At 33.6% G+C, this 240,291-nt stretch overlaps 2 protein-coding genes across 8 annotated transcripts; both read left to right on the forward strand.

Annotated features, from left to right (window-relative positions):
* The first annotated feature begins 9,580 nt into the window (after nt 1-9,580).
* On the forward strand, nt 9,581-84,568 carry Glyp (glycogen phosphorylase). 2 transcript variants are annotated; one of them, XM_035361789.2, is made up of 18 exons: nt 9,581-9,899; nt 40,338-40,439; nt 47,169-47,351; nt 51,063-51,194; nt 51,357-51,468; nt 51,697-51,779; nt 54,488-54,631; nt 54,770-54,862; nt 58,758-58,904; nt 61,936-62,214; nt 66,697-66,798; nt 66,901-67,107; nt 67,279-67,500; nt 72,294-72,421; nt 72,505-72,639; nt 72,783-72,849; nt 76,040-76,188; nt 83,909-84,568. In XM_035361789.2, exons 1-18 carry the CDS (start codon nt 9,654-9,656, stop codon nt 83,910-83,912), a joined length of 2,535 nt encoding a protein of 844 aa, XP_035217680.1. In that variant the 5' UTR covers nt 9,581-9,653; the 3' UTR covers nt 83,913-84,568. The 2 variants fall into 2 exon arrangements, with proteins under 2 accessions (XP_035217680.1, XP_085663329.1); XM_085807203.1 differs by lacking the exon at nt 83,909-84,568 and having other exon boundaries at nt 76,040-76,192.
* Nucleotides 84,569-124,340: 39,772 nt separating this feature from the next.
* On the forward strand, nt 124,341-239,510 carry HisT (Histamine transporter). 6 transcript variants are annotated; one of them, XM_035371114.2, is made up of 11 exons: nt 124,341-124,480; nt 153,852-154,146; nt 192,599-192,777; nt 208,262-208,403; nt 210,015-210,152; nt 228,125-228,192; nt 228,782-228,885; nt 229,914-230,024; nt 233,747-233,852; nt 233,946-234,057; nt 235,295-239,510. In XM_035371114.2, the coding sequence occupies exons 2-11, from the start codon at nt 153,864-153,866 to the stop codon at nt 235,375-235,377; spliced, it is 1,326 nt and encodes a 441-aa protein (XP_035227005.1). In that variant the 5' UTR covers nt 124,341-124,480; nt 153,852-153,863; the 3' UTR covers nt 235,378-239,510. The 6 variants fall into 6 exon arrangements, with proteins under 6 accessions (XP_035227005.1, XP_085663331.1, XP_035227007.1 ...); XM_085807205.1 differs by having other exon boundaries at nt 124,343-124,480; nt 153,856-154,146; XM_085807206.1 differs by lacking the exon at nt 124,341-124,480 and adding an exon at nt 138,953-138,971.
* Nucleotides 239,511-240,291: the final 781 nt, after the last annotated feature.

The raw sequence follows: 240,291 nt of genomic DNA on the forward strand, positions 1-240,291 counted from the left end.
TTTTCTCTGGGTGTTATTATTATTATTTGGCTGTGTGTTATTAACTGTGTTAATACTTTATTATCAACATTTGATTGGGTATCATTTGCATTGTTAGTAATTTGAGTATTTTCATTGTGAGCTTGTGTTGTATTTTCTATGTTATTACTTTAATCATTATCTTCGGAATTTATTTCAATGTTTATATTATCTGAGTTTTCAGAAATTGTCTGCACTGCATTATTTGTATCCTGACTCTCTGAGCTGATGTTAGTCTGATTTGTAATAGTTTTGGGAGAAAAAATCTGGGTGTTGGTGTTTAGTTTTACTTTCTTGGCACATGGTTTATGTGTTTTAGTCCTGATGGTTTGATCGCATCTGCGGCGTCTGGGTAATTCCTCCGAAATCGTATCTTTGTCCAAAGTCTTTTCGCTTGTTGTGGAATCGTCATGAATTTTAATTCGGCTACGTGCCCTCTTATTCTCATCGTAATTGCTACTAGTGCTAGGCACAGGTGTTTCTTGTAACAGATTTGATATCAGAAGAATTATCTTTGATTTGTTTTTTTAAGCATTTACTGTGGCTAATGATTTTAATAGAAATACATAAAATTTGCTTTCTATATCTGATAGTGTACCTTTGTCATCTGTAATTTGCTCAAGTTCCTTAATTTGATCAGTGTAAATAACCACAAGCCTCCCCATGGTCAGAATGGAGCCTATCCAAATCCAGCCACAGTGATGGAGTACTGCACCCCGGAACAGAATCCTGACACGATGGCCTTCTTCACAGACGGATGTGCAGGCGAGAAGTACACAAGGCCCCTGACAAACACCCTGAAGTGTGAGCTTGGGGGTAACTATGTGTACTATACGATTCAATAAATCAAAATTAGATTAAAAATAGAATAATTAAATTATACTAGATAATTTAACAGATTAATTCGTTAGGGAGCCACACTTAACAGGACAGGACGCAATGAGTCACTCAAACCGGATCTGATGGCAGGATCTATCTCCACCGACGTCTAACACTCGCAACGTTTCCTCTAGAGATGACCTTCTTAACCTAACACAAGAGTACCGTAATTTATTATATAGATTAATAGGAATAAGAGATTAAATAATATACTTTACAAAATTCATTTACAAGTTTATATCATGAATAATAAAAAAAAAATGTGGCGCCCTTGATATATTTTTAACCTTTCGATTCGATTACTTGATTTCGTTATTTAAGTGCCTACACTTTTATGATTTATTTTACTTTTATTTTATGCACATCATTGTTGTAAAAAGGCTTAATTAATCTATTTTTTCCATTAAAATATGCCCAAAATAATAATTATTATTATTATTATTTTTGCTTTTGGCTTAGTAAGAATTTGATAAGTTTCGAATAAAGCTTATTTTATAAAACCTTTTTGAAAATTTATCTTTTTTTTTTTTTTTTTTTTTTTTTTTTTTTAAAAAACTTGCAAATAATGTCTCAAATAATCGAAAACATTTTCTGACTTTCGAAATTTTCCGAGAAATCAGAAGTTACGTTAAAAATTTCATACAAATTTTATTTAAAAGAATATTTTATGCTGGTGCAAACATTAAAGTTTTGAGACTTTTGTAGTTTGTTTTGCAAATGAAAATATGTAGAAAAAAATCGTGTCAACAGTAAATTTTAAAAAAATTAATGGAATTTTATAAAACTCGTTTTACCATGTTGTATTATCATCCGCAATCAATATGTTTACAAAATTTGAATTCGATAGCTTATCAGGAAGGTAGTTTAAAAATCTTTGATGACCTTCTGTTCATAGCGACAAATACCATGAGTGAACTTAGTATGTGCTACTTCTATGCAGAAATAGTATTCTGTTTGAAAGAGGTCATCAGAAGAATTTCGCATATTTTGAATTACTTATGTAGCTACTTTCTCGCTTATGAGATTTGCTGTCATTTTGTAAAAAATAGCTTATTTAAAACACTTTTTAGTCTCTCCCACACTTAATGATCTTAACAGCATTCTGATAAATGGAAAGTTATGAGAAACCAGTAGGTAGAGTTTTATACCAATATTAGGGTTTTTTTTAGGCTGTTTAGTTTTCAGTGTTTGTTGCCTTACCACCAAACTCTCGAAAGGTTCGTCACATATTTATAGTGCCCCCATGCCGCACGCACACTGTACACTTACAAGCATCCATGCCTTCTCCAAGATTCGAACCCGGGACCATCGGCGCGGCAGTCAGCAATGTTAACCTCTATACCATTTGGGCGGCAGCTTCCAGTTGTTTATGAGTGCATTGAAAAGCTTTGCTGCTTGAAATGTTAATTGCTTAAAAATATTCGCAGTCTCCTGCAATTTGATATTTACATGTTTTTATCTTAATATTTCTTTAAAAAGATAGAATTATAACTGTTAATGCAGACGGATTTAACGTATTTGGATTACGGCGGAGGACGCGATTGTTTATCTGCCCAAGAGGAAGGGAACTGTCTAAGTGGATCTGGCTTGTATTTACGTTCCACTTGTAACTTCCATGCAACCAGCTCGTTCGCCAGGATTTTGAACCGTATCGAGCTAGCTGCGCTCAGCAGTTCTAGATACTCTGCCAGTGGCGATCCGGAGTCTTATTTAAAATCTTCTTTCGAAATCTTCTATCCTGATTAAAGGTGATAGACGTCGTATTCCCAAAAGCACAGCGACGTCGCTGTGACGTTGCAAACGTGTTACACTGTGACGATCTCAGTGTCGCAATAACGTTGTAGGAATGGCTTAATGTCCTCTTTTTGCGACGTTGATGTGAAGTCATATTGGGACGTTGTTGTGAAGTTACACTGTGATATTGTTGTGAAGTCACACTGCGACATTCATGTAACGACTCATTGCAACTTTAATATAACGCCATAGAGTGACATGAATGCAGCATAATAAAGTGGCATGAATATAATGTCACTAAATAAAGATGTAAATGGATGTCACGCAACCCTGAATTACTTTCTAAATGATTAGCGGGATAAACTCCTATTTTTGAGAACAGTTAACTACAACAATGTTTTAATGACCCAATGAGGAATTAAAGGCACTAAAATACTTCCTCTTCAAGACATTAAAATACTTCCCAAAATATTCGAAATTTTAAAATTATTGAAAATATTTAATATAATCATTTGAAATTTTCTCATCGTACTGATGTTGTATGTCACCCTCTTAAGGTTATGTAACTGTAATCCATTTATATTTATTACATATCTTTTACAAACTATAGTAGTGGAAAATAGGTCGGCTTTGCGCCACGAGGCACTCGAGAGGGAAAGCCTCCTGAGGCGCTCACAGGCGACGAAGTCACGAGGCGAAGAGGGATCTACCGAGGAGCACTTGAGGTTGCTTGTGGCTCAAGCCAGCCCCTCCCAACAGAAGAGAGCCAGGACACTGAAGCGTGAGGAAGCTATTACCTCCATGGTCTGACCCATCTCACTCCTTCCAACAATCTCAAAGCCTCGTAGGTTAGCAACGCACATGGAGCGATTATTTGCAATAGCGACAAACGTGGGATTTTATATTGTTTCGTGATTTTATAATTTTATAGGATGCCTCGTAAATGTGCTGTAAGAATTTTAAATATGGCCCATTACTTTTCATCTGAGCCTGAACTAAAACTTAAATGTATAAGAAGTCTAGGAAGGAAAGATGACTTTCAGCTTACCTAACATACCGAAGCAAGTTCGATTTTGTTGCATTTTTTATGTTTCGTGTCTTTATTAACTTTTTATTATTTTTATTGATACATCTGTGATATGTGTTTTCGTTATTAGATTTTGATCTGTTGATGAAAAGTTTTTGGTTAAGCGATTTTAATCTCGCCTGTTTTAATTATTTCTAAGAAATATTTTTCTTCAAAGTTAAAAATTTTAATCATGAAAATTGTAATATTAACTTTATCTAATTCTTCATTTGAATAAAGATAAATATGAGTGAAATAAAGTTCCATTAAACAGGAAGAATTATAAATTTAGTAGTTACATGAAAGCCAATAACTTGTAAATATTTTCTACTATATTGTGTAGGCAGGTTTTGCAATTATTCTAGATTCATCATAATTTATATGCCGAGTAACTAACAAATGATGATAATAGGTTTCATTTTAAAATTTTCATAATGATGCATTTAAGTTTGGTATCAATGTAATTAAGGTAATTGATTATATTCGATATTCAGTATTTTGTTATAAACAATTATCTAACTTATATAAATTTCTGGAAATGTAAATAAAGCTGTAATCATCATGATGAGCGTTCTAGACACTACAGATTACTTAAGAAAATTATATATGTAACTAAAATTATATGGCTGCATTTTAAATTGGTATTTATATATCAAAGTACTCATTTAAATGATAGAGCTCCTTGGTTTCTGTTACTAAATATTAACATACATGTAACTATTGTAATCACAATAAGTTAATTTTAAAATATTTTGTTTTATAGGTGTGTGACTTGCATTTTTCAGTGGATGAAGAAGCACAAGAAATGGAAATGTGTGATGAGGAATCAGCAAAACCGACTAAAATACCAATTTCTCGGCCATGCTTCAAAACAGGATGTATATTATCTCTCAATTTCCTGATGGCGCATCTTACATGTCATTAAAATCTGTATAGAGAATGTCATCTGAAAAGGTGAAAGCTCATATAGGAGAGAAAGCAATAGAAAAAAATATATAAACAAAAGAAAGGTATGATAATGAGCGATCAATTACCAAGAACATCAAATTTATTAACATTGTATACGACTCTGCATACTGAAAATTCAACTATGTTTAATGATATTTCAAGTGACCCAGATCCAGAGTGGGAATTAATCATTCAGCTGATATGGACATTTACTGACTATTTCACATTCAGACATTTGAAAAGTGATAATATTGAAAAATTAATTTCTGTGCTCTGAATTTATTGTCATGGAAAAAGTACTTGGGTTGTGTTTTAAGTGGCGACTAATTTTATTGCATGAATATCATTTGGTGTTAACATATGATAAAATGTTTAATCATGATAAAAAGTGAAGTGTTTCAACAATCTTACAAAATGACATGTTTATAATAACTGCTACTGTTACAGTGGGAATTAGTCATTCTCCATTTAGAATGATGCGCAATAGCATTACAACTAAACAGTTGCTCTAGTATTAAACTGAAATTGGCTGAGAATTTTGTCCTTCTTGCGAAAATGATATTTCTTTCAGTTTGTTACATTAATAACTGAATTATGAGGAATGGGAAGAAGGTAGTCACAAAGCAATATATTAAATAATAACTGAGCAAGTGAAGAACATCAAACTGACCATCGACATTCTGAAATTAATAATAATTGCCAAACGTGATACCGAAGAACTGCATGAAAGCTTATAATAATAATATTGGTGAACTACGTTTAACGCGAAAACGCTTAAGACGAAATATCGGTTAACACGAAATAATATAACGATTCCGACAAACTAATATATATTTTCATGAATTTTGTTTCTCTTAACACGAAACAAAAATCGGTTAACACGAAAAGATATTTCTGCGAATGAACAAAATACGGAAAACACCGGCCTCGCAGGCGAGATTTAAGAGGGGTGGGAAATGAAAGTGAGGTGGTTTCACATGTTTCGTAGACAGGAGACTAACTTGGCTTTGAAATACCTTCGAAATAGCCTGTGACACAAGCCAGTTTTCTTTATCTAAACTACTTTCATCTTCGACTCCTACAAACATCTCATCTCTTATCAATTGGTTCTGAAATTAGGTGAGTACATCGCAGTGCAAGGGAAAATTTGTGAGTATGGTTCATATGTTGCACTCTGCATGGAATTCAGTGACTTCGAGGACGAATAAAAATTGTTTTCGTCATGCATAATTCTCAAAAGTATCAGATTCTTTGCCGCCAAAAGAAATGAAGAAGAAGGCTATTGAAACCGAGCCGACACTTAATAAAATGCTTGAGAAAGTTTCTGCATTATTGGTCTGTCCTACTGTATTATGGGAAGAATTCGTTACAGTAGTTGATGATAATGTGTGTGCAGCCCCAATTTTGGCAGACAAAGGCATTTTGGAGTTTGTTCAAAGCTCATAAACGATTCCAACGACAAAAATGAAATGAATAATGCAGCTTCTTTTCCCACGTCATCCGAAATGAGGAACATCATAAAAAGAATCTGCAGTTATTTAGACGCACATTCCAATTGCGAAATGAATAACAAAATGGACGACATCGAACACTTTGTTAACAGCTTGATGCTAAAAAAGACAATGCAAAAAAAATATCAGATTATTTTTCAAAAACTCGATAAATGTTTTGTTTTTCAAAAAAATTGAAAATTTTGTATTAAATTTCATGAAGTTCTTGTGGATGTTTTTGTTTCATTGATTTTTATTAAAGACTTGCATATATACATATTTATGTAAATGAAATACACTCTAATAAATCTAATTTTGTTGAATATATGTTTTATTTTGATATCCTTTAACACGAAAAATATTTCAGTCCCCTCAGTTTCGTGTTAAACGATTTTCACTGTATTACATTTAAGAGGAAGTTCCTCCTCCAAGTCACCAAATTTTTAATCTCGGAGTAGGAAATCTGGCCCACTTTTACTTCTTTTTATTACAAGCCATTTGCCTTTTACAAAAATAGTTTGAATTAGTGTAATATCATAACGCTGTGGTAATGAAAGATTTTCAATGCCTCTGAGATTTAACAGAAATAAATGTAATTATGCTGTTATCAGAAACGCTCTTTTTTTACCTCTACATCCATATATATCTTTACTTTTATTTATGTCTAATTGAGTTTTATTTACTTAAAACCTACTATTAATGTTATATATTTATTAATAACTACTTTTATAATTACTCTCACTTGAAGAAAAAATATGATGAAATCTTAAATAATCGTAACTTAGAATTTAAGTTATTTAAAAAATATAGTTTAAAGTACTGAAAGTAATTAAGGCTATTATTAATTATGCATATTTAGTCTAAAGAGAAAAAAATTGTATTATCTTCTGGGTTTCAGGAAAGATAAAATATTTAAACTTTAGATAAAGACAGGAAATACAAAATTTTAAAAAAGAAGAAAAATGTATTAATTAATTATTAAGCTTATTTTTCTGCATAAATCAATATGTAACACATAATAACGAAATTTTCACAACTGTTGCAAAAAGCTGGAATTTGGCGAACATTTAGGCGGACGTCTTTCGCAAGTGATGTTTCGGTTGTTATCACCTACGAAAGGCGCAATAACGACGTTTATGTGACAAAAACCTCATCTACAAAGACGTAATAAAGACGTCTTTGCAACAGTTGCAAAACGGTGGATGTTCGCGGACATCTGGGCATCTTAAAGACGACATATTGCAACGTTTTTGCAACGACATCTGCGACGAGTTTGCAACGTCGTTATGACGTTGCTGTGCTACTTGGTATATGTATATTTGAACAAAATATTATTGCATTAATTGAAGTTCATACATCATGCAAAAAAATTATGGTATTCTAACCCATGAAAAATTCACTCTTTAAAATCGAAATATGCAATTACAAATTTTTGATTATCATTCAACAGAATTCATAAGTAATGTAAGTTATATATATATAACGATTTTTGTTCTGGAATATCTTATTCCTGTTTTCCAAACGATTATTTTTAGCGATATTCTAACAAAAATTAGTGTTCTGCGTCCCGCATAAATAGTTCAGTGAGGGCTAAAAATTCATGGAACTGGTAAGGCATCATGCGAAAGTGATTAAAAGAAGTTTCGAAATCGTAAAAATTTAAAATATCACATCAAAATTAATTTTTCCCCCAAGTTTCCAATATGAAGAGCTATCTAGTGTGCGCATATTATAAATTTTAAAACTAAAGTTTCCGAGTTGGTGTGAATTAACGTAAAAACGTAAATTAACGTAAACGTAAACGCGAATTAACGTAAACGCGGAAGCGTTTTTTTTTTTTTTTTCGCGTTCCCGCTTTTCCCACCAAGGGACCAGTGTAAACGCAAATGTTTCCCGTAAAAAATGCCGCCCCTAAAAATGTGCCGGCCGGAACGTACCACCTCCTCCTCTCCTCACTAAATATTCCCCTGTTTTTGACTTCATAAAGGTTGAAATTTCCAATTTGAGGAGTACATGACTGCGAAATTGAGAAATCAAGGATGCAATCAGAGAAACGATTTAAGCGACTACAGTCTTGAAAGAATTTTGTCCATCCTTTCCCGTCGGAAAAAAGGTTTATAAACGCATCATGTACTAATAAATAAACAAAAAAAATGACGTTTCTTTCTTGAAATATTTTTGAAAATATCCTGAATTTTGATGACTTCTGGAAGAAAATAAAAAACTCATTCTTTCTTTATGAAACTCATTCTTTCTAAACTTCTTTCTTTATGAAATCATGTCAACAACGTCAGCAGCTCAAGCTATTACTTTCTTTCTGAAAACATTATAACAAAACCTAAGCTGCTTCATAGTGAGTCATAGTACCTGCTATTCTTTCTTCATTTTGGAATTTCTTATTACGTTCTCATGTAACAGAGATTCAGTGTTGCATTTAAACGTGTGAAATTATGAATTTATTTGCTAAATACGACAACTTCTGGAGAAATGATTTGATTGCCAATACTTCAGTTTGCAGTACTTAAGTTATCTACTTGTTCTACGCAAAATATTGCAAACAATGTATTAATTTTGAAGTATTCACCCTCCGGTGCAAGGTTATTCGACCCTCGGTGCAAACTATGTAACTTCTAAACTAAGCCTCCGGTAGCATGATGCAACTACACCGGTTGCACCGGCTCTGGCCTCGATCCTAGAAATACAACAAGCTGCTTGCATGTGCGAATTCGGTATGGAAAAGAATAAAATATCTGAGATGGGCGAAGCTGAGAGCAATGTGAAACAGTTCTTGATTTCCATTCAATCGTAATTTATTCCTCATTTGTTGATTTACTACATACTAGTTTATAAAACAGCCATTCAACTGCTGCTGCTGTAACTACTTCAACACAGTCATACAACTTCAGATGAGCAGAAGTAAGTACGTCAAACATTAATCACGGGTAATTGCATTTAGTTTTAAATGTATTTAAGATAGTCAAACTGCTAATTCTTCACAGAATATGGTTGTAAACTATTCTTTAGGACTGAAAGTTTATACATTTCAAAATACTGTATGATTATTGTTCTCTGATGATAAATTTGCTTGTGAAAACAGGTTGAGTATTGAACAATCAACAGAAATAACATTCCGCTTAAGCTTTAAAAAAATTACGTCATTTAGTTTATTATTTATCTTCAAATTCTATAAAGGCAGATAAATAACTATTTAATTTCAAATATCTACCTATATGCAAGCACTAAAATGTTTAAAACTGTAGCCTTCGAAATAAGCTGGTTTGTACGAATGACGTCATGATAATCCACCAATCAGACCGCCCGCCCCGCCTCCGCAGATCGCAGATTGACATAAGCTGGGAAGCCGTTACTTAAGGTTTGTTTCTCCAGGAAGTGCTGAGTAGCGCATGCGCGACCTTTAGTGTCAGAGAAGGAGAAACGGATGCTCGGTGGGTTATCACTCGCAAGGTTTCCACAAGGTAGTTTGTAGAAGTTAGCCGATCCACTTGCTCTATATCAAAATGTCGGCGGTACCTCGCAGTGATCAAGAAAAAAGAAAGCAGATTAGCGTTCGGGGAATAGCTGGTGTCGAAAATATCGCAGAAGTAAAAAAGACATTCAATCGGCACTTGCATTACACTTTGGTCAAAGACAGAAATGTTGCTACCCAGAGAGATTATTATTTTGCTTTGGCTCATACTGTTAAAGACCATCTAGTGGGGCGGTGGATTCGGACGCAACAATATTATTATGAGAAAGATCCGAAGGTAAGAAAAAAGAAAAAAATGCTTTTCATTTTTGCATGAGTTATGTGTTGCACACTTTGCATTAATAACCGCTGTGCAAAAATAAAATTTCTCTGCAACTTCCGTGTATTAAGTTTCGCTAAGCGCTTATCACAGTCCATTTATAATCATATGTTATAGAAAAGGAAAGTTTTCTAAGCTTTTCAGTTAAATGTTACAACATATTAACAGCTGCTAAAGTTATAATACTTAAACTTATTTTAGCGTGTAATTTAGGTTTCTGTTATTAATATTAGCCATTTCATAAATCCATTCTCTACAAAGTCGAAAAATTTTACGCGAAAGGTTATTTTTCTTGAAATATTAATAAAAATTCTGTTACAAAGTAAATAATTGTTCTTTGACAATTTATTTGTATTAAATTTCGATTGACATCTTTATTTTTACTTAAAATTTTGTTTTAGTTGGTAATTAAGGGCAAAAATTTGATAGAACTCTTGTCCTGTTAGAATTAAGTAGCTGTCGTATGTCGCATTTGTGCTGTTATCACGAAGTAAATGTGCTTTTATTTTATTTATTTTTTTTAAATATGGGAATCATCAGATTAAAGTTGAGAACTAGATCTTAGAAATCCGAAAGTAAGTAAGCTCGGATCATATTCTGTAGTCTTTGACGGATAATTAAGAGAAAATATTTGTACTTCTTTAAAATTTGACAGCGCACTTTACTTACCGGTTTATGTGTCATACTCTTTAAAGAATATAAAACATGATGAGTAGATTCTAGGGTTTACTTTTATTCATGAACGAAAGTAAAATTTCTTACCAAATGAACTTTCAGTGTTTTCATTTTAAGTTAATCGTATTCAAAGCGTACATAAGTTTTTCCTGCTAACGGTTTCCTGATTTTACCAACTGGTTTTTATATTTCAGTTATGGTGCATTTGATTAATATGGCTTACTCTATCTAGAGATGCGAGAGTGAGTTAAACATTTACCTGCTTTTTAATGAAGTTGATAACTTTGTATTTTCTTCTAAACTCATTAAAGGTAATTTAACCTATAAATGTGAAATTAGATTTTTCGTTGCTTTTTGGCCCCCATCAGTGACCGATCGGTTAAAACCACTGAATTCTGGAAGTTCGACTCTGCTTCGAGCCTTTGCGAACGCGCAGACTTCATGATTGATTATCCCTATAGGTAACGTGAACACAAGCCAGATTTTCTTAGAAAGTCTCGACGAAGGCTTTGCCTTATTATTTTGCATTAGGCGCGACTTTTTAGTTTTATGCATTTTGAATTATTACATGGTTTAAATTAATGTAGAATTGTTAGTTTCAAAGTTTATATCAAACTTCAGTATTATGTTACAGCTAAAGAGCAATTTGTAACCTATATATGTTAAGAATCGCCTAATCGAAAGCTTTTTAGCATTATTTTTATAGCTGAACAGTCAGAATTTGTATTTTTTGGCAATTTTTATAAATCTTTATTACATTAAATCCATGTAATGTAAAAATAATTTCGAAACCTTTAAGTAAATGAATATTATTTCCATGCTAATTTAAATTCACCTGTACGGAAACTGTCAAATGAACCTCGTGATAAAAATCTATATTTGCAACCCCTCTTGTGCGAGAGAAATGCGATCCAAGATTTGGCTCGTCATTGCTATTATTGTGCCAACTTGAGGCACTAACGGCAAGCACATCTCTTCTCCCCCCCCCCCACTCCTCAGCCTTCTACCTTTGTAACTAAGGTTAAAAGGTCATATACTGTTGCTTTTGTTGCTCTTCATTTTCTTGAAATCGCCAATAGCTCAATAATTTCAATTCCTTTGCATAATTTTATTAAATTTTTGAGTAACGAAAGATATTTTATGAGGCTCCTTCACTCACATTTTCTAATCTTTGTCGAGCAGTCTGCATACAATGGCAATCGATTTACTCTTTTCTCTTTACGTGTGATTCACAACTTACCTCTTTTGCAGGTGTTTAGGTTATGATTTCTAAATATCAGGAAGTAATAAAATCCATAAATACCATACGTAAGAAAGATTTCGAATTCTATTTTAGAGCCCTAGGTATTTGTGGAATGAATCGGTATTATATGTAGTTTTATTTGTAATAAATAGGACTTTTATGTAAAGTAGGAGCAATAAGAAAAGATCGAATAAAGATCTTAGCTGCTCATCTTGATTTCGTGGATTTCTCTGAAATAACTGTGTATAAACTTTTTAGAGAGGTTCTATTACCACGTTCTGTTTAATATATAAAATCAATATTGTATTTTGCATGTTTAAAAGACTGAGCTCAAAATAGTATGCAAAGATGGCGTGTACCTCTTTTTAGATAAATACCTCCTTCATTTTAAGATTATGTTTAAGTAATTCCTATGCAAGTCGTGAATTAGAAAGTAATTATTTTATAGGTTCTAGAGAAAATATTAGTTGGTTTTCCAGACCATAACAGTTTAAACTTGGATGTCCACCAGCGGCCGAGCGGTAACGTCGCTGAACACTGGTAGTTCGGTCCGAGGTTCGAATCCCGCGAACGGGCTGGCTGCATGGGTGTTTTCGTGGTTTTCCCCATGTGTAACGTGTATACGAGCCAGTTTCCCTTAAAAAGTCCTCCACGAAGGTATCCCTCCCTTAAGGCAGATAGCCCACGAGTGCTTTGCCGTAATCTAATATACCATATCACCAGCGGCTGAGCAGTAAAGTCGCTGAAGACTGGTAGTTCGGTCTGGGGTTTAAATCCCGGAGAACGGCTTGGCTGCATGAGCGTTTTCGTGGTTTTCCCTTGGAAAGTCCTCCACAAAGACGTCCCTTCTTTTAGGCAGATAGCACTCGAGTGCTTTGCCATTATTAAGTAAACCAAACCACCAGCGGCCGATGGACTATAGCCGCGAAAATAGTGATGTAATTTGTCCAGGATTCGATTCCTGCCAATAGTATTGTGTATGGACAATGGAAATATGAGACCTTTTTTCTTTCCAAGTATTCCATTGACGATGTCAGTCTCCTGTTAGTGGTATACTTTGTCACAATCAATCGGCGGCCGAGCGGTAAAGTCGCTGAACACTGGTAGTTCGGTCCGAGGTTCGAATCCAGCGAACGGGCTGGCTGCATGGCTGTGTTTTCGTGGTTTTCCCCATGTGTAAACGTGTATACGAGCCAGTTCCCTTAGAAAGTCCTCCACGAAGGCATCCCTGCCCTTAGGCAGATAGCCCTAGTGTGCTTTGCCATAAATTAATACACCACGCCACCAGTCAATCAGCCATCTGTTTTCCGTCCATAAAATGAAGGGAAGAATCATGAGAGTGAAATAACCTCTTCTCCAATTGTTTCTAGATCTCCCTTTAATGCAGTGTAATAGTAATTAAGAAATAAAGTAACTTTGCAGAATATATCCATTAGAAAGATATTTGTAATTATCACAATTTCTCTGCGATTTCAACGTTGTTAGGGTAAATTTGATGGAAAATGTGAAAGGAATTTCCTGAATTTTTGTTGTTTTTGTCATTACATGAATAATTTGTAAAGTCGTATTCATAAGTATATATTCCAGGTGCGAACGAAACATACTATTTGAAAACGGATATAAAAAAAAGGGCTGCTACTTATAATGATGGCAAAGCGCACGAAAAAAATCATGTATAAGTATTTATAACTTCAGAGAAAATATCTATGATTTTTTTTTTCATTATTACGTGAAAATTTTAAGGTATTAACTTGAGTGTTGCTACGCAGTTTAAAAAAAAATATGATCGGAAATGGTTGCTTCATACATACGAAACAAATCTTAAAATTCCGAAATTTTTGTCGAAAATTTTGAAAATTCAATAAATGTATTTTACACTTAATGCACTTTTGTAAAAACTGTCACACTGCTAATTTTATTTAACAAAATATTCTCAAAGTCAACCAGAAAGTCCCTCGTATTTTCTTTATTCGCTCTTTTGAGAAGTACCTCCCCGATCAAATCATCCTCCTGCTCCTTAATATGGATTAACAATAACGTGCTGTAAGCAATCTTATTTGACGGTTTCTCAGAAATCTATGACGTGACTAGAGCGGCTTCCCTTAGAAATTCTTTCACGAACGCGTCCTTCCCATAGGCAGATAGCCACTTGCATAAAATGCCATTTAATAATTTTTGTCCATGGTTAAAATTAGGAGTCTCGATTCGAGGCGAACGGGCTGGCTGCATGGTTGATTTTCGTGACTTATCCCATGTTGTAACGTCAATACCATCCAGTTTCCCTTTACGAAACCCCCATTCCCGTAGACAGATAGCTTTCACGAGCTTTTCTTAGGCATAATTAACGTTTTTAAGGAATTGAATTTTTCTTTTAATTATTTCAAAAAAAAAAAAAAATCAAATTTTGGTGTGCATTTTCATGCGTGTAAATTCGCTGAAAAATACTAGGCTATTGAAAAATGTTTGAGTATTTTTTGTAAGGAATGAAAATGAATGAAAGCAGCACTATCTATAAATGTAATCCAACAGATCGTGATTTACTGAGGCCCAGCGGTAAAGTCGTTGAACACTGGTAGTTCGGTCCGAGGTTCGAATCACTCGAACGGGCTGACGTGCATGGGCGTTTTCGTGGTTTTCCTCATGTGTAACGTGTATACGAGCTAGTTTTCCTTAGAAAGTCCTCCACGAAGGTATCCCTCTCCTTAGATAGCCCTCGAGGCTTTGCCATATAATCGCCTAAAGTAAACGTCATTTACTGAAGAAAAAGTGCCCCTATCTGTTTTTCATTGAATCTAAATCGATTGAATTGAATCGGAATCGATTTCAATTGAATCGAAATCGATTCAGTTGTATCTCTCTGCCCTATAAAATTTAAAAGCTACTATTTCTTTTAAAAGCTTTCCAACAGATACATGTCACTCCCCTTGCTGTAATTTATTGTCGAGCAAATTTGGTGATCATCCTGTGAAGTAACTGTACATCTAAAAGATAAAATTTCTTACCGTCATTGCAAGTGGCTGAAATTTATTGCTGAGCAGGACTTCTAATTTTAACCAAATTTTTAAATTGTTGCAATTCTACATAAGAGAACCTTATGTAATTGTAAAATTAGCTGTAACAATTAAGTAGGATTATCAAAAGATTGATACATTTAATTCTTTTAATTTCAAAATGAAAATTTCGGTAATTTGGTTCAAAAGCAATTTGTTATTACATTTCTCAAATATTAGTTGTTACTGCTTTGTTAGTCAACGGAGCTTTCTGATTTTTGTATCTTTCCACAATGTTAGAATTAAAATTCACTTGCGTTTGAATCCCGACTAATGAGCTGGCTGCATGTTTTGTTTGTTTCGGTTTTTCTACATGTGTAAGGGCCCACCAGTGGCCGAGAGGTAAAGTCGCTGAACACCGGTAATTCTCCCCGGGACTCGAATCCCGGCGAACGAGCTCGCTGGCTGCATGGTCGCTTTCGTGGCTTTCCCCGCGTGTAGCGTGTAATGTGTAATACGAACCAGTTTCCGTTAGAAAGCCCTTCTCGAAGGCATCTGTCCTCTTAGACAGATAGCCCTCGAGTGTTTTGCCATTATCAAGTAGACCGTATCAAAGCAAACCCACATGTGTAGCGTGAATAAGACTCGGTTTACCTTAAAAAAAAGTCATTCACGGAAGAGTCCTCCAATTTAGGAAGGTAGCCCTCGCGTGCTTTGCCATATTTGGCTAAAGAAAGCAAAATCGAAATACTGTACGTAAGGTCAATATTTATAATAGCGTTGGTTTGAATAATGTTTAAAGTGTTTTCTTCTAATCAGTTACGTAACTTCAGAATTTACAACTCCTTCATAGTAATGTGTGCTGAAAGTGAAAATTAATTTTTAATTAATGATAACCGCTGAAATTTAAAAAGGAGTATCCGCATATTTACCAGATGTAAAAGACAGTATTAAGTAAGAGATCGTTTTTGATCATTTCAGTTTTAGGGAAAACTTATTTTACAGTATCGCGTTATTTAATCATCAGAACAAATAGTTTATGGATTTCTGTCGACAGAAACAATAAGTCTGTCTTAAATAAAAAGAATGCAAAGCGCGTAGTTGTACTGAAATTACAGAATTGTGAATCCAAAAATTTTAAACTAGGGTTACCGGTTTTTTTATGTCCACTGGAATCCTTAAAATTTCAATTTTTCAAGTCCTTTAACTTTCAAAAAGTTCTTTCCATGCCATGGTCCAAGTGAATAAAACTACTGAATGCAGGTAGTTTGGTCAGAAATTCGATGAAGTTATTTTTCTTGTTTTCCTCTTGCTTATTTAAATACGAAGCCGTTTTTTCCATAGGAAATTAATCTACGAAAGCAGATTGTCTTCGAATGCGTTTACCATAATAAACTAACTTACCACTTTGACCAGTGAGGCAAGGTATCCTGAGCACATTATGCAGGGGAAAGCATTCTTTAATTTAAAAATAGGTTAAAAAAACCAAGATTAATTTACTCGTCAAACAGTTATAGTGAACTTTTTTTTTTAACGTCTCTTTCTGTAATATTAATGCGGCTGATGCTCGTTAAAACGGCCTCTCGCATTCTGCATAAAAGATCACGTAGCGAAAGTGAATTTAATGTACTCTCAGTAAGTTACAGGGTTTTTCTTGAGTCGTCGTATATTGCCACTATAACGGATGATGTTTATACCGAACGTCGACTGTACAATACATTTTCTAAAAAGAGACTCTTTAAATTAGAAATTTAAACTAGATTGGGAGATTTCTAATCCCAGTTCCCATCATTCTTGATTACTTTGAGAAAATGATCTGGAAAATTCGTATAGTGTGTTCATTGGGAGAAAATTTTAAACTCTGCTGCTGTGTACTCGAGTAAAAATCTCTAAATACTTTGATTTGCTGCTTCAGATGTATTATAAATTTTACATTAAACGACTTGATATTTATTTCATGATTTCGGTATTCAAATGGAAGTTGCTGTTTTCAATCTTTCATTTCAGCTGAATTTTGGGAGCTTCCTTTTTTTTTTTTTTTAAGCCTAGAAGGGTTGTTAAGGGTTGTTTTGGCATTTTGCGCTGAAAACTTTAAATGTAGGTCCAATTTTCAAACTGTTGCCACCAAATATTACAGAAGTTAAATAATGAAGAATCTGCATAAATATATGTATGATTCTCTCATTGTAATAAAACAACGGTACCTAGAGTCATCAAATTTTGAATAACGTAATCCCCCACCGAATATGGGCATGTAGAAGCGTGAATTTGGAATTTGTTATATTATCTATTTCATATTTTATAAAGCATTTATGATTAAAAAACTCGACGATTTCAAAGGGAGCAGTGGCAGCGCTGCGCGGGGGAGAAAAAAATATCTCCAGCGTGCGAGAATATGCATCAGAAATTCTAAAGATATGCTCATTTTAAAATTATTTTACGCTGTTGAATTGAATGTTATACTTTAAGTGCGCAGAACATGATATTTAATAAATAAAGGTAACGCGGAAAACGTTAAAAAACTTCCCTTTGCGCGTAATGTAAAATCTGAAAGCTTTTTCAGAATTTCTTTTGTTAATTTTTTTTTTTAATTCAAGGTTTCCTTATAATTTTAATATCGAAGAGAATTCGAAATTGCTCAGAAGAGCCAATACATATTTATTTTAGTGAATTTTGAGCCTAGTAACAATTATTCTTTCATAGGTTACAAACATAAAAGCATTGTTCTTAATCGTCGAACTGAATGCGATTGCGATACTATATCGATATATTGAAACATTTTATTGATTTGTTTTATGCTTTATCGTTGTATGTCAACGTACGGTTCACAAATTTCCTTAGTTTTATAACTTTTTTTTTTTTTTTTGGTCCTCCGGATGAGCAGTCTAGTGTGCCTTTTCATGGATCAAATTCATATCACAAGTAAAAACTTAAGTTTTACCAATGTCATAAACCCATCAAAACCATTAAGGGGTAAGATATAAACCTACGAACTGAATTAGATTCTAAAAACTGCCATACACCGTATTGCTTAAATTTAAGCTGCATTTGTTATTCAAATTTTTTAAAATATAATATTAGAATGATACTTAAATTCAAAACGAATATTTTAACATTTCGGAATGATCATTAAAACTTTTTTTTAAATGTTGTATAACTAATATTTTAAACAGCAGTGAAGATGATGGGCTCTGATGCAGTAATAATTCAAAGTTCTGAAAATAAAGATGTCGAAAGTGATAATGTCTGAAGAAGATTTCCAATAAATTAGGTAGCGTATTATATTTATATCGGCATGTGTTTAAACAAATAAAAATGCTTAGTTTTCAATAACATTATAAAATAATTTTTATTTATTATTCCACTTTTCCAGTTTTAAAATCCTACTGTGGCTTAAATTCGAGGGCAGTTATTTTTTATTTATCCAATTATCCACTTTTAAAAATTAAACCGCAGCTTAAATTCGAAGCAATACGATGATAAATGCTTGAAGAGCCAAAAAGTATAATCCTAAAAATCCAAGACTGAATAAGTATTTGATAGTTTTGTCCAAAATTGGATACCCCCTGTTGAATTGTATGAAAAGTTATCGTAGTTTCTTTCAGCTGTGTGGTCGGTCTATGTAAACCACAAAGATGTGCCTTCCTTGTGTTCAAACAATTTAACCTTCACGGTGTACTGTTCTAAGAAACATATCTATATATACCTACTCTTTGCTAAATATCTGATTATCCGCTTGGGTAAAAGAGGTCGCCTTGTATCGTCTGCTTTCTCGTCGCCATTTTAGAAAGGAGAGAAACAGGAAGCTGGGTGTTATTTTGTTTTTTCGTTATGTAATTCCATCTATAGAAATGGCTTTCGCGCAAGAAAGTAAACATTGTTGATTTAGAAAAGACTGTTTTTTCGTAATGTTTTCAAAACTTTAAATGCTTTCTTAAAATAAATATAAATGTTTAATAGATAAATCTATAAAATTTGAACTGGAGCAATAAAATTCCCTCTAATGGAAGCTTTCTGATTGTGAATTTCTCAAAATTTTAGTTCTCATTTATCGAACTGTAAATATTTCGGTGAGATTGCAAAAAAGCGCAATCTGTCCTTCCGCGCAATAGGGTAAAGGTGACAGCATTACCTAAAGACGGGTGTTAAATCAGCTTTTTTGCATCTGTTTTGTTGATTTATTATTCATATTTAGTGTTTGCAATAGGAAATTAGCTGATGGAGTTTCAAGTTAACTATATCACACGGGTTAAATTTTCTAAATTTCATACATTAATATGAAAACTAATAGGGAAATTTGCGGGAAGTGACCGAATATAATTTATTTGTATTCATACTGTAAAAGAGCATAGTTTCTGAACCGCGTATATGCTAGCTTTTATCATGTACGTGGGGGTGAAGGACGAACTCTTGCATGAGAGCTTTATGCGTAACATCCACATGAATCTTTCTGTTTAGTAGAGTGTTGTTAAAGAATCGTTAGCTTCCTTCATTTGCTTTCTTCGTCACCACCTACTACGTTACCCACATGTAAATGCTTTATCAATATCGTTAACCTAAGACTTTCTACAAATGATGCTTTAACATGAGATCCTTCCTTTCCCTAGATAAGGATTTGAGTCATCTTGATAGCTAGATTCTGAAGCAGTTGTTCAAGTAGCTGATTTTTTCTTAGTAACATACCCAGTTTTAAAACAGTGTCTGAATTCGAAATTTCCCGTGTTCCAAGCTGAATCTGTAATTAATGATTGTGCAAATGCTTATGCTTTTAAATTATTTTTCAAAATCTTTCAATTAATTTGGAAAGAGTAGGAAAAAGAACTCGAAATTTTATAATTATCGGAATAGGTAAAATGCAAATGAAACCGTAGAATGCCTGCGATGCAGCCTTTTTATATCTTTCTTATAAAAAAGAATATGGTATATAAGAGCTCTGTTATTTGTATTTGCTAGCAGAGAATCAAGTATTTTAGTTCTAAGCTATGTCTTCGTGTTTAATTTTGCGGTAAAATCTTCCTTTTTTCACACCCATATGTACGGTACATAACTGTGCCATTCATTTGCCATTTTTAAACATGTATATAGATATGAAATAGAAATATTATGAGCTTTAGATATAATAGATATGAAAGATTATCGAGAAACAGAAGTTTAACGCTTAGCGCTCCGCATATTTTTGTACCACTGCTTACCAGCAACTCTGGCACATTTTCGCAGTGGAACGAGTAAAACGGAGTCTTATTTTAAGTGAGAAGAATTACACGTGCTTGCAAATGTTTAAATTTTATTTATTTTATGTTTATGCACTTTCTTCTTACAAATGGAAGATAAATTTTAAATTTTGTGATTTACAATGGTGTGATATCTTTGAAAACAATCTCCCATGTGCATCCTGGGTTTACTTGGGCAAGTGTCACATCGAAGTCTTTCTGCGAATCTTCATCTTCTCTTTCAATAATTCTCATTCGTCGTCTCTTTGGTAGTATAATTTAGGAACCAATATTTGAAGTGTCAGAATTATAATCAACATTGTCTTTCGCAATATCTGTTAACACCTGAAAATCAAACACGTTTTCACTCGATTCTAAATTCTCATCATAACAATTATTTTTTTCCATGTTGCTAACCATAAAAAAGGTCAAAAAATGTTTTAATTGTAACAGTACAGAGGGTGAGCACGTTTTAACTACCGATAACAATTGCCAACGCCGACGATAGCGCAACATCTTAAGCGTAACATCTTAAGCGTAATCATGCTAAAAACATTTTGCTACGCACCGAAGCCTACGGAGCTGGGGAACAAATGCCGGATGGTCCCGTAGCGTAGCTAAAAACATTTGGCTGCGGAACAAATGTAGGATGGCCCCGTAGCGGAGCCAACAGAGCTAAAAACATTTGGCTCCGCAGCGGAGCCTACGGAGCTGCGGAACAAATTACCGGATGGCCCCGTAGCGGAGCCGACGGAGCGCTAAGGATTAAGTCGTCTAGCTAAGATGCTACTTCAAGTCTTGCTGTTCTCGAAATTAACCGTCTGTGTATTATTATCTTATTAAGAACTGTTTCGGAACTGGCGTTCACCATTTAAAGCAAGTATTAATCGCTCTGGATAAGCTTAGTATAATACTGAGCGTGGCTACTTATGTACGTATTACAGTATGGTTTATTAAAATTCTAAAAATTACTGTAGTTTATATCATCTAACAGATATGGTTAATTGGTAACATCTTACGTTGCTAATTTTTGACGCTTAGGAATTGATTGAAACAAGAATAGGAATTCTATTTGACTCGTTCTTTTTCAATTATTTCTGACCCTCGGACCCTACTTTACCTTTGAATAAGTGTACGTAGTTCCCCTTCTAGAAAAGTATTAAATTTAGTCGTAATAAGTGTTTTCACAGACATATTTTTAAGTATTTTTTCCTTTGCGTTACTTAGCACCAAGATGTGTGAAGTGTTTGGCTTGAAATTAAAAAAAAAGTCTTTAAGCAAGAGAAAAATTTTAAATAATTATAAGCCGTTTGTTTGTATTAAACGAAACTTATTTCAAAGATCTGGACAATTCATCATTTTAGAATTTCAGAGCGTAATTAAAGTTTATAAAACTCGTGCAAAGTATAGCTTTTTTTAATATATTTGAGAAATAGGAAGAATCAATCTTCCGAGTTATAATATGTCTTTATGATAAAAAATGGGTTTCGAATCAACGCAAACAACTCAACTGCAATCGAACTCCGCACCTGCACAAATCAATGGCCGGTGACATTAAGGGATGAATATGGCATCAGATGTTTGACACTGTGAGCATACATTAGCTTTCGTTAAACGAAATACGGTTTGCGCGTAAGAAGCAGTATTAAACATGTGAGCGATAACCTATTTGAGAAAGGCCGTTTCAAGGACAGTGAAGTTTTTAAAATTTCTGAAAAGAGTAAACTGCTTAAAGTGATTCATATCTTTTAAGTGTATAATTTATTTTTGCTGGGACTTTTATTAAGTGAAATTATTATTCATTTAAATATTGCTTTTGAATTTATAATACTTAGGTTAACAGTTAATGAAAGCTGAACTTGTATACAAACAACTAACAATCAACAAGATCTAATTTGTGTTAAAAGGCGATATATTTTGAGATATGAAATTCAAAATAGCTCATGCAAAATGCTTTCAGATGTGACAATTATACCCATTTTATTCACTGAAATTGTAATCGTACACTTCTTATTCGAAAGTCCTCCACGAAGGCATCCATACCTTTAGGCCAGCGATTCTCAACCGGTGGTACGCAAGAGAAAAATGAATTATTTCTGTTTCTGCGATTCCTCTTTCCGCGTTTTTCAAAATTCTTCCTGTTCCCGCGAAATCGAAGAGTACAGTCCCCCCTCCCACAGCTCCTCAGGGGATGTCACGATAAGTCATTAAGAGGAGCTGGGCAGTTTCTTTGTGTATAAGTTAGTCTTCGTTAAGTTTAGGCTCCTCTTAAAATTTTTAATTTCATTCTATTTATTATTCTGCTACAATATTAGCTATTATTTTCACATCTTATGTTAATCAATATGGATGTTTAGACATTATTGAAACTAAAAGGAAAAAATCTTTAACCCTTTATAAAGGTTATCATTATCGAATTCAGAATAGAAATAAAGAAAATGTAGTTTATTAGATTTGCATAAATGAAAGAATTAAAAGCTGCAAAGGAGCAATTAAAACCAAAGCCGAAGTCGTTTTAAAAGAACGAACATCATTTTAGAACTAATATTTGTTCTGAAAGATTTTATTATAACTCACCTTTATGCAGAATTTTGGAAGAATATTTTTTTTTTTTTTAATTTAGAACACTATCTTTTAGTTTATTGCCAAAATCATCGCAGAGTTTGAACATCTCTCTCTCCCTTTAAATACAGTATTAGCTTCATTTATGTAAAGATCTGAGGTCATAAATATTTTTCGATTATTTATATTAAAAATTCTTTTTTCTAAATCTAAAATTTTTTTGCTTTCCTACATTTTGGAAGAGGCCAAGGTCCACTCGCCCCCCCCACTATGTAACCCCTTTGAGAAGAGGGTAATGATTGGTTTGGTTTTTATTAGATTACGGCAAAGCACTCGAGGGCTATCTGCCTTAAAGGAGGGATGTCTTCGTGGAGGACTTTTGAAGGGAAACTGGCTCGTATACACGTTACACGTGGGGAAAACCACGAAAACACTCATGCAGCCAGCCCGTTCGCGGGATTCGAACCTCGGACCGAACTACCAGATTTCAGCGACATTACCGCTCGGCCGCTAGTGGGGCGGGGGGTAATGAAGATCGATGATTTCGCGGAAACAGGAACTTTTTGACAAGCGTGGAAACAGGAAGACAAACTATTTGAGAAGAATAGGTGGTACGTAAGGAAACAGAGTATTTTTAATTATTAAATTAAAAACTCTCGTAAAGAAAATTAACAATTGATAGAAACTTCCTGTGATCGAACTCCAACTGAAGATTTAAAAAATAACGCACTTGTTAACTTTTGGCTGAACCCCCCCCCCCAAAAAAAAAAAAAGAATTTTAAAAGCCTTTCAAATAAAGCTATTAAATTTTTATTGACTTTTTGCAAAACCTATTTTTGAGAACAAGAATTTTTCTTCCACGTTTTATTTGAAAAAGATATGCAGAACAAAATTAAAAGTGGATCGTAATTTACGTTTAAAGTTTAAGTAAAATAAGACCAGACATAAAGAAATTGATCTCTCTTAAACAGGTCCAAATTTCCCACTCAATTTTTGAATTAAAGTGTAATAATTTAAATTTTGATAATTAAAATGGTAACCATTTTCGATCTTAATATTTTTGTATGTGTGCACATTTAATGCAAATAGCCAATAGGTTGTGCAAATGGCAATATATATTTTTCATATTTCTATTGAAAAATTAAAAAATAATCATTTTAAAATGTGGTGGTGGTACTAAAGTTTTTCAGTTTTTGGTTAGATGGTACGTGTTAGCTAAAAGGTTGAAAACCGCTGCCTTAAGCATATAGGCCTCGAATGCTTTGCCGTAATTAAATAAATAATAATAAAAAAAAACCCTCTTAATAAGTGCGTCAGTTAATACGGTGTGTTTGCAAACATTAAAATTTGTTACAATATACGCATGCTTTCCAAAATTTTGGAAATCGTATTTTTTTTGGCTAAACGAGTCTGTTTAGTGTGAGGTGCTGGTCAGTAAACCACTAGATGTGTAACGTGAATGCGAGTCAATACCGTTAGAAAATCATTCATGAAGGCTTCACTCTCCTTAGGCATATAGTTCTCTTGTGCTTGTGTTATGTAAGTACTAGCCAGTTCCTCTTCTAAAGTCTTTAACAAGAACATCATTCTTTAGGCAAATAACTTTAGCATGTTTTGCCATAAATAATTATCCCAGTCCATCCTGAGCTCGCGTAAAACGCATAGAAATAACTATAAGCAGGATTTATCTGCTTGGAAGAAGAGCATTTAGAAGTATATTTATCAGAAGTATTTAATACTTCTGGTATTCTGGTATATGCGTATGCACAAGCCAGTTTTCATTAGGAAGTTCTTCACGAAGGTATCCCTCCTCTTAGGCAAGTAGTCCTTAAGTGCTTTGCCATAATAAAATAAACCCAAACCTTCTGGTACAAATCAAATTATTCAAGGATAGAGATTTTGCGATTTGTCGAAGATTTAGCAACATCTACTTTCTTACCAAATTTTGTAATATTAATGGGAACTGATATTGGGTTCACGTATAAATAATGCTTTTATGCTGAGCGTGTGAAAAGATTGTATCTTGTGTTTATAGTTGTAATTGTTACAAAATAATCGCTGAAATTCACTAAAAAAAATTGAGTAGAGTTTTTTTTTTTTTTTTTTTTGTTTTGTGTGTGTGTGTGTGTATTTTAAGATCTATTCTTAAGCCATTTTACGTTTTTCTTAATGTAATTAATACTATTTTATGTTCTGTCATTATTAGTGAGCAGTTATGTTAATATTGTGAATGATTTCGTATTTGTTCACTATTTAAACGTGAATTATCAGGCATTGCTTTAAGGTAGTAACTAAGAATGCGTAATTTTTAATTTGGTTGATTACATGTTGGAAGGAATGCAAATTTCTGGCTGTCTTCGTTTTTCAAAAACAATCCTGCTGCTGTTATTTGTTTTATCTGGCGTATTTAATTTATGGAAGACTAGCTTACAACAAATTAACACATGGCTTTCAGAAGGCTGCACATCAATTTATTTATTTTTGCTATACAGAATTCGATTCTTGTTTATGAAAACAGGATTTTCCCTGCATATACTCATTAAATTCAAGGATGTCGGTTTGAATGAATTTTTCAAGTTTAGATCCGCAACTATACATGAAGTTGTCATGTAGGTATCTCCTGAGGTTTCCTGTATTTCGTTTTTGTTTCTGTTTAAAAATCTGCGAGGTTTTCTTTTTTGGTGCAGCGGGCGTAATTCAACGGTTCAACTTGAGTAGCTTGGTTTAGTTTATTTGATTATGGCAAAGCGCTCTAAGGCTTTATTCCTAAGGAAAGAGGACTGGGACTTTACAAGGAAATTGGCTCGTCTTCAAGTTATTCAATTAGGAAAATCGCGAAATATTAATGCAACGACGCCGTTTGCCGGCATATGAGCCCTGATCGAATGTTGGTGTGAATGAATTTGAAACCGACGCAGTACTTACATACACTTGTAACCGAATTTAAAGATCCTTTTGTTTCTTAAGTAGTTTAAAAGTAAATTCAATTCAGTAAGCCACGCTAATATTTTTATTTTATTAGCCCAAAGGGCGTAAGCCCAGAAGAGCTATTAATTTCGTTTTGGCATTTTACACCGAAAACTTAAAAGTCCGTTTCACTTTTTAAATTGTTGCCACCAAATATTGTCATATTTAAAGAAATTAAATAATGAAGAATCTGCATAAATGTATATATGTTTCTCGCATTGTGATAAAACAACGGTACCTAGAGCCATACAATATTGAATAACGTAAATCTTCCACCGAATATGGGCATCTGGAAGCCCTAATTTAGAATTTGAAATTTGTTTTATTATCGATTTCATATTTTGTTTTTAATTAACAAAACGACTTCAAAGCGAGCAATGGCAACACTACGGAAAAAAAAAAAAATTTATATATATATATGTATCTCCAGGGCGCGAGACTGTGTATCGGAAATTCTAAAGATATGCTCATTTTAAAATTATTTTGCGATACTGCTGTAAAATTTTATGGTTTAGGTGCAAAGAACATAATATTTAATAAATAAAGGTAACACAGAAAACGTTAAAAAATTTACCTTTGGACGTAATATAAAATATGAAAACTTTCAGGTTTAAAAAAAAAAAAAAAAAAAAAAATTATGCGGAGACTTGGATCATAGAAACATCTCGTATAACTTTTCGCAATATATTGTTTGCCAAAGTTTCGGAGAAAAGATTAAAGCAGTTTTTCGTCGGAAAAGAAACTGGAAAATCATTATAGGTTTATCACAAGTAAATGCTTGCTTTTATCTTTTCAACCGATTTTTAACAATCTTATTTGATACGCGAATGAAACCACTGTTTTATCTTTTTTTTTTTTTTTTCCGCTTCATGCAGTAGTACATTGATCTTTCGCTTAAGATGAAAATATTCCATTTGTATTCTTGTCCGTCCGCTTCTTATCGGAATGCAAGACAGTCCTAATAAGAATAGAAATTTCTCGTTCGGTAGGATGTTAAATGAATTATATTTTAGAGCGCTATATAATGACATGATAATTTGCAGCTGAGATTTTTTAATCTTGTATTGAGCAATTTGAGAAAAGTTTCGCAATAGCTTCAGTACCGGAAGTAATATGTTGTCAGTTTAATGTAAGGAACTTTGTAGGCTTATGTTAATATTTAGTTGTGGGGCATTCAGATTAATGGCCTGATAAGCGAAGACATGTCTCAATACATACGTAAAATTAATTTTCCTGTTTCAGTATTTTACAAAGTGTTATCTGCATTGGTTAGGTTATTTAATTACGGCAAAGCACTCGAGGGCTATCTGCCTTAAGGGAGGAAGGCCTTTGTGGAGGACTTTCTTAGGGAAACTGGCTCGTATACACGTTAAACATGGGGAAAGCCACGAAAATACCCATGCAGCCAGCCCGTTTGCGGGATTCGAACCTCGGACCGAACTACCAGTGTTCAGCGACTTTACCGTTATCTGCATTGGAAAGATTAATTTCACAGTATAGTTTATTCACATACCTGGCTGGAGAATTAGTTGAAAGTAATTCGGGGTTACTGGAGTGCGTGCAAAAATGTAAGTAATCATATAACCGCTCAGTTTCTCATAAATTAATAAGCAAGTTAGATTTCTAAGCTACTGTAAAGGAACTAATGGGACCCACCAACAATCGAACGAAGAAATCTAATCGCTGGTAGTTAATACAGATTCAAATCTTGGCGTTTAGTTTTCTTCATGTGTAATGTAAACACCAATAATTCTTTCTCAAAAAGACACCCACGAAGGCATTCCTTTCCTTAGATAGTTAGCCGTGGAGACATTTGCTATAATCTAAATAATTCAAATCTAGCGGAAAGGATCTTTTTTTAACATGAACCAGTGGAATCCAAAGAACTATTGGAAAAAATCTTGTTTTTAAAAACAGTTGCTTGATTTTGTATTAATTCAAGAAGTTGAGCTGTTTTCTTAGAACAAGGCGTCTATGAGGCCCACCAGCGGCCGAGCGGTAAAGTCGCTGAACACTGGTAGTTCGGTCCGAGGTTCGAATCCCGCGAACGGGCTGGCTGCATGGGTGTTTTCGTGGTTTTTACCATGTGTAACGTGTATACGAGCCAGTTTTTCTTAGAAAGGTCCTCCACGAAGGCATCCCTCCCCTTAGGCAGATAGCCCTAGTGAGCTTTGCCATAATTAAATACACCACACCACAAGGCGTCTATGTTATTTTTTCAAATGCATTCAGCGAAATGTTTGAATTCCCTTATGGTATAGCTGTTGGCGCTGGCCAACAAAATGGCAAACTTTGGGCTCCTATTCTAATGTCTACGAGACGAAAACATTTATGGATGTAATATTTTCTTAGGTTCTGGTGGTAAGGTGAGGTGGGAAAGAGAGTCTTCTGGATTTTATTACTCTGGATACTTTCGATCAGAAATGGGATGGAGCGTGGCAGATTGCAGTCATGTGCTTTACTTAATTTAGCTTAATTCTAAATGTAATGGGTCTCAGTGATGAGGACAAAATACTTCATATTGTTTCTACCTTTTTGCCGATCATTTGTCGTTAGTATACTTGTCTTTTGGACCTCTATACCTACTAGAGTTGCAGTTCTTTTATCGGAGTCCTCGTTCTCTGTGACACCTAAATGGGTTGGAGTACACGTTACACAGAGACGTTGCACTGTATAAAGACATTACACAGAAATCACGAAAATCCCCATGCCGGTCCATTCGCCGGACCAGTGCTCAGCGGTCTTATCTATTGGGCCTCCGGTGTACATGTCTTGAAAAATTGATAGGAAAGTTAATCGAACAATGATAAGGTTCTTGTAATGAAGCATGAAAAACATAGAATAAATTGTGACCCCCAAGCTGGACTCCACCAGTAACCGAGTGGTTAAGAATGCTAAATGCTGGGAGTTCGACTCGTGCTTTGATGCATATATAAGGGCTAGCTTGCATATATAACGTGAATAGGAGCCAGTTTCCCTTAGAACGTTCTGCACGAGGGCAACCCTCCCATTAGGCAGATAGCTGTTGTGTGCTTTGCCGTATAACCTAACCTAACTCGACACCACAAATTAGTTCAACATACGTTCCCCCTCTCTCTTTTTTAGATTTCAAAGAGCAGTTAAGATGTGGAACTTTATTAAAAAGGGCAGAATGCCCTTAGGAAGGCAGTTTTTTTCTTAAACGAAAATGCTCAAGGACCACCAGCGGTCGCTGAATACTGGTAGTTTAGTCGAGGTTTTGAATCCCGGCGAACGGGCTAGCTGCATGTACGTTTTCGTTGTTTTGCCATGTGTAACGTGTATACGAGCCATTTTCTCTTAGAAAGTCCTCCACGGAGGTGTCTCTTCCCTTGGCCAGATACCTCTCGAGTGCTTTGCCAAAAAATATATATATATATAAACCAAACCGAAAACGGGTATCCATGTAGAGCTAATCTGGTGGATGATTTTCTGAAAAGTGAGGATATTAAGCGGATGGATTAGTCAGGCAGATCTGCAGGCTATGCTTATAGAACATGCCTCTGACGCTTCTGGAATCTCGTTTCCAGAGCTATTAGACTGTTAGAGCGGTCCATAGTCCTTATTATCCTTCTTTTTTGTTTGTCTTTTTAGTTCTTCTTCAGCCGCTGAGCCTCACGCACCGTCATGCGTATATACGTTAACTGCTGATATATTTTTTGTGTTATGTCTATCAAGTTTCATTTAAATATGTCCATCATTTCTGGAGACAAGTGAAATTTTCTTAATTTTGAACACCGGTGGTTATTTATAATACGATCCAGTCCTTAACTTACATATGAGCCAGCTTTCTATAGAGAGGCCAAGCGGTAAAATCGCTGAACGCTGGTAATTCGACCTGAGTTCAAACAACCGTAGTGAACGGGGTGGCTGCGTGAGGGTTTTCGTCGATTCCCTCATGTGTAACATGGATACGAGTTAGGTCTTTTCGCGAAGGCATCTCTCCTTTTGGGCAGATAAGGCCCACCAGAGGCCGAGCGTAACGTCGCTCACTGGTAGTTCGGTCTGAGGTTCGAATCCTGCGAACGGGCTGGTTGCATGGGTGTTTTCGTGCTTTTCTCCATGTGTAACGTGTATACGAGCCAGTTTCCCTTAAAAAGTCCTCCACGAAGGCATCCCTCCCTCAAGTGCTTTGCCGTAATCTAATAAACCCAAAACCAACCTCTTGGGCAGATAATCCTCCTGTGTTTTGCCGTACTCCAAACAATCCAGTTCTGTAGAAATCCTTCTACGGAAGTACTTTATTGAAATTTGGCAGTTGTCGCGTTTTTATCCATGATAAATTTACCAACCTAATTAAATTTGATGGAATATCGGAGCTGAGTATTTGTAGAACAATTTTAATTCAAACTTTACGAGGCTGTATTATTTTTTTATTTTGCAATGAGGATATTGAAGCTGTGTAATCCTTGATGTGAACATCGATTTAAAAGCAACTTCCTTCGAAGCATTCGGAATGTAATGATAGAAAGAGATACAATTTAGAGTCAACTCTTATGAATTTTTGAACGAAATTATTTTTTTTTTTATGTTTTAAAAGTATTTATTTTCTTATTTCTTTGTGCCATGCAGTTATGTAGTTTCGCTGCGACAATATTTTTTACTTCGATGCCCAAACAAAATTTTTTCTCTTAAAATTCATTAATTTTTTGAAAAAATTTGCAACCATTTTTAAACCACCTGTGGACGAATGTACGTAATTTTTAACGTAATAAGGAAGTCTTTCATTTTGAGTTACAAGGAAGAAACAGATCCGGTTAAATGTCGTCCTTGACGACTCTTTTGTAATGAAAGGTTTAGGATATGTACGACTAACTTACATCATTCTTTGACGTATTGGAAGTGGCGTAGTTAGTTGCCTGTGACAGCTCCAGGATTTCCCCACTGGCAGTACCCTGACATAGGATTTTTCTGAACCACCTAAAGATATGTTTAATAGTTACGTTTTATTTAAGCGACTGTAATAACCATTGTATTTCATCATTTGCTGTTTCTTTACTGAATTCTTTTATTTCAAACGGATTTGTGTGCAAGATGAAATCACGAATATTTATAAACTTTTCAGTATACGGTTAGTTGTTAGAAATTTGAACAAAATAACTAACCTTGGGAAGAATGGATAAAAATAAACTCGGTAAATCGAGTTTTAGTAAAAAAATATTTGCCGACCGGACGGGAAAGTGGTTTAGTGACTATGACTCTCGAACCGGGTCGGAACGTGGTTCTCAAAGGCCACGGTCGGAACCTGGTACGGCAGTCAGAGTATTGGATAACCGAAGGGCCCGTATTCGAATCCCAGAGAAAGCATATTTAATATTTGTCCGTCCCTTCACAGAAGCCAACGGTGGCTGGCCCACCCATCAAGTGCCTCCATAATAAAAAGACCACCTATAATTAGCTAGAACTCGGCATTGGGGGGGTAGCGGAGAAGAATTCTACACCATAGAATTAGTATAATAAACCATAAAATACCATGGTAGCTCATCGAAATGTGAAAATTTTAGGTGTAAACATATTTAGGAGTAATATACTCTCCTTTTACGCAAATTTCTAGCCCCCATTTATTTCTCGCGAGGGAGTTCGTTTTGAATTCCACCCGCGTTTCTGTATTAATCATTTCATACACTGTAATAATGAATTATTTGGCTGTTTTGTTTTAATATAAATTATGAGTAAATCGTTAACACTGCTCAATATTTCAAAAAAGTTCTTTTAAGCCGGCTCATTCGTAACTTCTCGAAATAGGATTCTTATAATAAAACATTTTACAAGTTACTATAAGCAAATCGGTTTTTATAAGCGAATCGTGATATTTTTGTCTTAAAGTTAGTTTTAAAATAGAAGTTTGGGGAATCTGCCAGCAATGGTAGAAACTACGGTAAAATTTCTGCAGCAATACAGAATTTTGCTGAAAATTTTCTAAAGCGAACAACGAGAAAATGATTTTCTTAGACAGTCGCTGTTGTCGAGTTTACACAAACCCAAGTCTGCAATTCTCTGATTTTTTTTTTTTTTTTTTTAAATTTTTTTAAGCCAAAAAAATTTGCTTCGGGAGAAGAATAACGCAAAAAATTATAGAAGGATTTGAAGAAGATTGTGTTTTTTCTAACAATACTTTCCGACGATAGTTTGGAAAACTTTCTAAAAAATGTCGGGAAAACCACTAACTTGCACCCGATAACCTGTACCTTTTCATCTATAACAAATCGCCAAATTGCGTCAAGATGGTTGCGTTAATACGTAAGTATCAAAAAGTCCTGAATTTGTTGTCGTGGGCTTGTTAACTATGCAGCCAGATAGCACACTTGCCAACTGTCTCGATTTAAAAGAAAGCGTGCGGATCTTCTTTTTGTGTTTCTGTTTAAATGTTCACTTTGCACTAAATTCACTGTGCACTTTTCTGTTTAAATGTTCACTTTGTAAACTAAGCTTTCTAATGAATTTAAGTCGGATGAAATCGTGCTTCACACTTAGCCATATAATGATGCAAAAACAAAGGCATTAAAGTGGTGGAATAGCTGGGATTCGATTCTGAGTCTGACTGCGAGTGTTTAGCAATCTCATTCACTCTGCGCTATTCATCGGATGGAACAGTAAAGAAGGCTGTACAGTCTTATTGTGTAGTCTATTAGTCTAACAGGAATGTGAATCTGGCAACTTGATAACATTAGTTAGTTTATACATTTAGAGTTGAATGGCCATCTAGGTTCATGCAGTATGCAGTGATGCTCTCAAAGAATCCTTTCAGATTTTTTGGTTCAATGAGCACGTGGGATTCTTAGAAAGCCGAGTCACGACTCACTGATACTTTAAATTGTGATTACTTATTGGCAGAAATGATATCTGTTTTATTGTTTAGCATAATACTATTAATTTATGAGGTATGATAATTATAGTTACGTGTTAATTATTTGAAAATATAACCCGAGTAATTTTCCTCCAGAATCAGTTCTACATTACTTGATGTTTGAGAGTAACAACACGATGCTGGGTAGCTCTGATTCGAATGAAAGCAAATATGGCAATCCAACTCACTAATATTGAAATTTCCAATAGCTTGATGATGCATGTAATGCATGAAATTTATGTATTTGCTCGAGATGCATTTAAAATTTTCCTTAATTTTTTGTTTTAATTAACTTTCTTAATTATCTGTTTAATGACTTTGACCCGCAAAACTAAATTAGTAATTAATGTGTTTAGAGTTGTTTAAATGAATGCAAATATTTTTATCAGAAAACGATTGAGTTTAAAATTCGTTGTGATTAAGTGTCCGTATGAACACTTGAAGGGAATAAAAGTTCGTCTTTTGTATACGTAGAATTAAACAAAATAATTTACTCTGTATCCAAGCTTTGGTTTCCCTGCTTGGGTGCTAAGAAGCTAAAAATAACTGGAAACGGACTCAACAGACGAAACGAAATTGTTTGCATCGTGTTAGGAAAAGTAACAAATTTGTCGTACCCATTGCAAAGTAACTGAACTACTGAAGTTCATAATTTCGTTCTGCTTTGTTGGCTTCTTTATACGTAACTCATTGCGTCCTTTTTGTGAAATATGTTTTAAAAATATTTTGCCACCCATTCGCCAGGAAAGTGGTATAATAACGACTTTTAATTATGCTACCGAGAGAACATTTTCCTGTCGAAATTGCATCAGCTATTTTAACTGAAGCAAAAGAAACATGCCATATTTTCTCTTATACTTTTTATTTTAATATGTCTAGAGCCAGGAAATACTGTTAGTTTTTCTCGGACTCTATAATCCAGTCGCTGAACGACTGGTGGTTTTTTTTTTTTTTTTCTTTTCATGTGTAATTTCTGGTAAGAAATTTCATTGAGAAGACACCTCTTCCCGTACACAAATAGTTTTCGAATGCTATGCTATAATTAACCAACGTGGTTCTTAATTTTGGATAATAAAATGGGGGACGCGTTTTTCTTCCTTCAAATTCCTTCTTTGAATGTAGGCTTATGGATCTGGTCGCTGTGATTGGGTCATTTTCGTACTCGCAGGTTAGACAAATACTTCTAACCTAAAAATTTGTAATTCTTTATAGCCCTAGAAACAAGTTTGCTTATACTGCCGAGAACACAATTTTGTAGTACTCAAATGTGCCTTTTTTCCTTTTAGAGATATGCTGCGCTTATGTTCGTGTTCTTAGTAAATTTCTGTCTTGGGTTAAAAAAAAAAAAAAATCGAGTAATTATTTTTAGCAACTTTTAAACGCATTTTCTAGACGGCCGCTTGCGATGGTGTCATATGTAAAAATTCTGTTTTAAACGTGTTCAAAAAAACTTTTCAACACGCAATTTTCCTTGTTCTTTTCTCAGTCCGAATTTTTTTGTTGGCTCAGATTGCTGCTTGAATGAATCGGTGAAAGGTATGTTCGCTATAATATTTAAAAGACTGTTTTCATTTTAAACTGCATTATTTGAAGAATTATGAGCATTATGTATACGTGTTTTTGTATTCATTGGCGTGAAGCGGACTGTACTAGATTATTCGAAACGTAGTTCACTTACTTTTTGGAAATTCTTGTTAAAATTTCTAATTCTGTACAATATTCGAGAAGACTTTACAATTTCTTTCTAATATGAATGCACCATACGTAACACATTTTCAGAGATTTTAGATGTATTCAGTGTATTCTGGATTTTTTTTAAAAAATTTGTTATGTGTACTGTAGGAAATTGTATATGCGTATGCAACATAGTAGGCAAAAATAGACTCTATAGCAGCTTTTTCTTTCCTGCTCAGTTGTCTTAATGATGCCGCAGAATTTTTAGTAGGAGTTGTAGTTACTAATGTTTACTTGTCTGACATATAGCCAGCCTAAACTCATGAAATTCCTCGTGGCAAGAGTAAGTTTACGTTTATTGTTGGCAAGAGCCTAGAGCACATTACAGGTGACAGTGCGATTTAGCTCAGTTCCGTCCCCAATTTTGATGGAGAGCACCCCGAGGGACGGGTCCGAGGGTCTTCCACTCCTCTCTTCTTCCACCAATCTACACGAGAGGACTTTCGGCTTGCCGCCATGCAGCACCGACACTATACATTTACAAACATGCATGTCTTCTCCGAGATTCGAATCCGGGCTTTTCGGTACCGTAGGCTCCCCTAATCACTGTACCGTCTGAGCGACGTACGAGTAGAGACCTTGTTTCTCCTTATATAGAGGATCTTACTGACGGTCTTCATCGAGTATATTTAAAAGTAATATTCGAATTTGTGATTAAGTTTCTTTAAGATTTATAATTATAAGCTATAAAAATAAAGAAATTCATTCATTCACATTAGAAAGTAACGCCGTCAGACTTATTTTGGTGAAGTGGCATGAAAATTTCGAGTATATTTTGGAGTAGTCAGACGAATAAGTCGGTAATTTTCATAGTTATATGAAAATTAAATCATCGATCGTGACAATATTTTCTTTTACGTGCTTTTCCATAATCAACTTCAAAAACCTAAAAAAAAAAAAAGGGGGGGGGGGTCTGAAACTTTAGGTGGCTGGAGATAAGGATTTTCAAAGGGAAGCTTGGTAATAAACGGAATCTTAAATTATACGGAACACCTATCCCTTTAATTAAGAAGGAATTTGCTGCAGAACAGTGTAATTAGTAATCCTGCAGTTTTGTATGGAAAAGGGCTCATAAAACATAAAGTCCATCTCTGGAAACATGTCATTACATTTTTGTTATAAATTTCATGTCAAAGCATGCAACATACTTTATATAAATGGGTGATCCGTTCAGTCACCTGTTAGTGCAAAGTCTGTGCTTGAAGTCGCCTATTAATATAAAGTCAGTATTATAAGTCATAACAATTATTAATTTTTACTGATAATTACTAATAATCTTTTCCTCTCTCTAGAAAAGGAGAATAAAAATAATTGGATTTATTTGGATATCACATTTATTGTGTTGTTTTTGGAAAACTTGAGGATTAATTTCTTGAATTAGGGTGTTCTACTTTCGGCTGAAGTATGAAAATTTTAGATATAGTTAAATATTTTATAAGCTCTCATCTAACTGATTCTATGTGTCGCGTATCTAAAACAGTTTTTTTAATGATCTGATGTATTGTGTACATCGGTTATTCATAGATGTATTCGCCATGATATTTAATTAATATCACAGTTAGTATCCATATAAGTGTAATGAAAATGTAGACTACAAAAAGTATTTGAGGTCACCAATAATGTCTTGAAATCATTGGTTAATAGTAACAAATATCTAAAGGGAAGAGGTATCGTTGTGTAGAACTCCTTAAAACTAAAGGTAACTGGCTCGTATTTGCCTTATACAGGCTACAGAACTTGCAAAAGTAGCCTGACAGTTCATCTGCTTGAAGCCGAATTCAAGCTGAACCAGTATTCCATGGCTTTAGTTACTCTTAACTTACGAATCGCATATGCTTAAAAATACATAGGCACATAGCATTATGCATATTTTAAAGTATCGAAAGTTGTAAACGGCTCGTGTTGTAATAGGCATACTGGAAAATTTTGATGAAGATAGATCTAGCCTTTTACTATTGTACTCTGTACATACAGTATAACGGATTTTGGTTCAGTAAGAAGCTTATTTATGGCATTCTACCAGTGGACTGAGCGGTTAAAGGTATCCTAGTACTTCGTCTTGGATTGAAGCCGAGTTTGAACGCGCTACCTGCATGTTTGGTTTTTGCGGTTTTCTTCGTGTGTAACGTGAATGCGAGCCAGTTTCTTGTAAAAAGTTCTCCTCGAAGGCGTCCCTTCTCTCAGCCAGTTACCCTCGTGTACTTTGCCACATTTAACTAACCTAACCTCATTTAGCGAAGTGCTTTTGAGCTGCTTGATCTATAATATATATTGGAAGGTCTTAATGCTTTGCATACTTAAACTGCTACATATGCCAGTTTTTCAGTTTTTGCGAAATTACTTCAACGTAGTTACGCAATCTTAGTTAGGTTTAGAAACTATTCTTCTGTGAAATGCATTCCAACATGGGACTATATTTTCCATGTATATAAAATACGGACTAAATCTATTAAGATTGTCTTCCACGAAAATGCCCTTGAAAAATGTTATGAGTTCAATAATAATTTGAGTTATACGTGATCTAAGTGTTCTCTTATTTAATCATTAGCTTCAGCATATACTAAAGGAATGGTGTAGTGTTAAAGCTATTCAAATGTTTTTAAACTGCCGCGTGAATTTGCAAATATAGACGAAAGCGTTTGTATTAATACATGTTGTAATGTGTATAAACAGAACTGCTCATTGTTTATGGTAATTTATTTTCAGTAAGTGTTATGACATGCCGCAGCGGTAATTTCTTTTAAATGGCCCAACTGCAGCCAAGCGGTTAAAGTCATTGAACACTGGTAGTTTGGTCCGAAGCTCAAATCCCGAGAACGGGCTGGCTGCATAGACGTTTTCTTGGTTTTCTCCATATTTAACGTGTATACGAGCCAGTTGCCCTTAGAAAGTCTTCCACGAACGCATTACTTCCCTTAGGCTTTGCCTTAATTACATAAACAAAACCAAACGTATTTCTTTTTAAATGAGGGCTGTTTTTTACGAAACATTTTGCCTTCAGTGGCTTTTTTAGTTTAGCAGTTATTTAGCTGTATCTACAGCAGTAACAAATATGGGTTATTTCAAAGTGCTATATATTTTAAAATTCATTGTTCATAATGTTACGGGCATGTTACAACGATAACTAAAACATGTTTTGCATTCATAAAGCTTAAAATAGCATTTTGGAAGAATTTTCCATAAAATATTTTCCCATAAATTTTTTAAGTCTTGGAAGGTAATAAGGTTAAGGAGAACTTTGCGAGCACTCAAAAGAAGCAACAAGTTCGCTAGAGTAGGTTTTCAGCATTGTTAATGTTTCAAAAAGTTGTGAAGATTATCCTAAGTTGATTTAATGTATGAAAATGATATATACTCCTTAGAGAGTTTACAATATATCTTGTTAATTTCCCTCGAGCTTCGAAAAAAGGATCTCAAGGATTATCAGTTAGTCATTTAATATAATAAATACTGCATGATAGGAATTAATTTATACACGATGGGCTTCAGCTGCTTTCTTTACATAAACAGGAGAAACATCTTTCATTTTTTGAAGCATGTTAAAATTTCATATTTATTGAAGCTTTTTTTAGAGGCGCAATATTGAATGGCTAGTTGTTTCATGCACTTAATAAGAGTTTAAGAACTTAAATTGCTGAAGTTTGATTAGCAATCATCTAAATTCATGTTAAATTTATCCTTCTAATTTGCTTTTATAGTGTATTGTTCAAAAATCGGGGGAACATTTTATGTCGTCGCGTAGTTTATTCGACATTTTTACTGTTTCCATATTGTCTTTTTCATGAAGTAGATAATTGTTCTCATATCATCGAAGACAATGAGCAGTAATTTCTGTTCAAAAGAAAGCAGTTAAAATTATTGCAGTTGTTAAAGATTAATTTCAAAAGAGGTGAAAGAAGTCTTTGTGAAGCAACTAATGTTTAAAATTCCCACAGTTTACCTTGCACATTGTTAATAAAGGTTTCTTTTGGATCTGTTTTCATTTACCAACTTCCCTGCAAAACTTCTCACTGTGTATAATAATAAAGTATCTATTGTCCACAGATTAGATTCAATTAAAGTTTAGTTTTTACTAACTAAAAATGGGTGTTCAAAGTTAAAAGGTAATATGCACGACAGTCACTAAGAAAAAAAAATTTTAGACCTTATGTCTCAGTTCGAACTGCTGAAATTTTAATCTGATAAACTTTCCATATTCTCATTTTACTTTTGCTGGATTTTTCCAGATACAGGCCTTTTATTTCATTGAATATTGATATGTAATTTTAGCACATTTTCTCAAAATGGGGTTTCATGTGAAAGCGCTTCAGATTTGTGCTCGAAAGAGGCTCTGTAAATATAAAATTCAACAATCGTTTTTTCTCCGTAAAGAAAAATTTTCTTTCGGTAAAATGGCTATTATGCTTTAAATTTTTGAAAACAAATATTTATTCTGAAATAATTTTCGTTTTATTTTTCAACTTTTATTTTCGATGGCTGGTTAAATACAGCAACGTATTCGAGGGCTTGTTTTTATCTAAGAGAAGGAAGCATTCAGGAAGGACTTTGTAAGGGATACCGCCTAGTATTTAACTTATTCCAGGGCCAAAAATTGAGTATTCAACGAATGAACTTCAGCGAACAAAAGAGTATTCAGCAGATTTAGATGTTAGGCTTTTTATGGCCTAACATTTAATTTGAATACAGAGCTTATTTTCTAGTCCCTTCGAATTAAAAAAGAAATAGTGGAAGTTTACATTAATAATTTTGCTGCATGTTCATATTTTAAAATAACAATTTAAGCTTATTTTTAATGCAATTTTCGTTGCCAGAAAGGAACTTGATATATTCTATCGTTGAAATGAAAATTTTTATTGAAATCCAGGATTTCAGTTTTCGGCTGTTTTGGTTATCAGAAGTTAAAAATCTCTCATACGATTAAATTTGAAATCGAGAGTTGTTGGTACTTCTCATTTTTTAAAAATTACTAATTATCTCGATCTTTCGTACTGATTATATATCACTGTTCTAAAAACACTTACGTTAAACAATCGATTGAACTATTTATATTTTATGGATTTAGTATCTGAGATAAGAACGTCTGCAGATTGTGTAAGCAATGACTGTAAGAGTAGTAATTTGTCAAAAGTGGTCAAAATTTCAAAACATTAGGCAATCTGTAAACGTCCGGAATTTATTCAATACTTTCCTGGTGCTACTTTTCAAAATTTCATGAGCTTCGGCACTTCTGCTTTGGAAGAGTGATTTCATGTAGAGCAGCCAGCTGAATTGAACTGTAGGTAACAGAGATTTTAATTCACCAAAACTGGTTTAAAAGAACTTAGTTTTTATGCGTCATGATTATTTCCCTATATTTCCTTTAAATAAAATTTAAAAGCTGAAAAAATTTCTGTTGACTTTTGTGCCTTATGTTGTCTCTCCTACGAACACCAATTTAGATTGGAAACTGTTCTCCAAATCCTTATTTAAAAGCTGAGTCTTTCCTGAATTATACTCTTGCAACATCACGGGAGAATTTTATTAGATTTTTAATCATTTATGGTGATAATATTTAAAATTTCAAGTTTTGGTGAGGTTTTGTTTTGTTTGATTTTTTTATTTATTTTTATTTATTTATTGGCGCCTATGGAAAGCGATACCATGAGCATTTTAAGTTTTTAGTATAAGTATGTTATATTAGATGTTTTGGTTGGAAATACAATGGTAAACTGTAATTTGTATTTTACTGAGATGTGCAAACATTTCAACCTACAGAATCTGTCCATTTCTTAGAAATGAAACGTTCTTAATAGCTTAAACGCTTAAAGATATTCTCCTTGATAATCTAAACGCTTAAAGATATTCTCCTTGAGGTACAGACTTTGATACATTGATGGTTGCCAGTTTTATTAGAGCTGCGGTTAAGAAAAGAGAAAAAAGGTTGAAAATCATCGCTGTTAAAAGGGCGATGCTTATTATTTAATGTCTTGATAACTGATAGGAAAATTAATAATTGAAATTGTTTCTAGTAGTTTCCTATATATTTTGGATTATTTTGAGTAAGTTAGGAGATATGTATGATTCATTCTAAATTAAGTGAAAACTGTGTGTCATTTTAAATTTTTTGGTAGGCAATGTATTTCCTTTGCTAATGTATTTCTTCTTTTGTAGAGGATATACTACCTATCTTTGGAGTATTACATGGGTCGAACGTTATGTAATACCATGATAAATCTCAACATCCAGAGTGCTTGTGATGAGGCCCTATATCAGGTAATTTTGTTTTATAGTATGTCTGTTTATTTGGTTATTTCTTATATGGCAGAAGAGAGTGCAGAGAACCTTTTCAATTCCTTTTAAATCTATTTTCTGTTCCTGCCGTACTGGTGGCATGATTTTTTTTTTTTTTTTTCAAGACGAAAGACTCATTTAGTGCATTTATTTCAGCGTTAGTTTAATTTAATCTTTGATTAATTTTAATTTATAAATATATGATTTAAAAGTTTTATTTACGGAGTGCTGGAAGATTTGAAATGAAAACAAAAAGCAATTTTCTCTTTTCTGATAGTAGGGATTGCTTTTTGTCTAGAGTTCGATCATGGCTAAACTCAAAATGAGCCTCTAGAAATATCTCGAAAAAACAGAAATAAAATTTAATTTTTTTTTATTTTTGAAATTTAACTAATTTGCTTCTTAGTAGGTCAGATGTAATTTGTCTTCATAAATGTTGTATTAGAAATCCTCAAATATAGCTTGGCACTGGACGTGATTTTTAGCAGTTTTTGTTGCGAAACAAAGTAGAAGGTATATTAACGAAGTCCGAAAAAGAAATTGTCATCCATCTCTAATTTTTATAACATCAAATGACTACGAATCTTTGATTGAGAAGAGGCATTATTCGACAGTAATTTGGCTTTAGCGCGGCACTAGTTCGGCATTTGAAACTAGCAGATGTTTTCCCAAGCTCGCGATAGATGGCAGCACAAGCACCAGTGTTCGATTCAGCTTAAATGATGTATCAGGCTTCATTAGTTAATGTAAATACACTGCATGCATTTAAATTCTGAAAACTAAATATATTCATATGTACAATTACTTCTTCTAAATATAGTATAATTTTTATTCTATTTTGATATCACCTGCTTGAAATGCTGAAATAAAATATGTGTAACTGCTGACTTGGGGAAATTTGACTTAGTTTTGTTTTTGTGGACTGACTGTGATTGCTTATGGCACAATTTCTGAAATTGTGCAGAATCCTTATGGACGTTTATCTGAAAGCTGAAAGAAAGGGAAATAATGAATTAAACAATAAATCATGAGTAATTAAAGTTAAAATATTAAGTCATAATTAAATTCATGTAACAAAATGCATAAAAAAATAGGAGGAGGGAAAAAATCTTAGGACACATGGTGATGAGGATAAAATGTATGGAAATATTTTGGGCAACATTTAAAATTTCATTAAACTCTTGTTTCAGTGAAGTTTAAATGTATTTTATATTTTTATTCATTAATTATTTTATATTGTGTGTATTTTTTTATTTAAATATATCCTAAAAAGTGTATTGCCAAAAAAAAAAAAAAAAAAAAAGGGGAAGGAAGAGAGAATATTACCATGAGGAAGTTGACTATAGAAACGTAAAATAATGTACTAAAATTGCTGAATATGAATATTGGTGAGAATGAAGTATAGCGGCAGCCAACTCCTGAATTAATTTGGATTCTACAGTTACTTACAATCAGAAATTTTATTTTTCTTTTATACATCTTGTGTACAGCATCAATGCTTTGTGTTGTGATAAATTTTTGTCTCTTTTGAGTGGCAAATTTTATTTTGGATATGATGAGTTGTCTTCGGCTGACGCTAACAAATTTACCTTATAAAGGCAGGAAAGTGATTGACAAGTGCATTCTATGACTCTAAAAACTTCCCCGGGAAAGATAATCATTTGCTGTTAACTTCAATCATAATAAATGTTCAAGTAAATATTGTATGAAAGTAATTGCAACTCGTGCTAGTATTACGATTCAGTTTGATAACGGAGAAATACCGGAATTCAACCCATTTTGGGGCTGTGGTGCGGTCCACCTGCAGTTACGGTTTTAAGTAAGAGTTTAAAACTGGAGCCGGACAACACTATGCTCCAGCTGAATTTAAATCATTGCTTATAATATGTTGGTTTTTAACTTTATAACAGACAAAACGTGTAGGAAAAAATTGCAAAAAAAAAGTCCTACAGTTTTCATACTTTTAGAGGTTTTTGATGTTTCAGTTTTGTTTATAAGTGTTTCATTATAGTGTGAAGATGCTTACAGGTTGGTTTATTTAATTAAGGGGCTATTTGCCTGAGCAGAGGATGTTTTCCTGATGGACTTTCTAGGGGTAACTGCTCTCGTATCCATATTACACACGAGAAACCCCACAAAAGCGTTCCTGCAGCTGGCCAGTTTGCCTGTAATCGAGCACAGGACGAACTACCTTTAAACATTCGGCCGCTGGTGGCTTTTTTAAAATGTTTAAATTTACGAAGCAGAATTTCTTTTGAATTTCATACGATAAGCATGGTTTGATAAAGCTCCCATTCTGGCAGAAGTCTGGCTCTGCAGGCGATTATAATTGTCGTGTCAGGGAGTGTAGTTCTTAATACCCTAAAATTTGCATTAGGCAGTTTGTGTAAGATAAAAATTTTGTGCTATGAAGCCTGACCATTACACTGCTGAGAAAAATTGAAAGTACAATTAAAGAAAAAGTATGATTTATTTTATTTTGGAAAATTTTTAAAAATGTATTAAGACCTTTTTTGACATGTTTGATACACGTTCAAAGCATAATTGCGAGTTCTTGAAATTATTTTTAAATGTTGTAATGTTAGATTTCACATATTGACTAAAACATTTTGATATTAAATATTGTTTATATTTGTCGACAGTTTTGATTTACATGATCATCATTGGCAGAAATACAAGCTTCACATCAATTTTTTTCATGGTTTTTATTAGACTGTCCAAGGGTAGCTGCAGTACTACAGCATATTCATGCTTAATCATATTCTGAAGCTTCTGTGGTAATATTAGGTGTGAATGGGCAGTGGTGAAAATCAACGTCTTGTGTTCCTGTCATATGTTAAATCCAATTTAAATCCAGTGAATATTTAGACTACTGCATTTTGCTTGATTCATGGCTTTCAAGATGACCTGAAACAAACAAGGCTTGTTGTAGCTGTCACATATTACACTTCTAAAAGGCTTCACATGGGTAGCGAGAAGTTCATCTCTGTAGCTTTCAGTATTCACAGTTCATTGAGTAAATCTGTAGCCATTTAGAATGACGCCCGCTTATTTTATGATTATGCCATCATATTATCAATGGCTTTCGATCTTAGGACTACTGTGTCCTCTGAAATTTTAACACCACTGAAGTAACTTTTCTATGACTCATTAGGCTCCAGTCTAAAGTGCTTCACTTCGGTGCTTTCTTCACCGGTATAATTAGGCTCATTTCGCAGTCTAAGTCAACAGCAGACAAAGCATAGGTCTGCTTGCTTAGAAGGTCTGTTTTACAAAGAGTTTTACTCACGGTGTATCAGGATATCCAAGATTTTGTAACCAGTAAATTTCTTACTGATTCAGAAGTCAAACAACAAAAATCAGCGTTAATTCACAAAATTTTCACAGGACTAGTTTCGATGGTTTTACCGAACCATCATCTTCAGCTGCAAAACCGCAAATGAACAAGATAGGAAATAATGTTTAGATAAGATAAGAAAGCCTGGACAAGAATAAGCAAGTGGCGCCATCTGTTAGCGAAACCAGAACTAAAACATAATTTCTCTAAAAGCCGAAGGCAAATTTGGATTGGAATTAGGATCGTTAACTAGAACAGAAAGATTTTTATGAATGTGAAATGCCTCTAGAAAATCCAGTTCTCCAATGGAAGATGTTTTTTGAATAATTTTGGCAGGAGAAAAATTGAAAGTGTGATTTTCGGACCAACAATGTTGAGCAACAGAAGACTTCTGTGTTTCCTTTTTTCTAACATATGCCTCATGTTCTTTGACGCGAAATTTTAAGGCTCTCTTAGTTTGGCCAATGTAAATTAAACCGCACTGGCAAGGAATCCTATAAATACCCCAGGAATTCATATCCGGAATGGGGTCCTTGAGTATAGAAGTTGGAATTTTATTGATGGGAGAGTAAACAACCCGAAAGTTAAATTTCTGCAAAATATGTGCAACTTTATAGCTAATTGATGGAAAGAAGGGAATGACAACAGAATTTTTATAATCTCCTAAAATAAGAGTGTGGCTTTTAGTGTGTTGAGATGAGAATTTTTTATTTCAGTAAATTTCTTCACAGTTTGAATTACAGTAAGGAACAGTTGTAAGTTGCACCTGTCTACGAAATCATCTAAAGATTTCTGAAAGAACATTTTTTCGTATTCCTAGATTTCTGCATTCCTGTACCCGTTTCTTGTTGATCCTCTAGCCTTCCTAATGCGTTTGTAATTTGCAGTAATTGTTATTGAATTTTATCGAATATCACTAACAGTTTTTTTTAAAAAAAATTTAACTGTTTTTTAAAAATTCTTTTAACCTTTGTGTGTATTTTCTATCTTTGTGTGTTAACCGCTATAGTGTGGTATCTTCAAGAAGCCAAATCTTTCTGACCCTTCAGCTGTCTTAAAAGTGTAGCTGTTTTGTAACAAAAAGTGAAAAGGAGCCCAAATTTAGTTTCTAAATCTGTTAGTTTCATAATTATGGAAACAATGTTTAACATTTTTTAGTTTAAATATCATAATACAGTCAAAAGTCTTTAATCCGGACTCGTCCGGACTTCGGTGATTCCGGATTATCAATTTTTTGGATTATAGATCATCAGTTTAAATTTGGTAAGATGGCATGCAGAAATTATAAAATTAAAAATATGAAACCGTAATTTATAAAATAATGAGCAATTATGATCTAAAGGGTATCAAAATTTACAAAAAAAAGCTTAATATTTATTTGTTTACTTTATTAAACATTTCTTTCAACGCGCGCATGCGTAAAGCATACATTATGCATAGCCGAAATTAGAAAATTGCAACCAGAAAACTATTTGATTTGTATTCGTGATATTTATAATGACGAGGAATTTGATTTAAATCATATCAAAGACGAAGTACATCGAGATGAAATACTACATTTAATAAGGAATTATAAGCCGAATAAAATAAAAACATCTGCCCTGAAGATAACGATAGTGTTGACAGATCAACTTCCGCCACGTTCATTGCGCGCCGCCTTGCCCACCAGCGGCCGAGCGGTAAAGTCGCCGAACACTGGTAGTTCGGTCCGAGGTTCGAATCCCGCAAACGGGCTGGCTGCATGGGTGTTTTCGTGGTTTTCCCCATGTGTAACGTGTATACGAGCCAGTTTCCCTTAGAAAGTCCTCCACTAAGGCATCCCTCCCTTTAGGCAGATAGCCCTCGAGGCTTTGCCATAATCACACACACATTGTGCGCCGCCACGTTCCCCCTCCCCCCCCGCGCAGCGTGAAATTGATAAACAGATTTCGGAACGGTTAGATAAACAAAGGATATGCCTTTATCCATTTTTTGGAGCAATTCCACTTTTTGTTTGATGGACATCGAAACATACTTTCGTTTTCGTAGATCCTTTGGGAGCTCCAGCATCAAAAATTCTATTTGATATAATCGAAAGTTCAAGCTTACTTTTATAAAATTGCTCTTACAGTCTGCAAAAAATAAGCCGGATCCAATTCGAAGATTAAGGAACAACGCAATCATCAACATTAACTGAAATAGACAATTAGATAATTTTAGCTTATACCGTCCGTAATACATTAAACGCGCAGCGAAAACGTATTCTGCGCTTGTGCACACACAAATGCGCAGTCGTAAAGGTCTTACGCGCACGCTTAAACGCCTATGCGCATGCGTCAACGCGGCGCTTGCGCAGAAAGTTTTTAGCTTTGAGGTCCGGATTATAGATCATTTCGGATTATGGGTGTCCGAATTAACGACTTTTGACTGTATCATATATCTGAATAACAATCAAAAATAAAGTCTAACATTAAGAATCAGCATAAATTTTTTAATTTTTTTTTTTTCCCCAGTAGTTTTTTTGCAGTATCCTATTTGTTTTTGTTTCATCAATAGATGGCGCTAGTAGCTTAACTTCTGTCAAACTTTTCTCATCTCATCTTATCTCTATCCGTATCTTATCTTTTTTCACCCTTTATTTGGTTCATTTGCACTAGCAGCTGAAGAAGGTAGTTCAGAAACTATCGAAATTAGTACTGTGAAAAATTTTTAAAAATTGATGCTAATTCTTAATGTTGAACCTTTGTTTTTGATTTTTGAAAGTTTAACATTGTTTAGTGACACATGCAAATATTTAAGAGAAGTTCCATAATAAAATGTGTAATTTTATTTAAAATAAAGGCTAATTTTCAGTCTGTCAAATTATGAAAATATGAATAGATCAAAAATTGTAAATATGAAAACTAAGTGATTGTTTCCAAACAATTTTTAGAAATGTAAATGAGTTAGTGTACACTGGCACATTAATTTGATAGTACTGTTGAGAGAAAGGAAAATGAATATATTATAAGATCGTTTGGTTTGAAGAGATGCTGTATGCATTTGTTGAGAATCTGTTAAATAAGGGCTAAGGAAGTATAGTGTTTCTACTATAATACGAGATTGATTTTTCTCAGTTTTAAAACTGGTGAGCTTCTCTTATCTTTGTTTTGTTAAAATCTGAATATCCTAGAACATCAGGTTTGTCAATATCGAAACTTCTGAAATCGTCACTATTTATTTACAAACAATAAACTCAATGAATAATTTACAGCAAAGAAGGGGTCATCATTTTAATTCATAATTTTTTATCAGCATTCTGAGTTAATTTTTTGTTGTAAATATTTTTATAAATGGAACAGAGGTTTCATTAATATTGAAATTTATGTCCCTCTCTTCTTTTTCTGTTCTTCTAGCTGGGATTGGACATTGAAGATCTTGAAGACATGGAGGAAGATGCTGGGCTTGGAAATGGCGGTCTTGGACGGCTCGCAGCTTGCTTCCTTGACTCAATGGCAACTTTAGGTCTAGCTGCATATGGGTATGGACTTCGATACGAATATGGCATTTTTGCTCAGCGCATAAAGAATGGTGAACAGGTAATTCATTTTTAACTTCCTACTTGCCAAGTATCCATGGCTGAGTAATAATGCTGATATCAGCACCATAAGCTTATGCATTCACGTTGAGAGCAACAGTTTATGTGTAGTTTTCCTGATGTGCTCTAGATTTTGGTGATGTAGGAATACGATGCTTGCGATTATTTGGATAATATGATATATTTATTGGACAGAAAAATAAGTTTTGAAAAACTGCATTTTTATTGTAGTTAAATTCATCAAAATAATAAATATATTATTTATAAAGAATTTAAAGTGCAGAAAAACTGCAAAGTCATTTAGTCTTCGATAGCATGTAAATCGTATGTTTCAGCATGTAACTTGTTAAACTAGAGAAGAGTCAATCTAATGACAGAAATTTTATATACGTTAACATGAAATTATGTCAGAAATACAGATTTCAGGATAAGTTTTGATAAATATACTTCTTACTTTAAGTAGCCATACAATATTCGTGTCTTCACGGAACAGGATACTTTCTTCTAAAGTTCAGATAAAAATTATGTACAGTACAAAGTTCGTAATCCAGACGTCCCTTATGCTTAATGATCTATAATCCGGATCTCAAAGCCACAAACTTTTTTGTATGTTTTGTTTATAGAATTAATGAGAAAGTACTAGCACAAAAAATGAAGCAACTTATATTGAAAGAAATGTTTAATAAAGTAAACAAATAAATATCGAGCTTTTTTTTTGTAAATTTTGATACCCTTTAGATCATAATTGTTCTTTATTTCATATTTTTAATTGTATAATTTTTGCATGCCATCTTACCAGATTTAAATTGATGATCTATAATCCGGAAAAACCCCTAATCCGGAATCGCTGAAGTCCTGACGAGTCCGGATTACAGACTTTGTACTGTACCAGGTAATGGAAATAGGCAAGAAATTTAGCAGTTCTCAATTCCCCATGAATTACATTGTTCTGAGAAAGCTTGGGCAGAGAAGATTTTACTTAGTGTGCAATTCTGTGCTGTCAGAAGTTGCTTCCAGTTGGTTTAACTTGAATAGGCCCATACATGGCAGGCATAGGTGAGCATGGGCTTCAAAATGGTTTTGTAAATGTGTAACTTATTGTCAATAGATAAAACACTGTTCCTGACAATTCAGAGGGAGAATCAAAGTTTACAAAACTGGAAATATGGATAATGTATTTTATATATGGCATTCATGAAAGATTATGGTTGAGGTTTACCCCGAGATAGGCAACTTGTCTAGCCAAGGCAGTGCGAATATTTCCATTGCTTTTCTTTTCTCTTGTGAAGGTGATAGCTGTAGATTTTTCTATGTTTATTTCCACTTTCCAACTTACTAGCCAGGTCTCAAGTGCCCGGATGTGGTTTTATAGTGCTTGTAATCCTAAACGAAGAAAAGCATTTTGTGAGAGAAATACAGTGTCATCAGCCTAGAGTGCTAGTGTTGGTGATGACTGTTTTTGAAATGTTATTCACAAATCGACGAATGTAGGTCCCAGTAGTTGGTACACTGTCTAAAATACAAGGGTGAGAGGAGTATGTGTTTGAGATGCGAATGACAAAAGTTTCTTCTTGTCAAAATGGATCATGCTTGGAGGTATTCTTCATGAATAGTGAATGTAGGAACTAGTTTTCTTATGTGAATTTTACGATGTATTTGGAGGAATATTTGTAGGTATCTGAACAATGCTTTTTCTTATAATTGTATTGCAAATGAAAGAAATGCAACTAAATATTTATAAAATGAACATTTCATCTTAATTTATTGCAATAAAATAGTATACATATTATTTGCATGTGTATGTTCAGATGTGCAAATACTGAAAGGGGGAGTTTAAAATAAAATTGGAACTAAATTTTGGATGAAAACGATCTTAAAAACACAATTTATTAATTCGTAAGCAAATTTGTAAGCTGTAAAAATTCTTAAGTAAATAATCAAAAGTACAAGAATATCATGAAATACTGTGTGCTCTGAAATTTCAATAATTATAAATTTAATTTGTGTGTAAAAATGTTTCAAATGACTTGGTCAGTTATTTGTGTACTGCATTTTTATAATATATGGTTGTTTTTGTAGTTCTTCGATAAAATCACCTTCTGTAGTAGATGACCTCAAACTACAACCATCCCTATGTTCGAAATTTCCCATGATCCTTCAGAAACGGAACTTTCATCTAATTGGTTGATGTCTGTGGAACCCAGCTGGGTTCCAAGGTAATAATTTTTGGCAAAATTAATAAATGTCCCCCGTAACCAGGACATCGCTTTCATTGGAGCTGGTTTTTCTCGAGATCCTCCTGTTTAAGCCAATACTACCAGAATCTTCTTTCTTGGAAATATCCCATTTAACATTACGCTTAGCTAGATGTAATCAAATGTTCGATGGGCGACCCTTTAGATCAAATGCGTTCGATGGGCGACCCTTTAGATCAAATGCATTCGATGGGCAACCTTTCTCAACAAGCTAACAGTGAGACTTGGTGGGCACTGAAAAATTGTTCAACAGTGAGCACCGCGTTGTATTGTCCTGCTGAAATTTGGGCACAGGCACACCTCAAATGTAAGGGAAGACAACAGGCACCAAAACTTCAGATATATACGAGTTTAATGTAAGGACAATGCATATTATATGCATTTAGGTGTAAACTCCATGTGATAAAGCTGTTTGACAATGCATAATGCAAGGTCATGTTTGTCAAAATAGTACTGCCAAACTTGGACGCGGTCATCGCAGTGGTATAAGCAGAATCCAGATTCATCTGAAAAGGCATTGTCACTATTAATATCTGTGTGTCTGGCGTTCAGTGCATTAACCTTGTATGTCTGAGATGTAGAGTCAAAGTTAATCATTGTTAATCAAAGACGTCTTGTGAAGACTTCCATTATCTAGAAACGTTGAATGGTATATACTGACTCACTGTTGAACTCTAGAGAGTTCTTGATATTACTGTACAATCAGTCCTCTTTGTCATATGCACAACATGCCTGCCCTCTCGTACAGGGGTATGATGAGGCTAGTGCAATTGTCTCTGTCAGTCGCTCTGTCTCTCCTTCACCCATTGATTCTATATTTGATGCTGCGATTCTATATCCAAGTATAAAATTTGATTTCATTAAACACAAGCAATGATTTCTCTGAAGGATAATGCACATCTTGCAATTTTTTTCTTTCAGATTCAGAAACTTTTTTGAATGATTGCTTTCCCTCCCTGATGACGTACTAAAGCTTTCCAAATGAGAAGGAAAACACACATTTCCACAAATTAAAATGACATATTGTTCTCCTCTTTTATAGTGCTTCTAGGTGGTGGTACTAATGCATATGAGTTGTAAATGCACTGCAGTGCTAAGCATTTGTATGTTCTGCCGAAGCCTGTGCATGGTGAAAATTTTAAGACTGTGGGATGCTTCCTTCATAATGTTGCATTTTGGATGGCCAGCAGTATAAGAAGATTTGTATTGTTTCTGAAATCCTTTGCTCTTTCTACATTTCTTTGCATAATTTATCTAGCACTTTTTGGCATACTGACTTGGTAAAACTCATGTCTTGTAATAAATGAGAACATAAGTAGAATAGTTTTAAGGTCAAAGTAAAGAAACTTTGTAAATAAGTTTTTACATACACTTAGTTTGTTTCTGTACCATACTTAAAAATCATTGTAATAAATTTATACAAGATTATTAATCTCGTACTAATATTCTTTATTCAGTCTGAAGAACCAGATGATTGGTTGAGGTTCGGAAATCCCTGGGAGAAAGCAAGACCTGAGTACACATTGCCTGTTAACTTCTATGGACGAGTTGAACAAACGGACAAAGGATGTAAATGGGTTGATACACAAGTATGCATTTCTTAACTTGCAATTTTAATTACATTATGCAAGGTAAAATTCATTTATGTAAACAGTTTATTTATGTGCAAGAGGATAAACGTTTGTTATTCATTTTTTGAAATTTCAGCTGTTTATTCAAATAAATATAATTAAACTTTTATGTAATTTCAGATTGTATTTGCTATTCCATATGACAATCCAATACCTGGCTTCAGGAATAATGTAGTGAATACAATGCGTCTCTGGTCAGCTAAATCTCCAAATAGTTTCAACTTAAAATTTTGTAAGTGCAAATTCCTTTATTTGTATCTTTTATCTATGTATTTTAGACAAAGAATATTTTTATCGCTTATTTCAGTAGTACTAATTTTTTTTAAGTGCTGTGTTTATGAATGCTGCAATGCATATTTTTAAATATGTTTGAGATTTTAATGGCTTTGAATAAATTCTTTTATAAAAATTCAGTTTGATATGAAATTGCAGAAAGTACATTTGAAAGTATTTTTTTCAGTCAATGATGGTGATTATATACAAGCAGTATTAGACAGGAATTATGCTGAAAATATTTCAAGGGTTCTGTATCCCAATGATAACGTAAGATATTTTAATTTAAATATTTTGGGTGGTTTTCCTCTTTGATTCAATTATTAAATTTGAATTATTTTGTACTTTATACTGTTTTACTTTTGATACTTTGTATAACAGTATTTCATTCACTTTTGCTATTTTAAGTTACAATTCGCTTGTATGGGTAATACATTCCAAGACATCATGAATACGTAAAACCATAGGTAATAACGACCTATATAAAACAGGTACTCATGTAACACACATAAATATATGATAAATTATGTAGTAAAAAGACATTTTCACCAACGTTTAATGGATTACTCTCCACAGGATCACTCGCATCACATTTCTGATTATGCACAATACAATGTAAAGCAGTGCAAAATATACTAGAATCTCCTCTCTGCATTTTCATATATCCATAAAAGTAAAGGATTCAGACATTTTAATCTGATCAACAGAATGCGAGATCTGAATTTGGACAGAGCTTAAATTGTGCCAGAGCTGTGCTTCTTAGTTTTTGGGATAAATCATAATTCTAGCTGGAGCCTTAAATAAGAAGGCTCCAGTACTTCTTTAATGCAACTGAACAATTTCAGCATTTTAATAATGAAATTTTATCAAAAATCGTTTCTTGCTTTTGAATACATGCTTCTCTTTCCTTGGGAAACAAACCCTTGGATGGATGTCGAGACTTTTAAGCAAAGAAAAGCGCCATTCACATGTCAAAGGCTTATTCTTCAGAAAGTACATTGAATTTATGACAAAGGGTAAAATTTTTTTGTTCCATTGCTAGTGTCATCCTGCAAAAAAGAGCACCTGCAGTGTAACCAAAGATGGGGGTTGAAAATTGTTACTTTGACAGCTAGAATTATTTTGAAAGGAAATTGTGGTCAGAAAATGTTGGAGAATTCTCATTTTGTTTTCATACCTACAGGTCACCCATTAAAATTTTCTCTCTTACTGTTTATAAAATTCTCTGTTTTCATTAGTGAGGCTTTAAAAATTTTAATATTCTTCATTGGTGGGCTGGAAAAAGAATGGTCTCTGTCATCCCTTGAAGTAGTGCATTATATTCAGAGCTTAAATTAAACTGGGGACTAGTTGAGCTAGTTCTTATTTTTTATGTGAAACTAATTCCTGCCAAAACCCCAAATATTTTAAGGTCCAGTACTTTAATATTTAATTATTTACCATTTATTTAATAACTTATAATATTTTTATTTTCTCCTTACATTTTAATATTAATTGCTTAATTATTCTAACCATTAATTATTTAATTGTTGGATTATTTGTATTTTACTAGTCATTTTATTTATTTTTGACAGTCTTTCCTGACAGTCTTCCATAGGGCTCTGACACATGTAATTTTAGAAATTCAGCTTTGATAACAGAAATAACAATTCATTTTCTTAGTACTACTCATAACTACTAGTTTCTAAGCTCTAATAGCATCATTTTTGTTTTGGGACCATTATTACAGTAAATAAAAGTTTTGCATGAAGTTGGTGATAAAACACTAATGAGAGGAAGCGTACTAGAAAGATTGAAGTCGAATTTATGATTGTTAATTTAATCGATTATGATGAAGTATTTGAGCTATTTTGTTAAGGGAAGGTATGCTTTCATGGAAGCCTTTCTGATGGCAACTGACAATATTCACATTGCATGTAGGGAAAATCACAAGGATGAACATATTGCAAATCTCTTCAGTAAGATTCGAGCCTAGGTCAAGCTACCTGCACTCAGTGCGGTTACCTACTCAGTTCTGGTGAATCCAGCATCAAATGTAACTGTTCGAAACAAGCATGTAGAAGCATGTTTACTAAGAAGACAATGTTTGTGCATGCTTGCTAGGTACGAGTGCTGTATTTTGCTATGTTACAAGTTGTTGATCTTAGCAAATATGTTGAAACTTTGGCCTGTTTCTTTATTTTTGGTTCTACTTATGTAAACTGTGGGTACAGGGACGCAACTATGCATATAGTTAATTGGTACCTTTAGTGCCTTTTTTAAACCAAATTTATGACAAAATCAAGGACAGATCAAGTGTTAACCATTTGGTTGTCTTACAAAACTCAGTTTTTTTTTAACCAAAGGTACTTTTGTCTCTGAAACTGCCTTAGAATTGTTTCTACCCCCCTTTCACCAGCTTTTAACCACCTGTGTATCATACTGAAAGATGTTGAATAGTATCATCCTGCCCAGGAGAAAAAATTGTATTGTGTTCCCTAGTTTCTTATCTGAAAATTAGTGACTATTCTCTAAAGGTATGCTTTTAAATGAGCAGAAGTTCCCATTGCAATGCCAGCTGAAAGGAAGGTAATAGTGTTCCTATTTCTTGTCTTTTAAGTGAAAGTTGCTTTGTGTGATCTGGATGCAACCTTGCTTTGGAGATACCATGTCCTACCTAGCCATAAATCTCTCTTCATTTTTGCCATATTCTGTGGCTGGAAAACATTACGTGACAAGTACCTTTTGTGAGGGCAACAATGCGGGCCACATTTAACTATGATTAATGTATCTTATTTCTGATGCCTGGTGGCACATATCAAATCGAGTTCGTTTTGGGGAGGGAGTAATGAAGTTGTTAATATTGGTCTTGTTAAAATTTTTGTATGAATTTAAAGTAAAGCAATTTGAAATAATGAAATATTAAAATTCAGCTTTCATAATTAAATAAAAAGAAATCATCTTTCTGTTTCAGAAGTTAACTTTATATTTGTTTTCAGTTTTTTGAAGGAAAAGAGCTGAGATTAAAACAAGAATATTTTATGGTTGCTGCTACTCTGCAAGACATCATTAGACGTTTCAAATCATCAAAGTTTGGAAGCAGAGATCCCGTTAGGACATCCTTTGATACATTTCCTGATAAAGTATGCATGTACTTGGTTATTTTATTTGTTAAATGTGACTTTTTGACAGATGTCTTTACTATTAAGTTCTGCAATTAAATAATGTCACAAGTATAATTTATAACTTGAAGAAGTGACACTATTTTTTTTTGCCATTAGGTTGCCATTCAGTTAAATGATACACATCCTGCATTAGCAATTCCAGAACTGATGCGCATACTTGTTGATGTGGAAGGTGTAATATGGGACAAAGTGAGCTTACTATCATTGTCTTAAAAATTAGACTTGATATTTATCCAACTCAAATTCAAGAAAACCTTGTTAATAAATTTCTTATTTTTATAAATATTACCCATTATTAAATATAATATATATATATAATATTAATATATAAATATTATATATAAATATTTTCAGTAGTGCTGTGCTTTTGATTCTTTTTAAAAATACAGTCAAAAGTCTTTAATTCGGACACCCATAATCCGGAACTTGAAGCTACAAACTTTCTGCGCATGCGTCGCGTTCACGCATGTGCACATGCGTTTACGAGTGCACGTAAGAACTTTATGGCTGCGAATATGGGTGTGCGCATGCACGTTTAATGTGTAATGGACTGTATAAGCTAAGCTAAAATTATCTAATTCAGTTAATGTTGCAGATTGCGTTGTTCCTTAATCTTCGAATTGGATCTGGCTTATTATTTTTGGCAGACTGTTAGAGCAATTTTATAAAAGTAAGCTTGAACTTTCGATTATGTCAAATAGAATTTCCGATATATATTTACTAATATGTAAAGGATCTACGAAGCGAAAGTATGTTTCAAAATCCAAAATCTGTTTATCAATTTCACGCTGCGGTGCACAATGAATTAGAAGTTGATCTGTCAGCACTATCCTTATCTTCAGGGCAGATGTTTTTATTTTATTTAGCTTATAATTCCTTACTAAGTATAGTATTTCATATCGATGTACTCCATCTTTGATATGATTTAAATCAAGTTCCTCGTCATTATAATTCGCTTCTGATAGTGAAGAAAGTTACCCGGAGGTTATTGAAAACTAAAAAATTTCTATTGACAAATTAGTCAGTATTCTCAACACAGCAATTATAGGACTTGAACAGTGGAACTTTGTAACTAAACAAGAAATTATGTCTGTTTAATAGAATTAAAGAGGAAGTATTATCACATGAAATGAAGCAACTTAAACAACTTACATTGAAAGAAATGTTTAATAAAGTAAACAAATAAATATTAAGCTTTTTCTTTTTGTAAATTTTGATACCCTTTAGATCATAATTGTTCTTTATTTCATAAATTACGGTTTCATATTTTTAATTTTATAATTTCTGCATGCCATCTTACTAGATTTAAACTGAGGATCTATAATCCGGAAAAATCGATAATCCGGAATCGCCGAAGTCCCGACGAGTCCTGATTAACGACTTTTGACTGTATTTAGTTTATCTAAAAACTATTTTGTAGTACAGTAGAAGTCCAGAAATCGACAAAGCTTGGGACCAGAGGTTGTGCAGATTTCAGTATGGAAAGGATAAATCATAATATTCAGACTTAAAGTGCAAAATAAATAAGGCATATTAGATACATTTAATTAAATTATTATATACATTATTGCAATAATTTATTATATGCGTTAAATTATTGCATATATAAATTGATTATATTATTTGTTGTATTATATGTACACAGCATCCAGGTTTGCCGATTTCTCCTCGTGCAAAGATTTCCGGTTTCGAATTCTGGTGTTAGAATCACTGTTGCTGTAAAATTTCAACAGCTTTTCTTTATTTTTCGGTATATCATACGCAATAGTGTTGCAATTCCATATGATTCTGCTATAAACTGAGGAGTGGAACATGCCTCCATCTTTTGCAGAATTTGCCCTTTTTGCATTACTGTCAATGCAACGTCTAAGTTTTTTAACATTGCAAGCAGTAAAATCATGAGTGCGTTTCTTATCTGTCAATGTATTTAAAAGGGCTGAAATTTAAAATATTCTTAATTTATCCATAAAATATCCGGATAAAAAAAGGCAGCACTAAATAGTCTTGCGAAATAACAAACCTCAGAAAATATAATGTAAATCGTGAACTACAAAGAAGAGTTGAGCGAATCGTCTGCTTATTTACCTCTATGCAGATTAGAGGGAAAAAAACTTTTATCATGATATTAATAATTTGGTATTTATGTTATGACTTATTATTATTCGGTAATTATGACGTCATTATTCAATAAGTATTTTTTCTTCGATATTTCGTACTCAATGTTGCGGTTTCTGGAAGCTATAAACTGAATGTTTATATTTTTGGAGGCAACGCAGATTTTCGGTATTTGACTGTATTTTTATATATGTCTGCAAGTCTCTAATTTTTTTTTTTTTACAAAATGCTCTTAAATTTTTTTAAATATGTATAAAAATTAATTTCTGATAAATGTGATAGGAAGTATATTTTGTCTATCATTGGATGTGGCCAAACCATTGGTGCATGCACTGAAATCCTGTGAAGATTATCATGGTAGAAGAGGTTTGGAGGACCCTTACTACCAACCACTGGTTGTTTTCCTTGGAATTTATCTGGTATGGAATTAGCTAGCTTCTCAATACTTTATATGCGTAGGTAGGTTCACAGGTGCCAGACTTCTCTGAACCTCTGTCTAATGTAGCCATTCTGATTAGCATAATGTTCCTGGTTGCTCTATTGCTGGGCTTGAGTTGAATCCCAGGAAAGCCATGTATGTCTGTAAGTATATAGTATTTGTGTGGCATAGAGTACTAAAAGTCCTTTGTTAAGTGGTTGGTGCCAGGGGAAGAACGGTAGAAAGACCCTCATACCATCAATACTGGAGTAGAACTTAAAAGCTAGTGCAACAGGACTATGCCTGCGTGACCACGTTATTGGTATACCTACAGTGCAATTTCTACTGCGGAACATCGTTATCTTAATAGAAGAAAGAACTTTCTGTTGTGCAGCTGTGGGAATGTCCCAAAAGTGAGTGTATTAATTTATCTCACTTTCCATCTATGACTGATTCATAAGTGCAGTGAGTGTTACTAACCTGGCTAAATTTATCCTTTCAATTTCATAGCTCTGGATATTCAAAGCCTCCATAGTATGCCATTTTTACCTTGATAAATTTGATTTAAAGTTGATTTTATGGTCAATTTTCTTTTATAATTATGTTTAATAATAATGCAACCTACTTATAGATGTATTTCATTCCTAAAATGGTATTGCAAAAGTGAAGTTCAGGCATAGACAATATCTTTAACTGTATTTATTCAGCTTCCATTTGCCAATAGGTCCTTAATTGTTTTCGTTAATGGTCCTTAAAAGTCTTAAAAAGTACTTAATTTCTGTGTGCAGAAATTTGTGTGAACCCTGGTCACCCATGTTTCAGTCATCAACTGTCACTTTGTGAGCATCTATATCAATAGCCACCTTTCTAAACGTTTCATCACAATCTGGCTTGTTAATAGCACCAAGCTTTTCTTCTAGTGATAAAACCACACATTATTTTCTACCAGTCATTGTTTGACAAGCAGACACTAGAACACACGCACAAAAGAAGGCCAAAGTCTCTCATGCCTCTTTATTGTTGCACAGGGAGCTATGTACACTGGCTCTAATGGAAAAGCTAAAAACCGACTTATTTTCCTCTCAAATTTCACAAGAATTGAAGCTGCTGACTTCAAGCATGGTAAAGATGGAGTTTTTATATGGTTTGAATTATTGCTAAAACCGAAGTCAATATTACCTTTTGAGCAAGGCCGTTATAAGGGCTATTTTTATTTATTGCATTGGGCTTGGATAACACAGAAACTTGATTACTTAAAAAACTCAGATAATCGTGTTTCTACTGTGTTTGTGTGTGTGAGCGTGCATGTATAAATATGGTGTGTGTATATTTATATAAATATTTATATACATATATATATTTATGTGTGTACATATGTTGTTCTGATGTAAAGATGTTAAGGCAATGGCCAGTTAAATGTTTTCATTTAAAGTCTAACTCTGAGGCATAACTTTGCTGGATTAACTTATATATCAAGATAATTTTGTCATGTTTTCCTCCTTATTGTGATGTATCAAATTCATGTAATTATAAATTAAGGAATATTTTTAGGCATGGGACATAACTGTACGAACATGTGCTTATACAAACCACACTGTATTACCAGAAGCCCTTGAACGTTGGCCTGTCAGTATGCTTGAAAATATTCTACCAAGACATTTGCAAATCATGTATGAAATTAATGCGAGATTCTTGGATGTACGTATATTTCTTTTATTGTAAAATATAGTAGTTATGCAAATTAAGTGTATCAGTATAAAAAAACAATTTTTTTAACTTGTTGCACCTATATGTATATATAATTGACCTTTGAAGTATGCAGATTTAAGTTGTGTCTGTTTGCTTACGAGGAAGATTTTTTTTCTCATATGTAATAAATGCAGAAATATGACTTTTATTATTTTTAACAGTTTGAACAGAGTAGCTGTCATACCACATAGTTTAGAAGCATTGTTTTTAAAGTTAATTCATCACAAATTAGTCTACTTTATGGCTTTTTATCATAATACAAATTCAGTTATTTTTTTAAAGCTAAAACTTTTCCAAAATGTAGGTACATAAACAAATGCAGACATTTTGTCATATCAGAATTTAGCCATTACAGAAAAATCAGTCTGAGTATATAATAAGGTATAATTTAAATAGCTCCGAATAATAGTGATACTAGTCACTATTTATCTCCTCAAGCAGTAATCAAGGATTCGAGTCTGACTACAAAAGTGCGGCTTGTATTTGATGCATCCTTGAAGAATGAAAATGGGAATTCCTTGAATGCTTGCCTCGAAAAGGGGCCGAATTTAATAGAAATGCTTCCAAAACGTTTGATGCAATTCCGGCAACATGCAATTGGTGTTACTGCCGATATAAGGAAAGCCTTTTTACAAATCAGTTTTTGTGCTGGAGACAGGCTTTTTGAAATTCTTGTGGTGGAAAGATTCAAATCAAACCAAGATTGTTACGTGTCTTGTTCGGCATTTTTTAGAGTCAATTCCTGTTGGGAGCAATGATTTCCTACTATTGGGATAATGCTCCACAAGATTTAAGAGGAACAGCAATTAGATTGAAGAAATCCTTTTATGTCGACAATTGTATAGCTCATTTCGAAACTGAAGTAGTAGTCAAGTCGAAAGAAGAGTCCCAAACTCTAATGCTTTCAGGAGGTTTTGATCTCAGGGGGTGGACTGCTTCACATTCAAAGATGGAAGCATGACTTCCTATCAGATCATTCTAGTTCTGGGACTCTCATGGGACACCGAGAATGATGAAATTTATTGCAGTTTAACCCCTTTGACATTTTCTGAGAGTGCCCACACGAAAAGATCTCTGCTGTCAGTCTCACGGAGGATATTTGACCCCACCAGATTTACTAGTCCAACTACGTTAATTCCAAAACTCATTCTGCAAAATACATGGAAAATGAAACTTTCCTGGGATGAAAATCTTCCACAAGGTGCAGAAAGAGAATTTCAGGCTTGGCTCAAAAGACACTTCTTGAATTATTGTAAAATTTCAAGAAGACTTGCGATTGTACCCTTTGATGAATGCTCTATCACTCTACATTGTTTTAGTGATGCTAGCTAGTACTGCGGCATGCATTTTCTTACATGCATATTTTGAGGGCAAAACTTCAGTACAATTGGTGTTATATAAATCAAGAGTAGCACCTGCCAAAGAAGTAGCTATTCCTAGTTTAGAGTTGCTTGGAGTACTTATAGCTACTGGGTTGTATCATCAAGTCATTGATGCTCTTAAATTGACAAAGTGCAGAGTGTACCTTTGGAGTGACTCGTATGTAGTTCTACATGGATCAAAAAAGATTCCCACTGGAGTGTTTTTGTGGCAAACTGTGTATCTGAAATAAGGAGATGCACAAATACGGATGACTGGGCATTATGTACCAAGCTGAAGCAATCCAGCTGATCTTCTCTCTAGAGGGTGCGATGCCAAAATGTTGCTGCTATGGTGGGAGGCACCGGATTGGGTTAAACAAGAGTTTGATAAATGGCCTCTCTCTAAAGAGTCAGAACTAGAAACTGATGAACTGAGTTGTTGCAATTTCCTAAAATTGCAAGGTGGGAGGATGTTAAGAAACGTGCACGAACTCAATTAATACACAATAATTTAATATGTTCATTATAATGTAGATTTTTGTGGCAACATGGGTGTTTTGTTTGTATATTCTTTGAGTATTATAACGCACAGAAGGTTCCTTTTTTATGTGTTTAGAATGCTAAATAAATAGGTTCCTTGTTAATTAAAAAGGTTTTCTCTGCGAAATATATTTCCATTCGTCCGAAGTTTTTAAAATAAGTAAAGAAATTGACTAATTTCAAACAATAATTCCTGCATGGGATTTAACAAAAATAATGATTTAAAATGTACAAATACTATAAATTAAGAACATTCATTATATGTGAAATATCTACGAGAGTTTAAATCAAGAAAATGTTGAATTTAATTTTTTCTTTTTTTTTTTTTACTTTTCTTTCATCTTTATATTTTGTACGTTGTTTTTGATTTTTGTCATTAACTTTTCTTATATCTTTATGCTTTGTACTCTATCTTTCTTACTCTTTATTCTTTACTTCTGATTTTGCTGTGCAGATCATTGCTTAAATTTTGTGAATTAATTTTTTTAAAACTCAATTTTTGGCCATCAGTCTCTTAACATTATCATGTAATTGCTAAACGGCAACAATCTCATATTTAGGGCAGAGAAAAGCTTTACAATATTCCTTCCCTCCAAAAAAGTTGGTCATAATTTTATAAATTTTTCGGGATGGAAATTAAATGCAACTGATTTCAGTATACAGATGACTTTATTCAAACTCAGTCTATACAAAATCAAATTACCTTTTTGAGAGCACACTGTTAAGGTAGCAAATGAAAAATTTATTTTCAAATCCCATCACTTTCAAAATAATGAAGAATGGATCAAAAAGAAAAGCTTAAATAGCTTTCCCAAGGCATTCAAACGAAAATAATTCAACATGCATAATACCTGAGGAACTAAGTCTCATTCAGATGTTTTTAATCATGAGAAATAACATAAAAGTATGCATATTAGATGGTGTTATATATGTATATAGTTTATATAATAATTAGCACTCTATTAACGCTATTGTATCATAAAAATTGTGGTATTTGTAAAGTGTTACTTTCATGTGTACAAAATTTTAATTAATAATTGGATTATAAAAATTTATTTTTGATCCAATGGCTCTTGTAGAAAGTATCCAAAAAATGGCCAGGTGATGTGGACAGGTTGAGAAGAATGTCTTTAGTTGAAGAATATGGTGAGAAGCGCATAAATATGGCACACTTGGCAATAGTTGGATCACATGCTGTAAATGGTGTTGCTGCAATACATTCTGAAATCATTAAAAAGGACATATTCCGTGACTTCTATGAAATGAATCCTGAGAAATTCCAAAATAAAACAAATGGTATAACTCCTCGCCGATGGCTTTTACTATGTAACCCAAGCCTTGCTGATGCTATTGCTGAGGTAACTTTTGTATTTTTAATCACATTTTAATTTTTGTTAAAATTAGATAAACAGCATAATTATAGATATTTTCCTTTTTAAAAAATAAAAATAGGGTTAGTTTATGGTTGTGATGCATTTCACTTTTCTCGGTATAAAGTATATTTAAGAATTCGTCATCATGAAAATTTAGGAAATCTTTGACAGCCAGTTTTAGACATGTATTTTTAAAAAATACTGTCCAAATGTAACTGTTGCAGGTATGATTAAAAATGTCAAAATTGATAAAAAATTATACATGTATAGAAACATTGGTTAATTGTAGTTTCTTACTGTGGGTAAGTTTCAAATTGAAAAAAATGAACTGTATAATGTTAATAGTATAATAATATATTTAGACTATAATGATTTTCAACTAGAATAAATTCTCAAGATGATCCATTGAGACTATAATGATATTCAATTGGAATAAATTCTCAAGTTGATCACCCATGGGTCTTGATGATATTGCTGTTTTGGGGTGGTTCCCTTGAAGACAAGATTATATTAACGGAATTGCTAAACTTCAGTCTTTTGTAGTGTTCTGAGGCCCTTACTTATACCTCTATCAGAATAACATAGGCTTTTATACAGCGTTCATATATTAAAAGGACACTATCTAGAGAATATAACTGTAGATGATATGTTTTTTTTAATCATGGCTGCTTTCAGAGGTCTTTTGGAGATGGTTACCATGTGATTTCATTATAGTTTGTACTGCTTTAAATGTATTTTAATGAAATTCTTTTCATGGATGTTTTCTACTTTAATCTGTAGAAGATAAAAATATAATTTCCTTTATTTATGAATGAGAGTGTGTACTGAGATAAAAATGTAACCCATTATATAAAATGAAACTTTTGTAAGCTATATCTTTAATGGTAATACCTTCTTATTGATTTCTTCCATTTCTAAGAATAAGAAAAACTCATTCTTCCTAGAAGATAGAAAATTAGTTTAAAATAGGGAACATCCCACAGAAGTGGGTTTGATTATTACTGCTACTAGCGTGTTATTGGTATCCATCTGCTGACACACTTTTGGCAAATAGTGATAAAGAAATTCACATGTTTTTACTTAACCCTCTGACTGCTCAATTTGTAGACTGAAATCGCTTTAAAAATTGTGCAATTTTTTTTGCATATTTTAAATCTATATATATTGGAGAATTGAAAAATGAATTTTTCCTTTCTAGAAAATATTTTTTTATATAGATTTTTATCATGAGAAACAAAGTTGTCAGAAAAACCAATTTCAGACGTTATCACCAAAAAAATTTTTTTGAAATAAATTTCAGTCAAATTACAGTCCATTTCTATTTCTTGCATAATAATAAAAAGTAAAATATATAAAATTTAAGAAAATATAAAGTACTGAGGAAAAAATACCTTAGAAATGCAATTTAGTGCGAGGCAAAGTCCAACTTCAGTCTTTTCACCAGATTCAGTAAATCTAATTATTAATCTAATTAATAAACCTAATTAATAATTCAATAATTTAATTAAATAATCAAGATAATCGCTGAATGTTTTCCAGCAGCCATTTCTGCAAGGAAAAAGCGCAAAAAGTGGAGTTTGAGCGGTAATACCACGTGCCTTCAAATGCTGCAACTAATGATATCTGTTGGCCAAAATGTAAATTAAACGTCTAATACTGTATATAATTTTGTGGTTAAACGGGGAAAAACGGGATGTGCTCCTCAATAAAGGAAGAAAAGCACATGCCCGCAGGATGAGCAGAATTTGCTACATTTGAGCTGCCCATGGAAATCGCAGGATGAGCAGCCAGAGGGTTAAGTGTGGAAGATGATAATAGACATCCCGACAGAGTACCGTAATGTTGTCAAAATCCTTGTTATTGTATCATAGTTTCCCCGTTGTAATGAAAAAAATAGTTTCCAAAGAACTAAGGAATTTGTGATGAAAATAACCCATTTGCATTATTAAAATATTAAGGCGTCTCCCTATATTTGAAACCCAAAGATCAGTATTCTTTATGTTCTGAATATAAAGCTCAAAGAGTTCTCATTTGCCCAGAAGCAGTGAAATGAGAAAAAAAAATTGTGTATGTAAGAAAAATCATGTATTTATCTTTGTTAATTTTCATTGTGTTTTAAATAATATGCAGTTATTAATTCAGTAATACGAGTGTGATATTTTAATTGTTTATTTGTTGAACTGTTTTAAATTTTATTTATACAATGTATGAAAAATTGAACATATTAAAATTTAAATGTATTACTATATATATAAATATTGTTGAGAAATTATATATTTTTATAAATAGTAATCCTATTTCATTTATAAAAAATTTCATTTTTAATGTATTAGTTTTCATTTTTATTTCTGGCACAATTTTTAGATTTTGTTGTAAATTAAATATTGAGAATAACAGATGTTTTTCTGAGGAAATTTTTTTTTACAGGTTTAGGTAACTTAATTCCAGTATATTTAAGAACTAATTGAAGGCTCTTCCGATTTCAAAGCTTCTTAATTACTCGAATTTCTAATAGTTAGCATGTGCATAAAATATTTATTTTAAGATGTTCAAAATTTGTACACGTTCTGTCTCTGAGAAGCATTGTGGGTAAAGCAAACTTAAAGGAATATTTTATGCAGTGAAGTATTTTTTCATTTGGAATGGTCACTATTTTCGAAATGCAGTATTAAGTTACAAATCTGTTCAACATAATTCCTTACCTAAATGGCAGTCTCTTGATGACTTTTATTCTAAAACTCCTAGCTTGGTGTACAATTTCACTTTGTATGCATATAATGTATACTTACACATACAAATTATAGTTCTTCCTACATACCCAAGAAATGATGATGATGATGATGATGATTTTAAAGTTGATGGCGTGAAACAAAGCAACATTCACATCTGACTGACACGTTTCTAGACAGAACTATTCTTGGGAGGCAGATTTTTAACTTCAACTACACAATACTCCATGCCCATTCGTAATCACACTTTCTTAACGTCATTATGACAATATAAATTATGAGAGAAATAGACTGCAACATGTTCGTAAGATAGCAAGCTAGAGCATAATTGCAATGTCCTTGCGATGAACACCTGACTTAGAATGACTTACTTTCAGTTTAGCTTTATTTTGATTGGTTAATAAATTTTAGTTCCTAAATTTGAAATTTTTATTCCCTGAAGAGTTATGCGAGAATCTGGATTCACAGCATTGTACAAGAATGGATTAAATGATGCAGTTTAGAGTCATTTATTATAAACTGTTACTATTCTTAGGACAGAAAGAGGAAATAACTAAATTTATAAGGAAGTGAAGGAACAATTGCAAATTAAATTTAGAATTTTGGTTTATTTTTTTCATAAATTAAGTTTCCACTTCTGCATACTTAATGAGAACAGAATAATGCCAGAGAAAAACAACTGAAATGATAAGGCATTTCAAACCCAGGAGATAAGTGTTATAAAAAGTATCAAAATATAACAGCTTAGAAAGTGTCAAAACTGCAGTTTGCATGGGGAAAAGAGCATTTAACTTATCTGTGAGAGGAGTGTTTAAAGATTAATAGCCACTTTTAAAAATTGTTATATTGGTACAGTTTTTATCCAGAGATATAGGTAGGATAGAAAGACCTGTTTTCAAAAGCTTTCCTCATTAATGTATGCTGTGGGAATTTGGTGAACTGACAAAATGGTGGCTATTATATTCGCATTACGTTTGGCATAAAAAAAGTAAGATGTAATGTTGCACTTTGTTCATTTGCATCAATTCTTGGAACTTTATTGGGAACACATAACCTGAAATCACGGTTCATGTTTGTACTGAAAAGCTGGTTTTATTTAATTTCCGTAAAATTCAGAATATGACTTCAAAATTATTGACCCAACCTCTATTCCCAACAGTCTTTCAATGACTGTTTATTATCCTTGCATGGTATAGTAGGTATTAGTTGATTTTTCTCATTGTAACTAAATTTTTCCAATGAAATTGAACATATTTTATCTATTCAGCTACCAAGCTTCAGTAGTTTTTATGAAGACTCCTTATCACTGGTGACATGCCATTCTGTAGCTGTATAATAGTTAAAACATGTATAATAGTATGGAAGAGCCCTTATTTTCATTGCTATAATCAGCTAAACAAACATTTATAGCATAAATATAACACAACTTCCAGTAGGTGGATTCATGTGTTACTTATATATGGAATTGATTTTTTATTGTAATAGAGACATTTTCAAATTACTACCTTATTCTTATGAACAAATGTGTTACTATCTTTTAATGCAAAATTTTTCTGCAGTCCTTAAATTATGTTAATTAAAACTCTTTTAATACTTTCTCATGATGTATTTATGTTGTAGTATTTAACTTTGTATAAATTTGCTGTATATAATATTTTGTGTAAATATGCCATAAACTTTCTTTATTTCTGTTGGCAAATTAAGTATTTTTATATTTAATTTGTACTTTTTAATGCAGAAAATTGGAGATAAATGGGTTACTCATCTTGAGGAACTTGCACAGTTGAAGAAGTTTGCTAATGATCCATCGTTTATCAGAACAATACATAAAATCAAACAGGTATTTATTACGCCTAAGCTAATTTTTGATATCTAAAAGTTGAATTCCTTTTTAGTATTATCATTGGTAATTGTATTTCTCTCCCACTGCTATTTTATTTAGGAAAATAAACTAAAACTTGCTGCTTATCTGACCAATGAGACTGGTGTCAATATAAACCCAGCATCCATGTTTGATATTCAAGTAAAAAGAATCCATGAGTACAAGAGACAGTTACTGAATTGTTTGCACATCATTACATTGTACAACCGCATTAAGAAGAACCCAAATGCACCATTTGTCCCAAGAACTGTAATGATTGGTGGAAAAGTGAGTTACTTTATTCTGTGCCTTTTTTTTTTCTGCTTAAAGCGTTAGATTTTAATACTTGCTTGGATATTATTTTCAAGAGTTTCTTTTTATGACATTTAATTTGAATCAACAGTTTGCATTTTTATCAACATAAAAGAATCTAAAATTTTGTATTTAAATTTTTTTCAGGCTGCTCCAGGTTACCATACTGCAAAGCAAATTATAAAGCTCATTTGTGCTGTGGGAAATGTTGTTAATAATGATCCCGTTGTTGGTGACAAATTGAAAGTTGTTTTCTTAGAAAATTACAGAGTAACACTTGCTGAAAAAATTATTCCTGGAGCTGACTTGAGTGAACAAATATCAACTGCTGGTACAGAGGCTTCAGGCACAGGAAATATGAAATTTATGGTATATTTCTCATATCTCCTGGCAAATACTTTTTGACATCTTTATAATGAATCCTACAGGGTATAAAATTTCTTTAGTTTTTTCGTTTTACTTCTGTAGAAAATCATGAAATTTTGAAGTGTGATTTGAAAGAATTCAAATTAATGCCTTTTAGTACGTTTTCTTAGTAAAGGCTTAAAGTACAATAAATTTTGTACCCGTTTGATGATTTTATCTTTTTTGTAAGTTATAATGTTGATAACAAAATGTTTAAAGAACTTCAGATTAAAATATCCAACATATTTAATTTCAGCGGGAAAATTCTTGTATTTTTGGGCAATGTTTACATGCTCTTTTCCATACGAAATTCACTCCGAATATCAAGGAGAACTTGTTAAGCATGCTAAACATTAAATTAAATTTGTTAGTGTTTTGAAATAAATCACTTCATCAGGTGTATGCATAAGTTATAATTGTTCTTATGATATTTCATAGTATTAACCTGCCTGGTCGGTATGGTTTCTTAGGATATTTCATTCTGTTAACGTGTCTGGTAATTTACTAGTGCATTGAGTTGGGGTTTGAAGGCAAGGACATTTTAGACTGGAGAGTCCTTTCAGAATGAGGTTACTTAGAATCCATTCGTACAAACGCATTTTCAAGGTATTGCTATACTAGATCCTCTGATGCCATTCTTCAGGAAATTCTAGATCAAAATTGAGATAGAGTGTAAACATATAGCTCTTATATGCTTTACTTTATCTAAATAATCCAATAATCTAGTTATGCTGTAAACTGATATTTTAAGGACATTACCAGAAATTTCTATGCTAAAATCACCAGTTTCTTAAAGGTTTATCTTTTCCTTAATCCTTATTATTATTTTTTTTTCCCTATTTGATATGAAAACTTTCTCTACTTTGATTATGTTAGCTCTGGTTTCAAATCCTAGATAAGTTTCAAGTTTGTGACTGTAGTGATTTGTTGCATGAAGGTACTTCAATCTGTCAAGATAAGTTATCCTTGGAGGTTGGTGGTGGGGTACAAGACCCTTGAATTATATTCCTGGAGGGGGTTGGTTAGAACTGTGATGTAGCTTGTACATATAGCCAAATTTATTAATCAAGTCTTGCAACTTATATCCACAAGCCTTCATGATCTTAAAAACAACAGTTATTTCAGTGGACACAGCAACAAAGGATGGGCTACTTCATGAGCGGTGGCATCTTTTTAATCATCTTGATCATGTGACCAATGGAACTCACATGGAAAACTTCTAAGTATAATTCAGATAATTTTCACCTCATTTTGTGTATTCACTATCAATCTCTCTTTGTGTAAATTTAAAAAAAAATTAAAAACAGGTCAGTTAATTAAGACACAATAACATGCCGAACAAATACTAATTCAGAAGTCAAACAACAAAAATCAGCGTTATATGTTCAAAATTTCACAGGACTAGTTTCGATGGTTTTACCGAACCAACATCCTCAATTGCGCAGCTGAGGGAGGAGGCAGAGTTCCAATTTTTGTGGTTTTGCAGCTGAGGATGTTGGTTCAGTAAAACCATCCAAACTCGTCCTGTGAAAATTTTGAAAATATAACGCTGATTTTTGTTGTTTGACTTCTGAATCAGGTCAGTTATTTTCAAACGCCTAGGACTGGAGAAGAATGAAATAATTGGACTTTATCTGTACATTGCCCATGTTGTATTAATTGTTTTGTGCAAGTCTTGTCTGAAAAGATAAGAATTAAAACGTTCTCGTGTTTTTCAGATGTCGTACATTGAAAGATGGATGTCATTAAATAAATTTGGAAAGGTTCAACCTTCATTGAATCTGTGTGAAACCTCTTGAGGGAAATAAATATGAGTTATTGACAGCAAACTACAAACAGCAAATTAACAATTTTTTATACTTATGTCTAAAGCGTATGTGCAGGAATCCTAGATTGAGTTTTAAAATAGGTCTCGATTATTCTAGGCCATTTGGATTGGGTTTGTTTAATTATGCTTAGCACACAAAAGCTGTCTGCTGCTGAAGGGGAGGATTGACTTGATGGAGGATATTCTAAGAGAAGCTGACTTATAAGCATGTTATGTATGGAAAAAAAAAGAACATAAAAATGCATGTGCAGCCAGCTTGTTTGCAGACATTTGAACCCAGATCAAACTGTCAGTGTTCAGCATTTTATCCACTTTGCTGCTAGGCTGTTTGAAATCAGAGAAATATTTCCAACATTTGAAGATGATTTGGTTTGAAACTGTGAAGCACTCGTAGTTTGCCACAATTTTTTTGGCTGTGGAAACAGGCTGTGGGTGCCTGGGTGTTTTCAGTTATGTAATGAAAACTAGTTTCTTTAGAATGACTTTCATGATGGCACCTCTATCTTTAAACGGATAGTTCTCATGAGATTAAAATGATTTTTCCACTCTGATTCCAGTGTATCAAGCTATTTTGCATCTACTTATATACTAACGCTATTGTATTATTCTGTCTATATAGTTTAACCCAGGTTTTAATTTTGAATGCAATGCATTGATTATATTCTAATAAGTGTTTTTCTGCTTTCTGTGAAAAGAATAAGAGTAAGTTTTTCTTTGAAGTGCTGTACAAAAGCAATTGCTCATTTATTTGAATTGAATGCAGTGCCAAAGTTACATTCATTATCTTTAAATTTGTAGTCAGCGGTCATGTTGTATTAATTTGACCAAAAGTTGCTCGAAGACTCAAAGATTAGATCTTGTATTTCCGAGGTGCACCAATGGAGGAGTGAAGAAAATTGCTGGTCAGGCCTACTTCTCTTGTTCAAAGACTTGGCAGTTGAACAGACAGGCCTCATATTTTTGATAGATACAAATTTCGAATCTTCCAAACAATAACATAGAAGTGTGTGTTTAAGGTGCCCTTTTGTAGAGATGTTGAAATTTGAAATTTTATGTGTTTGCAACATTAAATTTTTTGATAGCCCCAAAATTCTTTATGCATCAGCTAAAATATGGATTGAATCGCATACTTTTAGAAATATTATTTAGTACCAGTTCTGCATGTTGAATTGATTTTTCCAAAAGATTTTTAGTAGGGAAAGTGTAGTATGTATACTAAATTAAACCGTTTTTGTGCATGAGCCTGTAATTAAAGTTTTAACTTTCTTATGTCCTTATGTGTCAAGTGACTGATATTATCATTAATCAAAAGCATACAAAATTTGATTTATTTGTCATCCTAAATTACTGTAAAAGGAAAAAAATAGTAGTTTTTGCATAGTATTATAAGTTACATGTTTTCCTACTTATTGTGAGCAATACCTTATGCCAGTATTATGCATGTTTAATTTTCAGGCTTTTTTTTCCTTTTTTAATTGTGAATGTGTATGAAGTACTATATTGAATTTATACAGGAAGGCAGAGTTCAATTCAAATTGCAGTTTTTTTTATTTTGTCATTTTGCATTAACATACAGCTTGAGTTCTGCATGATGGTTTGAAACGTTTTACTCTGAATATATTATCCTATTTTCAAAATTAACTTCCAGATTTCAAATTTAGCTAATTATCCTTTTTAAAAAATAATTTTATATGGAATTCAAAGTTTTTACTGTTTCAAAATGACAGCATTGTTTGAAAAGCTATAAACGAATGGCTCATAAACACAATGAAAAGTAATGTGATAAAAGGTAAAGTAATGAAAAGTTTTGGTGACCTCTTTCTGAGGTCAGAATTCTATCTTAATTTATAATTCTTAATTATTCTTTCTTTTCTGCTTGCTCTCTTAAAGCTGAGAATTCTTCTGTATCAATTTCTTTTATGTTAATTTAAAGAATGCGATTTGTAAACAAAGTAATTATAATGCATATCCATTAGGGGAAGGTAAACAAAGAAAATGACTGTTCAGCTGTTAGGAAATGTAAATAAAAAATGACCAATTAATAATTAAAATCAAAGCGTGAACACATATAAATTAATAAAAAGTAGATAATTAAAAATACCAGAGCTCAGGCTATAATGATTTCCCTGAAAATGTGTTAAGAATAATTATTGATGGTATTGAGGCTCTGGCTGAATTTGAAATCTGGTGTAATTAACATTAGATTGAAACTAACTTTTGAAATATAAATAATGAGTTTGTCTCTCAGCTAATAATATCCTTTAAGGAGTATTATGCAAATATATAGTTGATAAAGGCGATGCAATGTTAAGTCTTTTTAGCTAACATTTTTTTATAAAAATGAGGCATCAACTGAATACCTAAAATTTAGGCTTGTGATGGTTGGCAGGCGACTGGATGCTTCTCATTTCATTTGAAACAAATTCCGTAAGAATTAGATCAGGATAATGATCTCGTATTAGGATGCGTTTTACTTTGCTTTTCAAAAATTAGTTCTTACCACCTCATTCGAGTGATGCAGTTTGTGTGTTGGTAGACTGCTTCAGCAAGAGAAATTAGCAATTTTAGCTGAGTTAACAAATTCATCAAGCTAAAAAACACAAATCTGTTTTATTGAAAAGTACCTTTAGTCAAATGGTGATTTATTTTATATTGTATTCAAGTTTCATTTCTAAAAATGTATAACTTACTTTTAAATTAGAAAATTTCGAATAAATTAACTTGGTTCTGTGAAAGTGAATTTGATATTTTGTTACAGCACAGTACTGCTTGAACAGGGCTTGATTTTTGTGTATCTCATATTATCTAGGAAATCTTAACACTTGTATATTTTTATTTTTCTAAAATAAGCTAAAAATATTTTTAGAAGAAACCTCATTATCTAAATAAAATATGAAATGACTCTTCTAATTCAATGTAAAATTTTCAGTTGAATGGAGCATTAACTATCGGAACATTAGATGGAGCCAATATTGAAATGAAGGAAGAAATGGGGGCAGAGAACATCTTTATTTTCGGTATGACAGTTGATGAAGTTGAAGATTTGAAGAGAAGAGGGTAAGAAAAATTATACTTTGTTATGAATTTAACATTAATTAAATAAAAGAGCACACATTTTGAAGAGATGTTTTCTCCCGTAGATACAATGCTTGGGATTACTACAATAGACTTCCTGAACTCAAGCAAGCTGTGGATCAGATTAGTGGAGGCTATTTCAGTCCCAATAATCCAGATACATTTAAAGATTTAACTAATATCTTGCTAAATCATGATAGGTAAGGAAATTCATTTTTCTCTCAGTAATTTAAGTAATTTCTTTACTATTGGTTACTTAAATACCATGATAGAGCAATAACAGAAAAAATTTTCTGAATACTTTTCAGTACTTTTTAAAACTGACTCATGTCATTTTTTGCAGGTTTTACTTATTTGCTGATTATGAGGCTTATATTAAGTGCCAAGAGAGAGTGAGTGATATGTTCACGGTAAGATTTTTCTCCCCTAGCTGTTAAGTGTTGTGATATTGTTGTAACAGGTTTTTTGCAAATATTAAATAACAATATTCATAGTGTTTTTAACATGTATAGCGGCAATAAATGAAGAACCAAGTTTTGACATTTTTCTGATGTTCATAAATTATTAGTTTTTTTCAGCAATTGTGTGATTTTATGAGAATTAAACTGGTTTCATTACTTCATTGTAATTTTCCAATATGCAGCTTACCTATTTGTTATCATTAAGGCCCAGGTATTTCAGCCCTGTACCAAATTTATATTTACTCAGTAGAAGATATTAAATGGGAACCCCCAAATTTTATTACAGTTTAACATCTGAAATTTTTACCAAATAGTTTAATATGCACCAATTTTAGAGTTTCTACAAAATATATAAACTTTTACCGATTTTTCACCTAAAATAGGATATAAGAAAATAATTAATGTCTGACTTTTCCATAAAGTTTCTATTCTGAGCATAGTCTTGTAGCTTCACGAAAGCTGCTATCTAGAAGTAGTAATAATGTCCCATTTACATGCAAACGTAACATATGCATGCATCGTTGAAGGTCAGTCCTGCTGTGTAATTACAAAAATAATTGGCCACTCTAATTTTTTTAAGTAATGGGAGAAAAGCTTTGAAATAAAATAATAAAGAATATTTTCCTTTTGAATATACATTTTCTTAGCTCTTCCTTTGTACTAAATAAAATTGGAAAAATAAATAGTAAATTTAATAAAATAACATTTTAGGCTCAAAGGGGTAAAAGGATAACACAAAAATAATCTTGGCATTTTCTTAATTTGTAATTAAAATCATCTGCAGTACATAAAATATGAAATTTTATGGAATTAGTTTAGATAAAGAAGCTAAGCAAAAATCTAAAAATTATTTGCTTTTATAATTCAAATTTTCTTTTTAGAAAATATTCGTAATTTTATGTTTTCTTGCAATGGCTCAGTCATGAAAGAAAACATATTTAGAAACTTGCAGATTAGTAATTGATTTGCATCAAAAAAGGAAAATCTATTAGAAAAATTACTTGGAAATCATGAGTCACTTTTTCTTCCAAAAAACACACACGCATGTAGTAAGAAACACATACACATCACATGTAACGAATTTTATAATCCATTAATTGTACCTACAAACTTCCCACTCTAGTTTTAGAAACAAAATCGGGATCTAAAGCATTGAGGCTGTGGTGCTTCCAAATGTAAAACTACTGTTCAAAAATCGGAAGGTTCATCCATCTCATTAATGTAAATATCAAAATTTATTATAATTTTTAGTTAAAAAGATGATTATCTAAACACTAATAACCTTTGAATTATTGAAAACAAATATAAGATTTCTGTTAATTAAATTACTTAATGCCAATATAAAATTAAATGAATTTTCATTTATTATATTTAAAAATTATAAATATACTGGTGGTAATATATGCTAAAATATTGTTTCCGTATGGGACAAACTAAGGTGGTATTAGAATATTCTAATTTATAAAAGTCGTCCTTACTTTAATAAAGTTTGAGAAGCATTGCCATTTTTCAGATATATAGTCTGAAACTTCAAAATTAAGTGTCTGAATCAATTTTTCTCATATAGGAGACGACATTTTAATTTTTAGGGTAAGTGAAAATTTTTACTAAAAATTATAGGGAGTGAGGAACTGTATACAAAGTTAGGTATTGTAATTTTTTAGCCTAAAGCACATTAGCCCAGAAGGGCTATTAATTTCATTTTGGCATTTTGCGTTGAAAACTTTAAATGTCGGTTCACTTTTTAAACTGTTGCCACCAAATATTACAGCCCTGTATTGTATTTAAAGAATCTGTATAAATGTGTTGTTGCATGTGTACAGTTTCATAATCGATTGAATTTCACAAGTCCGATAAAAGGTTAATAAAATTTTTTCTTATCACAAGAAATATAACAGATTGCTGGATTTTTCCTTAGAGATATTCGTACAATATCACACAATGTAATCACCAGTTATACTTTAAACTACTAAAACATTAAATGGAATGCAGTTTACTATGCAGAGAAAGCTAATCCGATCAATAATAACAGTGGCTAACTAAACAACTTGCAATAACAGTAACTAAGCAACTAAGTCGAGATGCTCTCTCTCTGGCTTTTTAAATTGGATGCACAAGACAATTCTAGCAATTTCTGGAAAGCAAAAAGAGTAGAATTGCAGTTACAGCTAGCACAGTAGTCAATGACATTTATTCAAATTAAATATAAGTTACCTATATAAACTTTTATTCAATGTTAAAAATGCAAGTGTTCTTGTATTTTTACTTTTCCAGCATAGTTTTCTCTTAAAATATGTCTCGTGCTGCATTGCACAGGGAAATAAAATAATTTTAATTATAATTCTACTAAAAAATATCTAATTAAAGACAAAATTCGTAATAGTATGTGTGTTTCTCGCATTGTGACAACTGTACCTAGAGCCATCAAAGTTTGAATAACGTACGTTTCCACCCGAATATGGGCATGTGGAAGCCCAAATTTGAAATTTATTTTATTGTCTATTTCATATTTTGTAAAAACTTTAATGAATTTTTGATTAACAAACTCAACAATTTCAAAGCAAGAAATGGTAACACTGTACGGATATCTCCAGCGCACGAGACTGTGTATCGGAAATCCTAAAGATATGCTCATTTAAAAATTATTTTGCGATATTGCTGTTGAATTGAATTTTATGGTTTAAGTACGAAGAACAAGATATTTAATAAATAGAGGTAACCCACAAAACGTTAAAAAATGATCCTTTATGCGTAATGTAAAATCTAAAAGCCTTCACATTTTTTCTAATTACATTTTTTTAAATTTAAAAATACCAAAACAAGAATGCAACATTTGAATCAATTTTATAACAGGAAATGTATATCTAAGACCAGTGGTTGCAAAAATAATAATTGTATAAGCACTTCTATGGATTCAGTGTATATTATGTGAAGCTGCTAGTGTCCGCATCTAGAAAATATAAGCTTTGATGTTCGTTTTGTCTGAGTGGAAGGTTTATATACATAAATGATATTTTGGAACTTCATTTTTCGAGAGCTGTATTTCTTTTCCTGAAAATTCTTTTTTTACTTTATGGTGTCATAATAAATTTGAACATGTTTTTACTTGTAAATATTGATAATTATTTTTTATTTACAGAATACTGAAGAGTGGACTAAAATGGCTATCATGAATATAGCATCCTCTGGAAAGTTCTCTAGTGATCGGACAATTGCTGAATATGCTAGGGAAATATGGGGAGTGGAACCCAGTTGGGAAAAACTGCCAGCACCTCATGAGGCTAGAGAGTAAGATTCAATTTATTATGCATTTATTCATTGATTTAATTTTATTTTAAACGAATGTATTCATTTTTCCCCTAGTACAATTTTGTAAATTTTCTTTGATAAAATACACTATCAGGAAAATTCTGTGCTTCTGAAGTTGTTGATAGTGATGAAACTTGTGATGAGACGAAGACGGAGAAGGTATTAAATCTGAATAGCAGTCAATATATTGAGCAAATGCAGGGCCATAATCTCTACATATAATAAAAGGAAGAGTCTCTGTCTGTGTGTCTTTCGTTTGTGCTGCATGTAAGCTAATAGACCCAGGGCTACAAAATTTGGTACATAGGTGCATCTAGATAAAAGCCAATGCACCTTGAAGAGATATTTTTTTTTTTTTTCAAAATTCGAATGAGTTTTTTTTATGATATCTCATCAAATCGATGGCATACAGCCATTGTTGCTGATATATATAACTGTTGCCATTGCTGCCGATATCAGCACTGTTGCCACTCAGAAAAATGAGGGCTATAATTCTGTGCAGATTTTAAGTTTAATATTTCTCTTGGATACTGGACGTTTGTCGAGAGGTACTTGGATACACCATTTGTCAAGAGGACATTTGTTCTCTGGTACATTTAAAAGCCAGACAAAGGCTCGCTGCATAGTCGCTAGTTATATATATTAGCATAATGTGTAGCAGCATTTACCACAAATACATTAGGATATTCGATCTGACAGGGATTCATAAAAACATTAAATGCATTTTTACAGTATTTGCTGTTGATTTTGGAAGTTCAAACACACTGCAGAATAGCTCCAACCAACATCTTGTTGTGTCCCTGTTAGAAACTCAATATAGCAGAGAGTGGTTACTTGCATGCATGAGAATAAATAATACACAACATACCTGTTGGGATTTTGGAACACAAGTGAAGTTTTATTGGTTTGCACAGTTATAGAAGTATATAAAAACAGTGGCGCCATCTATGGGCCAAGAACATATTTAAAGCTAACCTTCTCTACACTCCCACCCACCAGCGGCCGAGCGGTAGAGTCGCTGATCACTGGTAGTTTGGTACGAGGTTCAAATCTGGCGAACGGGCTGGCTGCATGGGTGTTTTCTTTGTTTTCCCCATGTGTAACGTGTATACAAGCCAGTTTTCCTTAGAAAGCCCTCCACGAAGGCATCCCTCCCCTTCGGCAGATAGCCCTCGAGGCTTTGCCGTAATTAAATAACCTTACCTTATAAGGTATTTCTCCCACTTCCCTAGCATCCTTCGTGGTGTAGTGGTTCTGCACACTGGGCCGGTATTCCAGAGGTCCGCGGTTCGATTCCCGGCGAAGGCGTTGTTCATTTTTCATCTCTCTTGCTTCCGAAAAAATCCTAATGACTCTACAACCTAACCTAATCTTTACACTTCCACTTTAGTTTTAAATATCATCATCCTAATTAAATGCAATGAGAAATTGTATCAGCACACATACATATAATAAAACATTAAATTATATTAGTCTTCATTTTAAACACATCATCTTTGCACACATTTCGTGTTTTGCACTGTTTACGTTTTTTGTCAAAAAGTCTGCAATCATATCATTAGTAGTCTTATTGTTCGTCAATGTGCTGAAGTTTCACAACTTCTCGCACGAAATGATGTTGTGTATCAATATGTTTTGATCTACCATGATACACACTATTTTTGCTGCGATTAATAGCATTGTTGTTATCGCAGTATAATAATGCTGGCTTTGCAGTAATAATCGAAAGTTCATTAACAATTTTGTTGAGCCGTATGGCTTCTTTAGTAGCTGCAGAAAGAGCCATATATATTCGGCTTCTGTTGTACTAGTTGCTGCAATGGTAGGCTGACGCTTACTACACCTTGATACTGCACCACCTCCGATGAGGAAAACATATCCAGTGGTTGATCGTCATTCCCCAGCATAGTTCGAGTCACTGTAACAAGGACGCCAGCACTATAGTCCTTTGAAAAAGATAATGTAGCATCTGTAGTGGCTCGAAGATATCGCATGATGCGCTTGACATCATTCCAGTGAACCCTTGCCGGATTATTGGAGAACTGGCTAAGGAAATTCACAGTATAAGTTATATCTGGTGATGTTGCTTCAGCTGTATACAGAAGACTCTCAGTGGCAGCCTGATAAGGAACAGGTAGCTTTTGTTCCTCACTAGTTGGTATCTGCAGTTTATATAACACTTGATTTTGGTCTAGTGGTGTTTTTACACCATGAGATTAATGCGTATTATATTTGTGAAGCATACTCTCTACATGCCGAGTTTGACTAAGGCTAATGGACCCTTTAGTTCTTTCTTGTTCAATTTTAATTCCTAAGTAATAATTTACTGGTTCTAAATCTTTAATTTCAAATTTTTCTTTAAGTTGTTGTTTTACCCAATTTTTAAGTTCTATGTTATTACTAAAAATGAGTAAGTCATCAACACAAATAGTGACAATAACTTGTTCTTTATTTCCATTTAATTTGATATAGACACTATTATCAAAAGAACTTTGCCTCAGTCCCATTTCTATTAAAATGCACTAACAGTTGATACCATAGTCTACCACTCTGCTTTAAACCATCTAATACTTTGTTTAATTTTAAGACAAAGTTTTGCTTGTAAAATTCACTGAAACCCTCTGGAATTTTCATATAAATGTCTTCATTTAGAGTTCCCTGTACAAAAGCCATTACAGCATCAATTTGGTCAATTTCCCAATCATATATAGCTGCATAAGCTAATAAAACTTAATGTTACGTATCGGACAACTGGTGCAAATGTTTTAGTATAATCTATCCCCTCAATCTGAGAATAGCCCTTAGCAACTAAACGTGTCTTATATCTTTCAATCTTGCCTATGGAACTAAATTTAATTTTGAAAACCCATTTACAATCTACAATGTTCTTATCATAGGGTTCATCTGTTATTTCCCAAGTTTTCTTTTTAATATGACCTAATATAGTCTCACATATAGAATCCTTCCAATGGTTTGCATCATTGCCCTTTAACGCTTTATCAATGGTTTTTGGTTCAGAATACGCATCATTTGTTGCCGCTGCTAAAACGTTTACAAAGCACATATGATCTAAATTTGGCATTTGCACTTCTGGCATCCCGTGTATGTTAAAGCCCTGATAACTTTTCGGGAATCTTCCGTTTCTGGTCAACATAGGTAGCTCATCAACTTTGCTACTGTTATCGTGGCTATCATTAACCATCCCTTCTAATTCACTATTCTGATCATCAGCTATTGCATTCTCAGTATCTGAAAATGTCATAATCATGCTCCCACTGAGTGAGGATTCATCATAAAATTTGGGCATATTGCCTTTTTGTAATACATTTCATTTTCTAAAAATTGTACATCTCGTGCATTTATTATTTCAAAAGTTTTGAGATTTATTAATTGATAGCCTTTTCTATCCTGACAGTACCCAACAAGGTATTTGACGGCATATAAGACTCACTTTTTTTCCTAAATTTGGTCTCAAAAAAGTTACCTGCGTCTCATATGTGAAGGACACAGTCTTATACGTGAAGGTAATTGCATTCAATAATTGTTTATTTGGCTTTTACGAAACGTGAGAACTAAAAGAAACCATGCTATTGGAACTTTTTTCCCTTGTGTGTGGCCATCTAAATAAGGGTGCGTCTTATATGCCAGTGCGTCTTATATGCCGTCAAATACGGTATTCTAAATTTCTCAAGTATTTTAAATTTGGGTTATCACCATGCCATTTTTCATAAGAAGTCATACCTGCAACTGCAATAGTTGGAGATATATTTTTACAGTGATTTGCAGTGCTTCATCCTAATAATTGTGATCAAGGTAAGCATCCATTAACATTGATCATGCTCGCTCAACAAGAGAGTTCTGTTATTACGTTCAGCTACACCCATTTGCTCTGGTGTAAATGGAATGGATTTTTGATGCTGAATTCCATTTGATACTAAATAGTTATCCATCTCGTTGTTTTACATACTCAGTACCGTTATCTGAATGTAAGATTTTTATTGATTTGCCAGTTTGCCTTTCAACAAATGCTTGGAATATTTTGATTTTTTCAGACTTCAGATTTATTTTTCAAAAAATAAACAAAAGTCATTCTGGACAAATCATCAATAAAACTAATAAAGTAGCAAGAACCACCAACTGATGTAACATTCATAGGCCCACACAGGTCACTGTGCACTATAATAACTCTTTTGCTCACTTAGTTTTTTCTCTTAGGAAATGGTTGTCTATGCATTTTGCCTTTAATGCATGACACAATTTAACAACTTTCCATTAAATGTAAAAACCTTCGACCATATCTTTTAATCTGATCATTTCTCCTTCACTTAAATGACCTACTCTTTTATGTAATAATTCATTTGAAATATTTTAGCAGTAATTAAAGCTCACTCATTACATAAATCGAAAGAATACAAATTATCTCCAATATCTGTTCCACTAGCAACTAAATGTTTACCGTCATACACAAAACATCTTTTACTTGCAAAAGTACTAACCATTCCAAATACTTTATTTAAATACTTAATGGACAGTAAATTGGCTGTTAACTCCGGAACATGTAAAGCATTACTAAAAGTTAGACTCCCTTTTTTTTATTTCTAGATAAGAGGAAAGTTATTTTACCCTTACCCTCTACTTCTATCACTGAACTTCCTGTTTTTTATTTGATGAATACTAGCATCCTGATAATCATCTAATAATTCTTTATGTGGAGTCATGTGGTAAGAAGCACAAGAATCCATGTACGAAATATTAGATTTAGCTACATGAATTTCTGCTACATAAGCTTCTTCCCCTTTTTTATGTTTTAATCCAAGATTAGACATTTTGTTAAGCTTGTTTTCATTATATCTACCCTTTCTGAGAGGTGACTTCTCACAATTGGAGCTTTTGTGCCCAAACAAATTGCATTTAAAACATTTTCCTTTAAAGTACCTTTTGCCTCCAATATTTGTATTAACAAATGCATATTCAAGCAATTTTTAACATTTTCAACTGTTATTGCCTCACCACAATTTTCAAAGCCATTATAAGAGATTCAAACCTATCAAGTAAATTAGCTAAAATTATTCCTCCAATTAATTCATTAGGTTTAACACCAGTGGATTTTAATTGTTGATAACCTGAAATGGCCTTATGTAAATAGTCGGACATATCCTTGCTCCTTGCAATTAGTATAATAGGTATTCACTAATGTTTTAATTATTGAAACCTTTCTTGTGATTCCCTTATCCTCGTATGTTTCAGCTTATACTTTCCATGCTTCCTTTCCACTTGTTAAATCTCGTATATCATTGAAAATAATTTCACTTACCCCTTCAACTATATATGACAAAGCTTTGATAGATCTTCTTTCGTACCCTCTACATAAGCCCATAAATCTAATTTGATTAGGTGCATTTTCATGGAAAATTTCCAATCCATGTAATTTTCCCTTCCATTCAATTGTTTGTGACTAAATGAACCTTCTCTCCCTGGCATTTTTCTTTTTTTAACTTTAATCAACAAGAGATAAAAAAAATTATAATTTGAGATAAATTCAAATAAATTTCATTCTCAAAGAAACATTTGCCTAAATAATTAACAATCAAGAAATATTTGTACTAGTTAAGTTTTTGCAACCATGTGCTTTGGCTAACCCTAACATAACCATGTGGCCAATTTTGGTTAAAATAATTCTAAAAATTTACAAATAGAATTAAATAAACAACTCATTAGATTATTTATCCTCATTTCTTAATCTGGGCTGGACCCATAACCTGTTAGAAACTCAATATAGCAGAGAGTGGTTACTTGCATGCGTGAGAATAAATAATACACAACATACCTGTTGGGAGTTTGGAATGCAAGTGAAATTTTATTGGTTTACTGCGATACTGCTGTGTTGTTCTGGGTATCTATTGCTGTGGCAATACTACCCAGACATTTAAAGTAGAAAATCTAAGCAGTGTAAAAACCTGAATATTTTTTCCTCTAACGGGAAGATATGATAAATACGAGAGAATACGGTGCCTCATGTACGTTTGCTCGAACACATATGTATGTATGCACATTTGACACACTTTTGATCATGAGTACATGCATTTTACCAATCATCAAAGGCTTGTCATGTATCATACTGTATAGGGCCACCACCTTGGTATGCTTTCACCAAAATCTTTAGATACAATAGGTTAATATGAATTACCTTCCTACCTTTGTTGCATTTATTTAGAGTGCAGCAGGGAATGCAGTGTGGTCCCTATTCCTTGCTATCTAATAAATTTTTTTTTTGAAAACTAGAGAAATAAGTTTATCTTGTATTGCAGCAGTTTTAGCTTCTGGGGAGGAAACAATGAATTTCTATTTTGATTTTCTTGTCTTCTGGCAAGATACAAGAGTGATATTTGAGCTCTTTGCTATTAAGAATAGATGTCGGACCATCAGACTTCAATTTCATTGTGATCTTTGGTAATCCTTTTTTCTGAGAAATCCTCGATATTGACATCGTTCACCGTTAAGTGAATTTAGCTCAACTGTTAGTAGAATCTTGAATTATTACTGAACAGGCTTGAGTTTTTCGTTTGAGTTTGGAGTCTGTAAGGTCTATCTTAGGAATATTTTCATTTCGTTGTAGTACATCAACAGACTCCTTATTATTGACTTTGTTAGAGTATTTAAGAAGATCATTAGTTCTTGATGCTTCCTTGTGGGTTTGAATTACTTAAGAGTGGAGCAACAGTCATCAGCTTAGTAAAGATCTCTTTGATATTCGCAGGTGGGTGTTTTTGAACCTTCAGTTTTAGCTTGCCATCAATGATGTCTTTGCATCTAGTAGTAATATTGATTTTGCCATCTCCTATCTGATTTAGATGATAATTATTAACAGAGGTTAAGTTTTTATCATCTAATGTTATACCTTTGAGAGCTAGATGTGCTTTTTGATGGGACTTGCAGATCTTTCATTTTTAACTGCTGTGAAAGGAATGTTTTCCTTCATAGCTGTCACATGTGGCTACAGTATTAACAGCATTCACCTGACTTTCCTTTGCTGCCTTCAGTCATCTAGAACATTTTGCATTTTGGTGCAGAGGCTAAGGTTTGGCATCTGTTCGCAGCAGACAGATAATAAAACCTTTACAACAAATTTTAATTTTGTCATATTTGACGTTCAAGCCTTCCTAAAAAATATCCTCTTTTTCTATCCGTAACAAAATCTAGGAAAACAGGAAGAACAGAAATCCTAAGGAAGAGGATTTCTGGGCCAGGTAAAATTCCTCTAACACCCACACCATAAGAGTAGATATTCTGTGAAAATTGCACCCTCGAATTCAAACAGTACTCTGGAATGAATTCAGAAAAAGCAGCTGGATGCTATTTGAACAAGACCATAACAAATATTCTGACATGGAAAGAAGCAGTGAAAATAAGTTCTGCAATGATACAATACAGTAGCACTGTAATGGGTGCTTTGTTATGTCTCAGCATCAAGACAAAATAGGCATAAATAAAAGTTAGTGCATGCTTCTACTTTGGATGGAAATCTTCACCCCAATCAATTAGATATAAACAATGGGCTAGATGTGGTTAAAGAAAAATGATTCCTGTAAACATACCTGATGTTCTGTTTAAATTTTTACATTATTTTTCAAAAGTTGTATACTTCTTGGCTTTTTATGTAATAGATATTTTGTAATTCTTCTTTTCTTTCTAATTTCAGATGAATCTAATCGCTTTACCTGCCTCATTTGTTATTGTGATGTTAAAAGATTTATTCATAAAATTGCACATTATATGGTTTGTTTTAGTCCAAGCTTTTTTGAACAAAGTGCTGCTGTGAATGCATCCTTGCCATATAAAGCTCCAGAAACTGCTCTGTCGTCATATTTTAGAAGACAAATATATGCAGTGTAATATGCTTGTAGCTATTTTATGTAATATACATGCTGAATTATTTAGAAAAATGTTACTATATGCAGACTGACTGTATGAATAATTTTACTGAAATCATTAACAAGTTCTTAAAATATTTCAAGGTAAAATTGCTAAAATTTATTACTAATACTTAGTTGTCAACTTAAAACTATATACTCAATTCTCTACATTCTAAGTTTAATTAATGAAACTATCCATATTGGGAATGTTTTTTCCTCTAAAATAGCAATATTTATTGTTCATGTGGATGTTTGTGCTTTGTTAATTCATTAATTTAAATAGATTTTATAATGTTCTCTGGAGCAAATAACTCATGCATTAGGAATACCATAAATATTTTGTACATAGATCTGTATTGTTGAATTTATAAAAATTTAATGTTTTCTTCAACACATATAATTGATTGCATTTTTAAGTTTAATTAAAGTTACAAAATTTTATTAAACTGCAAGCCTCCTTCATTTTCCATGACATTCTCAGTTTCATTTCATTTTTTGTCTTGGCATACTTAAGTTTCAGTGTATTTCTAGAAATTTTGAGCTAGATTAAAGCTATTTAATTTTATATTGATGAATACAATTTCATTCTTTTAGGTTGCAATGAACTCTTACACTTTTCACAGTAATATCTGTAAATATGTAGTATTTACATTGTTGTGTACTAAAATTGAGAAACACTGCTATGATAAAGCCAGATATTAGAAAAGTAATACAGTCAAAAGTCGTTAATCCGGACTCGTCGGGACTTCGGCGATTCCGGATTATCGATTTTTCCGGATTATAGATCATCAGTTTAAATCTCGTAAGATGGCATACACAAATTCTAAAATTAAAAATATGAAACCGTATTTTAGGAAATAAAGAACAATTATGATCTAAAGGGTATCAAAATTTACAAAAAAAGAAGCTTAATATTTATTTGTTTACTTTATTTAACATTTCTTTCAATGTAAGTTGTTTCGTTTTATGTGATAATACTTTCTCTTTAATTCTATAAACAGACATAATTTCTTCTTCAGTTAAAAAGCTCCGCTGTGCAAGTCCCGTAATTGCTGTGCCGAGAATACCGACTAACTTGTCAATCGAAATTTTTTCATTTTCACTAACCTCTCTGTCACCTTCTTCATGTCTTTATCCATTTTTTGCAGCAATTCCACTTTTTGTTTGACGGACATCGAGACATACTTTCGTTTTGTAGATCCTTTGGGAGCTCCAAAATCGGAAATTGACATAATCGAAAGTTCAAGTTTACTTTTATAAAATTGCTCTTACAGTCTGCAAAAAATAATAAGCTGCATCCAATTCGAAGATTAAGGAATAACGCAAGCATCAATATTAACTGAAATAGATAATTGTATAATTTTAGCTTATACCGTTCGTTATACGTTAAACGTGCACGCGAAAACGTATTCTGCACTTACGCACACGCATATGCGCATGTGTCAACGTGGCGCATGCGCAGAAAGTTTTTAGCTTTGAGGTCCGGATTATAGATCATTCCGGATTATGGGTGTCCGAATTAACGACTTTTGACTGTAGATGTTTTCCTTTTTTGTAGTACATTCAAAACTGATAGCATCTTCTGTTTCACAAAACAGTTATATAGTTAAGCTTCATAAAATTTAACAATCCATTTAGAAGAGTGCCTGCAATTAATAATGTAGTTAATTAGTTTCACATCACGATGATAATTAACAATTTATCATAAAATTTAGATAAAGCAGCAGTTGCTTTGGTCAAGAGTGAAACAGGCAAATACTTTTTAATTGAAAACATATTAATCAGTTTCTATTTCTCAGTCTTATTTCAATGAGCACATGTCAAAGTGCTATTTAAATACTATAATAAGAATGGAAATATTATTAAAATATAGAGAAAGAAGTTACGCTGAACAAATCTAAATATTTTTTAAAGTTCATTTTCTCGAAACATATTTTACTAGCAAAAGGAATAGATAATCACTGGCAATAGCAAGCTAGTTAGGTGTTTGAATAAACATGTAAGGGTTGAGAGCTTCAGAAAGTATCTTTATTAGAGGCTATTGTAAGTAAAAATGATTTGCATTAGCAATAGATATGTGGGAATCCATGAAAACACCTTTCCAGCCTGGTCTGTTTCACTGAAACTACTAGTACCTCAGAAGAAACTGCCGGTACTCCAATGAAATTTTTTAATCAGCCATTGGCTGTTATTTCAGTTGAGGGTTGTTGCTGAGAAACAAATCCATGTGCCTGCTTTGTAAATAATAAAGTTACCTGAATGACAGTGAAAAATTATGTAAGAATAGGAATATGTATTATGTAGACATTTCGTGATATTGTCAACTAATCTGTGTTCATTACCTTTTGTTGCATAACATGGCTATACACTGATAGGAAAACTTAAATGAAAGCTATAAAACCTTGCAAAGCTTCTATGATTTTTCAGCTAAAAACATGAAACTTACTCAAGATCATTATTTTGTCATGCCTGATACATTTTCAAATTGCAGAATTGGCTATTTCTGGGAAACAAAATTAAATGTGATACAAAGTAGGGCTGAGAAAAGTTGGTGCTACAACTTTTTAGAGATGCATAGAAAGGTTAATATACATATAACCAAAATGCCAGGTAATGTTCCTGTGATCAGAAAATGTATTCATGATGATGGTGTGGTGTGGTGTATTTAATTACGGCAAAGCACACTAGGGCTATCTGCCTAAGGGGAGGGATGCCTTCGTGGAGGACTTTCTAAGGGAACTGGCTCGTATACACGTTACACATGGGGAAAACCACGAAAACACCCATGCAGCCAGCCCGTTCGCGGGATTCGAACCTCAGACCGAACTACCAGTGTTCAGCAACTTTACCGCTCGGCCGCTGGTGGGCTCTGTATTCATGATGAAAAGTACCTAAAGCTCCTGAAAGTGCTACCTAGGTACTCAGTGATGCAAATTTGCATCCTAATATGTCTCACGCCTATTCTATCAGATTTAAGTCTGTAGAATATCCAGCACAGTTCATCCTCTGTATTCTTTTGCTCACAAGATAATCATTAGTGCAGCAAGATGAGGATGAGCATTATCGTCCATTAAGAGGAAGTTATTGACTCTTCTCGAAACAACTTAACACAAAGATAAGGAATCTCTCGTTTCTATATTTCAGCATTCATAATTGCAATTTAAAAAATGTGTGGGTCAGTGTGGCCATTCAAAATGATTGTCATACCATGATCCCACCAGATGTATGCCGACAGCTTTTATGGATGTTTAGACTTATTGAATGTACTTTGGGTTTTCCAGGTTATAACACATCAGGAGTTGCTGCTGAAACAAAAACAAGACTGATTAGTAAATAGTCACTAGTCTATGGTACTCTAAATGCTATTTCTGTACCACTTGCAACCATGGCTTTTTGTGGCCCGAATGAATTTAATACAAACCACAGATTTCCATGCATATGGCTCTTTTATTCTGTTTGTCATGCACATTATATCCGGACAGTCGAGTTCTGTAGCTCTAGTGAACTACCTTGCATTCTAAGCTGATGCCAGTTGTCTTTTAACAATAATTACCAAATAACCGCTGTGACAGTCCACTGTGGCATGTTTTCAACATTGACCTGATTGTCTAAATGCATCACTAACGTCTTCAAATCCTTTCCAGATTCCTGAAATGACTCTTTTGGCTACTCTTTGGTCTTTACATATGTGAGTCAGTGTCTGACCTACTTCCATTCCTTTTTCTTACAATCCATGCCTTTTCAGCAATATGGTCCACCTTTTGTACACGAAACTTTTATCCAACTACTCACACAATCCTTAAAATTAGAATATGAATTATCCCTTGTACTCTACACATAAAGAAAGAGTGGGCACAAAAATTTCCATACTTCTTTGTAGCAAAGGTGAATCCCATTAGACTACATGGTAACATGGTCGTTGAGCTACCAACCACATACTTTTCATTGAATTTCACTTAATAAAATCAGCATAATGCACCTCTTAAATTTTTTCACACTAGTGTATCATTGCAATGCTGCGAGTTGCAGATCATTTTGTAGGTTACTTATGTTTAATATTTGGAAGTTCATCCTTATTTTGGTTAACTCGAGAAGACAACTGTTTTTGCTTGTTATGAAATTTTTTCCTCAATTCCTCTCTGCCCATGCATTAATGGTGAAAGTTGCTTGTTTAGTTGTTTTCTATGACCTCTTAAATTTTTGCCCATAAGTTTCAGAAAACCGTGTATTTTATGGTGATTCAAATATCCTGTAAGGAGCTTTCTCATGGCTTATACATTAAGTCTACTGATCACAAAATAATTCCTTGTCAACTGGTTAAAATCGGGCAAAGCATTAGATGGCATGTGCCTAAGGGAAGGGATGTATTCATGAAAATTGTTTGGAGGTTAAACTCGTTTTTATTTATTTTTGCATATATGAAGGAATTTGGGAAAACTTCACACAGCCAGGTGCTGTGAAAGGAGTCTGGAATGAACTACTAATGGTTCATTGCCTTAACCGCTTGACACCCGGCAATTTGAAACCTCACTGAAAGTTCCAGTTTGTATGAAATTTGGTTCTTCCTAGCGTCGTCAGTTTTAATCGATGGTTTTCGTTTAAGATAAGAGACTTTCAGATAAATTATTAACTCAAGACACAGGAGTTGTTTAGATTTTAGAATGGTTCCAGGGGATAATAAGTTTTGCAATTTTGAATGGACATTCAGACATAAGATATTAACCTCAGAGAATATATTGCTAATATAATTTCTAATTGTTGAACGAATTCCTTATGAGAAACTTTTATCCGGACAAAAATGGAAAGTTTATAAATGACTCCAATAAAAGGAGATCCATTTATTATCACCAAACAGGAGGAAAAGAAATTTTAAATCATGGTTCAAAGAATCTTTTTTGAAAGAAAAGTTTTTCAAAGGGATTTATAATTGTTGCTGGTTTTTCATATAACGGCAAATTAAAAATAAAGAGAGGAAAAAATGTTAGGATTGATTCCGCATATTATGGGGACATACTTTATACCCATTTTTCAAACATGGAAATACTTTCTCTTTACTCACAGTGTCATCAATGAGTAGAGCTGCATTAAGACAAAAGAAGAAGACACACTTCAAATTCCACTGTTAATTTCCGGGGGGGGGAAATGGAAGAAACGATTATCGAGGCCATACCCTTCACTTATGTCCCTACCAAATCTCCTGATGTATCATCCATGAATTTCATCATCAGAGTCGTAGCTAGGGTTTTCAGCGCCCAGGGACAACTGAAGATTTCGCGCCCCCTACTGCTTGCCAAGGATGGAAAACATTTAATTCTAAAATGTCGTAACATCAGTTTGGCGCCCCTTGGATTCTGAACAGATGAGAAAAGATGCCCCCATTGCCTCTCCTCTAGCTACGCCCCTGATCATCATCCATATTGCCGGGATATTGCTGTTTTGACGCAACGTTTCCGGCTCTTTGACACTTTGGCCCGGAGGGCACATGACGGTGGGTGGCGATGACAAGTGAAAGGAGGCATGGTAGTGGGAAGAGGGGGTGACTGCAAGGCGTCACAAGTGTAGAGAATCAAACAGACGCAGCCGAAGACCAGGAGAGGCGATGGCAGGGTGAAAATCTCACGTGTTCAGTTGTTCGTGATAAGTGGGTGATATAATAAAGAGTTACACATAATACATTCAATTTATTAGATTAGAACAAATACATGAGATTATACATCGAATATGAATACAGATAATTACATACAAATAAAGTCTATGTACATATATACAGCGACGTTGCACTCGTGATATAGTTACGTTGGAAAATTTCAATCTCGGGTGAGGAAGGCCGCGAGTGGTCTGATGCGCGAGTCCTCTGCAAAAATGTGATAGTCAAACACTTTGAAATGCTGCATATGAGAACATTTTCTCGCCTTTTCAAAAAACTTTTTATTAGCCTTGTGAAGGAATTCTTCAATTCTTTCGATATGTAAGTCCCTGTGAAGGGTCTCATTTGATACAAAGAAGTGCGCATTTGTAATAATTCTAAGTAGGTTGTTCTGTGTGACTTGTAATTTTTTCATGTCGCTCTGAGTGTAGGTACCCCAGGCGGGAGAAGCGTAACAAAAAATTGGTCTCATTATTGCCGAATAAATATGTCTCTTAGATCTAATCTGGAAGTTTTACCAATTAGTGGAAGGAGATTTTTTAATGGTATATGAGGTTTTACATTTAATAGTGTGGATGTGATCTTTCCAGGTGAATCTGTGGTTTAAAACCACCCCAAGGTAAGTAGCTTTCTTAACTAATGGAACTTCCTCGTCAAAGATTTTAATTTTCTTGTCAATGGGGATTCTTGAGTGTTTTTTGCCAATGATAATCAGCTGTGATTTTTGGCCGTTAATTGCGATTCTTCATTTTATACACCATTCCTCAATGGCTGGAATTTTCTCTTGGAGTTTCATTAATGCATGCTCCTGGCTATGAGACTTCACGGCAAGGGCTGTGTCGTCTGCATAATATCCGAGGTAAGTATTGAGATCTGTACTAGTGTTGGGAAAGTCTGAAACGTAAAGCAGATATAAAATTGGGCCAAGAATAGATCCTTGTGCTACTTCTGCTTTAAGATGTTTTGTCTCGGATTACCAAAATTTACAAAGAACTTGCGGTTTCGTATGAAGGAGTTGATCAATAAAATTAAATCTCTACTGAAGTCAAGCGTAATGAGCTTGAGAATGAGCCCTTCATGCCAGACGCGGTCGAAAGCTTTCGCCACGTCTAGCATGAGTAAGGCAACACTTTGATGTCTGAACAGAGCAGATCCAATGAATTCGCAGAGGCGAACAAGCTGTTTAGTCGTGGAGAGATTTTTACGGAAGTCAAATTGTTCCAGTGGGAGTTTATCCATATACGGTTCGATTCTTTTGTAGATGACGCGTTCAAAAATTTTGCCTAGTCCTGGCAGTAGGCTAATCGGGCGATATCCTTCCGGTTTGGTGACATCCTTTCCCGGCTTTGGCAGAAGAATGACTTTTACATTTTCCCATTTGTATGGAAAGTAGTTATTTTCCAGGCGGGCATTAAGAATGCTGACGTACTTTGTGACAGTGTTGATAGGCATATTTTTAATTGCTACATTCGAAATTTCATCATAACCAGGGAATTTCCGGGTTTTCATCTTTCTGATAATGTTCCTGACCTCAGTAGGCGAAGTATATTCTGTGCCGTTTTTGGCCCCGGGTCCTTCCAACCAGTCTTTGATGAACTACCGTGTATTATAAGAGAAGAGTGGATCACAAGGGTCTTGATTCGGTACGAACTGTTTTTCTAAATGCTCAGCCATGCGGGCGGCCTTTTCTTTGTCTGTGAGCGCAATTCTGCTGTTGCTATAAATTGGTTTGTTGCAAGAGGGCTTGCGTCTAAGATTTCTCGCAAAAGACCAGAAAGCATTTCCAGGTTCGTTAACCCTTTGAAGGGCACCGGTATATAATATATACCGGTTGTTTGTCAATTTTTTAACCTCCGAAAAAATGCTAACTTTTCTACACCAAAAGCTATAATCGTAAGTGTCTAGTATTTTCTTTCGATTCTAAATGGCAACATCACTCTATGAATGCTCAATATTTTACAGTTATGAAATTAATTTACGTCGTTCCAAGGTATCATGTTGGAAGATTGATAAATTCTATTGGAGGGAAAGAAAAAATTCAAAATCTGCAAATATATGACGTACACATGCTGAATCTTACATATTTACTTCATTTCAGTCAGAAGTGATAATTAACAGCAAATTATTTATACGATTTTAAAACCGGTATATAATATATACCGGCGCCCACACTGAGGGTACCGCGCCAATAGATGGCAGCACCAGTCTTCTCCTTTTCTATTCTGTGACGTGACAGAATTTCTTTATTATTATAACAGTTTATGATGTAATAATATTTCATGATTAACTTATAAGTCGTTTAGGATTAAATATTATGTTCATGGAGGAATGGGGAGTTTTCTGACTCTGCGCTAGGACTGAATACAAGTATATTAGTTTCATTTATTCTTTGTGTACTCAGCTCAAGTTTCATTCGTCTGTGTTTAGCTAAAATTTTTATTTCAGCACTTATCTCTTTCCAAAGAGAAAGACTCATCGATTTCAAAATTCCCGTCTGGGGTCAAAACTTCACACAATTGTAGGGTTTAAACGTGGCATGCTAGCCCCCAAAAGACACCTGTTGCTTCCTGTTTTCCAAAATCCTAGAATGTAAGAAAATGAAAAGAGATGATTGACAACCAATTTGTCTTTCGGGAGCCAGGCCTTCTTCCCTTTGTGAAGTGTGATAAGATCACACAAAGGGAAAGCTCACTTAAAATGGAAATGTACTTAAGGTCCATCTCATAGTGTAATCACAAAAACTGCTGATTTGAAAGCATGCTTTTATTCTTTAGGGAAATTCTTTTTAATTCTTTGTTAATTTCAGATGAAAGACTAGAGAACAACAAGAGAAATTTGCGCTCTGGTTGATACAAATAGGTTGTTTCGGAAATAAATTTTCACAGTTGGTGAAAGGAGGAAAAATATTTCTAAGCCCCGTTTTAAATGCAAACTAAAATTTATCCAAAAGTTGAAAAGGATCCCCTATGAAGCCAAAGGGGTTGAAAATCAGAATAAGAGCTTTGAGGTGTATCAAATAATAAATTTGTTTAACGGTGTTTCTTCCTGAACAAAAAGATATATTACAACCTATATTTACAAAAAATAAAAAAGGGACCCTTACGGTCCTCCGTGATCTAAAGTGTGTGTGCGTGAAAGGGGGGGGGCAATTCTTCGTATCATAGTATGAAGCATGGTTTTTTTCACATATTATCTAAAGCATAAAATACAACTTCAAAAATGCAACATAATTTCTCAGCTGAGTCGGTCATAGTGCTTCATTTTTCAATTTTTTTAAATTTTCGGCTGAGTTACATCTGCTTGTAATATTATACTAGTTCAGTTACAGCATGATACGATTTACACAAGCAGTGTTATATTTGCTAATTTTTTTTATAAAATAATATTGAATTTAAATCAAGTTGAAGAGCTTTTTACCCATAAGTATGTTCAGCTGGGTTGCATCATCAAAGTGCATAAAAACATAAATTTTATTTTTAAAATTTTAAATTTCTGCCGAAATTTAAGAAAATTTTGTCTTTAGACTTACATAACTATATTCAAGCACTCATCATTACAGACGCACATCAAAAGTACCCAAAATTAATTTAAAAAACAAAGATTAACAGTTGGCAACTACCTGGAAAAAAATGTCCTAGAGGGGCGCCGGTATAAAATATATACCGGCTCTCAAAATTCCGGATTTCGCTCTAGAATTTTTTTAAGTCTCAATTTTGTGTCCTTAGGGTCCATAAGTTATAGTTCATGCAAAATTTTACCACAGTTTAAATTATTTTATATACCGCCCCTCAAAGGGTTAAAGCTCTCTATTTTATTGTTCCAAGCCTCGTCCCGATGTTTTCTAATATTGCTTCTAATTATATTATTTAGTCTATTTAATTCCTTCTTGACCCCTGGGTCCCAAGAGATATGCCACCTCTTTCTCAGTCTGTTCCTCTGTTTGATCATATCTCTAATTTCTCTAGGTAATCTGAAACTGTCCTTATCTGCTGGGATTTTCTTGGTAGCGGTGTTGTAGGCGCCGAGGATACTATTGTTAAGAATTTCAATTGCATTATCTATGTCTTCCATGTTCCTAAGAGAGCTGATAATTGGGAGGTTCTCTAACAATTAATTGTAATACTGCTGCCAGTCGGTGACTCTTTTAAACTTGTTGTCATCGCATCTGTTGGTACCTAAAGTAGCTATTACAGGCACATGGTCAGAGGTTAATTCGACTTTAACATCTAAATACATTGGTATGGAGGTACTCGTGAGGACGATGTCTAAAATATCTCCTCTTCTAGGATTATCCAGGAGGTAGGTATAGTCAGTTGGTAATAAAATAAATAAAAGTAAATAGGATAGTTATTTATGAATTCAAGCAGGACTTCACCATTGTTGTTGGTCCTTCGACAACCCCATTCTGTATTTTTCGAGTTCAGATCTCCAGCCAGGATAATATGTTTATTATTCGGAAGAAGTTCTGCTAGCTTGTCTATGTCAAGTAAATTATTCGGAGGATTATAAAGTGCTACAAAATAAACAACACCGTAATATGGAAGTAAGACTGATGCTGTAACTGCTTCATAGCCATTATTGCGGTCTTCACTGATAAGGCAAGATTGCAGGGAGCTTTTCACATAAATCGCGACCCCCCCCACCTCTATGACTCAGTCTGTCACATCGGTAACACCTATAGTTTGCGATATTCATGTTGTAACAGGGAGTCGCAAACGTTTCTGTGATGAGTGCAACGTCAATATCATACACAAAAAGAAAGTTATGTAGTTCCGTAATTTTATTCTGGACGCTACGCGCGTTCCAGGTCATGAACTGAATGGGGGCACGACTATTCGTGTGTTGGCCCATAATCTAATGGCTGTGTTTTTGTATTTTCCGGATTGGTTTGGGTTATCTGTTTGGTTTGTTGTGTTAGTTGTAGGAAGTCAGCGCAGCGCCTTTAATGATTTTTACTAGCTCAGCTAGATTAGCAAAAACTGTTTTTGCTTCGTTGATAGTTTCTGAGTAAAGACCTGATGATATGGCCTGTCCATAACTTTTACCTTCTATGATTCGATTTGAGTATGTTTGGTTTTTGGCAGTGTTATTTGTGTTGTTATTGCTCTTGGGATACTTTTCACAACCTTTAAAGCTGGACGTGTGAGGTCCCCCGCAGTTCGCACAAAATCAGGCTTATCAGGATTTTTTCTGTCAGGGCATTCTTTTATTGAATGGCCTCCACCACATCGGACACATTTCGGAGCATAATTGCATCCGGCTTGAGTATGGTTGAAGCCCTGAGAGCGAAAACACTGTATGGGCCCCTGTCTGCCTTTCTATTCAACTACTTTGATTTTCATATCACAGAGTTTATATTCATTATAAATTCGTTTCGAGTCTGCGTTCTTTGGTAATGTTACAAGAAACAATGGGAGTGGGATGACTTCACCACCCCGTCGTCTTGACATTTGCTTGATTTCAATAATTTTGTAGTTTAATTCCTCTAATTCAGTTTGTATTTCATCTATATCTGAAGTAGTAGTGAGTCCATTTATTACCACTTTTAAGTTTTTATCTTGAGGCAATATGTATGATTGGTGCTCGACTTTGAGCTCTTTGAGTACTTTGACCATGCCTCTATAACTATCAGCGTCTCCTGCAATGACTTTTATACCATCATCCCGCAAATTTTGTCCGATAAATGAGAATTTTTTGGTATGAAATACTTTTTTAATATTTCCCCAAGTCATGAAATTTTCCTTAAGAATTAAAGGTGGAAGTTTTCTTTGTGTGTTATTCACTGAATTTTGTGTATTGCTGTCTGTGTTATCATTATTTGTTAGCATCTGATTATCTGAATTAGCATTATGTTCAGCTTCGCATATGTTGTTGTCAATTTCATTTTCCTGATTAGATTCAGATTGTGTTTGCACATCATTATTTGCCTCTTGATCATTTGTGCTAGTGCTAACTTGATTAGCCAAAACGATCGGTGAGATTATTTGTGTGTGCGTACTGAATTTTACTTTTTTAGCATTTGGTTTGTGGGTTTTTGTTCTTACGGTCTGGTCGCCTCTGCGGTGTTTAATGGGTTCTTCGTCTGAACTTGTGTCTTGATCTAAAGTTTTTTCTTCGGTACTGGTAGTGGAGTCGTCATGTAATTTTATTGGACTTCTAGCCCTGCTGTTTTCATCATAATTTTTATTTGTGCTAGGCACAGGTGTGTTATCATTGACATTATCATTTTGTTTTTCATTACTTTCTTCCTTTAATGCATTCACGATATCTAGGGAGCTAAGCAAAAAATAGTAAAATGTTCTTTCAATGTCAGATAATTTCCCTTCATTTTTGTCTTTGATTTTATCTAATTCCTTAAGCTGATTTGTGTAAATTTCCACAAGCCTCTCCATGGTCTGCTACGCAGAAATTAAACGCAACAAAATCAAAAAATCCAGCGCCCATAAAATGGAGTACTGCACCCCGGAAGCGTAATGGCAGACCGCACATTGAGTTGAACAGTGTTAAGCGAATTTCGCTTACTGCGCATGCTTGATGGTATACCTTTGGCGCGGGAAGAAATATTGGCGACTAAGCAACCCTACGCTAGCTTATTGGTGATCTCCATGGCTGTCGCGTTTGTTCGAGTGATCGTATGTGTGAATGAATGTCTACTATAAATTAAGTATAAATCTTACTCTGAACTACTTAGTATGCTTATGCGCTAATTTTTGCATTTTCTTAACTCATATATTTCATTAGCATTATTACAAAATTAAATAATATCTGTAATAATTGTAATTGAAAAAATTGTACTTGAAATTTCTCCTCTTTCATAATAACCACTATTGCCTAGTACATATTCATTAGCAAAGCATACAAGTAAGTGCTTCACAGTATTATTAACATTTACTTACATCTCAGACATTTACTTACATCTTAACATTCCACTTCCAGAAACAACGGTCAAAAATTTTCAGCTGCCATTCACTGTGCCAATGCCTAAAATTAAAATAATGATTCAAGTATTGAAAAACCTTAGATCATAACTTGGTCATACACACAAAATATATTATTATTTTTATACCAATGAAATGATATGTTGTTCAGTGCTGACTGAATTATTTAACAACACGAGAGAGTCAATGGTTGTGAAATCACATCATAATAATAAGAAAATTTATAAAAAATGAAATAAGACGTTATTGTATTTAAATTTTACTAAGAATGATTATCTACTAGCTGTAATTCATATATTCATCTCTGGTACACACTTTCCTCAAATTATCTTTGGCTACTATAGTCTGTATAGTCAGCTTGACAGATACAAGCAAATGATGATTTACAGTCATAATTGTTATCTTGCCTTCCTGCTACATGTGCAGTACATGTACATGTTTTCCTATAACTTTCATGATGGCATACAGTCTTTTTAATGCAGAAATATACAATTTTATGAAGAACTAATTTGCAATAATATATAGCGCGCATGAAAACAATCCAAGCATACTTTGTAATATTTAAGTGCAATGTTATGTAATCATTGACGAAAAATTACATACATCAAAATATACTTTATTGTTGACTTTAATATTACTTTAGGATTATTAAAATTTATCATCAACTCCTACATGCTGTAGAATCATCTGCCTTTTAAAAATAGAACTTGTTACATTTAATATTTCATCAGGTTTTCTTATTGAATAGATATTTGATAATATAACGAGTTAAGTAAATTTAAACCAATCATATTTTATTTTTACCAATTCTTTACAGTTATACCACAATTCATTGCATTGCGAGTTCATTACATTATTTTATATCATATTAACTTCAACCAAAACATTTCAGCATATTTTGAGATAAAAGATCCAAGTACTTTGCATCAATTTTTTAGCTGTGATAAAATTACGCTGTAAATACTAATAGTTTTCTTTTTGAAGTTTCTTGAAAATGATGTTTCTTTTCGAAAGAATTAGAACAATAAGGAAACAAATCATTCCTTAAAACTTTTTTCTTAATGTTACATTATATAGAAATTTAGGAAATGTTAAAAAAAAGTTAATGAACTGTATGTGTGTTAAGAAAGATGATACTGTGACATAATACATAAACATACTTACGCTTATAAATAACATATCAAATTTACTGAAATGGGAAAATATATACATACCTGAAAGCAATCTTGCAATAGCATTTGATTTTAAGCTCTTGCGCTGTCCACTGGGGCATTTGTATTTATGCTGACTTCCTTTACCCATTTTTTGCACTCTTCAATCGAATTTATACTTGATCGTATCATTCAGGTTAAAAAAAAATGCATTTTACACAATAAAACATTATACATTTAGATTACACTGCAGGAAGATTTAAACGCCAGATTTTTTTACAATCAGATGGCGGTACATCTACCATATACCGTACTTATCTTCTTTTCAAATCGCGCCAACATAGTAACTATGCCAAATTTTTTTCTGAGCATGCGCAGTATGCGACATTCATTTAACACTGTTCAACTCAATGTGCGGTTTGCCATTACGCACCCCGGAATCGAGCCCTGGCTCGACAGCCTTCTCCACAGACGGATGTGCAGGAGAAGAACACACGAGGCCCCTGACAGTCACCTGAAGCGAAAGCTTGGGGGTAACTACGTGTGTTATTCAATTCAGTAGACCAAAGTCAAACGCGCAAAATTACTCTTAAATTTATCCAATTAATTATTCAAAACGCGCAGTTAAGCTTAATTAATTGCAAAATGGCAGTATTAGTCGCTTACCAGCAATCAGGCAATTTGGCAAAACACGTGGTAATTAAAAAATCAAAAATTTGAGTAATAATCTAAAATATTAAAAGCATATTAGCATTTCACAGGTAATACTAACCACAAAATAGCATTGAAAAATGGTGATGCAATCAGATTCGCAGAAGCACGTGGTCGCTCAGGCAAACCACGCGAGACGGACGTACTTGCTAACCGGATCTGAGTGGCAGGCACAATCTCCGACGGTGAACCTTCATCCACCAAGTCCCCGCTCCGAATGTGCAAGAAATAATGATCCATGGATTTGATACTTTGATACTTTTGATATGCCTGTTTCAGCAGGAATTATATCCCGCTATTACAGGCACCTCAAATAACCCCGGTTAGAGGAGACATAACATACAGTGCTTCGCAGGAATACCTTGATAAGGGACTGCAGGAAGATTGTGTAGATGTGGCACAGGCCGGTGTAATGAAGAAGTCATACTTTGAAACTTCAAAAATTGGCTGGCAGAAGTTAGGAGTATTTATGGGGGATTCCGATGAATGTGGGTTGCATAGGGCCTTAAATTGATGTTAATTTCTAGGAGCTCGTACTTAAAATTGTCAAAATAATTTACCTCCGCGTTGGTGATGGCTTTCTTGAAAAAAATATTATTTAATTTATTGATGAATAACGCCAGATTTTGGAGTTTAAGGTCTCTGTGTAGCTGTTCATTGCGAACGAACCAGGGTGCTCCTGTGATTTTTTGTAAGTAGTTGTTTTGGAAAACCTGCAATTTATTTTATACGGAAGGGGGAACAGAGCACCATGCAGAGGAGGCATATGTAAGGATGGGTCTTAATCTGTTAACTGGGTATGACGAAATGTTTCGTCATGCTGGGAAGAGTATTTCAATGGGTGTGACGAAATGTTTCGTCATGCTGGGAAGAGTATTTCAATGGGCATGACGAAATTTTTCTTACATTTTTTTGCAATCTGTCACTTGACCGTTGTTCAAGAAAAATCGATCAATGGAAACACTTGTCCGCTCATAAATTGTGATAACACTCCTAATTTGCACAACTTAATTTCATTTTAGTCTGCATTTCCGTATTTTACACATAAGTAATAACTTGTTGATTTGAGTAATTGTTAGTTTTTTATAAATATGGCTAAAAATTATTGTGAAGCAGAAAATATTTTTGAATTGTCTGAAAGTGACGATGAAATATTGCCCGGGACGTTTAGTAAACGACGTCGAATTCTAAGAATAAGTACCAGTTCGGAAGAAAGCGATAACGACTTCTTTACTGATGGTCCGGACATTGAATCAAAGGATGATGATGTTATAGACCAAAATACTCAACCGACATCAGCTGAATGGAAATGTGAAAGAATATTGCGATCGCCTTTCCCGTTTTTATCTCAATCTAGACTTACATTTGAAGGACCTGAAGAAAAGGATTGCCTTTTTTATTTCGAGAAATTTATCGATGAGAATTTTGTAGAACTTATTGTGGAACAATCAAACAAATACGCCGGACAGTTTTTTGAAAAAAATACTTCTATGAAACCGCGTTCAAGATGTCTCTCGTGGGTTGACACAGATGACCGAGAGATGAGAGTATTTATTTTTTTACTAATTTTGCAAGGAATAATAGGAAAACCTTCTTATCGGCTTTATTTCACAAAGCGAGAAAGTCTGGAGACTCCATTTTTTTATAAAATTATGTCAGAAAAAAGATTCCAACTGTTAGTAAAATTTTTACATTTTAGTGATAACAATGCTTTCGATCTAAAAGTGTGCAACAAAAAAACCTACAAAATCGATTCCATTTTGAACTATTTGAGAAACAAATTCAAGGTGTTATACGTACCAGATAAGGAAATATCTGTAGATGAGTCTCTTTTGCTATGGAAAGGAAGACTGTCTTGGAAACAGTACATTCTATCGAAAAGAAGTCAATTTGGTGTTAAATTGTATAAGATATGTGAAAGTAAATCCGGATACATAAGTGATTTCATTATATATACAGGTAAAGACACGCAGTATGGTTCGAACTATCCAGAAGAACAGGGACCAAATCGTATTGTTCTTGAATTGTGCCACGATTTGTTGGATAAAAGATACACGCTATACCTCGATAATTGGTACACTAGTACTGATCTAGCTGAGAAGATGTGCAGAAAAAAAAAACCGATGTTGTAGGAACAATGCGAAAAAATAGAAAGGGAATACCATCTAATATCAAAAATTGTGTTTTGAAAAAAGATGAACATATTGCTAGGTACAGAGACAAAATAATGATTATGAAGTGGAAAGACAAAAAGGATGTAATTATATTGAGTACTATCCACGACAATAAATTTGTAGAAATAGAAAAACGAAAGAAAACGATATCAAAACCGGAAGTTATCGCTGACTACAACAAAAATATGGGAGGAGTTGATCTTGCTGACGGACAAATGAAAACTTATGAAATCGCTAGAAACCAAGTAAAAAAGTATTACTATAAGATATTTTTACATGCACTAGACATGGTGGGTTAGAATGCATATCTTTTATACAAGAAAGATGGCGGTCACCTAGATAGGCTTCATTTCCTTATCGAACCTGTAGAAAAAGGTGCTGAAAAATATAGAGACGGATCGCAGTTGCCATCTACTAGTACAGGACGATCATCTTTGACACCAAAACCATCTCGACTCTTTGAAAGATATTTTGCAGACTATATACCATCCGACTCTTTCAAGAGTAAATGTAACGAGGAGATGCAAATTATGCTATTCCAAAGGTCTTAGGAAAGAATCGAGATTTTGGTGTCCCGACTGCAGTGTTGCTTTGTGTATGCCGCATTGCTTTAGGGAATATCATACGAAATAATTGTTTAAATTCGTTCAATTAATTTGTTTTTCCGGATTAAAAATGTTTAATTTTAATATTTAATATCATTAAATATTTTAAAGCGATTTTCTTTTATTTATTCCTTGCGATGTGCTGAAATTACTGCAAGGGAAAAAGTCCCCATTGTGAAACGATTTTACTGAAAGCTTATTCCCCAATTAACAGGTTAATATTGATGTGTAAATGTGCTTCTTGCGAGCAAGATCTAGTGGTGAAGAGGCGTCAAGAAAGTTTCGGAGCTTCTTAGAGACTCCTATGGCTTTCCCGATGGTCATGGAAATGTGAGGACCCCAGGTAAGCGAGCCGTTAAAACGAACTCCCAAGTATGTAGCCTCTCTGACTTTGGGCACCGTTTCATTAAAGAGGGTCAGATCTGCATCAGTGTTTTTTCTTCTATGCCGTCCTATCAGTAATAATTTAGATTTTGTGGCATTAATGGACGTCCTCCATTGTTTCCCGTGCGTTCGCCTAGTTTTCCGGACAGATTTCTTAATTTCTGTGTAACTTCCATCATCCGAACTGTCTATGTCCAGTGGAGTTCCTTCTTCAGCAAAGGAAAATTTGTTAGCGACTGGAATATTGAATTCAATGGTGGGACTGAGCGGGCGTTTACTGCTAGTCCGCGTCTCATCCACTATCATAGATTCCGCAGCCAAGTTTGTCATAGATTGTCCAGGTTCTGGTTGGTTCCTAGCAGGTATATTTGCCTTAACGTCAGTGTTTTCAGATCCTAGGAGAGTCATTTTGTGGAGTGTGGCTCTGAAACCGCGAAGTACTCGTAGTTCCGTACTCTCCTTATCAGTGAGTGGCTTGTCATCAGGTCTCACTTCGTACTCCGTGATTAGCACTCCGAGAAAGTCAAAGAGCTTTTCAATCATTGTTCAATAGGTAAAGAGCAGAGGTCGTAGAAACAACAGACACGTGGCCGTGCTGTTAGGTTCGATAGGCCTTTTTACGGTGCTCGTAGCCGAGGCCAAAGCACCAACCTACTATTAGCCCCTAACAGCAAAAGGAAGTACGCAAAATCAAGTGCAGGGATAATCAAAGCGGGAGGTTGAAGTTTCTTCATGCTCCGCGTTGAACTCAGAATCACGCCCAAGGTCGTTCTTTCAGCAGTGAGGAGAAAAGCGTCCGTCTAACTCGAAAGTCAGGGGTGAACTCGATGGCCATATATTTTTGCGCTTTTTGGACATTTAAAAAGCAGGTTGTCCAAACAGTCGACGTATAACCGGCTTTGGACCCATAAGGCAACACAGTGATTGGAGTACGGAGCAATAGGCGACCGTTCTGTTCACCAACGAATCCCGTTTTAGCCTAAACACCGATTCTCGCCGTACTTTCATATGGAGAGAGCCAGGGACCCGCTACCTATGTCCTACAATGTTCGCGAAATCAATTATGGCGGTGGCGGTGTAATGGTCTGGGCAGGCATCATGTTGGATGGCCGCCCACCTCTCCACGTCTAACAGAGGCTTTGTGATTGGCGTGAGGTATAGGAATGAGGGAATGAGGTCTTGGAGTCCTATGTTCGCCTTTTCCAGGGTGCAGTGGGCCCCGAGTTCATCTTACAGGACGATAACGCGAGGCCACATAGAGCTCTTCTGGTCGACGAATTTCTCGAGAGTGAGGATATTCGGCGGATGGATTGGCCAGCCAGGTCTCTAGACCTCAACCCTATAGAGCATGTCTGGGACGTCCTGGGGAGGGCAATTGAAACTCGCAACCCCCCTCCGAGAACCATCTAGGAACTGAAAACAGTGTTGCTGAATGAGTGGGACCAAGTGCTACAGACACTGATAAACTGCCTTATTTCCAGTATAACATCAAGCTGCGAGGAATGTATGGCTGTAATAGTGGACCATACCCCCTATTAACCCATTTCTTTTGTGTCTTCTGCAACCGCGTTTTCAGACCTTCAGATTCCCATGAGTGTTATACCGAACATGTGTGTCTATTATAACTGTTGAGTGTTTATTTTGTTTGTATTATATCAACCTATGTTCACACCAAATTTTATTAAAATCTGTTCAGTAGTTCTGGAGATCGTAGGTCAAATATAAAAATTCCCTTAATTTATTTCACCAGTATACATTCATGAAGAATCTTCATTATTTAAATTCTTTAAATAACATAATACATAGCGGTAATACTTGGTGGAGACAATTTGAAAAGAGATTCAAAGCTTTTAGTCGTTCGATGCAAAATGCGGCTTCGAGATTAATAGACCTTGCTTTATTGACATAAATTATCACGCGCCAAGTTAAAATAATTTTAAAGAGATGTATAACCTGATGCTCTGCACAAAAACCGTCTCAATGCTAAAAGGTTCCCCAAAAATTTAAAAAAAAAAAAAAAAAAAAAAAAAAAAAAAACTAACATTCTTATAGTTCGGTTGTGAATTTACTAATTAAAAGCTGCTCTTATATACTGCATAAATATCTTTCATTTATAAGAGAGAGTAAATTTTATATTCAGTTTCTTAAAGAAGAAAAAAGATATTACTTTAAAGCAACAAAAAATATAGTAATATTAAATGGCTATGTAAAAGAAGCAACTAATTTTTAGACCCAAATTTTCTCTTATACGAAGATTTTTCAATCAGTGATATCTGACATAATTAAACAACCACCTGAGCTATGGTACCTTAACTATACTCATATGATGATGTTCGTTCAAGCTATAACTTTTCTTCCCCTGCATCATAGTTAATTTCTGCATTGATCCTATTCATTACCTCATGCATCTGGTCTTTAAGACCCTTTAAAGGGCACCAGTGTACTGGTAGTTTGACAATTTTTTAACGTCCTAAAAATTGCTAATTTTTCTACACTAAAAGCTGTAATCTTGAGTTTCTAGTACTTCCTTTTGTTTCTAAATGGAGCACTTCCTTATGAATGCTCGATATTTTGCAGTTACGAAATTAATACACTACGTTCAAAGGTATCATGCTGGAAGATTCATAAATTCTATTGGAGGAGAGGAAAAAATTCAAAATGTTCAAATGTATGATTTACACAAGCTGAACCTTATATATTCAGTGCATTTCGATCAAAACTGATAGTTAAAAGAAGTTTATTTATACGATTTTTAATACCGGTATATAAAATATCCAGCGTCCATACGGAGAGTACCTTACCAATAGATGGCAGCACCAGGTTTCTCCTTTTATACGCTATGGGGTGACAGAATTTTTTTATATTGTAAATATTTATGATGTAATATGGTACAGTTGTTTGTGATTAATTTACAAGCTGTTCAATATTTTTTCGAAGTCTCAATGTTATGTTTCTAGTCCATACGTTACAATTCATGCAAAATTTTACCGTAATTTATATTGTTCTCTATAGTCTAGGGTCCATACGTTACAATTCATGCAAAATTTTACCGTAATTTATGTTGTTCTCTATTTGTAATTTATATTGTAATTTATATTGTCCCCTGAAAGAGTTAAAACATAGACTTTATAAGGAACCATACAAAGCATGTACCTTCCGTAAAATATATTTTATTTTCGCTGATTAAGAGACGCTCGCCATACCGACCGCATAAACAGGAGATACCCCATCTAGAGTTTTCCTTTGAAAAATTTTAGTGGGGGAGTTTTGTTTCTCATTCCGGTATTTCTTCCCTCAGCCCCCCCCCCCCGCCAACATACACGGAATTTTTTTCACAGCTGCCGTTCAGACTTTCACTTACAGACAGTACTGCAATTTTTAATTGATATATTAATTCTATTGTGATTTGAATTTAAAAGTTTTATATATACATACATATATATATATATATATTAATTATCAAAGGTGCATTACCTACGTTAGTATGTATGATCCCCTTATACATTATTACACGACATCTAAAAATAATTCTTTTAACATTTGCTGAAATTTCATTGTAGATATATCCATCTAAAATCATCTTTTTTTTTTTTTGTCACGTTTAGATCGTGCATTTTTTATTCCATCGTCATTTTGATTTTGCATAAGGGTTAAAAAACTTTTAAAAAATCTACCGAAATGATGACGTGTAATGACGTTTACCGTTTGGCCAACGACATATATTTTTTTATTTACCAACGGTGCATTTCATATGTGCTAAGCGTACGTGTTACTGCAGTTTAATTTATTATTTATTTTTACCATTGATGTTTTTAGTAATATAGGTTAAAAAAAGAATGTGTACATTTAACGAAGAACTACAGAAGAAATATTCGTTTATTGAAAAAAACTATGAGAAACTGCGATATACAGTGGAATACATGTTCTTCAAAATTTTCAATAAGCCATGGTGGACATACAGATATTAAACTTCATATAAATAATAATAAAATGTCGAACTGGCTACTGCATCTAGCTTGTTATTAAAGAATTTCTTCAAATAGGAGAAAATGGGTGATAAATACGAAGAATTAACTGCAGTAGGTGGTGCTTTTGTATTTTTGCCTTACTATTTGACGTAACCATAGGTTTAGGTCTATGGATTGTCCGTCTAAGCTGCTTCAAATGATATTTGACTCTAAATTTACATGTGCGTGAATCAGGGCCGAAGGAATAATACTAAATATTTTCATGCCTTACGCTTTAAGAGCTTTGCACAATAATTTGGAAAATATTATTATTGTTTTAATCTTAATAAGATCCTTACCAGGTGAAACATTTGACATTGTCAGCAATTCTTTAACTACCTGTCTTGAAGAAAATAATTTAAAAGAAAAAATAGTCTTTGTGCCGATAATACGAATTCTAATTTTAGAGGAGCTGAGAGTCGTGGAGAAAATAATTTCGTTGTTAAACTGAAACGAAACCTTAACCATGGTTTAACTGGAGTCAAATGTGCAGCACAATATTATCCACAACTCTAATAAGAGGTTAGGTTAGGTTAGGTTAGATTATTTAATTACGGCAAAGCCTCGAGGGCTATCTGCCTAAGGGGAGGGATGCCTTTCGTGGAGGACTTTCTAAGGGAAACTGGCTCGTATACACGTTACACATGGGGAAAACCACGAAAACACCCATGCAGCCAGCCCGTTCGCGGGATTCGAACCTCGGACCGAACTATAAAATTAGCGACTTTACCGCTCGGCCGCTGGTGGTCCAACTCTAATAAGAACATTAGCTAATGGTTTGCCAGCTGATATAGAAATGACTATTTTTAAGATATACTTTAAATCAAAAACACTTAAATATTTCTGCAATACTTAAAAATAGTAGAAACACTTAAAAATTTCTGCAACTTCGTAGAAACCGATTTTTTAGCGATACTACAGTATTCACAAACAAGCTGGTTAACATTACTTGCCGGCAATGAAAGGGTACTCCAAATGTTTTTCAATCTCTATGAAAGTATGGCATGCTTATTTAAAAATTCTTTGAAATTCCAGTGGCAAAAGCATATCTACATACCACCTCCACCACAATAATAATAAAATAATTTATTCGTAAAAAAATAAAGTAACTGATAAAAAAGAAAATCTGAAAGATTTCAGATTTTAAATTAGTTTTTTTTTTTACATTTTATATGTTACCTTTGTTGCCTTTATTTATTAAATACCATGCTCTTTGCACTTAAACCATAAAATTCAGTTCAACAGCAATGTCGCAAAATAATTTTAAAATGAGCATATCTTTAGAATTTCCCATGCACAGTTCCGCGCGCTAGAGATAAAAAGGTTTTTCCCCCCTCGTAGAGTATTGCCATTGCTCACTTTTAAATCGTTGAGTTTGTTAATCAAAAATTCGTAAAAGTTTTACAAAATATGAAATCGATAATAAAACAAATTCCAAATTTCAAATTTAGGCTTTCAGATGCCCATATTCGCAGTAGGACTACGTTGTTCAAAATTGGATGGCTCTAGGTACTGTTGTTTTATCACAATGCGAGAAACATACATACATTTATGCAGATTCTTCATTATTTAATTTCTTCAAATATAAAACAGGCCGATAGTATTTGGTGGCAACGATTTGAAAAGTTAGACGGACATTTAAGGTTTTCGACGCAAAATGCCAAAACGAAATTAATAGCCTTTCTAGAAACTAACAGTTCTTCTAACGCCGTTTGGGCTAAAAGTATATTAAAATGTGTGTTACGAGTGTTAGAGAAAAAGCTTAAACAAGATGTTGGGTTTCTAATTTTTGAATTTAATAGTTAAAAATATTTTGTTTCTTTGCATACCACCGGTTGAGAATCGCTGGTCTAAAACGTTCGTCCCAAATATAGTCGCCACATTTAACGACATAAAGTAGTTGATTACCGAAACTGTCACTAAATTAGCGATATCTCTTAAATTTGGTGAGATTCCCTTTCAGATAGATTATAATATATAACCGCTAGAGCATCCACAGAATCTAGACTAATTGATATACTTACATGAAAAAGAGCGAAATTTTGATAAACCGTATTCCACTTTTTGAAATTTCATTCTGAAATTAAATTTTTCAGTTTTTTCATTTTAATCTTTTTTAATTATTAATTAAATATTTCATTTTTTCCTATTGTACCTTTCATTTATTAATTTTGTTAGAGTTTGGTGTTGCTATCGTATCTAGAAACTAAAGTTAAGTCCTGCAAACACTATCAGACAAGGTAGCGAGTTATCGCCAACGTCTTAAGTAGCCAGAAAGTTCTGAAGAATGTTTAAAATAACTTTTATATTTTAGTCAAAAACTGAACATAGGGCACGACGTGTGCTGCAGACAAACCGCTACTTGTGGCTAAATTAAATTAAGCAATAACAGGAGAACAGGTGAGAGCGGATCCGGAGACCTGGGTGGCTTAAAAAGACTCGGATGTTGTCCGGACCGCGCAATTATTTATACAACGCTTCCCGGTGCCCTACAAGGGCCGCATCGGGAGTTTATTGAATTTGCATTCTACATAGCTATACAAGGACAGACTTATAGTTGTCAACAGCATACAAAGTAGTTGACATTAGTACTTAATAAATTCAAATGGCATACTTAATGCACAAAAAACATTAATTACAGTAAAAAAAAAGTTAAACATGTAATGTAGATTGTACGAAATAAGATTAAGAAATAACATTAATTATCATCATTAATATACACATTAGTCTTATGTTAGGAACAGGAATTTTTATAGTAAACTTTTGTGATGCGATGTACGTTAAACTCCTAAAATACACTTTTAAAGTATTTCCACACAATACACATTATTCTAAGGACTTTGTGCATTACCTTATTACACATTATGTCAGGGACAGTGATTCCTAAAATACAGTTTTGCAGCAGTATACATGATGCATTTTACACAAAATACACATTATTTTAAGGAGCTACATACTTTTTACATATTACGTTAGAGACAGTATTTCTTAAAATACGCTTTTGCGGAAATGAGCATGATGCACATTATACACAATACGCGTTATTAAGCAATAGCAGACAATTAAATTCAAATGCGAATTTTAAGCAATGGCAGACAATTACACTCAGATGCGAGTATTAAGCAATAACATTCAAACTCAAATAACATAATCTAAAACTACACATTCAATAGAATACTAAATAAACTAGCTCAGTTATTTTTTTACCGGTGAGTGAGTTTAAAGCATCGGTTGGCGAGAATGCTAAAGCCGAAGTAGCACTGTTAAATAGAGCTACTGGCCTACCAGCTGCCGAGCGGTAAAAGCCGCTGAACACTGATAGTTCGGTCCGGGATTCGAGTTCCTGTGAACGGGCTGTCTGCATGGGCTTTTCGTGGTTCTACCCATGTGTAACATGGATACAAGCCAATTTCCCTTAAAAAGACCTCTTCAGGGCATCCCTCCCTTTTCGTGTAATACCTAAGGTCTGAGCATGTAATAAGTAAAAAAAAAAAAAAAAAAAAAAAAAAAAAAATAGAGCTACTGAAAAACAAACATTAGACACTTAGACACGAGTGCCAGAAGCTCTCTTCTTTGATGGTTCAAAACGCTCAGCTTAAATATAGTCAAAGCTAATTTGCATTCTGGGAAGGAATGCGAGAAGAAGAAGTGATAGTAAAGATCAAAATTACAATAACTGGTTAGTTATGATAAGATACATTACATAAGATGAAAATAAGTGCTATAACTTATTTGTATAAACTTCATGGAACACGAGGAGATAAGCTAGAGTGAACAAAACAGGAGGAAAGTGACGAATTAGAGATACTAAACTTTCATAAATTAAAGGTGCTAAAAATAATTTTGGCATATTTTCAAGCAGAATTAATTAGATTATTTACAAAATTTCGCAGCAATATGTAACCCCACATCTGGCGCCCCATGCTGTGGCCTAGGCGTACGATTTCTGTTGCAACTAGAGGCTTTAAGTCCTGCATCCCCTACAAGATGAATAACGGTTTATCGCAACTCTTAAACAACTGACAAACTACAAAAGAAGGTTAAATTAACCTTTTTTTTTTTTTTTTTAAATTTAATCTTAATGTAACAGAACGGGCACAACTTGTGCTGGAGACGAAACTTCCACCACATGTACTTCACCACTTCCACTTCAATTAACATAACAATCAAATTCAACCGTTGATAATGTAATCGAAGACTATACCTTAAATAGAATATGCAGCCTCAGATATTTTATCGGCTTCTTTAAAACATCGGGTAGCGAGAATCCGGGTTCTGGATCCTACAGCCAGAATGTAAATTTTAGGCAGAACTGGCGAGAATACAACCAACAAAAAGCGGTTCCGAGAAGCAGTAACCAAATATTCAAAACTCTCACCTTATATACAAAGCTATTTTGCATTCTGGTGATTAATATGAAAAAGAGAAGCTAAAAACTTAAATCATAATAATTAATAATGCTATATCATTCAGTAAAGAAGAAATCATATAAAATAAATATAAGAAGAAAACACACAAAAAAGAATCTAGTTAAAAAAAATCTGAAATTTTCAGATTTTATATTACTCCCAAAGGAGCTCTTTTTTAAAGTTTTGTGTGTTACCTTTATTTATTAAATATCACGTTCTTCGCACTTAAGCCATAAAATTGAATTCAACAGCAATATCACAAAATAATTTAAAAGAGCGTATCTTTAGAATTTCCAATACATAGTCTCGCACGCTGGAGATAATTTCTTTCTTCCCCCATGCAGTATCGCCATTGCTTGCTTTGAAATCTTGAGTTTCTTAATAAAAAACTCATAAATGCTTTACAAAATATAAAACAGATAATAAAACAAATTCCAAATATGAGTTTCCAGATACCCATATTCGGGTGGAGACGTACGTTATTCAAAATTTGATGGCTCTAGGTACCGTCGTTTTATCACAATGCGAGAAACATACATACATTTATGCAGATTCTTCATTATTTAATGTCTTTAAATATAATACAGGTTCCTAATAATTGGTGGCAACAACTTGAAAAGCGAAACGCCACAAAATACCAAAACGAAATGAATAGCCCATCTGGGCTAACGTCCTTTGGGCGAATTATTTAAAATATATTTTTAAAGTCAATAGTAATATTTTTAAATATAATTTTTTTATACAAAATGACAATATAAAAAAGTAAAACTTAGGAGCACAAGAAAACACGATCAAGGAATAAGACGCCAGAAATTTTTTTATTTTCGCTTCCAGAAATTGAAAATTTGAACGTGCTAGTATGGCTCATAGAATCGCTGAACTACAAAATATTTGATTTTTTATATTTTAATGCGAAAAGAATTATTGCATTGATAGATGATATTCAAGCACAAGTCTAATTCAAAATACACGTATTAGCTAAGTTTTAGAATTTAAAAGCCATCCTAGAGAAATATCCCCCCAAAAATTATTACAGAGCAGCAAAATTGCCTTTTCACCACTCTTACCTAGCAGAAGCAGGCAATAATTCAATAATTTACCTCATAAAAAAAGTAGGTTGAATACTTTTTGAACGAGGAGATTTAAGATTTAAGTTAAGAATTTTTATACCAAATATTAAAATAATTGCATCAATACATTAATTTGTTACATTGTTATTTTTAAGTAATGTACGTGAAACTCTTTGTGTTATGAATATATTGTATGCTGTATATTACAGAGAAAAATGTGAGGGGGGGTCAATGAAGATAATCATTCATTTAAACGGATTCAGTTTAAGGAAAAGTTTGGGAATGATAATTTTCAGTAAGAATTTTCAAATACCTTTGTCCACTAGTGTTCCAGACATTCAAACCTTGTTCCCAAAATAACAGGGGATGATGTGATTGCATTTGTCTATTGATCAAACTGTGTCGTTTATCTACTATTATATAATATTGTAAGGATATTAAAGGTTACGCTTTTGCTACCGTTGTAGTCGTACATTAGGGAAAGTGTCCACGAACCCTGAAAAAGCTGCTCTTGTGTGATTTTTTTTTTTTTTTTTTTTTACATGAATTGCAAAAATAAAGATTTTAAAAATTTTTTGTTGCTGCATTTTTAAGCATTTTCAGAAATACTTTATCATTATATCCTTTTTCCTGTTAAATGGAATTTTCCAGCAAATTTATTTTAAATTTTGTATTTCATAGTTTTATATATAATTAGTTTACAAGACATTCTACCCCAAATAAACTTTAGAAAACTATTTAATATATTATTTAACGTTTTTTTTTTTGGAAAAAATAAATATGTTTATGGTTACCGCAACAAAAATTCTTACTAAATATTTTTTGTAGATGAATAATTTTCTTTTGCTGACAAAACAGTAACACATTGAGTAAAAATTTAATGAAATATTTCTACTGAAATTTGATACAATTAACATGTGTACAATCTTTGCCATGCACTAAAAGAGTGCAATGTAAGTGCAATGGCATAAAAGTGTTTCCTTGTCCCTCCCAAAGCACTCAGCAGATTAGCCTAGAATTTTCCATCTAAACTTTTCCATTTACAGTCATAAGACCCATAACTAATCTTCCGGGTTAATTTGTCGTTTCCTTTTCCTAAAAGACTGCTATCGTTCTTATGTGAGTATATATAAATCATCATATGTTCTTATGTGAGTATATATATAAATCATCAATATATAAATCATCTTCACGCTCTTCGTAACAGGAATGGTGATGTATGCGATCATTTGGAAGCTTTTTGCAACCTTTTAGCTCAAAGGCTCGTAATTCTTTTATTTATGACCCTCCTGTAAGCAGGATGTTCATTTTCCTAAACTTTCTTTCTCACATTAGTAACGTAAGGGTAATTCGAAAAGAGTAATCAAATTTTAAATTCTTGTAATTTTACAAAAATTAACTAAATGCTAAACTTTGTATAAATGGATTGGATTGGATTATTCAATTATGGCAAAGCACACAAGGGCTATCTGACTAAAGGGAGGACTGCCTTCGTGGAGGACTTTCTAAGGGTAAATTGGTTCGTATACACGTTACACATGGGGAAAAACCACGAAAATGCCCATGCAGCCAGCCAATTCACGGGATTCGAAACTCGGACCGAACTACCAGCGTTCAGCGTCTTTACCGCTCGGCCGCTGGTGGGCCTTGTATAAATGTAAAGAGAGATATTCAAGATATAGTACATAAATAAAAAAGAGTGCTAATATGTTGCTTAAATGTGTTTTTGATAAAAATGAAAAAATGGCGTAGCTTTTTGCGTATTGTCGTTTCCACAATGCCAGTCGAACAGTTAGATTAGATGATCTATTTTTAAACGGCCATTCTCCTAGCTTTCCAGATGTAAGCTCTTGAGAGTGATCAGATTCTGGATACCTAAGCACAAACCTCATAGAACTTTAAAAATAAATAAATAAATAAAAAAGCTATCTCTACCGTTTTAGAACAATGTATCGATGACAAATTATAACACGTTAGCCAAGAATTTTGATATAGAATTGTCATTATTGTCATATGAAACTGTTACAACTGTACGGGTACGTGTAGACAAAATTCTTGTAAAAACCAGTGGACGAAGCCACTAGAACTATGGTATCCTAGGCTAAATGACTTTGAAATTTAGTATATGAAATCAACATAACTGTACGGATTCCCTTGAGTTTTTTAATGTGTAAGAAACATGTAAGAATCAATAAGCTAAATGCCCATAAAAATCAGGAAAGGTATATAGTGCACTTCGATAAAACTCGTAGAAGGGGCAAAAAGAAACATGCAGGATATTTTTCAATAAAAATATAAAATTTTAAATACGTATGAGTTACATACTAATGCCCTTCTCTAAGCAATAAGCAAGCCAGTACAAAGTCATTATAAAATACCTGCGTAAATCCACGGACTAAGTGCTCCTTATAAAAAATAAATCTTCCTCGGCAAATAAAATTATTAAAAAAAAAGAAATGTAAGATTCAAAGTTACAAGGAAGGTTGATTTACTTAACATCATCAAATGAGATATACAGGGTCGGGAAAAGATAATTCTATATTAAAAATATATAATAACTTTTTTAAATTTGCAGAGCTTGTATGGAATAAAAATATTGCAATTCCTAAAGCGGAGGGGGGGGGAACTACGGCTAATGTATGTTTTTTATTTATTTTATTTCGCAGTAATATTAGCAGAGCTGAATAAAGCCTGACACTGTGATCATGCTAGAGCGCATTCCATTAGAAAAGTGGCAATCGGTTGTGAAGATACAAAGAATTTTGACGTACAAGTGTTCACAGACTTCGTAATTCAGCTGATGTCAAGACCATCAAGTACTGTCATACCCAGCCCACGATTACAGGAGTTTGTAGAAACGATCGTCTCTCAACATTAGGAGAAGAGAAGAATCTGCAAGCTGCTCAGGAAATATCACCCGAGGTCCACAAGGGTCAGCATGTCAGGCTGTTCTTGAAAGCGGCCTGTCCCGCTTTTTCCACAATGCGACCTTTTTTTTAAAGGTGTAAGATTGTTACATTTCGCAATGGGATGCGATCTGGCATGATACGCAGTGCCAAGCGTTGGATCATTATGAGCTGTTCTTACCACTCTGAAATAAAATAAAAACAGACATTAGTAACAGATTTCTTCCATTTTAGGGTTCATAGTATATTTATTCGATGCAAATGCTGCAGTTTTTAGTCCAAAGGGCGTTAGCCCAGAAGGGCTATGTCATATAATCGATCCTTTGATCACTGTCATAAATCGATCCTTTGATCAATTCATCTTTCTCGGTTCGTTTCTATCCACTTATGAATGTTATTAGTCAACTCTATTTGCAGGAAATAAACTGGGACACTTATGCAGGTTTAACAATAACATGAGCTATATTTTAATTGTGTAAATACAGTTTAACTTTTCACAAAGTATTGCTTTTATTCACATTACATCAAACGCACAAGTAATACATTGCATCTCTCAGCTCTTAACAAAAAAAAAAAAAAAAAAAAAAAAAAAAAAAAAAGACTTTTCTCTCGGAATACAGTCAAACTAATTTCAAATTTTTTTTCACGAGCATGCCGTTCTTCTCGCATCAAGCACGTTTCTTCTTCTCGTAGCCAAATTTTCCCCTCTCCTTTCAGATAAACTGTTTATTCACACGAGCATGCTGTCCTTCTCGCATCAAGCACGCTTCTTCTTTTCGTTGCCAGATTTTCTTCTCTCTCCTTTCAGCTATAAGTCTGTTCTTCCGGCAGGTTTGGTCGGTAGCATAGAGTATGTGCATGACAGGCTATTAATTTTGTTTTGGCATTTTGAGTTGATAACTTTAAATGTCGGTTCACTTTTCAAACTGTTGCCACCAAATATTACAGCCCTGTATTATATTTAAAGAAATTAAATAACGAAAATTCTGCATAAATGTATGTATGTTTCTCGCATTTTAATAAAACGACCGTACCTAGAGCCATCAAATTTTTGAATAACGTACGTTTCCATCGAATATGGGCGTCTGGAAGCCCAATTTTGGAATTTGTTTTCTTATCTATTTCATATTTTGTAAAACTCTAACGAATTTTTGATTAACAAAATCAACGATTTTTAAGCGAGCAATGGCAAACTGTACGGAAAGAAAGCATTTTTATCTCCAGTGCGAGAGACTGTGTATCGGAAATTCTAAAGATAGGCTCATTTAAAAATTATTTTGCGATATTGCTGTTGAACTGAATTTTATGGTTTAAGTGCGAATAACATGATATTTAATAGTAAATAAAAGTAACCCACAAAACGTTAAAAAAGCGCCCCTTTGGGCGTAATATAAAATCTGAAAGCTTTCAGATTTTTTTTTATATGAATCTTTATTTTCTTAAAATTATTAACGATTTTTAATAGGGAGTTATCTTCTTACCATCCATTTAATTGGTTTGGTTTTACGTGCATATGATTGCAACTTATTGTGACACATATAAATATTGCAACTTTCTGGTGCGCGAGAGGGACGAAAGAAGAAACTTCGAAGAAAATAACATAGTAGAAATGAGAATAAATAAATACTGTGAAATCTGTCATGATGGCTAGCTCCCTAATACAAGCATCTGTTAAGACGACCAGGAATTCTTTTAATATAAATACAGCACTGTAGGGTTTCTCAACCAAAAGGGGAATTTCATATTTTCAAGGAAGGAATACGATCAGCCTTTTATTTATCTGTTAACTGTTTAGTTTTAATTTATGAATATAAAAAACTACTTCTATTCACGTTTTGGTATTTATCAACATTTTTTACATTTTTGTTGTTTAATTTATAAAACCTGTTAAAAAGTCATCTGTGTCTAGACAAATGTATATATTTACTTTTCGGGTTTTGGAAAGAAAGGGGAATGATGATCTCTTCTAGCAATGGTGAAGGGGATACATGAGGCAATGCATGGTCAAAGGGATGTATAAGATGCCCCTGCAGTAGAGCCTCATCCACCGGTGATGAGTTCCAAGATTTGCCTCGGATACGTGAATAAGCAAATGCTACATAATGCAACCTACATGGTTAATGTTAAATTTAATTGATAAATCTTGCAAGTACGTCTTTTTCAATATTAAACAATGTAAAAATAAAGTATTTTATGCAATTCATATACTTAAGAGTAAAATACATTACATATTTTACTCTTAAGTATATGAATGTAAAATACATTGTACCATGGCGCATATGCTCTCGTACATCTGAAAGTAAGATATATTTACATTTTACCTTAATTAGCAAAAGACGAGTGAAGAATAAAAATGCATTTCTCGTACTGTAAGTACTGTTTCAATACATGTACATAACCTTAACCATGTACTATTTCAATAGATGATAGAAATGAATTATTAAATTTGCTAGCCCGAACAGTTTACTAGTAATTTCCAATCACTTTATAATATCGCTAGTTTCAATTTGGGGGCCTTTGTGAAAGTAAGAGCTAAGATACCATGTTACTAAAGGGACTGGCGTGAAAGAAAATTTAAAAGATAAAATGAGCTTGGAATCAAAAATAAATCAAGTGCTTTCTGTTCCCTATTAACATGCTTATGAACATTGGAGATGTCAAACAAGTGTTTTTTGTATTAGTAAATTTTCACAGGACTAGTTTCGATGGTTTATCTACTGAGCCATCTTCCTCAGTTTCACTTTTGCACTTTGGCAGCTGAGGCAGATGGTTCGGTAAATAAACCATCGGAACTACTCCTGTGAAAATTTACTAATAAAACGCTGATTCTTTTTATTTGACTTCTCCAATAATCATTATTCGGCGTTTTATTTTAGCCTAAATGCTTATGAACATCAAGAAAAGTGATTTAAAAATTTAAGAGTCTTTCTCTAACCTAGTGATATGCACTTTTCAATGAACATTTATGTTCCCCGTATTTAGTTACATCTATCTGAAACGAATAAGCAGTTTGTGTGCAGACATAATTAGGCGTGCTTGTAATGCTATATTTAGGCTATGTTATGGTAGACTGTTGTCACTTAAGTTGTAGGATTCCGCACTGTGTAACTGTGTACTTCTAAGTTACAGATGAAAGGTGAGGAATCTTAAGAACTAGTAAGCGAATAATCGCTTGAGTTCGTGAGGTACGAAACAACAAGTGAGAAGGCTGAAATAACCCTTTATTATTCCAACTAAGTTTAACAAAACTCCGTCTTGGAGTTGTACAATAAAGCCGACACTTGGGCTTGAACTTGAGAAAATAAGAATTAAACTAATCTTAACAAAAGAGATATAGCTGAAGCTATCAAGATTCTAAGATTCAGAAGTCAAACAACAAAAATCAGCGTTAATTCACAAAATTTTGTGATTAACGCTGATTTTTGTTGTTTGACTTCTGAATCAGTATTTATTCGGCGTGTTATTGTGTCTTAAGATTCTAAGAGTTGGTCACTTAACGCTAATTGACTGCGGAGCTATCTTCGGCTTGACTTATCATGTGAGGCCATCTAGGCGAAACAGGATACATGAGGGTGCGTAATCAGACGTTGACGGCATGTTTATAACATGACAAACTTCAGTACTTTTTTCAAATTTAGTATATGTACTACCGAAGCGAGTACTATATACTGTAAGGTAAATTTGCATGTGTGTAATGTATCAGCACTTGAAACAGGTTTTAGTATTTACCTAAGAATGCAAAAAAAAAAAAAAAAAAAAAAAAAAAAAATACTCGTTAAGTAGTACACTGATAAAACACTGTACTTGTACCTGCTGTATAATGCATTACTATATAAAAATACTCTTGAAGAAGTAGATTGATAATATATTGTATTTGTACATGCTGTATAATGAATTTCTGTAATAATATAGTTATGTAATAATCTAGTACAAGTTGTTGTTCTATCAAGTACTGGTAAATGTATAGTGTATAGGTATAAAGTACAGGTATTGGAAGCACACATTAGTTTCATAAGACGTAATCCCTTTTGTATAAGGTTTTAATAACTCAGCTATGTTTTAGTACTTATTGAAGAATGTGTTAGCATTTATTCAAGAATGTTTTATGCATTTGTATTATGTAATTGCATCACATTTTTGATTTTATATTTTATATTTGTATTACGTATTAATAAGTATGCATGTATTATGTACGATGGGTAAGAGCTTCGGATTCCTAAAAAGCACAGAGCAATTAATATCTTCAAGGGCCTTAAACTGCTGAGTTGGTAACCAATTCTGTATGGATTATGTAATACTCTGTGACAGAAGCTAACTCAACGGATTTTAGGATTTGAGTACTTTTTTCCTCTGCTCGACTTTGCCGTGTGCAGCCGATTTATCGTTTAGTTAACCTTTTTGCGACGGCGCACCTTTGACGCTCGTGCGGAACGGAAGAGAATCGAAGGCAGTCACCGTACAGGACGGAGGTTTTGCATCGCTAAGCCTAATTTTATAAAAAAAAATCAGAAAAACAAAAGTTTCGCTTCTAGCATCGTAATTTTTGGTATCATTTTAAATTATTACTTGAGCTCTTATATATCTTAAAATTAGCCCTTAAAACATTTTTTTCTTTATTTTACATGAAAATATACTTAAAAAAATTGCTTATCTTCTAAAATAATTTTCGGAAGCTCTATTCAAATTATTCCAAAGTTTTAATTGTTAAAATCCATCAATAAAGTTTAAAATTAATAAAAAGAACACAATAAAGACTATTTACAGTAAGAAGTAACAAAATTTAAAATGAAAACGAGTGTGGTAAATCTCGAAGCACAGAGAAGTATCACTTTGTAACTCTTAGAAAAAGTATCACTTTGTAACTCTTTAGAAAATGAATCAGTACTCTCATTTGCGTTAGTAAATGGTTCACTAACCATACTAGGGTATTCTTCTTCTGATAAATAGCGCATTCCCGCCATAATAGACTGGAGGTGAGGCTTTCCTAAATAAAAAAGGAAGGAACGGAAATTTATCTGAAGGCAATGCAAAACGTAAAAAAACTCCGCACAGTAACCCTAAAAGACCGTACATAGTAGAGGGAAAAAATAGAATAAAAAAAGGAATTGGATATAAATCAGCTATGAGAATGTTTTCATTAGCACGCAGAGATTTAAAGAGCCCACCTCTGTTTACGCTTTCCCTCCGCCCCCCCCTCGAACAGCTGATGAGTAAAATAAATAAGTGAAGTAGAATATATCAAACTCAAGGTCAGGAACTTAAAACTGTGTTCATTTCAAAAGTAATAGACACAGGATGCCATCTAGTGGCCTTCAGAAAAATGTTCCACCTTAAAATGCGTATACGCATTACCCGTCCTCTGAATGCGATCTTTACTGATGCGTGGATGGGACGCCCGGCTGTAAGAGATGTTCTTAGGGAATGCGTATATGGGACGCTCGTCCTGAAAGGGTTTTAAGCTAAGGAGCCAATCGTTAGATATATTAAACTATTAGCGATTTGTTGCATTCTTATTTTTTGTTAAATTTACGTTAGCCACAAGTGGTGGCGATCTGTGAGCATGAAGTGCGGGCATCTGTTTTCATTTAGTTTAAATAAAAAGGTTATTTAAAAAAAACCTTTCTTCTGCGGTAATTATTCTTCAAGACATAGCAAGAATTTGCTACTTCATCTCCTACATAGAGTCCAAGTTATATGCTACCAAAAAGAACAAGGAGACTCTATAGTCTTGATCTCCCACTTTGCAGCCAAAATAGAAATTGTAAGCTTGTAGGATTCCCCACTGTGTAATTCTAAGTTACAGCTGGATGTGAAAAATCTTAAGAACTAGTAAGCGAATAATCGCTTGAGTTTGTGAGACAGTAAATAAACTCGGAAAGAATTAAAAGGCCCTTTATTATTATTTAAATAATGTTTAACAGAGCTCCCTCTTGGAGTTGTACGATAAAGCCGAATTTTTTTATTTAATTATTTATATACTACATTTGGGTACGACTTTCTTTAATGTAAAACACGATTTGAACCATCATGCGATAGGGTTTACAAACTTGCTTTATATATATGACTGATCAAAATGACCTGTACCACCGTTAGGGGTTTAACAAGGCTTAGTAGAATTATAAATGAAACATTAAATACTAAAACGGGACCATCCAGGCCCACAAATAGCAGAACAGCCACCATACTGCTTTAAAATAACCAAAAAAAAAAAAATATTAACTTCTATAGATTTAAACTTCTTCCATATATATTAATCATTTTGTTGTTGATCTCCTGAAAGAACTCTTGACTGAAGGGTGAGTTTAATAATGTTATTTACATCATTGCAGTTTCAAAATTACGCTTCCAGTCTTTCTCTAAAAATTCGGAAAAAAGTGTTTGAAATCCAAAGCGTATGGTTACTTTTGGCTGTTTATAGTGTATGTGCCAATTTTGGTAGCTCAGCGTAATCATAATACGTAATGCGAAACGCGATATGCGCGCGCACACACACACATGAATGCAAACGTTGTTTTTTTATATTGTACAGATATCAGTTGCAACTAGAAATATATGATTGAAAAATGGGATTCAAACACATTGTTTATGAAGAACCCATTACAATTAGCGAAAATAACAGAAAGGGCCAATGGAGCTTTGTGAGTATTAAATAACGAAATAACTGCACTCTGCCAGATTTGTTTACCAGTTGAATTAATTTTGCAATATTTGATTTGTATTATACCTTAAATTTTTAAACATATGTACCTTTTCCGTCACTGTAATTTTTTTCTTACTCATAATTGATTTGATTCGTACTCATGGAGGTACGAATGAGTCAATTTGGGATTTATTTCAATAAAAAATAAAAGCCTCCATGGATTAATGTGAGATGTTGAATTGCAGCTTTTACCTGTGTACAAAGAACTATTTCTTATTACTCTATCAAGGAAAGGTGTATTTTATAACACAAAAACAAATTATTTGCTTATTTCGTTCTAGCAAATTATATAAAGTTTTATTACTATTACAACTAATTACTCAAAAGCTAAATATCTGAATATTATAAAGATAAGAGCTGTGATACTGTCATTATGACATACTTGTAAAACTGAAATCCTTCCCTCTGAAATTTAGATAATACTTCATTTCATTTACTTTATTGTGCGGGATTTTCTGTATATAACAATCATATCTACAGTATGAGTAAATTCAAGATCTTGATCTTGCCACTTTTAAGGCCTTTCTGTGCAATTTGGAAAAAATGGATTGAAGATTTATAATCTCTATCTAGAATAATGAGTAATAAAGTTGCAAAAATATCAGTTTCGTAACAAGCTCCTTCACATGCATAGGGTTTTCAGAAGATTGTTTAATAGTAACCATGAAGAAAGGAGATTCTTAATTCGGTTTTTCACGAAATGGGCTATGATTTAGCCTAATAAAGTTTAGATATCGTATTAAGGAAATACATCTACGTTGATTGTAGCTGAATTTGTTTCGCATGAAAACAACTTTGCTACTATTATAAATGTATTTTACGCTTCATCAGTCTTTCCTCTGTCATTCTATTCAGTAAATATTTGCTTACGTCATTCTTGGGAACGTATTTCTTGGATAACCGAATAGTTTCTTTACTAAGGGGGCCACCAGCGGCCGAGCGGTAAAGTCGCTGAACACTGGCAGTTCGGTCCGAGGCTCGAATCCCGCGAACGGGCTGGCTGCATGGGTGCTTTCGTGGCCTTCCCCATGTGTAACGTGTATACGAGCCAGTTTCCCTTAGAAAGTCCTCCACGAAGGCATCCCTCCCCTTAGGCAGATAGCCCTCGAGGCTTTGCCGTAATTAAATAACCTAACCTAACCTCTTTACTAAGAATCGAACATGGCATTTCTTTAACTGTATTCCGTACTTTCTAATTTGCACAGTCGCTTTTATCCAATCATGACACTTGTTTCACAGTAGCTTATATTATTTTTTACTTTTTAAGCTATTATCCCCTCTTAGTTTCGTATCCTTCTCTATCAAAATCCATAAACTTTTTATATAAAATCACGTCAAGATGAAAGAATATTTTGCCTAATTTTTAGCATTCTTTTAGTTTAGCTACATTTAATGAAGTTCCTTAGAACTTGCCGTTTGCTTAATAGGACTAAAATTTTTTCATAGTCATTATAATAAGCGTGGACATAAGCGTGGACATTCATAAAAATGTCCACGCTTATGTCCAATACAATTACTAGCTTCATATCCATAAAAATGATAGTATTGGTTGTTAAATCATTACGATCGTATTATTAGCCCAAAATAAGGGTTTTGATTCAAGATTATGGTTAGCTAAAATTCATGTGTCTGCGTAAGTATGATGACATTTGCACACGTAAATTGGGTTCGCATTTGGTAGGAATCTTTACACTTAGATAAATGATACTAATATTTTTTCCTATATATCTTGATGGTTCTAATTTATATTTTTCTGACATTGTACAAATAAGTTGGTTGAAGCAGAAAACATAAAAAATGAGTAATGCTGTAATCGGGATTCGAATTTCGGACCACCAGACTGCTGGTCGGACTCGCATCCAAATTAATCCACGAAGGAACGCTTTGAGGAGGGAGAAAATACCTTACAAAGTTCTGAAATATTTTGTAATTGAATGTATAAATGCATCAAATCTATTATTTTTATATTCTAATTAAAACTAATGAAGAGCATATAATCTGTGTAAATAAGGAGACAATGAATTGTAGAGACATTAGGATATTTAGAAACACGAGAGATGAAAAATGAGCAGTACCCTCGTCGGGAATCGAACCACGGATCTCTCGAATACGCACCGAGCATGCTGACCACTACACCACGAAGGCGGGAGAAATATCTTATAGAATATAAAAAAGCTAAAGCATTTGAAGCCATTTTTAAAAATAACTGAAATTCCAAACATAGCAAATAAAAAACCATTTTGAAGACAATTTAATTAGAATTATAAGAATTAGAAGTTTTCTAAACATTTAAAATACATACATTACTTGAAGAAGTTACAATAGAAAGAAAGCTTCTTGCAAAGTAAAACACCTGTAAGTGCTGCAGATCTTTCATACCTCATTAAATTTCTAATAATTATTGCAATTTAAAAATTACCTAATATCTCTCTCTCTCTCTCTCTCTATATATATATATATATATATATATGTAAAAGAAAGAATCTCTCTGTTTGTGTGTGTGTCTTTCATTGTGCTGCGTGAAAGTTAATAGACCCAGGGCTACGGTGTATGTGTATTTTAATTATGGCAAAGCACACTAGGGCTATCTGCCTAAGGCGAGGGATGCCTTCGTGGAGGATTTTCTAAGGGAAACTGGCTCGTATACACGTTACACATGGGGAAAACCACGAAAACACCCATGCAGCCAGCCCGTTCGCGGGATTCGAACCTCGGACCGAACTACCAGTGTTCAGCGACTTTATCGCTCCGCCGCTGGTGGGCCCTCAGGGCTACGAAATTTAGTACATAGGTGCATCTAGACAAGAGCCAGTGCACCTCGAAGCAATTTTTTCAAAATTATATTTTTTCTTAAATTTTATGTTTTTTGAGGAAATTTCACCAAATCGATTATTTTCTCTCGTTATATCAGCAACAATGGCACTCAGCCATTGTTGCTGATATATCACTGTTGCAATTGTTGCTGATATCAGCACTGTTGCCTCTAGGGAAAATAAGGGCGATAATTCTATGCAGTTTTCAAATTTAATGTTTCTCTTGGATCCTGGACGTTTGTCGAGAGAAGGCAAAGGGAAGGTGGGTAATTAACTTATTAGGATACTTAATATTTGTATTAAGGAATATTGTTTATTTCATTGTAATTTTTTTACATGTATTACATTCTTATTGGAATTTTTTTTTTCTTTTTTTGATAAATTTGTTATGCAGGGTAAACTTCCGTGCAGTTTTTTAAATTTAGTGTTTGGCGTTCCCTTTAGGCATTTTTCCAGTACATTTAAATGCCAGCGGCTAGTCATTTATAAGTTAATGGTATCACTTAATTTGGTAACTACTAAAACAGCCTTTGTAGTCATACGCATGATTCTGTTTCTGAGGTATCAATGGTTGGTGACAGGCATACAAATCAGTGAGCCTGAAACATGACACTGTAACCGGTTTTGGCAGAAGGTGAAGGAGAAAATTTTACCAGAAATTTCGGATAACACGTTTTCATCCCTGGTTTCTGAGGAATGAGTTACGCACATAGTTTACGTTATCTCTATTCGCAGACGGCGCTGCATTTCATTTCTTTAACGATGTAGATTAAATGGATTTCAGTGTAGAAGAATCCATACTCGCGAACAGGTGGAGCATCATATTCCAAAATTTGAATTCGCGTAAGTTTCCTTTTTCTGTTTACTTTCTGCCCTGAGCTTTCTTACTGTTATTTTATTATACCACATATTTTGTCATTTGACCGTATATGCATTTATTTTGATTGTAAAACATAATGTTTATCGATTAAAAATTAATTTTCTATTAGTGACTTAAAATTTCAGTTAGTTTCGGTTTGGAATAAAAGATCACGTGTTATACGTCAGTTATTTAAACCAGAGTATAATAAGTCTTTTTTGTACAAGTCCTCTTTTCCATTTCACAAAACAGTGGATAAATTAAAGAAATGAGATGATAAAAATGTTCTCATCAATATTTATTGCAATTTGTTAATATTTATTGCAGTTATTCGCCGAATGGGGATTGCAGAAAAACTGTTTTAGAGGAGAAGGAAACGCGTTTTGTTATTTCTGAAATTACTTTTGGTTTTAATTCTACCATAAATTTATTTAATTTTTAAAGATTTTTCTCTTGTATCAGTTTTGTTCAGTAACTAACTGTTCACTGTTTTGTACTAATTCATTTTTACTCTACTTTGCCCTATCTGAATAAGATCTATTAATTTGCTTTAAATTTGGATTTAATTTAGAATTATATATACCTATAAATATAAACATGTAGATTTCAATGCTTTCTACGAAGGAATAAACATAAAGTAGTTATAAACAATCATGATTTGCATGGAGTAATGAATAACATTAAAATGGGATCAAAACTTGATCAACTCCGAAAGGAACCAAAAATGTCAAAGTAATTTCTAAATGGCGCAAAAATAAAATAAAATGGTAAATTGATGATGGCATTAAAAATAAAAGCAACTGCAACTGTGCAGATTAAACAATTATTCTTAAAAATCTGAAATAAAATAAAATAAATTTTTTCTACACACATATATACTATATAATAATTTTAACTGGTTTATGGTTATCAATTATTATGTAATAGTTATGTACATTTATGTTATTGTTATTTCAATGCTACACTATTTCTTTCTGCAATACAGCTTTTCGCCTTTTCTCAGAACAATCATATCCTTGTCGGTCCATTACTACAAATTTTTAGACACGCTGATTTATTGCGTAGAAGTATGCTTATATGGAGTTGAAGCAAATGCACTAGTATTTGGTTTAACTTACTTGATTATGGCAAAGCGCTAGAGGGCTATCTGCCTAAGGGAAAGAATACCCTTCGTGGAGGCACTTTCTAAGGGAAACTGGCTTATTACGTTATACATGGAGAAAACCACGAAAGCGACTATGCATCCAGCACGTTCTGAGGATTCAAACCTTGGACAGAACTACCAGTGTTCAGCGAATTTACCGCTCGGACGCTGGTGGCCACACTAATAAGGGAAAACAGTTAAAATCTTTAACAGTCCATTTTGACTGGAATTTTGAAGAATGGTTGTGTACACGAAAAGTATAACTGTATGAAACTTTTGTGGTATGCATTCAAAAAAGCAAAGTTCATCTTTCTGCTTTAAGATAATGATCTTAAAACAGAAACATGAACTTTGCTTTTTTAAAGCTAATGGTCTTAAAACAGAGCAAACATATCCTTCTATAAATAACGTGTTAGCAGTTTCCTTTTCAATACACCATGTTCTGTTACATGATGAAATACAGTCTTTGATTTTTTACTTTTGATTAAAACTTTTAAATAATTTTAAAGCAGAAATATTAAAGTACTGAATTTTTTATGCGAGTTTCTCATTGCATGCATAATATTTTACTTGTGCGCATATTTTTTTTGTTTGAAATATATTGATATTTCTAACTGTTAATTTTTTAAAAACCAAAAACCTTGTTACATAATTTCTAGGTATGGTACAAAATCAAAATTTTAAAATTTGGGAAGCTGATTCATTGATTAAAACTGCTAAATCTAGATATTTTTTCCTTAGATTTTATTAGCAACTGTTATCTCGCTTAGAAAAAAAAATTCGGTTACGTATCAAACTGTTAACCATTGTGTGTGTCTGGCATTTGTTTATATCGTTTATCAAATTATAATTCTTAGTTAATCAATAGTTAAGCTTGTACGTGTTTTGTAAACTGAGAATTTCTTAGTCGTTTTCATTTTTAAAGAAAAAAAATGCGATGACCTTCTGGCACATAACTTAAATATTAACCAAATTCAGTGCGAATGCTCCAACAAAAGTACTACTATCTATGCTTAAATGTTCGTTTGTCGCAATGAACACCTCTGAATATCAGCCTATATCATGGTCTTGAAATAGTGATTCATGGTATCGCATGTCTAGGAGATGGTGGCAAGAATTTTGAATGGCAGATAGCGAAGCTGTCATGTGCTTATGGCAGTTTTAATCATCGTACGATGCTCCCAAAAAGTGATTTCAAGGGCTGCCGCTGCTTTCATGATGACAATAGACACTTTATTGGAGCCACTTACAACAGCATCGTCTGACATAGCTCCAAATTTAATACAAGGCGATTCTTCTCAGTTCCAGCCATATTGCTTGAAAGTGGTAATGCGACATTTTCTCATCTTGCTTAGTTGATTGTCGTATATGACGATTGGGCATTCTTATTTGGAAATGTAAAAAAAATCCCACAAAAGCAGTCCTAATTAATATAACCGTCGAACATTGTATCTTACATATCAGAGGTGGCCAAACTTTATAATAATAGCTGAAAAGACATTAGTTCTTTTAAGACTCTATAAACATGAGAAATCAACGATGACCTGCTAGAATTCGAAGTCCGGACTTTTTGATTTCTAACCGGATATGCAGGGAAGGAGGAGATTCAGTCTTCAAATTCCCGTGGTGACGAATTATCGTGCACCATATTTTTGTTCGGATGCCACTTGTAGAATCTTTAGACGTTTTTAGAGTCGGCAACATGAAAAATCAGTGGTGCTCTCTCTGGGACTCGAAAGAACCACGAAGCCACGTGGTAAGAAAGGAGAAAAGTCCTTGCAAAGTAAGAGCAGCATTTTACAGTTATTCAGGAAGTTTCAAAGAGCAAAAACATTATTCAGCAAATTTAAGCACTTAACGAAATGACTCAAACTGGCATTCTAATGATTTCTATGTACGTTTGGTTGGGTAAATGATTAGAGATTTGCAAATCAAAGGAAAGCTGAGACACAACGTAGACATTCTTTGGAGAAATTCAACATGTAAGGAAAGGCATTACCTTGTTGAAAATTGCCCATAGACAGATGTGACAGCATTGAGAATACAACAGATAGCAGGATGTCGTCGATGTATAGTAGAACCGTAAAAGCGCTGCAAAATATCCCTAAAGTCGCCAGGATATTATACAAATATGCCCATAAATGTTCAATAATATTCAAGTCCGGAGACTGAGGTCTCCAAGCGAGATGTTCAATTGCATCATCATGCTCTTCTAACCATTCTTGAATACACTTAGCAGGGTAGATAGGGGCGTTGTCGTCTTGAAAAAGCGTTCGCTCCCCAGGGAATACAGTCCGGACAAAAGAATGGACATCATCCCCTAGAATGCTTAGATAGTGATTGGATGTGATCCTCCTATGCAGAATAACAAGTGGCCCAAAACAGAGCCAAGATAACACACCCTATACCATAATGGCGCCACCCCCTTGCTTCACAGTCGGCAAGAGGCAGTCCGGATGAAACGCTTCTTTGGGCGTTCTCCAGACATAAACGCGTTCGGTCGCCTGAAATAGGGTGAATGATGATTCATTTGACCATATTACCTGTTGCCACTGCTGTGGGGATCAGCCTTTGTGATCTCTGCACCATTGGCATCGCTTGAAAGCATTAGTTGCTTTCACCAAGGGTTTACGAATTGCCACTCTGCCATAAATGTTCGCAAGATGAAGTTCCCTTTTGACAGTTTTTATTGAAATGGGGTCCTGGAGATGATTGTTCATTTTGAATGTTATCTCGGATAACGATTGCTTGTGCTTTCGGGCTACTATGCGCTTCAAGACCCGTCTATACCTATCAGCTTGCTTTGACTTTCGGCCACTGTTGTGCTTTGAAGACGGCGTCTTACCCTCTTTCGTGTACGCTGTCATAACGGCTGACTGATACCGTACTCCTTTTGCACACCCCACAAGGTTTGCTGTTTCCGTAACCGATGCTCCACTTAAACGCGCTCCAACTATCATTCCTCTTTGGAACTCCGACAGGTCTGACATTTGAACTTCTCACAGGCAGTTCGATCGAAGCATGCAACGCAGGTGACTGCTGTTGAGAGACTGATACCTTCCTCTTCACGCTCACTAGGTGGCAGACTTCTGTTGCAGGTGGCGCGGCTGTACTGCAGGTGTGAAATACGTCATACTTTTTCACAGGTGTTCGCATCATTTTGCCTCCATCTGTATTTATACAAAGAAAAGTAGTTATTTAAGAAATGGATTGACTTTTGAATTAATTTTTAGAGTAAAAGGGGAATTTTCTAATTAGAAAGAATTTCGGATACTGAAAGTGTGTTACATGATTAAGTGAAACATTAAAATAAAACAATCAGTTCATGTATGCTGATCCAAATATTAAATTCCAATAGGAACGCACCGGAGCCCTAAGAAAGATGAATTCTGCCTCTTTTTTTACAAAACGGAATCACAATTTCACAAAACTCTTTTGCTTTCTTTACATCTTACTTTAGCAATTAGTAAGATTTCGAAATAGATGCTAGCTTCTAAATGCATGGTCAAGTGACAGAGGTTTGACACAGTGAAATAATAAAATAAATTACTTAAGCACGTTCAATACATCTTCCTACAGAAAAGAGCACTTGCAGACCTTTCGCTTTGGTGTAACCATATACGAGAGATGAAAATGGTTACAGAATTTTACACGTGTTGTCAGCTTATAAGGTATTTTCTCCTCCTTCCAGCATGGCTTCGTGGTGTAACTGTAGCACACACGGTGCGTATTCGAGAGTTCCAGGTTCGAGTCCCTCCAAGGGCATTGCGCGTTTTTCATGTCACACACTTAAAAAAAAAAAAAAAAAAAAAAAAAAAAAAAAAAAAACTAATGACTCTACAAGATAGCACATGAACCTTTGAATTCGGAGCTATTTTTTCTCCTGACGCGTGTTGTGTTTATTGGTTATAATTATACTCACAGAGGCGGTGGTGAATAGCGTTTGGCTCATCTCTCTTTGATTTCATGCTTATGCTAGTGTGTTAAAATTTTCCTCCATACTTTCATTTTGTTTCTAGATTCTGTCTATTCTCATTAATGACGCCTTAACCACCTTACTGTTTTCATTGGTGTACAGATAAAGGAATGATTTGTGTTTCTGTTATTTCTCCAAATACTATATTATATTCTATATTCAAAGTTTAAATTAAGCAGGAGCCCATCGAAATCTATTTAAGGTATTTCTTTGTTTTTGAGCGAAACTGTAATTGCAGCCACAATCCCAAATATGATGAAATCCATTATTTTATTATTTATCTGGTTATCATTAATTTAAGTTAATTGGTTATTTTTATTTATCTCTTACATTTTATTGAATTTTTTGTTTCCAACGGCGGGCACTTTCCTATAACGGCACTGGCCTTTCACTTCTAAGGCCAGAAGTGGTGCCCATTTTATTGTGGAGGCGCCTAATAGGCGGCTACCGTTACCTCTTATGAAGGGACAGACAATTTTATATCCACGCCTTCTCCGAGATTCGAACCCGGGTCCTTCGGTGACGCAATCAGTCTCTCCTAACCATTATACAGTCTGGGCGGCTATTGAATTATTAATTATTTAATTAATTTATTTTATTCATCTTTCCTGACGGTCTTTCTTAAAGCTCCGGCTCTTTTAATTTTAGAAATTAAATGTGTAGCTGGCTCATCGTCCCCTTAAGCAACTAAAACTAGCCCTTCACAAGATAAAAGTATCCCTTTTCTACCTAAGGTGAAACTTGAATGAAACAAGCGTAATATGCACACTTATTTTCTCTTAAATTGTACAGCACGAGTAATAACACAATTACACTCAAATGGTGCACATCTTAAAAGCGAAATCGCATTTGTCGAAGATTTTTCAAGCATCCTTGTCTGGCTAACATAACTTTACTTCCTAATCCAAAATATTTTTTCATATCAGTAAATTTTAATAATACTATCATAAAACTGCTATTTAAATTATAACTATTTACAGTAATTATAACTATTAACAGTTTTATGATGTATTTTATATTTAAATTATATAACTTATAATTTAAATAGCAGCATTATCAGAGTTCTTAGTTTTAAGACCATGTCTCAGGCAAGCCTTTGCATTAATTTCAAATAGATTTAGATTTTATACACAATTTTGTTCAATTTTGACGGATTCAGGTGTTAATACAAATAGATGCAACTGAAAATGGATATTAGATGGAATTTTAAAAAAAAGTAAAATTAAGCGGAGAATTCCTCGAAAGAGGTGGGAAACTTTGCATTTCAAAAATGTGCTGTATTACAATGGCTTTTTGAAAACCATGAGTATTTCAAGGGTAAATATTTAATTGGCAGAAGTCAGAACTAAGCTAAGAAAAGACAAATTAAGTTAATTAATGCTAAATCATAAAATTACATAAGGAAATGTTTGCAGTGTAGACTGATTGATATACATAGATCCATTACAGAGCTAAAGGGTATCCGAAATAAAAACAGCTTCATTTCATTAATTTGGTACACTGAGTACGAATATTGCACTTAATTATTATTATAATTGATTATTAGTTCATCTTCTCAAAATCTGTTAGAGCGTAATTAATCAAGTAATGGTGGTTTTACTGCGGTATGCGATCAAGTTATCATTGTTGCAAAGATTGACTCTACCCAAGTTTTTCTTACGAACTTGTGAATACTTCCAATATTGACATTTCTTCTTACTATCTAATTTAATGATAAATAAGTTTTTCGGTGCTTTAAAGTATTAATTAAGTTAAGAAATGTTGAACCAATTTGGAACTATAATTAAATTTTAATTAGTTTAATAAAATTAAATTTGTTCTACACTATGTAAGGTATTTCTCCCGCTTTCCTAGCGTGCATTCGTGGTGTAGTGGTCAGCACACTGAGCCGGTATTTCAGAGGTCCGTGGTTCGATTCCCGGCGAAGGCGTTGCTAATTTTTCATCTTTCTGGCTTTTCCAATTAACCTATGTCTCTACAACTGTTATAGATGCAATCTATGAAAACATCCAAGCAAAAGCATATTGAAAATATTACACTGAAACTATAAGCATGGTAGGATGATAAAAAATTTAAAACGGTAACTGCTAAGTGCGAAAGTTTAGATACAAAGGATATCTGCTGATAAAAATAAGTCTTACATTGTTATAACTTTAAAAACTAGAAGATACGTGCTAAAATACGAATAAAAGAATATTGTTTGAAAAGAGAAATTAAATTAAACAAGATGTGAATTTTTATCAAAGATATTGAAATCAACGTAGTTAGGAAGGATCTAATGTTTGGGAGAGGCAATCGGAAAAGACTGTGAAGAGTACCGTAGTCATTATAGAAATAGTCGAAGAATATTGTATAATAACTAAATTTTGTTTGTCCAATAATGTTAAAGGATTAATGTTAAAAATAACAAACATAATGATTCAGAGAATAAATTCTACCCCCCTCAAAAAAAAATAAATAAATAAATAAAATAAAAGGGAAGGGAGAGGTTCTGCGACAGGTATTAATAGCATTATGGATGCTTGTGTCAAGGGATATGATCCAGAGATCTGTTAAAGAATGTACAATAATAATTCCCTACAAACTAGGAAAAAAAAAGAAAAAAAAAAAAAATCCCTGTCTTACAGGTAGCAAAGGATACAGTAGGCTTGCATTCCAATCGCTAATGGAAAAAGGGGCATTTTATATATTCGCCAATTAAAATTTTGGAAAGTTGTAGGGTTTATATTTATTTTAACTAACATTTATTTTAAGTTTAAACTACCTTTCCTGTCAAGCCTTACTTTGCCCTGGAACTGCCAATGCCAGAGTATGTAAATTTTAGTAGAACGCGCAAGGATTCAAATCATCAGCGGAAGTATTCTGAGTTAAATAGAAAGGAAACGAGTTCGAGGTGTGCTGTTCTTACTTCACGAGCGCGGAGGTAGTTAGCCAGAAATTGAAGAACCCCGCGTTTCGGCCTGTGTGCTTGCCTGGAAGTATTGTTAATCGTTCAACGTGATCTTCAAGTTTGCTGAATTAGCAGCGGTATTGTAAAACGCGGTGAGGTTAGTTACTTTTAGAGAGCCTCGTAGTTAGAGTCTTGTCTTTAGTTTCTTTTCAGGTTATTATTTTTATTTTACCGCCGAGTTGGCGTAGTTTGTGAGCGTCAAGAGCACGCACTTGTAATTTATTACGTTGAATAAAAAGGGACTTAAACCCTTAACAAGACTCTGTCATTTATTTAGTTTCAACAGTCACCTCTTGGTTGCGTGCAAGTTGGAGGCGCGCAACGCTACAAAGTAAATACCCGTGATGGCTGTGCTTATTACTGGTGTTATATGAAGAAAGCGTCTGTTTTAGTAGAGAGAAGATAATGGATACCTTGTTTGAGTTAGATGAGGCTTCGTTGGTCAAATTACTCAAGCTGTCGGCAGAGGTCAGAAACATTGCAAACTGTCATATTATTACTGTTGTGTTGAGATATACAAGTAATCAGAGGATAATTTCCGATCATTTGGTGAATATCTATAGGGACAAAAGGGTTAATTTCAGCAGGGTAATCCTAATATTGAAATTAAAAAAAAAAAAAAAAAAAAAAAAACTGGTTTAAGCCCCAAACATCATGTACAGCACTAACCAAGAAGCCATATCGCAAACCAATAGAAAAGCTTTGAGATATTATTGTCCATACAACACGTGCTAAGCAGATAATAATTCATAGTTTGTGAACTATGATCTTAGACAGAAGACGCAAAAGTTCAATATCGAACCTGAGATCAAGTAAAAATTAGTATCTTCCATTGAACTAAATGTATTTGAAACGATCGAACGTAGTGAAAATTCCTTTCGGAAGAGAAAATATCCTTAATTTCTTAAAAGCAACAAAACTTTCTAAATTTTTTAGTTTTTTTTTTCTTTAATTACCATACTATATTAGTTATATGGCGTGGGATATTAATTTATTTTATACATATATATTTATGCTATGAAATAAATTGACTGATATGTGGCAACCTTTTTTAATGCGATTATATTTTCTACGCTTTAACAATGCCGAATACACATCCATTGGTGTAAATTTCAGACGGGCTGAGTAAATAAATATAACAAGCTGATATGAAAATTTCTTGCATGTATTTGCAAAGTTTTTCTCACTCCTTATCGCGTGTCTTCGTGGTGTAAATGAAAATCATTTCTGGTTAGCAAGTCGGAAGTCCGGAGTTCGAAACCCGAGGAGGGCGTAGCACAGTTTTCACATTTCCTGCTCCAAAATAAAATACCTAATAGCACACCTGCACAATAGCTACGCTATTAATTAGCCATTACATAGCGTGTTGTAAGTAATCACTGCCAATAACTTGAATTGCAATTTCCAGATCAATGTTCCATTAAGCTTATAAGGTATTTCTCCCGCCTTCTTAGCATGCCTTCGTGGTGTAGTGGTCAGTACACTCGGCGCGTATTCGAGAGGTCCATGATTCGAGTCCCGGCGAGGGCACTGTGCATTTTTCATCTCTCCTGCTTTCAAAAAATACCTAATGTGTCAACAAGCCTAATGTGTCTACACTTCTTTCTAAAAATAATTTCATAAGGAATTCTATTCCCCGCCTGCGTTTTATTCTTAATTTGCAATAAAACAGGCATTTCCCGATCACTAAGTTGGGTTTATAAAGGACAATTTATTTAGTTCCAAGATTTCAATTTCGGTGCAGTTTACTGCAAACAGTTTGGATGAATATATAATTACTTCAAAACATCTTTCAAAATATAATTTACCAGTATGGATGCACATTTTAAAAATAATTCTACTTTAATTAAACTTAGGAGATAATATAATCAATTAATCAATACTGTTTAGGAAATAAATTATTATTAACTAACTTTGCAGCAATTGCGCAAGTAATAATAACTTGTATTCGCACTAAATGGATTTAAGATCATACAACATTATATATATATATATATATACGGTTAAGCATAAATACTAATTAATTAAATAATTAATTCTTGGGCTTGAATGCAAAGGACTGAATGTTTTTGGAATTATTATAAGAAATTATACATTAAAAACATTTTTCTTAAAAAGATTATCCCGTCCTAGGAAAATATTGTTTCCTTTAGGTTATTAATATCTTCTCAAGTTTATCGGGAGTGATTTACGAAATCTTTACATTATTTAGAAAAATAGTAAATGTGGAAAAAGTTTTCTTTCAAACAGTTATTGGGAATAGGTAAAAAAGACTGAATATATATATGATATAACTAAATGAAGAGCATAAAAACTTTAACTAAAGCCCACTAATAATAGCTGCAAATTAAAGAATAGAAAGACAACAAAACTGATAGAACATTGTTTACGATGGTATCGATAAGGTCTCAAACTTTTGCAGATGTTAAGCGGAAAAAAATAACCTACGCACCAAAAGGACAACAGTATACTTACACTTAGAAACGAAAACTTCAGGCACTCAGTTAAAATAAGAAATATCTACAACGTTTAGTCAAAGTGTCATTGAAAGGTAATGGGTAGATTAAATTTCTTGAAAGAAAGAAAAGCCTAGAGATTTTCCAAATCATAGAGTATAAGCAACCATGAACATTATAACAATTTTATATTTTAGAATATTTTTACGACTGTTTTATTATTTTTAACAATTCAGCTCTCTTGATAATTTTAAGCAATGTTTACTCTAATCATTAAAATGTCAGATACTTCATTTGAATTACTATTAAAAGAGTGTACAGTTTGTACACTAATGTTTTCTGAGATTATTGAAAAAAAAAAAAGAGAGAAAGATTCCTCTTCCGTCGTATTAGGAAATGCCTGCAGCTTTATTTTAATGCCATGACGTCCGTTGGATTAATAAAAATAAGATAGTTATTGTCTTAAAATACAAACTGGTATCATTAATTATTAAGAATTCGAAAAATTTAAGATTTTTACTCCTCCCAAGCAAAAATCTAACTTATTATGCTATTAAACTCTGCAGTAAATTGTACTTAATATTATATTACACTTTTTAACAATTATATTAAACACATTAATAATAATAATAATACAGTTTTTTAATCATTATTGCACCCATGGGCTCCAACTACTCTATTTCACATTATAATTTATTTATCTTTTTAACAGCATGAAACATTGTACTGAGGTTTTGCTACGTAATCTTTTAAATTCGCTTATAAATGAGTAGGTGAATGTTATTACTTCTAATCATTTTAATCACACTGAAAAATACTTCATTTACACGAAGTATTTTATATAAAATAAAAGTGATTACTGAAATAAAAACTCTTATTATCTTGATCTTAATGTTGCAGCGTCATTAGTCTTTTTTTAGTCCAAAGCGGCTTTGTCCCTGAAGGGTTATTGTTTTCGCTTTGCGATTTTGCGTTGAATCACTATAAATGTCTGTTTCACTTTTCAAACTGTTGCCACCAAATGTTAGAGTCCTGCATTATATTTGAAGAAATTAAATAATAAAAAAATCTGCATAAACGTATGTATATTTCTCACATTGTAATAAAACAACGGTATATAGAGCCATCAAATTTTGAGTGACATAATCCTACTGCGAATATGGGCATGTGGAAGCCCAAATTTGAAATTTGGAATTTGTTTTATTATCTATTTCATATTTTATAAAACTTCACCAATTTTTTGAGTAGCAAACTCAATGATTTGAAAGCGAGCAATGGCAAAAGGGGGACCCTTTTATCTCCAGGCCCGCGGAACTGTGTATCGGAAATCCTAAAGTTAGGCTCATTTAAAAATTATTTTGCGACATTGCTATTGAACTGAAATTTATGGTTTAAGTGCGAAGAACGTGATATTTAATAAATAAAGGTAACACACAAAATGTTAAAAAATGCCCCTTTGGACGTAATTTAAAATCTGAAACCTTTCAGATTTTTTTAAAAATGTATTATGTTATCATTTTAATTTTTTTTTTATTATTCCAAAGGGGCTTTGTCCCTCAAGGACAATTGTTTTCGTTTTGCAATTTGGCGTTGAAAACTTTAAAAGGCTGTATCACTTTTCAAGTCTTTGCCACCAAATACTATCGTCCTGTATTATATTTTAAGAAATTAAATAATGAAAAATCTGCATAAATGGATGTATATTTCTCGCATTGTGGTAAAATAACGGTACCTAGAGCCAACGAATTTTGAATGACGTAATCCTACTGCGAATATGGACATCTGAAAGCCCAAATTTGAAATTTGGAATTTGTTTTATTATCGATTCCATATTCTGTAAAACTTTAACGAAGTTTTGAGTAACAAGCTCAACGATTTAAAAGCGAGCAATGGCAGCACTCTACGGGGATAAAAATGCCTTTTTATCTCCAGCGCGCGGAACTGTGTATCGGAAATTCTAAAGATATGCTCATTTTAAAATTATTTTGCGACATTACTGTTGAACTGAATTTTATTGTTTATTTACAAAGAACACGCTATTTAATAAATAAAGGTAACACACAAAGCGTTAAAAAAACGCCCCTTTGGACGTAATTTAAAATCTGAAAACTTTAAGATTTTTTTTTTTTTTTTTTTTTGGAAGTAGAAACGATGTGACTTTTTAATTTTTTTTGGGGGGAAAGCATTGATGTGAAAAAAATCCAATGCCCTCGCTTGGACGCTAACCTGGACTTCTCGAATACGTGCCGAGTGTGCTACCGTTACACCACAAAGGCATGCTAGAAGGAGGGAGAAAGTATCCTTATATGCTCAAAAGTGCGAGGCATAATAAACGACCCAATCAGCTCTCAGTTTTGCATACTTGAAGAGAGAGCTACGAAATTTCCGCAGAGTCATTTTTATTACCAGTTTAACCCTTTCGACAATTTTGAAGCGAAAATTAAAAGCTTTGTCAAAAGCTGGCTTTTTTAAAGGGGATCAAAAGGCCTTTTTTTTAACAACTGTATGAAATTTCTAACTCCTCAAGAAACGCACTATTCCATGAAGTGTTTTATACTTTTCTCTCTGAGAAATTTGTCATTAACTTGAGCCGCTAATCAGTCTTTTTTGGGAGAACAGAACCTCTTTTTCTGAGACAAGACTCTAGTCTATCAGGTATTAACCCTGTCAAGGTGGGCTAACATAAGGCTCCATATATCAGTTATTAGCTATAATGTATCCGTGTCCATATTGTGCTTTATCTAAGTGCATGGCTTCCCGAAATTCCATGTGGATCATAATTGTTTATTAGAGTGCTATACTGATGATAATGCCCCGACTGCAGAATCTAAAGAACTGAAAAACACAGTTCAACTATAAAGTGAAATTTTCTGGTATGAAAGATAGGTGCTGCAAAATGGAAAATTAATCCACAACACAGAAAATCTATTTGGAAGAGAAACATGCTAATATAAAATTCGCAATTAGGCACGAAAGCAAATTTAGATCGGTGCAGATTTCGAATAAAAAGAAATCTACGCCAATCTAAAGTTGCTTTCTTCACTTACTGTACCGATTAACTAAAACAGCTTTTGTTTCTGAAGAAGAGGGAACTATGTCTGTTTGTTCTGGAAATTGATGGAATCTTATTCAAAACCTACGCCAATCTAAGATTGCTTTTTCGTTTAATTTCTGACCCAGAGAAATCTTAGCTAATGATTATGTATCGATACAAAACCATTTAACTGATTAATAAAGACCAGATGCTTGGCGAACAAGTTCCAATAGTGAATTATCTAGATATATCTTTAAATAACAATTTCAGAAGATATCACATATGTGGAAAAATTTTTAGCATATCTTCAAACTGAAATCTGTGCTATGCAAAAATCTCTGCGGTTAATTGACTATTATTTAATCTTCTAAATGAACCATTTGTTCTTTTTTCCTTTGATGCACCTGTTTAATGAAAGGGGTTTGCAATTCAAATCTTTTCAACACCAAGCTTCTGAAAAACATTCTTTGAAGTTTATCTGTAAATTCACATCTGCTGTAAGCACGTATAATATTCAAGTTTTAAAAGTCATTAAGTTTCTGCATTCATAACAATATATTAATTTTGTACTCACATACTCATGCGCATACTAGCTTCATCTCAAAATTCTTAGTGATATCCTCCAGAATATTTTCTAATATATACATAGATGACAGCAATATTGAGTTTTTTAAATAAATATATCATTTTGAGGCAACAAGAAAAAAGAAGGCAATGCTACATTTGTTTACCCAGCATGCACTCTCTAAACAAGCTAAGGTATTGAAGTGATTTATAAGTATAGCCGTCTCGTTTAGTAATGGATATAGGATAGCTGAAGTGGCAAAGTCCTCATCTCCTTTCTTCTTGCTTAAAAGCAAGATTACTACAGATTGCTACAGCTGAAGTGGCAACATGGGAGTGTACGAGTTAGAAGTAAGTAAACACACTGTGGTGCTGTTGACCATTCTTAATGAAATTTAGGCAAGTTGTTTTTAAAAATCACCGTTCTGATTCTAATCATAATCTTGCAGCACGAAATTTGTGCAAGTGTATGCAATGAGTAATTACTATTCTGTAATAATTCTAACTAGTTATGCTCAGCATTAATTTCTTGTGCTCGTCAGTACATGAGGTACAAAAAATTCAGTTTATTTTTGCGAATATTCGGAATTCTAAAATCGCATTTTTATGTTTTCATATTAAAAAAAAATCGCTTTTTAATTGCAGATAAGTAACGCAAAAGAAAAAAAAAAAATGTCAAAATATGGATTTCGAAGAAAGTAAAACAGAACGTCGAGAAATAACGTTTCATAAAGCAAAGCCTACTAAATAAAAATTTTGTCATCAATGTACACAAAATAGATATTATAAATTAAACTTTACATATTGTCGCCAAAAGTCTTAGTTCAGGATTTTATAACTCTCGCCTGTATTTCTGAAAAATTTTAATAGGATTAAAAACTGTATATTGACTGCAAAATAATCTGATGTTTCGTATCTTTATTACGTGTACACTGAGGTAAACTTCATCAAGGGGTCTGGAAATAGTAATTTCTCACCGAAATACATTTCAGTGCAACTTCATATATCGTAAATTAAAGCTATAAGTTTCTTCACGTATTTATCATGCACCAGTGGTGGAGTAGCTAAAGCCCCGAAACAGTGGAACTTCAACCCGGGTTTCATTTCTTTATAGTTGAAGGAGTTGACTGGATTAGAGTTTGTAGCACTTTTAGTATTGTAAGTAACGGCAAGTTTCCGATAAAATATTCTTTGAAAAGGTATTCCTCTGGTTTGACAGATAGCCCCAGGGCACTTTGCTGTAGTTAAAAAAATTCAATCTAATCTTCCGCTTGGTTTCTAAAAAATTATTCGCAAATAATTCTTCGATATTGATAGCATTTAAAATGGATTTTACGCATTTCGAAAGGCCATTTTTCAGTCTGTTTGTATATGCTTATTTGAATATGAGAAATCACTCCAGGGGCATTTGTGTAAGAAAAGGGATGCCTTCGAGGAGGACATCTTATTCAGTATTTTTAAAACGTTTTGATACTTGATTGTTGTAAAACAAACCAAGGCCATATATTCAGTATCATACCATATATTCAGTATGATTCAGACAAGATTTTTTTGATGGTCTACATTTTAAATTCTTAAATTATCCTATGGTTCTTTTCTGTTATGGCCCCAAACAATTATCTCTAGAAAGACATAGATACCAATGTCACATATAGTCCACTATTAACTTAAACGCGTAGTTATATTACAGTGTTATAGTTTTCAAAAGATTTTAAATAAAATTTTCAATATATGTCATCCTGTTTCTTTGTTAACTAAAATAACTAACCTTTGAGGTAGACTTATGTTTAGAAAAATTTTACCCTTAAAACGTACTCCACGAAAGCATCTCCCCCTAGGTAAATAACGTTTTCATGCATTGTTGTATTCAAATAATTCAGTACAACTCAGAAAAAAATTCTTACACCTGAAACGAGCTGATGACGAAAATATGTTTTCTCGCTAAAAGAATCCTGTTGGCAGGTTTATTTCTCTAGAAAAATATGTTTTGCTTCGTGTTCTCCTGTAATAGAAAATATCATATTCTTTCATTTATATTATGTTGTATTACAGCAGGTTTCTGCATATTGATGTCTTGTAAATTAAACTGTTAATTCAGTGCCTTTTGGAGCCTGTGGGCATTCATTTAACGTCGCTAAATGTGGGTTTCTGTTTCGATATCAATTTCGTTCAACGACGCTTTTTTATTTAAATATTGAATTCTTGCATATTTGGAGATAGGTATTTTGTGGATGATATTTAATGTGCGTATAGAGAATTGTTTTAGTTTCATAGTTCAGCGATTAAATTTTCAAGTTATTTACTTCTCTACTGTTTTTTAAATAGCGCACGTTGCCCTTCAGCGTTTACAGAGTCGTTCATCAATGAACATTTATCCCGAGCAGTATTTACTTACCAACTTCGGGATGAAATAGCATACGCAAAAATGCTGATATTTTTCGAATTTTGAATATCTTTCACGGGGAAAATACTTCATTTAAAAGTTATTGTTGCAAAAATGGAAATCGTGATAAGAAATGACAGCTTTGCGGGTTACTTTCTTGATTACAGTTCTTTAATTTTATACCAAATACAGTTCAAGATTTATGAATTACAGTACATTAAAATGAAACGTTTTCCGATCCTCCTCTCTCCAATTTATTCTTGTAGAATGCCTACTCTTTAAGAAAAACGATCAAAATTTAACCCGAAATAACTCCCATTTAACATAAATATACCTTTCGAAAGATCGGCTCTGAAAAGAATTTGTTGAAACTTGTATTTATCATTTTTTTACAGTAACTCATGTCATGAAGAACTTTGATCTCAACTTAATTCACATTTATTCGTATATTGTTTACTCATAATTAGAGTCATTCACCAGTGATGTAAAATATTTTGAGATAAATGAGATGTAAACACTGTGATGTTTGTAATCTGAAGTATCTATTCGGGTAAAATAAAGTGTATGTTTTGATTCTCGTACCGATAAGGAGGCGTTTTAGGAAATCCTACTAGATATCCCCGTTCAAAGCGATATATGCTGTTGAGCATTAGTTTATAAGTACTCTCTTCCGTCAACGCTTTGGCGAAGCAATTTGCCATCAAGTGCAAATCAATTAAATTCCGATAAGCATTTGTAAACACTCTCATGCCGTAAAAAAATCGAACAAAAACAAAGTTTTAAAAAAGGCAAAACAAATAAAGCCCCGTAAGTTGAAGTTAATCTTAGTAATGGTTTCACATCTTGTATTACATTGCTTATGCATAAAAATAACTAAAAAGCTTGCATTATTAGATTGGAAAGTAACTAAAATAACAGCAAGCATCCTTAAGATAGGACGCAATTAACTTAACAGTAGTCAGAACTGACGCTGAAGAGTAGTCAACACCCTGAATAAAATATTCAAAACTAGCAGCTTCGCTGCCAGCCTTCTTCTGACTTTTAAATGTACCGGAAAAATGGCTGAAGGGAACACCAAACGTTAAATTTAAAAACTGCTTAGAATTTTACTCTGCAGAACAACTTCATAAAAAAAGTTATTACGTATAACAAAATTACAATGAAATAAGCAATAACCCACAATACAAATATTAATTATCCTAATAAATAAATTAACCAACTTCCCTTTGCAAAATCTTAAGAACTCAAATGGTATAAAGGAGGTTAAGAACTTTGTTTCCTAAAAAAAATAACTCAAAACTTTTTAATATCTTAAAGACAGTGAAATGAGCAATAAATAACATAAAAGAATACAAAAAAAAAAAAAAAATCTGAAAAGCAAAGTATAATTAATGATATTTTATCTTATATTTTCAAGAGAAAAAAATTACAATGAAATAATCTATATCCCTTAATACAAATATTAATTAGCCTAATAGAAAAAATTAACCAACTGAAGTAAAAAGTTGAAGGAAAAAAAATCATGCAAAACTTTTCAATATCTTACAAATAGTGAAATGAGCAAAATATAACATGAAAGAAACTCAAAAAATAAAAAATTCCGCGCAGAATTTTACTCCGCAGAATAACTTTATCAAAAAAAAAAATCAATAAAAATGTATTATATATATAAAAAATGACAATGAAATATGCCAATCTCTTAAAAACAGTGACATAAAAAATACGATGAAAAATTGTTGCCAAATCCATATTTCTAAAAGAATGAAACTATTCAAAATGATGCGATTTCATCAAAAATCTATCAACAACAACAAGAAAGGAAAATTATTGCCAAAATCACATTTTTAAAGATGTGAGAAGTGTACTCGGAAGCTTCAATAAAAAGGTTTTTTTTAAATACAAAATATTATCATTTTTCCAGAATTCTTTTTGTAAAAGCAGTCACAAGGATGAAAGTTTAACATGTCCATAAATCAAAGAAAAATAAACTGTACATTTTTAAAGAAAAAATCCCGTTGAAAAGGTGTTAAGCTCACTTTGTTAAATAAATTCGTATTTAATCGATTTATTGAAACACTAAATTTATTTTAAGTTCGTTAAATAGCTAAGTGCCTACGTTTCATGACGATGGGAAAATGGAGTGTGTAGAGTAAAATCTCGCTTTCCTATGTCTCAAAATGACGCGATTTCGTCACAAACCATAAAATAAAAAAATTCGAATTCGAAAAAATCGCTTCGAGGTGCACTGGCTCTTGTCTAGATGCACCTATGTATCAAATTTCGTAGCCGTGGGTCTATTAGCTTACGCGCAGCGCGAACGAAAGACACACACACTGACACACAGACAGACTCTTTCTTTTATTATATGTAAAGATTTATCATCATGTAGACTGATAATACTCACTTATTATCACTTATTATCACTTATTATTAATATCGATTGACGAACCAAATCGGAAAGAAAGTTATTTGAGCATTTGGGAGCAGTTTGAGAGATATAGTTAACGCGGAAGTTATTATTAATTAGAAAGAGTTATTTTATGAAATTATGTAAAGAAAGAATATAAAGAAAACACTACACTTTTAGTCTTCATGTGATGTTTATTTGGACATGCTTAATATCTAAATTAGGGTCCAAAACATTTCTTTACGAGTACGACTTCAATAAACATTTCGAGACATAAAATTAAATGAGAAAACTTTAGGAGACATTCGTAAATTGATAATACAAGTTAAAAAGGGAATGGAAACCTTTAAAAGCAGCAAACGCTGCACAAAGACAAACGCTCCAAAAAATTACTGGATTCAAATGTTTTTATTTTGTAGGAATCTTGCGAGTATAAATAAAGAACAACTATATTGGATGTAAAGATATCAAAAGTCAATCATCTTCTAGAAATGACCCCACAAATTGATCGAGGTTTTCTTGGTAAATTCCTGGAAAAGGCCGTAAAATAAACCGAATTAAAAGACTGAAATTCGTAACACATTACTGAAAGAAACTTCGAGACTTGGGAAAGCGTTCTAATTACAACTAAAGAAAATTCTGAGCTTCTTTTCAAAATATTGTGCATAATGAGAAATATGGAAGACATTCTGTTTTGGGCATAAATAGAATGGACAATATCTGGAACAATGCAGTTCATTTTTGGCGACACGAAAACTGGTAAATACCTGAAACTGGTAGATATCTGAATGTAACCAAAACCACTTAAACCTAGAGTATAAAGATGATCGTGGCATTGCTTATTATATAAGGCAGTAACATCATTTGGACAGCAAGCTTATTAAAGTGTCTCCCAAATTTTCTGTTAACAGCGGGGTTCCCCCCCTTCCTAATACTTTATGTGTACTTTTTTCCAAGTGGATGAATTTTAAGATTTTTTAATAGCTAAATGCGAATAATAATGCTGAATATAAACTCCCTTTTAAAAATAAGTTAGTTATTAACCCCTTGATTTATTTAAATGATAGCTTGAGAATCTGAAAAATAAAAAAATCGCAATAGGATTACATTCAAAGAAATTACGCAACACTCTTAAAAGGCTAACAGCAAACATCCAACATCAGAATCGCATGATTTGAATCACGCAAAGAAATGAGAAGATTTAGATGAAACAATACGTGAAACAACTGTCACAGGGAAGAAGTATTAAACGTAGAAATTCACAGGAAACGTGCTTTTTCTTTTTGTCCAAATAACTCACCTCACCTTCGCGCTTGTCAAAGAACTGAAGGCACGAAAAAATATTAAAGTAACAGGAGGCTTTACAGAAAATCAAACTATAAAATGCTTCCCGAGATAAGCACAATTCTTCATTGTTTTGTTCTTTTTTATGGATTCCACGCTGGGATTTTATCGTTAAATAAAAAGCGCTTCTCGCAAATCCAAAATAGCTGGTAATTTTCTTCACCATATTATCCTACCGAAAAAGTTTGGTGTAAAAATATGTTTCGATTAATTCTTATTTTACTTTCTTAGTTTGCTGCAGAGTGTACCCCCTCCCTCTCTGTTTAGGATCCCCAACTATTTTGTAATATCATTAACCGGCGAGCAGTAAAATCGCTGAACACTGGTAGCTCCGACGGGTTGGCTGCATGACCGTTTTCCCGATGTGTAATGTGTATACCAGCCAGTACCCTTAGAAAGTCTTCCACTAAGGCATTTCTACCCTTAGGCAGATAGCTGCAGTGTGCTTTGCCATATTCAGCTAAACCAAACCAAACCGAATCAAATAAAAAAGTACTCATAGCTAAGACCGGATTATTTGACTGCACAAAAGTGCATACACAGACTTTCTGCTTTCGTAGAGGTTTTTCTAAAAAAACCCTGCCCGTATTTACTTTACAACCTAGAAAACCATGAAAACTTCATTTAGCCATTTCTTTCAATTGGCCGGATAACTTTCAGCTGCCGCCTTAACAAAATATTCGTGAACAGATTACTTAACTGAATTATTTCAGTGCTATGTAAGGGAAACTAAATATGTCATTTAATTACTGAACGATGGTCAAATAACCTGTAAATCTGTTATGTATATCATAGATGTATAATTATTGCATGCTTTAGTGTGCTGTATAAATGAATATACATTCTAAATACACTGACGTATTACTTATTTATTCATCCAGAAGTATTTTTGAACAGCCATGTTAATCTTTATAAAAATAATCTGTGCTGCTGTGCAGGGGTTATAAATGGTTTTCCACATGTGTAACATAACTACGAACCAGTTTTCCTTACAAAAGTCCTTCACGAAGATATCCCTTTCCTTAGGCAAATAACCCTGTAGAACTTTGTCATAATCTAAATAATCCAAATCTAAGAACTAATGAAAAGTGTCCAATATTTTGAGCGGCTATTTGATTATTCATTAATTCAGGAATTTTAAAATTTACTTTCAGTGAGAAGAGGGTTTTTCTTTTAAACCTTCAGTTGCAGTGATTTTTCTTTCGTAATGTTAACAGAGTTTAACAAATTTTAGACACGTACTTAATGGGCACAGACTGCATGGGCGTTTTCGTAATTTTCCCCATGTGTAAAGTGTATACGAGCCAATTTTCCTTAGAAAGTCCTTCATGAAGGCGTTCTTTCCTGAAGGCAGATAGCCTTCGAGTTCTTTGCCGTAATTAAATAAACAGAAACCGTTATTTGTAAGGCGAATGGTGTCTTCATGGAGGACTTTCTAAGGGAAATTGGCTCGTATACACGTTGAACATGGGAAATTCACTTTCATCGTCAACCACTAATATTTAAGAAACCAGGCTACATATGCATTAAAGCATAAGAAATATTTTAAATTTGGATTCATTAGATAAACGCAAAGCGCGCTAGAGTCGTCTGCCTGGTAGAAATTGATGGCTTTCATGGAGGCCTCTCTAATGGAAACTGGCTCATATTCACGTCACACAGGGAGAAAGCCTCGAAAACGCGCAGGCAAACAGCGCGATCATCGAGATCTGAACCTGGATTTAATTATTATTACTCAGCGGTTTTATCCGCTCGGCCATGGATGGGCAGATACAATTTAGAAGTTCGTATAACCATTTGTATAACTAAGCCATTTGGTCGCGGTTTTAACCATTAGATCGTTGCTCAGAGATCTTTTACTTAGTATTACATGATGAATTAATTTAAAATTATCAGAAAACGGGCTCAACACTGGCAGTGCAATAGACATTGTTATAATATAAGTAAATTAAGGTTAAATATTTTTAGTAACGAGATAGGTTAGGTTATTTGAATATGGCACAGCACATAAGAGCAGTCTGCTTAAGGTAATGGATGCCTTCTTAAGAGTACAGTGGCTGAAACAATTGAGAATACACCTTACTTTTACTTGATAAATCTAAATTTCAATATTAATAACACATTACTAAGAGGAAAAACACGTTTTTAACGCATACCAAATGGTGTAATTTAAAGCAAAAATAAAGAATTATCAACCAAAAATTCAGAAGCATTTTAGATAAACATATGGAGATTTTTGCCTCATAAAATTAAGAATACACCAACAAAATTTTTGTGATATTTCACCTACAAAGAAAGTGTTAATATTTTTTTGCATGTACTTTGGCTTTTATGATCTCTTCCAAACGTCGTGGTACCGATTCGACCAACGTTTTAGTCCTATGGGAAGATATTTTATCCCATTCTTCTATCAACACTTGTTTTAAATGAGCTTTGTTTTCAATTTTGTGTTTTTTGGACAGCTGTTTCGAGTGTGGCCCACAGATTTTATCTTATATTGATGTTTAGGGGATTATGGTGGTGTGTAACTGCTATTTACAATGAAAAAGACACATTTTGACGTTGTGTGCCGTGTGTTTGGGGTCACTGTAGTGCTGGAATATGAAATTTCCATCAAAATCTAACTTTTTAGCACTTTCTTTATAGATTACTGTGGAGTATATAAAAGAAAACTATATGATTCATAATGCCACGTATAAAAACTAAATTTTCTAACCCAATTTGAAGCCATACAACCCCAAACCATGACGGAGCTACTCTCGTGTTTAACTTGTAGGACGTAAATGTGTTGGATTCAAAGCGGTGTTGGGCTTTCTCCGTGCGATACGACGGCAGTCACTGCCGAAAATGTTGAATTACTTTCATCAGTGAATATAACTTTCTTCTAAAAGTTATTCGTCTTCACTTGATGAGTTTTTGCAAACTCCAAACGCTTTCTGATTTTGCAAGCTGATGAATGGTTTCCTTCTAGCAACTGTACTTTTATAGTCAGCTTGTCTAATTACATTTCGCATAGTTTCATAAACTTCTGCCAATGATTTGAGAAGTTTCTGAGCAAGTTCGACCGCACTTACTTTAGGATCAATTTTGATATCTTTCAAAATTTTTCTTTTGGAGACATCACTCAGAATACCTTTCCTTCCTCTTCCCCTTTTATTTTCAATCAATCCATCACTTTAAAACTTTCCAATGATTTTCTGGACACGTGTGACTTCTACCAACAGTTTTAACTATTTCACAATAAGATTTTCCTTTTTTATATAATCTGAGTACGAATTTCCTTACATGAATTCTGGTTTCTTTCCGAGGAACCATTTTCAATCTAAAAGTGAGGCCTTACGTTCATATAACAAACTTCATCACAAAAGTAAAAAGGTTTCAAATAAGATTACGCAACGTTAGATTAAAACAGAAACCACGTAGGAAAAATGTAGTGGTAGTTAAACATATTTTTCATTGGTTTATATTTATAATTTTCTATTTTCATTTTAGGATTTTTTCGTTGATTGTTCTTTATTTTTACTTTAAATTAAATCAATTGTTATGTGTAAAAATAAAAATATGTTTCCGCTTTTTGGTAGTGTGTTATCGAAGTTCGATTTATTAAGTAAAAGTAAGGCGTATTCTCAATTGTTTGAGCCGCTGTATATGAGGGAAACTGATTTACTGACTCGCATTACACATATGTAAAATCAAATTTGCAGCCAACCCTTTCGCCTGCGATCGAGCCAGAGTTAAACTACAAGTATTCGGTGGTCTTAACAGTTCAGCTACTGGTGGGCCAGTAACCAGATATTGGGATAAAAGTGAGAGTTGCTAGATAATCACAAAATCTATCGAATAATAGCCAGAAGTAATTAGAAACTTAACTTGAGGTAAATCTACCTTGTAATGAATTTTTCTAAATGTTTCTTAATGTTCGCTTGTAGTACATGCCTATTTTAAAATAATTTCAAATGATTGCATAGAGTATATTCACTAATAAAGTTTACAAATATTTTTAATAAAATGCTGTTTGATACCAAAAGCTTCAAGAGAACCTTTTATTCATAAATATTTGTAAATTTCATGAATGGTTATAGTCTATACATTTATTTTAAACAATCAAATTTTAAGCCACGTATATGTGACTTTCATTTAGTTTATATCGAATCTGAAATATTTTATTTGCACCTCGGCAAATTCTTTGTGATTCTGCCAAGCCAGCTGTCTGGAAAGATGCTAGATTTTTCGAGCTAACGTATTTGACATTCTCCCCCCCTCCAATATCTTGTCAAGCCTGTCGCAGAACTTCACTCCACTTGATATGATTCATTTCCTTTATTCTCCTTAAAACCCAAAATCGATTTCTTGGTATTTCCATAGTCGCTTTTGAAGACCTAGCGGAAAACGGAACAAAGAGTCGTTGGTGCGACTTTTAACGTTTGTGCGAATGTTGAAGTCAAGATTATGCAAGGCACTCAAAAGAGTAATCAGCATGTTCCAGGCACTGGCATTTTCTATATTAAGGAAGAACAAGTGGTAAGTTTTTGGAAGTTGCTCAGCAGTTATCATTTATCTTTGTAAAACATCTCTCCTGCACAGCTAGCTTTCGAAGGGCAAATAATAATCACTTTAAATTTCTGCGAAAGCCACAGTATGGGTAGAAATTGACGTATATTGAGCATATTTTTAGAACAAACTCTTCAGACTTTGTTTTCGGTGCTCATGTAAATGATGCCATTTACTGATACGACGAAAGGAGGAAGGATCTCGGAGCGAAACAATTGCTTATTGTCTCCAAATGAGCACATTAAAATGCATTTTCTTTGAACTACTAAAAAAAGATAGAGCTATTAAATTTAGTTTTGTACCATTCCGCGACTTTCCTTGACAGTTTTTACTAACAGGCCGGAATTAAATATAAGTATCCTGAACCTGAAGTGCGCTGTGAAGTTTGATGATTTTCAATTAATTTTGAATTTATTTTTTTTTGACCGTTGAAATTAATCAGGAAATTATGTTCAATAGTCAGAAATAAAATAGATACAGAGAGATCAAAAGTGTGTTTAATAAGAAAAAAGTGAATTAACTTTACTGAATTAAAAATGCATCTTTTTTTTCATGTAAATGTACAGTTGTGCAGGTTTTGATTTATTTGGTAATGACAAAGTTCTCGAGGGCTATCTTTCTAAGGGAAGGATTACGTTCTTGGAGAACCTTTTGTGGGAAACTGACTCGTATCCTCGTTATACATTATTTCATCAGCGGCCGAGCGGTTAAGTCGCTGAACGCTGGTCACTCAGTCCGAAGTTCGAATTCCGCGAACAGGCTGGCTACATAGGCGTTTTTGTGGTTTTCCACATGTGTAACGTGTATACAAGCCAGTTTCCCTTAGCAAGTCCTCCACAAAGGCATCCCTCCCCTTAGGCAGATAGCCCTCGAAGCTTTGCCGTAATAAAATGAACCAACCTTGTTATACATTGTGAAAACAACGAAAACGCCCATGCTGCCAGCACTTTTGTCGGGATCTGTCGAACTACTAGTTTTAGCGAATCTGATGAACCACAGTTAAAGCAGGACTTAATACTTTTGTTTAAATGCGTTTTATTCTCTTTATAAGCTACAGTAAAAATTAAAAAAAAAAAAAAATTAACAAGCTCAGGACTAAACATGCAACATCTTCTTTCATAAGCCGGAATTGCTTTTGCAATTGTTCTAAAATAGTAACAGAAGTAATTAATAAGTCATCAAATAACGGTTCTTGTGAGAAAAAAAAAATTATTGGTTTCAGGCAGAACAAATTATTCATGAATAACAAAGCAAGAAAATGAAAACAGGAGTAATGACCATCCTTCCTGTAACGTAGCTACAGGCTATGTCAGAGGAGGGGGTGTTATTCTGAAGGAAATCATAAGGGTCAGTTTTCCCTATGATTTCCTTCCGAAGGTTTGGTTAAATTATGGCAAAGCACACTAGGGCTATCTGCCTAAGGGAAGGGATGCCTTCGTGAAGGACTTTCTAAGGGAAACTGGCTCGTATACACATTACACATGGGGAAAACCACAAAAACGCCCATGCAGCTAGAACCTCGACCTTGGACCGAACTACCAGTGTTCAGCGACTTTACCGCTCGGCCGCTGGTTGGCCCCCTTTCCGAAGGAAACAGGTTCTTATGTCAAGTTCTCTGAGAAAATTATTTTTTGATCCTCATTCCGAACATTTCTTATAATGGAGAGATTTAAATTTTAGCAGCATACTTTACGGGACCAAAACACAAATGCTAGTACAGATATTTGTAATTTTTCTCAGTTCAGCTGAGGCTCTAGAATCCCAGCCTAATTAATAATTTCTCTTGCGTCTAAATATTTTTCCTTGATTTTGCGTTGAAATAATTAAACAAGTGAATCTCTTCCACAAAGTCAGACAGTAAATGACTTTATGACTGACTTTGTGGAACGGGTGATAATCCGAGGAAACTAATCTGTCAGATAATTTAATGTTTCTCAAACAAACGAAATGTCTTTCGAATGAAACAAAACCATTCGGTGAAATACTGCGTAACTTCTACTAGCACGATACGTTATCACCCAATCTGACAGCTTATTCATAATCTTTCTTACACAACGATTCTTTAGTCGAATAGTTTATTCTACCAACTAGAACCTTCCTTAAATTTTATTCGCGTAAAAAAAGTAACTTTACGAAATTTAGCACTTCTTTGTCTGATTAAAATATCGTTCCCCTCCTCTTCCACGCTATTACATAACGAGTGATACTTTCGTGAAGCTACATAAGGTCATCTCGTTTCTGTTAGGGCCATTGTTTTAGTTTTCTTGTTTTCAGCTCGGTTCTACAACAATAATTTTGTGAAGGGCTCCGACAAGGATGTACGGGATGAAACTGTGACGTCATTGATCGCTTATTTAAACGGGAAGTGGAACACGAAAAATTTTTTTATTATTATTTTTTTAAGTAGATCCATTGATTGGAGTTGTATTTGCTGATCATGTCTGGATCCATAGGCAACCTGGTAAGTTCTTTTACCACCAGCTGTAAATATTAACGCTTTCCCGCGAGGTATAAAGATTGAAATTAAATAGCGAAATATATAATACGACTCTGTCACTGAGCGTAATTGTATTTGACTCTGATTTATTTTGTACAATAAACGATGTATACAAGTGAGGAAATTCTATAACCATTTGTTTATCTGTCATATTCTGATATGTATATATTTCACATTAGAATTTTAAAAGCGTGGTATATTTTGAGATATGTGTCAGTTAAGTGCTATAAAGTTAAGACTTACAAAATGCTAATTTATACAATGTGTTTATAGGAAATGTGTTTCTCCGAATGAAAATATTTTTCATCATTTCATTGAAAACTATAGCTACTTCTCGCTGTTAAAAAATTAATTGTTAATCACAGTTACTTAATTAATCGCAACTACTTCTTGCTGTTTAAAAAAAAACGAAATTAGCACTTTTGTGTAATATTAGACAAATTTTGCGCGCAAAGCATGTTAAAAACAATTGTTGTGTGGCGTTAAAACATTTTTAAAGTTCATCTTAAGTTCTTAACACTTAAGCTTGTAAAATCCGAAGGAAGAAAGAAAAAAAGGTTTCTGATTCAATTCAGTACCTCACTCACTAATCGTTATAGGAAGATATTTCATAAAAGACTAGATATAATAATACAATCTAAGATTTTTAACGATAGATACCTCCAACAATTCAATAAATTAATGTACTTGTTATTTGTCTGAAGCAAATAACTCTTTATTTCTCGAGTTTGGTGTGTACGCTCGTAAGACTTAAGTTTTCATTTGAGAGTGTTTAAACGATTGGATATGATATGCAGAATTATGCTTTCAGTCTTTCCCCTTACGAAGGAAAAAATTAAACTTAATACTAAGATAAAAGTAAGTACTAAGATAAAGTAAATAGTAAGATAAAGTAATGGAGTGAATTCTGAAACTCGATTTCCTGAAAGAAATTTCATTTTAACATGATGAGATGACAAATAAGTCTTCGTACTTGAAGACGCGATGCCGCTGTCAGTTAATTTCGAGGTTTAAAAATGTTCGTGACTTCTGAAATGTGATTACTGAGTGAAGTTTGCCTTCTTGCCATTCAATTCACGGTATCTCAATTGTTCCGGCTTTTCACGCGTTACGGCCCTTCTCGCAGTGAGCTGAGACAGTTTAAAAAGTGCTGATGGAATGTACTTAATTAACAACGCTTAAACGTGATTGAATAATAAGTAATAGTGACATACATAACACGTAAAAGTGCTGAATAACAAGGAATATTAGTCCCTACTGTTTTTAGATTGAATCTTAAATGCCAATTGAGTATATTTTAAATAGCCATGATTTCCGTTTTTACTTTCAGTACTCTCTGTATTCTACTTTGATGCTATTCCTGTCTAGTTCCTTTTTGTTTTGTCATTCGGAATATAAGCAGATAAGTATCTGCGTGTATAAAAACATGAGATCTGCTTCGCTTTACCTGTAGTTTTGTCTGTTAATCTTGTTACTCTTTCCCATTTCTCATACGTCCCCTCCCCGTCGTTGTGCTGTAATAAGCTCTGGTTTAACTCCTATTTATATACTGGTTCTATTTTTACATTTTATCAGTTTCTGTTTTAAACCACATCATTCTGTAACTAACTACATTTCCTTCGCCTTTGCGCTGCTTTGGTTTCCCCAGTTTTATAGACCCCTTTTACTTTTTCTTTTCTCCGATACCTATTATTTTTGCTGTCGTTGCTATTTATTTTCCTAAAAACCTTTCTTCTGTTAGGTTTTTTTTTAAAAATTTTATTTATTATTTATTTATTTTTCCTCCATCTTCCTCATCTCTCTCTCTTTTTTTTAAATCTTGTCTTCCTTCTACGTGCAAAGGTAATTCAAAAGCTTTTGAAATCTTGCCTTTTCTTTTGAACTTTGAACTTTCTTAAACTTTCTTTTGAGTGATATTTTTGAGGAAACGACAGCCCGAAAGCCTGAATTTCTCAGTTCAGTTCGAGTGTCACTGCTACAGAGGGAGTTAACGTGACCTTCTAAAATTCTGGTGACGCAAACTTATCCCGTTCTCATTCTTGTTTTCAGGCAGCTGGCGCCATGGCAACCAAAATGGAGGGCGACACCCAAGTCTATCGATCCCGGTTTTTGATGCTGTTCTTGTTTGTGATGTACTCTATGTCAAATGCTTTTCAATGGATAGAATACGCTATTATAACGAACATTGTTAGCACATATTATGGTGTTCAAGAAATTGCCATCAATTGGACCTCCATGATTTATATGGCATCCTACATTCCGCTCATCTTTCCCGCGAACTGGATCCTGGAAAAGAGAGGTTTACGGTTCGCTGTGCTCCTCGGATCTTTCGGCACGTGCTTAGGTAAGTGCATCTCTTGCTCCCTCACATCCAAAATAGTTGTATGGGAGATTTATATAGACAACGGAAGTCTTTGCTGACGACCCCAGTCTATATTTAAACTCTCGTACTCTTCCTTCTTCCGAAGGAAACTGAAGAGACCTTCGTTTCCTTTGCTAACATTTTAATGATCCGAATTGTTTCTGTTAAGTGTTAGATATTATTTCCTTAGGCCTAGTGTTAAAAAATCGATTTTCTTGCTAATCGTTTGAATTTAATATTGATTTGAATTAGTTTAGTAATTTAAGATACTTTTTTTCCCTTCCTGTTTTTGGAGATCTTTCGAATTTTTTAGTTTAGAAAGGGAACAGATAAAATTAACAAGAAGCAGTCTAAATAAAATTATTTCCATTTAAAAGAACTGATTTTCCGTTAAGTGTAAAAGTAAATTAAGAGAAAGTATATGCATTTCTAATTTAGTTTTTCCACGTGAGTTCGTCGAGAAATTCTCAAAGTAATGAAATAGAGAGCAAAATTAAGCACCATAATGTAACATATGGCAACTTATATGATGACAGGATGACCGCTTCAATGCTAATGATTGATTGATCCGAATTTATTGCAAGTCGTAGCAGTATATATTGATTCAAAATTCATTCGGTGTAATTTTCTCAATTCAGTTAAACTAACATAACAATAAATCTAACGAAACTAACTCACAAAAGCATAATAAATGCTGATAACTTTTGTATTTAGACATAACTGCAGTGCTTAGGTTACAGTCTCTGACTTAAAACTCTAAATTTTAAATTATGAGAAATTAGACATTTTGTATTTTATGCTAATTTTTCTTTGTGCTATCTAGCATATCATTTTAGTGAGTTTTATAAAAAATATTATGTATAAAATGTAAAGTAACTGCTTCCGTAATTATGTAATAAAGGAGGCACGTTCATAAATATAAAAAAGCTTACAAACTTTGAAAGTGAAAAAAATGAATCTAATATGGGCATTAATTTTCGATAAATCTTACATGTATTTCATAAAACAAAAACACAAATCTCTCTGACACACGAAAAAATTTTCTGATGTTTAGCTAATTTCCGTATTTTAATGTAAGATATAACTTCAAAAATGATAAATGATAATAATTATGGCTCTGTTTACTAAGGAGCACCGCATTTTATTTTCTTCAAAGGAGAAGGATCTGTTTTAGAGCATCTGTGAAATAAGCAGTAGTTTTCTATAAAATAAATTTAAATCCATGTTTGAATTTTCCGAAACTCAAGGCCCAAATTGGTATCCTTCTCTTAGGTCTGTTATAAGAAGGTTAGTTTGGTTTATGCGATTATATCAAAGCACTCGAGAGCTATCTGCTTAAGAGGAGAGACGCCTTCGTGGAGGACTTTCTAGAGAAACTGGCTCGTATACACTTTACACATGGGGAAAACCACGAAAACATCCATGCAGCTAGTACGTTCACATGGACTCGAACCCAGTTCAAACTAATAGTGTTCAGCGACTTTACCACTCGGTCGCTGGTAGGCCTTGTTATAGAAAAGTATTTCTTAACTATTTTAATTAGCTCTTGAAATAAGCATACACTCTGATGAAGTAAAACTGTCAAGAGGTAAAATACTACTCATAATTCAATACTGTATGGAATCTGTTTTAACGTAGTTCTGAAAACAATCATTTAACCATTTTTATTAGCCGATGAGCGGCTAAAGCCACGAATCGCTAGTAATTCTCACCAAGATGTTTTAGAGCAGAACAAAAGGCAATCTGCGTGAGGTTTCTTCAGTCCTTTTTTCCCTGCATCACAAATATGAGTAATTTCCCATAGATAGATCTCTACGAATCTCTACTGCCTCATAGACACAGACCTGTTGTGCTTTCCCATAATTTAATAATTCGATTCAGTCCAATTTTTATTACAAAACATAATATCACTGAATTAAAACGTGCAACGTTAATAAATTCGGAAATGCGATGTACTTCATGAGTTAAGCATACTCACAGCAAGCATACCACTGTTTGTTTTTAAAATCGACATTACTATAAATAAAGCTTCTACTGGCACGCTTATTTTTATAAATTTGTACTTTCACATTGAAGATTGCGTTATACTTACTTAAACCAAGCTTCTTTCTTATACTTTAAAAAAAAACAGAAAACTAGTCTTTTTGTGATGTACTGGATAAACAGAATATATTGATATTTTTGTGGTGCTGTTCATCGTTGGATACAAGCTCAGTTCATAATTTTATAATAACTGTCTACAGTACTTTCTTCCTTCAAGAAAGCCTTACTCATTTTCAGAACGTCAGTCTGGGCACAGATAACTATCTGAAGTGTGAAGAATAAAATGCATAAAAGCATAACGTTGAATCAGATATTTTTTTTTTTTACACATCGAAACGTCAGCTATTTATGCAGAAAAATTCGTTTATCTGTTGCATAATAAAACCATGCGTCTATTGCAGTTTATTCACTATCGTGTGAAGAGAAGTGATAAAACATATAGCATCTTAAACTAAAGAATTAACTGTAGCATATTTCCAAATGCAAGCTGAATTCCTAAATAAAAAAATTTTGTCTTTTCTTTAAGAAATGCTTATTCATTCTTAGAACATCAGTCGGGATACAGATAATTATCTAACGTGTAAAGAATATAATGAAAAAAAATCATTGAACCAGACGTTTATATAGCAGTATCTTTTATGTAACGAAGAGTCAGCTATTTAAGCAACAAAATTAATTTTTTTTATCTGCTGTACAATAAATCCATGCGTCATATTCAAATTATTCTCTATTGGGAAGAGAAGCGCAAAACATACAGCATCTTAAACCAAGGAATTAATTACAGCAAGCAAAAGCCAGTCTGCTTCAGAAATGGTTTTTGTGGAGGCTTTTCCAAAGAAGACTATCTCATTCTTACGTAATGTGAAAGAAAATAACGAAAATATTGCAGCAGCAAACTCATTTTCCAGGGGACAATAACATCTGGACAAGATTTGGTTTGGTTTATTTGATTACATTATATGGCAAAGCACTCGAGGGTTATCTGCTTAAAAGAGGAGGTATGTCCTTGGACTGAGGAAACACTGTCTCGTATACGATTTACGCATTGTGAAAGCCATGAAAACGGCCATGCAGCCAGCCCGTTCCCGAACTGCGTGTGTTAAGCGACTTTATCCATCCGGAAATGGAAAACTTTCCTTGCAAATAATGTACTATACGTTACAGCAGAATCTCAGCTTACCGAGATTTAAATAACAGAGGCATACTTTTAAAAACGTTTTCTGACCGTCTCGCCAGGGATTACAGAGTACATCAAATACCGTAAATAAAATAAACGCCCTACTTTACGCAACAGATATTTTATTTTCGGGAAAGTAAATGCAAGGTTATATTTAGGGGTAAGATTACGATACCTGTTAATACATTTCGCCCTGGTCTCATAAAAGTTTTTTTTTTTTTTTTCATTTATCACTTAACGCTGGTCATAGGAAAATACTTCTCTTTATATTATATTTTTCTTTTTAACAACAGTTTTACTACTATGAATAATACAAATGGAAAAAAAAAAAAGAGCTCCTCCACGTGAAATAAGATTTAACAAAACAAAATCTCAAAGTAAGAGTTCATAGCTTCTAATATGAATTTAAATCGTAATTTTGACTGTTAAGCCTAGTAATAAATATCATATAAAATGCAGATCCAGCTCTTCGCAAATTTCAGTTGATGACCTGATGGCTAATGGTTTAGGATGATTTAGCTGATTAGCAGTGCATAAATCCTTCATTGCGTCAACAAATTTCTGAAAACTTGATGAAAGAACTTTCTGTAAATTGCATGTAGGATTTTTTTCGCACCCCTTTCTTCCCAAATTTTAACGCATTCTAATTTATAACTAGAAGTTCATGAGTGGCCAAATACATAGCAGTGTTTAACACTGGTAGTTCCTCTTGGCTTCGCTTCCCCTCGAAGTATTGTGGATTATTTGAATTACTGCAACGCCTGCGAAGGCTATGTGCCAAAGAAAATGAGATGCCTTCGTGGAAGCCTTCTTAAAAAACTGGTTCATGTTTCCTGGGGAGAAACATGAAAAACCAACCATGCGGACAACCCGTTATCCGATAAATGAACCCAGGTCAAAGTACAAGTGTTGAATGGTTTTACTGCTCGGCAGCTAATAGGCGCGGTTCCCGACGCTGTTTGCATGGTGTTTCTGTGTAACGTAAATATACGCTTCCCTCAGAAAATTTTCCCTGAAGGCATCCCTTATAAGGTAGATAACATCTTGTGCTTTACCGTGATCAAATCGTTCTTTGCCAACTATTCACCCGCTACCGAGAGAAATTTCGTATAATTATCAAAATATCCTCTTAATTTTTTTTCTGACTACAAAGTAGTCACGGTAAAACCAATTTTAGGTATGAACTAATAGTAACCAGCAATAAATTCTTAAGAGTTTACTGAATATTCATTAGATTAGAACTTCGGCTGCAAAAGTTTCTGAGAAATTGAAATCATGATAATTAAAAAGTTATTATATAAATTATAATATATAAGTTATTGTTTAAATTAAAAGTTATTGTATAAATTAATGTTATTTTTTTTTGAAAGTTCTGGACTTAAACCCGGCCAACGGGTTATTTGCATGGGTGTTTCCCCCTTAAATAACGTGTATACGAGGCAGTTTCCTTTAGGAAGTCCTCCACGAAGACATCCCATCCCTTCCCTTAGGCAGATAGCCCTAGTGTGCTTTGCCATAATTAAAGTAAACCAAACCAACCACGAAGACATCCCTTTCCTTAGGGACAGATGGCCCTTGAGTGATTTACCATAATCAAATAAACCAAACAAAACATAACCAAGGAAGAATCTTTAGACTGGTAGATAGACTGCCTTAATATAATTAAGTAACAGATTCAAACAACATAAATGGCAGCGTCATTTTTCTTTTTTTTTTTAGTGATTATGAAAATTGAATTACTTCAGGAAAGAAACTTCATTGTTAAAAACGTTTCTCTAAATAAGAAGTCTTGGTTAAGGGATTGAAAGAGAGTGAACGTCTCGAACCAATGCATGGTACACGTCCTTATGCAAGGTTAAACACTAGCATTGTTTTGTCAAGATATTTTATTGCAGTTTCTTTTGTGCGGCCTATAAAATGGAATTGGCAGTATTAGATTAACAGGGTGTTACTCGCAACAATGTGATAAAGCGGCAATTGTGATAATATCTTTATTTCATCTCACGAGGACCTCTGCAATGAACGATTACGGCTAAACGGGAAGAAAAAACTTAAATATAGTACCAATAATTTTCCCTCTGAGATTTTTCAAGTGCTTTTTCTGTTGAAGCGCTGAATCCTTTTTTAAAGAAGATTAATAGGGATTACATGACTTGATAGCAAAGACGAATCTTGTGATTAAGTTCTTCCAAGACGAAGATATCGTAGATAGGCGAGTTGATTCTAAAGACTTGGTTTTAAAAAAACCCCTAAAAAACTAAATTTTATTGTTACCAAAGCAAACAAAATATCACTGTAAGGTAAGATCCCACCGCGAGAAGAGAGCTTAACAGAAAAAATGCTGGTTTAAAGTTTAACACCTTTCTTTTCTGGCTGCTATTACTTTCGGGTTTTTGCTTTTGATGTCAACAGCTCATTTTGAGAATTGTCAGCTGCAGCTCAGAATGTGCAACTGTCGACTGGAATAATAGCATGGGTTCTTATTTTTGGATTTTAAAACGGTCGTTCTTTTCGTGAAACCGTATGTATTTTTAGTATTGCCATTCGTAAGTCTAGATAGCTTTCATGTTAGCATTTATGTTTGGCTTCTCATTAACTGAAAAGTATCACAGAATTTTACTTGTGTGCACTGAATTCATGTACAATCCTCCGTATCCTCGACGAACGTTTCCTTTGTAAATTTTTTTAATGATAAATAATTCCGTTATCTGTGTTCCTTACTGAGGCATTAAAAGATTAACATTATGACTTCACTTATCTAAAGCTCTGAAATAAGATAAATATATTGACGGAAATTCAGAAAAGAAAAAAAGTTCTACACAGTTCGTTGATCTTCGCGCGTGACTCTTTATTTGTTTTGTGTATGTGTGTGGATGATGTGTACAGTTATCTGTTACGTGATATTTTCTTTCATATATAAAACAATTACCTGTAGAGAACCGCATAACATAAATAACCCGAGATCTTTACATCGATTGCACTTATTCATTGACAGAACTTGGATAACACCGCTTAAAATACAGTACGTTAAATCGCTTAATGACAAGAAGTGCGAATAAACTCGTATTTTCAGATCAGCGTTCTGCTGATTAATTGTGGCGTCTTTAGTACGTTTGTGTGATTAAGCAAAGCCTCGATGGCTATGAAGGGGGGGTGCCTTTTTGGAGGACTTTCTTAGGGAAACTGGCTCATATCCACGTTACACATGGGGAAAACCAAGAACACGCCCGTGCAGCCCGTTCGCGGGATTCGAACGTCTGACCGAACTACCAGTGTTCAACGCCTTAACCGCTCGGTCGCTGGTGGGCCTCAATTGTGACGTCATAATTATACGGTAGGCAGCGAAATCATTCTTACAGGAAAGCTATGAGAGATCCCTACGCCTCTGGTTCTTTGTATTCGAATCTCCAGATAAGGCATAGATATTTCTGACTATAGTATCTTTAGGGCAGGAGAATCAAAAGTCCTTTGGAGCGATTGGTGACAAGCAAAGAAGGGGGTACGAGACCCTTGAATTCCTCTCCTCAAAGCTGTGTTCTCGGTCAGAATTGAGGCGGAAATTAGGTTAGGTTTGATTTGGTTTTATGTGACTACGGCAAAGCCCCGAGGGCTATCTGCCTAATGGGAGGGATGCCTTCGTGGAGGACTTTCTAAGGGAAACTGTCTCGTATACACGTTACAAGTAAAGAAGAACATGAAAATACCCATGAAGCCGGGCCCGTTCGCGGGATTCGAACCTCGGACTGACCGACCAGTGTTCAGCTATTTTACCGCTCGGCCTCAGAGTTGTTTAAATAAATAATCCCATTCCAATTAAGCGATATCATTAGAGAAAATTCGGGCAAACGAGACACGTGCATGTGCTAGGATTAACATTTTTGCCCAAAATAATACGTAAGTTAAGATTTAATGTGAGCAGTTCGATGAAAACTGCCAAAGTCTACAAGTAGAAAATACGCAAGTATATTTTATTGCTATATCTTGGTCTTAAAATCGAAGTCATTCTGCATCAATGCAAACTGAACCTGAAAAATCCAGATCCTTGCGATACTTATCACAAGAAGTACTATGAGAACACGGGTAACATTTTAATAATGGCACATACAAGCAATGTAGAACAACTGTTGTACAAATCCCGAAAGCTTTGTACGATACTTGATATACTTTTATAACATTTATACGCAGCAAAAGCCAAAAATAAGATCTTGTGCATGTTTGTATTACAGTAAGATCTACGACTCATTAACAAAAACACGCAGAAGTGTAATCTAGTTTTCAACACTTCAACAGACGCATGTCGACGAACTATTTGAAGTATTTCATTGTGCAACTAATTTAGCTGAACTCGAGTACGGATATAACACTTTTACTCTCAAATACCTCCCTGCCCCCGCTAATGCTAAGAATGAGCATATAAATTACTTTAGCACCAAACGAGTTAATTGTTTTATTAAATTGAAAAACGAACGGCTTTACTAAACAATTATATTGCGATTTTAAAATATTTTGGACATCAAACTGCTATAAACTGTTTCATTTTCTTTCTTAAATGTTATTTCCACTAACTGTCCAGAGTTGAAAATTTTTTAATTTAACCCCTTAATTCACCAGTAAAAATTTAGAAAGTGGTCTCTTTTGAATGAATTTTTTAAAAATCTTATCCGAACCTCTTTATTTTCACTCAAAACTGTATCGGATAAATTTTGTTGTATTTAAAACAGAAAAAAAAAAAAAAAAAAAAATCTTAAACATACTTACTTCAGCGCGCAGAAGTAGTTTAATTTGGTGTACCCAAGTTAACTCGATCGAGTGTGTTAAAGAGACTAATTATAACTCTTGTAAAGGTTATAAATAAGATTGCCGGAATATTCTAAAATAAAACAACACAGAACTAGAATCGATGTAAATAGTGTTTATTTTATTTCGTATTTTATTACGTAACGCGAGTATATTTTACTGCATAATAGATACACATATAAATGAATGCAAAATCAGCTATTTATTAATATATATTTATGAGTTTTTTTCCGAAAGAAATATTTAAACTTACACAGGCAACTGAAAGCTATTGAATTCAAACTTCTTTTGAATTGGTATATAGTTCTTTTCCCTGCGCTAATGGCAACGTAATCATGGAAATTTATACTTCGCCGTTAAAAACCACAGCAGTTTCACACAGCGATCAGCCAAAGCATTAAAACTTCCCCCGAGAACTGATGCATACGCGACCTGTGAACGGCACGTGCAGTAATCATGTACAATGTACAGTTAGACAATAAAGTCTGCGTACATCAAGAAAAGTAATATCAAATCCAAATTTTAAGGTGCGAAAAGGGTAGTTTCTTAAAGTTTTATTTTTTAAATATTTAGTTTCAATAAGGGACTTTGAAATTATTTAACTGTAATATTTTCATATCTAATAATTTATGCACACTAATTTTTAAAAGATAAGTGGCCAGAAATCAAAGCCAATAAAGTTTGCGTACAACGCGAAGGAGGCAGGGGATTTCTTATTTAACTTTTAAACTTCAAACTTGAGAATGCAAAGAAGGTTACACTTTCAAGGTCATTGACTTCCGAAGCAAATTTCACGTTGATTGAAAATTATTTCTATTTTCTTTGACGAAAATGACAACCAATAAAGGAATTCCTTTAGTTATGAGACAACTAATTATCAAATTGAGAGATGAAGGTAAAACTCTTCGTTATATTGGTAAAACCATTGGAAAACCATTTTCTAGTGTGCGAAGAGTTATTCAAAACTATCTTGACACTGGTAGTCGTGCTGTAAAACCAAGATGTGGGAGACCGAAGAAGCTAACGCAGAGAGAAGAAAGAAAAATTCTTTTACAAATTAAACAAAATCCTGAACTTTCTGCTGCAAGCATTGCAAAAGACATTTTTTTTTAACTAGCAACAAGGAAATTTCTTTTGAAACTGTACGAAAAGTGCTGCGAAAGGCCGATTATCATGGACGCAAACCTAGGTCTAAGCCATACATTTCCGAGACAAATAGAAAGCAAAAAAACTGCTTTTGCCAAAACATATTTAAACTCTTCGCAGGACTTTTGGAACAATGTAATTTGGTCAGATGAAAGTAAATTGACAATATTTAAAGTTAATATCCACCCTATTGCATGGAGAAAACCAGGAACAGACTTGAATCTGAGAAATTTAAATCCAACTGTCAAACATGGAGCTGTCGGTGTGATGGTATGGGGGTGTATGTCGTCGAAAGGAGTTGGAAACTTTCACATTATTTATAAAGTCATGGATAAGTATGTTTATCCGGATATTCTGAAGAAAAATCTACGAGACAGTGCCCGAAATTTAAACCTTTCTAATACCTTTATTTTCCAACAAGACAACGACCCGAAACATACAGCTAAAATTGTGAAGGAATATCTCCTCTATCACACTCCAGGACAGTTGCGTACTACTCCACAGTCACCAGACCTCAATCCAATCGAACATTTGTGGGCAAAATTGGAGAAACGAATTCGAAAACACAATATTACTTCGCGAAATGAGCTAATTAGTAAATTGCAGGAAGAATAGGCGAAATTTACGTCGGATGGCACTGAAAAACTAGTTTAGTCAATGCCCAGGCATCTGCAAGCTGTTTTCAAGAATAAAAGATATACTACAAAGTATTGAAGTAATGTAAAAAACTTATATTTTGCTTTTTTTTTAAAGTGTACGCAGACTTATTGGAGGGAATTTTTGAGTTTTTTTTTGGACAAAATATATTTTTGAAAAAATGTAAAAAGTATTACACTGATATTATTTACTTTTTATTTAAGCTTACAATTTTAGCTAATAGAAGAAAAAAATGCAATGATTAAATACATTTTTCTATGCTTTAAGTGTTTTTTTTCAATTTAAAACTTAATCTGTACGCAGACTTTTGTGGCTAACTGTATCTGCTCAGAAGTCTGCCAATTTGTATTTTGTTTCCCGTCAATATGAGAAAAAGTATTTGTTTGACTTCTATAAGAACAAGTCATTACATTAAAAGTCATTGGAAAAGGCCTCTGCGACATACTGACGCTAGTGAGCATTTCGCTTATGTAGTAGATAATAATTTTAAAAAATAAAGCCCGAACTTGAAGGGCATTAAGATTTCTTGACAAGCGAGTCTGTGACATATTGTACAAAGTGTACAGATCAGCACAAACTATCTCGTCTTGTCCGCAACACTAGAAGGAATACTGTGACTAATTTCACTCTTTATTTCAGTCCTCTCCATGAGCTCACTGTGTTCAAACACTCATAGCTCATCGTATTGCTGTTATGGCTTTACATGTAGGTCTCCCACGGCATAGACCCATACATCTAGCTATGTTCACTGAGGTTCAATTTTGTAATCATTTTGTAGTGAAATGTAATGACGGACATCAGGCTGCCGCAGCCCGAAAAGAATAACTTGCACACTTGAATCTCATACTTTGACGCACGTATAAACAGGTGAGTTTGCGGCTGACTTTTATCTAAGGATTACTTCTTGTATGGATGAGTTGAGGCATAAGCCAAGCGGGATCAGCTGAGTGTAGCGGTCTAGGCAATATTTTTCTGTAGAAGGTCAAGCCTGTCATCATTAACAAACTGCTCACATATACCTACTTTGTTATGACTTTGCAATATCTGTTTAAAGATAGCGTCTTTCAATAAGGAAATAAACGTCACGCTATCAGGCAAATTCTAGGAGCCTCAAGAAAGCTTCACTCACAGAATTCCAATCGATCATCTGTGATTTCTGTCGGATCTGTTGTTGCAGTCATTATACCCAAACATTTGGGAATACCAACATAATCGTTATATCTCTGCCTGGTCGAGTGATAGCCCTCTGGAGGCGAGGAGAATACGTATATCACATTAGGCAATAGGCTTAAATGTTTTCTTTGGTTAGTATACTTCGAATGTTATCATCCTGTTTAAGATTTTCTTATTTCCGAAAAACGTTTGCTGCTTAATTGACTGAAAAATTTTGTTTATGGCGGTTAGGGCAATTGATTTTTAGCTTAAGGAAATAAATCAAAGAAAAGAAGGGGACATTTTATTTCGCTTTAGAATTGTTCTTAAATCTTCATTTTTGGATAATAATCTCTTCATATGCATTCTTGTTTCTTTCTTCCGTTAAAGCTGAAATATAAAATACCCCCCCCCCGAATTATTTTTTCAGTATTGGATCAATCCTGAAACTCTAAAATTAGAAATTTAGCGTGATCCAATATTCAGAATTTACAGTAATGTACAATTTAGAGCTTTTGGCGCCTTCGGATAGATATGCTCGCTTGTTAGCTTATCTCATAGGGAAGTCACGAAGTTTCTCTTATTCCTCTAAACAAGAACGCTAAGAGTCCGTTGCATTTAAATATAATTGTTTATTCATTATGCAGACACAATGTTTTAACAATGCGTCGAAACATTACCTTTAAGATTCAGATGTTTCTTGTTTACACTGCTTAGTTATACTGTAGAGAAATATTTGTAGGGGTAAAACGTAGAATTTCCAAAAAATCCTTTTATAGCAGACTTTACAATATTGAAAAAATGCAATACTGAAAATCTCATATTTTGAATAAAAGAAATTTGAAAGTCTCCTCTAAATGTGGTAGGCATTATTGTGAATAAATCTATATTTTCAGATTTACTTGGGAGGGGAAATTTAAATAAGATTTGTAGTAGTTAACTCTAATTAACTGTGGATTACACCACTGATTTAAAAATTTAATCCTGAAAACCTAGTAAAACTTCCAAAGAGGAACAATTTAATTTTTTTAAGAACTGCTATATTGCATGGTTGATCATGATGTGTTGTAAATAGGCTACCACATTTTAGACTTTGGCGTACGTTTGGCGACTTGCGGACGTTAAAATTACCCAAATTTGGTTGGGTCGGATAATTTGATTTTTCGGTACATATCGGCATTTATAAAGCGGGATGGACAGAATTATCCCTTCCAGCAGAAGTGATTTCTAACTGTGGACATGACAATCCTACTTCCTTAACTTAACTGGATGGCTATTATTTTGGAATTGTCTAGTATGGACTGCTATGGTAAAGGACAGAGTTAGATAACGAGAATATTTTTCACTTTTTTTTAAAATTATTACATACCTATACGATGGTTGTCTCAATACCTCCAAAAAGAATGTTGCGAAAATATAAATACTCGAGCTTGTATACTTAGAATTCATTCTGTTCTTTGTTTAAACAAGAATATATTTTTAGCATTTAATCTGTGTTTTTGTCCATTACTTATTCATCTTATCCTCGTTAAACATTGATTCCAAATAGCAGCGAACGCCTACCAGTGGCCGAGCGGTAAAGTCTGCTGAGTGGTTTTTAAATATTGGTAGTTCGGTCCCGGAGAACAGGCCGGCTGCATAAGCGTTTTCGTGGTTTTTCCCTATGTGTAACGTATATACGAGCCAGTTTCTCTTAGAAAGTTCTCCGCAATGGCATCCCTGATCTAAGGGCCCTCGAGTGTTTTGCCATAATTAAATAAATCAAACCAAACAGTAGCACCCGCATTTTCTAAGTGACTAAAGCAGCAAAATAATTGTAGTTAACGCTTTCAGCTGTCGGAAATGCAGTTTAGAGAGTTTAGAGTTGTCTTCTGACACAGAGAAGTGGCATAAAGTGCGCCACGAAGACTCCAAATGCTATTAAGTTTGTCTGCCTGCTTTTAGGCAGAATTTTATGCATAATCCGAAACTACTCAGACTCGATTTTAAACAGAGATCTGTGATCGAAAAGTACTAAAATTGATGCATTTTAAAGAAACTGTTATACATTCAAAAAGGTGCATAATTTTACCTTTTATGTACTATTAAAATTATTTCCTGAGGAAATATAAATAGGTCCATTGCTAATTTACCATGTACACACCCTTTTATACCGCTGCTATACACGCTGCATAGAAATTGTTCAACAGAAAATTGTGATGGAATACTGAATAGTGTGAAAGCATGTATTATTAATAATGCAGTCTTATTTAAAATTACAGAGCTGCAACGATATTGTGGTTTTTTTCGAAAGTTACTTTTCTTTTTATAACTAGTTCGTGTCAGTGCATCAAAGGAAGGACATCAAGGTTTGATCGCTTCGATTTGCTGTTGTTTTCCATACGTCTAACAACCGCTTTCAGTCGTCTTCACTAGCTGATTTTGTCTTCTTTCAAATAACCATCGCCCCCTTTTTTTATTTATTTATTATGTGCTTCGCTTTTAGGCACTACACGGAAAGGGAGGGATGCTCCGTGGGGCACATCTTAAGAGAAACTGGCTCAAACTCACGTTACACATCAGGAAAACCAAGAAAACACCCATGCAACCAGCCCGTTCAGCGGGACTTGAACCTCGGATCGAACTGCCAGTGTTCAGCTGCTTTTTATTGCTCGGCTGTTGGTTGGTCTATCCATCTCCATTATCACAACTTCGTGTCAGTTCAATTCTCCTTTGCGACAGTCTACCAATGGTCAAAAGGGATAAAACTCCTGAATACCGGCAATTCGACATGGGTTTGCTTCCTGACGAAGAGGTTGTATTTGTGGGTTTTTGTACTATTTCCCGTCAATACTTGAATACAAGCTAATTTTCAGTTGAAAGCTTTCCTCGAAAGAATTTGATATTTAAGTGGTTGATGATATTTAGGTGGTTGATGATATTTTAAGTGGTTGATGATATTTTAAGTGGTTGATGATATTTTAAGTGGTTGATGATATTTTAAGTGGTTGATGATATTTTAAGTGGTTGATGATATTTTAAGTGGTTGATGATATTTTAAGTGGTTGATGATATTTTAAGTGGTTGATGATATTTTAAGTGGTTGATGATATTTTAAGTGGTTGATGATATTTTAAGTGGTTGATGATATTTTAAGTGGTTGATGATATTTAAGAGGTTGATGATATTTAAGAGGTAGATGATATTTAAGGGCTTTGCCTCAACCAGTTAATTAATAAACTATACCTTCACAAGTGTTTATGTATTTTCATCGGTCATTTGATATTATTAGTCTCTGTTCGTCTGTTTTTTACGCCATCTTCTCACACTTCCACAACTGTTATAATGGCAAAACTTGTTCTACATCTGTTGTTACAATTGCAAAACTATAACTGAGTTCCTAGATCATTTCAGGATCAACTGTTACTCATTCAGGTTTGGAAAACATTTTCTTACTGATCCGTAAAGTGTTATGGTTCAAGTTCCTTCCATGATACAGCAATTCAATAAATTAAGGACATTTTACCTCTAGACTGTGACGAAGGACACGTAAGAAGTTTTCTGACAGTGGGGGAAAGTAAGCACTAATCTATTGGTTAACACAAAACCTTGACATTAATTGGTAGAAAAATTATGATAAACAAAATTTAAAACATAATTTATGATAATACTAATATTTAATGACTTGATAATTTGTTATATAAGATTTTCACGATTGTCGGATAATCGAAATTCTTTTTTACATACTTCTAACTAAAAACTAAATGCTGTTTATAAGTTTCTGAATAATAAAATTCTTTAATATTTAGTTTGGACTAAGAAAAAAGAGAAATCACTTTGATTTTTCAGGCTTTAAATTTAGATAGTGTTTTCAATAAAATTTCAAGAAATGGAATAACACCCGCATTAAACTGGCAATATTTAAACTTTTTTCTTTAAGTACGATACGGAGATATTTACCACAGCTAGATAACGCTATAGCGGGAAATACGCGTAGTTTAATGGAATATACGAGTATATGATAAACCCTCTATCGCATATAAAAAAAGCTTTTCGAGATAAACATCCTTTTCGCATGGCATGATACTATTTTATCTTCCCCTCTGCTATCTTATGCATACCAAACATAGTGTTATAATCTAGATTATTCTTGCTTGCTGATATCGGCAGTGTAATCTTGAAATATTAGCAGTCACTTTTCTTCCAAGTTTTTTTTATTCCTTTATAAGAATTCCGAGTTTTAAACGTTGGCGGCTATAGGTTTTGAGCATCTTGATTTCTGTTGTTAGCAGGCTGATGTGTACTGTTACATACTAATTGTGCAATAACTCAACAACAGAGCCTAAAAAAACTGACATTATCTAAGCTTTTGCTTAAGGATTAGTTTTTAAAATAACTTATGAATTTATGATTTCTGTTGTTACTGCTAGTGCTAAAAGATTAACTATTATTAAATTAACGGCTTAATTGTCAACTTCCAGTTTAGAAAAATTGGAAATCTGAAAGCTTGGAAAATCTGAAATTATCAGCTTCCATACAAATGTTATTATTTAAATGCATAACAAACTTTTTAGTTAATTTGTTTCCATATTGTCTGTCGTAAAGGATTAGATTTCAAAACAAATTTCAATGAGGCATTATTTTTCTTTCTTTTTTTTAATATGCGTTATTCTTTTATTTTTTCGATATGTAGTGTTAAAGTAGGTTTTCTTTTTGCTCCTTCAATGCTAGCAAATAATTTTTTCTACATATGTTTCTATGTTGCTCTGGAAGGTACGGTGGTTAGCAAAATTTGACTGCTTAAACCGTTGGGCATATGGTCGAATTTCCTACAACGTATCAATTTTTGTAACTGTAGTATCCTTGAAAAAAAGGAGGCACTTAAAATCTGTCGATCCAAAAATCCTCTGGAGGAGATTAGTACTATAGTTAGAAGGGTATGAGACCTTGGATTACAGCTCCTGCAAGTACTACCAGTCAAAACTGAGATGGAGATGAAGGATATAGGGTTTTCAGCAACCGAGGGACGACTGAAGATTTCGTGTCGCCTCTTATTTGCCAAAAATGGAAAATGTTTAATTCTAAAATTTTGTAACATCAATTTGGAGCCTCCTGGATGCTGCTCCCAGAGACAGATGTCCCCCTCTAGTTAGGTCCCTGTTCCTAAAGCAAATAAGGCAGTTCTACGTGCATGTTTATTAGCTTCTGAGCTGCAATGACGAAGAAGTATTTTACTTTTGCAATTCCATATTCTGCATAATATTTCAGCCGACTTTTTGGCTGATATTCTTTAAAACACTTCTTTATTATAGCGGTCTCCAACAATATTTGGCAGTTTTAGATTTGTGCCAAAATCTCGGCTACAGTTTCGCCAAGCTCGTGAAGTGCGAATGTAAAACAACACAATATGTAATAATAATGATAATACTCGCAAGTCGTTTCCTATAAATATTTTTAAGAATCCTTATCGTTATTATTATTTTATCACATATAATTGCTCCAGTCAACTGCAGCACTGTCACACATATTAAGCTGTATGTTACACCATTTCATGGCCGTCAACTCCTCTTCCCAAGAATACATAAATCTAATAGCCTAATGGTATTCTGGAACACCTGAACCCTTTTCCGACAGGGAAGCCCTTCTTTTTGCAATTTTTAACATTGCTCCTCCAAACGGTTTCGTTGTTAACAAAAAGTTTCACTTTGTGGCCATTTACGCATACTCGTTTGTCAGGTAAAAAACCCCTTTCTTGAAAAAGCTATATGGCATCGACCTCATGACTTGGTAAATTAATGACTGTTAACGTCGTATTAACAAACGAAAAAAGAAAGCAATGAATATATTTTAAAATTAACACTACGAATTCGAAAATATCATCGAGAATGAATAATGTAAGAAAACACTGCGAGAGCAAAAATGCAATACGGTGCTAATATACGTGGCGAGATATAAGAACATGCAGCCACATTTTAGCGAGATATCTCGGATGATTGACGATTTAGTCTCTGAAGCCGCTATAACAAAGAAGTACTATTTGTAATATAAATTGGAGGATTGACTTCTTCTCATTCCTGAAAATACTATTCGGCTATTGAAAAAAATTATGAACATTATCCTTTCTGGCAAGTTCTCAGACCTCTTGTTTTCAATCCTCTAAAAGCAAAAATAGCGTTAGTTTTTTAAAACATAAAATGTAATTAAATGCAAAGTTTTGTTAGCAATACCTTCCTCAGAAGTAGGATCCGGCAGTAATTATCAGTTACTAATGTCGGCTGATCATTGCCCGAGTTTTTAAAAAAGAATGTATCTATGGGATGATCCGTTATTTTCCAAAATCAGTTATGTTTAAAAAATAATCCACCAGTACCATAAACCTCAAACGTGGGAACCGTAAATAAGGCGTTCACCTTTTATCCTGAATATACGCGTAAAATGTTCTTATCGCGTTGTCAGAAACTGGACTGGGATCAATTTTCTTAGAAAGAATGGTTTGCTTTAGTTGATTACGGCAAAGCCTGGAAAGGGGAGGGATACCCTCGTGGAGGACTTCTAAGGGAAACTGGCTCGTTTACTCGTTACACGTGGGGAAAACTACGAAAACGCCCATGGAGCCAGCCCGTTCGCGGGATTCGAACCTCGGACCAACAACGACTTTACCGCTCGACCGCTGGTGGGCACAGGGTTTTTTTAAATGCTTTTAAGAATTGTACCGGCGGTCAGAGGTTTAAACACTAGTAATTCGTTCCAGGTTTCGGGACTGGCAGCAGAATGAGTTGGCTTCACGAAATTTATGGATTTTTCCTCGTGTATAGCGTGAACATAAGCCAATTTTCCTTATAAAGTCCCTCATAAAAGTATCCCTTCTCACAATTACGTGATCCTCTATTCTATATGTCAATAAATAACCTACTTTAAGGAGTGCCTCTGAAATATTCTTTTTGTAAGAACGGTATCAATAAATATTCGCCGCTAAATGTATTTTTGAGAAACAAACAAAGTTAATTTCGTGAAAAATACAGTTAAGGATGGAACACTAAAAATTTGATTTAGGGTAAAAATGGAAAATCATTTGTCTTGCATCTCTTTCCTGCTCACGGGGCCCACCAGCGGCCGAGCGGTTAAGTCGCTGAACACTGGTAGTTCGGTCCGAGGTTCGAATCCCGCGAACGGGCTGGCTGCATGGGCGTTTTCGTGGTTTTCCTCATGTGTAACGTGTATACGAGCCAGTTTCACTTAGAAAGTCCTCCACGAAGGCACTCCTCCTCTTAGGCAGATAGCCCTCGAGGCTTTGCCATAATCACACACACACACTTTCCTGCTCACGTTCTTTCTATGTTTATGGTGGATAAATGAATTTCTTTGATACTTTCACTGCCTGGGAACTATAGCATAAAACTGAAATTATGTTATAAAATATAATGAGGATACTAGAAATACGTTTAGTCAACTCCCTATTAACCGGCAGGGGATTTACAGAGCCTCTCTAAAAATAAATAAGTGAACGTTTGCGTATTGTAGATAGAAAGATAAATTTTTTATCGCGTATCATCAGGGTAAAACAAAACATTCTACGGAACCTGCAGAAGAAGAAAACAGCCGTGATAACAATGATGTTATAGCATTTTGGAAATAGTTTCTTATTTACGTGTACATAATCCGGACTATTATAAACATTGTGCAATACAAAACATAAAGCTCTAACCCATTTTGTTTAGCAGAATTTGAATTCGGTGTCATAACCAAATAAACGTATTCTCTGGATAAAACTGCATAACTTACAGGTAATTGATTAAACTGCTTGAGATACAGGTAATCAACAACTCAATACTGCATTTGCAACAGCGACCGACTACATCGCCCATGGACTTTGAATATCAACAAATCGATCTTTCAGCTGATACGACCTTCAAATATATAGGATGTCCCATCAAGACCGCCCAAATTCTGCATAGCCAGATTCCTCGCTTGGAATACGTAAAAAAAAATGTCCTAACAACAGTACCTGTACTACCATAATTTTCGAAATTAATATAAAAGAAAAAATGGCGTCATATATGTAAAAATGGCGTCATTCGGTGCAAATAAGATCTTTACTTGAAACAAGAACATCGGTATTTGCATATGTTTACATAGAAAAATCTAAAATGTTCACCGCGCATATCGAGGCATGCATGCGCGCGTCGGGGAATGACGTTTATCCCTTCTTTTGAATCGTATTTAACAGACTATGTCTAGTAGCTACCAATAATCTTCTCATGGTTGATAATGTATTCTGTTCGTGAATATTGCGACGTGTACTTTATCTTCGGTCAATGTAATGGCAATGCCTTACAAACTACTGACGCACTGGGGAAACGGTGTAGCACCAGCGTGCCTGGGTCAAAGACCCTACCCGTTGTAGAATAGATATGTTATTTCGAATACTGTTCTGAGTAACTAGTATATATTTAGAATTTTATATATATAATTAAATCATGTTTTTTTAACATTTTTTAAAGTTATAAGAATAGATATAAGAGATAAATTAAAAGATAAATTTCTAAAAAGACTAAAGTGTGCGTCAAGTTTCAATAGACCTGAAGTGCTATCCGGGAAGGTCGAGAAAGGAGAAATGAGCTGGCTATAGTCTGATGCAGAAAAAAAACATTCATATAAATAATAGGCAAAGTAGTGTGAGTCTCTTGGTGCACTAGTAATAATTAAACCTTAAATCTATAACACAATATTAGGAGGTACATATCAGATTAAATAAGTTATACAATATGGGTACTAAGATGGTCATAGGCCGTTTACTATTATTTGGATCATTAAAGTCGGAATCGTAAATCTTCATAACTGGGTTGTTGATATTAACAAGATTGGCATAAAAGTTCCGGGCGAGCCGGCAGTAAAAACACCTAAGTTGTTCTATACCCAATTCTTCATGTAACTTTTGATTTCGAACGTACCAGGGCGAATTGGTAATCTGTCTTAGGACATAATTTTATGCCTGCTGCAATTTTTTTCTATAAGATTTGCATGAATATACCCAGTTGAGACTGGGCAGGCATAGTACAGTATGGGACGCAATACGGTTTTATAAATAAGCAACTTGTTGTCTATTGAAAGTACACTGTTTCGAGAAATTAAGGGGTGAAGTGTGACTTTACTAACTCGAAACTTATTAAGGATAGATGTTATGTATGGGTACCATGATAGAGTTTTACTGAAGATCACCCCAAGATAAAGGACTTGCTTGGCCCATGGGATGACTTCTCCAAAGAGTTTTTAATCTTCTTGGTAAACAGAATTGTTTGAGTCTTGTCCACATTAACGTTGATTTTTCATTTTGTCAGCCAATCTCGAATATGTTTATGTAGTCTTGTAGTTGTTGTATTCCTGGGCTGAAAAATGCACTTTCTGAGAGGATCTCAGTGTCATCAGCATACATTGCGAGTGTTGTGTTCTGTGTGGTGGAAATATTGTTCACGTAGATATTGAATAAGGTAGGTAAAAGCAGACTCCCCTGGGGGACTCCCACAAAGATTGCCCTACGTGTTGAGAGTGTACTTAAGAAGCGAACAACAAAGTGTCTACCGGTTAGGTAGGATTTAACTATGTAATGTAACCTGGGAAGCCCAGGTTGTGTAGTTTGTAGATGAGTGCGTCCAGCCATACACGGTCGAAGGCTTTTGCTATGTCTAAGAACAGTCCTCCTGTAACTTTTTTTGTCTGTAGCCCTTCACAACACGGTAAAGCTGGTTGACCGTAAAATGTCTGCTTCGGAATCCTAATTGGTGAGGAATGATGATGCTATTCTGTTCCAGATGTTGATTAATTCTGATTAGTAGTACAGCCTCGATAATTTTGCTAAGTGAGGATAGCAGACTTACCGTGCTGTATGACTCTGGTAAGCTTGCAGAATTTTGGGTTTCAGAATTGGTGTGATCTGAGCCAGTTTCCAACTTTCCGGGAAATGTTGCCGTCTGCATATAAGGTTGACAACCTTTGTGAAGAACAGTAGGATTTCAACTGGAAATCTTTTGATCATTCTATTACTTATGGTGTCATAACCAGGGCTCATGTTATTCTTCAGCTTCTATACATACGAGCAGACCTCCGACGGCATGACTGAGATCGTGTTGTCTGCGTGTGGGCTTGTAGTATAGTTGTTGTGCAAGTCAATAATTAATTGCTCTGTTGTGGGATCATAAATGTTGTTTGTGCGAAACTGAGATTCCAGATACTGTGCTAAAAGAAGCTGTGAAATGAAACCGTATATTATACAAATTTGTAACAGTAGTTAATCAAGGAGCTCAGTTACTTATTTTAACAGGACAAGGGCAGTCGTTTTAAAGATGACTTCCAACAAAAAATGCGGTAAAGCGTCATAAGGAATTCCCGAACTTAAGGCATAGATTTCAAATTATATAGCGTGATCACATTAAAAGAACAGGCTTAAAATTTAATCAGCAGAAATACTAATGAAATTCATTAATTTTATTGCCTATATCTTAATTTCATAAAAGCAAAGGCTAAATTTCATCCTCAATACATATCTTTTCAAATACATTTGGTTCTTAACGTATTATCGCAACCACCTTATTAGAAGTCATCAAACTCTGGCAACTATGCGCATAACAGTTTAGGTAATCATATCCACTATAAGTTACAATCTAAAAATATGCAAATAACATACATTATATTAAAATATTCGGAAATAAAATTAGACTGTGGTTACATTTAAAAAATGGGTACTTACGGAAAATCCAGTCGTCCATAAAAGTTGGCAAAAATCTGCAAATCCTCAACGGCTGCCAATAATTTGGGGGGCATAAAATCTGCAACTGCATGCAAAATAGAGGGGGAAAATGTCTTTTTCTTTGAAGACTATGCCACATGAATTCAATCATATAAGAATTAAGTGGTGTCGCGCTGTCCTACGTTACCTTTTATTCCGCTATTTGGCAAAATCCCACAATCGCTCAATGTTTTGTGTATGTATTCCGGTGTCAGGATCTACAAAGTTATACCTATAATTAACTTTGAAATGTTTGAAATTAGCAGCTCTTACTTCTTCTCTTATATAAGCTTTTCATGAGTCAAAAATTGTAGAACCTTCTTTAATGTTATCTTTTACTGCTTGCGTTATTACCTTCCTGTCTGGAACTTTTACCATGAAAACACTCGTTCGTTTCCTTGCAAATATGTTCAAACAACTATTATTCGGGTTATTTTTTTCTCCCAGCATGATTTTTACGTTTTAAGAAAAGGCTCTTATCAGTTTCGACAATGAGGTTGATTCGTTCGATTTCCTTCAAAGGGGGGGGGGACTTGTTAAAAGACTGTGCGCTCAAACTTCTCTTAAATAATTGTTCCAATAAGTGACAGTCTTGTCATTCAACTCCTAATTCTTGTTCAGAAGTCAAACAACAAAAATCAGCGTTAATTCACAAAATTTTCACAGGACTAGTTTCGATGGTTTTACCGAACCATCATCTTCAGCTGCAAAACCGGAAAAAAAAAAACCGCAAAACCTATACGGTTTTGCAGCTGAAGATGATGGTTCGGTAAAACCATCGAAACTAGTTCTGTGAAAATTTTGTGAATTAACGCTGATTTTTGTTGTTTGACTTCTGAATCAGTATTTATTCGGCGTGTTATTGTGTCTCCTAATTCTTCTTTTCCTCATTAAATGCTAGTTAATTCTCTATGTAAATTAATCTTTGTGAAATCACAAATGAAATGGTTGAACCTTTGAACCATGTTTCTTTCTGAATGGGAATTCAGTTTTTAATATTACAACGTCATTGAATCTATTTTTACATAAAGCGCCATATCGTAAAGGCATGAATGTTTGTAAATGTCGGTGCGGCATGGCGGCACTCTAAATAGGCCTAAAGTCCTTTCGTGGGGTTTGGTGGAAAGGAAGAGACCTTCGGACCCGTCCCTTCCGGGGGTGCTCTCCTTCAAAATTGGGGGCGGAACTGAGCTAAATCGCACTGCCATCTGCATGGTTATCAAGGCTGTTTCCAACGACAGGCGTAATCTAGAGCTCCTTGCCACGAGGAATTTCGTGGGCTTGGGCTGACAAGTGAGCATAAGCAACAACAACAACAATTCAAAAAACAAGATATTTCCTTAACAAACTTTTGTATTTTCACGCTTTTGTGTTAATTGCATCATTATCCTCAAAAACAGAAAAGCGAATTTTTTAAATGTAAATTGATTGTCGGCGGTTGGCCTTGTTTTAATCATATTAATATTTATTGATCTATAATTAAGTTCATTACAACACTCTCACATAGCACATCGTTTATTCCAGACCAACATCAACTAACAATTACTTCACTTCAGTTCGACCAGCAACTAGTGTGTTGCCACATATATGTAACATCTCCCCTCTTTTGGGAAAGTCATAGAAATCAATGCATTACATAATTATCATATTTGGATGGTCGATATACATTACGACCACTTCTTGTTTTATATACACAATCACGATTAATATTATTGCTATTATCATGATGGTGAGGATCATTATGTATTTTTGGATGTTCACTACTTATATTTTCTTCATTCTCGTTACATAGATCACAATAGTGTAATGTCACTAAATTCTGATTTTTAGTTTTTCTTAAATGGAATTTATTCCGTCTAATTACCCTATTATCTTTTGTTCTAATCCAATATGATCTAGGAGTTGAATGCTTTTTTAAAACTATAGCAGGCTCCCATTTATTTTCCCATCTTAACATTACCTTTTCCCCAGGAATAAATTCAGGTCTTTCCCTTGCATGCTTATCATAATAGATTTTAGCCTGTTTCTGCTTATTCCTCCAATTTCCTAAATAACCTAGCTATAGAGGACAATTCCCTATTTGACATTTCCCGCAAATTCAAGAAACCGTATAAACCTATTCCACCTATCCATGGACCTAGTGGAATTTCATATACAGAAGATAAAGCTAAATCTTTTGCGAACTATATGGAAGATACATTCACTCTTAATCCCACTCCGTACGACAATAACCTTATTGAACGGGTCAACCAGGTGGTCAATAACTTCCTTAATACCCCTACTCCGTACAACTTCACTTTCCTGACTACCTCAACAATCGTTGCCACCACCATCAGCGCCTTACAAACGAAAAAAGCCCCAGGGCACGATGGCATCTCTACCAAAGCACTGAAGCATCTTCCGATCAATGCTCTTACCTGCCTAATTAAGATAATTAACAACATTATCAAATTCGCTCATTTTCCTAACGCATGGAAGCAAGCTATAATAATTGTTTTTGCTAAACCGCAACAAAATTCAACCTTCCCACAGAACTATCGCCCTATCAGTTTACTTAGCCATCTGTCTAAAGTTACTGAGAAAATCCTACTTTTCCACATCCAAAAAATTCACCCTTCCATGAATTTTCTCCCAGAAGAACAATTCAGTTTCGTAATCATCATAGCACTTGCCACCAACTTCTTAGAGTTATCAACATTATTACTGAAGGCTACAACTGCAAGCTTCCGACCGATGCTATGTTCCTCGATATCGCGAAAGCTTTTGACAGGGTATGGCATCGAGGCCTTATTTACAAACTAATCACTCTGAATTTTCCAGATCATTTTATTCGCTTAATAGCCTCTTTTCTCAGCAACAGAACATTCAGAACCAAAATCGGTACTGCTTACTCTACCACCAGAGTAATCAATGCTGGTGTCCCACAGGGGTCGGCACTTTCGCCGTACCTTTTTAATATTTATACACAAGACATTCCTAAAGACCCTTCTGTTCATCTGGCACTCTTTGCCGATCAAACCGCTATACTTACTAAAGCCTGCACAGTTATCGCCGTAAGAAACCAACTCCAAAACTATCTCATAAAACTGGAAAAATGGCTCACCCTTTGGAGGATTAAAATTAACACTAATAAAACTAAGGCAATAATTTTCCTTAAAGGAAACATGAAATACTATCCTCCAGCCCTTGAAATATTTGATGAAGAAATAGACTGGATTAATGAAACCAAATACCTTGGAGTCACCCTTGACCAAACACTTACCTTCAGAACCCACTTCCGGTCCGTAGTACAAAAATTTAAAATCACCACAGCTATTATGCGACCTCTTCTTGGTAGAAAAAGCAACTTATCTACTGCAAACAAATTAATTCTATATCGCTCCATACTTCGCCCAGCCCTCCTTTATGCAGCACCGATCTGGGGACATGCAGCTAAAACCAATATTAAACAATTACACATTCTACAAAATAAAATTCTACGAGAAATTATCAATGCTCCTTGGTATATTCCAAACATCTACAGTGGTGGCCAAAATTGTGGACACTTTTGGAAATTTTTATGTTTTTGAACTTTGTATGCTTATAGAAAATGTTACGTTTCGCAAAATGCAAACTTGTATATATCATTTTAAAGAGAATTTATTACTGAATTCAATACAAAACACAAAATTCAATTATTTGCAATTCAAAAAAGTTATATCTACTTTAATATAAATAAAAAACGCAGTTCATGCTGAAATTGCAAGACAGGTGGGCGGTTCAGTGACTACATCTGGAGTCCGAAAGTTTTGTTTACGATATCAGGAGACAAATTCAATAAAAAACAAAGAAGGAAAAGGCCGAAAAAGGTTGCACCACATCTATTGATAACAGAAGAATAAAAAGACTGTCTCCAAGATAGAAAAATGTCATCAGCGGCCATCAGAAGTGATCTGAATGATGCTGGTGTTTCTGTCAGCTCAAGAACAATCAGGAGAAGATTAACAGATGTTGGACAGAGAGGTAGAAATCCACGAAAAAAGCCTTATCTTAATTTTCAGCAACGAAAAAAAAAAAAAAAAAGACTACAGTGGGCAAAGGAACACATCCATTGGACAGATGATCAGTGGTCACAAGTTATATGGAGTGATGAAATTAAGATATCGTTATTCGGTAGTGATGGGCGAAAATATGTAAGACGTAGAATAGGAGAAGAGCTACATCCTGACTGCATTCAAGCAACTGTGAAGAACCCAGTTAGTGTTGTGATTTGGTCATGCATGTCAGCAGATGGTATTGGTCGCCTTCATGTCATCGATGGGACACTGAATGCCAGAAAATACATTGACACTATTCTAGAACCAAAACTTCTACCTTCCATCAGAGATCTCTTTCCCAACAATGCGCTTCGTTTATTTTTCAGCAGGATTCTGCTCCTTGCCCCACGGCCGAAATATCGAAAGAGTGGTTTCGTACAAAGAGCATTAAATTGTTGTCATGGCCAGGAAACAGTCCTGACCTCAATCCTATCGAAAATTTGTGGCACCGTTTGAAAACTCTTGTCCGAATGAGGCGCTCATCAAATAAAAGGGAACTAATTGAGGTTATAATTGTTTCCTGGCATCATGTAATAACGAAAGAAGAGCTTAAAACTCTTGTCAGCTCAATGAAACGTCGAGGTGAAGCTGTAATCAAAAATAAAGGGTACCCTACTAAGTACTGATAACTCACTGCAAGCATCACTATCTAATATATATCGACAACTATTATCGTTTAACTTTTTTGTATTGCAAATAATTGAATTTTGTGTTTTGTATTGAATTCAGAAATAAATTCTCTTTAAAATGATATATACAAGTCTACATTTTGTGAAACGCAACGTTTTCTATAAGCATACAAAGTTCAAAAACATAAAAATTTCCAAAAGTGCCCACAATTTTGGCCACAACTGTATATTCACAGAGACCTTCGAATCGAACTTATTCAAGAGTATATTAAATGATTAGCGGTCAACTTCTTTTATTCAGTACAAACCCACAGTAATAGCTTTATTAGCACACTCAGACACTCCCCACATCCCAGAGAAAAACATCCGTACCCTTGTGACATCCTACCCACATAAGAATTACAACCTTAATTGACTCATTCACGCTAAACTGACTCTGTGGTTTACCACCCGCGGCTACATCTTATAACGACACTGAACTTGCCACCCCCTTTTTTCGCTGCCGCTAGTGCGGACCTCACTCTCTTTTTTCCGCCTCCCACACTTCCTTCCACCCTAATCTTTCTCCTCCCAATCCTTATCAGAAGTCAAGTAAAAAGATGTTTCTACATCTTGACACTCGAGAATAAAATACGATCTCTGTGTGTGTGTGTGCTTACTCCTCACATTTTCTTTATATTGATCTTTTACAGTTGGTTTCAATTCTGTTTGTGTAATTGGTAATCGTGTTCTTAAATTCCTACTTAATAGCATTTGACTTGGTGATAAATTTATACCTGAAATTTGAATATTTTTATATTTCAGTAAGGCTTCATTTAATTTCTCTAATCCTGCTTTTCTAAATAAACTCTTAGCTGTACCTACCAACTTTTCTGCAAATCCATTAGATTTAGGATATCGATGACTGCTAGCGATTATTTCAAATCCCCAATCCCTTGCGAAACTCTTCATTTTCCAACTATTAAATGGTACGTTATCGCAAATTAAAGTTTTGGGTAGTCCATGTGTTGCAAATATCGATTTCAATTTACTAGTAACTTCCACTGCACTTTTATTTTTTAGAGGAATTATGTTTACCCATTTAGTTATGTAACAGCCAGGGGCGTAGCTAGAGTTTCCAGAGCCCGGGAACAACTGAAGAATTTGGGCCCCTTTCTGTGTGCCAAAAATGGAAAATATTTCATTAAAAAATTTCGTAGCATCAATTTAGCGCCCCTTGGATGCTGCGCCCGGGGACAGATGTCCCCCCTTGCCCCACCCTAGCTACGCCACTGGTAACAGCCTATTACTAAATAACTTTTCCTCGCATACTCACAGATTAAACTGGGAATTTCATGAGAAACAAGATGTTCTTTCACTGTTTGAGGTCTGAACCTATCACAAATTAGGCATTTAGAAATCGTAATCTCAATGTCACTGTTGATTCCTGGCCAAAATAGCACTTGTTGAGCCCTAGTGAGGCTTCATTGTGAGCTTCATGCAATAATGTTAACATACACTTTCTTAATGCAACAGTTACGACAATTCGATTAGCACTATTTTATTACATTAATATCTTAAATTATTTTATTAGGGCAGCATTTTTATTGATAAAATAAAGCCTAGATCGGTATCTGAGCATATTTTTGTACATCTTTGAATGTACATTCGGTTCAATTCCTTAGCCCCTGTTTCACCTGACCTCAAACGAGGATAAGGTTCAGTGATCTCTATTTTCCCAATTATTCTCCAGCTTAATGCTAGCGTAAAGACTTTCCGTAGGTGCAATGTAATGTGCTGCCATCTGTTGACGATTCTTTGAAATATATTTGTGGTTTTGCCAGTTATTTTCTACTATGGTTAAAGAAATTCAGTTGTAGAATTAAATAAATAGTTTAATACATTTATTTATATTGGCAATTATAGACAAAAAGTTATAAAATTTTCATTTTGAATCACTGACGAAAAGGCTCGCAAAGTAGTTTATTTCTCTAACCGCGAGTTCTATTGAATACAATAGTACCGAAAATTCATGAGATTAAAATTTCAACCAATTATCAAATTTTATATGAAAATATTTTAAATTTTATTTTTATAAAGTTTTCGTTTAGGATAATTAGTTTAGATAGTTTTAACAGAATTTTAAATATATGTTTAAGTTTAATAGAGGTTTAAGATAGAAGAATAGAAGTTACTTTCTCTTGTTAATTTGAAAGCACAGTAGTATCACATTCGCTGTATTGTATTAGCAATGGCATTCATACAGCAACATTGTTTTTATAAATATACTTTACTTTGTGGTCATTTTTGAATCTTTGTAAATATGCCGATTTACAAAGAAATAAACCTGAATAAAAAGCAGAAGATAACTGAATTAACTTCCTTTGGAATCTTTGGGTCATCTAACATGTGATGATCTTCACATTCGATTCATTTATTATTATTATTTGAAATAGCAGATTGTGAATAATTACAAATGTGACCCAGTCCGATAATCTGTACAAGGCTGTGGTGGTAAAGGAGGCACCTAATAGGTGGGCCACTATCACCTTTCCTATGAAGGGACGGACAGTTACAACCATGCCTTCTCCGGGATTCGAACCCAGGCCTTTCGGTATCGCAATCAGTTTCCCTGAACACTATACCGACTGGGCGTCTCGATTCATTTATTACAGTCAGAATACGAAGGCTCTTTTCGTCGTGTTGCAATTCCAGGGTGATCTTGGGATTTCAGTCGAAAGACACCACAGGTTGGCTGATAAACTTCAGAGTTAATTCCAAGTTTAGTAGGCTCGTTTTTTTTTTTTTTTTTTTTTTTTTTTTTTTTCCTTTGTCTAATATTAATATATTTGCAACAATATGTGTCACTTAAGAAAAATAAGTAAATATTGAAATATATTTGCGAGGGTGGGTGATGATAGCTGAGTGGCTTCATCACTCAGCAAAAAGGGGGAAAAAAGAGGGGGGGTTAAAAATTTAACTGTAATGAATTCTGTCGTGATGACCATCTTCCAAAAACGACCAACCCTGAAAGTAATGTTGTGAACATAATCAAACATCCATTATGATATTTAGAGGTCTAATGTCGCTATCAAGCTAAATATTTTATGCATGCAACAAATCAAAAGTTGCATTCCTTCTGTTGCGATAAAACTATGGAAGATGACAATTAATGATTTATGAATCATCATTTTTATTCTCTTTCAGTGTATTTTTAGTTATTGTATAGATCCGATCAGGTGGTTATGGTATAGAAGTCTTGAAATGATTCATCACGTTCCTAAATTATACATCATTTTTTTTTTTTCATTTTCTCTCTCCCCAGCTAGCTAATAAAGTATAACAAATCAGAGTTCAACTGATAATTTATTGCTCTTTTTCACCTTATTGCAATGTACAGTATTTATTTCGAAGCTGAATCTTCAATGCGTACATGCGGGTTTTTTTATTTTTAGCCCAAACGTGAGTTAACCCAGAAGGGCTGTTAATCTCGAAACGGCATTTTGCTTTGAATCACTTAATGGCGATGTATCACTTTTCAAATTGTTGCCACCAAACGTTATCGCCCTGTATTACATTTCAAGAAACTAAGTGATGAAGAATCTGCATGAATGAATGTATCTATGCTTCTGGCAAAAAAAAAAAAAAAAAAAAAAAAAAAAACAGTGCTACGTAGAGTCATAAAAATTTTAAATAGCATAGTCTTCTAGCCGAACATGGACACCTGGAAGTCCGAATTTGGAATTTATTTTATAGTCTACTTCATATTTTGTAAAACTTTAACGAATTTTTGATTAAAAATCTCAACAGTTTCAAAGCGAGGAGTGGCAACACAGTAGAGAAGAAAACATTTTTATCTCCAGAACGCGAGACTGTCTATCGGAAGTTCCAAAGATATGATGTTTTTAAATATTTTAGCTCAAATGCTGTCGAAAAGTTTATGTGTCTGTAAATGAAAAAAAACGCCCGCGCTTTGTTTTATTTTTATAAAATTAATATTTTATTCTTTATTTTATAAAATTAATATTTTATTCTTTATTTTATAAAATTAATATTTTATTTTTTGTTAAAATTATAAAATTAATATTTTTTGTTTTAATTATAAGATTAATATTTTATGAAAATAATATTTTATTTCATTACTTATGTAAATGTAAAATTAAGGTATTTCAATGAACTTGAGATGTGCTCGAAATAAAAAGCAGTAAGTTTAGGAATGTGAGTAAAATTTATTAAAAGATGCAGCTGGGGTAGTTTCGGAATGTAATTTCACGGAAAAGTACCCCTATTTGTATACTAAAAAATAATTTTTGAAAAGAAAGGAAGTGATTAAACAACGAAGGTTAAAAACTGAAGAAAACTTCTTAGCCACATAAAATAAATAAAACGCTTTGGCTTCGTATGAAAGAACTCGAGTACGAAAATTACCAATTAGCAACATAGTTCAAGATAAAGCAACTAGTTTCGCACTGTTTCTTAATGTAGAAAAATTCAATACAAAGATGGTTAGTTTAATCACGTCGCCAAAACAATATTAATATAAAAAAATGTAATAAAAGTGAATCCGTCGGTGATAAAATCAATGTCTTGTTGCAGTCTTTAAAGATTTTGATTTCAAGAGTATTTCTCATTTCAAGAGCATCTTTGTAATCGGTCACTATCCACTAAACTGCTGATTTTGAAAGGTACCAACGCGAGCTATACCAATAAAATGCCATGTGACACTGCAAAGTGAAAAATAAACCACCATAGGAATAAACAATTCACTGCGACCCGCGTTAGAAAAGTGTCAGCAGGTGAGTATGCAAATGGCTGAGTATGCAAAGCAAAGACCTGGACGGCGTTTGCACTGATAAACTGGAGTTAATTAAAAAAAATAAAACAAACAGGAAAGTACTGTTAATTCCAGACAGCGATTCATGCCTTTCAAAGATACCATTACATCTTTGAATTACTGAATTAGTAAAATTTCGTTAACAGCTTTGCATAATGATTAACTCTAATAGCTTTTAGATGTGCACTCAAAAATTTAAAGTAACGAGTAAAAACTCCTTTGGCGGATGAAGTCGAATTTATGAACGAATAATGAAATTGTGTTCATCACAAATCAATAAAAAGTTTTTTAAGGAAACTAGAATGTGTTACAGTTGTGCATGAAAGGAAGCTATTTTACTTCAGTAAAACCATAAAAAGTTAAATTATGGAGCCATTTAAATGTATTGACATTTCAAAATGTAATTTAAAGACGACACAATTGAAGATAATTAGAAAAAATAAAATTCTTGAAATGAATTTATTTTTGAAGAAATTCTGCTGAAGGAGTAATGTGAAGAAATTCCGGCTGCTAACTTGGCTGAAGCTTTAAATTCCGTAAACAACTTAAAACAATTATGTTGAAATTCAGAAAGATTATTTCGTGTGAGTGATCAGTCAAAATGTAAATCAAATAGATAAGGAAGAATATTTTAATAAACAGTGAGTGTTTTAAATTACTATCCAGAATTGTTTATAAGTTCTTTCTACATGCAAGGTTTAGCTTTTCAATTTAAAAATACTCGCTTAATGTTACAGAAAATTGAGTATAATTTTTTTTCTTTTGCTCTCTTTATTGTATTCGTTACTTATAATTAATGCGTTATACATACTTTTGTAATTAATGTAGCGGCATTAAGAAACTGTCATCGGTCAAACAAAGAAAGAAGTGAGACTCGTCGCTGTACATTACTTAATTAATAGAGCTTCCAGCCGTATTGTGCCTGACAAGTCTGATTAGGCCCAATATAGCGGAAAAAAAGATTAATAAACCAAGAAAAATATTTAAGTTTTCTTCTAAAAAGATGGCTTTCATAAACTAATTCATATTCTAAAAGAAAATGGCTTCTAGTTACATTACAGAATGGGAAACACATATCGATTTTGTTTCATCTCACCATCTCTGCGAACAGAGATGGCCTTTTCCCAAACTTTTGCCTTCTCTGGAGTTCCTGAAATAGTAATTTATTCCTCGGGAATCATTTCGGAAAATTCTTCAGAATCTACAAGTTTGTTTTAATTTATAAAGGCTTAATTTAACATGTTCTCTTTTTTAACTAAACAGCTATTTTTAAATTTTTTATTTTTTATTTTTTGAGTAAGAAGATAAACGTTTCTTTAATTACGTGGTGTAGCGCTTTGTGCACCTGGACCGGCGGTCCTGATGGTGCATCCTGGCAAATTTAATGATGTTGATTCATAGAATTTTGGGACTGCATCTGTTTAACAGTGACATAGTAAAGGATGTCCCGTATGCCTTTCGCATTCTGTTTAAGTTAACCTTTTATTATAATATTAAAGTAAGATGGTCTGAAGAATTATGAAGACCGATATTAGTAACTGTGCCTAATGAAATTACAAAACATTTAATTTTTAGCACATCGTGCTCTCTTTCAAGAATCAGACTATGAAGTAATAATTATCATTCTACAGCACCATCGTACAAGTACTCTTATGAACCTACAAAACTTCTTACAAACATTTCTTAAAGAGATTGATCTACAATTATTTCAAATTTTGAGGATGCTCAACATATTTCTTGATAAATGAGGCTTTCGAAGCCTATAATCATTTTCCTTTGAAAGCAATAACGTTTTTCGTATATCTAATAGATCGGCGGTTCTTAAACATTTTCATTCATGACCCTTCTTTATCGTTGAGGTTTTTTGTAACCTCTTATATATTAAATGCAAAATAAATACGTAGGTTGGGGCAAAAGTCATGGCAACTATTTTTTTTCTTGGAGATACCAGTCCGGTCGAAAAATGTGACATATACAGACGAAAGGTCAAGGTCTTAAATACATGTGTGGACAATGAATAGCACTGAAATATCGTAACATACGAATTTACGGTAGTATAAAGGGCAATATGGCCTTCACCGTGCAAAAGAATGATAACACAATACACATAAAGCTGACATGACAAATATGGGCCTAAAGACCCTCATTGTAGTCCCCTGCTACTGTCACCACACGCTGCCAACGATGTGGGAGGAGCTGAATACCATCAGCCTCAGCATTTGCCGCACCATGTGTGAATCGGGTCATCTGTTGGCGCACAGCATTAGGAATGTCCTCTTGTGTTGCAAACCGCCTACCACGTACTGTTTCCTTAAGCTTGGGAATGAGATCAAAGTCACAGGGCGAAAGTTCAGGAGAATGCGGTTGGTGCTCTAATTCTTCCCATCCCCAACGTCGGAGTAGCTGCAGTACACACTCTGCTTTATGTGGTCTTGCATTGTCGTGCAGAATTATTGCACTGTCCATAAGATCCCGAACGCCACGTCGTACCTGTCACACCAGGAAGTCCCTGTAATACTGTGCTGTCACTGTTCTGCCATGAGGAACAAAGTGGCAAACAATCAATTTGACGATCACCATCAATTTGACTGGGGAAGGATTCTGACGGACCTTCTGCTGCCTTGGTGATCCAGGATGTCGCCACTCCACGGTCTGACGTTTCAGTTCTGGTTCGTATGCCCTGGTGCCCTGGCCAAAAATTCATCGATGGCGATTACTCGTGACAAGAATTGATCACCGTCCTGTTGCCAGCGTGCAAAGTGGTCGGAGCATATTGCATAGCGCACCCACCTTTGAACTTCCGTCAGTGCATGCGGTACCCACCGCGAAGCGATTTTGCGTAGCTGTAGCTCGTTACGTAATATCCTGTGGACGGTGTGTTTCTTGATGCCATTTGCCCTCTCTAACTCCAGTAACGTCCATCGTCTGTCTTCATCCATGAGGTGCTCGATGACGGCACGTGCCAAGTCGGTCCTCACACTCACTGGTCGTCCCGAACGTTGCTCATCACTGATTAACACACGTCCTTGCTGAAACTTTTCTACCCACCGTGCTACCGTTCGATATGGTAGGGCATTATTCCCAAGGGCTTCTACTAATTCACTGTGGCATTCCATCGCGTTTCTCCCTCGGAGAACGGCTACTTTGATGTAAGCGCGCTGCTCAACACCGGTTACTTCCATCTCGCACGACACTCACCAACTGAACTGATTTCAGAGCCCTCGCTACCACAGAGCCATATGTTGTTTTGCATACACACTATGCCTGCAGAACTTCCTTGCGACACATATACGTTTTGTGATCCGTTCACATATCTACAAGAAAAAAATAGTTGCCATGACTTTTGCCCCAACCCTCGTATTTTCCCATAAATAGTTTATTTCTTTGGTAAACAATATATAATAAGGAAATACATTTAGGATTTCTTTCAAGTGTATAAAAATCAATGAAAGAAAATCATGTTTTAATGAGACGGATATGCTTGTTTCTGTTTTTGCTGATCCCTTAATCCATTGGTTGGATAAGGAAGTGGTTTAGGTGAAAGGAATAATACCTTTACATTTGGATGCAATTTTGTGAGGACTTCAGCATCTTGTCTTGGAGCATTATCGAGAATTAGGAGAAATTCAAAGCTAAGTTTTTGCTGTTCCAAGCAATTCTTGGCTTTTTAATGAACGGATTTTCAAAATCAGTCATTAAAAAGAGTCATTAGGAGAGAGTAGCCAAGTGTTTCTATTCCACTTCCATACAATGAGTAATTGCTCAAACATATTTCACTGCAATAGAGGCGTTTGACGTCGCTATATGAGCAGAAACCGTGCACTTGAAGTCCTTTGGTGCATTTCGGCAAAAAAAAAAAAAAAAAAAAAAAAAAAAAAAAAAAAAAAAACACACGAAGTGAGTCTATCCACAAGTTGAATAAAACTTGAAGCAAACATTGATGTCTTTGAGATGTAGGTTCATTGCCTCATTAGCTTATAAATTGGGCCCGTCTTTATTGAAAACTTGTTGAGGAACATAACCCCCATCTTTAATGGATTTCAGAAACCGATGTTCTAATTTCTTTGCTGCTTTTTTATCTGTATTACCAGCATCCTCCTGAAGCATTATCCTGTGCAAATAAAAGCTACATTTTAAAATTTTTTAGCCAACCTTTGTTTGCTCGAAAGCTGATTTTCTCTGACATTTGACCATCTTTATTTAAAAAGGGGGGGAGGGAAAGCCCTAAAGCTTAATTTAGAATAGCAACAAAATTCACAGGTGAGCCTTTTTTTGTTTATTCATTGTCAGTCCGAGCTATTAATATATTTTGCATCGTTCCGACTACAGTTCTTGAAACGTAAGCAACCATTGTCAAAAGTAGCTTTGCCACTAGACTGAATCTTTTCTTCATTCTCCCACATTGTTCTTGTGGTTGATTCGTTTATAAATAGTTCTCTGTCTAGAGATGAAATATGCGTATAATTTTTCAGCTTACTTAAAATTTCAGTCATCTGAGGATTATGACAAAACTTTGCGTCTGCTTTATCATCTTCATCCTTCCTCTTAGATGTCATATCGAAATTTAAAAATTAAAAAAAAAAAAAAAATACAAATGCAAAAGGAAAAGGAAAATAGGATAAATATTAATTAGTTACAGCTTAGCTAACGGAAGTGAAAAATCGCAACTCCGTCTGGGTCACTCAGCTAGCCGGTAGCGCCAAAGAGGATTGTCAGATGCTCGTGTGTGTAGTCTCTTATAAAGAACATGCTACTATGGCTACACGGGCGCGCTCTGCTGTGTATCGCGCATGAGTAAAATTCTAGCGTCTGAAAAATTACATTGAAACAGTTAAGGTCCACGTTCAGCAAGGATTTACTGCGTTTTTCAATACGTAAATATAATTTACAGCTCAGTTTGGTCAATATTACGATTTTATAATATGCTGTGCATTTCTGTAATTAAGTAAAGTAATATATTACTTTTTTAATATATTATATTAAAGATAATAAAGGGATTACAGTTAATGCTTCTTTAAATCCATTATCTGGATTAAATTTCTGTACCCCCAACATTTTGCTATGTAACCCCTTTGGAGACGTGACCCGCAGTTTAAGAAACACTGCGACGGATAAATATGTCTGTAGAAACAAGAAAACAAATGTTTGAAAATGAGCGAATTTTTTTAAAGTAAAGACGTGATTTTTTTTAAAAGTAAAAACAAGTACACAGTTTCTAGCATTTCAAATTTATAAAAGGAGGTATTAGAATTTAGTCGAGTGACATTTCCTCAAAACAGTCTCCACGTGGTACCGATTACTAGGAGACTCGTGACTTATAGCTGGGGCTAATTTTAAGCAGTGTAAGCACCTTCTTGAGCCTCAAAGGAAGGGGGCACTACAAAAAGGTCCTTAGGTATTCAGGAAAGGGAACATTAAAAAATTCACATTGCCGATTTAATCACGGAATGTGTATGGTGCAGTTAAACCAAAATCGAGAGAGAAGGAATGACTGAAAAAAACTGACTTAAAATATATGGGACACGAAAATTTTTTAAATGCTTAGAGTCTAAAGGTCTTCAGTCGGCCGTGCTTATGGCATCAAATCTACCAAGCCATAAGCTTCGACAAAAGATCCCACCAAGTTTCGAGTTGCATTTGAAGGTATTTATTTCCTGCTTTTTTGCAAGATTTGTTCAAAGTGATATTTTTTACTCGCCATTTTGTATTTTTTTACACCTGTTTCGAGTGTAGGCCGCAAATTTTCAACGAAATTTTTATCTGAGGGCTCAAGTGGGTATGTAGTTGCTTCTAAGACTAATAGGGTAGCTAATAGTTTTATGTCTTGTTACGTATGCTTCGGTTCTTCGTTGAAATTTCAAAGTTTTCTGCTAACCCATTTTAAGAGCAGTTTTTAAGGTTTTTCTTCATAATACATTAGTAAAGATTATGGATTATGCTACTAATGCATAAAGCTTTCTAATGCCCCTTGTGGCAGTAGAGAGCATATCATTATGAATCTAACTCGATGTCCGGCTGTTAGGAGTTTAATAGTTAAATCCTGAAATGTGCTCGATTTCCTACAAGCGCTGCCAAAAATACTAAATTCCATTTTCTCATTTTATTCTAGAAATTTCAATAAATAGTTTTATAAAAGTGAGTCTTGGCAGGTTCTAATACCTGTGTTTATTCTGCAATCTGATGAACTTCTTTATTTGCTCTATTATTGTAGATAAGTCTTTCAGAAGACATTAGACATGAGAATTATTTATTAAGTCTACCTATGGTTACAGATACTTTTTTAGTAGAATTTATCGCCATTATTAAAGAGTTAATAGAAGTAATAAAAGAATCATTTTCTATTTTACAACAGCGAGAATTTTCCTCCGTTCTATTACACCTTTATTGTACTTTGACTTGTCTCTTCTGTATGTTTATCTTATTTTCTGGACACATACACGACTTCGGTACATAGTGTTAACAGTTTGGTTTGTTTTATGTGATTATGGCAAAGTCTTAAGGGCTATCTGCCTTAGGGATGGGATGGCTTCGGGGAGGAATTTCTAAGGGAAATGGAAACACGTTACACATGGAAAAAAACACAAAAACGCTCCTGCAGTCAGCTCGTTCGCGGAATTCGAACCTCGGACCGAACTACCAGTGTTCAGCGACTTAACCTCTCGGCCTTTGGTGGGCCTTGTTAACCATTTGAAAGAAAAATTTGACTTGGACAAGCCTATAACGCAATTTCTTTCATCGATACTGGTTTCGTTCAATGATCTCATCCTAATTTCTTTATTCCGTTTTCAGTGAAACAAATGCCACACTTATCAGTTTAATGATCTTTCTCAAATCATGCTAAGAACTTTCCTTATAGTACTCGTGTTTCAAAAATTAACGTTAGTTTAAAGATTTATTCTGAACTAGATTCATATTTTTTACACCAAAATTTTTAATTCTTTTTTAAAGTTCTTAAATAAGCTAGCAGTTTAAATTATGTTCATTTATTAGGGATAATCAAGTGCCTGGACATTTAGGGTTAACAATTAAAATCTGCTCATTTCATGTCTATTGCTACCACTTTACTAACCTGAACATGATATTTTGTGCACAAATAAGTGTAGCCTCAATTTGGGAAGGGGATGCTCTGGTGTAATATTTATGTGCATTTTATTAACTTGTTTGAACTTCATTTCCTTTTAGGTTCATGGGTGAAATGCGGCAGTTTGGCGCCAGACCGTTTCCCAATAACTATGTTGGGTCAGACCATTGTTGCTGTATCTCAGGTGTTTATCTTGGGTATCCCTTCCCAATTAGCTGGAGTATGGTTCAGCGCTGAAGAAGTATCCCGTGCTTGTGCAGTGGGTGTATTTGGGAATCAAGTAAGTGCGACCATTTTTTTTAAAAATAAATGAGAGCGGAAGTTTCGGAAATGCAGTTTCTTTTTTAATGAAAACGCAAGACTACTTGTTTTTGATGAATATGCGGGAGAGTTCAGTGATAATTTCTATGTACTTAGATTAGAAAATAAACTATCATTTACAAAGCAGTATTGAATTTGCTACAAAATAAATACATTTTTCAAATTCGTGTTATGCTTATTTTCCACATTTATCTCAAATCCGCCCTTTTTAATTTAAAGCAATTCGGAGCATGGATTGTGTGCTAAGTGCACAATCGGAAATGAGAGTGAAAAATGAGTGAAATAAAACATGCAGTTTCTTATTTGTAAGCTGGAACGCTCACAAAATGTACATTTTTATAAGGAAAATCACAAGTAACAATAGAAATTATTAATAAAAACTTAAGCACTATTTTAATATATAAAACATTTTGCTTATGTATATGCATAATAATATATTTTGTTATAAAATAAGATAAATTAAGATATTTTGAAGTGAAAGCAAATATACCTAAAAGTATTTGTGATATACGGATATATAAGGTTACATTATTTAATTATGACAATATGTATCTGAGCTATTTGTCTAAGAGAAGGGATGCCTTCATGGAGGACTTTCTCAAGAAAACCGGCTCATATTGATGTTACACGTGAGAAAAACAAACCATGCAGTCAGCCCCCTCGTCTGCTTTCGAACCGAAGTCGGAACTGCCAGCATTTAGTAGTCTTAACCACTCACCTCTGGTCAGGAGGATACTATAAAAAGGGGGGGATTTAATCAACTAACTGGTATTACTACTAAATGTAATCAACTTTTATCTTTCAAAATTAAGATAGTGTTTTTTTAAATCTAAAATATTTTCCTTAATTCTCTAATTTCTCAAAAGTTACGATTTCATTTTGTTCCTCCAGGTTTGCAGGACAGAATTTCTGCATACATCGTTGACACTGTCTTATCGTCCAGACATCATATACTGCATTAATATACCTATTAATGAAAATTTAACTGAACTCATAAAGCAGAATATACTATGCTATTTTGTCATTTCAACTAAGCTTTGAAAAAATTGTTCAAATCGAGCTGCACTCTTCATAACTTGGACTAAAAATAAGCACAAATTATTACCTGCTTTTATAGAAAGTTGATGTAGGTAGTTTGCTCGTAACTGCTCCTATTAACGCTACACGTGGGGAAAAACTTGGTATAATTTTCTTAAGTTCGATATTTGTAGTAATTTAATATAAATAGGTCCAGTGAAAATGGGTTTGAAATCAACAAAATTTCTGTCTTCGTTCCAAAGACAAATTTGGTAAGCCTAACTCTAAAGTGTATAACTCCCTATGTATTACGAGAATATGGCCCAGCGCGCTTTATAAAGCGTTCCATATAGGCATCCTTCCACAAAATCAGTAGTCTTTGTGGGCTTTGTCGTACTTAATTTAACCACCCAACTTATGTCCAATTTTCAAAGTTTCTGAAAACGGAAAATATTCAGATTTTAAAAGAATATGAAGTTAATATTTTTTAAAGTGAAATACGTTTCGAAAAACTTCTGTTTTTAGATTTTGGTAACTATTTATCATTAAAGTACAGTAATCGGTAGATTGGTAAATTTAATCATTAAAGTAGTTTCATCCCTGATGTTTCTGCTACATATTTGTCAGTGCTTTATTTGATTAATTTTACCAAAATATCTGTAAAACTCGAATTAAATTAGCACAAATCTATTTGTTACTTTCCATAGGTATTTTTGGCCAACTTTTAAATTTCAAATTAGCCAAATTTTTCGTAGTTAGGAATCGGCATACACCGCCAGAATCAGCATTAAGATTCAGTACGCAATTCTGAGCTAACGTTTACAGTTTTTTTTTTATTAATAATTTGCTAATATTTTGGATGTAATTGCAGAAATTATCTAGACATCATGGTTAAAAGTAATCTCATTCTACCATGAAAATAAATTTTACTTTGTCCTCCCAGCAGACAATTTCTTTCAAATAATGTACGAACATTTTAATATTTTTTACTTATTACAGATTATGTAGGCAGTTGCTCCACAAAAGGTGACGCAAGTCTGTCTCCGTTTTTCCTTTGCATTTATTCCTCCTTTCTCCCCTTCTCCTCAGCTTTCAAGATTCATTCGCATCTGGAGTGAATGCACGTGCTAAACAAACCGGATTGAATTCAAAACCCACCTGGACGTTTGAACAGGAAAGTTGCTCTTATTTCTATTGTAACTGCTGTCAAAGAAGGGGGAAAAAAAGGGGGGGCTTTAAACATGACGCAATACAGCAGCGTCTCAGCTTTAAGATCCGATCTGTTTTCAATCTTAAAAGCTAACAATTAAAGGAGAAATATACTAAACATCAAATTTTGAAACATTTCAAAAGCTTATTGAGTATTCTTTACCGTTTTGCCAAAAACATCTGTGGAAATAATGATTTCTCACAACAAATATTAACAGTACTACTGTAAATAATTAAATAATGGTTCGTGAAGCAACAAACTACTCGTTGACACCAAAATCCTACCATTAAACGATGAAGCGTACTCCATTTGGCTGTTGAAACTCAAAATATACGAATAGTCGTTCCTCCATGTGAGTAACTTCTCTGAAATGATATTTAGAACAGTGGCCTGGAGGGGCGGGGATAAATAAATAAAAAAATAACTAAAATTTGAAAGCTTTCAGATTTTACATTACGCCCAAAGGGGTGTTTATTTAACGTTTTGTGTGTTACCTTTATTTATTAAATATCACGTTCTTCGCACTTACACCATAAAATTCAGTTTAACAGCAATATCGAAAAATAATTTTTAAATGAGCATATCTGTAGAATTTCCGATACACAGTCTCTCGCGCTGGAGACAAAAATGCTTTTTTTTTTTTTGCATACCGTTTTGCCATTGCTCGCTTTGAAATCGTTCAGTTTGCTAATTAAAACTTCGTTAAAGTTTTACAAAATATGAAATAGATAATAAAACAAATTCCAGATTTCAAATTTGGGCTTTCACATGCCCATATTCGGATGGAAACGAACGCTATTCAAAATTTGATTGCTCCTGGTAACCGTCGTTTTATCACAATGCGGGAAACATGCATACATTTATGCAGATTCTTCATTATTTAATTTCTTTAAATATAATACAGGACTGTAATATTTGGTGGCAACAGTTTGAAAAGTGAACCGACATATAAAGTTTTCAACACAAAATGCCGAAACGAAATTAATAGCCCTTCTGCGCTGACGCTCTTTGAGCTAATAAAATAAAATTTAAAAAAATCTGAAAGCTTTCAGATTTTACATTACGCCCAGAGGGGCGTTCAAAATAATTTTAAAATGACATAACTTTAGAATTTGATATACAGTCTCGCGAAATGGAGATAAAAATGGTTTTCTTGTCCTCCCCCCGTACAGTGTTGCCATTGCTCACTTTGAAATCGTTGAGTTTGTTAATCAAAAATTCGTAAAAAGTGTTACAAAATATGAAATTCCAAATTCCAGATTAGGGCTTCCAGATGCCCATATTCGGTGGAGGATTACGTTATTCAAAATTTGATGGCTCTAGGTACCATTGTTTTATCACAATGCAAAAAATATACACACATTCATGCAGATTTTTCATTATTTAATTTCTTTAAATATAAAACGGGGCGATGATATTTGGGGCAACAATTTGAAAAGTTAAACGGACATTTAAAGTTTTCGACGCAAAATGCCAAAACGAAATTAATAGCCTTTCTAGAAACTAACAGTTCTTCTAACGCCGTTTGGGCTAAAAGTATATTAAAATGTCAATTATATGGAAACTGCGTAAATAGGATTCAAGAAAAATATTACCGAAAGTTAAATGTCACTTGATTAACTACTACTTATTAAATAGATTGCTTATTATGGAAGAAAAGGGCAAAGAAAAGATTCATTATCTTTGCCAAACTTTCGAAGATTATCCAGCTCAGAAGTCAATTTTTGTCGAAACCGTATATTAGTGCCAAAAGATATAAAATTTATAAATAGATTATAAAATTTATAGATATAAAAATTGCAGACAAATTTATAGATAGATTTATCAAAGCAAAAACTATTTTCCAATCCTTGATGTCTGTGCCCTTCTTTAGACAGACGATTCACATATTTTTCTAATCCGTCACATTCAGCTAAAAGATAACTAACCTTGTACTGTTTAGAATTGATTGGTTTGCTTGATTATGGCGAAGCTCATTTGGCTATTTGCCTAAAGAGATGAATTCCTTCGTGGAAGATTTCTGAGGAAAACTGGCTCGTATTCTTGTTACGCATTCGAGTGCGGAGAAGGCTTCGAATGATATAAATTAATAAAGGAATACACTCTTTTTTTAAAAAAAATATTTTTGAATTCATGTGAAACCCTTAAATTCATAAATTCGAAAAAGAAGTCAATTTGTACATCCAGTTTAAATAAAATCAGAAAGAAATTTTCTTATTAAAGATCGATTTTAGCCAAAGAATGAAACCGTAAAAATCTATTTTAATTTTTATCGATAATATACTAATCTAGTATTTTATCTTATTTGGAAAATGTGATAGAGTTTACAATTTTGTTAGCAAGGTTATCAGTTTTTAGTATCTTATCTAATTTTGAGCAGGATGTAATTATGAAATAACAGCTTATTTTGATTTTATCAAAATTGCGCGTGTGAGAGACGACATTTTTAAAGTGAATAATTAGGGAACTGATTTTTAATCATTTAAATCTTCAACGCGCTGAATAAGATATTACAGTTAAAAAGGCGAACTAGCAGATTTTTAAGGAAAACTGTAAATTGAAAATTTTAAACATTGCTTTATTAGAAAATATTGATCATTTACTTCAAACGATATTTTTTAAAATTAATGACCGTTTGTTACTTCACTAATAAGTCAATTTTGAGAAAGTTGTGACTAAAAATTTCCAAACCAGTGTTCCTTAGAAAGTCCTTCACGTAGAATGCTTTCCCATAGGGAGATAGCTCTTTCTAGGATTTGCTTTAATCGATTAATCAGTTTCCTATGACATAAATTACTGAACTCGAAATTACCTTCTCCTTTCGGTTACGCTCTTGATTCGTGAAGAATAGAAAGAAATCTGGTTTTGAATAAAATCTATTTTGCGGTAATTAGCCATTTCACAAAATTGACATATGTTGGTTTTTTTCACACAAGTTATTTTCCTCAAGCGTAATAAATGTCTGTTCAAGTAGTTCACGTGCAATTATTTTCAATTATTATTTTGTTTTAAAACTATTTCATTCACGTTAGCTAAAATTAGTAATACAAGCGTGGTATACATTTGATATCATAATAAAACCAAAATATGATTTTGAAGAAAACCTGATGCTGTTACTTGAAAATACAAGAGAAACCTCCTTTTCTATACTCCTTCTCTTTTATGCAAAGAAAGATAATATGTTAATTCTTTCTTTTGTTATTTAAAAAACTCCTTAATCCATTTTACTTCAGAAATCCCTTTGCTGCATATTAAAGACCACGTGTTAATTGTTTAATTAGTAGAGCTAAATTCTTTTTACTGTTACAGATGTCAGGGCTTAATTTCTAAATTGAGAAGTGCCGGAGCCCTATGATAGACCGTCTGAAAAGAGGAACAAAAATAAATAAAATGACTAATAAAAGCATTAATAATTAAAAAAATTAAATAATTAATCATTTAAATAATCAAATACTTAATGTTTAAAATAATTAAATAATTAATGCTTAAAGTAATTAACTAACTTAAATTAAAACTTAATAAAATACAAATAGATAAATTAAAAATTAATAAGTGATTTTTAATATTATAATATTGCTAAAAATAAAACTTTAGAGATCAAATTTCTACTGAAATTTTTTTAGATTTACACTTTCATTTAAACAAATGCAATCATAATTCATTAACTTATATCTTCAATGTTATAATGGCATCCCTAGGGAGAGAAATCGAGGAACGACTCTTTACTGATCCCCCTGCGTTTAAAAGCAACACAAATCCACTATTAATTGTTTAATCTTTCGCCTCGTTTACCTGCCAATTATCTTTAATAGCATATCAAATAATTAATGTTTCAAACCATGATCTCCTGTATGTAATTACAATGACATTGTTAAATAATACGAAGGAGTGGCCATCTGTAAGGATAATTTTACCATTTTACATCTGGAATCGTACTGCTTAACTTTTGCATACATTCTGATCTGTACTTAACGACATGAATAATTATAAGCCCTTTATTAAAAACTGTATGTATTTTTTTATGAATAAGTAAAAAGAAATGTAAGTAAAGCGAAATGCACTTGCAAGAAATTTTTTCAGCCTTTTCAGGTAGAAATAAATACATGTATCTTTAATAACACAAACACATCTAACACAAAAATGTGTGTTTACGAAGTTGGCCTACAGACGTAGGAATTTTAATTACTCGATAATAGCAAAGCAACAAAGGCTTGTACTGTTCTGTGACGGGGGTACACCTTTGTTAAGGACTTGTTAAGGAAACTGAATTTTTCTTGCATTACAGAGGCGATAAATCGTGAAAACTTCATTTAGCCAGCTCATGTCAGCAGAGGTGATAGGAAATACGATTGAACTAAGAGGGTTTTTAGTCTCACCGAGCGGAACCTCTGCAATCATTCTGCGCATTTTCGCGAACAATATTGAGTAGGAAATACTTTAATTAATACTGTGTGTATTATCACTGAATAACTAAAGGTCATTATTTACTTAAAAATGGATGCAGCTGTACGAATTATTTTCCCTAGCTTTAGGTAGAAGTAAACAAGCATAGTATTAAGTAGAAGCACTTGCAGGTGACAGCAGCAGGTAGAAAAATGGCCTTATGTTCTACTCGAGAACCTTCTGTTTAATTGCTGTTTGAGCGCCAACTTGCAATTGTAATATTAATATGAATTAAACCTTTATTGAATACATGATTAAATTTTGATAGAGCCGGCTTCCACATGCGAAAGATATTCAGAATAAAAATAAATACATGAAAACTGTTAACAAAAATATGAATAGTCTGTTTAACTGAATACAGCAATGTATCTGAGGGAGGAGATTACTGCAGGATTTCTTTATTAAGTTATTCTTATTCATGCCAACACATGGGAAAACCACGAAGATACCCAAGCATCTAGGTCGTTCGTCAAGAGTTCAAGCCTGAATCAAACTAGCGCTGTTCATCAAGCAGTCTTATTAACTCGATCATGAGCGAGCCGAAACTAAATTGAAATTTCAGAGCAATACGTTGCATGTGATGGATAGGTTGGCTTTGTTCTTTTCTGACAGATTATGGGGGATTCAAACATCTGCTTTGCTTATTTTTCCATTCTGCTTTAAATGTTCTTGGATGGTCGACCAAGGTTGGTTAAGAGTGACATGGATTTGCTTCCACTTCTGCCCTTAGCATGTTGTTGTCGACATGCGCAGAAACGACATTACTTCCCGGTTCCCCTATTAGTTACAATTACAAATCCTGAAGTTACAATTACACGTTAGTTTCAGGATTTGTTATTACAATTAGGTTATAATTGCGTTGGATGTAATATAATTGATTATATTATTATTATGTATTATAATTGATTAATTATTATTTCAATTAATTGTAATTGCATTAATTGTAATAGCAATTAATCAGCAAATGAATTAACTGTTGATGCAAATATTCTAATTGCATTCATATAATTCAGTATCACTGTAATTTGAGTTTCATTATAATTGTATGACTCGTACTTGCAATTACTTTATCATTCAATTATTAATCAATTATATTAATTGATTGGTACTCGCTTCTGCTTGACAAGCATGGTGTGCTACATTTTAATTTAAAAATCCTAAGTTACTGCACCAATCCACACCTGCCATCCATTGGTTACCAATGTGTGACATTTATTCAGTGTGTTTGTTAGTGCCAACGGCATTCACAAGTACCTGTGTTTAGTTTTAAAATACAGCTAAATTTGTTCCCATTCCCCACACCCGTGATTATTAACCTGTAGGTCACCGATGACCAACATTCATAACAGGTGCGAGTGCAGTTTGTTTTAATTTAAAACGCATTTTTTAAATTTAATTGTTTAATTAATTTAAATTTAATTAATTTTAAATGCATTTGTTTAATTTAAAATGCATTAAATGCACTATTATTTTAAAAATATTAATTTTAAATTAATTTAACACTAAATATTAAATTAAATTTAACACTAAATATTAAATTAAATTTAACACTAAAATTTTAAATTTTAGCGCACTGTTCCACGCTGGTAACTTGTACCATATTTGTTGACTGCTAGTGACTGTCAACATCTAGGTAACCAGTGACTTCTGTACACAATTGCGTATAAATAATAGCTACCCATACTAGAAAAGTAACGTTATTACTATATCTATCTACATAGTTTTAAAATTAATGTAATGTGTTTGCAAGATTCTAACGCAATTTGTTTTTCAACCAAAATCTCATAGAAAAATTACAAGAAGGTATTCTAATTTAATTTTAATTTTTTTTTATATCTGGAACATAAAATAAGAGAGCACACGCGATATCAAAGGTATCAAACTAATAAATTTCACGGTCATAAAACAGTTAATTTATGAAGATATTGGGCTTAAAAATGTGTTACATTTTTCGGTATATTTTGGCATTTTAGAGGCAACTGACTCCTCAACAATGGCATACTGATGACAGTTTTTAGTTTATGTCATGTCGCATCGTAACTTCTAACGTAAATGTAATTAGCACACACCTGCATGCAAAAGTTTCTTCTTATGGTAGAAATAATACTTACTGACAAGCTCTCTTGTCAGCTCGAAAAAGAAAAAAAGTTATTTTGTTTCTCAGAATTTTTTTTTCTAGGTTTATTTCTTTTTGAACTTGCCTTTTATTTCACTTTTATTAAATTTCTATCTATATAAACTGATTTATTTCTGCTTCCATCAAATAAATCACTGCATTATGAGGTTTTATGAAATGAATGCATTTTGAAGGTAAATTCTATTATCCGTTTTTGCATAAAAAGTGGATTCTACATTCAGTATTTTATTTTTCACCCGATGGCAATTTCATTCAAGTTCTTTATAAACTTTATCAAAAACTTTAGGAAAAATTCAGCATATGATTGAATTCGCAATTTAAATTGCTTTAGTAACTGTAATTCTTAAAATTCTGAAAGCATTGGACTTGCGTACTAAAACTCTAAATTATATAAAAGTGGTAGACTAAGAATTCTGACTGCATTTTCCCAGAAACGCGTCTCAAGAATCTAGTATTTTGCGTGCTCTACTACCGCCCTTTTAGGGGCACTTGGTGAAAAGTCTGTGTTATATAAATCCGTGTAAAGTTTCCTTTCTTTTGATTTCTGTATTATAAAAAGGCTTAGTTTCGAAGTATATTGAACTAATAATTTATGAAGTATATTGAACTAATAATTTATGAAGTATATTGAACTAATAATTTATTTCGGAAGGGAGGCTGCGCCCTCCCTTCCGAAATTGAACTTATATTGAAATAATAATCATGCATAACTGATTACACAATTTAAGTGGAGGCAATTCGAGAGCTATCTGCCTAAAGGGAAGATGCCTTCATGGAGGACTTTCTGAGAGAAACTGGATTGTTTACCCATTACACATGGGAAAAACCACGAAAACGCCCATGCAGGCAGCCCGTTCGCCGGTATTTGAACGCCGGACCGAACCACCAGTGTTCAGCGACTTACCACTCGTTATGTTTTGGGAATATTCTAGTAACCAGTATTTGAAAATGTATATAATGGTTTACTATTTTTTTTAAAGGAAAAATGTTTGATTGTGGGGAGAGAAAGTAGTTACGCTTTAGTTACGAAAAGGCAGTTGAAGAATTTATAACTTATAATGAGCTGCTGTTTTTGTAGATCTTCCTGAGGAGATACTTTATTGGTTTCACCTAAGAAGATTGGTTATTAGAAATTTTATAATTATCATTGGTGGCAATTTATATACATACATATTCTCTACCACGGATGTATGAGTAGAAAATTGGCAATAGATATCAGTTTTTACATAGCAGAATTTGTCTTCAGAAGGAATGGTAAATGATTCTTTTCATATACTTAACTCGTGTTAAATGAAACCGTTTTCAGGAGGATTTCGAGAAATTTTAATCAGCTCTTGCACAACAGTATGATTCAGAGACTTTTAGACGCACTTAACCTCTCATTTCAACCTTTCCTTGACTTAAGACTGTAAAAATAATTCTATGTGACGCAGTGTTTTAGTCTAAAGAACTACCACGGATAAAAATCTACTATTTTCTTTTCTGGCCGAAGACGAAAATAAACTACCGAGAGGAGCATCGCGAATTCAACACGTACTACCAGGAACGTGGAGTGGGTGACTATTTCGAACAAAGAATTGTATTCATTTAAACCCATGCAATTCATTGTTCTTTATTTTTATTTTTTTATCATCACAATGGATAAGAAACTAATGATGACAGGAATAGACGAAGGTGCGTCTTTATTCAATGTACCTGGCATGGCAAGATAATGATTATTCAGGATGCAATCAAAAATATTTTGCTATTTATATAGAAGCACTTACAAAGTAGAAATTACGCACAAGGCATTTTTAGTTGAAAAGTGTAAAAGCGTTCCCAGTACTCGTAGAGAGAAAAAAAAAAAAAAAATGTAAGAACTCTTTAAAATCTGAAAAACTGTAAAGTTAGTATTAGAAGATCTGACTAAAATTTACGCGCATGAGGAAGGCATGGGCAGCTGAAGGGGCTGCGCCCTCCCTTCCGAAATTGAACTTATATTGAAATATATTGAACTTATATTGAACGAAATTGAACTTATATTGAAATTATACTTCCGAAATTGAACAGTTTATAAATAGAATACAGTTACAAAAACATTGGTTTTAAATAAAAATCATAGTCCTCCCTTCCCTAGAAATTAAATCCTAGCTTCAGCCATGTAAATTCTCCTCAAATTATCCTCTGACACTCTGAATAACCGAATATATAGCAAAATTTACAAAAAAGATGCTATAAATGTAACGAAAAGAAGCATAAATCAAAAGATATTAAGCTTTTGAAAAATAAAAAAGCTTTTGAAAAATTTAAGATACCAAGTTTCATTTAAATATTTACAATCCTCCCCAAAAGTTTTGAATAAACTAAGTAAAGTACCTTTGAAATTAAACTCGCTGCCGTTGCGTAGCGAAGAAATTTGCTTTGCTGGCTGAGGTAGCGATTTCATCCAGTTTGACCAGTTATGGAGGATACACAATATTTACTGAAAAGACAAAAGCGTAAAAGATAAAAATGAAAGTTTAGGTTGTTTCAAATTTCTAATAGAATCTGGAAACATACACTTTTATCCGAGACTGCTTAGCTTAGAAACAGCAGCCGGTTTGATTTTTACTTTGTTGGCCGATTTATAAATTACTGTTACCGTGTGAAATCAATCTCGTCTAATTCCTGTTTTCTCTTTATTAAACAGACATCGTAATAGTTTAAATTTTGTATTGATAATTAAAATCTGAAAATCATGAATTTATCTAAAAACTAAAATAATAACTTCTGATTGCACCGGAACTAAATAACTTGTAAACTTCTACTATTTAGTATAGCTTTCTAAAAGCTGAAAAAAGTATTCAACTTTTTTATTCAATAGTTGTCATTGAATGAAGATAAAAATAAAAGATAATTTACTAACAACTTTTTTAAAAAATGCGGTTACTTTTAAGATTTTAGCTAGTTAAAATAAAAGGTAATTAAAGTTTCTCCTGTTCAAAAGGAATTTGTATTCACATGGCGTTGAATTTGGCAATCTCTTTTTCCTTTTCTATATATGAAAAAGCAAAATACCTATATTCATTATATCATTCTAATTGTTACTCATTTTAGATATTTTAAAATTTATGTGTTCTATTTTCAAAGATTCGTTGACTAAATACTTCTGAAAATATAATTTTAGTTTCTTTGATTTTTGTTGGTGAAAGTGAAAAATGCCAGTTTTGACATCTGAATGTGATCCTGGTTTGAATTAGCGAAGCCCGATTGGTAGAGCAAATAAAATGTTCAAACGATGAACAACTTCGAGTTCTATTTCAGATGAAGCAAGCTGACTGCATGTTTTCCTTCCTTTTTTTAAAACCATTTTTTGCTAAGTATAACTTGAATCGAAGCTAGTTCTTAAATTTTTCAGAAGGCTCTTGTCTCAAAATACACCTAGGTCGAAAGTCGTCTCGCTGGAAGTGTTGCCCCAAAATACAGTCTATCTAATAATCAAGCGAATTCTGAATATTGGCCTATATATATGTTTGATTACTTAAGCTTATACATATAATATATAAAATTATATCTGAATTAATTTTAAACGACATTTTTCTAATGTCTGTCTCGATTGTTTTTCAATCACTGATTGCTTATGACTTTTTATCTAATTAGTTAATGATTAGCAAATTACGACCCAAACTCATCTGATGACAGTATCCGGAAAATGACGTTTTAGATGATACGCCATTTAGGGGGGCCAATATGAGGGCTGAGGACCTACAGGGATATTTTTACTTACCACAAACTCATAACTGAAAATACAACGTAACAAGGCACATTGAGGTGATGCATCACCCCGTTGATTATTGGTTTCAAAAGCATGGTATGGTATATTTAACTACGGAAAAATCTCGAGGGCTATCTGCCTAAGGGGAGGTATGCCTTCGTGGAGGACTTTCTACGGGAAACTAGCTCGTATACACGTTACACATGGGGGAAACCACGAAAACGCCCATGCAGCCAGCCCGTTCGCCGAGATTTGAACCGAATGTCTTTAAAGATTTTCTCGGAGAAAAGTGTTGGTTCACTGTTTTGTCCAGAGGTACGAACTCTTTATAGACGAGTTCCGAAGTCATCGAAAAAGCAAATCAGCATAGTTTTAATCTTCGAATTGCTCATTCTTGCATTGTTTTGGTGAGTTTGAAATGTGTCATTCCTGGTTCTGACGCTTCGTTTCTGAATCGTAATGGAACACTCAAGACTCATTATCAGTAATGCCCCGTACTAGAAAATGAATATCGTTTTGATTTTGCTTTGTTCTTTTGTTCCCACGAAAGATTTTTTCAGAATATTTTTCGGACAGAGTTTTTTCATTCTCAGTTCCTTTGTCGAAATCTGATGAATGGTGGTGTGATTCAGTTCATACCTTCTCGATCATTCTGACTGAATAAAGCGAAAAAAAAGCACAAGATTCTGAGTTCTGGAAAGATTCTCTTTAGTTTCTTGCCGTTTCAAGCCTTTCCCAGTGAGTTTCGTCTTCAATCGATTCCTTTCTTTCTAAAAATGCCTTAAACCACTTTAAAACCTGGACCTTTGACAAAGCATTGTCTCCATACTTCTCAAGCATTTGTTGCGGCCATGGGGCCATAGGAATTTATGGCTCGTTGTTTTGCGACGCTTTCGGTATTTTAACGGAAGTTTGCTCTTGGCGACATCTATGGATCGAATCAGAAGTGCGATGCGAGAGGTCGCTTGGCTTCGGAAACAGAACATGAGTCCCTGTCATGGGATTCGAGTCAGCTACCGCTAGAGCAAAAAAGCTCTTGTGCACTAGATTCAAGAATTCCGAATTTTTCAAATTTGCGAGCGTTGAGTGGCTCCGCCGGCATTGTACTTCGAAAAAATTTCTGTCATATCTTGTTCAAGTTGAAAGCAGCATGTGATAGCATAGCGTTGCTCGAAGTTGAAGTGACTTATTTTCAAAACGCACTAGAAAAGAACAGTTAAAAAATCCTGCAGACAGCTATGTCACTGTGCGTACCTATACTGATTGTGTATCGACTCATCCAAATGGGAAGTCCACAGTGTTGCCAAATCGAAAGCTACATTTCCACTTTGGTTACTTTATTTACACACCTCGTATGCGTTAGAATTTAAAATTTCTTCAGTCCAATTAGCTTTTCTTATTACAGCATTTCTCATTAACACTATATTTTTCCTGCTTGCAGACAATATCGTCCAATAAGCAAGTGGCTAAGAACGCTAAAATCCAGTATTTTGACTCGAGTTCGAATCTTGGTAAACATATTTTTATGGTTTTCTCCATATGTAGCGTAACTGAGAATTTCCCTTTTAATATCCTCCACTGTAGTCTATTACTTTAAAATAATCACTTCAAGCCTTTCCCTTCCTCCTCCATTTGCCACGGTAACATGTGTCGTCATCACCGAACAGCACATATTTCCTTCACCTAATCTGAGACCACTGTTCTTCTAAAGGATCAGCTCCTGTCACTATATCGTAAAAGGCAAATTTACACCACAGTCATCCAGCCTATTCTTACATACGCCTCGCTTACCTGGCCAAGCGCCAGCAAAAGTGACATCTATTCCCCTACAAAAAATTCAAAACAAGATTTTCAGGATAATCACCGGAGCTCCATGCTACGTTAGAAACAAAAATCTGCATGCTGACATGAAAGTGGAACTTAATTCTGATTTGCACAGAATAAATGCTAAATTTTATGATAAAGCTACGCAGAACACGTCCGTCAGCTTTGCAGATATTTTCGCTTACGAAATACTTGAAGAAGACAGGAATAATAGGCCATTTGCAGCTTTTCCTCTTAGATAGCGCAAATACGCAGAAACAAGATCAACATGTGTAACTTTCGTATTAATTTTATTGCAACTTTCGGATTTAAAAACTTTCAGTAGTTCAAAGAGTCATAGGACTGCCGCCACACCCCTGATAGGACAATGCTAGTCTTCTGTCATCGCATCCTCACCCTCCAGTGAGATTTCAGAGACAATGCGTCTCATTGTTTTCTTAGTTTTACTATATTTTTATCTTAAGGTACATACCTTCATGGTGGAGCAATTTGATGAGCCCTTTTGTGTGAGGCCCCTCGTGGGATTTTCTGATAAGCTCGGTAAGAGCAGAATTAATTCCCGCTGTAAACCAGAATATGCAACCAAAGCATCAAAGACCGCTGTTCATGTCAGACTTCATTTGTACACTTTCTACGAAATGAAACACGCTAAAGAGAAATGAAGTGCGAATAAAGCAATTAGGGGACACGACCATCTGCTGAAGCTGCCGCTGCCATGGTTCCGAGATAAGCCGGGGAAGAATGACTCTGAATTGCCTATTTTAAAGTAATAGACAATTAGGCTTTCCTTCCCTAATGCAAATAACCCTCTTTTGCTTTGCGTGTTTCAAATAAACTGAGAGTCATCACTTTTCGGATGACTTAACTATGACATGTTTTGTTAGTTTCTATTTAGCCGACATTTCAACTAATTTGATTTCGTATTGTCTGACTTTTCAGTGCAATGTGTTTAAAAACGAGTTTTGAATTTTAATTATATTTGGCTCTTCAGCTAGACTAGATTGAACCAAATTAAATCTTTAGCCCTTTCCTAAACAATTATAAATCAATTTTTTAATTTGTTGTGCGCTTCTTTTCAGCTAGGTATTGCCTTAGGATTTGTTCTTCCACCTCTAATTGTTCCCAATTCGCCGAACAAAGATGATGTTACGAAAGGTCTGAGTATTCTGTTTTACTCTGTAGCAGTCATAACTACCGTCCTGTTCGTGGCGATTATTTTCCGTAAGTAAGGTACTTTTTTCAAGTGTTCTTGGCAGTTGCTATAATAAAAATTTCCTAATGAACTCTAAATGAGTATACTTTAAATATTAATAATTTATTTTCTGTTCTGAGCTTCGAAATTAAATTTAGAATTTTAGATTTTAGTCAAATTTTGTTAAACTAATGAATGTTATATTGGCACAATAATATCTTTTAGTTTTAAGCGGTTTATATATGCAACTTCTAGAGCGCATACTCGAGGAAGCAAAAATTTCTCGAAATTCAAATTCCACAATTTTAAACTCAAAAATCCATTTTTTTTAATTCATGAAATTTAACTTTTTGGCATGCTCCCGCGGTCTCTTTACTAGTGTTTAGGAAAATTTTATTTTCATCATATAAAAAAATAAATTACATGGAGTTTGACTACTGTACAGCAAAAACAAACTGAAAATTTTAATTCTGAAATTTAGGGTTATTTCCGCCATTTTTAAATTACCTTGAGGGCGTTAATATATAAATTATAATAATTTGAGGTTGATATTTTTCTCTTAAGTAACATTAATTCATATTTTACGATTTACAGGTGTGTAACGTTATAATTTATGATTTTGTTATAAATGGTATACAGAAAGGCTTTTCATGTAAGTAATTTATAAGTTTTCAAACGGTAAAAATTTCATTAATATTCTGGTGATTTATTTCTTTAGAATCATAATCACGCGAAAATTCATTAATCTAGAAATATTCTTAATTTATGTATATGACTTTACGAGATGGCTACATGCCAATATTGGAACCTGCTAGTATTTTCTAGAACAATAATTACATAAGATTCTGTGAGTAATAGCGTAGTTTTGGGAAAAAAAAAATCACGATAATTCTCATAGAAATAGTCGTTGCTTAATCTATCAACATCAGAAAACTTGTTTTAAACTGACATTTTATTTTTAGTTATTTAAATATTTCACTCTTCAGTTTCTGTATGGCCCCTGAATATAATATCCAATTTTAAAATGAAATAGCCTAGTCTAGTCTTACGGGAATTATTTTTTGTACTTTTTATGGAGTTTAAAATTTTTCTTGATATTAAGTGTAGAGATAGGGGAACCTTAAAAACTTAAATTTCGTAACTTTTATAGAATTGATATTTTAATATTGAAAAATGTCAAAATAATATTTGCTTCATTTAAAACAAATTTACAATTAGAAATAAGTCTGTAACCATCGGTTTCAAAAATAGAGACCAGGAGAGAACTATTGTGGACACGGCGTATACTTTTTTATGCAGTTGTCATTCACTACAATGCAACGTAACAGTATTTTTTGCTTTCTCCTTAAATGTGTTTGTAGATGGTATCAAAAATGGCTATATTTTCTGTTTACAATACGCATTATTACTTTAAATTCAATGATGTAATAAATTTAGCATAAAATTTGCCTTTGTTGTTATTCATATTTTATGCAAAGCTAGTTTTGCTTAATACTCTCAAACTGTTGATGTCAATTATAGGCCCAAATATCATCTACATTATAAAGCACTCATGTTTATAAAGATTAGGAAAATATTAGCACTTCTTCAATCCATGCTATTGCAAGTTTTTCATTTTTTGAAACATTCTTTCATTCTAGTATTTAAAGAAAAGCCTCCATTTCCACCCAGTCGAGCTCAGGCAGCTATTGTAAACTGCAATTCAAGAACTGGATATTGGTCTTCCATTTTGCGACTTATCAAAAATGTACATTATTTGCTCTTGCTCACAACATACGGTAAGTTCTTTTCTTTCCCAAAATCAACGTCAAAAATTTCTTATAAAATTAAAAATAGCATATTGTCAAAAGTTAGATTTTCATCTGTGAAATTGTTCAGAACATGAGTTTTTAAAATTGATAAATTTTGAGCTTTGTATATGAAAATTTATAATCAAATACGATAAATATGCAGATGTTACATCGGAATCTGTCTGAATGCCTCACATTTGTGAACTTTCGATAAAAGGTTCTGTATTAAAAATGGTCTCATTTGCCTCAGCATTAGAGTTTCTATTTTCGCGCAGATAGGATTCTACCTCAGAGCATGCAAATTCTTTTCATCGATCAAAACGATCACTATGATATGCGAATCCAGACTGTAAAATGTTCCAAAAAAAATCGCAGCATAAATTGAAATTAATCTAGCTGAAGTTTCTTTGTTAATCATTATCAAATAAACATAGCGACGAACTGAGGAATTACAGCTTGAGTACCTTTCAGAGAAGCATCATCACTATCTTGTATGCATAAACGAGATTTTGATCAAGTAGATATAGATTAGCTTACCTTAATCTTTCTGAAAGATGATCAAGCTCATAAATTGACTTGCTCAAATTTACCATACTGGTACTTACGTATTAACGCAACCAGGCCAAAATTCGCATAAATTGCGAAATTTGGCGACCCTACTTACGGCAACCCTACTTATGGCAACCCTACTTATGGCAACCCTACGTGTTATACGTAGTTTTGTAAAAAGAGCATGTGGAGATTCACAAAATTTTCCTGCATTTTCGTGCAAATTTTTGTAATTTATGAGAAAATAGCAGTGTACATGGATAAAGTCAAGAGTGTGCGCAATGCCATTTTTGTGCAATTCTGGGATGTTTCTTTAAGTAAAAATAAGTCGACGTGTACATGGTTATGGCGAATACGGTTTTCAATCAGTGCTAAAAGCAATAGCCAAAAGATTTCTGCCGAAAAAATAATTCTGCAACTTATTCAAATTCGAAACCGGAAGGGTTTAATTGCTATTTTATATTTTAAAACAAAATAATATAAAAAACTGTATTAAAAATTATCTGTAATTAATAAATGTACATTTTCTTTCTATTCATACTTTTTTACTCAAACTTACAAATAGCGCCAACCTGGTTGCGATAATACGTAAGTACCAAAATACTTTGTGCAGATTAAGTTCAGCAAGATTTTCGCATGTAACTCAATTTAAGGATATGAGCAGTTCTTAAAAGAACCTTCGTTCAACAGTTCTCCAGAAACGCATTTACTGTATGATGAAACTGACGTAGGGTATTCTAAATTGTATTTATAATATTCGTAGATGAAAAATGTACTCATTTATGATTGACTGGCTACCTCGGTGACTATCAAAACATATATGTGCTTTATTAAAAGCACTTGTTTCCCGACTCTCCATCTTGCTTCTTCATCTCTCATATTGTTCATTTATTTATATAAATTGCATGATTATTGCAATAATCTACTTATAATTTCTGAAGTCACCTAACAATAATTTTCGTGTATACATTTTTTTTTTTTTTTTTTTTAGTTTTGAATTCAAATTTTTTTGCATGCTTTTCGTATTCGCAAAATACAAAAATTAACTCATTTTTGAATAATAAAATTCAAGAGACTGATCAGTGTATAATTATCAAATATTCATTGTATCGGCATTAAAATTAATTTTGTTGTTAAGTATGGGAAAATTTTATCTGATAACTAGAAAAGAAAGATGGCTAAAATCAAAGAATCGGGATAGCGTGAATGCGCATTTTTTTCTCACTGAAAGAACATCAATTCAAAACAATGAGACGACAGGCCTTATTCATGGTAATTGTCTGAAATTTAAAAAAAAAAAAAAAAAGGCCATTTAATTTTTTAAGTCAGTTGCTATTTTAGCTGCTTCATTGTCCAACCGCAATTTGATGTAGTACATATTTTCGAACGCTACTTTTTCATTTTGCACCCTGGCGAGTAATAGTTACTAAAGTTAACCTTCGAAGGTATTACTTCCGTGAGAAATCCTTCAAGAAGCTGCAAGTCAACCTCTGTTTAAACAATTACAAAACTTTCGCAGAAGTTGACTCAGCGAAGATGCTAAGCTTGCTTTTTTCAGGAATCTAAGCAGTTGCGTAAGCAAAGTTCGTATTTTTAGCCTTTGAGAAGGGGAATCTTTCCAGGCAATTGCGTGGTCATTTGTTGATGAGAAAATTGTTTGTAGCAATAACAGCAAACTTACGCAAAATTTTGAAACTCGTCCTTGCGTGTAAAAAAAATTCCAAGGAAACTTTCAGATAGTCAAAGCTGAGACTGAGTGTTAGGGGCTAGAGGTGTTTTTAGAATAGAATCAAAACGGCAAAGTCGGTTCTTACAAATTTTTTAGCACACACTCTGCTTCAATTTATTTATTTACTTTTTTAAGCAATGCAGGATTCAATTGTCTTTCACCTTACGTAATTTAAGCTATAGACTTCTAGTTATTTATGAGTGCTCCCTTTTGAGATATTTAAACTTCAAGCGTTTTAAAGAATGTATAGATACTAACTAATATGCAGAATGAATTATTACATTCTTATAACTGCATAATTTATAGTTACGTGACTCCAAAAACAAAAGCTTTTTTTGTTGAGAAATTTTTACAATAATCCTATTTTCCCATAATTTTTCCATATACAGAATACCACAAAAACTGGATTTATATTTCTGTTGTTTAAAATTATACATATCACCATCATAGCGGAGTCGCGAAACTGAATGGTATAATATGTATGACTAATAGCATTTGAATAAAAATTACCCATTCGGAAGTGCCAAAAACAAAACATTACTTATTCAAAATAGCTTTCCATTTTCTAATACCGCTTATAACAATTCATACATAGATTAAATTTTGAAGTTTTTCTTCTGGACGTAATAAAAATATTACTGAATAAAAATTAGCTGAAATTTTAAAATTCGGCCTATATTTTTAAGAGCTTCATTAACTTAAATGAACAAAAAATTAAAACTCGTTATTTCCACTAGTCTTCAGAAAATGCTACCAAATCCACTTCTTCGAAAGGCTACATTGATCGGTCTTAAATTTAATGGTTTAAACATCAGCTGTGCGACAGTGATTTAGAAAGCTTGTGAGATGGAAACACACGAGAGTTAAAACAAAACATTAGAGTAAAAGTAAAACTTTGGCGAGTTAGAAAGTGATTAATTTATAATCTGGTTTGTTTTATACCTATTGAATGAAAATCTAATGTGGAGATCTTTCGAAAGGCATGTGGCCGGAACACACGTTTCTGTGACATGCTCGTTCCCGTGTTATGCGAAGGAAAACAATAAGCATTTCTGTAGAATTTTATTCTTTCGTTTAGTAGTAAACTAACACATCCAGAAATATTAACTGTTTACTTAGGTTACTCATTATATCGACATTCAACTGCTCTTACATTGCAAATCAGAAATTTTCAGCAATTTACGAAAAATATTAATTTTCTTACAAATGCCGTAATAAATTTATTTCAGTATCATAAAATTCATTTGCTTGAAAATTATATTGGAAATTTACTTTATTTCTTAAGCTAACTGCAGAAAATTGCAAAAAATTGTGCACTAAAGGAGATAATTTGGCAACCATTAGGCATTTTGTTTTAGGGGACGACTATCACCAGTCCTCTGAACAGCTGTACTGGTCATTCTGAAAGACTTCCAACCCGCGATACTATTCTAGGTGAAAACCAAATTTGTTGAAAACATTTCTTCCGAATTTCCAATTATTACTTATTTTCCTCAACACCACCAAAATGTGTACCCTGTAGCCATTCAGTTCGCATTATGAAACGAATTTCATTAACATGTGTAATGATCGCGCTCACAGTTAGTAAATCTCGGCAGGATAAATGACCTTCTTAGAAACTGGATTTGCACCAGGTTCCTGCTGAAACTCAACATTTAAGCAAATTGCTAAACCTGTTTTATTTAATTTTTGGGTCCTAAACATAAAAAGTTGTACTCTTGTTAAGTTTTGCAGCGTCCTATACAATAAAGTAAATAGAAAAATCTAGTGTAAACAAATCAATTCTCATTCGGAAGCCCAGAAAGTCATTGAATTTGATTTTCCAATAAAAAATTGGTCTTCCTTCACATCAAAAATCATATACTGTGTTCCTCGAGCCTCAAGATATTTAGTTTAAAATATTATATAATGAATAGTTTCTTTAGTAATTATGGGAAAACTTCGAAGTAAGCTTAAATTTGAAATAGCCAGATAGCAGCCTCAGGGGCTGATGCATTATATAACTGTGATTCATTTTTCAAAATTTAAGATTCTTTGGTTAAAGTACTAATGTTGATTAGGATTGTGAGTAGTTTACTAGTACTAACAGTTTACACAGTAAATGCGGATTTTAAACGCGTTTGGCTCGGAACCAATGTTGATATGTTTCCTATTCAGCGGCTGTTTGGATGTATTGGGTATAAATAGTAGATACTGTTTGTGAATGCTAGAATAAAAATGTAAAACTGTTCAATTGTAAAATAGCCAGAAATAAAATTAGAAAAGTCGAAAACATTTTGTAGCATACATGAAGTCAATTTTCGCCTGTGTTTAGAGCATTTCAATAAACTAAAGAAGTGTAAACGTACCTTTTTCTTTATATGAATTATCAAGTCTATAAGTTTCCCATTTTCGGTCCTAAAGGACTAATACTAACTAGACAAAAATTACAATGTCAGTCCCCTACGGACTACTACCGGCCAACCAGAAAGTTCGATGTCGGTCCCCAGGAACCGACTCCGCGCGAAATGTATTAAATGTGTTGAATTTAACGTTGTGTAAACTTAATGTGTTGAATTCATTAAGATCGCATACAACTGCTTTGCATTTAACAGCTATATTTCACACGAATGATGATGCGCGATAGTTTTTGTATTAAATACACATACGTCTCTAAAATTACCTGCTCTAGTCTGCCATCCTAGGCTGCGGTATAGCAGATATTATGATTCACTTCGCTAAGATAACGTTCAAATTCACGATGACGCGGCGTTTACGTCTGGGTCAGAAGTCATCTCGGCGGTGTAAAATTTTTCTACAATAAAAATTAAATTAAAAAAAAATCACAAATTTTATTAACCATACATAATTTATCGTTTAAAATGAAAGATCATAAGAAGCCATTTACCTTTTAGTACATGAAATTAAGAGAACTTGGTTTCCGATCTAATAATTTTCCTTGTATAAAGTATAGCGAAATTTTTTGTCTTGAAATTTTAAAGAAATGTGTGTTTTCTAGTCAGAAAAGGTCAGAAATATGGGTGAAAAACAGAGTCCTCGTAAAAAGAGTAAGACATTTATATTTCCTCACTGAATTCGATTTCACTTTCTTTGAACTTGGCAATGAGCAAATGCGACATTCTTCTAACTGTAGGGTTAATGGTTAAACAAGATTTGAAATCAAATAAACTGAAGCATATAATTTGTTTGCAGCTTTATCTGTCTTTCAAAAATAAAATTTTTATATGTATTTTCAGATCTGATCGAAAATAATGTAACAAATGGATAATTTAAAAAACATGGATTTAAATTATCCATTTGTTACTCTGGATTAAACATGCGAATTTCTAATTTCAGTATTGATGTAAGATTATACAGAGCATGCGTTTATAGAAGGAATTTCAGAAATAGAGCTTTTGAGTAACTGCATATGGAATTTATTTTATGTTCAGAAAAGAACATGACGCATCAGGTTAGTTCTAATGGAAGTTCCCCGGAAGTTGTTGTCGTCGTACCTCATTTGCTTGACATATTCAGAGCAAACCAACGAATATTATCATGGCAAGGAATGCAATTTTTGTGCCTGTTGTTTAGCATCATACAGGTTACAGCATGTCTTCTGCTCAGTTCAGGCCCAATTTTGACCTTACTCGACAGAGGCGGAGTGAATAAGACTTCTAAAAACTGATATTTCGAGCCGGATTCGAATCGCGGCAAGCGAGCTTGCTGCATGACTGTTTTTGTGGTTTATCCTTCATAAAACATGAACGCGAACAACTTTTCTTTAAAAAAATATCCTCCTGGCATTCTTCCCCTTCGCAGACAGTCCTTGCAAGATTTACCGCAACTGATTAAGCGAACAAATAATCGAACAGAAGGGTTTTTTTTCCCCTTTAACTATATTTTACTCTCAGTGTAATTTTAGATTAAGAAATGTTTGAATTTAATAAAGCATTGTGTAATCTTTCATTCTATGTTCAAGTTCATCGGCAAGTTTTCACTAGCAACTTTAAAAATACACGTTTCTTTAATATATATAGTACACAGGAATGATGCATGAAATACTTTATTTTAGGAAACTATAATTTTAAAATTGTTTTCTAGCGTGTAACTTCACCCTTTTACTGTAGTAACTGTAACATAATCATATTTTTTACATTAATCTTATAAATTTCTTGAAAGTAGCTTGATGTAGAACGATTACTAAAACTGACTTTACACGTTTAAGTAAAATGCACTTAAAATAAAGACACACTTCATACACTTAAAGTCTCTGAATCATTTTTATAAAATATAATTTGAAGTTCTTTCACGAAGTTATAAAGAATGTTAAAACTAGCAGTAACTTAACTAGAAAAACTTTTTGCATAAAACTGCTTATTCAGTAGTTTTTGCATTCAGGAAAACTGATGCCAGTTTTGTTCTTTTTACGAGAGTTTCAGTAGATTTATTTTAAATAGTTACTTTGAAATTCATGCTTATGGAGATATTGTGCCCAAACAGGTTAATAATTCCTAGAGTGACCATTGGAATAATTAATTTGTTTTACAGTAAAACCCTGCTTTACAAATGTCAGGTTATGTGAGCGTACACAAGAAGGCTAATTACTAAAAAGGTAATTACTACCTTCGTGAAGGACCAGATAGATAACAAATGTACTTTGTTTTAATTAAATAATTAAAATCCTTTTCCTAAATAGTTTTAAGTAGGCACTGTGTTGATCTCACCAAGTGTCTGTGAAGTTCACTAGTGACAAAGCGTATAAAACCGCTGATCACGTGTAATTAGACGCAGATTCGACAGGCTAGGTTAGCTTAGTTTATTTGAATATGGGAAAGAATATAAGGGCTATCTACCTAAGGGAAGAATGCCTTCGTGGAAGACTTTCTAATGGAAACTGGCTCATATTCCCGTTACACATGAGAAAACCAACCATGCAGCTAACCCGTTCGCCTGGGTTCAAACCCGGGATGAACTATCAGTATTTATCGACTTTAATAGCTGGGGCACTGGTGAGGTCTTCCTTCACGAATGAGTCTCGATAGTACATATCGAGGAGACGTTAATGAGTTGTTCGGAATAGCACATAGCGATGCTCCACCAAAGCTCTCAACCTCGGCCTACCACTGGGCTTCTGTTATGAATCTATTTTGGAACTTGTAGAGCTGTTAGATTTTTTTGAACCAGAAAACTGAAAAAATGGGCAATGCCCTTGCCGAGACTCGAACTTAGATCTCTCGAATACGTGCCAAGTGTGCTACTATTACACCACGAAGGCATGCTGGAAGGAGGGAGAAAATGACTTGTATACTCCCACTTTTAAATGGGCGACTGGGGATTAGGGGATCCAGTCACCAAACCCTCGTGGTGATGAATTATCGTTCACCACCTTTTACTTCGAGTACCACTGTACAGATGTTAGATTTTTTTGAAGCAAGAGGCGTGAAAAATATGCAGTGCCCTCGCCGGGAATCGAAGTTGGACCTCTCGAATTCGAGCCAACTGTGCTACCATTACACAAAGAAGACATGCTGGAAGGAGGGAGAAACTGCCTTAAAGAATATCACTAAAAACTTCACCTGAGTGTACCATCAATATTACCTTTATGCCGAGTGATTCATCGCTGTTATCAAGTGACATCCTTGAAGGCAGTTATTAACTTAGTTGCATTCACTCTCGTTCATGTAAACCTTCAAGTCATTCTCACATGCTAAAGTAAAATTAACATATAAACAGTCCAAATTGGCACAACTGTTGAGAAATGCACTTTAGGCTGTGTGCATTTATTTTCTCATATCTGCCTATTCGGATAAGAGAAATAACCTTGTTTACGTATTAAGTTTCAAGATTTTCAGACAAGTTTTGTATAGTTGAGTGGGTTTTTTGTAGCAAAGCGTACTTCGTTGAAAAAATATTTCCTCCGATTTATTTTGTTTGTACATCTCAGATACAGTTTTAGTTCTGTATAAAACTAAGAAAGATGGAAGACCTGTTAATTGTATAACTCCAGTTGTGTGAAAAAGTGATTAAAGCATTCGCCTTTACTTCCCTCTATGATGGAAAATATTTCCTGTCTCAGAACTATTAAACTTATCCAGCTGTTTTTTAAACATGGAAAATACATATTAAGGGGCTCAATATCTTCAAGCATTATGGAGGTGTTAAGAAAAAGGTTTGCTAATGAAATTTATTGACAGAAAAATGAGTACGAAAGCTTCGCAAAGGCCACAGGTGTTTAAACAAATACCATTTGCATGAAGTTTCCTCAGTCACTGAACATTTATGCAACGGTTAAAAATATATATGTATGAAATTCCTAGCAGATCGTACAGTTAATTTTGGAGAATTCTGCAAATTACAAAATTTTTTTTTTGAAAATTTCGTAGTCATCCTACATTATTTTCAATCTCGTTATGAGAAAATGATTTTTTTTATTATGGCTGTGCTTTTACCCGTGAAAGTGTAAAAAAAAATGCTAAATCTTGCTAAAATGTGACAGAATGTTATTAAATGCAGAAATAATTGCTTGCTGTATAAATGATCATTAGGAAAACTTTTTCTTAAATTAAAAAATATAGAAATGGAAACTTAAATATTAATAATTTATTACTTTATTTTTTAAATTCTTATAATAGAAAAATCTAAATACGACTACAAAGCATTGAATTTTCACGGTAATATGTCAAATTCAGTATCAATCTCCTAAGTTTATAAAGTTAAATATCTGAATTTTTAAGTTTTTTAGTTCTTTAGACTCCGCTTAACTAGACTGTAACTAAGAGTTCAAATTATCAAGGAACATATAAATCATCAGTTTCTTAAGGTGCACTTTTAAAACCTGGCCACTACCCTTGCACTTGAAAACTCCCAGTTAATCAAGTTTTCATCGTCAGGTAGTTGGTCGGTCAGCCATTTTATCTAACAATAACTGTGAGACAATTTTATACTCCTTCAGTAAGATACTGGAACTGAAAGCTATATTGCTGCTCAAAACTCCCATATGTTTATCTTTAATGCTGCCACATCTCCTGTTGGAAATTGGCGGTTGTTTAAATAATCTCTTTAGTTGTCCCATACATTTTCAACTGGGCTGAGTTCAAGCGTTGAGGAAGTCAACCGTCGAGTTTTGTAAAACGCATCTGAATGCTTCTGTAACCTATGAGTTGGTCGCTAGGATATAATGTAGGAAAGAAGCTTATTTTATTTAACAAAAAATGGCGTGTTTGGGAGGGAAGGAAGCCTTTATGAAGATTTGTAGATGATCGTTGATTATGTTTACATAGACTTGGCCAAAGGCAGAGGTCATGATGGATGCGATGGATCAAAAGGAATTCCTTGTAAGTGCTCTCCGAGTTATGTATGCCCTTTTCATTTGTGTGCAACCCATTTAGCAAGGTACAGATCTTTAATTCTAGGCTTTCTACGAGCGTAATCATGCAGTGGCATACTGAAGACAGAACTGCGATATGGTACGAAAACTAAAGCATAATTTCCTTGAGTCACAATAAACAAGAGGACGTTATCTGTTCATAGTCGCTTTTTCTTTTATGGTCTCTCTGAAAATGTTATTTCACGATTCCTTGTAAATGCTGCGACTTTTTGTTAGGTAATTGCTGTAGTCCTTGTAACCAGGAAATACAACCTGTGCTTACCTTCCAAATTAGCTGCATTTTATGGTGACATTTCCCCTCTGATAAGATATTTTATCACATTCGGTCTTTCTTTCAGAAAAAGCAGGTTTTCCAGCGTCAACGCTTCAAATGTAGAAGACATTTTAAGTAGTTTCTTATGAGCATGCTGATCTAGAAATGCATAATGGCAAAAACAGATTAACTGCCGAATCGCTGTTACTCAAGATGTAACTAAGCTAACATCTGATATTTGGCATTATGACGCTATTTTATGATTTTCCACTTTATTTTTCTTGCTCCGAATTTTGGCTGTGAGGAAGAATATATATAATTCGATTTATGGGTAGTGTTAATTTCCAAGCATCTCTTCGTTTAAGAGAATCATTCTTTATATTAATCATCTACTAGTACCAAAACATTTATTTTCAACCAGAGTTTGAGCGCATTTTTAAGCACAATAGCTTTAAAATATAGTAGATACACGTCTGTGAACAAAATTTCACGTTTAATTTCGTTAACTGGAATCAGTACCTATTCCTATAGTTAAACGATAGCGGTGTAGTCACTGAACAGTTCTACCTGGGTTAGATTCCAGGCAAAAGGGCTGGTTGAATGGGCGTTTTCGTTGGTTCCCCTTGTGTAAGATGGATACGAGCTAGTTTTCTTGGGAAAATGTTTTACGAAATCATCCTTTCCCTTAGGTATACAGCCCTTGCCTGCTTTGCCATAATCAAATAATCCAAACCAAGCCTTATAGTTTAGAAGTTATCATGCATAAGTGGTTTTCATTATCGTGCATAAATTACCAGGCTTTCGTCATTATATAAAAATAGAAGTAGTTTAATGGGACTTCTTAGAAGCTTCTAAAAAGTATGAAGGAAAATTAGTATTCAAAAATTGAGAATGCAAATCGGAAATTATCTTTCGAACTATCATTGATTTTAAAATTCGAGTTATATAGTTTTTATCAAGAGTTTGGAAAGTATTCTATTGTCTGTACTGTATCTCTTAGTGTATTTTATACTGCTATATCAAATTTCTGTTTAAGGTTTAAAATAAATGCGAATATAAAAATGTTCCTTTTAAAAAAGGGGAGAAATTGTTTTACCAAGTTTCTAAAATTATCTTTACATGTGATTCTGGCGTCACGAAAATAACTGGAAAGTATAGAAATGACGGACTGTTCGAGCATAGATGCGGAAGAGGAAGGGAAAATATCCTAAATACAATTGTTAACAGAAATGTAAGTTAACAGTATATGAGCTAATGCTTGCTGGTCTGTACTATCAGAGAAAATCAGTATTTATGAACAAAATGTTTGCTCACACTTCGAATAGCTAATTGACGAAACCTTCCTCTACTTGAAGAATAAAAGGAGTCAGAAACTGCAATGACTCGTTTATTTAATATCAAAAACTTCCGGAATGAAACAAGCTTCAGCCACTGGGTCAAATTTAACATTTTTGGTAGAAATGGATATCGGCAAACGGCATTCCTTGGAGAAAATAAAGCACATCTCTTTAGCCAAACCATTTAGTTTCAGCTAAATAATTTAAGATGATCTAAGATTTTAAAGTCATGTGCGGGATAAAAGCTCATGTTCATTGCACACAGCATGAGGCGTGTGGTTTATTTACGTGCACCGAAGAAAACATCCGAACCCAACTCAATAACATTTCAAAGAAAGTGCTATCAATTTGGGTTCGGACATCCCAACAATCCCCACAATCAATGGAAGTGTACGGAGCATTATGGAAATATAGCAACTGTACTAATTCAAGCAACACCAGTAGCATATACACTGGTGTGCAAAAATTAAGGACGAAGTCGAAAAATTAGCATATCAGCTGAACGAAGAGGCAGAGCGGACAGAGAGACCAATCAGGAGATTAAGTAAGGCGATGTACGGTAGCACATGCGCAGATATGCAGGTAGACGTAATGGGGCAGTGTCTGAGTAGTATAAAGCATGTTGTCGGTGTAAGATCAGTATTTCTGGCAAAGAGATTGCACGCGGTATAGCAGTTAAAAATCACACCGAGTTGCTGCCTCAGCGAGAAATGGCGAATAATCAATCTGTTAGACGACATCTGGATGCTTTTACCCGAGGTCGAATCATTGGGAAGTTGGAGGAAGGCCGCAGTGTGACAAGTGTGGCTGCAGAGTTCGGAATTGCTCACAGCATCGTTTCACGACTTTGGAGACAATTTTAAACTACAGGAACAGCTATCCGGGGGTTTAGTAGTGGTCGTCCACGAGGTACCACACCCGCAGATGGCCGATATATTGCCTTACAGGCCAGAAGAAACAGGCGGCAGACACGGGAGAAATCGCTAGACACACGACACAGGCGACTGGACGACCGATATCGCGTTTTACCGTGGCCAGAAGACTGCACGGTGGTGGTCTGTTTGCACGACGCCCTGTACGGTGTGTACCTCTAACGCCTGCCCATCGGAGAAGGCGTTCTCTGTGGTGCCGGGAACACCGGAATTGGAGAGACAATGAATGGGGACGAGTACTCTTTACAGATGAGAGCAGATTCAGTCTGAGTAGCGATTCTCATCGCATACTCATCTGGAGAGAGCGGGGAAGCCGCAATCATCCCTCGAACATCATTAAAAGGGACAGGTATGGAGGTGGAGGTGTACTCGTTTGGGGAAGCATCATGCTTGGTAGTCGTACAGACCTTCACATCTTCGACGCAGGTTCAGTCAACGGGACCCGTTATTGTAACGAGATTCTTCTTCCATACGTGCGTCTTTTTAGAGGCGCTATGGGTCCGCAGTTCCTTTTCATGGACGACAATGCACCATGTCATCGCACAGTAGCTGCCGGACAGCTCTTAGAGAGTGAGGATATTGAACGTATGGATTAGCCGGCACGATCTCCGGATCTCAATCCCATCGAGCATGTATGGCATTTTCTAGGCAGACGCTTGGCAGCTCGTACCTTACCACCAGTAACGATTCCGGAGCTTCGATTGGCTCTGCAAGACTAATGGGCAGCAATGCCTCAACAACTCATTGACACCCTCATTCTCAGCATGGGCAGACGCTGTGAAACCTGTCTAGCAGTCAGGGGAGATCATATCCCCTATTAAAGACCGGATGTTTCTTGCTGGACACCCATCACAGGGATGTTTCGGCCTTCAGTCGCATTGCGCTCCATGCTACTTTTTCAATAAAGCTTCTTTTTATCCCTCTGATTTCTCTTTTGGTAAGTGTTGCTTACATTACTCATGTCCTTACGTATTGGGGATCTTACGGTATTAAATGTGTTGATTTGGAAAACTTTTGTACAAAGTTATATTGAAAAAAACCGTCTCGTCCTTAATTTTTGCACTCTAGTGTATTTTAGACTAGCCTGGCGTAGAAATGTATTCTTTGGAAGCCCAGAGAAAAGTATTCGCGCTGCAAATCGGTATAAATAAATCTCTCGGATAATATATTTGTAGCTTTAAAAAATACAGAATAATTTTTGCTTTAAACAAGACTTTAAACAATCGTAGCACAGACAGCCTGTCTTCGTGACACAAAGTGAAGACTCGGGGGAGGATGAGGTATCCCAATGGAATCATTGGGAAACATGCACAGTTGCTTAGCCTTCGCTAAGAAAGATAATCCTTCATCTCTGCCTTTGTGTCTAATTATAAGAGCAATTTATGCTTGAGGTGTGTTCAGGCTTATTTGTACTAGCTTTATTGCGTTGTAATATTTAATTTTGATTTTCTTAAATTAGTTACATTATTATAGAAATCTTTACCAAAGGAACGCTTTTAGTTAATGTTACTTCGCCTATTTCTTTCAAATGCAATAGAAATTTTAAACGAGATTATCTCGAGAGATTTCAATGAGATTCAGTTATTTAGCTACTGCTTGGACAATGTTAAGTTCTTTCTAAGCGTACAGTGCTTTTAAAGATTTAGGTCGCCAGAAATATATCATTCTTTAAAGAAAAAAAGAACAAAGCAGAATAAAATAAAACAGAATTATTTTATAAATATTAATTGATGTAGCTCTTTACTGAGAAACAAGACTATCCAGTTGCAGGTCATAAGGGGCCTAAGATTCCTTAAAGTTATGTCCAAAGAGATGTTTGATGTTTTAGCTCTTTATTACCAATATCAGTTGATCATTTAAATACGTGTTTTGTGACCTAAAATGTCACAAAGTATATAGTAAACTTATTAATACTAGTGAAATACTAATACAAATCTCATTAGAAATATCTAACACGTTTCTTATTGTAATTTTCCTTCATGAAATTACATGTAGAAATAATAACCAATATGATGTTAGGTTAATTGGTTCAGACAAAGCACACGAAGGTTATTTGCCTAAAAGGTGGGCGATGATGTTCAAGACGAGCGATGTTTTCTAATGTCAATGTAAATCTAGCTGCGCTAGGACTATTGCAGTACGTAGAGGAACTTCTAGAAAATTTAGACTGCACAAACATACGCGAGCCGAAGAAATTATTTTATTAAAAAAACTCTCATTGTGATGGATGTGAAAAATTACTCAAATGAAACGTGTCATTAAGACTTGATTTTCGAAAGTACAGCTTAAGACGTAAAAACAAAGGAAACTAGAATTCATGAACAAGCAAACTAATGAAATTTGGCTACATAATAAATGTGCAAAACTACTCTGTAAATAAATTATATAGAAAATAATTAGGAATATAATAATTAAATTTATCTATTAAAATGTTGTTTAATATGTCTGGTTGATAACTTGAGTCAGAGATACATTTAGCTAGTCAGAAGTATAGATTTTCTCATTTTTTAAAACAGTAATACACTATAAGGAGGTCAGGAGATAACCCAGGTAATGAACTCAAGTTACGTCACTGGTATATATATATATATATATGTCATAATGAAAGCAAGGAAAGGACTGAGCACTGTTGATGCGTAGGTATCCAATATTGAAGAGGAAGTATTCTGATTGCGTCGTAAGCTAATGTGTCGACTTCGTAAATAAAACTTGGCAGTCGAGGCGATTTTAATTCCACTTTTATTTCCAATTGACATTATGTGGCCACAGATCACTTGGCACCCTTATCGTGCCTATTCAAGAACACACTTACATTTACATTATTGATATTATTGCAATAGGAAGCAGCGTAGCGAAATTATGTCCAAGCACAGACAGAAGCTGAAGTGCGTACTTATGAAAGATGGAAGCACGCCAAGAGCAAAGTTTTGTTTTACAATGGTAGTTTTAGTTCCCAATTATTACGTCATCAGAGCTGCGCAGGCCATAGAATGGTCTAGAAATGACGCAATTAAGAGAAGTTATTGCGATTTTTAGACTAGAGAGGGAGAATTAATGTTTTACCATTAGTTTAAATTATAATTTTGATTCACATATTTTTTATCTTACATATATATAAGATCAGTACTACATATGTGTGTTCTCGAAAATTTGAGATTTAGATTCAAAATAAACAAAATAGCAAAGCGAGGTCATTTGAATCACGTATTGCAAAAGGAATGGACAAAATTTCGTCAGTCTGAAACTATGAAGCTTGAAGACTATTGTAAAAGCAAAATCATTCAACTAAATACTGGCTCTTCCGTTTGTAATTTTGAAAAACTGGAAAATCTTCAGCTTTTTTAAACGTAGATTTATAACTTTTATTTTAAGTGTCATCTATTTTCTGTTTTGAATTATTTATGATTTCCCTGCAAGTGCAACAAATGTTATCAACTGATTATCTACAAAAAAAGACTGATTGGACTTATCTTGAATTGATTGTTTTGAAAGCTAGAGTTATCTACATCATTACAAGAAAACATTCTGGCGTGTAATCAGATTTTGGAGTCATTTAAAGTTCATTCAAAACAATGTTTTCAATAATTAACATTTAATACGTAAGACTAAATTAAAAAAAATAAAGCAAAATTATTCTTTGAAAAATTTGGCCAGAATACAGAGGATTCTAAAGATTATTTTACTATTGAAATATACGGTATAATGTACATCCTCAATATCTAGTTAATGCGACAATCAACACGCTGATAACCGATTAAATGCAAAGTTTAAATGAGGGGCAGCGCAAAAATTACTAAAGCTCTTTACATAGTTGCCCGTCAAAGATTAAGGATCAAAGTTTTTAGTGCTGAAATTTTGAAGCAAAAAAGAAAGAATTAGGATAATTTTATCTTAAATATAGACTTTGCAGTGCCTTATGGTATACTACAAAGAATGTATATTAAGTTGAACAAAATATAGTCCCTTTATGCAAATAAATGCATAGGATATATATTAGGTTTATATGTTGAATTCCCAAAACATTTTTCTCCGCAAAATTGGACTTGCTCTTAAAATGACATGACAACTTGTTTCGATATTTCGATTCTGCACCAATTCTGCCCCAAATTTTGTCATACTACTCATTTTGGAGTTACATTTAGTCATACTAATCATTTTGGAGGTACTCCTGCTCAAAATTGTGTGCTAATATTAACTTGAGGCTAAATTATTTTCACTTCTAATTTAAGTTAACAGACGCGCTTTTTATTTATTTCCTTTTTCCTTCAATGAATGACCGTGTGAAGACCACCCGAAAATTAAAACTCGGCTCATTAATTCTGCATTTTAATCACATCTTCCTTGTTATTTACAGGAAATACAAATTTTTTTAAATCTCTGCTGTTAAAAAGTAGGTAAGGTGTCAAAGAATTAAAGTTTTTTTTTAGAAAAGCGATTCCTTTTAAAAGGTAATTTATTTTTGAATAAAAATTTTTATTTAAAGATTTTCTGCAGTTCAAAAACGAAGAATTCGAATCTAATACCTGGTAAAAACATGCCTGTGGAATATATTCATTAAAAATGTTATGTTAAATTTACTCTTAAACAAATGAGAATAGCTGTAAAAAGTCATCCAATATTTTCTTTAAAATTCATGCTTGAAATTTTGCTCAGTTAATAATTTACAATACAGCCATTATTCGCGCATTACTTATAATAACGCAAGATTATATATAACAATAGCCGACAGAGAATGTATTTATTTCGCGGTAACCGAAACCTCCAGCATTGGTATGTGTCCTAAGAACTGAAGCATCATGTTTTATTTAATAATTATTTTATATATTGGGGGAAGGGTGGGAACCGTATGTGTTTTGCTATCTTCATTGTTATCAGTGAAAGTACTGAATAAATTTTATTTTAAACTGAAATAAATAATTTCTGCAAATCGAGTATTTACCAAATGTGTAACTTCACATTCGTAGAACCCAAAAATATCACATGCGCAAAATTTTTACCACAATAGTAAAAGGTACTATTGAGTTAAAAATTTTCCAGTGGAGCGTTAAGCGAAAAACTGGAGAATTAAATAATATAATAAAATCACAATTTTACGGAAATGGAAAAAGAAGTGTAATATGTAAAGTACTTCTTTCGAGTTTATAATATATTCGATGTAGCCCTGTTACATTGCTTGCTCGATCCCCCGGTAGGAATACTCCGCATTTTTTCCGGAAGCCTTCAAAGGCCAAATTGTTTTTCATCCTTCCTCTATACCAGATGACCTCTAGCAGCGAATTGAACACGTATCCGCTAGATTCATAGATGTCATACAAAGCTGACTGCCCCTGAACTCCTGGAACGTGTATGCTAGTCTGCTACAACGCTTCTGCACTGAGTGTAACGCGTACAGTTAGCTGTGATTCATTTCCTGTGCATTTCTGAATTCTTCAGGTGGTAAAAGAAAAGGCCGAAACGCATTTAAATATGTAGCAATATGAAATGTCTGCAGAATTCTTTTTGGGATTATAATAACTACAGTGCTAGATTTTAATTTTGAATCGTTTGGAAGTATTAGACATAATGCTTTTCTTTCCAATAAATGTATGTTTTATTTCTCTTTTTTTATTTTAAATCTAATATATTAAAAGTTTTAATTTAACTTCGCGCACTATTTGTTTTCCTTGCGAAATACCATATAGGAATACGTATTGCTTCCCTTGATTTCTTTCGTTATTACCGCATTAATTTAAATGAAATAATATTGTATTTCTTTGTTAATTTTGTTTGAAATATTATGTTTAACTTTCAGGTATCAACGTAGGTGTTTTTTATGCAATATCAACGCTTTTAAACCAGATGGTTCTTTTCTATTACCCGGTGAGTATGTTAACGTTTAAAATAAAACTTAAGTATAAATGTAAAGGTAATAGAACAAATATAAAAGAAATAGTTTCACTATTCAACAACTTCTGGATCGAAAAAAGTAGGAATATTTTCCTATTCCAGTAAGGGCGAAGAAAGTAACATTTTTTTTTTCTTTCCATAATAATGTCTTTCAAATAATTCTAGAAAACTTTATTTTCACTGTATCGAATTTTACTATTTCATTTAATATAAACATATAGATTCATCACTATGATGACGAACTCGAACCATTTCTTGCGCCATTTTGCTCTACTTTCTCTTATCTGTAAAATATTTCCTATCAATTTTAATAAATTTTATCAACTTCTAAAAGATTCTAGTATCATACAGATAACGGATTAGAAGAAAAAAAAAGAGTACATAATTTTGTAATTATAAACTTATGATTAATGCTGCCAATTAAATTAAATTTCCATAATAAATTATCTTAAAAATAATTTTTAATTTAATTCTTTTATTTAAAAAAAACAATCCATCCAAAAATATCATTTTCATCTATTTTTATATGCATGCATTAAAAACTTTATTCTTCCTTCACAAGGGCGAGGAGGAACGAGTTGGATGGATGGGACTGACTATTGTTATTTCTGGAATGCTCGGTTCTGTAGCTTGTGGTATATTACTTGACAAGACTCATCGATTTAAGTAAGTATTCGTTTTTAAAGTTAAGTGATAGAATTCGGAAATATGCAATAGTCTACAATCTTAAGATTTGCAACAGGAAAAATAATATACTGATCGTTACTTTTGTTTCATCAGCGCTACCATAAATTTTAAAAACTTTCTTTTTTTAAAATTTCTTAAATGATATCGCAAGTGTTTCGTTTAAAAATATTGTTGTAATTTAAAAAGTCTCAATTTTTAAGTACCTCTGCATTTTAAGAACGCTCTCAAACTTAGAGCAAAAATTAAAAATAACTGCAGGAACATTTTCAGTCTTAAAGAAAACATTTAAAGCTCCATATCACTCAGGTAGTTTTTATTCTCTCCCTTCCGCCAGGAAAAAAAGGCAACAATCTGAGGTCAAACCTTTGGTGATCGTAACCGCGGGCAAAAAATATGAATAACGTAGGCAAATAAATTGCTTAGAAATTAAGTGAAAAGGCCTGAGATAAGCTAAATCTAAATATATATATATAGTTTAGCGTAGTCTCTGCTGGTGGATAAATTAGTGCTTTTGGAAGGCATTTTATAAAACAATACATGAGAAGATATGATGGAATAATGATCTAAATAAAATTATGGAGTACAAAACTATTTCCGTAGGGGAAGACCTTGAGCGATTACTACCTCTGCAGATTTTTTTTCATTGCCTCTCATCAGCGGAAAAGGATGCTGATTTCCACATAAACCGGTAGCTGCAGCTGGGATTTAAGTTTATTCTTATTACGGTAGAATAAAAAAATTAATGCAATTCAGATCTACTAACTTCAAGTATATAAAAATTCCAGGTTCCTTTCGATTGTAATCAACTTGTTTTAGTGAAAATTTTCGTCAGACACATAGTTCATGAATTGTGTATGGATGAGGTCATTCTTTTCTCGATATTGACAGTGCTTGCACTAAATTTTATTTTTGTTAAGTGTGGCTTTGCATTACACTCATAATGTAATTTAATTTCTAGAGAAACATAATGTAATTTAATTTAATACATAATGTAATTTAATTTCTAGAGAAACATGTCTCGGTGTTTACATTCTATCACTCTGCGGAATGGTAGCATTTACTGTGGTGCTGCGGTATGGAAACATGTGGTCTTTATTTCTTATGGCAGGCTTGCTGGGGTAAGTCTCAAATCTTTTTTAACTTAAAAGTTGAGTATTAAAGCACTTTCAACAACTTTAATACTTTATGAACTAACTTAGTTTATAAAGTGAAACAGTAGCTGGATATTTGATTTCTCAAAGGCTCTTTCAGATATTGGTTCAACTTTTTGAAAATTTTTAGTTGTCTCTTTAATTGTGTATTTTGCCTTACTATTAAAATATAATTAATTAGTATAGTATAATAATATTTAGATTAGAGTAATTTTTAAGAACATTCTTCCAGTCTGAGACTTCTAAATTAGATTACGATCTTGATCTCAAATTCATCAGAATTAGGTTTACTTTATAGCATTCTGAGAATATATTCTCCTCGGGAAAAATATAAAAGTGAGCCTTAGTTTGAAGAGGAATTTTTGCTTTCGAAATCTAGAGACCTATCATGCTTAGACGCATACCTCGAATATTTCATTTATTTGAAATTAGGCGAAATAACAATCTTATTTTGACGCAGATTTTAAATAAACCTTTATGGATATCGAGAGCGATCAGACACAGGTCCCTCTTCAGGAGCAAGAGCATTCTCGCAGAATATTTTTGTATGATCACCCTCAAAATCGATAGTTTTTGTTGTTTAAAATCCAACCCAATCTGAGGTTGCTATTTTCCCTACTTACATTGGCTTTCCTGGAATATATATATATATATATATAGAGAGAGAGAGAGAGAAATCTTAGATGTTTTAAGTTTATATATATATGTATGTATGTATTAAATGCTTTAAGTTTTTATATATATGAGAATGTTAGCAGAAAAATTCTAGTCTTTTCCTTTTAAGCAAAGAAAAAAATTCTCCAGCTGAGCAAAAAATTATAACGCAGCAACATTGCCAACTGCCAACTACAAACCCGACCTTAAACTTTAGAAAAAAAGAAGGAAGAAAAAAGGTATAAAGTATAAACCAAGGGAGTTTCTTCTGTCATCGTAATAATTTTTCCTCCTGTCACTATTCCAACCTAATTCAATTCGCGCTCACATTCGAAGAGTCGAACAGCCTAACTTAAAATGCAGCAGTGAATATTACATATTTACGAAAATTTTGGGCGTAACTTCATAAATTGTTAGTTCTTTGGAATGAGAGCACTCGCATGTAGTCATACATTTTTTGCCTAACTTCCAACCTTCAAGAGTGACAACTCTATACCAAAACTGAATGAACCGTCTGCCATTAGCATCTTTCACTCTCTAAAAATAAAGGTGAGTTCCCTTGGTTTATTTTTAGCAAATGACCGCTTAAGTCTCCCTTAACGTAGGCCCCTTTTTCTTGCAGATCTTTCCCGTTCACAGATCTGAGAACCTGAAATGGTTTTCGACATATTCGAAAAATATCCTGATGAAACAGGCAAAAGGCGGCGGAAAAGAAAAATAATCAGAAAGCGTCTAACACAAGGAGGAGAAGGAAAATTTGATTTATTTTACATTAATTTTATGATACGGGTAGTATAACTAATATGTAATTATTAATAATTAAATTATAAAATTACCGGATATTATTTTAGTATTAATTTAATAAAGTATTCATTAAAAGTAATTATTATTTTATACAGTTTAAATTAAAACGGAAGCCACATTGAAGATCTGTCAATAAGAATTTTATTATTTGAAAATTGAGGAAATCAATAAAAGCTAAGAAGCGAATAAATACGATTTATTACATTAAATTTACGAAGTTTTTATTGCAATGATAAAAACCTCGAAGTTGATGAAGCAAGTGAAAATGCTCAAGGTCCCTTAGCTTGTTGTGAGAAACGAGTAATGGCACGCGTCAGCTAAATGATTTATTAAAGGAATGCAGAAACTGTGTGCGGACCCCGAAGTCGATGAGGTATTGAAAAAATAGCACATTAACGCAACTTTCCAAAAACTCTTTTATTTATTTTTTGACTTGTGACTAAAACAGATTATCAGTTCAATGAACGTGTAGAGTCATTAGGCTAATTGGAAGCAGGAAAGATGAAAAATATGCAACCATCTTCGCCGGGAATCGAACCACGGATCTCTGGAATACCGGCCCAGTGTGCAGAACCACTACACCACGAAGGCACGCTATGGAAGTGGGAGAAATACCTTATAAACGGAAAAGCGCCACCTTTCTCACACCAGATGGGAAATGATTAATATTAAACGAGTTTTTAGGGCAAAGACGTACCCAGAATTTTCATAAAGGGTATGCTGATTTCCATCAATTTTTTAAAATTACATTAATAAATGGAAATTAGTATTAAATGTATCCGAAAACTGGCTACAGTATTTGCATGTTAATATTGCGTTAAATGCTGCACTGTATATAAAGTAATGAAGGGTACATATGCAAATTTAAAGTTCACTAGATTTTATTCTGAACTGGAAATTTTTTCAATTGAGGTTTACAAATACTTTATATCGGTGGGTCATTATTCAATTTTGCTTTAATTTTGAACTATTTGTATATGGTCCTCAAACATAGCACTTAAAAATATCTTAAATTATAAACACTTTTTAGGGTTTTGTTTTTGAAAATCAGCTTTGTTCTTATCAGGCTTCGAACCACAGATTTTCCAATTGCCAGCTTTACATGCAGTCACTTACTCCACGACAGCACGCACGGGAAAATGCGATAATTCCTTATAAGGGTGATTCTTATCCTTTAAGATTAAAAGGTTCTTTTTCTCCCTCTCTCTCTCTCTCTCTCTCTTTTTTAATTAATTTATTTTATTTTTTTTTATTTTTTTTTATTATCATTATTAATTTTAACTCTTTCCTTTCAACTTGAAAGCATTTTTCTCATTGCGATTTTTTTCGTGAAATTTTACTAAATGTGGCATTTCACAAACATTATCATAGTTTGAAAGCTTACCTTATTTGACCCATTTCTCAAACAGGAGTGGTAAGTCTTCGACCAACTGTTCAAAAAGTTATAAAAAAACATTTAACAACAAAATCCTTTTGGATCTGTATACTTAGCGAACGCAAAAACAAGTTTTTATTACTTCCATTTAATATATTTATCAGTACCTAAAATTATTATTCCTAGTTCAATAAATAAATTCGTCGAATAACTAATATCTTCCATCTTGGGTACTCAGCTAAATTTTCTGACTAAAAATTTGCTACTGCTGTTCGTGTGTGCAATGATGTTGTTAAAAGAAAATAATCTCATTGTATATGAATAGCAGTTTTTCTCCTTGTAGCATATAACTCTGTTGTCAATAGCTAAAAATGTTTGACTCTATAAATAATGATTATTGGTGAAAACAGGGTTTAGGAACCTGCTACGCTTTGAGCAGCAAGTTCTGCTGTTGCTGTCATTAATGTATATCGTTCGAATAAAATATTTAATTTAATCAAATAACACCAAGCTCTAAATAATTAAGCCAAATTCTGTTACATTTGTTCGCAAATATCGTTGGTTTCTTTATAGTATTTCACTTTTAAGCGTACATAAATATAATTACATTAACATTTTAGATTGCAGCTTTGTAATGTACTCGTTAAATAAAATCTGATTCCAATATAAAAAGTGTTCCCTTCCTCTAGTTTAATCATGCATGTTCATTAAAAACCAATGCTTTCAAATTCTATATTATGATTTCCCGAATGTACTTGCTAAGTAGTTCAGTTTGCTGCGAATATGTATTAACCGTAAGTTGTTTAAAAAAAATAATTCATATACTTAAAATAAAAATTACTTTTAATAATTATAGGTTTTTTATGACCGGTTACTTACCACTAGGCTTTGAGTTTGCAGCTGAAATAACCTATCCAGAAGCAGAATCTATATCTTCTGGTTTACTAAATGCATCAGCTCAGGTAATTAGTTACATTAAATCTATCGATAAAATTAAAAAAAAGGTTTAAAGAGTAAGATTTTTTATTTACTTAGAATACCTGTTTTATTTTTAGGTTTTTGGAATAATATTTACAGCAGCCGCTGGAGAAGTTGTGGAGGATGTTGGGGATATTGCTTGCAACACCGGACTTTCGATCTCTTTATTTATTGGTAGCGTTATTACAGGTATAAATATTTTCAGAAATATATGCGCATAGCATATAATGTGACTTATAAAACGCTAAGCAGGTTCGAGAGTTCTTATATTGTTTAAGTGTGAAATCGGAATATAGCTTCAAGCAGAGCTGGCGAGAGTATGCTACAGCAAGACGTGGCTGGCAGAAGCTCTTAAGAACATTCAAAGCCCTAAGCTTAAATACACACAACAACTAATTTGCATTCTGGTGACAGCTAGGGAAAGGAGAAGTTATAGTTAAAGGCTCAAATCATAATAATTGGTTTCTTTAATATAAAATACATTACAAATGATTATATTCGTGTTTATGAAATGAGATATTTTGATGTCATTGTAAAGTATTTGAGATTCTGTTCAGGCAGGAAGGTACAGAAATGTATAAAATCAGATGTAAACAAAATGGAAACATATTTCATCCTAACATGTTTGGAAGAAGGAGGTAAACATTTTCATAGTTTTCTGTTTAATAAAAAGACCAAATTTTTTAATCAGTTTTTTAATATTAAATACCAGTTTTTATCGCGTAGCAACTGAAACAAAGGCAAACTTAGTTACTGTAATAAAATGTCATCAGAACTATAAAAACAGTAAAGTTTCTCTTTTTCAATCCACCCAGATAAGCCTCGATTTACGCCGTCGATAAGATGTTGGTACACCGATGTAAATTTAAAAGATTTTATAATGCAAATCAAATAGAAATCGATGGAATTCGCTTTCGATATTCAAATATCGGCAAAATAATATAATGGCCCTGAATTTTTAAAGATATGATGCAAAATATAGAACGTTTCATAAAACGTTCTCCACTCTATTGTGACCGTCTGCAATTTTGTATAACGATGTACCTTTGTGCTATGATCCATCTTTGCGGAACCTCTCTCCATGAATGCGGTACATGAATAACAAACGACGACAGCAGAAATTAAGTTCACCCTTTTCTTTTGATAGTTTAATAGCGCTGGCAGAAAAACACAGGCATAAACTCGGTTACGTATAAATTTGCATTTTACGGAAAGCTTTTTTGCAGGTTAATCAAACTCAATGAAGCGAATCCCGAACAACACCGCACAAAATTTTAAAATGATAAAGGAAAAAAAAAAAAAAAAATGCTTCTTTAACTTCATTATTTCAGTATCTGCGGTATTCGGAATGTATACTTATGAGGAAGGCGTAAATCCAGGACTACTACATTTGCTTTTGTTTTTAAAACTGTACTTTTCTTTTCAGGTTTCATAAAATCTGATCTTCGTCGCTTTAAAGCATCTCAGATGGAGGATTCTGAAAGTCAAGCTAAATTTAATACATGTTAAAACAAGAAAGTCTCTTACGTCTTCCAGCGCTCAGATGTAGAATTTCTTTCTTAGCTAAATGTACAGTTCGTGAAGAACTGAAGCATCACTGTACTACAGAATTTGTACGAGTTCTTGAAATCCTCAAAATTGATGGGGAAACTTTGTCTCGCCAACTCTTTTGCATTTCAACATTTGTAAAAATTATTTTTTCATATAATACGAGCTCCGTGTGATGCATGAATATTCATGTATATAATGTATTTCATCATAAACGAGAAGATATACATCTCTACGTACCCTTATATTTTATTAGCTTTATTTATTTAGATCTTATATGTACTATATGTTAAATAGTTTTAAGATAATACCTCAAAAAAGAATGAAAAAATGTATTTCCCTAATTTAATTTCTGTCCTGAGTAACGGAAAGTAAAAAGAAAGTTATCTGATTTTAGTGAAATTCGATTTATTCAAAGTCAGAAATTTCAATAGAATTCATTATGTTAAAAAGATTTTTTATAATTATGTTCATTGCATTTGCAAAGTAATTAAAATCTCGAATTATACGGGAAGGGTTTAAAATCACTAAAAGTTCAGGTGCAAGAGTAAATTATAAAATCGACAGGTAACCATTTTTTCAGTCTTAAAGGTGAAATTAAAAGTTTTTCCTAAGATTGCCACTGATACGGTGAAAGGATAACAGACAATGCAACAAATTTATCATTTGTAAGTACACATGACATTTATTACTGAACAAAAACACCCATTTAGTAACAAATATCTGGCGTATTAACAGCTAACAAAAAATGTATATGAAGGGAAGACTGAAAATATCTTGAGCGATAAATGACATCTGAGATAATTTCTTGTCTTTTAATAAATAGTCCTGAATGATTTCGATAATGGAACTCTTACCCATTTCGAAATGTAAGCGAAATAATTACTCAAACTTGAGGCTGAATCGGAACGTTAACCTAAGCTATAAAAAAATTCACTAAAAATGCAACTCTTTTTCAAAATATTTAGTCTGACAGGATCTAATTTAACCGAGTAACAAATATTCCTTCATAAAAAAATAACTTAATCTCCCACAATTTCTCCGAATTTTTCTGAGTCCACTATAATGCTATTTCTCTCAGCTTTTACTTTTTTACGAAAGAAATTTGATCACGTAAAAAAAATCGCTGAAAAATTCGTCCTTATATTTTAACAAGTCACTGAGGTGGACTAAGCATAGTTCTCAGAAACTACCATACATAGAAATTTTATAGTATAGATTTCTGGAAAAGGAAAATAATACCCTATGCTCTACTTCCTTTTGTTTATAATTCACGAATTCTTCTAGCATTATTTTAAAGTTAATATTATAAAATACTATTTTGTATAATTTTTTTTATATGGACACTTGTATCTAGTTCAAATCATTCATCCGTTCAATCATTAATAATATTTTTGGTTAACTCTAACTCCTCGTGTTCCACAAAGTTATACCACGATGCTCGCACAAATGATGTAAATATTTCTTTCTTTCTTAAGCAGAAATCTTAAGAAATTGTTTAAAATATCCATAAGCCTAACGTAATAATTTTGCAAGTTTTATTTAGAGAAATAGTGATTCGGGAATATACGCATTGCCTTTCTTAAATTTCGGATGAGACAGGATTATTCCCAAAAGCAAGTGGGGGGGACATTCCTACCCCCCAAGACATAACACTGGCGAAACCATAACGTTTGTGCTTAGAACATGTAAGGAATTCTTTATTCAATAATAATCATTGCTCAGAATGCCTTTATGTTGTGACTTCACAGTCAGCTGATGTGATTTACCTTCACAATAAATTTTATTAGATAAATGTATAAATCTTTCCTTGATCAGGATGTGTTAATATAATTTTCCAAAAATATGTCACTTGACGTACGTGCATTAATATTTATAAAAGCAAATGTTTTTAGCTTAAATAGATTGTTCCGCATAAATTTTTTGTTATACGATAAGTAATAGTTTTAACTGCTAAATTGCTCGTAATTTATCCGTAAATGTAAAAGGATATAAAATGTTAATTTGCAAAAGAGAATCTAGAGCCGTGTTTCAAATTAAATTTTCTTGATGAAATGTGTGTTCAAGTTTGCTGTTAATTATACTGTAAGTGCACAAATATGTATAACAAAACAACGTTTCTATGTTTTGCAGAATATTTATAAACTAGAAAATATTTATTGGTGTTGGAAACCTTTTGTTATTATATTGCTAATATATATATATATATACACTATAAAATATATGTTGAACGAATGTCTTCCATTTTACTGCTAGTCAGTGCAGCGAAAGTAAATAATATGCTTCTGCAAAGTATTTTACTGCTAAAAGGACAACAGTGTCCTGCTGTATATGTTCAGTTGTGGAACATACCTGTACTCTTACTTACTGAGCTGATAATTTATTTTGAAATACCCATTTTATAGAAAGCTCAGAGTTCTTCAAACTTCTTTCACCCTAATTTGAGCAAAAGAAGTTATTGGTAAAAAAACTGCAAAATATTTTTGTCGTACTTGTTGCATTTATTAAAATATTTATTTATTTATTTTATTAAAATATTTAATGCTCTTTAAGAATAAATTACATTATAAGCAGTAATAAATGTTTTTATTTAAGTAAACCTCTTTGATATCCCCTTTTTAACGATAAACTCTGAAAATTTGGAAACTGTTCTGGCAGTTTGACTACGCAAATTTTTTCTGTGCCCACAGAGTCTGTGACAAGAGTAATTGTCTGTAATTTATTAAAAAAATATAAAAATAACAAATTAATCGGAAACATTAAGTAACAAATCATTTTAACAGTTGCTTAGATATTTTTGAACTTTTTATACAGAAAACGAATAGGAAATATGCTCAACAGTAAAATCTTCTATTAAATTTTTAAATTAATTTCGTTTTTTTCATTAAAAATGACACTTATTTCTATTTTCATACTTGTAAAATCAGATTTAGAATAAGTAGCCAATTTGTGTTAATTATAACGAAATGACTGTTTGGTCCAGAATAGTTACCATGCATACAACATCATAACTTTCTGTACATGTTTTTTCCTTTAATTTACATCTAGCAAACTTATTTCACTCGTGTTAATAATGCAGACTCTCGTCTCCTAAGTTTGCTAAGTCTAAGTTAGTCTAAGTTAGCACTTGTCCCTGAAGAGATCCTTGCTTCATATGAAATTATACATTTCACTCCCTAACAGCACGTCAGAAAATAATGTACCTAATAAGAAAGTACAAAAGTACTCCAGAACTTATGAAAGTGCTTCCAGTAATCGGTCAAAAATTAGAAAATATTCTTGAAATTTTGTCAATGTTAAGAAAACTGTATAACTTAAGTGACTTATGTAGAATATTTATTCTAGTTTTTAGTCTTTTCTATTCATATCTCTTCAAAAAATACTACTAGACTAAAAAGTACTATTTTAAATAATGTGAAACGTTTTTATTTTAATAATTTTTAGTACTTATGAATTTATTATTCAGCTTTTCCAGGACTAACATAAAATAATAAAATCTTGTTTCCGAAAACCGAAATTCATGGAAATGTTTGTATAATGTATATAACACTGTGCACTTTATGTCATTCTACGAAATTAATGTGAAAGCAATCTAGGTTATGCGAAGTATGTTGTCTTGGATGTTCTTTTTTTTTCTTCCTAGTTTCATTCTTCTGTGCTCAAAAACTGTGAACTACATCCATACTTTAAAGCATTTTAAGAAAATACTATTTGTGTTTGATTTCAATTATGTAAGCTCTGGACGCAACACTGATTTTTATATTGCACTCTCATGTTTCACTTAATGTGCTTTTTTCCTCAAAAATATCTGTTCTTATTGTGTATGTAATGTACATGTGTACGTATATATATATATATAAAGTGTATACATACATATATATATATATATATAAAGTGTATACATACATATATATATATATATATAAAGTGTATACATATATATATATATATATGTATATTATAGTGTGTGTAAATAAATCCACACGCAGTATGTTTATAATGTATTTTTACTGTATGAGTTTATTTGTAATGTTTTTACGAAAGAACATTTTGTTGTTGTTGTTGTTACAGAATAAAAACCATAAATTGCTAATCTAGAAAAATGTGTAGAAGCGTTTTAATTTTTATAAAAAAAAATTCTTCATTGGAAATGCACTAGCATCAACATTTCAGTAAAGCCTAATATATTTATTTTCTGCATTAGCCTAGCGGGTCACGAGATATGTTATTGGTGTGAAAACATTTCTTGAAACACAAGCCTTTCATGTTAGACACAAGATTTTTCTGTCTAACGCGTAAACAGAATGTGCACCATGTAGACCGCCTTCGTAGTGTAGTGGTCTGCACACTAGGCGCGTATTTCCAGAGGTCCGTGACTCGATTACCGGAGAGGGCGTTGCTTATTTTTCATCTCTCCTCCTTAAAAAAATAACCCAAATGTCTCTGTTATGTTCATGATATGATTAACAGCATAATCATTCTTATAAAATAAAAGGTAAAAAGGCTCATACCTTTTATTCGATCTTCTTTCTCGTTCCAAAGGCGTATCCGGGAATGTTTTTATTAATTACATTCATCAAAGGCACTACTCACGGAAAAAGAGAGGCTTCTAAGATAATAAGATATTTAATTTACAATCACATCACTAAACTAAAATATATATATAACACAGAAAAGAAGGATTACATGTTTCACTCAAATGTTCCATCACGAGTTCTCAAAGTTCAGTTAAAAAGTTCTGTTTTAGTTTTTGCTGCGCGCATGCGCAATTCACGTGGTTGTCGGTGAGAGTTTCAACATACTCCCACCTTTAAATTTGCTCAAAAATCAAATTTAAAACTGTAACCTTTGAACAGGCTTTACCATTCGACCACT

Source organism: Stegodyphus dumicola, chromosome X1, assembly GCF_044657685.1.
Source record: "Stegodyphus dumicola isolate Sdum_Otavi_A_Nest chromosome X1, ASM4465768v1".
NCBI classification, from domain to species: domain Eukaryota; kingdom Metazoa; phylum Arthropoda; class Arachnida; order Araneae; family Eresidae; genus Stegodyphus; species Stegodyphus dumicola.

What these genes read in the sequence shown, in the direction of transcription:
- Glyp (XM_035361789.2), top strand. Translation starts at nt 9,654, where the DNA reads ATGTCGGCGGTACCTCGCAGTGATCAAGAAAAAAGAAAGCAGATTAGC. An exon ending in CTGTAATGATTGGTGGAAAA is followed by an intron (nt 67,108 to 67,278) that starts GTGAGTTACTTT and finishes AATTTTTTTCAG; the next exon opens with GCTGCTCCAGGTTACCATAC. An exon ending in GAAGATTTGAAGAGAAGAGG is followed by an intron (nt 72,422 to 72,504) that starts GTAAGAAAAATT and finishes TTTCTCCCGTAG; the next exon opens with ATACAATGCTTGGGATTACT.
- HisT (XM_035371112.2), top strand. Translation starts at nt 149,204, where the DNA reads ATGCAAGGCACTCAAAAGAGTAATCAGCATGTTCCAGGCACTGGCATT. An exon ending in GTTCGTGGCGATTATTTTCC is followed by an intron (nt 208,404 to 210,014) that starts GTAAGTAAGGTA and finishes CTTTCATTCTAG; the next exon opens with TATTTAAAGAAAAGCCTCCA. An exon ending in TATTGGTAGCGTTATTACAG is followed by an intron (nt 234,058 to 235,294) that starts GTATAAATATTT and finishes TTTTCTTTTCAG; the next exon opens with GTTTCATAAAATCTGATCTT.